The following is a 288,358-nucleotide window of genomic DNA, read 5'->3' on the forward strand; positions in this document are numbered from 1 at the left end:
AGCTCCCTATAATCCGAACACATGCGCCATGATCCATCCTTCTTGTGCACCAATACTACTGGAGCTGAGAAAGAGATTTGACTCGGTTGAATTATACCAGCCTCTAGCATTTCTGCAACCATACGTTCAATTTCACTTTTTTGGACATAGGGATATCTGTACAGCCTGATGTTTGGAGGAACACTTCCTGGAATCAGATGAATAGCATGATCATGATCACGCATAGGTGGGAGACCTTTGGGAGTCTCAAATACCTTGGAATGATTGTCCAAGACTTTTTGGAGATCTGGAGAAATAGATGATTCCAATGTGGAAACATCTAGCGAACATAATTGTGCAATTACACCTCTTTGCTCCTTTTTTAGAAGCTTTGTCACGCCATTAGAGCTGATTATCTTTCCTGGTTTCCCTGCAATACCCCTTAATTCAACTTCCTTTCCTTCCACAGAAAATTTGATGAAAAGTTCTTGAAAATTAAAAGCTATTGTACCCAAGGATTGTAGCCATTGGACTCCTAGTACAACATCAGCACCTCCCATTGGAATGGAAAGCATTGGGCTAGTCAATACATATTCTCCCATGGATAGCTTGATATTATGGCACTTTCCAGAGCAATTTATTGTTCCTCCATTTGCAATCATCACTTGACACTCTGGTGCTGGATATAAGAAGCAATTCAATTCTTTTGCTACCCTACAATGAATAAAATTGTGGGTGCTTCCTGAATCAATCAACACTATTACCTTTTTCTTCTTGATTTGTCCTTCTATCTTGATGGTTTGAGGAGTGGTAATTCCCGCCAATGCATTACAAGATATGGTCGGATTTATTTGTTCTTCATCTAGGCTTTGTTCCTGGATTATATCCTCTCCTTTTGACCTTTCTTGCTCCTTTTCTTCTTCCTCTTCACAATCTATGTAGAATAATTTCTTCTTAGCACACTTATGACCTTTTGTGTATTTGCTATCACAACTGTAACAAAGTCCTTTTGCTCTTTTTTCTTCCATTTGTTGTGGTGTCAACCTTGTAGGTTGTGGAAGACTAGGGGCAACAACACTTCCGTCTTTATAGTTGTGAGTGGTATGCTTCCTAGTTGCCATAATTTTGCTTTCCATTTTTCTTGCTAACCTGAATGCCTTCTCTAATGAATCAGGTTCCCAAAGGTGAACATCATGTTGGATATTATCCTTTAAAGACCCTATGAACACATCAATCCTATGCTCCTCTGGAATATCTTTTACCCTTATGTTCAATTTTTGGAACTCCTCAATGTGCTCCATTATTGAACCCTTTTGTTTGAGACTTATCAATTGGCTAAAAAAAGTGTTGCTTTTTGTATCCTCATAATGTGCTATCAATTCTTCCGTAAAAATTGCCCAAGTGATAAATTGTTTACGAGAACAAAGCCATTGATACCATACAAACTGATTTGGTTCCAAATATGCAGTTTCCATACGTACCTTTTGTGCGTTTTGCACATTATTGAGATCGAAGAATTGCTCCATCTGTAATATCCATGTGGTGGGATCCTTGCCATCAAACTTCCGCATATCAATTTTTGGAACATGGTGAGTCTTTGATCCAACATTAGAGTCTATGGAATCATGATTAACATTTCTTTTTTTCTCATCATGAGTTTCCTTTAGTACCCTTTCACCCTTAGTGACCATTTCTTGTAGCAACTTATTCATATTTATCTTCAATTCTTCCATCTTATCATCCATGCCATCAATTTTAGCGTCCATGCTATTCACCTTAGCTTCCATGCCATCCATATTATCTTCTAAGCCTTTCTTTAAACCATCCATCTTAGCTTCTACATATTTCCTTAAACCATCCATTTTAGATTCTGTTGCTTTTTGTGCAAGTGACACTCGTTGCACTTGTTCTTGTAATTTTGATATATCATATAACATTTCTTCTTCTTCTTCATGAGTCATGCTAGAGCTTTCAGGTTCCTTACTAGGTGTTTTCATTTTCTTTCCTCGGGGCATCAGTTACCGATAATAATGCTATATTATGCCCTTTGAATTCCTTCAAAATAAATTTTCAAACCAAGCTTAAGCAAAAATTTAAGAAAATCTACACACCTTTTTTCACTTTGTAGGATCTCAATATTGCCTCTGATGTATCTCTATACTTTTCGATCATCTAGTTCTGAAATTTTGACTTGCAGTAGCCCTCTATGTCCTCTTTCTAATGCCACAAGTCTGACCCAAATTGGATTCTGCAAGGAAGAGTTATGCGAAATCTCTCACAGTGACTTGATTATAGACTAGTTCAGTAGAGCGCACTTGTACGACGTGCCACGAGTCACTGTTTCTATCTTTGGATCTGAAAAATGCACACACGAAACTATAGTCCGTTCTCTTTCTGTACCTTCTTACGAAATTTCAATCCGATCCCCAGAGAGAAAGTTATGACGATTTTCCCCAGGTCACCTGTTTTGAATGTAATTCAGGAGTCTGGAAAAAGACCAACTTCCTTAGATCATATCTCTGCAAATATCACACGAAAAGCTCTGAAATTCGGTCCCAAGATTCAACGCGATTTCTTCTCAAATGGGTTTTTCTTATTGCTTCTGAAACATCACAGAAAAAAATTTATAGCGAAAATGCCACGATGACCTGTTTGGAGCAGCGAAACCCTAGAATCCAAAGCTCTGATACCAAATGTTATGAAACCAACTCAAGAAAAGATAGATCAACACCTTAGAATTCAGCCTCTTCGAGGGGGAAACCTCCTTTACATTACATAAATGAACAATTCTATGATGATTCAAATGACAAAACCTCATTTCTATATATAGGAGTCTAAGGAGTCACAATATAATCCAGCCGACCTAACAATAATAATATAGAGCCACAAAAATAACAATAGAGGGATTCTATGGGGCATAGAAATAATAATATGGGGGTAATAGGGGCACAACAATATAAATAAGGGGTATAACTACAATAGTAATGGGGTAATCACTAGTATTATAGGGACCTAACAATTATCAAGTCAAATATTTCATTATTCAACTCCAGATAATATACGCTACTTCAATTAATAAAAACCGCGCATATACGCAACTATTGATAAAGAAAGCCGCCTATATAGAGCAGACTTATAATTATATTTATCTTTCATATTTCAGTTATTAATTTGTGAATCAGAGGTAAATAAACAGTACCAGAAACAATGAAACAGAGCATAAGACAGTCACACATAAGAACACAAGATATAAGGAGGAAACCCAATGTGGGTGAAACCCTCCTGCTGCAATTCGTCTCTATCTTCTTTTTAATTAGAAACTTCTCTTTACAATGTTTTGTACTGGTGCAGTCTTTACCAGTACACAGGCTGCAACCTGCAGAGAGCTACAACTCTCTCTCGTTCTCCAGCTTTCCTGGAAGGGAGCTCCAACCCCCTTAGTTCTTGTACTAGCTTGAGATACTAGTACGCAGGCTTCTACCTGTAGAAGGCTGCAACCTTCTCTTTGCTTTCAGGGACCTCGTTTCATTAATTTTCAAACTGGATCCACAGATAGCATCAATCAAACATCAAGAATTTCTGCATCAACCAAACTCCTTTTCACCAATCAAAAACTGAATCAAATAAGCACTTCTCTAATCATTGTACCCAGAACACAGTAACTGTAATCAAACACCAATTCTGAACCCAGAACACTGCAGCAACAAAACAGAAGCAACTAGAACATAAATCAAGATATGTACGCTACTTCACTATTCAGCAACCTGCATGTATACGCTTCTATACCACAACCAACCTGCGTATACGCTTCTTTCATTCACAGAAAAAGCGTGTATACGCACCTACACTTCACTGAACCTGCGTACAAATCTATAAAGGATAATTCATTCTTTTAAACACTCAGTCATTAGTTAACCTAGATTATCAGATTTATAGATCAATAGTGTGCCACATATAACAGATCAAATCATTCAGAAATATCAATGTTCAAGCCTTGAGATTTTGATCCATCAATAGACCCTATCCTTCTTGCGCTCAGGTTCTTCCTTCATTCAGGTCTAGATCTGCACCAAAACCCAATCACCAGTATTCCAGATCTAGCACGATATCAGATATTCAATAAATCAAATGATCCTTTGCCACATGATCTCCTTCCCCTTTTATAGTTTTAGGCCTTCCACAATACCACGGTCCAAAACCATAATAAGCCAATACCAAGGACCCAATACCTGGGATGAACACGTCTGACGAGGTATCATGGTCCAAAATCACAGGTTCAAGTACCAAGGACTAACTACCACGGACCAAAGGTAAGTTCTCCAAACATATACGTGCTTTTCCTTACATGAAATTGCGTGTATACACACATGTGACTTTGAAACGTCTAACCCACGTGTATACGGAACTTCGTCTAGATGAACCTACGTATATGTCTTTTTCTTCATTCTGAAAGCTTGAATTGAGATCTGTTACCAAAGAGAGTTTCCATCAAGGACAACACCTGTGCCATAGCTCCAAACCTGTGCCATAATGCCAAAATTTACAGGATGATATTGAATGTTATGGTTTATTTTTAACATAGGTCATTTATAACACGTGAAAAAATTATTGAGATACTATTTCACTAGAAGAACGTTGTGAAACTCACCCTTCTTTCTTTATCATATGACGTGGAAATGAACCCAATACCCTTTCCATCATGGAAAGATGTTCCAAATTATCATGTGTTTGAAACAGTGTCTTCCCCTGCATATTTAATATGCAACTATGATAAATATATTTCTAATTTATGATTGGTTAAATATCATAAACAAAAAATGTTTATGCTATAATAAATTACAGAGACAATATCCACAAGTATGCATCCTACACTGTAGATATCATAGGGGTAGCTCCATCTAGTTCATGTTAATAATTACAATGTAGTTGGATATAGGTTCACTCTCATCGCTCATTTGAACATTGGAAAGCCCTTTAATCCACTTAGTTCACTCAATTGGCTAATCTAATCCGATTTATTCATCTTACATGATTACCCAATATCACTTCAGGAGCTCGATAATGCCTTATAGAGATCACTGATGTATGATCTTCACCTTCTAAAGTGGTACTTCCAAAATCAATGAACTTTATTGCACTTGATTTTGGCAATCAGTTGCATATTTCTTGTGATGACCTCTCCAAACCATTTTAAAATAGATAATAATCAGAGTTAAATGCTTGGAATGTATGAGAACATACATTTAAATATACAGAGAGACCAAAGAACAAAGAAAGAATGTATTGAACGAAAGGAACCATAATCAAATAATTATGTTTTAAGAATACAATCAAATCTGTCGATCAATTTTTTTTTGTTTCTCTTGCCACTTAACTATCTTATATGGAATCTTCTGAATTTCTGAAGAAACAAAAAGTGTATTTTCTGGCTTTAAACCTTTGTGAATGAGCATCAATCCATGCATATCTGCCAATCTAGATTGTTATTAATCTCAAATGAATATCCCTTATAATGGATAAACATTTTATCAGGACCTAATTAGTAATAAATATCATATATGCAACTCTAAGATGATAATATCATCAATCTGCCAATGAAGGTCTCTAATAAGGGAAAATAAGTGTTGCTACACACATGCTAGAAACTACAACGGTTGCCTACCAAACTCCTTAACAAGATCAATGGGAAATGGGTGATAGTTATTTTTATAAAGAAAGTCATATTAGCTTGGCCCAAGTTTCTCAAAAACCTGTTAACATCATTTGCATTCATCAAAAAACTTAAAACTTCTCTCCAAACTACCAAAATAAGATTTTTCAGAGGCCATTTAAAATGCATAACAATCACTAATGAAAAAAATGAAGTTTTGCTAAGAACTCACGATACACGTGTGATTCTTATAGTCAAACCAGTTGTGCATTTGCACACAATTGTATCAAACAAGCCACACACATCAACCAACCCATGAGATACTGTAACTTAAGGAGTCTAAAGAAAATAATCACTCTTAATGGCTATATCTATTAAAAATTGTGGATTTATTAACTAAATGACATATCACGACATATATTCATTCTTTCATACCATGTACTAGTTTTATCATGCTTGGAAACTTTTCACAACACATTGATTTCAACAATGGTTGAAACAAATTTCACAATTGATATTTGTCTTGACAAAGATTTGGGAACTTTAATGTATGTTGGCCCTCCTTCCCTGTGTTGGTAGCGATTAAATTCACCCTACACATTCCACTACCCAGGCTGCTTTTACAAGCAATGATCTCTATACATAGATCATTTCATCAAGAGCCAAACCTAAAATTATAGCTACCTCTAAGACTGAAGAACTACATAAAAAATGCCATTAATATACTAGTTGTCGTCTCTAAAAACAAGCTTCATTAAAAAATCTTGGTAGATATTGTTAGAGTCGGTCAAGTAGCCCTCCACCAGAGATCAAAGCTCTTTGCATTTCATGATTAGGTGTCCCATCAGTGTGATCATGTTGCATTCTGTTAGGCATGCCATAATCCCGGTGGAGGGACTTTGTGTCTTTTATTCCCCTCCTGTTTGGCACTACTGGTTCAGGTTTGTTTAAGTTAATAAAATCTTCAAAGGGTCATTCATCTTGCTTTAAATTTCGAGGTCTTAGGTCTAGGGTTGACTCAATTTTTGTCTTGAGAGGTCATAAAGGACTAGCAGGCTAGATGGATGTCCTTCATAAAACATCATTTCAATAATTCTCACTATTGTATAGCTAAATTTTCACCTTGTTTTCAAAACTCTGTTTTTGAAAAACAAAGGTCATTATCTCGTTTTTGTAAAAATTGTCAAAATTTCAAATTCTCCAAATGTTGAAGCGCAGCCTTGGTCTCCTTTTCCAAAGCATCTTAGAAGCTATCCCTGCAAAAATTTTCAGAAGAAATCATCATTTCAACCAATTTTTCAAAGAAAGGAAACCAAAAGTCAGAGCCAATTAATCCAAAAAAGTGTCAACACTCAAACATTATAAAGCAGGTTTTAGGCAAATAAAAATCTAAAGGAAGCCTATAAAAGCACATCACTCTTCATTAGCAACTCATTTGCCTCTCACAAGCTAAGTGAATCCTTGCAAAGGCGATTTCAAGAGTCATCAGGGAGGGCGCGCTACGCGTCAGGGGCGCTCTACGCATCAAGCTACCTTTCTCAGAGCAAATTTCTCGTGCGCTATGCGTTAGTGGCGCGCTACGCATTGGGAGAGGCGTGCTACGCGTTGGGTTTTTCGCTTGACAAACTGCCAGCAAGCTACCAAATCCTCTTTTCTCTTAAGCAAATTGCAGGTAGGCCTCTCCTCCATGGCTAGATTTGGTTTTGCAAGATGAATGAGAAATTAATATGTTTAAATGCCATGAAAATGAGAAGTCCAAACCCTACATTGCTGTGGAAGATTTAAAGACTTAATGGTGCTAGGGTTTCAAATTTTTTTTTTGCTATCCAACGTTGCCCATTTGTGATCCCTCTTTTCCCTCATTTTCATCAACATTCTCCTTCAAATTTTCCAATAAAATTTCATAATTTTCCTCTCTAAAATCCCTAAAACCTACTAAATTCCCAAACCCTACTTCACCTTAAAATCCCACAATTTTGTGATTTCCCATGTTCCCTTCCCTAAATTCCTTATTTATGTTTATTGTCCCTAATTCCCTCATGTTCCCCTATCCCTAACAATTCCCTTGTATTTATGTCCCCTTGGTGACAGCATTTGAAAAAGTCAAACAACAGTTAATTGGGTGCAAAGTCAGAAATACATTTCCGCCATCTTGCCTTCAAAACCATTTCAGAAACTGAATCAGATTATCAGCAGAGTTATGACAGTGATTCAACACCGGAGGTAGAAGTGCCAAGGAGGCATCACAAGGGTGGTAAGGGTGGTCGGCATGTCAGGGAGGAGCCCACTTCTTTGGCTTAGTTGCAAGCTTGTCCACTTGCAATGACATGTTTTCAGTATCAATCATGCTTTGGATATTGTGAGTGGATCTCACAAATTCAACACCACAGAGAACTAGTCCGCTTGTTTGTCCTACATTTGCACAATGGTCATGTGAACCTTGCAGGAGTGGATTTCACCCTATCACCTGAAATTGTTGCTCAAGCTACCGGGATACCAAATGTTGGGGAGAAGTGGAACAAGCACCAGCAGCTAGACAGATTTCATTATCAACCATATATCAAACCCGGGTGCATGAGACACCTAACTGCTGTTTTTCCTTTCAGATTCCTAAGGGATGAGTATGCACCCTTGATGAGGTTCATTATGCGCTATTTCACTTGTGAGGGCATATTTTCACGTTTATATTCGTACCATATCCGTTTGTTGATGCATTTCACCCGGGTACGAATGATGAACATTCCATTTTTCATGTGCCGAAATATAAAGAAGATGGTGCCCGTAGTGCAAAGGAAGAACCCCGCACAGCAACACAAAAGTATATATCATTATGCATTGATCGAGATCATAGTGATGCATCAGTTGGCACAACAGGGTATTTCTTGGGAAGACTTCATTTCTCGCGACCTCTTCATGGTGCCACAGCCACCTCCTGAGATTGTCCATGATGAGGGAGGGCCTTCACATCAGTTTCACATTCCAGAGACCGAGCATGTCAGCACTCCAGCATGTGTTACATACCAGAGAGGCCACAGGGCCTTATTTGCATCTGCACGACGAGTATTATCTTCGCACCAGGTGGAAGGGGTCTCGCCTTCTTCATCAGCACATCGAGTGTTATCTCCACATCAGGTGGAAGGGGCCTCGCTTTTGACAACAGCACAGGTACAGGAGAGAGGTAAGTAGCCCATGATTGATGAGGGGCCATCAGGTGATCCGAACATAGATATTCTTGACCTTGATATCAGCTCTCCTAGCTTAGAGCTAAAGGAGATCATTCAGCAACAAAAGGCTGAAAATGACTTGTTGCAGCAAAAGTTGGAAATGGAAAATTGGACAATCACATACTTAGAGCAGCGCAACAAGCAGTTAGAGGATGAACACACTCTTGATGAGTTGCGGAGGATCCGAGAAGACCGGAACTTGGCTCGCAAGAGACCTAGTGATTTGACACCTATTGAGCAAGGGTCTATGCTCATTCGGGTGAACACTCATTTAGAGAGGTTGCTAGCCAAGGGAAATAGGGACAAAGATATGCTCCGCCACATGAAGAATCATTATTGGGCCCACATGCATGTGTGCAAAGCAAAAATGAAGGTACTCAAAGGACGATTGGCCAAGGCACTAAAACGGAAGAAAAGGCCCGATCCACTTCAAATTTTGGCTGAAGCCACCTTGAAGGAGCATGGTGCTCAATGATACACCTCCAGCTCAAAATTCAAAAAATTTGGAGCAATTTTGGTCAATTTTGATTTTTTTTTTGCTAAAAACAGGTTTTTACCCTCAACGCGTAGCGCGCCGGGCGCTACCCTAAAGTTGGGGAGGTCCATTTCACAAAAACTCAGCATTTTTGGATTTTTCATGACAAATTACACTTGCTCAGCCACTGCCAAGACATTTCATTGAGGTTTGGGCCCTCAAAAGGTCAAAAAACAAGCAAAAAATGACGTTCTGCCACTTTTTGGACACACAGGAAGCAGTCTTGGGAGATTGCATTTCTAGAGGGGTAAATTGGCACCAAATTGAGAAATTCCACATGGGCTGGAGAGTAGACATCTAGACCTTTCCAACAAGCCCACCTGTGCCTCATTTGGATGCCAGGAAGTTCCCCAAACGTGGGCTCAAATGCGCGCTACGTGTTGAGAAATGGCGCGCTACGCATCAGGACATTTTCTCAATTTTTCATCTTCAGCTCAGGAAAACGCAGCATTTTACCAGTTTTGACTTTTTGTGGGATTTTTCACCCTCCTTGATGTAATTAATGTAATTTAATGTTGACATGACACTTATCTACCTATTCTAGAAGATTCTTTCATAAAATAGCAAAAAATTAATGAATGAATTGGTTTCCTAGCTTATAGAGGCAAGTTGTTTTGATTGCCTAGATTGTAGTGCTCAGTTTAGAATTGGTTGAAACAGCTCCTAGGATGATGAGCTCGACCCCTAGAGGCAAGGGAATGTGTTAGCTTGCCTATATTATGTATTTTCTTAGTCATTTTCATGGTTGGACTCTTGAGGGATAAGCTTAGACTGTATTACTCTTTGTATCTCTGCAATTTTGGCAAAGGAGAGACCAGGGTTTTGCAGCACTATTTGGGATTCCTGTGGTGATTTGTGTTCATGGAATGTTTTTCTCATGTACTTGTAAGTTTTTTATGTGTATCATTTTCTTACTCTTCTCTTATGCAAATTAAGTAAATGAAGTGTTAAGGTAGAATTCATGGTTTCTATGCTCTGCCTTTAAGTTTGCTTAATATCTATGTTTTCATCTGTTTAAGGAGAACTCTCGATGGTTTCTTGCTCTCCTTAGCTCCTCACCGGTCATATCTATCCATTCACTTATTTCAAATGCATCAAGACAATCTCCTACCTTGCCCCAAAAAGACCTCTGCAAAAACTGTGTCTCATCCCCATACCCAAAATTGTCGTGCTCAGTTTTCCATCAAAACCCTAAAAATTTGAAATCAAACTTTCCCTATCAGTTTACTAGCCTAAAATCAGTGTTCTTTATTGGTCATCTCAGCCCTTTAAAGACCTTTTGCCGAGATAGACCCGGAGAGAGCCCTCTCCTGTCCTCATAGGGCTAGCTACGAGGCTAAGTGGTTTGATGGTGCCTTGAATTTTGTCTTTTTCAGCCTGAGGCGAAATTCGAGCGCTAACATATTGGTGACCATATTGGGGAGAACAACTTGTTTGTGGGTTGATGTGTTTATTTCATAAGTCTTAGACGGAGCCTGAAGTTATGCCAGGTAGCCTTCGAAACGCTTTTTCTTTGCATAAGCGGAAGTAGATAAATGCTGCTTCAGTCCATCTCCGTGAGCTTGTGAATACAACACTTCATTTGCATTTTACCCCAGTACATTTGTAAACTCTGAACTTTTGATGATAAGTTGAGAGTTTTCACAGGCTGATTGGCTATTTGTTCCTTGATATCCAAGCTGGCTTCAGATTCTAGTCATATATTCAAATCTCACTCATGTCCAGCTGTTTTTAAGTATTTTGAAGACATTGATTTTGATGAAAGCTTTGAGTTATCCCTATTCAAAACCAAATCTGAAACTGCACTTGATTCTCTAGTTCCAAACCCTGATTTTGCTGCTGCCCTTGAAATCGAGAGACACAATAAATTGGTTGAAAATTTCATCCTAAGACACCTTCAGACAGATATCCAAGTCACTAATCTTGCTGATTTCCTCGAAACTATATCTGCCAATATTGGATCTACTATCATGGCTTCTGTTCCGCACGAACAGACCAATCCTCCTTTTATTTCTATATCCCCTATAGTCACACATCCTGAATCTACAGTCAATTCTCCCTCTTTATCCCATATCGCTTCTCTTCCGCCTACACCACCCTATACCCCTCATTCACCTACTCCACCTACTACTCCTAGACCCAATCTACCTAAAGCAATGGCTGCCCAGTTTGCCCCTCTTTCTCTTACTCAAAATCTGCATGATATGCCAGCTGATTATTAGAGTAAAATTCCCATGTTTGATGGCACTCCTCAAGGTGTTTCCGCTCAGCAGCATATAGACAAAATGACAACTTTCTTTGATCTATATGAGATAGATGAAGAAGATGTAACTATGCGTTTGTTTGTGCAAACATTCGGAGGAGAAGTAAGAAAATGGTTCAAAGGTTTGACAACTAGAAGCATACCCACATTGGATGAACTTCAGAAGCAGTTTCTAGATCGATGGGAAATCAGAAAGGATCCACTTCAGATCAATGCCGAGTACAACAATCTCAAACGCAATCATGGTGAGTCTGTCCAAGATTACATTATCAGATTTAACACAGTTTACAATGATATTCCAGGTGATTTAAGACCATCTAGAAAATCAACTCTTCTCAAATTCCCAGATGTCTTTGATCCGGAGATGGCTTATTCACTGCGAGATAGAGATCCGCCTACCTTGGAGGATATGCAGAAAATCGCTATTAGTGTTGAAGCGAATTTGAATGATAAAAGAGCAAGGATGAAAACCGAAAAACGAGTGGCAATCAAAGAAGAAGCTTCTACATCAGATCAGCTCCTTCGCAAGGTAGAAAAGGTAGAAGGTTGCTTGAAAAGGCTCATCTTGACAAGCCGGAACCACAGATTCGCAATCCTAATTTCTGAGGTCCGCAGTAAGCACAATACATAATTAAGCAGCGTGAAACAAGGGCACAAGAGTTAGCAGCTCAACAGCAAATAAAACCTTCTCTTCAGCAGAATTTTGTTAGCCAAGAATCCGAGGATGAAGGTGATACTATCGGGGAGGAAAATCACTTTTTCACTCCTGATGATCTGCCTACCTATATTACAGAAGAAGAAGAAGTTGTGAGAAACTCCATCATCCATCAGGATGAGAATTATATCTTATCAAATGATGCAGCGCTTGAGGAAGAATGATAGGAGTACCAAAGAGGATATCTCAATGCTTTGTCTGCTCAGCAGAAACAATTAAGAAATCGAGTTGTTCCCATAAATCCCATTCAAAAGAAGAAAGATACTTCAGAAAAAAATGATTCAACTTCCCCACAGAGAAAAGGAAAAGAGATAATTGATCCCCCAGCAGGTCAATCATCTTCACCAGATAAGGTAAATCAGCCACGAAGCACAATGAGGGATAATGTTGAAAGAAGAGAAGTTTCGGCCAAAGAAGGTGAAAAGGTTTCAGCATTTAGTTTGGAGAATGAAATTTCAAAGCTGAAAGTGTCTATTCCATTGACTGAAATCATGAAAAACACCAGCTATCGAGCTCAAATTTCCAAAATTCTGAATATTGATCCAATGCTTGACATGGTAAATGTAGAAGATGATCAGCCGGAATTAATTTTTGGGCCTGCTTTAGATGGTGAGTCTCTTGAAAGTGATGTTCCTCCCTTCTATATCAGTTTGAGGTTGCACGAGTATGTTTTACATAATGCTATGTTTGACTCGGGTGCTTCGCACAATTTGATGTCGAAAGCAATTATGGAAAAGCTGGGATTAGACATCACAAGAAAATATCATGATTTGTATTCATTTGATTCCAGCCAGGTAAAGTGTATCGGATTGATCAAGGACTTGGTGGTAAGCCTAGATCAAATTCCAGCTAAGAATGTCTTGATGGATGTGGTTGTGGCGGATATTCCTCCGTGGTTTGGTATGTGCTTTCATGGTCTTGGGGAGATAAGTTGAAAGGTACACTTCAGCTAGATTTTTCTTATGCTACAATTCCAGTCTTCGGTCAAATAAGAAAGTTATATCGGGAGCAAAAGATGAAATACGTGATAACTAGCAAAGAAAAGCCAATAAATCATCCTCTAAATTATGTACATACAGATTTGGAGTCGTTTGTTTTGTTTGCTGATAATTTTAATGAGATAGATAGTCAGTTAGTTCAGGCAGAGGATATACCAGAGATTACTGAAAATTTTAGAGAAGTTCTACAAAAGGAAAGAGAAGAAAATCCAGCTGCCATGAAACAAACATCTGAAGCTAAGGGGCAGAAAACAGAAAAAACAGAGGCAACACAGTGTCAGCAGTTGGAAGAAGATGAAGATGGTCTTTGGACCATGGATTTTGATGGAGCTGTGGGCAGCGATGGTGCTGGTATTGGTGTGTGGATTCGAAGTCCCTTTTCTGCCCGAGACAAAGTCCCAAGCAAGGTGAGAGTGTGTTCTTATAAACTAGCATTCGATTGTTCAAATAATGAGGCAGAATATGAGGCTCTCATTACTGGCCTTAAAATTCTTCGCAAGTTGAAAGCAAAGAAGATTGCAGTTTATGGTGATTCGGAGTTGGTGATAAAGCAAGTTAAAGGTGAGTTTTAGGCCAAGCTTCCTCGTATGAGGGCATATCGAAATGTTGTCCTAGATATTTTGAAATTATTTTTTGAACATACTTTGACATGTGTGCCCCGCATACAAAATGGTGTTGCGGATGCACTGGCCAAGGCAGCAAGTAACTTAAAAATTCCAATGAATTCTAGCAACAAATTTGAGATTTATGTGAAACATCGCCCCACAGTTCCGAATAATCGAAGATGTTGGCAAGTCTACCAGGATGATGAAGAAATTAAAGATTTTCTGCAGATTGAAGGTGAGTTTAAAGACATTTCCATAGATACAGAACTAGATGAAGTAAATCAAATGGATGTGCTGCAACTTAAGGACAATTTTATTCCTAAAGGATTGATTCCTTTGGAAGAGCTGTTTGATCAAGATGATGTGGCCCGCAAACCGACATTGAGACCAACTGAAGAAGGTGTTGAAGAGGTAAACATTGGAGCAGCTGAGAATCCCAAGATGGTAAAGCTATCAAAGTCGTTGTCACCAAAGGTAAAGAAGGAGTATGTCAGATTGTTATCTTCGTTTTCTAATGTCTTTGCATGGGATTACTCAGATCTAAAAACATATGACACCAATATCATTCAGCATACTATTCCTATAAAGCCAAATCAGAAACCTTTCCGTCAAAAATTGAGGAGAATCAATCCTAAATTGCTGCCATTGATAGAAAAAGAAGTGAATAGGTTGTACAAGTCTGGAATCATAGTACCTATCAGATTTTCCGATTGGATATCCAATTTGGTGCCCATAAGAAAGAAGACCGGTGAGATCCATTTATGCATTGACTTCAGAAATTTGAATAAGGTGTCTTTAAAAGACAATTATCTGTTGCCCAAGATGGATCATATATTGTAGTGAGTAGTTGGAGCATCAAGGATGTCGCTACTCGATGGCTATTCCGGGTACAATCAGATTTTGGTGAATGAGGATGATCGTGACAAATCTGCATTCACTACTCCATGGGGAACATTTCATTATGCAAAGATGTCGTTTGGTTTGAAAAATGTAGGTGCCACTTTTTAGCGTGCGATGGATATGGCCTTTGCCAACGAGAAAGATGTCTTTTTGGTTGTTTACCTTGATGATTTGACTGTATTTTCGAAATCTGATGAAGAACATTTATATCACTTGAAAATGGTTTTTCAAAAGTGCAGAAAATATGGTATTTCGCTGAATCCAAAGAAGAGTCCTTTCGCCATGAGTGAAGGCAAGCTCTTGGGCCACATCATTTCCAAAGACAGCATCCATATAGATCCTGCACATGTTGAAGAAATTCAGCAAATCGAGCAGCCTCAGAACAAAAAAGAAATACAGTCCTTTAATGGTAAGTTGAATTTTCTGCGTCGCTTCATTCCGAATCTTGCCGAGCATCTTAGAGAAATCACAAACATGCTAAAAAAGGACAGCCAGCTAAAGTGGACCGAAGAGGCGGTAAAATCTTTCAATTTGGTAAAGTTGGTTCTACCTTCAGCCCCTACTCTAATCAGTGCGGATTACACACAAGATTTTATTTTATTTTCATTTGCTTCTGAGCACACATTGGCAGTTGTACTAATGCAAAAAAGAGATGGAGTTGAGAAGCCTATTGCTTTCTTCAGCCGTATTATAAGGGATGGAGCATTGAAGTATAACATCATCAAAAAACAAGCGCTTACGCTTGTGAAGGCATTGAAGGATTTCCGTGTGTATATATTGAATTCTCACATTATTGCATATGTTCCTAATGCAGCAGTAAAGGATGTTTTAGTACAGGTAAAACCGGAAGGAAGGCGGGGTAGGTGGATTGCTGCATTATTAGAGTATGATGTGGAAATTAAACCCACTAAGCTGATCAAAGGTCAAGGTCTTGCCAAATTGATGGCTGAAACAAATCTCCACGCCCTAGATATCAATTTGATGGCTTCCATGTCTGATGAAGATGAGGAGAATTCAGCACAACAGGTATCTGACATCTTTATTTCTTCTCCTTGGTATGCTGATATTATATATGTACTTCAAATTTTGTCTTCACCTCCCGGGATGCCTCGAAATAAAAGTAGGACATTGAAGTTGAGAGAAGCCAAGTTTTGCATCCTCAAATCTGCACTATATTGGAAAGACCCCAGTGGAATATTGCTGAATTGTTTGATTGAGGAGGAAGCCAAAATAGTTGTGGAAGATTTTCATAAAGGTGACTGTGGGGGCCATTTATTTTGGAAGACTACAGCAAATAAGATCCTAAGGGCAGGTTTTTATTGGCCTTCATTGTTTTCAGATGTATATAAAGCTGTCAAGAATTGTCACGAGTGCCAAATTTTTCAAGGGAAACAGAAATTACAACCATTGCCTCTCAAACCAATTGAGGTCAGCACACCATTTCAGTAGTGGGGCTTTGATTTTATCGGCGAGATTCATCCGACATCATCAGGACAGCATAGATGGATATTGACAGCTACAGATTACTTCACAAAATGGATTGAAGCCATTCCCACCCGGCAGGCCATGGATGCGGTAATTATTTCTTTCCTTGAAAATAATATACTGTCACGTTTTGGCTGTCCGAGTAAGTTAATTACAGATAATGCAGCAGCATTCAAATCAAAGAGAATGGCTGACTTTTGCTACAAATACAATATCAGCCTGGGGCATTCTACTGCCTACCATCCGCAAGGAAATGGGTTGGCAGAATCTTCAAATAAGTCCTTGGTAAATATCATTAAAAAGTTGTTGGAAATCAATAAGAAGAGCTGGCATAAAAAGTTAGCGAATGCACTGTGGGCTGATAGGGTAAGTCAGAAAAAGTCAATTGGCATGTCTCCTTTTGAGTTGGTGTATGGGACAGATGCAGTGTTTCCTACTTTGCTTGCTATTCCGGTGGTCAAATTGCTTCAAGAAGCTGGTAGTGAAGAAGATCCCATGCAGAGGCAGATTAATCAAATGATTCATTTATAGCACACATGGGAGGAGGTTCTTCACAATACTCTCAAGTTGCAAGAGCGCATAAAGAAGATTTATGATAGGAAAGCAAAACCAGATGACTTCCAAATAGATGATGTGGCTTTGAGGTGGGATGCTTGGAATGAAGACAAAGGGAAGCACGATAAATTTGACAATTTATGGAAGGGTCCCTACAAGATCGCAGCGTATCGTGGCCAAAATGCTTTTCTTCTCAAGGAAATGAATGGAGATGATTATCCCGGAGGGTCGGTCAATGGTCTGCTGCTAAAGAGGTACCATGTCTGAGCATTTTCTGTTCTTGTCACCATCATTGTACATACGTTTTATTCTTATTTTATCGCATGTGTGTACTGATCTTTCATCCTCAGTCTGGGGCCCGCGGTGAAGGCTATAATTCTGAAGATGAAGATTGGTTGGTTAGAGGTTTGTCAAGGTGTTTTTATCAGTCCATTGTCTGTCCAAAATTGAGTTAGTTTGGGTCAAAGTTGTGTCTAATTTTCTGTCAAATCTACAGTCACTAAAGCTGTCAGAGCTTGTGTCAAATGAGTAAATAATGACTCCATCGCCAAATGGTTGAAAGCACTGGCCTGCTCTCCCAGAGGTCTTAGGTTCTTGGCATCTCCAAGGAGCTACCATTCCCATTGGAGCCAATGTTAGAGTCGGTCAAGTAGCCCTCCACCAGAGATCAAAGCTCTTTGCATTTCATGATTAGGTGTCCCATCGGTGTGATCATGTTGCATTCCGTTAGGCATGCCATAATCCCGGTGGAGGGAGTTTGTGTCTTTTATTCCCCTCCTGTTTGGCACTGCTGGTTCAGGTTTGTTTAAGTTAATAAAATCTTCAAAGGGTCATTCATCTTGCTTTAAATTTCGAGGTCTTAGGTCTAGGGTTGAGTCAATTTTTGTCTTGAGAGGTCATAAAGGACCAGCAGGCCAGAGGGATGTCCTTCATAAAACATCATTTCAATAATTCTCACTATTGTACAGCTAAATTTTCACCTTGTTTTCAAAACTCTGTTTTTGAAAAACAAAGGTCATTATCTCGTTTTTGTAAAAATTGTCAAAATTTCAAATTCTCCAAATTTTGAAGCGCAGCCTTGGTCTCGTTTGCCAAAGCATATTAGAAGCTATCCCTGCAAAAATTTTCAGAAGAAATCATCATTTCAACCAATTTTTCAAAGAAAGGAAACCAAAAGTCAGAGCCAATTAATTCAAAAAAAGTGTCAACACTCAAACATTATAAAGTGGGTTTTGGGCAAATAAAAATCTAAAGGAAGCCTATAAAAGCACATCACTCTTCATTAGCAACTCATTTTCCTCTCACAAGCTAAGTGAATCCTTGCAAAGGCGATTTCAAGAGTCATTGAGCAAATTGGGCAGTTTCAGAGGCGCGCTACGCATCAGGGAGGGCGCGCTACGCATCAGGGAGGGCGTGCTACGCGTCAGGGGCGCGCTACGTGTCAGGCTGCCTTTCTCAGAGCAAAATTGCTTGTGCGCTATGCGTTAGTGGCGCGCTACGCGTTGGGCGAGGCACGCTACGCATTGGGTTTTTCTCTCAACAAACAGCCAACAGGCTACCAAATTCTCTTTTCTCTCAAGAAAATTGCAGGTAGGCCTCTCCTCCATGGCTAGATTTGGTTTTGCAAGATGAATGAGAAATTAATATGTTTAAATGCCATGAAAATGAGAAGTCCAAACCCTACATTGCTGTGGAAGATTTAAAGACTTAATGGTGCTAGGGTTTCAAATTTTTTTTTTTGTTGTCCAAGGTTGCCCATTTGTGATCCCTCTTTTCCCTCATTTTCATCAACATTCTCCTTCAAATTTTCCAATAAAATTTCATAATTTTCCTCTCTAAAATCCCTAAAACCTACTAAATTCCCAAACCCTACTTCACCTTAAAATCCCACAATTTTGTGATTTCCCATGTTCCCTTCCCTAAATTCCTTATTTATGTTTATTGTCCCTAATTCCCTCATGTTCCCCTATCCCTAACAATTCCCTTGTATTTATGTCCCCTTGGTGACAGCATTTGAAAAAGTCAAACAACAGTTAATTGGGTGCAAACTTAGCAATACATTTTAGCCATCTTGCCTTCAAAACCATGTCAGAAACTGAATCAGATTATCAGCAGAGTTATGACAGTGATTCAACACCAGAGGTAGAAGTGCCAAGGAGGCATCACAAGGGTGGTAAGGGTGGTCGGCATGTCAGGGAGGAGCCCACTTCTTTGGCTCAGTTGCAAGCTTGTCCACTTGCAATGACATGTTTTCAGTATCAATCATGCTTTGGATATTGTGAGTAGACCTCACAAATTCAACACCACAGAGAACTAGTCCACTTGTTTGTCCTACATTTGCACAATGGTCATGTGAACCTTGCAGGAGTGGATTTCACCCTATCACCTGAAATTGTTGCTCAAGCTACCGGGATACCAAATGTTGGGGAGGAGTGGAATAAGCACCAGCAGCTAGACAGATTTCATTATCAACCATATATCAAACCCGGGTGCATGAGACACCTAACTGCTGTTTTTCCTTTCAGATTCCTAAGGGATGAGTATGCACCCTTGATGAGGCTCATTATGCACTATTTCACTTGTGAGGGCAAATTTTCACGTTTATATTCGTACCATATCCGTTTGTTGATGCATTTCACCTAGGTACGAATGATGAACATTCCATTTTTCATGTGCCAAAATATAGAGAAGATGGTGCCCGTAGTGCAAAGGAAGAACCCCGCACAGCAACACAAAAGTATATATCATTATGCACTGATCGAGATCATAGTGATGCATCAGTTGGCACAACAAGGTATTGCTTAGGAAGACTTCATTTCTCGCGACTTATTGATGGTGCCACAGCCACCTCCGGAGATTGTCCATGATGAGGGAGGGCCTTCACATTAGTTTCACATTCTAGAGCCCGAGCACGTTAGCACTCCAGCATGTGTTACATACCAGAGAGGCCACAGGGCCTTATTTGCATCTGCACGGCGAGTATTATCTCTACACCAGGTGGAAGGGGTCTCGCCTTCTTCATCAACCCAGCGAGTGTTATCTCCACATCAGGTGGAAGGGGCCTCGCTTTCGACAGCAGCACAGGTACATGAGAGAGGTAAGCAGCCCATGATTGATGAGGGGCCATCAGGTGATCCGGACATAGATATTTTTGACCTTGATATCAGCTCTCCTAGCTTAGAGCTAAAGGAGATCATTCAGCAACAAAAGGCTGAAAATGACTTGTTGCAGCAAAAGTTGGAAATGGAAAATTGGACAATCACATACTTAGAGCAGTGCAACAAGCAGTTAGAGGATGAACACACTCTTGATGAGTTGCGGAGGATCCGAGAAGACCGGAACTTGGCTCGCAAGAGACCCAATGATTTGACACCTATTGAGCAAGGGTCTATGCTCATTTGGGTGAACACTCATTTAGAGAGGTTGCTAGCCAAGGCAAACAGGGACAAAGATATGCTCCGCCACATGAAGAATCATTATTGGGCCCGCATGCATGTGTGCAAAGCAAAAATGAAGGTACTCAAAGGACGATTGGCCAAGGCACTAAAACGGAAGAAAAGGCCTGATCCACTTCAAATTTTGGCTGAAGCCACCTTGAAGGAGCATGGTGCTCAATGATACACCTCCAGCTCAAAATTCAAAAAAATTGGAGCAATTTTGGTCAATTTTGAATTTTTTTTTTTGCTAAAAACAAGTTTTTGCCCTCAAAGCGTAGCGCGCCACGCGCTACCCTGAAATTGGGGAGGTCCATTTCACAAAAACTCAGCATTTTTGGATTTTTCATGACAAATTACACTTGCTCAGCCACTGCCAAGACATTTCATTGAGGTTTGGGCCCTCAAAAGATAAAATAAAAGCAAAAAATGACCTTCTGCCACTTTTTGGACACACAGGAAGCAGTCTTCGGAGATTGCATTTTTGGAGGGGCAAATTGGCACCAAATTGAGAAATTCTACTTGGGTTGGAGAGTAGACATCCAGACCTTTCCAAGAAGCCCACCTTTGCCTCATTTGGATGCAGGGAAGTGCCCCAAAAGTGGGCTCAAAGGCACGCTACGCGTTGAGAAATTCCGCGCTACACATCTAGACATTTTCTCAATTTTTCATCTTTAGCTCAGGAAAACGCAGCATTTTACCAGTTTTGACTTTTGGTGGGATTTTTCACCCTCCTTGATGTAATTAATGTAATTTTATGTTGACAGGACACTTATCTACCTATTCTATAAGATTCATTCATAAAATAGCAAAAAATTAATGAATGAATTGGTTTCCTAGCTTATAGAGGCAAGTTGTTTTGATTGCCTAGATTGTAGTGCTCAGTTTAGAATTGGTTGAAATAGCTCCTAGGATGATGAGCTCGACCCCTAGAGGCAAGGGATTGTGCTAGCTTGCCTATATTATGTATTTTCTTAGTCATTTTCATGGTTGGACTCTTGAGGGATAAGCTTAGACTGTATTACTCTTTGTATCTCTGCAATTTTGGCAAAGGAAAGACCAGGGTTTTGCAGCACTATTTGGGATTCCTGTGGTGATTTGTGTTGATGGTGTGTTTTTCTCATGTACTTGTAAGTTTTTTATGTGTATCATTTTCTTACTCTTCTCTTCTGCAAATTAAGTAAATGAAGTGTTAAGGTAGAATTCATGGTTTCTATGCTCTGCCTTTAAGTTTGCTTAATATCTATGTTTTCATCTGTTTAAGGAGAACTCTTGATGGTTTCTTGCTCTCCTTAGCTCCTCACCAGTCATATCTATCCATTCACTTATTTCAAAGGCATCAAGACAATCTCCTACCTTGCCCCAAAAAGACCTCTGCAAAAACTGTGTCTCATCCCCGTACCCAAAATTGCCGTGCTCAGTTTTCAAACAAAACCCCAAAAATTTGAAATCAAACTTTCCCTATCAGTTTAATAGCCTAAAATCAGTGTTCTTTATTGGTCATCTCAGCCCTTTGAAGACGTTTTGCCAAGATAGACCCGGAGAGAGCCCTCTCCTATCCTCGTAGGGCTAGCTACGAGGCTAAGTGGTTTGATGTTGCCTTGAATTTTGTCTTTTTCAGCCTGAGGCCAAATTCGAGCGCTAACAGATATAAACCTTGGTCATTATTCTATTGCTTCCATCACCTTCAATAGTAATTTCTTGTAGTGACCCAAATGGTACACCTACCAACCCATCGCCCTCGAATTCCATCAATACTATGACTCATCTAAGATATAATGGGACTTGCAAACTAGTGATTGGTGGCAGATTTACATTTGATGATGAAGAGGAATGAATATTCTGAGAAGGATTAAAATGACTACCTATGAAGGCTTGGAAACAGATGATGATAAGCCTTGTCCTTAAGGAGAACCACTACATCTAGGTGCTTGTGTGAATGAAATATGATGTGATCCCCAAGGCATACCTGGTAGCGAATGTAACATTGTAGAAGAAATATCCCTACGTGCATTTAGATTTTAGTTCATTGGAAACCAATTTCCATATCCATGGTTAGTTGTTATGATCTCAAAACCTACAAGAAACTAGGTATTACTAGCAACACCTATCGTCATGTTTCTTGAAGTAGCTTCTTCTTGCTGAGAAGATGAATACTCACTTGAACCAGCATTGGCACTGGAAGCATTGCCCAGACTAGGCATAGAATAAGTTTCATTCCATCCAACTAAATTCAAACTCCTCTGTATATTAGTTGACACATGAAACATATTGGGCTAGCGCAGTTGGGCACTAGTGCCTACACCTATTGGACCTATGTCTATAGATTGGTCACCTAAAAACCATCTTGTGGAATGTGAAGAATTTGGTTCCAAGGAAGGTATATACCTTTCAACACTTCCGAATAGCCATATTTGAGGTAAACATCTTTCATGTTTATGTGGAGGGTTGTGTCTTGCTTGAACAACTCTCTGGGGAGCTTCTAATAGCCCAGCCATAGATAAACCTCTGAAATCTGGACCCACATCACCTGCACTAGCCCTGGGTATGACTATTTCTTCTGTAGGCCTAACAGTACCAATTGTTGCAGTGGTAACAAGAATATCTAGGTTGCTACTGATGGTGTGTCATCCAGGAGCTGTAAGGTAGAGGTGGCTATCATCCCATTGTTAAGAACATGGGAGGACATCTAAATATGATGGACCTAAAATTCTTTTCACAGTATTTCTTTTAGAGGATGCTTGTCTACCATCCACAGGATTATTGGCACATCCATTATTGTTCTCTAGCATACATCCAGCCACGCTACTACAAGAAAAGGTCACTTGTTTAGATTTTGATCTAGGAAATTGAGTTGGGTGAGGACAACAACTTAAATCCATGAATGGTTTCCCTTCATTTGGAACTGTTGTCTGATTGGTGCTGAAGTTATAATTATTACCATCAGAAGTAGTTCCATAGTTACATCTTGAATAGAGATGTAGACAATCATTCATGACTTGGTTATTGAGGGCATCCACAAACACACTTTTAGAATGAAGGAAATGTGAGTCCACCACTTGCCTTTCAAGCCTTGAAGTTGACTACACATTTGAAATTGGATTCTAGCCAATAACCATTTTACCTTCAGAAGTGCATCCTTGATCAGCTGAAATATAATTTGTTACATTTCCAGTGGCCCAACCATTAGAAAAATAACTACGACCACATGATTGAATTCCTATGTTTCTGAAAATACAGCTTACATTGCTCCTTACATATTGATAATTAGGAAAAATTACAACATCCGTGATATTCGGTCATTCACCAGGATAAATTTGTGATTCCATATCCACATTATGTTGGTCAGACATATTTTCCAAATCAAAATTTTTTGGTATAGGGTGCAAGGCATTCCTTTAGGCTTGCATTATAGCTTCAATCAGTCTCCCAAGCTTATAATCTAAGAAACATAAATGTACTATCGTGAGTAACAAATTTAATAAAAATTACAATTCAGAATGTATCAACCGCGTCAATTATTTGAAAAATACATCACTCTTCAGTGCAAGATTGATGGATCATAAGAATACATAAATTGTCTTCTACAAAGTTTGTAATAATAATATCTCAATAGACCTACCTAAATACTATCATTGAGTCAATATCAATCAATGTCATCTCTAAATGTTAAACTTTAAAACTATCATAATTCTGTTTGAAATGAAAAACTCTTAAACTTCACATATACACTACAAGATATTTTCAAAATAAAACTCCAAACTCGAGAAAGAGAAGAGAGGATTTTCTAATATATTTATAACCTCCAAACACACTGCATGGTTTTATGTATACCAAGAGTTACACACAAATGGTTCAAGGGTGATATTAATTCTTTAAGAGTGACCAAACATTGCTTTGAGTGCTTGCAAAAAAATACATATGGTATATAATAACAAAGGTGGCAACCGATAATTCTTAACTATCTTTTAGTTGCATTAGTCTAGGTTTTGAGGATCTTTTAGCTCCACGCTCTTTTCCATAAAATAAGTTTCCTCCCTCTCACAATGATTCAGATCACATGAAAAAACCATATAAATGAACTTATTAAACCAAAGAGAAAATGGATAATAGAAGACATTTTTTGTTTATCTACTACAACTATAAACCATCTTGCACACCTATAGAAAACTGATTTATTATTTATCCCCTTAACCAGAGATTGACCTTCATTCCTTTCCGTCAGTAGCAAGAAGAGAACCAAGTTGAATAGGGGCTTGAGTGCCAACCACGTTGGAAGACCCATATATGGAGAGATCAATTCCCTGAGCCTTTTTCTTCTTAATTTGTCCTTTGATCTAGAAATAAGTAATTCTCAAGCCATCACAACAAAACCAAAAGTAAAAAAATGTGACTCCGTTATCCATCAATGCATAAGGGCCATTGAATTGCATGTAGTTTAACAATATGAAAATATAATACCTATAACCTTACCTTCAAATTCATGGTTGGCACCCAGCCTAACTTTTCCTTAATTAATGTATATCCAGAATTTTGAACACGTACACCCTTTGGACCAGGAATGTGATGTATCAACAACTTTTTATTCTCAAATATTGACACCATTTGAACCATATCATTCATGTTGACCATTACATCACTGTGAATATCCACTAGGTCTCTAATGTCTGATTTAGTCAACTTGGAATATCGAAATCAAGATTTGTAAGAAGCAATAACATGAATACGAATAAACAAGTTGAAAGAATTAGGTCCAAAACTGAATTTGAAAAGCCATTTCAAGATTGGGTACCTTAGTACATCTTCCACACATGCATTAATGAATTTAAAGGATTGTGTTTGCTTGTCATCCCCCCAAATTTCAAACCTATCAGTAGATGTGATTGTCTTCCTATAAAAGGTAGCAAGAGCCTTAGTTAGTAAACAGTTCAAGTGAGAATGAGCTATAACAACTTAAGATTGCATAAGGAAACTCTTCTAGCTGGGGAACCAATATGGATGTAACAATTGTACGATAATAATCAAAGGTTAATAACTAAAAAATTAGTTACAATGATAAACTAAGTTCTATGGAATTACATCACTTCTCCAACCAGCAGAAGCCACCAATATATCTAGAGTGTACCACTAACAAATCAAAGTGTCCTACTTCATATGTGTGCTCTTACAGTAACTTTCTAAATATTTAGTTAATTCTGATAGTTTGAAGTAACCATGAAATCAATTTGGACTACCATATAGCATCACAGATAAATTCTTCTCATCAAACATCCAAGCCTTTCCTAAACACATTTCAGTACTCAGATATTGCTTTGCCTTGTGACCAAAATGTTATGTGAGAATCTGAGATAGCACTGAATAGCATTACTAGAGTTTTAAAGCAACATATGGCTACATACCTTAGCTGGCCAAGCATCAGAATCCTTCAAGCTCACTTTGGTCTCCAATTGTTTGAATTCGGGATAAATGCATGCACTAGAAGCATAGAAAAACTTGCAGAGCCACAAATAACTTATGAAGAGATATGCTATGTCGAGCAATTGAGCAGGCTGTGACCATGAGAGTAAAATGGTTATGTTTTTTGGCAAATAATTTTATGTTTTGTGGGACTCATGTTCTGATCATGAGAGTAAAATGTCTTTTTTTGTAAATAATTCTATGTTCTATGGGACTCAAATATTATATGCATGATTTATAACAAGGGAATTTCAATTTTCAATAATAAAAAGTTATAGATAGTACTTGTATAAACTAGCATAAATCCATTTTAATTTCAAAACTATCAAGCATTAAGAGGGTTAAATCCCTTGAAGTGCAAACATTTTCCGAAATTTTTTTACTCTAGAATAGATTTGCAGCTCTAGAAAGCTATCCCTCATGATACTTTGTTTGGAACTTGATAGAATAGGGTCAAAATGGATCTAGTTTGGCAAAGCAAAATGGAAAACAATGAAATCCAAATTGCAGAAACAAAACATGGTATCATCTTTTAACACCATTGATTCATGTAGCTTCAAGGATGTTGAAGATGATCATCGTGTTGTTTTAAATAATAATAAAGTGATTAGACTGAATGAATTCCATGCCACCCATGTCTGCAGCCAAGTTGAAAACATGGCCAACTCCTTTGGTAACAACCAAGAAATTGTCCATAACTCTTAGATCCACAAGATGGAATGCATTGTAGAACATATCCTCAGTCAAGTGCTCATTCTTCTTCCAACCAGAGGCAACAATGTAGTACCCTTCATATTTCGATCTTGAGGCAATACATAAGGAAATGAACCCACCAACTCTAGTGAACGAAATTCTCAATTTTTCTCTTGGCCAGTACATACCTCTGTCCATATTCTCATACTTGTATTACCCATAGGTCACTCCTCCAGCCCTAATGCTTCCAATGGTACTAAGTGAAAGGAGGATATATAACAAGTCTGCAATGACACAATGACACAACCGGAGTAATATATCATTCCATGTCTAAAATCCTCAAAGTAAATGGCAGCCAAGAAAAAAAACATATTAGCAATGACCACGAAAGCACTTAGATTCATAACCCACAATACGAAAGTAGATGAGAAATGTTTAAATACAATGGAATTCTTAACCTAAAATGGAGAAAAAGAACTCCAGACCATGACCCAAGAAGAAACTATGGTTCAAACCCTAATAAATTTTGGAGAAATCCATATCTGGTAAAAAAGAAATTGTAAATACTCAAACACATCATCCAATGGGCATGAATTGATAGAAGTCAAGGAAACTTGTTCCAAAAATGAAGGAAAAGATGATTAAATCCTCATAGAATTCATAAAATCTAGAGAAAAAAAACAAGTTCATGGCTCCATGGGGAGAGACAACCTAAACCTTGTAGGAATAACATCACTCATTGCCTAACATATTCATGATTTTGGGGGACTGAGAATCTTTCCCCTTGGACTCCATTTTTACATCATATGCTTGAAGCCTTAGAGAAGATTGGAGGTATAAAATCTTCTATTGTGAGGCTGATAGTAATGTTTTTATCTATAGATTTCTATTGTAGGAAACCCTTGTATTCTTGATGTGAAGGCCTTGTCTCATTTGGATAATGTAATGTGAGGATTTATCACCTCAATTTCATTGTTTGAGTTTTTTGGGTAGATTTGGAAGTTGAACATTGGGTAGTCAGTGTCGCTTAGATACATGGGTTAGATTGTTGAACTGTTTCTATAATTGCATATAATTCACATAACATTATTGGACGGTTTACATGATATGCTAGATTTAGCCAAAAGTCACCACTTTCTAGTAAGTTTTTTTACAACTGCAACTTGTAATTAAAGAAGATGTCTCTAAAGATGGTTGTGTTTTTATAAACCATCAATGGTAGCTTCAAACTCTAGTTCCTCAGGTTTGCCATTTCATCTTCCAAAACTTGAAAGGATTGGGATAATAATTTCAATGTAAATAATTTAAAACAACAAAAAAATAAACCACCACATTATGATCAATATAAAGAAAACTAGAGGACCAAAATACTCCAACGATTGACACTTTCCATGAAATATGTGAAATCATGAAAGTAATTTTTTTGTGAGTTCAACAGTGCATATTCAAAGAATATGCCTTGTTTGCAAGGGTGAAAAACTAGATTAATTGTATGTGCTTGATGCACACTCTAATGTAAAGAAGTTTCAAAATTAAAATACATTTTTATATATACAATCATTTTATAGCAATATGTCAGCATCCATAAACTCTAAACTTTGTTATGTTTTGAAACTTTCCATTTAATACTATATTAATCTCACCTTTTCTTTGATTTCCTTACTTCCTTTAAGGGGAGAATGACTAAAATTCCACATCATTATATTAATTTTTTGGCTCTACATCCATTGAGACCAACTTTGGTCTATCAGCCTTTAAGGAAAAAGATGAAAAAAGGGAAGGAATTACTTAGTTTGTTTTAGAACCATATCTATATGCTCGAAAATATTAAAGATAAGATTTCCCATATGTCTATAGTTTTGATGATCTAAAAGGTTAGGAAGGTCAGTATTGTAGGGAATATTTTTAAATTGACATCTAATGTGGGTATATAATATACACAGGAAATTCTAAAAGAAAGTGTTTTTCATTCTCCACCTTCTTACTACCACCTCCTTCATATAAATTTGAACCAAAGTATTTGTACCAACCATGGGCATCCCGTTATTGCCACTTGTCTACATAATAACTGTAGTGTTAGCAACAACTAGCAAATCTACATCAATAGGTTTCTCCCAACCCAAATGTTCAACCCTCGACATAGATAACACTATCCAGCTGCTGCTCCCTCCAAACAGAGATGGCTCAGATGTAATGCCCTCATCTTCCATGTAAATAACATGCTTTACAGTATCCAATTGTGTGCTTATATAAATCAACTTTCTTAACTGCTTGTGATCATAAATCATTTTTTTCACTTCTGTCTGTCATGATGAAGGAAAATCCTAGATTAGAAAACAGAAATGTGGATAAACAATTGAAAGATAACTTATAAAAAAAAATCATTATTTTGCAACATACATTTAATAAAGAAACAACACTTGTTGTCATTTCTATCATTGATTCCATCATGCACAAATTCTGACTTAGAAATAACTAGTAAATACCAAACATGAACCATTAGAAGAAAAAAAATACTTGGATGAAAAGGAAGTTAAAATATTAATTCAGGGCTAGAAAATGCAAAGATTATAAAGCATATAGTAGCCACAACATGCCTTATAATTATTGTCAAATTGAGTAAAAATAGATGACACTAAATGAACTTATTTCTAACAGTGAGGCCATGAAATAATCCTAGGTTCCAACCTAGAAGGAGCTTCCATTTTGTCATTCTGTTGTTATCATGGTGGTCTTTTCCAGGAGATACATCATTTTTCCATGGCACAATATTTGTTGAAATACACACCTGCGCATAGGAACACATGTTCATCTTGATTTAATCAGTTGATGATTATTTGGAGGTTGATCTATGGTTTTATTAGAACATTAACCTTTGTGCACACATGCTAAAGTTGATTTAACTATTTAGTTGTTAAATTAATTCATTGGATTACCTTTGATGTTATTGGCTTCAACACCCTACTTGCTCAGTAGTTGTTCACAGTTGGAGGGGTTATTTGGCATTTATTTGAATTTTTATTATTGAGCACTCTCAATTGGGAAAAAAATTCCAAGGATTACTTGATCATTTTATTGTTGGGGCAGTTCACAAATCCTCTTAGGGTGCACTCTCTCTTGTGCACATAGTTTTGGGAAATCAATTGATGGTATTGGAAACAACATAGTTTTGACATGGACAATAATGAGTTTTAACCACCTTGACACTTCTACCTAGGGCACACTTCACGGGAAGATATTTTATTACTTGTTGGGAGGTTGAGGTAGTTACATGGCATAGCTCTCTAGGGTGCACCTCACATGGGTTCTCTCTCATCTTATTGCATGGATATTTCAGCTACACTTGTAATATTTTGAAATTCGCTGGAGAGCTTCACTACCTCTTTGGCCCGACACATATATAATTTTATTTGAAATGTGGTTATGGAAGACATTATTCAGAGGCATGTGGCATCTTGAAGAGCTACATGTGGAACATTGCAGGCATTCACTTCATCTTACTATATTTGAGCATATTCTTTTAGGATACAACTGTGGAAATGCTGGAGATATATATTGTATTATTTCATTGGAGTTTTAGCATGGTCAAGACTCAAAACCCTAACTTTCCCTTATCGCCTTGGATTTGTCTTGTTGGAGATATTCCATTTTCTATTTTGGGGTTTGACTACTACATCCCTTGTGGAGCACTCCATCTACTTGGCACCTTGCACATTCATACATGGAGTTGGTTAACCTGGAATTCGCACGTGGATTGGTTACATTCACTTCCTAGACCACTTGCTTTTGGAGGTTGAAATTGTCCTAGGAGAAATATTTTATTGTTTTATCTCTCATGCACCTTGGAGGGTGCACTTTGTAAGATTTCGTAGATGTACCTTTGTACACATCCCCCTAGGTTGAACATTATTTTAATATATTTTGCATGCATCCATTTTTGAGTGGTGAATTCTATGTGGACATTTTGCATGTTGACTTTATCATCATGCCTAATTTTAGTTGCACACCCTCTCTTGGAGAGCTCCATTGTATTATTCTTCCTATTTTTGGAAGAGAGTGAGTTCTCTTCAAGAGGCTTGTGTCCACATATTGTGATATGGTTAACCATGGACTGAAGAAAGATATCACTACTACATTTTTATGATATTTGTTTGATTTGTGCATCATGTGCTTGAAGCCTTAGGGAAGATTGGAGGTATAAAATATTCTATTATGAGGTTGATAGTAATGTTTGTTGATTTTGTGTAGCTTGGGACGTACTCCAAGCCCTAGGGTTCACAGTTTGGAGGGAAAAGTGCTATAAGAGTCACTTGTAGGCTTCGAACCCAAGCTTGGAGTTTTGCACCAATTGTGTTTGGGGTATTTCCATGGAGCACTTTGGACATGTGATGGCATGATATGATAGAGAGTGGAAAGGAGAATCCAACACTTCGAGAATCATCAAATTTTGAGTTGTCCTTAGTGAGATATGAATTTTTGAAGTTAATTGTTGGGTTGACACCATAAGAGTCAAGGTTGGCTTAAGCTTAGTAAGCCTTCATGACAGCTGGACAACCCTTAGATGACATTTTGGAGGAGCCCTCTTATGTGTATAAATAATAGGTGAGGAGGAGGCATTTGAGCATCCATTTGTGCAACACACACAAGAGGAAAAGATCTCCGTGGAGGAGAGTATTTTCTATTCTGGGGTCATAGCAAGGGAGGTATACCAATGAAAGAGGAGAGGGCTCCTTCAAGCCTAGTTCAGGGATCTGTATGCTCAAGAGAAGGCTAAGTACCTTACTGAAAGGATGATGTAAAGAAAAATTGTTTCAAGGGCTCATTGAGGCATAAAAGAGGCAAGGTATGGTTGTTTTGGATTGGTTGTAGGTGGCAGCATAGGTCTGCGGTAGGCCGCAAGCCTAGCCACTACAAAAAAGGGTAGTGTGTAGGTGTTATGGGCTACGAAGTGCCCAGAACAAAAACACATGAAAGGAGGAACCTTCCTTGCCTAGGCTATAGAAAAAGTGAGGTTGTTTGAGTTGGTATTTGACGGTTGTTGTGGCATGCACATGGCCTAACCAGGGACAACAGTACAACAAACTTGGAGCAGTAGTTATCTCATGTTTTATGTCAAGTATTAGACCTATTTTGGATCAATTTGTTGAGCAACCCATGGGATCCAAGTGTTCGAGTTGTCTTTGGTGAGAAGAAACTCCAACTAGGTGTAGATCTTGTAGTTATTGTATTAGATGTCATTGGTTAGGTGGAGGGTAGCATGTTGGATACCCAAAGTAGCCCTTGACAAGCTATCTTGAAGTGACGAAGAATATTTAAAGGTTGGGTGAATATTCATGCCGAAAGTGCAACAATTTAATGGACAAAAGTGATTGCTAGCCTGGCAGATTGGAGCTCGAGAATTGGCCAGCCTAGGGAGTAGATTGGATCAACATGTGTACATGTAGCAGAAGTGACTTGTAGAAGCATTAGGTGGCAGCCCTCCTGAACTCTTGATGTGTTGTCCTCTGAAGGACTAAGTGGCAACTAGTGAGCAATATGGGTGCGAATGACAGACAGGACAATATATGACATAGAATCTGGAGTGAAGATTGTCATTGTATCTTGTATAGCATAGACTATTATATTACTAAAAATTATTTTAATATAACGTTGATTGGGTTGTAAATTATTGTACAATATTTTGTTAGAAAGTGTGTATACTCGTGCATATATGATTTACTGCTTCAGGTTTTCCACTGTGAAAAGTAGTTATGGTTGAGGTTCTTGGTTTGGTATCATTAGTAATTTTAAGACTCTAACCTAGACCCAAGACCATGGAAATTCAACATTGAATTAGAGCGAGTCTGAGTTACTTTGGAAGTCAGTGAATCAGAGTTGTGTGCAACAAAGTACAACTTAAGAGGGAGTTGATGTAAATGGTTTCATTATGAGTTATTATGATGGAAATGGGTTTGTTAGTGGATACTATAGTAAAGAATCTTGTAATTAATGCGTTGGTAGATAAGCTTAGGTAGTTTAGCAAAAAGGGAAGTTGTTCTAACTCCCATAGGATTTGGAAAAGATAGGATAGATGCATGTATTTGGCTTTTTAGAGTGAAATTTGACCTCCTTAGGAGGAATTCGACCTCCTTAGGAGAAATTCGACCTCATCTCCTATATTTGGCTGAATGTAATTTAATCAAAGGTTGGATATTGGAAACACATGCTCTTGAACTATTGTACTTGATATTTGCATAAATATATGCAGTTGCAACTATTTTTATGGGATTATTGTGTTGTGGTAGTGCCTCTATTTTTCTTTTGTTTTATTTTATATTTGATTATTAGACCTAATTAGCAACCATCTACATTTCATCTTATGCTTTATCCCACGGGTTTAAAATAGAAATCATCATCTCAATGCTCTGTTTTGTTTGGGATTAGAATTTCATTGTTTTCCTTCTAGATAAGTGAATTCATGCTTTTGCTCACTTAACTCCTACCCCTGCCCTCCCCCAGGTGTATATGGGTGGTACCTAGCATCTGGTGTTGGTCTCTCTATTTTGTTGACAAAGCCTTCATTTCAATGGGGGAAAATGAGGTCCTCCTCCCACACATCAATTCTGATACTCCTTTGGCACTGATGACACTAATAACTATGCCCTTCTCTTCTAGATGACATCCTTATCTGTTAAAATTTGCAACTAAGGACAAACTCCACATGGGTCATCTTATTTATGAAAGCTGATATTTTTCTTGGGTTCCTCTCTCTGACAAGTGTATGATTGATCTAAAGATCATCTAATTCTGACATGTACAAATGAATTTAGGAATTTATTTTGATTATGGTCAAATTGTCAAGATCGGCCAACAAAGTTACGTAGGCTGAGAAGCCCAATGGTCACGTTTATTCATCCTCAACGTTGCATATAAATAGAAGGTGACCTAGCCTCATTTGGACACACTCATCTTCACACTTATCTCTCTCTCCTCATTTATTGGGTATGGATTTCTAGGCATCTCTCTCTCTCAACACGTCTAAAATTTTAGGAAGCCAGAATTTCAGGAGAGTGAAATTTTAGGAGGCCAAAATTTAAGGAGCGCGAAATTTCAGGAGAGCGAAATTTGAAGAGGGTGAAATTTCCGGAGACTTAATTTCTAGATATTTTGACCAAGTTTTGAATAGCATGCGTTGACCTCCTTTGTTTGTGTTTTTGTGAGGGCTATCTCTGTTTAGGTAGGCCGCATTTATGGGCACAGAAATCGTGGCTAAATGTTGATTGTTGACCAACCTTAACTGTAGCTAGGGCTGACCGTAGGTGGGTTATTTGACCAGAATTTGACTGGGTTAAATTTGACTATTTTGAGGGATATTTTATCTTTCTTTTTTGATGCTAGCATTGACTGAAGTTGACTGATTTACTGAGGGTCAAATCTGCCCTGTTGACTAGTGTTGATTTTTATGGTTAGGGCTCTTTTGTTGCGATTATAAATTATTGGATTTGTAAATTGTACTATCACTTTTTGCTAAACTATTGAAGACTAAAAGAACATTTGATCAAGGGTTTCCCCACATTGGAGTTTGTCCCTGTCTGGTGTCACATCTTGTGTCCTCTTGTCTTGGCTTGTCTTCTATTGTTTATGTTTATGTTCTATCTGCATTTTACTATCATGTTGATATGATTGCTAATCTAAATATTGATACTGGGCTAATAGAGAAATTGAAGTAAAATTTCTCTAAAGCATAGAACATACCATTGTTGCCTAAAATTAACATTATTTGTATCCCACCCAATTCCTCCCTTCCTCCTCCCTTACTGCTGCTTAGAGCATGCAATCCAATAGCATCTGCCTGCTGGTGACAGGCATCATCATGACTCTAGCAAAATGATATGCATCGAAATTATTTATTTAGTCCACTGCAAATGGACCCAATGCACCTTGATACCTCGAATCTCAAGTCTGATTCTATCTGTTCCCATGTGATTTGCTTCTTGAGAAGCACAACCATTACTCGGCTTTCCACCTGAGCGCATGACTGCTCGACTTTAATAAGTCACTAATAATATTAATAAATATTTTCTTTACTCCTTTGACAGGTACATTACGTGATGACTCAAATACATTAAATGAAGACCGAACCTAGTTACATTTTCCAACATCATGGTGTATGCCCACATACTGTAGTTTTTTACACCTGAAAGTTTTTTGTCAAAGCATTTGAAACAACATGGATAAGGGATGATGCCATTTACACACAAATTTACAAGTTCAATCCTTTCAATTGAACTCAACACCAATTTAACTCTGCTTTGTTACCAAAGGTTAGTTTTATATAGAGACAAAACTAATTAAAGCATAGCAAACTATAATAAAAATCAATCAATCAAAATAATACATAACACATTCATGCAGGGTATTATGTACCCTACAAGCACTTCACTTAACTTGATTTGGATTCTATTGATAAAAACAATTTCCTAGGCATGCTCAACTTTCTCAGTTTCATCCTTAGCTCTTTGACATAGATTTTCTTTGGTCTCCAATCTGACAGATTCAAAATAACTTATTTCTATAATATAATTTTGGGAGATAAAGTTAGCAGATCAAGAAATAGTTTGATCCCTGATTGTGCAAAAATAACCTATAAAGGAACTAGAATAAGAAAGACGAGTGGAAAATCATGTTAGTTCTTTATGCTAGGTGATTATTTATTGATCAATTTTCTCAGCAAATGAAAAATTTAGAAAAAAATCTCATAATTCAATAAGAATCATTGTTTCTAAATACAAAAGATCTTTGAATGAGATTTGGCATTTTGATCCTTAGGTGCAACCAGCTAGTGGAGACTCCAACTACAACCCTCTAAAGGAGACTCACAGAACTTTACAGAACTTAAGAGTTTCCACACTTTCGAGATCAAGTACATCTCTCATCAACTCTTTTCTAATGGCACAATTCTCCTTGGAGAAAATATGAAAACAAAGGCTAAACATTGTCCTTATAAAAGATGGAGTTGAATGATAAAAAATGCCCCTATCTATGCCTGAAATCATGTCCATTTCTAGGAGAGAACCTTGAAAATCTAGGAGATCCATTTAAAGAAGGCTTGGGGAGCTTTCAAATGTCTAGGAATGCCTATCTAAAATAAAGTAAAAATGATTGGGAAGCGATAACAGAGAAAAAAATAGTCAACAACTAAACCCTTACAAAAGAGATGGCTATACTATGGAAGGATGCTCGATCTCTTGAATGCATTTGTCATTGCATGCCTTATATTCCGTTGGAGAATCCGTGTACCTCTAAATGTGTTCTCCGAGAGATAAGAATTATGAGGGAAGATGCCCCTTTTAAACTGGTGTAGAATTTAACAAGAGGAAATAGAAACCCATCATTTAACAACAACTAAGAATGTTTCGGAGTATAATAGACCATTTAGTATCTAATCATACATGAGGGTAAAGGATTGTGTTCTATTGGAGTTGAGGTTAGTATGAGGGTACTTGAAAGTTTGACTTCCACAAACACCACAAGTTGTGTTGAAGTGTAGTTCCATATAAGATCTTTCATACACGCATTATAATTTTAAGTGAGTCCTTAGAAACTAAATTTTGTAGAAGAATTCTTACTTGAATAGATATTTATGTTAAAGGCTTGGAGTTCAACGGTTCATATGATGAGATTCCATCTTACTACATTCCCATAAAATATATATTTTACTTTTTTCTAATTGATATTGAAAGATAGTCTTAAGAAAGTAATTCAATTCCATAAAAGAATTATAGAGATGATTGAACCAGGTTGAAAGAAGTAGAGTTCATTCCATTGAACAAAACAACAACTTCTAAAGGAGGCAGGGAAAACTTTCATGCTTATAATTTTTGCATGGGATCATCTATGTAGTAGAGGTGCTTAAATTCAATTTATGATATTGGAAAGTTTAACAAGACTAGATTCTGAACTGAAATCAAAGAATTATCACAATTCTGTAGCTATCATTTGCTATTGTCATTTCTCATGACTAAATTGTATTACCACATTTAGAACAATATGTTGTTTTGATTGTAATTCTCTGTGATTCAAAACTTTTGCAAAGAAAGATGCATTGATCTGATGACATGTAAAATTTTCTTAAAATTTACCTTAAAATCGCTTAACAATAGAGAATTAGCATCATTCATTGGAAAATAACTTGATATGTTGATCGTCATTGCAACCTATTCAATGTACTAATAGTATTCCAAATTAATGAAAACTAAGATGATTAATAAAATTGCTCAAGATATAAATAACCTTTCAGTGTGGGAACATGAAAATATTTGAACTATTATTTAATTCATGCTTTACATGGAATTGTTGAATGACTTGAAAATCATACCTTTACAAAAGATGAACTCTAGCTAGCCGTAGTTGTGTGATATAAGTTACAAACCATCATTCCAATTCTCCCCCTCTTGCTTTAGACATAAGAGTATCACCATCATCCTCTACCCTCACAGTAGCTAAGTTGTTCCCCTGAACATCAATTCCCTAGTTTGGTCTGTTAGAAATAGTCTTTCCATTGTTTGCAGGACCGGAGCTTGTTTCAACTTGAGCTTGCTGAGTTGTTGAAAAGGAAGCACTGAATGGCCCTACAAGTTGTTGAAAAGGAAGCCCTGAATGGCACCACAAGGGAGACCTCGAAGTCCCTACTTGTCCCTCTACCACTACCATTACCATTGAAATTAGCTTCTTCATGGATAGGCAATATAATAACAACAACACCACCATAATCTTCTCGCTGATTTGGAGCAATACTACTAGTACCAACCATGATATTTCGACAGCTCATTTCAGGCACGAAAGGTTCATTATTACTATTGTTATTTGATTTTCCCAAAATACCCCATGAAGAAAACCCATCAAGATTTCCACCTGGCCCATCTGATGTGTCGCTAGAATTCTGAACCCAATGGGAGCTTTTACCATAGGAGCAAGCTTACTAATACTCCAGGTCATCTCTGGGCATCTCATATCGACAATCTGGACAATGATTATGCTGTTCAAGCCATGAAATAATGAAAACATAATGGTACATGTGTTTATAGGGCATCTACCTTACTTTGGTGCCCACTTCAAATTCATCCTTACATATTGGACACTATGTAGAATATGTAAAAGGAAGGTCTTGGGTAATATTGATGGTGGGCATAGGACTTGTGGAAGCTTTCGAGGTGGGAGGACATATAATATTATCATATGTTTTTAAAAAAAAATTAAAATATTTAAATTTTAATATATTATTTTATAGATGGGAGGCCATATAATATAATTGTAGGCTTTTAAGAATTAAAAAAATATTTAACTTTTAATATATTATGTTCCAATAATATGTGGCATATAATATAATTATATGTTTCTAGGAATTTTAAAAATATTCAACTTTTAATATATTATGTTCTCATAATATAAATGAGATTGGATATGATAAGATATCATAGATGAAATTGGATTAGAGTTATTGTATTTTTGTAGAAATAAATATCTATTATGTAAAATATGTATAAATTTTACTTTTAAATATTAATGGTGTTTTTTTTAACTAGGTAATCCAATAGGTGATTTAGAGATTAAAATATTTGAAAGAAATCCATATTTATTAAATAAATTGCATAAAATATTTTAACATGAAGATTTTTTTTAATAATAAAAATATTATGATATTTTTTTATTATACTTTTTTTTTATATTTTGGAGTTTGTTGGAATTTTTTTAAAGAGTTGGATAATGTTTGTGGATGATTGTTGTTTTTCATAGTTTTACATATTTTTTTCTCTTATTCCATTATTTTTACCGTGCTAAATCCATAATTTGTTGGAGTAATAATTTGGACCATGGTCTAACTAGCAACTACTACTATAAAAAATAGAGTATATCCAACGACCAATAAACTAGATATACCAAGAATTTATTTGATAGCCATGAGAAGGTCTCCGAAGATTCCTCAACAACAGAGTTGATAACAATGACAATTGTGAGAATCAGACAGATGTCATGGGTACATGAGGACAAATGTCAAATGGAGATGAAAAGGGTATTAGACAATGCATAGCCTGACCAATTTAGAAAAGGGACACCTTTGGTGTAAGCAAGGATTTTCATATACAATGGATTAAAATAGGCAGGGGAGATTATGGTATTGAACCAAATATTTTTAATTAAAATTTATAAGTAATGTAAATAGAAGTACATTATCTAAAATAATTAGTGGTAATTTCCATGGGGTATATAATAGATGATGACAGGGTGTATTCTTATGGCATTTCGTAGTGTTAAGGTCACCGATTTGAAAGTCTGTAGCTAAAAATATGGTCATGTTAAGGGTGGGTGTGGCCCAAGCTAGGTGATCATGTCATGTTGCAAAAGGAGGTGTTGGCCCACTCCCATTTTCGATAATTTGTTAACCTTTGAATTTAAATCCTTGAGAATGTGATCAAATGATATAATCCTAAAGGTTCTAATAAACTTCATAATTCTAATCATCCACTGATCTAATAAAGTAGTGTATAAGGAAGTATAACCATTCATCCACTCTATAAAAGCCTTTGAATCCCCTATCACTTGTAAGTTTAGATTGTTGAAGTGACACAATTAAAATAACTAACATAAACAACTAACTCATATTATTGTAGTTCTTGTTATGTAGTCATATTTTTGTTCCTAGACAAAATTAGTCATTTGCGTTAGTCATTTTCAGTAGTATTACTTATTATCTAGTCATATATTTTAACTTGAGACTAAATTAGTCATTTATGTTAGTAATTTTTAGTTGAGTCTCTTAATATTTCTAATTTTTTATGATATTTGACTTGAAAAGGTTGTGGTGACTCACTTTTTTGGTCAGTTAGTCACTAATTTCACCATTTTCTACTAGTGGCTAGTTCTATGTTGGGTGGTAGTGATCAGTTCCTCGAGTGACATTCTTTAAAATTTATCTTGTCTCAAGCACTTGCATGGAATGTAATGCATGTTTACTCCTTACTTTTTATATTGTTAAATCGTTCAACTTAGATTTATAGTTGGATGTCTTATCTTTATTTATGAGACAATTTTATATGGATGCATCCAATATTTATTTAATCTAAGTTTAATCATAACTAAGTTTAGCGAAGGAACATAGCACATCTCTAAACTTATGTGATATCTCTATTTTAATATGGTGAATATTTATTCATGAGACAATGATATATCCGGAACAATTATGTTCTAAGGCTTGAAATTGTATAGCCTATGGTTAAGGTTATCTATGTTGTGCATTATGCTTCATGGAGATTACATTCAATAAGGCTTGTTTAGCTATTTATTCATATTTCATAAGATATATGTCAGTAATACTTTTGACTATGCTAGTAGGACAATGATTATGATTCATGGCCATGCTAGCTATAGTAGATTCAAGATAACGCTCCATTAATGCTTGTGTTGAGTCATGAAAGAAATGGAGTCCTAACGCAAGCATCTTATTGGTTGAATGTCATGATTGATTTATTTATCCAAATTTAAATTGATGCTTAAGGGTTGATGTGCAATGAAAGTCTGTTAATTGAATTTGTGAGTCAACATCAGGGATCTGCTAGAGCATAAAATGTATTTGTAGTATTGTGCCCAGGGCATATGTGACATCATGGTAAAAAAAGTGGATCCTTTTATTATTAGAGAAGGTTTATGTTTTCTAACTATCTCATTGGCCATGGACATCAATTCTTGGTCCCATATCTTCTTTTATAAAAAATCAACCACATTAGCACAATTAGATGTCTATTGGTTTCTTTTCAAAGGAAGCTAGGTTCACAACTCAATGTACTTAAGTGAAACCAACAAAGATAATATAATTATGTTAAGAGTTAGAGTATTCAAGAGAAATCATTTGAAAGAATCAAACTATGTTAAAGGTTGGAGTGACCCATGCCCCAAAGTGATTTTGATACTTAGATACTAGTGGAATAGACTGCAATTTTCTTACCACATACTAGTCATTCAAGTAACGGACACATTAGCAAACAAAAAAAATATGAATATATTGATTAAAGTTATAACGATTATTTGAATTAAATAATTATCATTCTTTAAATAAATTCATTTGGTTATTAACAAGGGATGTGCTGGTTTTATTTTATAAATGGTCATATAATCACATCTATAATATTTTTTTAAGTTTAATATCCTCTTGACTAATGACAACCAAGAAATATACTAATAACAAATAAAATATTTCAATATCTAATTTTAATGTTTTTTTATTTCATTATTGAGTTCTTTAATGGTTTTTAATTCTCTCGATTGAAATATGTATAATCAATTGACATTTAAGAAATATACTAATAACAAATAAAATATTTGAAGATCTAATTTTAATGTTTGTTTCTTTCATTACTAAGTGCTTTAATGATTTTTAAAAGAAAAAAAAACATTATTCATAAATAAATAAATAAAATCGATATGCATTATCAATTGAGCTATTAAAGAACATGATAGAAATATTTAAATTTTGTTCTACTCATTACAATAAAGATATGTGTTGTAAATATTGAGGGGGAGGGGGGTGAATAAGTATTTCTTTTCCAATTATTATTTTACCAGTTAAAACATTTATATTCAGAACAAAAGATGAACAACAGATATCAATGCCTTTATTAATATAATATTTGCAATCAAATAGATATAATATATAAGTGTTTGCAATCAGTTTCCAAGCACTAACTTGGACTTTTCTGAGACTCGAACCTCTAGAGCTCCAACTCTGTTTTGCTAAGGCAACAATCTTGGACTTAGGAGCACCAACTCCCAAGGACTTCAATCCTTTCAGTTCTGAGGCACCAACCTCAAAGACTCCTATCTTCCAATTTCTAAGCCACCAATCCCAAGGACACCAATCCTTCCAACTTCTGAGGCACCAACCCCAAGGACACCAATCCTTCTGACTTCTGAGGCACCAACCACAAGGGTTCTGACCCAATCTTGTCAAGGCATGTTTGATAGTAATGTTCTGCTCTCAAAACTCTTTTTTACTGAGTTTTGTCTATTTATAGCTTCATTGTAGTCTCGATGTTATAACATCAATGGAAACCAGTCCTCTGATGAAGGAGTATTTAAAACTCTTCATATTGTCCACACAGAGTCTGCAATAGCCATCATGATATCTGATAATGTCTCCACACAGTTTTAGTGAGTCTACTGTTAGCTGCACTAAGCTCTGCACGAGAACCAACTTTTTGTTCAAGCATTTGTCCTCACTATCACAGTAAATGCTTCAGCATGACTACTTCTCTATTGGCTACTTCTCCCTTCAAACAATGTGAGATAAAACATTATTTATTACATCACAGAATTTTTCTAAAGACTGCATTGTGTACCTAATTAATTCATCACAGGTCTGAGTCTTTCACAGGGTAACACAATCAACAGAGATGCTCTTCCATCGAATGCCTCCTGTCTGGTTGGACCTTCGACACTTTTCTGTCCTGTTGGACCTACGACTGCCTCTGTTTCTCCAGTTTTTTTCAACGACAACATCATCTTTCCTTGTTCTATGTTTTTATATCTTCTTGATGCCTCTGATTGTCAGTTTCCACTTTCCCATGGCTCTTCGGCTTCCTCAATGCTCGCTTTAGCTTCCTCTGCGTTGGCTTGTCCTTTGGCTTCCTGTATTTTCGACTTCCTCTGTCTCTTCCTGTTCACCAACACTCCAAGGACACGTAAATTCATAAGGGCAGACTGTAAATCCACAGAGAAAAACATGTTGCATATTAAAACTGTAATACAGCCCCTTTTTTCAATAATAATAGGCATACATAGCACTTTATTGTTTTACGGAGAGACTATACCAATCAGGATGCCCCACCTGCCACATCACCATCACAATCGCAATCACCATCGTTCAAGCCCACTAAATTATTGGAACCAATATTACAAACTTTTGGCCTAGAAAACCCTAGGCAATACAAATATTGAAATACACAAGAATATATGGAAAACCTGTTCGAATGCTTAAGGCGAGACTTCATATTCTTTACACCGACATCTATAACTTCATCGGGTCCACAGTGTAACCGCAATCGGTAGTCGCAGCTTCCGCAGGTCTAGTATAACCTGAGTCCATAACATCGTTGATGGCCGATGGCACTGCTAGATGCGATATAGTATTATGTTGTGTTACAATCGGAGCATCGGGTCCACAACATATATCATGATCGGCACTTTCAAAGTGGCAAGGCCTTAAGCACTTGCGATATGTCAGATTGGACATAGCATTGTCATATTGTAGTGTTTAAGAGGGTCCACATGCTTTATCGCAATCGGCACTTTGCGAGGTCCAATAGGTGGATGTGATATACAATAAAGCATTTCATAATGTTGCAGCGGGTTCGTAACGTATCACTATTATATATATATATATATATATATATATATATATATATATATATATATATATATATATATATGTATGTATATGTATATATATATATGTATATATATGTTGCAATTCTCAAGTTTTAATGTGGCAAGGCTTAGAGCCCTAATATAACGATACATATGAAATACACTTAGAACCTACTTTGAAGCACTCACCTAGATTTCCACTATTTATACACCTGGACATATATGTCTTGCTGGGTCCACACATATATATCATTGTCGGGGGTTTCAGGTAGTGGCTCATAGTAGAATCCACCGATTATAATATCACCAATATATATATACTCTGCCTCTATACTCGGATATATATATATATATATATATTTCCACCTCCGATAGTGTATTCTGATATATACACTATTTTCCGCCTCCGATAGTGTATATTGCATATGTATATTATATGTTGCTCCACCTCTACCTTTAGCCTTTATGTGTTCCACATATATATGTATTCCGCTCTTCTTTGGCTCTTTGGCATATATTACTCCTGATATGCCTCCTTGGCATATTTTACTCCCGATATGGCTCTGGTAGCTCCAATAACTCCGATAGCTCTATTTTGCTCCTTCGATAGCTCTTCTTTGCTCCTCCATATGCTAACTCCTCTCGGTTCTTCTTGGGCATGTATTACATGGGATCCTCCTCCGATATGGCTCCTCTTGCTCCAATGTCTTCCTTTGGCTTTACAATGTCTTTCAATGACCTCCTCTGATACCTTCATACCTTGATGGCTTTTTCCTTTTCAGATATGCCTCTCTTTCTCTGATATTGTCCAATACTCTTAAGCATAAGAAATAGCTTTGGTATGCCTCCCTTGTTAACTCCTCTGTTAAAAACCCTGATGGCCTTTCTCCTGTCTCTTCATGGATCTTCTCTTCTTCCCCTTATTGGATCATCTAGTATCTAGAATATTGCCATATTAACATCAATGACAACCTAGGTCAACAATCTCCCCCTTTGTTATTGATGGAAATATTCTTCTTCTCTCCCCCTTTGATATCAATGGCAAAGGAGTTCTCTAGGACTCCCCCTATCAAACTGCTTCTATTCTTCATGAATGGTAGATCTTTATGGTTTTGTGACTTTCCCTATCGTAGTTATCTTCTTTTTACTCAAGATATAAGGATTGATGTTTTATCATCAATTAGCACATTATTCCCTCTTCATGTATCAGAACTACTTTATCATGGCTTCAATAATGCTTAAAGATGCTCTACTTCAATGCTTTCAATCAAATTGCAAATTACCATACACCAAGTGTCCAACTCCAGGTTTTTATGCTTTAGTCCATATTGTTGTCACTACGGTCAGAATTGAGAGGCCTTCATAGTCTGAATCAAGAGAAAATACCACTAAAATTTTATTTCTTGTTATCTTTCTTCATATCCTAGTTCCTTTCTATTTCTATGCTTCTCCTTAAGTCACTGCTATCCAGTGTTCAACATCATTTCATTTGGATAAAATGGTCAGAGGTTGTGCCTCGCTCTTGCTATATTTTCTAAGTGACCAGTATCAACATAACTTATATTTGACTAAACAACATTCTCATTTCTATGAGCCATCTTTTTCTTGTGTTTTTGTTCATATCTCTGCAAGTTAGTTCCGCTAGCAGATTTAGATATCTTATTTATGGTTGTCTTTTAAATTCATTTTTATGATTTGCATCTTCTTGTGATGCTTCAGTTTTGTTATATGTTGACAGATTCTCTTACTTCAAACTCCATTCAAGATGTATCTGTTTGTTTGAAGATTGCCTCTATTAGTGTCCATAATTTATCTGTTCTCACATTAAATCCCTGAGTCAAAACATTTAGCATTTGTAATATCAGCACCATAGTTATTTGCCCTATTTCTCTAGCATTAGATCACTTTCTCAGTTGCTCCAAATACTACTTAGTGATTAAGTGGAAAGCATCTTTAACAACAGCCAAAAGAATGGTTATGGGTTCATGTTCTTCAACGGAGTACTCCTGAGAAATGATCTTTATGAAAGAATGATTGTTGATATAGCTCAACAAGGATTTCATAAGGACCCTTTCACTAATAGCTTCTACAATAAAGATCAAGAATCATAGGCTCCCCTAAATTTATGCATCATCTCATTTGGTAGAGTCTTCCCATCAAATGCTTAGATTGTCAAAATTCAGGCCAATGATATGTGTCGTTGGCTGGAGAGTTCAAGTGACTTTCATATTGTATTTGCTTCCTTCTCCATACTTGTGCAACTTTCTTCTTTTGCGTGGTTCCAGCTTGTGTAAGAGCGAAAGTTAAGTTACAATCACGTGCCATATGACCAATATTATGATACTTGAAGCATTCTACATTGTTCATGAATAAGAATTCATGATTTCTTCTTACAAATTTTTTTCTTGGTGATTGTTGGGGTCCATAATATCTATCTTTATGAGATGGTTTACAATCTTTTGCCATGTGACCAAATTTTTTAAAAGAATAACAATAACCAAAAAATGAAATTTGGTACCTAGGAGATGGAGATTTCCTTGATGTACTTCTGAAGCCTTTCTGCCTTGTGATCCTTTAATGATAACCATTACCTCTCGCATCTTTGACATCATCTACATTTCTTCATGGAGTAGGTTTTATGCTTGGAGCAGGATTTCTTCTTGGAGTAGGATTTCTTCCATTGTAGCCTTGATGTTTCTCCTTGCCTTTGCTAGAACTGGGAGCATCACCATTTCTTTCTGGCTTCTTCACATCCCTTTTGTTTGAAGCATTATCATTCTTGTTTGAGGATTCACCTGCATAACAGAGACCTGATTTATCAAATGGACATCTGTGATAGTTGAGCATGTCTCTTCAAGATTTTGTTCATCCCTTCAACCTTTTTCTGAGGAAGGCAATCTCTTCTTCCAATCTTTCACACTCATTATTGTTCTTAGCAAGTTATTTCTTAGTTTCATCCTTGATATGAGTAGCTTCATCTGCTTCTATTTTAAGGGAGATGATATCTGAATTCGTTTAGGAGATTTATTCATCCGTTAGTTTTAGTTGACATATCATGGTGTTTCTTTCCTTTCCTCCCATCAACTTGTCCTTCCATGACATCCAATGTTTCCATTGTCTTCTCAACTCCTTGTGCTTGTTTCCTTGCTTCCTGTAGCTGAGATTTGAGAGAGGAGACCTCTACCTTGTACTGACCAATCTCTTCTTAAAGTTTGTTCAAGCTCTTGTGCCTTCGTTCAAGTTTACTTGACAAGGTATCTTCCCATTTCTTTGCTTTATCCAATTGATTTGTCATGGATATGACTTCTTCATGATGCTTTCTTTTGCATTCATGAAATTCCTTCTTGAGCTTGGCAAGCTCTTCATCCCTTTTTTGTACTTGATGCTTGAAAAGGTCAAATTTCTCCGTTGTTTGATCATGGTCACCAGCTAGTGCTATCTTCATAAGTTCCTCATTTTCCTTTTTCAAATTGTTAATCTCTTCCATGGCAGCCATAAGTTGAGCAAGAAGATCTTCTACAAAATCTTTTTCATTCTCTTCATCTTCTAGGTCTACTTTAGCCTTGATGTCATCATTCTCATTTTCATCTTTTATTACGGGTTCTGAATTTCCTTCTTGATTTTCGTAATCTTCTTGATTGACGGTAATGGTCAATGTTTCTTCTAAGTGAAGGTCATGAAGTTTGTCCCATATACCCTTTCCTAATGAATATTTTCCTAGATTTTTCTTTATAGAATTAGGTAGCCCATCCAAGATTTCCTTTATTTCTTTTGCATTATACTCCTTGGTTTCTCCATCCATCCTGCTATCAACAATCATTGATATCCAGATTTCAATGCTTTGAGTCTGTAAGAAATTCCTCATTATTGCTTCCCATATATTAAAGTTCCCATTGAACCGTGGAGCCTCCTCAAATTTATTGTCTTCTATTTTAGTGGTAGAGGGAGACAGATCCTTAGGAGGATTGGAGACCTTCTTCCTTGACTTAGCCATTTGTTTTCTAAAGATCAACCTTCAAGCTGTTAGGCTTTCAATGAAGGTACTAGCTCTGATACCAATTGTTGGAAATACTAAGTGGGGGGTTGAATCAGTATTTCTTGACTAATGGTCATCGTCAATGCTCCTTTTGAGTGAAGGTAATGAAGTTTTTTCCATATACCCTTTGTTGATGAATATTTTCCTAGATTGTTCTTTATAGAATTAGGTAGCCCATTCAAGATTGTGTTCATTGCTTTTGCATTGTACTCCTTAGATTCTTCATCCATCCTGCTATCAACAATCATTGATTTCCAGATTTCAATGCCTTGAGTCTGTAAGAAATTCCTCATTCTTGCTTCCGATATATTAAAGTTCCCATTGAACCATGGAGCCTCCTCAAATTGATTTTCTTCTATTTTAGTGGTAGAGGGAGACACATCCTTAGGAGGATTGGAGACTTTCTTCCTTGACTTAGCCATTTTTGTTCTAAAGATCAACCTTCAAGCTGTTGGGCTTTGAATGAAGGTACTGGCTCTAATACCAATTGTTGGAAATACTGAGAGCGAGGGCGAATCAATATTTCTTGGGCATGTATTACATGTGATCCTCCTTTGGTATGGATCCTCTTGCTCCAATGTGTTCCTTCGGATTTGCAATGTCTTTTAATGACCTCCTCTGATACCTTCATACCTTGATGGCTTCTGCCTTTTCTGATATACCTCCATTGCTATGATATTCTACGATACTCTTAAGCATAAGTGATAGCTTTGGTATGCCCACTTTGTTAACTCCTCCATTAGCAATCCTCATGGCCTTGCTCCTATCTCTTCTTGGATCTGCTTTGCTTCCTCTTCAAGGATCATCTAGTATCTAGAATATTGCCACATTGACATCAGTCACAACCTAGGTCAACAATCTCCCCCTTTTTTATTGATGGAAATATTCTTCTTCTCTCCCTCTTTGACATCAATGGAAAAGGAGTGCTCTAGGACCACCTCTATCAAACTACTTCTGTTCTTCATGAATGGTAGATCTTCATGGGTCTGTGACTCCCCCTGTCATAGTTCTCTTCTTTTTACTCAAGATAGAAGGATTGATGCTTTATCATCAATTAGCACATTATTCCTTCTTCATGTCTCAGAACTACTTTATCATGGCTTCAACAATGCTTAAAGATGCTCTACTTCAATGCTTTCAATCAGGCTGCAAATGGCCATACACCAAGTGTCCAAGTCTAGGTTTTTATTCTTCAATCCATATTGTTGTCTCCATAGTCAGAATTGAGAGGCTTTCATAGTCTGAATCAAGAGAACATTCCACTGAAATTTTCTTTCTTGTTATCTTTCTTCATATCCGAGTTCCTTTGTGTTTATGTGCTTCTCTTTAAGTCACTGCCATCTAGTGTTCAACATCATTTCATTTGGATGAAATGGTGAGAGGTTGTGCCTCACTGTTGCTATATTTTCTAAGTGACCAGTATTAGCATAAGTTATATTTGACTACACAACATTCTCCTTTCTATGAGACATATTTTCCTTGTATTTTTGTACATATCTCTGCAAATTATTTCCGCTATCAGATTTTGATATCCTATCTGTGACTATCTTTTAAATTCATTTTGCTGATTTGCATCTTCTTGCAATGCTTCAGTTTTGTTATATGCTATCTATTTGTATCTATTTGTTTGAAGATTGCCTCTATTAGTGTCCATATTTCATCTGTTCTCACATTAAATCCCTGAGTTAAGACATTTAGCATCTGTAATATCAACACCATACTTATTTTCCCTATTTCTCTGGCATTATATGACTTTCTCTATTTCTCCAAATACTACTTAGTGATTAAGTGGAAAGCATCTTTAGCAACAGTCCAAAGAATGGTTATAGGATCATGTTCTTCAATGGAGTACTCTCGAGAAATGGTCTTTATCAACAAGGATTTCATAAGGACCCTTTCACTAATAGCTTTTGCAATAAAGATCAAGAATCACAAGCTCCCCCTAACTGTATGCATCATCTATTTTGGCAAAGTCTTCCCATAAAATGCTTAGATTGTCAAAATTTAGGCTAATCACATGTGTTGTTGGCAGGATTGTATTTTCTTCCTTCTCCATACTTGTGCAACATTCTTCTTTTGCATGGTTCTAGCTTGTGTAAGAGCCCAAGTTAAGTTACAATCACATCCCATATGACCAATTTTATGACAATTGAAGCATTATACATTGTACATGAATAACAACTCATGATTTATTCCTACAAAATTGTTTCTTGGAGATTGTTGGGGACCATAATATCTATCTTTATGAGATGGCTTATAATATTTTTCCATGTGACAAAAGTTTGTACAAGAATAACAATAACCAAAAAATCAACTTTGGTACCTCGGAGATCAAGATTTCCTTGATGTACTTCTAAAGCCTTTCTACCTTGGGATCTTTTGATGATAACCATTGCTTCTCGCATCTTTGACATCATCTACATTTCTTCTTGGAGTAGGATTTCTTCTTGGATAGGATTTCTTCCAGGAGCAGGATTTCTTCGATTGTAGCCTTGATGTTTCTCCTTCCCTTTGCTAGAACTGGAAGCATCACCATTTATTTCTAGCTTCTTCACATCCCTTTTGTTTGAAGCATTATCATTCTTGTTTGAGGATTCACCTACATACCCGAGACCTCATTTAACAAATGGACATCTATGATAGTTGAGCATGTCATCCAAGGCCTGAGAGCTCTTCAAAATTTTGTTCATCGCTTCAACCTTTTTTCTGAGGAAGACAATCTCTTCTTCGAATCTTTCACATTCATTATTCTTCTTAGCAAGTTGTTTCTTAGTTTCTTCCTTGATACGAGTATCTTCATCTGCTTCTATTTTAAGGGAGATGATATCTGACTTCATTTTGAAGATTTCTTCATCCTTTCCTTTTAGTTGACATATCATGGTGTTTCTTTCCTTTCCTGCTTCATAAACCTATCCTTCTATGACTTCCAATGTTTCCATTGTCTTCTCAGCTCCTTGTTCTTGTTTCCTTACTTCTTGTATTTAAGATTTCAGAGAGGAGACCTCTCCCTTGTACTCATCAATCGCTTCTTCAATTTTTTTCAAGCTCTTGTGCGTTTGTTCAAGTTGACTTGACAAGGTATCTTCCCGTTTCTTTGATTTTTCCAATTGATTTTTCATGGATATGACTTCTTCATGATGATTTCTTTTGCTTTGATGAAATTCCTTCTTAAGCTTGGCAAGCTCTTCATCCCTTTCTTGTATTTGACACTTGACAAGGTCAACTTTGTCCCTTGTTTGATCATGGTCACCAACTAGTGCTATCTTCTTAAGTTCCTCATTCTTATTTTTCAAAATTTTAATCTCTTCCATGGCAGCCATAAGTTGAGCGAGGAGATCTTCTACAAAATCTTTTTCATTCTCTTCATCTTCTAGGTCTGCTTTAGCCTTGATGTCATCATTCTCATTTTCAGCTTCTGGGATGGGTTCTAGATTTCTTTCTTCATTTCCATCATCTTCTTGATTGATGGTAATGGTAAATGTTGCTTTTGAGTGAAGGTCATGAAGTTTGTCCCATATATGGTTTCCTGATGAATATTTTTCTAGATTGTTCTTTATAGAATCAGGTAGCCCATTTAAGATTGCCTTCATTGCTTTTCCATTATAGTCCTTGGATTATCCATCCATATTGTTATCAACAATCACTGATTTCGAGATTTCAATTCCTTGAGTCTATAATAAATTCCTCATTCTTGTTTCCCATATATTAAAATTCCCATTGAACCATGGAGCCTCCTCAAATTGATTGTCTTCTATTTTAGTGGTAGAGGGAGATACATCCTTGGAAGGATTGGAGACTTTCTTCCTTGAATTAGCCATTTGTGTTCTAAAGATCAAACTTCAAGCTGTTAGGTTTTGAATGAAGGTACTGGCTCTGATGCCAATTGTTGAAAATACTAAAAGGGGGGGTGACGCAATATTTATTTTTCAATTATTATTTTATCAGTTAAAACATTTATATTCAGAATAGAAGATGAACAACATGTATCAATTCTTTTCTTAATATAATCTTTGCAATAAAATATATATAATATTTAAATGTTTGCAATCAGTTGCTAAGCACCAACTTGGACTTTTGTGAGGCTCCAACCTCCAGAGCTCCAACTCTGTTTTGCCAAGGCAAGAATCTTGGACGTAGGAGCACCAACTCCCAAGGACTTCAATCCTTTTAGTTCTGAGGCACCAACCTCAAAGACACCAATCATTCCAATTTTTTAGGCACCAATCACAAGGACACTAATCCTTCCAACTTCTAAGGCACCAACCCCAAGGACACCAATCCTTCCTACTTCTGAGGCACCAACCTCAAGGGTTCCGACCCAATATTTTCAAGGCTTGTTTGATAGTAATGTTTTGCTCTCAGAACTCTTATTTACTAAGTTCTGTCTGTTTATAGATTCACTGTACTCTCCATGCTACAGCATCAATGGCGACCATTCTTCTTATGAAGGAGTCTTTACAACTCTTCATACTTTCCACACAGAGTCTACAATAGCCATCATGATCTCCGATAATATATCCACACAACTTTAGTGAGTCTACTATTAGCTGCATTAAGCTTTGCACAATTACCAACCTTCTTTTCAAGCATCCGTTCTCACTGCCACAGTAAATGCTTCAGCCTGACTCCTTCTCTGCTGGCTACTTCTCCCTTCAAACAATGTCAGATAAAACATTATTTATTACATCACAGAATTGTTCTACACACTGCATTGTGTACCTGATTAATTCATCATAGGTCAGAGTCTTTCACAGGGTAACACAATTAGCAGAGATTCTCTTCCTTTGAATGCCTCCTATCTAGTTTGACCTTCGGCCCTTTTTTGTCCTACTGGACCTACGACTGCCTCTGTTTCTTCCAGTTTTTTTCAACAACAACATCAAATTTCCTTGTTCTATATTTTTGTATCTTCGTGATGCCTGTAACCATCGGTGTCCTCTTTCTGTTGGCTCTTCAGCTTCCTCAATGCTCGCTTTAGCTTCCTCTGTGTTGGCTTGTCCGTCAGCTTCCCAGATTTTCGACTTCCTCCGTCTCTTCCTCTTCACCAACACTCTAGGGAAACGAAAATTCATAAGGGCAGACCGAAAATCCATAGAGAAGAACTTGTTGCCTATTAAAACTGTAACATAGCCCCTTTTTTCAATAACAGTAGGCATACACAGGACTTTATTGTTTTACGGAGAGACTGTACTAATCAGGATGCCCCACCTGCCATGTCACCATTGCAATCACAATCGCCGTCGTTCAGGCCCAGTGAACTATCAAAACCATTCTTATAAGCTTTTGGCCTAAAAAAACCTAGGCAATACAAATATTGAAATACACAGGAATATATGGAAAAACCCAACCGAATGCTTAAGGCCAGACTTAAAATTCATTACACTTGCATCTATAACTTCATCGAGTCTACAGTGTAAACGTAATCAACAGTCGCAGCTTTCTGTGGTCCTATATAAGCTGAGTCCATAGCATTGCCAATGGCCGGTGGCCCTGCTGGACGCGATATGGTATTAAGTTGTGTTACAATCGGAGCATTGGGTCCGTAACATATTTCGCAATTAGTGCTTTCAAAGTGGTAAGGCCTTAAGCGCTTGTGATAATTTGGATGCGACATAGCATTAAGTCATAATGTAGTTTTTAAGCAAATCCGTATGCTTTATCGCCATAGGCGCTTTGCGAGGTCTAATAGGAAGATGTGATATACAATAAAGCATTTCATAATGTTGTCATGGGTCCATAACGTATCGCTATTATATAATATATATATATATATATATCTGTTGCAATTCTCAAGTTTTAATGCGGCAAGGCTTAGAGCCCAAATATAACGATACATATGAAATACACTTAGAACCTGCTTTGAAGCATTTACCCAGACTTCCACTATTTATACACCTGGACATATATGTCTCATCAGGTCTGCACATATATATCGTTGTTGGGGGTTTTGGGTAGTGGCTCATAGTAGAATCCACCGACTATAATATCACTGATATATATATACTCCACCTTTATACTCCGCTATATATATATTTTTCGCCTCCGATAGTGTATTTCAATATACACACTATTTTCCACCTTCGATAGTGTATGTTGCATATGTATATTATATACTGCTCCGCCTCCACCTTTAGCCTTTATGTCTTCTACATATATATGTATTCCTCTCTTCTTTTGCTCTTTGGCATATGTTACTCCCGATATGGCTCTAGTAGCTTCGATAGCTCCGATAACTCTATTTTTCTCCTCCAATAGTTCTCTGATAACTTTGTTTTGCTCCTCTGATAGCTCTGCTTTGCTCCTCTGATATGATAACTCCTCTCAGTTCTTCTTGGACATGTATTACATGCAATGCTCCTTCGATATCCCTCCTCTTGTTCCAATGTCTTCCTTTGGCTTTGCAAAATCTTTCAATGACCTCCTTTGATACCTTCATACCATGATGGCTTCTGCCTTTTCTGATATGTCTCTCTTGCTTTGATATTTTTCAATACTCTTAAGCATAAGCAATAGCTTTCATATGCCTCCTTTGTTAACTCCTTCATTAACAATCCTGATGGCCTTGCTCCTATCTCTTCATGGATTAGCTCTGCTTCCCCTTCACGGATCATCTAGTATATAGAATATTGCCATATTGACATCAATGACAACCTAGGTCAACAATATGGATGTGTGATTGAGCTCCATTTTAATGCTAAATCTATCCTGCATATATATATATATAATACAAATCTTGATAAATAGAAACATTTTCTTAAATTAAGTCTATCATGCATATATATAAAATACAAATCTTTACAAATAAAAACATTTTCTTAGATTGAAGAAAGATAGGAGATATTTAACTACATGGATTTGGTTACTTTTGGTGAATAAGAGATCTACACTTAAGATGGGTATGGACGAATTGCTAATTGTGGTTCTTTAAAGCGATAGATAATGGCTCATACAAAATGTCTCCATATCTTAGGTGGTTTACCTAATTTTTTTTATATACAATATAAACTAAATTTTGGTCAATAAGAGATAATTTTAGGTCTTAAGTGAAGACTTAAAATGAATTTTAGTCTATATAGTATCAAAAGTCAGATCTATTTATGGTAATGGATACCAATATTTTCATGGTGATGATGGTCGTTAACTTCTAATTAAATTCAATTTTTCATATTAAATTTCAAGAAGGATAAGTAAGTAATTGGTTTATTTTATAGTTTAATTTATTTGTTTAAAAAAAATTAAATAAACATATTTTAATAGTCGTATATTACATATATGAAAAGCTTAAGGTGGATATTATAATAAATATATTTAATTTTTATTTAATGTATATATATTTTAAAAATTATAAGATAAAGTTATTTTCCTCATTAACCATTGTTGAATTTTTTTATTATTTATATTTCCAAATTTTGATCTAGTGTATGTACATTTTAAAAATTATAAGATAAAGTCCTTTTTCTCATTAACAATGGTTGAATCTTTTTATTATTTATATTTTCTAAATTTAAATTAAGAAAATTATCACACCATTTTGATTTTATTTTATATTCTAATTATTGATAAAATTATAATGGTTTTTAAAAATTTAAATATTAATTTTTCAAATTATACGTCTATAGAAATTGAAACATTTTTTTTAATATTAGAGTTACTAAATTAGCATTTACATCATGTTGCAAAGGAAATGTTCTTAATCAGCAACACATATGGAACAAGAGAATATATGGAAAAAGATGTGATATGTTATGTAATATAATTATAGATGAAATTCAGTAAAAAAAATAAAATAATGTTAAATTTCATACAATCTTACTCAAAACATAGGTATGTGTAGCTTCTTTCAGAAGTGTTGAATCCAAGAGCTTATTTTTATTTACAATTGCATTCCAGGCCAAACCTTTGTTTTTCATCACCTATGCCAGAGTGAATCCTTCTCCATCATATGGTAATGTTCTAGATCAAAATTCTCAAATACCCAAAAGGCATTATAAACCATTCAAAAAGTTCTTCCTTAGATTTGAAGGTGGTCTTCCATACATATATGTGCTTTATTAGAACCTATTGATAACGAGACTTGAAGTATATCTTACTAAAATACTTGGACCCCTTGAGGTGGTCCAAAACATCATAAATATGAGGGATTGGATACCTATTCCTAACATCGATTTTGTTTAGTTCTTGATAATCAATGCTTAGCCTCTAGGCCACATCCTCCTTCTGTACAAGTACAATCATGCTCTGATAAGGTGACGACCTTGGTCAGATGTACCCTTTTTGCATAAACTCATGGATTTGCTGCTTGATCTCTTCATTTTCTCGAATGGAGAAACAATATATTAGCCAATTAGCTAGAGGTGTTTCGAGAGTCAGGACAATCAAATTCTTCACCTTATAGTGCAAGGGTACCCATATGGGTGAGGAGAGTAGGTCCATGTATTCTTCCATGTCCTTATCCATATACTTCTATTATGTGCAAGAATCCTTCTCGAGGGCCATACATGTGGCCATGATCGTCCCCTTACTTTGAGAGCGAATAAGAAAGAAATGAAAAAAATCCTAGTTTAGGAAATGATCTTACTGCAATGCATAACAGATATCAAATAGATGGTTGTAGGTGGGGTTACCTCCAATATCCTTTTCAACTTATTTCCCAAATTAATAATAGAAATGCAAGGCCTAAACTCATACACAAAATAACACTTCGACAAATATGGTTGTACTAATGATACATCACAAAATTTAAGAGTCGATATGTCACATGGTACTTCATTCATGAAGGGTTTGATTATGGAGGGAAGGAAATATTCCTGGCTGATGCAGACATCTCGTCCTTGGTGGAGACACCCGATGGTGTATGGTTGCAGGTTTGTTTTGGTCAATAGGAGAAACCTCTTAAAAAATTCTACTTGTATGAGGTTATTTTGGTTCTCGGTGTTGAAAATGAACTGCAATGGTGACCCCTTCACTTAGCCATGTGTGAGTGGAAGAGATGACGCCTTTCCTCTGCGTCTTCAGGCTCAATCTCCTGGACGTTGTTGGTGGAAATTGTGGCGATGGGCTCTACATCAAAAATTTGGTTCCGTTTTTCATTTCCCTTAGAAAGGTTAGGCTAAGAGTCAGAACATTCATTTTAAAGTAAGGCCTTGAACTTGGACACTAGTGACTGCTTGGCATGACACTCACTTGTGTTGTGAGTCGGTCCCTTCTAGAACTCACACCACTTCCCTGTGTCCTTCTTAATCTTTGAGGTGCTATTATTTACGTCATATTCGATGGGTTCTCTTGAGTCACCCCACCTTGGCTTTGTACTTTGTTGTATAGTTTGGGGGCACATTTTCCCTGCTTCAAATTTTCAAATCCAAAGTCTCACTTCTTATATTTAAATTTCTTATTGATCTTGACGGTGTATCAATATGTGACATTGAGAGAGGAAATATCGAGGAACTCCATCTTGCCCTTGATATATTTGTGTAGAAATTCTTGGTACTTGAGTACCATATCGCATTCATAATCCTTCATACCATACTTTGTGAAAACGGTACGAAAAATGTTTGTGAATTATGGGACATATTTTTCCCTTCCCTACCATATTGTGGTCGAATTTATGTACTTATATTCATATCTCCTGACAGGGTAACGCTATTCCTTGACAACATATTGGAAGGAATTCCAAGTGGGTGTGGCTAAATTTAGTTAGGGTTCCTTTTCTTCCTTTTTCTCACAGTAGGTTTCCTAGCATTCATTTATGTGGGGACTGACTTTCAAGAGAAAAAAAGTAATATTTTCCCTATCAAAAAAATGATGAACTAAAAAATATCGTTCCAATATATTTAACCATTTATATACGACATATGTGTCTATTTGACCTTCAAATATAGCGATTTCAAAGTTAACTTGTACCTTGAAGGGGGTAATTCCTCCAAACTGAGTATCAGATGACGATGCATTGCCTATTGACATATGCCAAAGGATTTGGGCAAATTTATCCATCATCTCATTCGTTTGCCGCTTGAGGGATTTTTCGATCAATAGTTGACATAATCTCTTGCACCCTTGTATTTATTTTCTTCCCCCATGGGTGGTCGTAAGTGCTGGGGGGTGCTCTTGCAAGGGTTCAACCAATTCAGGTGCCAACTCATTATACCCCGACCTCGTTGGGGACAGGCACAGAAAAATGGAGAAAGGGAAATCCTCTATGATAGAATTGATCTATATTTATGTAGGAACAAAATTAAATACAAAGATAAATATAAACAAAGATCTACAAAGAAAACATAACTTTAATTCATAAATCATAAAGCCCTGAAAATTGTTACATGAAGAATGGAAATAAACTAGTTTAGACGATGATAGCTTATCTGTAAGAAGAGATGTAACAGCTACATGTCTTCTAAAATATGTTATAATGACGGTGATAGGTCTATTTATTATTTAGAAACAATGGAAAACCATAAACATCCAAAAACCTAACCGTAGGAGATGAAGCGACAAACATTTATGGGCCCTGTTAGGGTAAATTGGTACATCAACTTCCCTCGGTCATAACTTTGGCATGCGCTATGCATTTGATGCATATTATACCTTTCTAGAGAGATACATCTGAGGTATACAAATTTTTATTACACACCCCTATATTCTTTTTAAAACTTTCCCCTTTTCCAAAAAATGTCACTTAGTGCTTCAAAATGGCTTTCGAAGTTCAGGACCCGAAAAACTATGAAAAATAGTAATTTGTTCTACACTTAAAGAAACTAAAATAAATAGTGCTGAGAGTTCAAGCGGAATAGGGAGGTGGCCACGAAAATATTCCTGGATCAACAAAAACAAAGTTTCCTCAAGGTTCCAACCTATTAAAAGAATGTGCCAATATTATCCCACGATTTGGGAGAAATAAAATACATTATCACAAATAGCACATTTTTGAGTTTAATTCTTGATCGAGGTGACCATAAGCCTTTTAGCTAAATATGACCCAAAAAAAAATATGCATATAAGTTATGGAACAGGGGCAAAGACGAAAACCCCAAAAAATCAGGGAAGGGTGTGTGGAAAATTTAAATTCATAAATATTGCTTCCATTAAATATGGAATGCAAAGAAATACATGTAACTCGAATTCAAGTAATAAGTAGTATTTAAATAAGTGTATAATTATAAAAAGAGTTAATGATCATAATTGGTGGTCACCATTTTCCTTTTACATATAATTATCATATTCTTGTAAAGGGTTTCTCTACGCCATATGATTAGCCTAAAGGCTGGCATCCAAAACCCTAGCTCAGAATGAGCTAAAGTAGAAAAATATTAGCAAGAGGAAAATTTAGAACCCTAGCATGAAACCCTATCGTATGTATTCCCATTTCCCCATTGAAAGGAACAGAGAATAAGAAGTTAGCAATGGAGCCTGGGTAACCATCAAACCCACCAGCCTGAAATATTTGATACCGCAAACAAAAGCCTCACCTCTCAAGAAACGAGAGCATAGGATGTTGTTAGGGTTAAACTAATAAGTTAAAGAATGACTGGAATTGAAGGAAATGAGCATTTAGAAGGTGTATTACCTAGACATGGTGCCTTATTCTGTCGATAGTTCTCCATTACCGAACCTTATAAAATCAACTCACTCAGAACTTATTCCATAGAAAGCAAAAGCAAAGTAATTAATGAAGTAAATATAAAATTTTACTAGAAACATGAGAACATTGGATAATTCCTTCGACTGTTGAATACTGTAAATTGTTGAATGAGAAATGGTGGTAAATAATGATGGAAACACCTGTGAATATATTCAGAGGCCCTGATGTTTAACAATATCATAATATATAGTAAAATCCCTAAGAAGTAGGGTAAGAAACTGATAAGGCAGGAAAGAAAGCAAAATAATTGAGTGAAGTAGGAGTGTGAAAGTGAGGACACCATAATTACTTATTTCCCAAGTGAACCGAATCAAAGGAAAGAGAATTCGAAGTCAATCCAAATCCTCGAGAGAGTTGCAGAACCTATTTCGGTAAGGAGAACCAAGAAAATGAGCGACATATGGTGTCGATGAGGGAAATTACCCTCGAACCAACCCTCTCCAAATCTTACTGTCCATCTCAACCTAATCACTATAGTCATAGAACTATCATGTAAATATAGAAAATTGATTGCGAGATGGTTCATAGTTGGATCAGTTTCGAGATAGCTCAAAGTCCAAGTCTATACATACATAACACCAAAATAAATTTAAACCATGCAGAATATCACAACTTAACTTATTCCTTTCAAGGTAAAATACCACCATGGCTACAAACATTAATATGTATAAATAAACCTTATTAAAAACATCAATTATTGAGTTAATTCCAAGTCTCATATGGTGGTAAACATTAACGCAATCAATAAAAGGTTTGACTTTATTTTAATGACATGAAATAAACCCCATATATATATATAACTCTGAAAAGTAAATCACATGCTGTAACTAAGTAATACACCGTTAAGAAAAAAACAAAAAAAAATTGAGCTATGTTATAGTAAAAAAAAAGTGATCGATGTCTCCGATATGAGATTGTTAATGAATTCGAACATGTGCAACCAAAGATTTAATGGTACAATTAACGAAATATTTTGGGTTACACATTTAATTATTATTATAAAATAAAAAGTGAACCAATCAAATTTGAAATAAATATATTAAAATATTATTAAAAATAATAAAATGTAATTTTTAATATTAAATTATGAAAAAACTAGTTTTTTTTAAATGAAAACAAGCTAATAATTTTCGAACAAAACATTGAACACAATATATCCTCCTTATAATAAAGAAACTATTTTAAAGAAAATGGAATTGTCATAAATAATGAATCATATGCGTTTAGGGTTACGCAAGATGCACGGCAAAGATTTAAAATTATGATAAATGGTGTAACTTATATTTTTATTTTTAACTTTCAAATGATAAATATGTATAAATTTTTTATTTAATATTTTGATAATATTAATATTAATATAAATATGATAATAGAATTTATTGTATATGTATTATTTATAATTATATGTCAAAGTGATTTTAAATATTCCAAACTATAATTAATCAATATTTATTATAAAATATTTTAGATTATTAAATTATAGTTTCCAAATATAATTTTATTTTGATTTCATATTTATAATCTTAAATATTATATTGATAAAGTTTCTGAAAGTGTAAATTTCGTGATTTATTAAGATAAATTCAAATTATTTAAAATTTATAGCTTATTTATTAAAACAATTAAAAGAAACCATTTATAATTTAAATATATATAAAAATATAATTTTATTTATTATACTTTATATTGGAGGTTCATAATATCCTATGGTGGATTTCTACAGTTGTGCGATGGATTTCTCATACGAGATTGGTAGTGGATTGAAATATATCACATAGAAGTTGTTTTGTTTTTGTTGTTTTTTTTTCTTATTTATTTATTTATGGATTATACATGAATATGTTATTATACATGAAAGGACCAAAATATATGATATGAAGCTTTGTGGTGGATACATGAGCTTTGTGGCGTAATGAAATATATAATATGAGTTTCGTGTGGTTGATTCCTTTCGAGAGTTGATATATAATTTTAGTTGTTGTATAGATTGAAAGATTAATGTTTGTAACTTTGGTTCAGCGGCATCTTTGAAGCATATCTTTATAATATTAGGTAAATATTTTTCTTCTTAATGGTTCTCCACTCCTAAGCTATTTTTGGTTTTTTTTTTTTTTTAATATGATTATTTCACAACATAGGTCATAACTTTAATCTAGTAAAGAGAAGTCAAACAAAACTAGTTTAGATATATAAATTAAAATTAGTATTAAAAATGACCAGAGACAAAACACAAATTAGAACTATTTATAATTCTTGAAAAAAATTCAAATTATCTAAGACAATAACATATTAGCGTTTGGAATAGAGTAAAAAATAATGAACGAAAAGACAGAAGAAATGAAAAAGATAAATAATGAATAGTTTAAAAAAAAATCATCTTGATAAATAATAGTAAAGTGAAATGGAAAACCAAATAACAATAAGGACATAACGTCATGGGTAGTACAAATAATAAAATAAACATCATAATCATCTAAAAAGAAAGGAACAAATAAAAAAAGCTATATTATGAGCCTAATAAAAGATCCATGAATATTATAAAATTTATTATAAAATAGTAGAATAATGAGCACACATTCAAAATAGTAAAATAAGAATTAAAAAATAAATTACAAAATGAGACAAGTTAGCACACAGAAAAAGTAACTTTGGGAAGATACTTGAGTATGAAAATGTGACCATAGCTTTGGCATACTCATTGTAAAAGAGAAAATAATATTTATAAATAAGGACCTCATCCTAGTAGACCAAGTTAAATAAAGGAATGAGATTAAAATGGTAAATGAGGTCAAAGAGGAAGGAAAAATGATGCTTATTAGAAGTAGGAATGTTATTATTAGGGATAGAGACCAACAGGAGAGTAACAGATAGAATTTTAGAACATTTGGGATCCTCTTTCATAACCTTCATGGCTTTCCATGGCATAGAGGTCCTATGTTTATTTGGATCCTGAGTGAAATTGATATTATTCTTTTAGTCAAAACATGGGATCATGATGAGTCTAAGGTCATTCATATAGAGGGACTAATTTTGTGGCCATCTTGGAAGAAGAAACCCTCTCACATAGGAATTGACATAATGTCATGTTATCTAAAAGCGAGTGTCTCTCCTCACACTTGGATTCATAAGATAGACCCTAACAATTGGTACATTTGGATTGATGTCTTTGAAATTAATGCTCAGAAAATTTATATCAAAATTTATTATTTCGTACCTATCAATTACACCTTTAATAAGAAAAAAATTCCATACAAAAAGTTTCCTTATAATGCCTTAGAAAAAGATATTGATAATATAATTAATGGTAGCAATATCCTCTTATTAGGATACTTTAACGTTAGAACTAAATATAATAAATCAATCCTCATAAGTTATTATCCAAATCCAAATCCTCTTTGGCTAGATGCAGACCTTTATTTAGCTAGTATATTGGAAACAAAATTTGAAGATCTAATCAATAATCTATTTGGTACTCAATTAGTCAAACTTTTTAATTCTCAAAGTGTTATAGTTTTCAATGGCATAATTAATGGCCAAACTTGAACTAAGTCACTTGTATTCATGTGTTTGGAAATAATGTTGTCGATTATGTGATATTTGGTATATGTATTTCCAAACAAAATGAAAACTTCAACTTGTTATATAACCATGAGACTAAATCGAGTCATAGACCTTTAACCTTAACTCTAAATTTCTATGAGAAAAATAAGCACATGCATGACAATTTTGACAACCAAAGCACATGCTCTTTTACAAGAATAAAATGGATCTCTTCTTAAAGGATTTAAATGGGATTTAAAGCTATTAATTTATAAGAATAAGTTGTAGTGGCTACCTCACCCTCCAAAAAATTCTCTTAGATCCAAATTTGAGAGCCTTTCTTGGTTTTTGCTTTGATTATTACGAACACTTGAGCTCACCCCATGAGCTCTTGTAAAGTCTTTTCACCCTTTTTCTTGTTTGACCAGAGGTCATCTTTTGGCATATTGATTACGTTGTCATGCTTGCGATCTTTTTCTTGTGAGTTTTGTAGGTTTGTCTTGTGTTTTTTGGTTGTCTTCGCTATATAAGCATCCATTGTACTCACACAAAAAGTTTTAAGCACCAGCGCGCAAGCTTCGTCACGGTCGTCTGAAGGTCTATCGCAAGTGTCGGGCTTGTCACTTTCAACTCTAAGACAGTCTCAATGAGGACATGTTTTGTCTTGTTGTACTAGTGGTTTGCATTTTCTCATTATCGAAGTATGCTAAGTGTCTTTTGACAATGTCAAGTCCACACAAGTTCACTTGATTTCAACACTTAGACATTTTTCTAAAAATGTGTTCGACCAGACAACCCTCATCCACTGGATCTCGACTAAGCTACACTACGTAGTCTCAGCCCTCAGTGACCTTGCTCTACTGCCTCGAGGTGAACACCCTATCTTCCTCCCCAAATAGTGCAGACACTGCATCCATGTCCAAACTGAACTGCGTATTTCTTAATCAAAGTGAGCAAGCCTCCTTATGGTCTGTCGGAACCCTGTGCTCCACCAAGACTTGAGCCTTCACGTATCTTCGAAACTCCGCACACATTTCATGGTAGTCCTTTGTTGCCTTGCTCTGCATTTCCTTTATAAATTGCACAAAAATGTCCAGCAGGCCTCCTACTACCTAGGTTTGCACTGATCTCCAAATCTACATAGACATGTCTAGAAATTCCCCTACTTGTTGTCCTTCATTGTACTCCAAAACTATGCATTCATTCTATCAGGCCTTTTACTTCGTGTCTTGCAATATTCTCCAAAACTGCGCAATCATGCTTAGCAAGTCGCTTGCAACCCTGTCATGCTTTGCTCTTGAAAATTGCATAAAACTACCCAACAAGTCCCCTACATCCATGTCTTGCCTTTTCTCTAGAAACTATTCAAACGTGCCCCTGAGGGTCTCACCTTTAAGCTACCACTAGTGTCCTTCACTATGTAATTATGCCTCGTCATGTTCATTGCACAGGTTTTCCGGACAGTGCAAACTATCCTTCCAGAGTTCCTCATTCTAGCTTGAGCTACACTCTGTGCTATCTCAATGAGTTGTTCTCCCTCCCTATCACCTAGAACATGAGAAAAATGTATCGCTCTAGACCAAGAGGTTTTTGATTTGATGTCATCCCATCACAAGTGAATTGCAGGAAAAGGTACACAGATAGATCATGGCGAGATGGCGAACGAGATGAAGAAGGAGCACACATACTGGAAGACTTTCTTGTGGCTAGATGAACATACCAAGCACATCAAGCAACAAGCGAAATTAACATATGCATTGAACCATCATACAATACCAAGACCATTAAATACCCTGCAACACTATGCCATGTGTAGGAGGAGAAGGAGAACACCAAGAGTACATCCATCACTTAGCAGTGCAACAACTTGATACATACACCACAATTAGCGAGTACATGTCAGCAGTGTCATGTCAAGTTGTGTCTTGAGCTGTCTTGGCCACATCACCACTATGGGCCATATCCATTGTAACTCAATTTAGTGTAAAGTGGATTCCATAAGAAATTGATTAGTCATGTCATTTGGTAGGTCATTAGAAGTTGGATGGTCATGAGGGTAGTTTAAGAGTCACAAGGGTCAAGCATCACCCTTAGCTATATATACCACTCCCATTGTATCGACAAGGAATTTTCACCTTGGCTCCTCGCACATAGCCTTGAGGGTTTGTAGTTCGTTCTTTGAGGAGTGAGGAGTGGCTCCAATGTCCCACTATTGGGACTAATGATTTTTGGTGTACAGATGCGTCTTGGGATTTTTTCTTAATTCATAAGTCTATTATGGGGAGCATGTTTTCATGCATGTTTCGTAGATGTTTGTAAGACTACTCTTTAAACATTTGTAATGCATGGTTTCTTAACCTGTACTAAGATAGTCGAAATACTTTGGTTATTCTAGTAATGACATTGTTGAAGATGTCTTGTATTGTATCGCCCCTATCTCATCCCTGTGGAATACTCCACGGGATACTAGAAATACCACCTTTGTGTATTGGCTATCACTGCTCTCACATCCTTGTGGACTAGTTCGTGCGATACTCGATGGACCATCTTTGTTTTCAGGTTATAACGACCGTCACATCTACGTGGACTACTCCATTGTATGGTGTACATGTTGTCCCCTTCATATCGATTTTAGTGACTATCACATCCACTGTGGACTATTGCACTTGGTTCTATACAAACCTTTCTCCTTCGAGTCTGTCTCTTTCTGGGCGGTACTACTACCTCTCATTTAGAGGCTCACTTTACTCTCACCCTTTGTAGTAAGAGAATCTTGACACATTTACATTACGCACTCACCATGCACACATACCTTGTTCTTTGAAGATACCTGTGTAACACTCTCATGTGTTGCCAGCTAGAGACAAGGCATATCTCTAACCATATGGAAACCAAACATTCATACTAGATGAGACTCCTGCACCAAACAATGTGAGGTGTAGTTGGTACTTCACATCGGGGTGATCCCCTTTGTTGCTGGGTCTAACACCGTCAACATAATAATATTGAAAACCTCTATTGTAATCTTACTATAATCCTCTTTAACAATATTAGAAAGTTCTTCTTTATGGTATCATATAAATACAATAACAAAACTACAAACAATTGATATGATAGTGATTGTAAAATTACTAGAAACAAAATTAAGGATGCTTCTAATAAAAACATTAAAACTTAATAATATAAATACATAGAAAGATATAATTGAAACAAACAAAAGACACTATATAAGCATAAAGAAAGAGGAGTTAGGAAACCTCTTTAAGTATGACACTAGAAAGTTATAGAGGAAAATTATGATTTGTAAGATTAAATAAAATCATTTGATTCCATTTAAGAACTAGAATATTTAGCTTAATACCATGGAACCATTTTGAATATTTAGATGATATCATTTCTTTAGAAGACATTGAGTTTTCCGTTAAGCAACTTACTAATTGGAAATCTAAGGATATTGAAGCCTACCAAACTAGAATTTCTAAAATGGGGGAACCTGTGGTCATCTCGTAGTGAAGCAGGGATTCCCTCAGCCTTGGAAACTGAACCTTAATATGCCTATATTTAAGAGCGGTGATAAAATAATTCCCTCTAGTTACATGACCATTATGATTGGACACATTTTAGCCAGCATATACATGGTTATTTTGGAAAAGAATATTATCCTTTGGATTAAATGTTGTGGTAAAAAAGATAAGGCCAAGCTAGGTTTAAGAGATCTTGTTCAACCACAGACCATATTTTTACTCTTAGGATAATTTTAGAGGAATTTTCAAATAATTAAGCCAATCGATTTTGTTGTCTTCTTGACATTAGAAAATATATTGAAAACATTCGTAAGGAAAAAGCTATGAAATAGGCTAGAAAATATAACAATTCCTCTCAAGTTGGCGGTCGTTGTCATAGCACTATACGAGAATACTATTTCCAAGCTAAGGACCACTTAGGTTTTGTTGGAAAAAAATAATTTCAATATCAGAGTCAAACAAGGGTGTTCCTTGTCCCCCTATAATTTTTTTCATAAACATTGATAAGCTAGAAGAGTGCTTGGGAGATGCAGGTTGTGTTGGCTCCATGCTCACTAGGATGGCCATATCTCTTCTCCCTTATGTTTAATATGTTGTTCTTTTGGAAAGGAGTCATTATGATATTGGAAAACAACTCAGATCCTCCATTATTTCTACTAAACAATGGGTATAGTTGTTAATACTAAAATAACTAAGTTCATGATAACTAAATCCAATAATACCACCTATGATTCTTTCATTTCCGGCGACATATCCTTGGAAGAAGTTCCCTCATACAAATATATTGAAATAAACATCTAGCCTAAGAACAATTGGAATTATAGTAGTGGTAAAATGATAAACACAGGTTTGAAAACTTAATATGGACTTGAAAAATACTGTAACTTAGCATATAGTTTGATTTGAGACTATAAAAAAGGTCCTCTTTGAGACTCTCATCACTCTTGTTATTTTATGTTGATGTGATGTGTGGTATTGCAATTTATGCACAAAGTTATGGAGGAAGATTGAAGTGATCCAAAAGTAGTTTATAACCTACAACATCAATCTTAAAGGAAATGTTGAATACCCTATCCTTTCAATTGAAGCAAGTATTTATCCCACCGAAAGCACGACTATGACTAGGTAATTTATGTATAAGAAGAATTTATACAACATAGATGCCAAGAGGCATCTTCCTAAATTTGGTTTTATCTCTAGCTAAAATCCTCTCCTTTGGCTCAAGTTAGGGTGGCATATGAAGCTCGGACATAGGTGGAACATTGGGAATAAAGGAATAGATCATAAAAAATATTACTACTTGCAAATTTAAGGAGAAATTGCATGGAAATAAAGAGCTGGAGGGGAAAAAGAAATAAAGATATTAAAAATATGCCATCAACAAGAATCTCAGAAAACAAAATTGTCATTTTGTGTTGACTAGTGTTAACGAGAAAATAAAAATTGACAAGAGGAGAACTAGTTCTCGTGAGCTTCGTAGTGAAAGTGGGCATTGATCAGCTCCGGAAATGCTATAGGATGAAAGATTTTGTCACATGTGTGATCCTAAGAGGGTTGAAGATGAAATGAACTTTTTCTAAGATTTTCCACCCTATACTCACATTTGACCTAATTTTCAAAATATGTCTCACACTACCAACGTTATTGACATTTTAATTCAGCAAAACTATGTAGATCAAAGAATGCTTCTCTCACTTCTTTTTAAAGATAGAATTAAATATTAAGAAATCATTTTTAATTTTTAAGATCCTATATAAGTCTTAGTGGATGTTAATCATCATTATCATAATCATTTATATTATACATCTATATCTAACTAATATATAATGTTCTTATTTTTTAATTGATTTAATTATTATAATATTTTACAATAAAATATATAATGATGTAATCATTTGCTAAATATCATATGTGATAACATCGGTATCATATTGAACTAAAAATACACATTAGAAATACATCTCAATAATCTTAATGTAAAAAATAAAATTAGTATGAAAAATTCATAATTACTAATAATTTTAAGATTTATAAAAAATTTAAGGCATAAAAATTGTATAATATTATTGAAATACATAAGAAAATTATAGAAAATACAAAATTTTATGTTTTTGACAAAAACATTTTCAGTTTATTTATAGTTTTTTAGTTTTATTATTATTATTATTTAGATTTATCTATTTGTAAAGTGATTCGTTGAGGTATTATTATGAGTTGTTTAATAACTTCTATTTCTATTAGTTACTTTTTTGTTGTTTAAAGTTTCATTTATTTTTTATTTAACATTTTTATTTTTATGAAAAGTAAAAAAAACTGTCGGTAAAAATCACATCATGAGTTTTGTCTAGGTATTTTCAACCATCCAGTATCATTGTATAAAGAAACTGAATTTTTTTTAGTTGTAAATAAATAGTATTTATTAATAAATAATATTTTAATATTAGCAAATAATTGTTAGAATATGGTCTTCAATAATTAATTAAGATAAATAATTAATCAAATAGAAAATTTTAATGAAATGAATATCTAAAAGAAAAAATAAAAATAATATTTAGGTCAAACCAAAATAATCAAAACAATTAATCAAATCAATATAATAAATATAATAAAATAAAAATAATATTGGTGTCAAACTTAAATAATCAAAAAAGTTAATTCTAAAAACTTGAAAATAAATAAAAATAATAAAGGGCCAAACTTTAAAAAAATTAATAATAAATAAATAAATAGTAATAATAAAAAATTAATTGATTAAATTAAATAAATAACTAAATAAAATAATCAATAATGAAGAAAATTAAGTAATTAATCGTTTATGAGTAGTGAAGATAAAAAATACAAATAAATAATATAAATTATGAAATTGGAAAGAGATCTTTCAATCTCTATGGTTTCTCTAAACTTATGGTGATGGAAATGATTTATCTTAGCAATACTAGGGACTCTCATTTTTTTTGTCTATTATTTCTATTTTCCTGAATTATAGTTTCTTCTCCATGTTTTCAAATTAAAATAACCTATTATTATATTAAAAACATATTTTAATAACTTTAACTATAAAAAAATATATATATAAATAAAAATAAAACATATATACTAAAATGTATATATATTAATATAAATAATATTAACTAATCACATTTCTTAATTTTTGTTAATAATATTGGACACTACATCATTTTATTACTTGTTTTAATTTTGTTTTATCTTTATTAATTTTTAATTCAATTAAACTATATTTAAATTAAAATTCACTCACTAATTACTATATATCATTTAGCATATAACGTTTGACTAAGATAATCTATCATCTGACCAATGCACAATGTATCAATTCCCAAGTATATATTTTTGGAGAAGAAAACATATACATTAAAGCAAATGCTATGCGAAAGCAAAATGTGCCTAGCGATGCTTTTTAAGGTATCGTGTTCTCCAGAGTAGCTGCTCTGATACATCACTTGCTGCGCAACTAAGAAACGGGCCAGCGCAAAACTTGTATTGTATTCCATGATTTGACATTATCTGTCAGGAGTAAAATCATAACTGTCCTCGAGTGACGTCACTTATCTTTATGGAGTTTAATCAGGTTCCGAATTTGTGGGAAAAGAATGGAAAATTGGATAAGAATAGGTTAAAATTTAGTATAAATTTTGGGAAATTTTGGTTTAAATTGGATAAGAATATTTTAGATTTAAGATTTTTATGATCCATAGCTTAGATATCAGTTTTTAGGATTAATCACATCGTTAGAATAAAAATTTGATAAAATCTAACAAATTTTTTTTTAAAAATCCAAATTATAACTATAAAATTTCAAAATTTGGAATATTAACTATTTTTTTATAATACTAAATCCGTTTCAAACATAAAAACAAAATTCAAAACACTTCTACTAAGAATTCCAATGACAAAATTCAAACACTTCTACTAAAAATTCCAATGTAAACCACCCTATGTGATATATTATTTCCCTTCCAATGATATTCTCGATACGATACGTGTCCTGCAAAGTCAAAAAGGTTGTGCGGGTATTCTTCTGTGGGCACAGAAAAACTGCAACATCACATCTATCGATAACAGGATCATGGCATTGGGCCATTCAGTAAGTTACAGGGTCATGGGCCATGCATCATTCTATCAAGTACGTGCTGTAAAGTTTATTCTACTAACTGCTTGGAACTATATTCCGCCGTAGTCTTTAACGCGACTTTTTGAAAGCCTTTTCGGAGATTTTTTCCAGTGAAAATCCGGCAGTAATTTATTGAAATCCAAGTTTGATAACTAGTTTCTGCACAATGAAAGCATCCCAGGGGTTTTTCAGGGTGCTGAATCCGGATCATGGCATTGGGCCATTCAGTAAGTTACAGGGTCATGGGCCATGCATCATTCTACCAAGTACGTGCTGTAAAGTTTATTCTACTAACTGCTTGGAACTATATTCCGCCGTAGTCTTTAACGCGACTTTTTGAAAGTCTTTTCGGCGATTTTTTCCGGTGAAAATCCGGCAGTAATTTATTGAAATCCAAGTTTGATAACTAGTTTCTGCACAATGAAAGCGTCCCAGGGGTTTTTCAGGGTGCTGAATCCGAATATGCAGTTAAAAAACCATTTTAACTGCAACAAATCATGATTTCATCTCAATTTCTTCCGCCGGATTCCGTCACCGGAATCTCAAAAAGTCTCATTATAGACAACTCCCTATATTCCGGTAAAGTCTAATCGTTTCCAGTGAGTATTGGAACCTTAATTTCAGTGCATATAACAAGGTCTTCTATACTGGAAAGAGCTAACCAGCCATATATTGGGTATTTAATGCTCTCAGAGCAACACGCAACTTAAAGCGATAACACGGAGCAGGCAAATTCGGCATTAAATAATATTGCCCGTTCCCATATTATCGAGCTAAGTGGCGTGCTGCTCTGAAAGCATTAAATACCCAATATATGGCTGGTTAGCTCCAACCTTCTATACCAATCAGTTAAGAAAGTTATTCATCCGGGACACCGCTACGTCGATTGGTATTATTATAATGGTTTCCTTGCAGCGAATTGAGAAATTCAAACCCCATATTTCACAGATTTTATATCAGGTAACTTTAGCGGGGACGTATATCATCGTGAGAGCCGCTTTAATGGTTGGAATGAATCGCTTTGTTTTGGTGACATACAGAATGGCTATTGGATCATTAATTATCGCCCCTTTCGCTTTCATTTTAGAGAGGTAGTGCACTTATTATTATCTTTATGTTTCGATCTAGATTTCAGTTTTTTCAATTTTATTAAGCAATTGCTTAATTGCTAATGGCTATATAGAAATGGTTTAATCTTTTTATCCACCGTTGCAGAAAAGAACGCCGACCTTTAACATGGCCCGTCGTATTTCAAGTTTTCTTGCTTGGAAGTGGGTAAGCATCGTCCTTCATATACTACTTTTGTTATAATCTACTAGCTCATATTGTGAAATCGAGGTCGCAATATTCTGGTATAAAGGCAATTTTATTAATGTCATGTTACAGAATTGCGATCACTCAAAATTGTGTCCTTCCAGGATTGTACTACACTTCCTCTACGTTTAGTTCAACAGCATTTAATCTATTACCGGTCATCACATTTGCAATCGCCACAATTCTAAGGTAGAAGCTGGGATATTAATTTTACCTTATCATGTTAGAATTTTTTTTGAGATTAGGTATCTGGAAATGACAATCTTGTTGTTTTTTATCTATTTGGATTCTATTAATTATGGCGAAAGCAGAACTCATCTTAAAGTTTAAAAGCCATGTAAAATATTTCATTATATGTGTTAAAATTTTGGTGGTTTTTTTTTTATATTCAGATTTCTATCTTTTTTATATATTAGTATTAGTGTATAGAATTATTTCTAAAATTTCGTCCATCATTTAAAAAAAAATGGAAATTAACTTTTTTCTTCGGAAAAACATGGAAAATCAATCCTAACCTTTCACATGCACATTCTGCCTATTCAAATTTGTTTTGGCTAGACTTGAGAAAGTTAATATCAGAACTTCGGGAGGACAAGCAAAGGTTCTGGGCACAGTTATCTGTGTCACTGGTGCAATGGTCATGACGTTATACAACGGCCCCGCTCTCAGGGTTTTATCACCGGATGTAAAAAGTCATCAGATGGGGTATAATTCTAAGTCTAATTTTATAATGGGCTCCATCATGGTCTTTGGAAGCGTCTTTCTTTGGTCTGCATGTATTGTTTTTCAGGTACTATTTATTATGAATACTTTTATGGCCAATTACACTTATTTCTTTCACTAGTATCATTCTATCTGTAATTATTGGAAAATAAATGGGTGAAATCTGATTCAGGCACCTATTCTGAAGAGGTATCCTGCTCAATTATCATTAACAGCAATGACGAGTCTTATTGGGGCAGTTGAATCTGCTCTAATTGCTGTAATCTACGAGCATAATAAGCCCAATATATGGGCTATAGGATGGAATATTAAGCTTCTGAGCGTGGTATACTCGGTAACCATCCAAACTTTCAATCAAAAATGTCTCTGGAATAGAATAGTATACGGAGTATAGTAACAAGATATTAATTGGGATAAAGTACGGCAGAAAGATGACAAATATATTGCATGTTTCAGGGAGTAATGAATTCTGGATTAGGAATGTTTTTGATAGCTTGGTGTATAAGCAAAAGAGGGCCTGTATTTGTCGCACTTTTCTATCCATTTGGTACGATTATCACTGCAATTTTGGAGATTCTCATCGTTCGTGTGTATCTTCGTGTGGGCAGGTAACTCGGTATCCTAACAAGCCACTTGCATTCCTCTTACGGTCATTTCGTATCTCTTAGATGGATATGCATATTGTATTTTGTTGTTTAATTGTTTTATTTTTTGAAAAAAATTCGGTATATTTTTCTGTTTAATTTAGGGATTTTTTTGAATTATAAGTTTGAATCTTAAACTGTTTATAATTCATACGTTATAAGTTTTTAAGGCACTAAATCTATATATTTAATAAAAAATCATTTTAAATAATAAAAACCCATTTTAAAAAAGAAAAACCCCGTTTTAGACACCAACAAAAACTAAAAAAAAACATATTTAAACAAACCTATGATATGCCTTTCCTTATCTTGTAACTTTCCAGAGCTTCAAACCGAACATTGGTTCTCTCCTCATCATGTAACTTTCCATAATTTCGAACAGAATATTGTGTCAAAATGTAATACGATTCTTTGATTTTGATAATAAAAACTGTGCAGTGTCATAGGAGCATTCTTGATCGTTATGGGCCTTTATTCTTCACTCTGGGGTAAAGCACGTGATATGCAAACTGAGAATGACGAGACATCTGACAATCGAGGTTCGAGAGTTCCAGAATAGCATTATTCTACTTAATACCGTGACAGTCGAAGATGATGACTCCGCCAAAGAAAGAGACCACTATTCCAAAACATACAAAATGTAAGAGTGGAGGATCGAGGAATTGGAGAATGGAAGAGAGCCCCATCTGAAAATGTATAAAATTTGTGAATATAATTCAGTGACTTTTTGCGTTCCTCGATTGGCTACTCTCGCTGATTCATAATAATTTATTTCAAAGTACTGCAACTCTATTTGCCGTGCAACCTTTTAATCGTAGGGATGAATAAACTTGCCACTTTTGATAAATATGATATTTTCTGGTTCTTAGAACATTGGGTTCTGAAAATGTATTTTCAATGAGCCTGTTGCAACTTTAGCATTACATAAGAAGAAATCATATCAGTTATAATTCCAGACTTATGGATTAAGTAGGCGTACTATGAAGTGAAATGAATCCATGTTACTCTATTTAATAAAAAATACAACTTTTATTGTTTAAGTAGTACCATCAAAACATTTTAATAATAAGATGATTACTGGACAATAGATATTGATTTCATTGGTTGTATGTAGTTTTGTCACAAATTATATATCCGCATTGGGTTGTAGATTATAAACATGTGCGAAACCCAAAATATCCATTTTACATCCCTATCAACCAAGGGTGAAAAAACGACATCTGTATCTACTATCAACTGTATCAGTGTCCCGAGTGTTGGAGGATAAAATAGACACGAGGATTATTTGATTCTCCTACAGCATGATTATAATAATAAGAAAGAATTAGGCCAATTTTCAATGTAATGTAAATGGTGTAAAGCAAAATTTATCATATTTTTTGTCACGGGATATTGTTTGAGTACATGATTATAACAAGGAGCCACTGCCGTGGCCGTAGTCTCTGCTGGGGTCTGCAGGGACAACACAAATGGATTCTATACTGTCCGATTTGAAATGGGATTTGAAATGGAACTGAAATAGCTCATTTAGAGCTGTCAAATCAACGGTGATGTGCGGAATTTGATATGCAATTGAGTTTTATTCGAAACCTATGGATTTTGTTTTAGTTAGACCTACTGATTAGGTGAAACAGAGCTTATGAAGGGTGCAATTTTTCCTTTTCCTTTTGCTTTTGCGGTCACGGATTGTATTTCCACAAATTGTATTTCCATTAACTTATTTACATGGTCTTATCTAATTAATATGAAAGTTTACAATATGCATGTACTGCAATATAAGCATAGGGTTGCTTATTGAAAAGAAGTGGTGAGAGGTTGGTTTTTACTAATTAGACTTAATTTCTCAATGCACCGGAGTCATACCAATCCGGTAGGGATTATTTATAATATTTACGAATTATTGTTATACATATTTATATAATTAATAAAAAAATATAATTAAATATAGTTAATTATAATTAATCATATAAAATCATAGTTAACCGTTTATTCAATTATAGTTAGAAATAATATATAACAGCTAACCGTGATTTAAGATATTGTGACGTATGAAACCCTAAGAACCATTATAAAAATTACAGATAGCCATAATATTGTCATAAATACAACAATCGTGATTTGTGGTCAAATTATGAATGAACAGTATGAGACATTACCATCATTACCATTGGTACAGTTTGTGTGTATACAACGTCAAAAATGGAAATATATATATATATATATATATATATATATATATATGGAAATTGAAAAACATAAACGTTATATTATATCAGAAGTCCTAAATATAAGTTTTTGGGATGAATTAGCTTCTCAACATTAATATTTTAAAGCTACACTGAAAAAAGCTTTACTTTCGGTGAAAAAGAATATTAAGAATATGCATATCAAGACGGATACAGTGATTAACTAACGAGTTACCTTTTGATGCGAATGACATCTGATAATTGATTGTTTAAACCAAGAGCAAGAGATATTCCTGAGTTACCATTTAAGAATATGTTGAAATAAGGACAACCTTGCTGATGTCCACAAATACCAAATTTAATTTATGATAAAAATATGCAGAAAGTGTAGGTTTGGATAAAGGAAAAGCAACTGACCTCTGCAAAGACCTATTCTGTTTCGCTAAACTAAACAGAACAAACTGAACAACAAAGCTTCAATTTGCCTAGGCTGAACAAACTTGCTATCTTTCTTGAAAGATCTTGCTGGTTGGATGGCGTTGCAAATTTTGCAAATTCAATGTGTAATTCGTTACAAAAATTTCAGTTCGAAGTATAACATATATTTCAAGATTGTTAAAATATTTTAAATGGTTATTACCTGATGTTGCTCTGGCTAATGTCCATTGCAAGAGACATATGTCTGAATAACATTTATTGCCCAATCTTTAGACCTGGAAATAAAATTGGATCACATCTGTTTAATAGCATGCAAAAAATTTAAGCAAATTGTACAGTTAACAATAAACAAAAACATAGGTAAAATAATACCAAATGCAATACAAACCTCTAAGGTGCTAAGCCCTCCTTTGATGGCTCCGCGTTTGAGCTTCTTGTGACACGGGAGCGTCATCCGAACTCATTTTTCCTACCAGATAATTAACTACCTATTACTCTGGGATCACCATTTTCACTGGTTGATATCTCTATTCTATTCCGAACAATCTGCAACATGATGTGCTCCATTGAGACAATGATATATATATATATATATATATATATATATATATATAGGTTCCTCTTCTACTCTGAGGTATGTTCTATTGGATAAGCTGCAGCATGACACGTATTATATAACGCGTCCATTTCATATATGGGTACTTGTTTATCCACCATGTTTCACTCTGAAAGAAATATTCATGTTCGAAGGGTACAATCACATAAAACTAAATTAGAAATTATTGAATAATTTATAAGAGTGTATTTTTTAAGAAACAAAATATTAAAATAAATTTTTAAATGTGCACTTTATTAATGTCAGTGGAACTTTCCAATTTTACATCAAAATTCCAGAAATAGATATTTATGGTTAAGCCTGTGTAATATTTGAAGTTCTATTTGAACAACTAAGAAATGATTTGCTCTATTAATCTATATGTTCAGATGATAGCTTTGCAAATTTTAAAAATATTCTACAATTTAATGAAAAATAAGGCGATCAATTGTTTGACAATCGGTTAAATTTTAAAAATACATATAATCTTTTAAACTGAAATCAACATTAAAAAGTAAAATAATCTATCAATTTCAAACTCAAAATGTAGTATGTTTAATCTAGATGTAAAATGCATCTCAAAGGAATAAAGTATTTAGATGTTCATTTATGCATATAGAGGTATCAATGTTCATGTGTGTTTTGTGTATAAGTAGGTATGTATATTTCATTTTTTTGGTGAACAACTTCTATGCAAGATCAAACTCTACCAAACAAATTATGTTAATATATATACACATAAAATTATTTATATTTTTTTATTATTAATTTTTTATTATTATTATTATGTAAACTTATCTAATAATGATGTTAACAATAACGCCGGAGCCAGCTCTCTCATCATAGCTAGTTATGAGTAGATGTATTTGTAAAAATATTAATTAATTTCACATGATATACGACCCTTTAAAAGTTTGTTAACACCGGAGCCAGCTCTCTCATCATAGCTAGTTATGAGTAGATGTATTTGTAAAAATATTAATTAATTTCACATGATATACGACCCTGTAAAAGTATTAATTAATTTCACATGATATACAACCCTGTAAAAATATTAATTAATTTCACATGATATACAACGCTGGTTATGAATCTCATTCATGTAAATTGTTGTAATACAGTATTAATTAATTTCACATGATATACAATGCTGGTTATGAATCTCATTCATGTAAATTGTTGTATTACAGTAATATTGTCATGTAAATTGTTTGTCTATTGTCATGTAAATTGTTTGTCATGTAAATTGTTGTATTACAGTAATATGCAATTTAAAAAAACACAAAGAACATGTTAAAATGTAAAAATATTTTGCTAAGATTGATTGCTATCATCTTCCAATCATCCAATATTAATTTATTCTGAATTAAATTAAATAATAGTTGAGTTGATGAATCAATGAATGAATGAAGCAAAAAAACATAAAGACTATATCTTCCCTCAGCTGGTAAAAATATTTTGCTAAGATTGATAGCTATCATGTTCCAATCATCCAATATTAATTTATTCTAAATTAAATTAAATAATAGTTGAGTTGATGAATCAATGAAGCAAAAAACACAAAGACTACATCCTCCTTGTGGCCACATCCGGTCATTGAAAATATAAATGATGTGTCCTAAATTGGCCACGCAACCCACACATTGAGGTGTAACTTAATTATGCATGTCAATTGGTAAAGCAATAGCGCACTCCCAATGTAGCATTTTAGTGTATGTATCTGAAACTAGGGAAAATTGGGAAAAAAAACAAATAAGAAATACCACCTCCAGAATTTCATAGCTTTCCCAATGTAGCATTATAATGTATGTATCTAAAACTAGGGAAAATTGGGAAAAAAAGCAAATAAAAAATACCACCTCTAGAATTTCATAGCTTTCAGGCATAACATAGGAAGAAACAAATTGATTCAATATACAATTTGTCATTTAACTTCACTGGATAATAAGCACCATGTTTAATCAATCTATGGAACCTTTGGCATTCGCAGCAGCCGTAGATACGAAATTATTGCTCTCATGTGAGGTTTCATTTGTTGTATTCAATGACATAATTTGAACCAAACACGGTACTTTTTAAGATGGAGCAAAAATATAAATACAAAAGGTGGTATTGTTATAATTGTTGTATTACAGTAATATGCAATGTTGATATTCATTTTTTTAAATTCATTTAAATCATTTTATTTATTATAAAATTCACATATTGTTAAATTTTAAATCAATCCAAAAATTTTTATATTCAAATAACATTTTATTTATCTATGGTAAATGAGGATTAATAATTGACTCTTTTAACCAAAATTTCAATCTTGAATTTACCTATATAACAATTTCTCAACTGTCATGGTACACTTTCCAAATATTAATTTATACTATTATAAATTAACAAATATGAAGTTTCTTAACCAATGAATGAATGAAGTAAAAAAAACACAAAGGTGAAGTTGAGCAATCAATTAATGAAATAAATAAAAAAACACAAAGAACATGTTAAAATGTAAAAATATTTTGTTAAAATTGATCGCTATGAAACAACAAGTAGCAATGGAATTTAAAATATTGAAAGTACATTTTCTTGGTAAATGAGTGGAAATTGCAAGTTAAATAGTTCTATTACAGTGAGACCATAATCTGAAGAAACATATTCATATCACTTTTGCATTTGCGGTGTACGCGAAGGCTACCATGTTCCTGGATTTTGTAATCTGTATAACAAATAGTTAGTTATAATAAAATGATAACATTGTGGATTGAAGAGAGGACATATTTCACACAAAAGATGTTAAGGCATATGTTGATGTACCTTCCATTTGTTAGCCGACATGTAATAGTTCACTATCTTCATTGAGTGTGAACTTGTTGTGAATTTTGAAGTCACGTAAAATGTATACAGTGGTAGCTTTATGTCTCATATGACATTGCTTTTAAATCAGGAAGTAAGTCATGTAATAAGGGTTGCCTGATAATGCACTGTACAAAGTTATTTGTAATGGATTCTATTACAACATTTATACAATGCTTGTAGATGAAAGGGAAATTATCATTGCATTGTGAACAGAAAATTGTCCCATTGGCTATCGTTGTGGATGAATTGACTGGAGGGTTACAAATTGCACAAACATGTTCGAAAGGAGTTATGGATTTGTTGCCATCAGAATACCTTCAACCTATTTATAAAATATTCAAATGTTAATCTACATTATTACATGAGAAATGCAAAGCTAGTAAAAACACATATTCAAACCTTAATCTACAATATTACATGGGAAATGCAAAGCTAGTAAAAACACCATTATTGTTATACTTACAACATAGGTAGATGTAGTTAGTTTTCTGAGATTGTTTACTGCATCTGTGTTATGTTCAGTCATGAACGTTGACTTGCTCTGAATATTGTTTCTTTTGTGTTTACCTTTTTTGTTAAATTTTTGAAAAGGATGAGGGGGAAGTCTCCTTTCTGGAGTTGTTTTTCCATTGAAAGGAAAAATTGTTCATACATGTCAAACAATTGCAACTGCAAGAGAGAAATTGTTAGCCATTGAAGAATACGAAAAGTAATATGCAAGTACAAAGTAATATGCAAGTACATTGTTTGTATGTGTTGAAAAATTGCAAGTGCAAGAGACAAATTACAATAACTATAGACAAATTACAATAACTATATATTGAAGTGATGCATGTTATCCACTGAAAATTAGGAATAAGTAACATGCAAATACATACAATTGCATTTTTATTTTTAGAATCTCCATCTTTGATATAGAGTATGTAATGCAATCCAACCCGTTTGGCAAGTGTAACAGCTACAACGATTGTGCCAATTGGGTACATTTCTTTTCTGTTTGCAAATTGCCTAATGGTTGTATTGGGAATGAAGCGATATTCTTTGCAAACCTCAGGTACAGTTTCTATGATACTTGATTCATTAAGCAAAATTATTTTGTCACAGTCACCGCGATCATAAACAATTTTAGGCAATATCTTGAAATTTGTAATTGAGATGCTATTGCCTTGCAAAATTTTCTATTCATGTCGCTCCACTAAATGTGCAGGTACAATTAATGTTATAGTCGTCATTCCTTGAGCATTTGTCAAATCAGCTCGTAATATTTGACGTGATTTGTTTGCTTTATCAAGGAATGCAATATAGACAACCATTATGTCTCCAACAAATCGCTACCCAATTCTACGACTATTGAGATCTTCAATTGATACTTTAATTGGCAGTATATGTTTTTGCCTATAAAAATTGCTTAGTTAGATACTGCTATAAACATTTCTACAATGCTATGTTTCTCCTAAAAACTTAATAAGTATAAATAGATTACAATGTTGTGTTTCATATGCATACCTTTTTGATGTATCATTTTGTACATTTGTTGAATCAAGTTTTGTTGTGATTGTTTCAGTTGGACTAACACAAGTAAATGCACATTTCAATATGATGTGGATATTATCACATGTATTTTGTGATAAGCAATTAATAAACAAATTATGATATCTAACATGTACATGTCTTCTTGCTGCATTGTCTCGGGGGACTTACTACAAGTGCTTTCTCCACTCGTCCAACATTTTCTAATTTATATAGATTTAAATATACATATGTAAAAAGAGAATGCATATATAATAAACATTAATATTCTAAATAGAAAATAACATATTTGTATAGTTGTCATAGACATACCTTTTCAAAAGAAGCGGTTGGCTTGCCTTTTCTATTTGAGTTATGCCCTCTATTTCTTCAATTGTTTCTTTTCCCTTTTCAGAATTTATGCTATGTTATAGAATAGTAGCATATATTTAGTTCAATTTGAAAGAGCATATAGAACTAAAAAGTGAACAAGAACATTAAAACCATAGAACCATACATATGTAAAAATAGAATGCATATATAGTAAACATTAATATTCTAAATACAAATTAGCATATTTGTATAGTTGTCATAGACATACCTTTGCAAAACAAGCGGTTGGCTTGCCCTTTCTAATTGGGTTATGCATTCTATTTCTTCAATTGTTTCTTTTCCTCTTTCAAGATTTATGCTATGTTATAGAATAGTAAGATATATTTAGTGCAAATTAAAAGAACATATAAAAGTAAAAAGTGAACAAGAACATAAGATCCATAGGAAAGGAAAGGCAAGAAGAATATACTCTGTTTGTTTATGTTCCATGTTGTTGTTCTTTTTTCTTGGTCGTTTTGTTCAATTGAAAAAGGTTTTACTGGTACAATCTGCATTCATAAATAGATGAGGTCATATCTGGAAATTTATGATAGGATGCTTGTGTTGCTTAATTGAAAAGGGTTTCATTGGCATAATTTGCATTGATGAATATATGAGGTCATATATGTAAATGTACGATAGAATGCATAGTATGTATAGTGTTATTATTTGGTTTAGTACAAAAAGAATATTGTAATATGCTTTAGTAAAATAGAAATGGTAAAAACAATGAGGTATTGCAAAAATGTCAAAATTTGCAATTTTGTAAACTGTTTCATGTGTATATCACAAGAGATATTGTATCATGATCAGACCAATATGTATCCAATATGAAAATTCTATATTTTATATTAGCTAGATTTGCCCAAACATGGTCAATGAATGATTTATGCATGGTATTAGTTTTGTCAATAAGGAAATGAAGATTGTAGTTTTCCATGTAGGTTTCTAGCTGCTTTGTTTTTTGATTGCAATGTAGCATATCAATATTGAAGTCCCCTAATATAACTATGATATTGTTTAGATCTAAGTGGCATAAAGCTTTTGCAATGACATTCAAAATATTGTTTACATTTGCATGTGGCGATGCATATATATTGAGCACTGCAATTTGTAATCCGTGAACTTTTATTTTTGCGAGCAATGCTTCTACAAGTTGCTCTTCAAAATGGGTATGTTCAAGGATAATGATATTTTTCTTTATCAATATCATTACTCCATGCTTAATGCAACTTGAGATGCAATTGAAATTTATGAAATATTAATTTTGCATACACAATGACATATGTGTTTCTTGTAAGCATAAGATACCAGATTTCATTGTGTCATAATCATTGCATACGTCAGTAAGATGTGCATGAAGATTACGAGTGTTCAATGAAATAATAAAGATGGATCGCAATGATTGTATTGATGAAGAGTCATATTCTAATTGCCATTTTGCAGTGGTTTGCAAACGTTGCATTTCACAATTTACTTTTTTGCTTAACCTTAAAATTATTGTCTTTAAGAGGATTAAGCAAATACAATGATTCTATGTTTGTGACACGTGATAGTGCTATGTATACTAGGCCATGCACTTGTACTCTAGTAGGGTCAAATGCAAGCCTATCCAAGGTTAAGCCTTGTGATCTATGTATTGTGCGTGCACATGCAAGTTGAATTGGAAATTGTTTCCGTATTTTCAATTGGGCCATCTTTGATGTCATAGGCATTGCTTTTGATATTCGCAATATTGGTGTCCAATTATGTGCTATGTCTGAAGTATACAAATGAGCCAATTTTCTAGATTTTCGATGACCAATATTAGGGTCGTGGAACTTAATCCATAGAACATCGACCTTATATGTATGGGTATATGATTTAACTATTACATCTGCACCATTTACTAGCCCATCTGGTGCATCATAATTGCAAGCATACATTTCAACTAACATGTTCAACTTTATCAGAAGTTGCAAAAGAAAAATAGTTGTATGTTGATGTGTTGGAAAATTGTCGTTATTCTCCTCATTTTCATCAATTGCATTAATTAAAATTTCTTTGCCAGGCATGAGCATTAAAATTTTCTTGTTATGCATTGCAACATCTTTGTTTTTGTAAAATAAATAGGGAAATGTCGGATCATTTGGTACAGGGCGCATGCAACTTGTATTCATATATTTTATATCATTAGATGTTTGATAATTTGTTCGCATTCTATTTAAAACTGATATAAATCTCTCATTTGTTTGTCACATAGTCATATGGAATTGGAAGCACTTGACATTATCCTTCTAGAAATCATGTGTTATTGTTTGATTGTTGATTCTTGGTTGTTCAAAAATAAGAGTCTTGAATAGGTTGTGCATGATAGAAATCACCACAAAATATGATGTCAATGTTGCCAAAGTATCTGGTTGGGATATGTTTTATGTTTTTGAATCTATTTTCAATAGAATATAAGAACCGACTACCAATCATCGATACCTCATCTATGAAAGCTAGCTGCAATTCTTGATATAGCTCTGATAAGTTGTCCAATACTTATTTGCTGAGTGGGAACAGATGAGACTTGTTAAAAGGCATTAGCAATGCAGAATGGATTGTTGTTCCACCTGAATTATATGTAGCCTTTCCTGTGTATGATAATATTAGACCTTTTGGTCTCATAGGATCAGTTGTGTTTTGTGAATCATAAATTCGTATAAGCATTTGGAAAATTGCTTTTGCTGTGAGTGTTTTACCTACGCTTGCTCCACCTGTAATAAAAAGGTAAATTGGTTCCTTGGGTTTTTTTTTTTTTAATTGCAACGTCTTTTACAATTGCTTGTTGCTCTTTGTTGAACATTCTTCTAAGTTTGTAATACTCATTGTTCTCCATTAAAAATGAATGGGTAGTAATTTGAAATCCAAGATTGATTTTTTTCTTCATTTCAAACTGTTTTGGAAATTGCAAGTCCGATTACAAATCATATTCTTCATAATGGAAACTGTTCTCTTGGTTTTGCATATTCATTTGGTTAGTATTCAAAGAACTAATTTCCTCATTTGTTGCAGTCTCTAAATCACCCCATGTTGGATTGATGTTATATGTAAATTTGGCCTCATTGGCTTGAATTGTTTTTTCATGTAATGTATATGCAGAGAGCCACGTAGGCAATTCTTGTTTCAATGTATTTTCAGAATTTTCAAATGGCATATATAATAATAATTTCTCTCAACAGAAGTTTTCAATATCATTGTGTTTGTTATATTTGAAAAATCGTATCACATTTGGTTTTCTCCTTTTAGATATGGGTGTGCCATCTTTCTTGTAATTTGATACAAATTCTGCAAGGCAGATTTTGCTAATGGAACTTGGGCATCCAATGTAGTAGTCAATAATGGAATGGCACATAACATCTTCTGAATCATCAGGTTCTTATTTCAAAAGAATAGGCGGTTTAAGCATAAATGTGCGTTCATCAACTGAAGATGTGTTTATGAATATACATTCCCTTGAACTACAACTCAATGGCAATGAAAGTGCTATATGCACTGCTTGTTGAGCTGACATTTGTTGCAGATTGAGTAATGTATTTCTAAGTTTACGAATCATTTGCATAGCATCAATTTCATTTTTGTGATGCTCTTTGCGTATTCTTCTAAATGCATTTATCATAGACTTGTCAATTTTGTTCATATATGAACTACAATATGATGTTGCGGCATATGCATTTAGCACAAATTGTGCATCTGTATTTGCATTCCATAAAGTAGGCATAGCCTTTGCAAAACTGTTATTCCAAATGTGAGAAGGTTTTCGTTTCAGGAAAATTGTTGGTTACTTTATTGTATGTTGTAATAGTTCTATGTACCCACTTTCTGTTAGTCCTATTTCCAGGAGGAAATTGTCATGGGTATTGAATCATTGTAGCTTGTTTGCTCCAAGAATGCCAAAAGTGATATTGATTTCTGAATGATTTTTTTATTTTGTGCATTGGTTGGCTCGATGATCATTGTTGATTTCATTGGTGGAATGGGGAAGTTGTATCTGCAGTTTGAATTTTTTTCGCTTCTTACAACTTCTTGTATGGTGATGATTATACAATTTAGCAACATCTAGCTCCAAATGATTTGTATTACAAGTTATGTAATTGTCAAGAAACTTCTCAATTTCTGAATTGCTTTGTTTTCCATTTATTGGAGCATTCTCTATCCATAACAATCCATGTTCATGTTCAATTCCTCTATTTTGAAATTCTGTTACGAAATAGTAATCAGATATTTTTCCAAAAATGTAGTATCTTGACATATCATTCGATTTACAACATTAATTCTATGTCTATAGTACTAGCTACATGTGACTGGATATTTTCTTATAAGGTAGTCAATGTCATCATCTTCTAATACATCAATAGCATTTTTACTTGCTTTATTTCTAAAGAATGTGACCAGTGTATCTACTAATGGTTTCCATCGATGTTCTGCACTTGTAAATGTCACAAAGAAAGTTGGAGGTCCCAATTGTCGTATCATTGCAAATATGTTTTTCTTAATTTGTTCCAAATGATCAGAAGATATGCGAATGTTTTTGAAATCTATGTATCGAATATCAGATTTCAATAACTTTTCCAAATTTGCTTGATACTTGACATATTTTGCTAATATTTTCCTACCTTTTAGTTGTCCTTTACTTATTCCTACCCATATGCAAGAAAGCACTTTATCAATTATTATTCGCATTGTCTTGAAAAACAAATTTTTTGTCTGATATGAGAAGTCACCACTTGCTTGTAACAATTCCCATTGTACAATTTTTTGGTAGCTAAACCTATTTGTGATGTCATGATCACGTGCATCTCCATAAAATAATGTTGGAAAGTTCATTTCTTCTGCATATTTGTCCTTGAAAATCCCCAGTGGTCGTTGTCCTTCAGCAGTTGCTAGTTCAATAATATTGTCTTGCAAATCGTATATGCGTTGTGACTCTATTAATCCATGCACCAATGTTTCAGTAGTTGCTTCGTTATTTGCATCACTGTCTGTATCACTTTCATTGTCGTTGTTTGAATTTTGTACAATGTATTCATTATTCTCTTGTAAAACATGGGCCCAATTCTGATTTATACAAATGTTCTCATCTTTATAGAGACTTCTAGAACGTAGTTCATTCAATGCTTTCATGACAATAATTGGATGTACTTTCCCTGTTTGGTATGCATTTTTGTATTGCATTCGTCTTTTTAATGCAACTGCAATTGTCATTGTATCACTTAGATATTGTGGCAATGCTTTTTGCACAACGTCCATATGAACTGGTACAATGATAATTGATCGTGTTAAGCCAATTTGTGATCGCCTATATCCCCATTGTCTGATTTGTGCAAATGTAATTCTCAATGACACAAGTCTTTCTTCTAGATCTGAAAGTGTATTTACAGTTGGCAATGGAATGTTACGTCTTATTTGTTCAGGTGTTGCAAATTGTGGAAGCTTTCCATTCTTGAGTGCTTTTTTGCAAGCAACACATATGTTTTCATTGTTGAAGGTCCTATTGTTCAATGTCAAATTCATATGCTTTTCTTGCAACTCTATAGTGAAGAATCTGATATTTTTTGCAAAATGCAATCTGGTACAAACTGCACATGTATTCCTAGGCGTGTCTTCAACTTGTTCCATATAAATCTGTACTGCATCTTTCTTTCTTGTCATTCTTGACTTCTTATTAGAAGATGCTTTTTTGCATATGTCATTGCATTTGCTTCTTGTACGTATGAATTGCTTCATTTGGTGATAAGTAAGCTTATGACACCTGGGCAATTTTTGTAAGCAAGATGCTATTTCAAATTCAATCTTGTTATTGAGATGTATGCGAGGACTAGATTGTTGATTTTGGAGTACATGCTTATGACAAAAGATGTTATCATTGTTATCTACATCACTGCATTTGCTTTTTGTACGTATGAATTGCTTCAGTTTATGATAATTGAGCCTACGACGCTTAGTTGGTCACATTTGTCCTAAATGAGATGCTAGCTCAAATTGAATATTATTGTTAAAATGTACTTGAGATATACATTGTTGTTTTTCTAGTAAAAAGCAATCAATGTTGTCAGGCACAATGGATTGTAATTTGAATTTGTCATTGTCAACATCTATTATTTCTTCCATCATTTCCAATTGCTTACCAAAGTTGCTTATGCAAGAACTAGGTTGTTGATTTTCTAGTACATGATTATCACAAAATATGTTATCATTGTTATGTACATTGGTGCGTTTTCGTTTTGTATGTATGAATTGCTTTAGTTTGTGATAATTGAGCCTGCGATGCTTAGTTGGTTGCATTTGTTCTAAATGAGATGCTATCTCAAATGCAATATTATTGTTAAAATGTACTTGAGATATACATTGTTGTTTTCCTAGTATATGCTTATGATGCAATTTATTACAATCCTCTTTTGCTTCCATGTACACTTGTTGAGAATAATAACATATTTTTGTATCATTGCGTGGTAGTGAATATGTGATGTATTTGTCCTGAATGACATGATGTTAACAATATGATTGCATGTCGAATAAGAAGAACTGTAACTGACAAAGTTATTAGCAACAGAGGACCATTCCTAGATATTGACTTTGAATATCACAGATATCCATTGCAAACAGAATGGTCCGCCTTCTACCTGTCCTTTCTCATATGGCATTGCCATATTTATGAGATATTGTTGCCAGTTGTTATTCATTGCATAGTGTATCACATCAAGTACTAGGTATTGTTCTAAACAATGTAATGCATCTCGATTCTTATGCATAAGTACATTGCAAAAAGATTGGACAATGTAAAGTCACAAACACTATGCATCGAATTATGTTGCCACTAAATAGCAAATTGCATTAAAGAGACTGTCACCACAATTAGATGTCATTTTCTTTGCGATCGTTAATTCATTTAAAAGCATATTATCTGCAATATGCATCCAATGGCTTTCAATATCTTTGCAAATAGATGACAAGTAGATATTAGACTAGTTGCAAATGCATATTGGAAACTTTTGGTAAAGCAATGGTTCATAATGACCACTAACAGGATTTGCATCATGAAAGAGAATGCAATATGGAATTGTATTTTCATGTTGATTAAAAAGCAAATATCTTGTTTTTCTTGTCAATGACCAAACTGCAATTGATATATCTAGCCATTTAGCTAACCAACGTATGCAAAAGGTATCGCCCCATAAACCTCGGTCAGACTCCTTTATATTTGTAGATGAAAATAAACGCATTCTATGAAGATATGTACCAATATCATTAATTCCATGTAACTCGTATAGGAAGTCAGGTGCTAGTTCATACTCATATGACTCTATTGCTTCAACATCATTATTGTTTAAGAAAAAAAGAAAATTTTCTATTAACCCATTTCGTAGTTCATTTGAAGTATAACGAAAATGTAGAAGCATTTTGAATGAGTCAAATAGACAATCTCCTACAGTATATGAAAATGCATTTAATCTAAAAAGACCATTTCTTTTTAAGACATTATCAATGCTATCAGGAAAAATGCATTGTAATTTGAATTTGTAACTGTCAACATCTATTATTTCTTCCATCATTTGCAATTGCTTACCAGACTTGCCTTCTGCAATTGTCTTCTACAGCTTTGCAAAAAATATTGATCAAATTAGCAAAAAGTGAAGATGATTGTTTTGAACAAAATATATATATTAAAACAATAGGCTCTTGCATTATGTTGCCAGACAAATATCAAATTTCTAGCAACAAGTCATATTTATAAATAAATAAGGAATTGGAAATGGAGAAATTGCTTTGGAGAACAATATAACTTGACAAAAGGAAGCAGTGGAAAGACATAATGAAAAAATGCAGCATAACTTTGGGAGGCAAAGACATAATGAAAAAATGCAGCATAACTTTGGGAGGCAGGGAGTGACAAAGAAGCTCCAAAGGCAATGAAGCTTTTGTCTAAACTCTTACCTAACAAATTGACTGTGAAGATGCCTCAGATATTTAAATATTCTTCCAAATTTCTCATTTTAAATACAGGAAGAATCCTTAATCGTTGCTTGGAATCCCTTGAGGAGGAGGTTTTGAGAACCTTCTAGGTTGATGGGCAACTTTTTAGTTTAATCTATTATATGATTATATATTACTTCACATTTTATGACTTTGTCCTATTGTCCATAATCATGCTTTTGTTTCCATCCTTCTTTTATTCAAAAAATGAAGGCCATAGAACAAAATTTACCAAACAATAAGTATGCATAAATAATCAACATAAATCTATCTTATATAATTTCAATCATTCATATTCATATGAACAATAAACAGGAGGTATGTCGTACAGAAGGTTTTGGGTTTGGAGATGAATGTCCACTTCGTTCATGTAAAGGATCTAAAAGGTCCCATGAGGCATGACTGTGGGAGTAACAGTTTGACTAGAATAAGTGGATCCTAGAGTGGCTACATAGCCTTGCATTGGAAAGGGGTTTTGCAACATGGCAGGTTGTGACATCGAAGGTGGATTGGGTCACCTTGGCCGTAGTACGATCAGCCCGCAGAGCCTGTTGAACAATCCACTTGGGGAGAGCCCTCTCACATAATAATACTAATGATTGTGAACAAATATTATGGACAATTGGAGGTTTATTTTCAAATATTTCAAGATTTCGAGCCTTCCGCCTATCCCATACTACAAATAAAGGTAATGCTTTATATCTACTTTTTCGATTAAACCACCACTTGAATAAGGAATCCAATGAATCAAAGGTGCTTAAAAACCTGAACATGTTACATTAGGCTACTCAAAACCTCCACAAACATAGGGCAGAATATGAAAAGATGTGAAACATCCTCCTAGGACTTATAATAGAAAATACACCTACCCAGGCCTTTACATTACCATTGGAGATGAAGGAAAAAGTGAAAGGGTTTCTTTAGAGTATGTCCGATATCTACCACTTTGGCCTTCTAAGTTACTCGTATTTCATTTTCTTTTATTATTATATGACCATAACAATGCATCGATGCAATAAACCATTCATTTGTAGTTTCAAGGAGCCACAATCTAAATTATATATATTAAGTGAAGAGAGCTTTGGACACAGTGAAATTACACACATGCGGCAATTATGTTATTGAAATTCACCCTTGATACTTAGCTTGATAATTTGACAACCTATATTTATATTATAATTCTGATAGAGTTAGGGTTACTCTTATGAGTGAGGAATGGTAGTTTCCAGAGTTGAAATAGGCGTCAATGCTATCATTTTCAATAAATGTTTAATAATTGATAATGATAGGCTATGATATAGAGATTTTTGAATTACTTGATAACATGCTCGATATACATGTTTTAGAGGGTGGAATTTTAAATTTGATGTGCAATCTAATATTATATAACTAATTATTTATTGTTTGATGGCTCATTAAGGCTAATATACTAAACTATAAAGAGACTTGCAAATTCAGGTCATGTTCTAACTTCTCTATCTAAGAAACATTATATGTCTAAACAACTCAATCTATGAGATGCAAGCAATCTCTCAAAAAATTGGGACCACATTCTTCAGAGTAGGATTTAAGTCATGCTCGCACTCCAAAAGTTCAGAATATCTTATTGAAAGTAGAGAGTGCATAGGTATAATAAGTGCATTAAAAACTATGGATATGGATTGATAGGTCTAAATTTTCATTATCCAATGATCTAGCTTCTAACCAAGGAATACACGAAGGAGTACAAGTTTCCTAAAAGAGAATAATTAGACCACTAGAAGGAAATTCAAGAAAGATGAGGATATTCATATGCACATGACACAAATTAGACTGATTACAACCTCAAAAACGTCCATAGGAGCATCACCTTCTCAAAATCAGTTTGAATATTGGTTGCATACGTACATGTAATGAATTTAGTTAGCGGGAGATTTCTAGTGCCCAAATTTTCATATTTTTAGCACTTGTCCAATACATTTTTGTCGATATTTTTCTCATTTCCATCTCATATTAATACCTTGTTCATACACAATGATTCATTTTTGGTCAATCTATGATTATCCTATTAAAATTCCATTTCAGTGTTTATTCTTATGAAATGCTTATATTTTTAACAATGGTAGAATAAGTGTTGAAACTTGCTAAATAGTTATTGCAACTCCTATGTGTAGTATTTCCAACTCTACTTCAATATAGGTGTTTCAATTCTTGAGTGTATTTTATACAAATTTATTTGAGTTATGGACATAATTGCTACAACTTTGATTTGTTGCCATCATTGATACAAATTTGTTTGCAACAACTCCCACCTCACTATGACGTGGATCTTGCCTCAGTAGGGATGCTACAACTCCCCCCATGGTTTTTGTTGCAACTCTTGAGAAATTATGCTATAATTCTATGACAAGTATTCCAAGGTATCAGTGAACCGAGAAATTGTTTCCCATGAATTGGAAAGACAATAAACAATCATATTTTGTCATGAAGATGAGTAAAAATAGAAGATAGGAAACTAAAAAAATATGATGACTCAATCAACACTTGCCACATAGCTTATTAAATGAACTTATGCCTAATTTTTGTTATCTTTTAGAAAATTGATGTAACAGGATGGAATGGAACGATCTGATTGACATGGATCTCCATCTGTTTTTTTAATTAATTTAGATAGAAAAAAATATGTATAAAAACATTCACTCTCCTTCACAGACACACAATGGTTGATGAAGGGCATATATATGAGAATATGATTCTTTCTATTTTTCTTTCTATTTTTTCTACAACATTCTACCATCCTCTGTAGTTAGCTATTGACATCTCAACCAACATGACAAGCCTACTAATAATGTAATGCAACTTGGAAAACTAAAGAGATGTTGGTTATAGGTGGCCTCTTGAAAGTTCACTTGAAAACGCCCTACAAAATTACTTTCCTCTGTTCTCAGAGTAGGCAATATCATACTCGCCACTCTCTCTTGAGAAAACCTCAGGTGCCTTCCTTTCAGGCTTCAGTTGGCAGTAGGTGGAAACAAACAACTAATGCCAACTTTGTCATCTGGCCATTCCCACTATATTTAATCTGTTTTTGAAATTTTAGCCTGCTTTTCTAATCACCAAGCTGTGCAAGGAGACCAACTGGCTCCCCTTGAATTAAGGGGATCTCTTTTACATTATATTTACCTTGACTACAACATTGGTGAAATCATTACAAGGTTTATACTCTGCTGTGGTTTTTATCATTATGATTTGGGTGGGTATCCCTTGAAAAGCAGACAAGAATCATCTGTTATGTGTGACAGGACTTCCAGTGCCTACACAGTACCTCACCTCATCCCCACGCAATCCATTGATTTTGTGCTTAGGTTTATTCATTAACTTCTCAACATCTGGTTTTAGGAATATTCTTGTATATGCAATTGGGTCTATAACAAACAAAACACGCTGTAGAAATTGGCCCTTGTACGGTTCAAATACAACTCTAGAAGCTTCACTGGAATAAGAAATATGCCAATGCTGTAAGGAATAACAACTGTTCATATACTACCAATTTATTTAATTTTTAGAGTGCATCTAAAATTGTTTAGGAAAAAAAAAATTTTAATTCATTAAGAAATTGTTGTTTCCTTGTTGCAGTCCTTAATTTGAATAGTCATACAATGCTTGCAGGTATTGGATGGTCGACAGGGACCCCTATTGACTAATTATGCCAGACCACAAGTAGGTACATTAATGGTTACTACGGGATCAAAACTCTGTCAACATGTATGTTGTCTTACTAAATTCCTTTCACTTTGCATCTTCAAAGAAATATTTGTATGAATTCTATGATTTTCTTTTATTTAGAATCCTCTTAATGTGTATGTACATGGCTTCTCTTTCAGTAGTTTACTTAGCTACAAATTGTTTTGCAAGCCATGAAAACATTATTGGTGCAGAGGACTGGCCCTGTTTGTCTTTTTGTTTAAACCATGTTAGTCTTGAAAAGGGGGAGTAGGTATGAAAACAATAAAATATTGATAAAAATGAAACTCCTTCTATCTTCCTCCCACCAAACGTTCAACATGTCAATGAATGTAGAGTTGTCTACCAACATAGAGAGAGAGTTTCTTTATCGTTAAATATATGATTTTTGTGTTGATGAAGTCCACTGTTGGAAGACAACCCATTAACCAAAGCCATTGAATATGAAAGGTGAGATACGATCATGGCGATTTTGTAACACTTAGATGAAGATAGTAAACAACATGGATAGTGTGTGCACCAATTCCCTGAACTTGCAGCTGGTGCCTTTCAGCTTAGAGTTACTAAAGATGTCAAAGAGAAAGAGATAGAAACAGAGGCAAAAAGGAATCCCGCAAAGAGAAAACAAAGATAGTGGCAAAGAGAAAGAAGGAAGCACAATAGGACAAATATCTCATTACAGAGTAGAAGGAACAAAACCAATGTGGTTCTGACTAGAGAGTTTTGGAATGTTGATAAGAGCTAACCCCTGAATAGTTCCCTTACACTCTAACTGAGATGTGAATTTGTAATCCTCTAAAACCATATCCTCCATATTCCAATAAATGAACTTCATCTTCATAAAGATCAACTAATACCTTAACCATAGAATTTTTGTAGGAACCCTCTATCCATCCTCCCACAAATTCATTTATTCCTTATGTTTCTATTCATATTTGAAGGTATTTTTGTCAACATAATAAACAAACAAGTTCTCCCTGATTTCTCCTTTTTTCGTATAATTTTCTTGCTACTCTATTCTTCTTGGATGAAGGAAAAAAAACTTCTTATTCAAATGCTTCATAAAAATCAAGTTTACTTAAAAGATACACTAATTAGGGATTTTTTTCCTAAACATTTTAATAAAACTACTATAATCCTTCATAATATAAAGTAGAGACCTTCATAATATTGCCTTATCATATTGATTCAATTGAATTTAGTAACTAGAAATAACATAAGGAACAAGCATCCCAACCTATATGTATTTATACTAGTTAAAGATATTTCATTTATATATCTATATATATATATATATATATATATATATATATATATATAATCTTCTTATATACTTTTAAGGACATAAAATTCATTAATTATAACACATGATAAGTTGAAGGTGGCTATTCATGATACTTCTTCTTAAAATCTCTCAGTTTTTATAACTATTCATCTTTCATTGTTGAAATGCATTGAAACTATGCGATATGGAATAGGGAATGACGCAAAAGTGAACCTGACCATAAGCATCTCTTGCGACACAATGCCATAAATCGATAAAAAATTATAACTCCCTTTGGGCCTAGCCTAGTTAAGGGGAATATATATAAAGGAAAATACGACTTGTTTAGTACCTTATGCACATGCCACTGTGGTATTTCCTTATGGTTCTTTTGTCTACATCATGTTTAGGTTTCTTCGTCGTCCATTGCACAGTAAATTAGGAAGGCACTTACCATGACTCTCTAGTAACATTGTTTTTTATCACATCTTGGCATGGACAAGATGGGGCACATTAATCTATCAAAAGCGTACTACCTACTAGCATGAAAACCCACTAAACACCAATCCAATTCGAGAAGATATTGAAGGGAAATCTATGTTGATATGGATACTTCAGGTCCTAGGAGACTCCAGGCCAGGCTGCACTCTAGAATCTATGCCCCTTTTGGTGAATAATTTGCAAACTTGTTTAGTAAATTTGAATTGTTTTATTTACCCCTAAAAAATGTTAGACTAAATTAAATAACTTATATTAAAGAATAGTTGTGTTTGGAAGTCTCTTAAATACCATATTCTATTTTGGTTTAAACTGGAATATCAGAAGTGACCCTAACTACAATGATTAAACGAATTTAACTATGGATATATATGCAACCGTGAAAGAAACAGGCACCATGATTCAGAAAATTGAAATAATATGTTTACTAAATATTTCTAAATGTTTATAAAGATATGCTTAGTTGATAAACCAGTTAAAAGTGGATCAAACGGAAACCTCAATATATGTTTAGATAGACCAATGATGGAAAGCTAGAAACGAGACAAGGAAACATCAAAAGAGTGTAGTCAATCAAGTCTACTTAAGAACGAAAAGATTAGACAGGTTAATTGAGCACCAGACAGTGCATCACATATTCACTGTTTGAGCTAGCATTTAGGAGGCTAGACAGAATCACTTGAAGCTATACTGCTTCTGTGTTGATTTTATGAAGGCCTTTCACCCTGCCTCTTTATATGCTTCCAAAGTTTCACTCTCCAAATTGTTGTCTACAACAGGAAATTGATGGGTGAAAATATTTCATCAAGGGGCGTGATGCTGAAAATAAACCTTTGAATCTCTCTGAAACAGGGGAATTTCTCTCTGCGCGAGACAAATCTGGACATGGAACTCATACTCTGTCTACAGCAGGGGGGAATTTCGTAAAAAATGCAAGTATATATCGACATGCAAATGGGATTGCAAAAGGAGGAGCCCCTCATGCTAGAGTTCCAAGTTATAAAGTTTGTTGGCCTACAGATTCAGGCGGCTACAATTGCTATGATGCAGATATTCTTGCAGCATTCGATGAAGGGATACATGACGGCGTTGATGTGTTCTCAGTTTCTCTAGGAGGTCAACCTCCCATTCCGGATTATTTTCAAGATTCAATTTCACTTGGATCGTTCAATACAGTTCAAAGAGGGAAGGTTGTCGTCTGTTCCGCCGCAAATCTTGGTCCAAGACCAGCGACAGTTCAAAATGTGGCACCTTGGATCATAACTGTGGGAGCAAGAAGCATCGACACCCTTCGAGTGTTCATCTCGGAAACAACATAACATATATAGTAAGTACGGTTTATTGGCATTCCTAATTATTTTATGTTTTACAATTTTTTTAGTTTTCTGAAGAATTTTTATTTGGATTATATTTTTTTGTTTTTTAAATGTTGTTTCTGAATTTAGTGTTGTATCAACTGTTATATATTAGGACCACTACCTTAAGAACATGAGACTAACTTCCTACTCAAAATAATAATAAAGGTTTGGAAATTTACTAAGACCTACAGGTTTGGAAATTTACTAAGACCTACAATTTAACAAGATATCAAAACCTTGACCGATATTAGATTCCCAAGTCACCTAGGAATTAGGGTGTTAGAAGAACAGAAAAACCCCATAGCACTGATAATTTACAAAATTCATAGATTAAACCTATGATTCAAATAAATCCTAAAAACATATGCAAATAATGGTAAAGGTTTGGTATTACTAAGGCTTGTGGGTAAACACAAAATTCAGTGTCTTTAAAAACTCTGTAACACCATTTTTTTTAAAGTTCATGAATCCAACAAATCTCTACCAATTTTCAAGTAAATTTGACAACAAAGAGGCCAATAATTTCTTCAAAAGGTAGAACAGTTGCACTATGGACGGCAGGCTGGCTTAGTGCTTCTTCTCTAGTTAAGTAATGAAGCGTGTTTAATTCATATTATGAAATTCGATTTACCAGTATTCCCATAAGGCTCGAGGGTGGAAATCTATCCCCGCAACATGGAACGGCTAAATATACTTCATCATGTTTTCTTGGAAAGCATTGTCATTGAAAGATGCATTGTTTGGAGACTAATAAATACAAGTATTAGGGAATCAATTCAAAAAAAAAAAATGCAATGGAGGATATCTAGAATAACTGTGAAGTTTTTCATAATACCGTGGCCACTCTTGAGTGTGAGGATACAGGTTTCATAAAATTCCACAAGAAGCAAGAAGCAATGATGTTTAGAACTCAAACGACTACGATCTAATATCTTATCTTTTAATTTTATTGAGAACGGCATCGACAAGTTACATTCATGAGCTTGACACACAGCGGTACACATACAACAAAATGAACATTCATTATTTTCACAGAATCCCAGAATAAAAATCCTTTGAAGACATTTGTACAGGGTGCTGGTGCCACATAACACAAAAGGTATGGGCTCAAAAATATAGTTTCATTATCAAGAGTAAAGTTACCAAGCTCAACTTGCCTAAGAGTGAGGATTGACTAGTGATCCGGGAAAACTCACGAGCTGACTCATAAAACTTCAAATAAAACCACCAAATTTAAGAATAAAAGAGATTTTCCATTCATAATCAGGCTTGCAAAGGTTAATAATGCATATTTTCAATAATAACTCTTTTTGAAATAGAAAGATGATACTATTTACCACAAAAGGCTCGGGATTTTGGAATGTTTGACACATCTTCTGGTTGTCTGCTATGATAGAAGGTTAGAAACATAAGCATATGGACAAACCTCAAATATGAAATCAGAAAAACCACCTCCGAAGCACATAGCAAAGAAATAATAATGAAATGAGAGTGAAATTAATTCCTAATGAATTAAGAAAACACTTTATATAGTGAAAGCTTGAGTGATAGAAGCAAAACTATTACCATGAATAGACGAAGGGAACAATGCAAAGAGTTACATGCCATCAAATAACCATGTTAAACGTTTTTAGAAATTCAACATTTTTTTATGGTGAATATTACATTAGATGGGGAATGCTTCGTTCGGTCTGGGAACTTACAAGTTGTAAAGGTGAAGCTCCGCTCGACGCTCTCTGCTCCTCTGCTCCTCAAACTAGCTGCTCCACACTCTCTGCTCTGAACTTACTCCGGAGAATTTGCTGCTCGACACTCTCTACTCTGAACTTACTACGGACAAGGCATTTGTAGACCACCATGGATGCCTCTGCATATGCAAACAGCTGGAACTTGCAGGATGCAGGACACTGCATGCATGACATGGAGAACAAGTAGCAAAAACTTAGGACAAACTAAGTGGTGCTTTCGATAAAATGTTCAGCTCGGCAATATGAGGAAACTTTGGATAACAAAAACTTTTCATCTCTGAAAACTTTGGATATCTTATTTTTACCCCGAACATAATGTCTTGAAAGCTGTGAAGCGCACAATAAGACCCCCAACTTTGTTGTCCAATCAAAAATTACATAATAAATTTTATATTATTTTCTAATATGAAAAATTTGGTTAAAGTTGTGATGTATAGCAATATTTTTTTGTCAAACAAGAGATTAATACGTCGTCAACGCACAATCGATCGCTAAGAGTCCCAGGCAGGGACTAATAATGACAGAGAATTAGGCCAATTTTCAATGTAATGTAAATGGTGAAAACCAAAATTTATCATAGTTTTTGTCACGGGATATTGATTGAGTTTATAGGGATTAGGTTTAATGGCGAAAGTATAACAGATTTTATTATCGTAAATGACATTTAATTTGGAATGTATATGACATTTTGAGGCTTTAATTTTGACGATTAATTTGATACATAAGTTGCAATCAAAAAGATTATATTGATGGTCCGATGACCATTGGACATATAAGTGGATAAAAAATCCATTCAAGTTTTTCTATATATAAGTGGACTAATGTTAATAAATGAGTTTCTTAGGAAAAATTTAAAGAGGTTGGATATTATGGTAAAAAAAGTGGAACCTTTATTATTAGAGAAGGTTTATTTTTTTAAATGTCTTATTAGCCAACACATTAATGCTCGGCCCAATATATATTTTTTTGGAAAAATTCAAACCATATTAGCACAATTGGATGTTTACTGGTCTTTTTAAGGGAAGCTAGGTTCATAACCTAGGGTAATTACCTGAAAACAACAAAAATAATGTAATCATATTAAGAGTTGGAGTATTCATGAGAAAATATTTAAAATAATCAAATCATGTTAAGGATTAAAGTGGCCTATGCCCCAAAAGTGATTGTAATGACTTAGATACTAGTGGATTGGAATGCAATTTCCTTACCACATACTAGTCCATCAAGTCATGGACACATTAGCGAACACCAACAAAAATGAGGATATTGATTAAGATTACCGTGATTATTTGAATTAATTAATTTTCATTATTTAAATAAATTCAGTTGGTTATAAATAATAGATAAGTCCATTTTACTTTATAAATGGCCACATAATCATATCTATAATATTTTCTTAATTTTAATATCTTTTTTACTAATAACATTTATAAAATATACTTATAACAAATAAAATATTTCTAACATCTATTTTTAGTGTTTTTTATTTCATTATAAAGTAATTCTCTATTCAAGTGGCATTTAAAAGAAGAGAAAACAATATTCATAAAAAAAAAATGATACGTATAATCAATTAAACTATTGAAAAACAAAATATTTTTAAAAAATATTTTAATGATATGTTACTCACTACAAGAAAGATGTCAATGAAAGATGTCAATGTGTGATTGACTTCCCATTTTAATGATAAATCTATCCTGCATATATATAAAATACAAATTTTTACGAATAAAAACATTTTGTTAAATTCAAAAAACATAGGAAATCTTTAATTATATGGATTTCATTACTTTTGGCGCATAAAAGATCCACACTTAAGATGGTCATGCACGAAATGCTAATTGTGGTTCTCAAAGGGTTAGATAATGGCTCATACAAAATGTCTCCATATCTTGGGTTGTTTATCTAAAGTTTATTATCCGATTGAATCTAAATTTTGATAGCTAAGAGATAATTTTAGGTCTCCATTGAAGACTTAAAAGCAGGTTCAGCTTATATAATATAAAAAAAGCAGGTTCAGCCTATAATGTATAAAAAGGAAAGTGAGAATATCTTGTTTACTATTATGGATACCAATATTGTCATGGTAATGATGATGGTTATCTTCTAATTAAGCTTACTTTTTATATTAAATTTTAAGAAATATGAGAAAGTATTTGGTTTACTTTACTTTATAGTTTAATTTACTATACTTAATTTTTTTAAAGAAATATGTTTTAGTCGTCATATATTTAATTTTGATTTAGTGTAGGTACATTTTAAAAGTTATAAGATAAATTTCTTTTCCTCATTAACAATTGTCCTATTTTTTTTACTAATATTTTCTAAATTTAAATTAATAAAATTCTCACACTATTTTAATTTTATGTTTTAATTATTTATAGAATTTTAATGGTTTTCTTAAATTTAAATATTAATTTTCCAAATTATATATTTATAGAAATTGAAAAACTTTTTTAATATTAAAGTTACTAAATTAGCATTTGGATCACATGTTGCAAAGGAAACATCGTCACTCAGCAACACATATGGAAGAAGAGTATAGATGAAAAAATATGTGATATGTTATGTAATCTAATTATAGATGAAATTGAGTGAAAAAAATAATGTTAAATGCAATACAATCAAACAATCTCACTCAAAATACAGGCATATGCAACTTCCTTCTAAAGTGCTCAACCCAAGAGCTTATTTACATTTACAATTGCATCCCAGACCGAAACTTTGTCTTTAATCTCCTCTGCGATAGTGAAACCTTCATCATAATATCGTAATATTCCAGATCGAATTTATCTACGAGTATTCTACAAAGTTGCTTCCAATTATACACATCTTCGTTAGCACAATTAAAGGCTCGATTTTTTTGATAAGCATCTGCGAGAGCCCAAATATCCTATTATGTAATCAATTTTACATTAGATGCATCCATAAATTGTTCCCATTAAATATGGTTCCCTGGGTACTTGAAAGATAACCCCTCATGTTTGCAAATGACAGTGTAAATACACATTCTACCTAAAACATTCATCAAGTTCCAAGGAGAGAGGCCAAATATGTGCATCGAATGGCGAATGGATCAGGTTAATCCTTATTTATTCTTTTCAGCCGCAAATATAATATCCTCGAGAGTGTAGTAAAAATTTGGCACAATAACCAAGGAAGCTCTTCATGAAAGAAAGCCTCATGGGGCTAACATTTCCCCAAAGGAGAAGAAAGATTATTGTAACGACACTCTTCATTGATTTCCCAAAAGTGAGCAGTCATTTTATAGTGAAGAGAGAATACTGAAATACCAAAGAGCTACTCACCTCAAGTTTATCAAAGTTTCAAAGACCAATAAATTCACATAAAAATAGATGTGCAACTATAAACTAAATCAATTACCCCACGAGGGCCAAGGGAACATATCCACCAAGAAAATGAGCTCATTGTGATAAAAAGAACACTAATCGAAACATTAATCTGTGACAAGAAACATCACAATCAATTTTAGAAATATATGCATTCAAAACTAGCATAAAATATTTCACAATCCATTACTTCATTAAATCTCCCCTACCAATCACATCACTCTAATCTATGATCTCTCATCGTAGTTCTATAATTCCATATTAATGGAATGTAGTGAATAAATTAAAAGAATGAGTGAATGATTGAAATTTCCATGGATTTCTGCAAAATTATTACCTCAGAAACGAGCCAAATGAATTGAATGAGAATAAGTTGTGGTTTACAAATGAAATTAGTGTTTTAGTTAATAAATGAAAACAATTGAGCAAAGATATGGATTAGAATCCTGCAACAAATTCATCGACTTGAGCAAAACGATTGAACGAAGGGCATGACATAACACAGAAAAAAATAAAGCTATCCTGAGATTTATATTTGTGAATCAAGATGAATGGTAAATCCTTGGGTATTGGTAATACAAGTCTCCTTGATCTTTGGCTACAAATTCATCATTACATGTACATGGTTATTACTAGTTGGATAATGTCACTTGCTTCACTGGATTTATTTGAAGATTGCATTTACATTAACTGAAAAGGGTAGACTTTTTTGTGAATGAGTGAAGGAAAATTATTTTCACTATGTATCTATTAGGTAGGCTTCCCTTCAAGAGGAAAAACATTGAGAAAAATAACCTTCTATCCAAGATCTCAATTATTAATACCAGTAATATCGAAAGCCAAATCAGAAATGCAAAGGTGTAGAACATGATAATGACAATGCCATAAATCAAAGAGATAAATCAACATCTTATTGAAAAGAACAAAAGTTTATACAACATTTTAAATAAGTGTACAATCTCAAATATATTGCACCTAGTTTAGACCATTGGAAATATCAATTTAAATGAAAAGTTTAACTATTGTACCCTAGATTGATGGCTAATAGACTTGAGACTAACTATATTAGGATACATTTTCACAACGTAACATATGTCCTCATCGACACATCATACGTTTCCATAAAATTAAGATAATATTTTCCATAAAATTAAGATAATAATGCAGTTGTTGTTGGTGAAGAAATAAGTTTACTTTATACTTTGAAGCACAAAATAGAAGATAAAAAATATAGCAGTAAATTTTTCTATTCCATCCTAAAACTCTAGCTGCACGCAATGATAGTAAGGTAAAAACCTAGTAAATTATGAATTCTAAACAAATAGGAATGTTAAGAAAGGTAAGAGATTGTCAATTAATGAGTTTTGAAAAAGAAGGATGTTATGGAAACTCTTGCCAATAGAACATATTTCATGAAGATTTTTTTTACACATGAACATTAACACTTGGAATCCAAAGGCACCATCCACATTTGCATGTGCTTCTTGCAATATCAATATATAAATATGTTTTTGCTCCATATTTCCTGACAGATGATCCCTTGAAGCTTTTGAACTCAACAAAGATAAAAATTAGATTCCTAAAAAAGATTCACTCACTTCAGCAAAGGGATTGATTAATAAAGGGCATGGAAGAACAAATATAAAAAACAACCTATCATGAGATTTATATGTGTGAAGCAAGATGGATGGTACATCCTTGGGTATTGATAATACAAGTCTCCTTGAGCTTTGACTACAAATTCATCATTTTATTAACATGGTTCTTATTGGTCAAGTAATGTTACTTGGTCTAGTGGAGTTATCCCAAGATTTAATTTGCATCAACTGAAAAGTGCATACTATTTTGTGAACGAGTGAAAGAAATTTATTTTCACTATGTATCTGTTATGCATGCTTCTCTTCAAGAGGAAAAACTTTGAGAAAATGAACTTTTCATCCCATACCTAAATTATTTAATACTATTAATATGGATATCCAAATAAGAAATGCAAAGGTGCAGAACATGATAATGCAATGGCATAAATCAGAGGGACAACTCTGCCTTCTATTCAAAAGAAGAAAACTTTTTATAACATTTGAAATAACTTTACAACCTCAAATATATTGCACCTAGTTTAGAGCCTTGAAAATATCAATTCAAATAAAAAATATAACTAATGTACCCTAGAATAACAACTAAATAAACTTAGATGCTAACTATATTACAATATATTGTCACAATGTAACATGTGTGCTCATCAACGCATCATTCTTTTAAATAAAATTAAGATAATAGTGCTCTTGTTGCTAGCAAGTACATAAATTTACTTTGTACTTTGAAGAATAGAACAGAGGATAGCGTAAATAGTTGTAAGATTATGACTTCCACACAACCAAAAAAGCTTAATATTAACATATAATCTTTCCACTCAAGATTTAAAAGGCATCTAATCTAGTAACTAAATTTCAATTAGAATGAGTAGTTTATCGATGATGTAACTACTTTTGTTCAATTTTATGTGAAACTCTCACATAGGAAAAGCTTACAATCTTGTAGCTCAATTATTTTGGAAATTTGTAATTTAATTATTTTAAATTTTGATTTATAAGAGTAAAAATATTTTGTCTTAGGATGTAATTAAAAAAATTATAAAACCACAATCTCTCAAAATTGAAAACCAAACTTTTTATATTAAAAAAAAAATTAAATCTTATACAAAATTAAATTAATAAAAAACACTCTCATCCAAAAAGATTTAACTAGTAATTGTAATTAGGTATGGTTTCTATAATAATTATATTTATGTTTTATAGACTTTCGAACAAAACCAATATAATAAATCTATTATAACAATATTTATCAAGGTGTTATTGCTCATCTTATTGTTAGAGGGGATTTGAAATTAAATTGGAAAATAATAGTCATTTCACCCAATCACCCGAGATAATGTTAATTAATAAAATATTATATATATATATATATATATATATTAATTGTCAATTAAGAGAAGTGTTTCATATTAATATTTTCTTCAATTATTTTAATACAATAGTTTTCCACATAATAAGATTCTATTAATTCTAATTTTTAATATATTATCAAGATAAAATGATATATTATATAATTTTAATTTATTTAATTATAATAATTTGATGTCAACTATTAATTTTTTACATATTAATTTTAAATTTCAAAACAATAAATTAAAAAACAAATAGAAAAAATAAATTGGATAAACTAAACACAAATAAAATGTGAAAAATACATATATTAAAAGTTTAGTGTATCTAAACTAAAAAATTCAACTAAGATGCATGGTATATTGGAGTGTTTTATATTAGGTATATGATGATGTTAATTTTAAATTGGTTTAAATTATGTTTACGTTTTATAAACTTGTCAACAATTCACTCTTCAGAAAATAATACAAGCACCGAAAGTGTTTAAATTATATTTATGTTTTATAAATTTTGAAAGTATTCACCGTCGAAAAAATAAACAGTTTTGGGATTAGTACTCCAACATTTAAGTGGATTAAAACCTAAATCATAAAGAAACAAACATATAAACAACCATACAGGGAAAAAATGAAGTTCATTATGCTTAGATCATATTACAAGAAAATCAGAAAGTAAAGAATTTTCTTCAAAGAGCGATAAATTGGACTAAAAAATTAGGAAATATGCTAACTTGGAATAAGGAAAAATAAAGAAGCAATTTATTATAAAGAAAATCAATAATTTAATATACAAATTAATTATTATACAATTTATAAAATAATGATAAAACTTATAATTTCATGATAATAATTATTTCTGGATATATAATAAAAATCTATTAAATTATCATTAAACTATTTTATTATTAAAAGAAAATTTTATACCTACTAAGTTTAAATAACTCAAAAATAAAATAAAAAAACATAAAAATGGGAAAATATAATTACATAGTGCAGGGAAGACATAAACTCAGGAATAACACAAAAAGGAAAAAGCAAACTAATTACATAGCAGGAAAAAAACAAAAAGGAAAAAACAAACTAATTATAGAGCAGGAAAAAACTTCTGCAAAAACTTTGACATGTATGAGTTGGATCTACGTCATCATGCTTATCCATTAATGTTCACAACTGTATTTTAGTATAAATAATTAACTTCTGCATGTACTATGTCACTTTGTTAAATATTGTCACGAGGAAGGGATTGTTCACCATATATATGTTCATAGTATTATTCTTTAGGGTTGTATATATTTTCGAACAAATGAAAAGGAAGGGATTGCTCACCATATACATGTTCATAGTTTTATTGTTTAGGGTTGTATATATTTTCGAACAAATAAAAAGTTTGTATAGATTAATAACGATGATATAATTGCAGAAGAATAATAGTTTTGTAAATTCATAATAATTTGTTAAAGTACAATCCTTTTGCAGTGTTCTGTAACTTATACGAAATTTTTGAGTTCTTCATTCATAGGAGCGCATAACATAAACATTTCGATTTGGATTTTGAGCCTAGTTGTTTTGAGGACGTCAAACCTTTTTGGGTCGCTTATCATACAATTCACAAGATAGTATAATAACGTTAGAAACCATCCATCTATTCTAAGAGATTTTCCAGATTTATTTTTTTGGCTAATCACAGTTGAAGTTTGCAAACTAGAAGATGTAATGTTACCATGCCAAGATTTATTTCTTCGCTAATCGGAAGTTCAAGTTAACAAAGGAGAAAATTTGAATTTTATGTAAAATGTAGGAGGATTGTTCAGGATATACAAATGTATGGTTATACTGTTTAAGGTTGTATATATTTTCGAACAAACAAAAGGCTTGTATAGATTAATAGTGATGATATAATTGCACAGTATTTTTTGTTTTTGTATGTTTAGGTAGGTTCTTTTCTCTTTATAAACTTCAAACTAAGAACACATACAAGCCATAGGTGACCCCAGCTTGCCCAATGTGAAACCAAGCTTTGAGCCACCTAAATATATCATAAGCCATCCAAAATTGGTATGTCTGTAGTCTTTCAAGCCATGCTATGTAAACCGAACAATTGAAAATAGAGTTTTTATCTACTGTTCCTATGGACATTTAGAAATATAAAGAGACTTTCCACTAAGAAAGTAGCACAGTTCCATTCTAAAAACAAAAGAGGCTAAGTTTACTCATCCTGATCTTCCTGGTCTGGTTCCACCATTGCTGGGTCTGTTGCTGAACCCCCATGCACTGGTCCCTTGTTTGCTACGCCTGGGATGTTTCTCTCTATTCAGTCCAGTCTCATGTCCTGTTTGCAGAGCTAGAATTGTATGGTCTGCAAGTATTTCTTGTAGTTAGGCATGTCTCTGGTTATTGAAGCCATGCCCATTGAAACTTGCTCAACTGCCTTGCAAAGTAGCTTCTTCATGAGCCAGTAAAGGTGCAGTGTCTGCTTGTATTGAGACATTCTGCCCCTTGTGTTACCCGGGTCAGAAACCATACCCCTCCACTCTTCCATTTCCTCCTCAGACTCCTCCTCCTTCACTTCCACTTCCATGTCTTCAAGTATTTCTCGTATACCTTCATCTGTATTTCTCATATAAGCTGTGGCCACTTCTTGTATGGCTTCATCCATCGGTCGATGGCCTCGACGTTTGCCTAAGGTATTACTATTTTGTAGCCATAGGTGAGTGCTTGTCTGTCCTTGGTGACATCGACCATGCCCTCGACCTTGTCCGCGACTTGCCCAAGCCATCTCCCTGGTTTTAACCGCCCAACATACTACCAATGCTAGACACAATAATAGGGGGGCAACAATTTACATACCCAGTGGCACATTCCCTGCTCACTGGTGTAGGGTGTGGCTCCCTCATCCCACTCCTTCTTTGCCTCCCTCACCTTCTACCCTTCCTCTCTGCTCTACTCCTTCTATACTCCCACATGCCACCACCTTGTTTTCTTGTTGTGTCGTCATTACCGTCCTTCCCACCATTCTCTAGCCTGACATTCCTTCTGCCATCTTTCATTACCAAACGACAGTGCCTCTCCGCGTACCTGTTAGCTTTCATGCGAGCTACACTGGCCTGTCCTTGATCCATCATACTTCTGACGTCGCCATTATGACGCATTACCATCTCCGTCACCCCGATCGGGGGTTTATTATACTCCTTATGGTTTCTCTTATGCCTTATCATCATCCTTCACTAATATATCACTTAGTGGAGACAGTCTTGTATCATTTGGGTGTATGGGCCAGGTTTTTTCCATGTTGCCTAATTGCGGTTCGCTTCCCCAATTGGCAAGGAAATCAGCTGCCTTGTTGTTGTCCCTTTTAACATGCTTGATTATGATATATTCAGATCTATTCATGATTTCACCCAACTCTTGTATGAGACTCGTTGTTCTCCAGTTGTCACTAATATTTTCCCAATTCATTCTAGAATGCAGCTTCCTCATCAAGTTGATGGCCATTAGTGAATCCCCTTCCACTTCTAGCTGGTTGTAACCCATCTTAACTGCTATCTTAAGTCCTTGTTTAGCCGCCATTAGCTCTGCTTCGTTGTTGCTCAATCTGCCTCCATACGCTACGTATATCAGCCTAGTCCTACCCTGACTGTCTATGAAGATGCTTCCCATCCCTACATTACCTGGATTACCTTTGGAAGCTCCATCAAAGTTAAGTTTGATGAAGCCTTCTACTGGTCTACTATACCTTTGGGTCTATACCCCCTGTGTGCTTGTTCTTTTCCATCCCTTTTCTCCTACCATCTCTTTTGTTAAATTTTGCTTTCTCAAGATCTTGGTTTCGTGTATCATGGTATTCCAATCCTCCTGCTGCCATTCGTCTGCCAGTATGGTTTCCCTTATGTGCTCTATTATTCTTCCCCATACCTGCTCCAATTATAGTGCTTCATTCTTGAATATCCTTCGATTCCTTTTCTTCCATGTCATCAATAGAGTGAAACCTACAGCTAGCCCCCAAGCTCTATTATGGATTGGGCTGATAAAATGTCCACGGCCCCAGTGGTGCACCGTCTCTTTTATACTTTGCGGATTTCTATCCGTTCTTCAAAAGATGCCAAGGGGAGCATTCCATTGGCTTCTCGCAAATAGACAAGAATTCAGTAGATGCTTTATGTTTTCATTTTGGATATTGTAGAGTTCACAACGGGCAGGCCCTTGCATCCCTCTTTTTGGTTTTGATCCCACGTTAGTATCTGACCCTCACAAGTTAACCATAGAAAGCATGCCACTTTCGGCCACCATTTTCTTTCCCATATTTGTTTCCATAAGTGTTGATTACCTTCCTGTTCCATTTTAGTCTTCAGGTCATATGCCTCCTTTACCGTGAAGCTTCCTTTCATTGTGTGACCCCATCACAGGATATCATGTCCTTCCCTAACCAAAATCTTACGCGATGCCATTTCCTCCGTATAGTGCCTTTTCTGTTCTTCTTCAATATTTTGTCCCCAATCATCTCGATTTTTCCATACTCTCTAGTTCTCTCCTCTGTGGTCTTCTTTCCAATAGTCCTTCACTAGATTTAGCCCTGCATCTTGTGAAGCCTGTTGAATAGTTCTGAGTTCCTATTTTTCCTGTAGTTTGTCCCATTGTTGCCATGCCTCATCCCAAAATTTTTCACTTTTTCCATCTCTTATTTCCCAGAAGGCTTGATTTGTAATTAGGTCTCTGTTCCCGCTGGCTAAGTTCCAAATATTGGAACCTCTTCTTGTCTCTGTATTTCTCAGGATCTCCTCTGGTTTTACTGGCATATTGTACTTCTTGGCCCATATCCTCTTCCATAGGTCCTCCCCTCTTGACATCCACCTCCACCATAATTTTTCTCCCATGATTTGGTTTATGAGGTATGGGTCTTTCAATCCTAGACCCCCATCTTCCTTTTTTCTGGTCAACCCTTGCCAGGACATTAGTGCCCATTTTTTCTATTGTTGGGCTCCTCCCCATATAAATTTCTTCATTATTTCGACCATTTTGGTGCAAGCTCCTTTTGGTTCTGCCATCGCCGAGAGTTGGTATATTGGTATGGATTGAAGAACTGCTTTAACTAGGACCATTCTTCCTGCTAGATTCAAAGATCAGAATGCCCAGTTGTTTATCCTTCTTTGCAATTTCTGTAAGGTATGCTACCAATTAGCTAGTTTTAAAGAGTTGGTTGACAACTGGATACCTAGGTACTTCGTTGGGAGCTCTTCCACCCGAAAGCCCATCAGTCTTGATAGAAAGGCTTTGACATTGGTTAGTGTGTTAAAGAAATAAGCACTGGATTTCTCTTTGTTCATCTAAGTACTGGAGGCTTCCATAAACAAATCCAGTAGAGTCTTCATCCTTTTAACTTCCCTTAATGACACCTAGCAAAATAAAATTATGTCATCTACAAACTGTTGATGGGTGATAGGGAGTTCATTCCCCCATGCCCTGATACCTTTGATCTTATTCCCCTACACCTCTTTTCTGATATACCATCCTAGACCTTTGGCTACTATAATAAAAAGGAAGGGAGATAGAGGGTCCCCCTGTCTTAGCCCTCTTGAGGCATTGAGTGTGTCCGTCAGTGTTCCATTTAGGAGGATTGAGAAGACCGGTGTGGATATCATTGTTGAGATCCAATCTACACATCTTCTAGAAAAACCAAAAGCTTCCATTACTTTCCTTAGGTAGTCCCAATTAAATCTGTCATAAGCTTTGGATAAATCTAGTTTAAACATCACCCCTGCCTTTTTTTGGTTTTTAACGAATGTACCACCTCCTAGGATACAATCAGCCCATCTAAAATCTGTCTTCCCTCTACAAAGCCTGTTTGTTCAGGGGATATGATGCTAGATAGAACCAGTTTCAATCTCTTAGCAATTATTGTAGAAATAATTTTGTAAATAACATTACACAGGGCAATCGGTCTAAAACCCTTAGGTTCATCAGACTGAGCAGATTTAGGTATGAGGGTAAGGAGAGTAGGATTAAGACCAGGACATACCTTTTGGTTCCTCCTGGATTCTTTTGCCACTGCTACAATGTCCTTGCCTATAAATTTCCAGGTTGCCTGGTAGAATTCCATTGTGAAGCTATCTGGTCCCGGGACCTTGTTTTTCTTAAGCACTTTCACCACTTCCTCAACTTCCTCTAATGTGACTACTCTCATTATGGCAATACTTTGTTCTCTAGAGATTTTCCTAGGGATCTCATTACATATTCGATGGACTGCCTCCTGTCTATCCACTTGACGTTTACTTAGGGGGTTTTTATAGTAGTTCACCAAGGTATCCTCCATTTCCTCATGTTGGGTTTTTCTTTCCCCTACTTCATTCTTCAAGGAGAAGATTATGTTGCTCTGCTGATGTTGGATCATTGCTTTGTGGAAAAATATAGTGTTTTTTTCACCCTCTTGTAGCCAATTTGCTCACGAAATTTTCCTCCATAATATCTCTTCTTGCTTCCTTCGTTCCTCTAGTTGGTTGACTATTCTGCCTTCTTCCAATTCTAGGGCCTGGCTTCTCCCATCTCTTATGATTTCTTGTTGTATTGCTTCCATCTTCTGAGTCAGTTGTTGTTATTCCCTTAGTATGTTTCCAAATTCCTGTTGATTCCATCTCTTGATGTTTTGCTTAAGTTCCTTCAGCTTACGTTGAAACGTTTGCATTCTCTTTCTACCCCTTTGTTCACTCTGTGTCCACCATTCCTCCATTTTGCTGAGGAGTTTTGGGTCCCTGAGCCAAAATGCTTCAAATATGAAGGGTTTCCTTTTCGGATTGGCTTTAAGATCAATCTCCAATCTTACCGGCCAATGGTCTAATCCCATTCCTGTGAGTATCATTGCCTCCATAAAAATGTCTCTGCTTACTATCTCTTCTGATATTAAGAACCTGTCTAATCTGGATGCAATTTGATGTCTACCTCCTCTTCTATTGTTCGAAGTATAAATTCCATTTATGGTTGGAAGATCCACCAGTCTTTGGTTATTTATGATATCTCCAAACATTTACATATCTGCATCCTCCCTCCATAGTCCACCTCTTTTTTCATTCAAAACTTTTATCATATTAAAGTCTCATCCTCTTATCCAGGGGATATTATGATACAATCTTGTCACCTTTATCATGTTATCAGTGAAGTTCTTCCGTTTTCCTTGTATGTTTGGACTATAAACTCTTGTGAGAAAAATCCACTCTTGTGATCCCAGATTGTTGAATTTACCTAATAGTATTCATGGCATACTAGTCCAATCCTCAAATCTGACTTCCTAAGGGTTTCAAAGAATTTCCATACCTCCTGCACTTCCTGCAGCATCTTGACCTACCGCTTCATACCTGGGTTTGAAGTTCCCCATAATCTCTTTCATTTTTTTTTCACTAATCTTAGTTTCTTGTAATAGTATAACACTGGGTTTATCTTTCCTCAATCTATGCTTCAAATATCTCTATTTCCCCTTACTATTCAGGCCCCTTATATTCCAGGTCATGATTATCATTTCAATAATTTGGTTGGTTGTTGGAACACCTCCGATAATGGCACCACTCATACTGAGTTCACTAGCATTTCCCCTACCATTTGTATGGATTCACTCATGGGTCTTCTGCCTCGTTTCTTCCCTACTTTTCCTGTTGCTCCCATCTCCGATCCTTGTCCCCCTTGTGATCCAAGATGCTATGGTTGAGGTATCACCATCGTTCCTTTTTTCATTTTGTATTGTTGGAACATTTCCTTGTAGAGTTGATTCTGGTCTTCTGGGATGAATCTCTCATCTAGATGTCGCCACTCCTACAATAATCTTTTCATTACTTGTTCCTCTTCACTATAATTTTCTTTATAAATGTCTATCTCCATCTGATTTTGCTCTGTTTTCTCTTTGATGATTTCCACCTCCCTCTCTTCCTCTGTGATTTCCATTACTTGCTCTTTTCCTTTTTCTTTCTGGTGTGGTTCTTTTGGCTCTTCCTCATTTTCAACTAATGTCTCTTCCATTTCTTCCTCTTGTAGAACTGCAAATTTATTGAAATTTTCCTTCTCCTTTTCCTTCAACAATTGCTTATGGTTGTCTGGTGGTTTCTGATTCCTTTTCCTTCTTTGGACTTCCTAGAAGCCCTTCTCCCTTTCCTTGCTTAATTCTTATGCCTTTTTGTTTCCTTGAGTATTCGTTGTCGTGTTCAGTTGGTAGGATATAACAAGATGGCTGTATTCAAGACACCTCCCACACAGGAACGGTATATGTTCATAGTTAAGGGGTTGTTGCCATACTTCATCATGATATTCTACTTCTATGCAATCAGGGAAGGGCTCAGTGATGTTCATGTAAACACATATCCAAGCATAATCATTGTACCTTCCTTTTCTTGTTGTATCAACCACTTTGATAAAGGTTCCAATCAAGTTACCTATCCCTTCCAGTATTTCTGGGTCCCAAAAATCCGTTGGAAGCCCAAACAATCGAACCCAGATCGAAGCCGCCATCATCTTTTCCTGATCTAGGTTATAACATTCCTCCCAATGCCTCATAAATAGGCTTACATTATTGAAGAAGTATGGTCCCTCTTCAAAGAACTTTTCCTTGTCTACAATATTTGCAAAAGCTACTGAGACAAATCCTATAACACTGAGTTTCAGATCAATATGTACTTTAGGTTGCCACCACTGTTGTATCCATTTTATGAGTTCCTTTTCAGTTGGCCAAAATCCTATAAATTTACAAATAAGAGCATGGTCTTTCATGTATCCTTTGTACTCCTCTAATTTGTTATTAGGGATGACAAATATCGGTTTTTTAACTGCTCGAGGAAGGAATCTTCCTCCTGGCCTTGCTGGCCATCGCGTTCCCATCACCGGTGTATTACCCCTTCTTCCTTACAACTCGTGAGTTCCTTGTCAACTTGCCTCCCCTGCTGTTACATTCTTGTAGGAGGGTCTCTCACCCCCCTGCCCCCTTCCTGACTCATCCTGCCCACAACAAACCTCCTTTACCTTCCAACGTCTAGATCCTCTTAAATGCTTGCATAGTCTTTTCTCCTTATCTACCAAAACTTCTGCACTTTGGTGCTGTTACATGTTTGTTAGGGAAAACCTGCATCAAACACTAGCCGCGAGTCTCATTTCCATATTGACAAATGAATGAAATCAACATGAATGTTTTGCTCACACATTATCCTATCAAGTAGGATTGGTTTGTTAGTCAAATCGATATAATTGCACAGTATATTCCTATTATAGTAAATTGGTAATATTTTGTTAAAGGGCAATCTTTTGTAAAGTGTTTTGTAACTTATACAAAATACTTGAGTTCTTCATTCATAGGAGCCCATAGCATAAACATTTTGAGCCTAATTTTTTCAAATGTACTGTATTTTTAATATATCATTGAACAAGTTAACATGAAACAAAAGTTGCAGATTTGTATAAAGAATTAGGGCAAGGACTTTGTTGGGAAGTCCCTCATGAAGCATTACAAAAATATAGTCTTATGATTATTACCCAATGTGATTTTGTTTAGTTAAATTTGTAATTAATGAAGGAATAAAAAGAAGATATTTCAAATATTTTTAGGGGAATGAAAATGCCTAATAGAAATAGGGCTTATCTCATACAACAAAGAGTAAGAAAATTTCCATACGAAGTAGGAAAAGCATGTCCCATTACCAAATATGGCTTTTGGAGTTTTCGTGTTTGGAATGGATTTCCAAGAGTCACACAAGTGTTTAAATCTCTAGAGTTGTCACCCATAATCCCATAGTGTAGGAAGATACCAACAATAAGAAAGCAAGTCCCATCACCAACTCCACCCTTTGGAGTTTTAGTGTTTGGAATAGATTTGCAAGAGCTGGAGTTTTATTGTTTGGAATAGATTTGCAAGAGTCTCACCCTTTTGTTACGAATAGATTTGCAAGAGTTGGAATTTTGGTGTTTGCAATAGAGTTGCAAGAGTTGGAGTTTTGGTGTTTGGAATAGATTTGCAAGAGTCCCACCAGTATTTCCTTGAAATGAACATTTTTTCACAGAACATAATTGTCAATCCTAATAGAATATAGCAAGAAATTTACTACTTGTTGATAGAATATAGCAAGAAATTGACGAAAACAAGTAGCCAGCAACTAATAAATTGGAATACAAACCTAGGAAAATAAATATCCCTAACTAAAAACCAAAAAGCCCAATCATTGGGGCGCCTGCAAAAGCTATTTGGGAGGCACTCTATAGTGTTAACTATTACAAATTTATAAGAGTAACTATTATTAATTTCTAATAATGTTATTATTCTTATTATTAATTATTAATAATGTCATTAACAATAGTTTTTTGGGCAATGCATTCATGTTTTTTTAAAGTGTTATCAATTTATTTGTAGTCTTTTTTTAAAGTTTTCTGGTTTCTATTTAATTTATATTATAACTCTTTTATTATGTTTTACATCTAACTTTTTTGTACTTTGTAACCATTTTTTATATATGAGGGTACTCTATTATTCAATAGTCTAACAATGGAAAAATCATGGAAAATTAGACGCTCTAGATGGTTGTTCACCCTCAATTCCATTGTTAGAATATTGAAAAATAGACTACTTCATATATATATAAAAAATTACAAATTATAAAAAATTAAATATAAAATATAACAAGATGTTGGGCTAATCTTCCATGATTTTTCTAAAAAAAAGTTCACCAATTTCTATTTTCTTCTAAAATGATTCGCCCAAATTTTATAATATACCATTATTTTACCTTAAAAAACACCAAAATAATATATCTACTAATATAAAATCATTGTAAATCTAAATATTTCTACAAAAATATCACCAAAAATTTTACAATTTAACTATGACAGACTAGTAAGATTGACCACAAATTCTAAGCGTTAAGATCAACTTCAATCCTTAACATAAAACAGTTTACCACATAAAACAATTTACCGCATAAATTTTTAAAGAATTTTTTTTTGTATTATAGCATAATATATATTTTAATTTCATAATAAATATTTTCCTACAAATATCAAATATTAATTATTATTTTTAGTAGATTAATGTATAATGAATATATTTAAAAAGAATAAACCAGAAAATTATTTTTAAATCTCAAAATGTGTAAACTTTTTTGTGCTTTAAATATAATTTTAAGCTGTTCCTATTCAGGCTAGTAACACAATGTTGAAAATGGCAACAAGAAATGCTAAAAATAGAAGTCCTAAAAATAGCAGTTTGGGTACTAGTGCTGGATTGAGCAACAGGGAATGAAAAATGGAATTGCTAAAAATAGCATTCTATTTTTAGCAGTTCAGGATGGATTCCTATTTTAATCAGTCCCTCGACTACAAATAGGAAGTAAAATTTGAATTTGAACTTAACAGTTGTTTCAAAATAAATAAATTAATTCTCCATGAGTTAATTAGTTGTGAAAAATCAAACATGAAATCTATGTGAGGACATGCAACAGTTTCTCTATTAATTGATGAATGTATCCATTAGTTAAATAGATAAGGATGAGTTCTAATTTGAGTAGTAATTAGTTGGCTCAGTTAACTGAGTTAAATCTAGTTATATTTGATTTAAATAGTTTGTTTAAATTAAGTAAGTTCAGTTAGTTAATGCATGCTAGCATATAACTATTGCACTTCAGATAACTAAATATTCTCTCATGAATAACTCATGCATGACCGTTCAGATAGAGACCGAGTTCAGATCAGGGAAGGGACAGTGTACTATCAATTGGATGAATATTTTTTGTATAAAGGAAGCTCATCCATGATGAGGATTTATCTCTTTCAGGACTGCATAGTTGGATCAGAGGTTAGTGAGTGTGTGAAGAGGCCAATTCACACAAGTGGTTGTACTAGACCCCAATCAAAATTGTGCAAAGAAATAAGAGGCTTGGAGGGTAGACCAGAGGTTAGATAGAGGCCTTTGATTGTCTATGAGTAGCAGAGGTATTGTAGAGGGAGCAAGATAGCTTTTGAGCTGATTCTTTTTGTAATACCGATTATATTTCCACTTGTATGATAATACAAAGATGGGGTTTTATGTTGGTGCTTTCCCCTCGTTATATCTTATGTGTTATGTGTGATTGATTTCTCCATATCAGTTATATTTGTTCTTATTGATGTTGCTTAAATTGATTAAGCTTCCGCTGAATTGATTGTACAAGGAGATCAAGTATTTTGCTTTAGTATATTGTATTATCAGGTGATAAACAAGTGGGAAATTTCTACATGCTATTGGAGAAGAGGTGATCGAAAGGAGAGAACAGTATACTGAGAAGAGATTTCAAAGTTTTGAGTTTTGGGCCGAGAGTTTGCAGAGCATATCTGAAAATTTTTGTACAATTTTTTAAAAAATAAATAGCATTTTTGGATTCCTTGCGGAAAAATACCCAAAATAAAAAAATAAATCAGCTGAATCAAAGTTCGGAGGAGGGAGATATCATTGATTTAAAATCAGCTCATTTTCCAGGAAATTTCATGATGGTGGGAAATATGAAACAGATTGGTGTGCTAGCCATGAACCTGTATGCACTTGAGGTACAAGATGCATGCAAATCCTTGAGGAGCAAGGCAAAGGTTAGATACTTAGCAAGTGAGAGGGAGAGTAAATTACCTCTCAACATGCAGCGCTAGAAGAAGTATCAGACAATTGTGGAGGAGCCACGATTGGTGAAGTAGCTTCAAGAGGTTTTGGAGCAACCACAACTCAAGGGTCAGAGAGGAGACCGAATGGAGGAATCCATTCATGCAGAGACCTCCAGTAGGGGGAAATTTTGGGCCAAGTGGGTAGAGGGATCACATGCATCGATACCTCCAGGTAGAAGGTGGGGCAATGTGGAGTGACAGTCCCAAGAAGGCTGGAATGGGGGCAGGATCATTGAGGTACCCAACCTCTTCGATTCGACTTTGTTGTGGGAGTCTCGACAAGGAGTAGCAAGATTGGCTAAGTGGGTAGAGACAGATGCGGATGGAGCGGCAGAGAGAGCTACAATGCAGAATTCTGAGGACTATGTAGAGCTGGTAGACTGCAACAATGCAAGAGGCATAGGAGCATTGCACTAGTGCAAGATGGCACAGAGAGGTGTGCAACGGTGCGAGATGCATGGAGTGTTGCAGCAGCTCAGAGGTTAGAGAGGAAGCACTTGTTAGGAGCAGGTAAAGCCTCAGCATCAGAGTATGTCTCTAGCCCAATAGAGAGGTCAGTTGGGAGCTTTTTTGTTCTGAGAATTGTTGGAGCAACCACACTTGGTAGGAGTGTTCCATGCAGAACATTCCATAGGCATAGGATCGGGTTCGAGTTGAATCCTTTCATGTTTAGAGGGAGTGTTGAAAATGACGACAAGAAATGCTAAAAATAGCACTGCTAAAGATAGTAGTTTGGGTGCAAGTGCTAGATTGAGCAACAGGGAATGAAAAATGGAAGTGCTAAAAGTAACATTCTATTTTTAACAGTTCATGATGGATTCATATTTTAGTCAGTCCCTGGACTAAAAGTAGGAAGTAAAATTCGAATTTGAACTTAACAGCTATTTGAAAATAAATTAATTAATTCTCATGAGTTAATTAGTTGTGAAAAATCAAACATGAAGTCTATGTGGGGACATGCAACAGTTTCTCTATTAATTGATGAATTTATCCATAAGTGAAAGAGATAATGATGAGTTCTAATTTGAGTAGTAATTAGTTGGCTTAGTTAACTGAGTCAAGTCCAGTTATATTTGATTTAAACAGTTTGTTTAAATTAAGTAAGTTCAGTTAGTTAATGCATGCTAGCATATAACTGTTGTACTTTAGATAATTGAAGATTCCCTCATGAATAACTCACGCATGTCAGTTCAGAGAGAGACCCAGTTGAGATCAGAGAAGGGACAATGTACTATCAGATGGATGAATATTTTACCTATAAAGGAATCTCATCCATGATGAGGATTTATCTCCTTCAGGATTGTGTAGTTGGATTAGAGATTAGTGAGTGTGTGAAGAGGCCAATTCACACAAGTGGTTGCACTGGACCCCAATCAAAATTGTGCAAAGAAATAGGAGGCTTGGAGGGCAAAGCAGAGGTTAGATAGAGGCCTTTGACTATCTATGAGCAATAGAGGTATTGCAGAGAGAGCAGGATAGCTTTTGAGCTGATTCTTTTTGTAATACTGGTTATATTTCCACTTGTATGATAATACATAGATGGGGATTTAGGCTTTCCCCTAGTTATATCTTCTGTGTTATGTGTGATTGATTTCTCCATATCAATTATATGTGTTCTTATTGATGTTGCTAAATTTGATTAAGCTTCTGGTGAATTGATTGTAGAAATAGATCAAGTATTTTGCTTTAGTATATCACAGATCTACAGGTGGGAAATTTCTACACACAATTGGTAAAAATTATGTTAACATGCCCATATATATCTAGCTAATCGGAAACTCAATCTCCCCGCATATATCTCACAAATTAAATCCCCTTAAAAATATCTCAAGAGCCGAAAAAAAACATAGATATATAATCTAATCTCTATGTTTGGAAATATATAAAAGCTCTAAATTAGCTCTATCTATTATCATATATGAAAACATAAAAGAAAAAAACTTTTATAATTTAAGGATATTTTACTATTCTTAGTGATTTATTTTACATTTTGATAATAAAATTTGTAGTAAAATATAATGTACTAAATAATATATACTTTTAATTTCAATAGTAGTAAAAATTATATATATAACATTTTTTTAATATTATATATATTAAATATTAATTTTAATATTATAATATTATTTGATATGATATATAGTTTTTTGGAAATATATTAGTAAATATTTATTTTATTTTTTGATTTACTAATTTTAAGCAAGATTAATATATAATTGTTAGAAAATTTTGTACTTCAGGAGATTTGATTCCCTTTAGCTCTTGCTAATTCTAAATTAAGATAAATTTATTTTTGTTTTGAGCAACACACTAATAAAATATTTTCACTATAAATAGTTTTTTTTTTACTCATAAATAGAAAATATATATCCATTAAATAATATCTCTCTATTTCGAAATAATTATTTTTGTTATTAATATATATATATATATATATATATATATATATATATATATATATATATATATATATATATATATATATTCTATGTTGTTGACTCACCCTAAAGAATGGGTGACGAAATATTTGTACTAGGAAAATCCACTTGAAGGACTGACTTCTTGAGGGCTCAACCATAAATCCTATCCCAAGAATGTCAAGAAAATAGAACCCATAACCTCTCAATACCTAACCCTCTCAATAGTAATTGAGCTAACCCTCTAGGCTATATATATAATATGAACCTTGAATTAAGGTATCATCATAATACTCACTCTCTTTATCTAAATATATATTAGATGTTAAAATATGATACAGAACATGCATATTGAAATATTTGATTTATAATTTAGATTTTATTTTATTAATATTTTTTTATAAATATTATAAATCAATTTCATATAAAGAATAAAATAATTTGTATATTTTCATTACAAAATGATAAAAAATCAATAATAATCTAAATCTTGTTTCTCTTTATAAAATTGATCTAAAATTATATTATTTACTATAAATATTAAAGTGATATTAACATATTTTTGGTTATCAATATAATTTTATTTTAATATAATATAATTACTAAATATAGAATGAATTATAACTGTGTATATCGATAATATTATTTTTATAAGTCGTATGTCAAATAGTGAAAATTTACAAATCTCTTTCACGTTAAAAAGTAATTTTTTTTTTTTTTAATTTTCAATTACTTTAATTATCTATAATTGTTAGACAATTAACCTGAAAATTGAAAATTTTTGTTAATGGAATATAATATTTTTTTTTTTATAACTATCTTTTAATACAAGTATTATTTTGTTTATGGAATATATTAATTTCTTTGTTATAACTTTTTTTAATACAAGTATGATTGTTAAATGTGATTTCATGGAATGGCATCTACTTCCAATTTAAAGGAGACAATTCTATTTAAAAATAATCAAATAATTATTAATATTTTAAAAATATAGAAATTAAAAATTAAAATACAATAATAAATTAAAAAAATTATATCAATTTAAAAAAGTAATTTTATTAATTTATTCTAATAAATTTTAAATGTTCGTTTAAATATAAATAGTTGATTATTTTATAATTTATTTTCTTAAAATTGTATATAAATTTATGTATTTTTTTTAATGTTTGTTAAAATTTATATTAAAATATTATTTTTATTATTTTTAAAATGAAATATTGATAATTTAAATTCAACCCCATAACGTTTGAATTGATAGTGAATTGATGGTGAATTGATAGGTTGTTAAAGAGTATTTATATAAGATTATTGATTTAATTTTTTCTCTAAATAAATTCACTTAAAAAGACATGTAAATTCATTTTTAATCTCAATACATTAAAAAATAATTAAAACCTAAATTTTAAAATCTGAATAGTGAGATATTTAAAAATTATTATAAATTATTACTATAGGTAAGGTATTTTTTTTGTAAGTTTGGCAGGATCTTTGTATTGAATTTCAAGATGGGCAAGTTACAAGAGAAATCATATGTTTAGGTGGACTCAACTTGCCGAGAGGGAAACCTAATGTGTTGGCCACTTAACTTAATGATATGCCAGCAAAAAAAAAATAGTATAAGCCTCTCAAGCAATACTAGATAGGTCTTAGAGTCCTTAAACTTCATATACTCCAAATAACTGAAAACATACAGTAATGTTTGTAGCTTCTTCTCATAATAAAAAAAACAAATATTAAATCCTCATGCTACTAACTATGAGATGAATCCACAGGAGCAAGATCCTTTGCACTAGATCCTGGAAGTGCACTAGAAGCTCAATTTGAGTGATACATGGAATGTGATGTTTGATGCAGGTAAGATCTCCATTCTTCTTTTGATGTTGAAATTGAATTTTCTAAATATCCTTAATGAAATCTAGGAGTCCTTGTGAATTCGAGGGTGAGCCAAAAGGGATGTGCACCAGTGTTTTAGCTAATAGATTTTTCATTAACCAATACAAATGGATAGTTTTTTTGTACTCGGAAGACCTACCATAGGAGTAACCAAGATCACGTGCCAAGGAGTGCCAGTCTCCCAAGTCAATATCTGTTTGAGTGGCTTGCCGGTTGAGTTCGGCTTCCTACCCAACTTGAGCTAACGCACCTAGGATGAGATACCCTCGTGATAGGCAGTGGAAACTTCAATGATTATGCAAGTAGTTGATTTCTGACCAAGGCCTCTACTTGGATGAGAATTGGCTTGGGGACCTCGTGGGTTTGTGTTTGTTGCTTTCCATAGCCATGGGATCCCCGGGCTTGTTGGCCCTTCACTGAAGTAGCGCGGGTCATGTACCAATAAATGCAAGGTATTTTAAGAAGTAAGAAGTATTAGAATTTTACATAAATATGTTGATATGTGTGTCTATTTTGGAATAAGGTTTTGAGAGTTTTTATAATTTTGATTTAATTAAAAGAAATTGATATATTGATGAGTGTCATATGAAACCAGTTATGATTTTTTTCGTCAAGTGGTATTGATAAACACAAGAAATTATAGCAAAAAATATTTATAAATTAATCTCTATGATAAAGTGAGAGTGAACATGCCTAACAAATAATTTTATTAAATATTTTTTTAAATGTATACTCATATATTAAATTTTTTTATAAGTATTAATATTAGTAATCTAAAATAATATCAATGTTAACACATTACATGTGTCCTGAGTTAAAATCTTCATGGATATTCACGTCACAAATAATTTTTCCTTTTCATTTTTCCCTTAATTGCATGTATAATTTTATTGCCCAATGTTGTACGATTATGGAATGGAAACAATAATTATAATTTTATTGCCCAATGTTGTATGATTATGGAATGGAAACAATAATAATGGAGAATTTAAAAATAATTACACAATATTCATATATGTTAAGTTATTTGTAAGGATTAAAATATTAAGACGCAACATAGCCATTACTTTATATGACTATTTTAGATAATTTTTTAATATGATTTTTAAAGGTCAAAGTTTTGATATATATAACTGATTAAATATAAAATATTATAGTTACTCATACATTACAAGTAAAAAACCATATTAACATAATATAATAGCTCTATTTTAATTACATCGAAGGTATCTTTTTTTAAATTACTCAAGTTCAGAATTTTTCTACTTTGGCATCTCTATTTGCAATCTGTCTTTCGGTTCTTTTTCCTGTTAAATGACATTTGTTCAAAATTTGATTTGATTTTGAAGGTCAAGATTATCTTAGGTTTCTTCGAATGTGAGGGTGTTACAGATGATTCTTATATGAGGTAGCGGCTCCCGCACATGCCAAATGAGAACACTCGTCTACGTTGTCTTTTACGAATAAAATCTATCACGACTGCTCTACCATGGTATCTTTTCTTCCGATTTTTTCAGTTCAGTAAAGGTAATGACCCAATTCATTAACTAATTAAGATTCTAACATTGTTTTTCTTCCTTTCAGAGTTGCGGTTCAAACCCATGTACAAATTCGATAAAAGTTTTATAGTATTTTTGAGAAACAGTTTTAATACCTGTGAGCTAATAGTTACCTAGGGTTTTTCAGGTCCTTCCAAGAGCTTTAAAAATGTTCTGATATTCATCTTCTACTTGGAGTCTTGGGGAATCCCCTTGCAGATGTTACTATTAGCAATGACCCTCTTCCTCATCGTAGCTGAAGGAAACTCCCATTCTAAGAATAATTCTCATATAAAAAATTTACCTAAATATATATTTGCTTAATATTTCTCTTAGATGCTTTGGTATCATATTGTTTTGCTTGCATGGAGGCTTATAGAACTAGATTTATGTTATGCGATTGAAGTTTGAACATCAGATGCATTTGTTTTATCCATTATATATCTAAAGTGGTGTTCCTATTCATGCATAGGAGATTAGTTTATTTCACTCTTATATTTGTCTTAGTCCTTTGCTCGGTTGAGATTACAAGTTTTGAGGTCTGTTTCATCTTTGGGACACTTCGCAGTTTATTGTAAAGCATGCAGGCTCATAGAACTGGATTTGTGTTATGGGATTGAACATAACATGCATTTGATTTAGTCATTGTAACTCTAAAGTGCATTTTATTTCTCTCTTATAACTGTTTTATTTCTTTGTTGGGTTTACATTACAACTTTTGAGGTGTGTCCATTTGTGGGTACACTTTTTAGTTATTCTAAAGCTTTGAATAGATTTTCGATGCATGCAGAAAAGATTAAGTTCTTTGATTAGAACTTGGGAGGGTTTTTAAATTTGGGTGAATTGCCTTGCGGGTTGCCATATTTGGATATATTTGCTTATTTTCTGGTTCCATGGGGTAATCCTTGGGTGTTCTTTGAACTTATTGTAAATTGCTTTTTATATATATGGAATTTAGAATTAGCTATGCCATTGTCTATGGGTTAGTTTTAGGTGATATACATGTCGTTGGATGAGTTCTTCTTGGGGTCTTGGGGAACTAGTCTCACGGGGTTTGATCCTTATTTCTAGGAATCCTCTTCTACCAACATTTATCTAAAACTTCTTATGCAATGGGCAGAGTCAAAATATTAACTTCAAAATTTGAGACAACTACCAAAATAATAGACTAAAAATCCATCCAAAGTTGCAGAGCCCAGATTCTTTGTCCCATGGAAAATGCTGCCTGATATTTGGTATGTGGAACTTTTAGTAGGCGTAAGAAAAGTTCACATAAATAGAATAATGTCGTAGAACAAATGTAGAAAAACTAGCAATAATCACTCTACCCAAGCGCAGATTCTCTCTGAATCTATGTCATGCATGAACGAGGCAGAGCAATAGATAACAAAAAATTTTCGCTTTTTAATCTCTCTTATTTTATCCTTCAGTTCAATCTTTGCTTTTATGGCTCGGTCATCCGATCACAATTTTCGTTTTAGCTGAACACAAATGGCTCCACGTTTTCTTTATTGGACTTCGTGTCTTCGAATCTACCCATGGATCGTGTTATTTTTGTATTTTAATCTTCTGTATTGTTTGGACCACTAAACTCTTGGCAAGTGCCAGTTTATTGGGCATCATTGCTTTGAAATTGCCAAACTTCAGTACATGTGTATAAGTTTTTTCTTTGAGGTACTTGTCTCCAGTTGCGTTGATCGGGTTGGAATTCATTTGCAAACCTATCTTTCTTTGTGATCTATTAGTGAATGGCAGAGCACAGCGCTCTGACACCAATTGAAAGTTAAAGTGCAAACAACAAAACACAATAATAAGAGAATAATGCAACTATGACTCTTAAATAATACATAAAAAAAAACATTAAAGCAGCTACAGTTGCATACATCTGGACTATGCCTTGTCTACATTTATACAAAAACTAAGTTGGTTATTTATCTTTTCAACGCTAAATAGGTTGAGGCGGTGATGGCTCTTGTAAACTCAACAAGTATGGGAGTGCACCCCTTTAAGTCTGAGTAGGTCATGGAGGTGACGATGAGGCGGTGTGAAGTGCAGCGATGGTGGTGCATTGTGTTGGAATTTAATTCCAACTGCAACAATGAACAGCTGTACATGAATCTGATTTGCAGTAAATGTTAAAGGGTGTTCGGTGCAGCAAAGTCGCCTTTGATATTTCTGGACATTAATATGCATTAAAGTTTGAGTTGATTTCCCCTGCAGACAGCCGACTTGTTTTTGATAAAGGCATCACCGCCTTGCTGCAATAAATTCTGAGATAAACATTAGAAGATATTTTGTAATATTTTATTGTTTTAATCATATATCTTTCAGCATATAAATACCGCACAGCGGTTCTGTTTTAATGTTAGCGTTAGAAGCAGCAGCAGCAGCTGAAGAATCACACAGAGCAGAAGAAAGCACGCAGCAGCGTGAAGAGGAAGAAGAATAATTTCAGAACAGTGAAATGCACAGCAGTGCAGAAATTTGAATGTAATTTGTTTTTATGTTCATCTGTGTGGAACAGAATCGTTCCTTAGTGAATTTCTGAAGTAGATGTTCGGCAATAGAAGTTTTGAAATTCCCTCTGTATGAGGAAGACAAATCTGTAACAGTTAGTTTATTTTGATAAATACAAGTTAAATTTTTCCTGTTGCTGTTACACCGTCACCGTTGCTGAAACACCTCGTAACTCAAAAATTACTTGACGTCAAAAGTTTACGTTGCTGAAACACGACGATCAGCATTGCTGAAACACCTGTTTTAGCAACTGAAAAAAAACTGTGTTGCTGAAACACCGTTTCGAGCAAGCGATTTTTTCTATTTTTCTGTGTAAAAAACAGAGTGCGATTTTTGTCTGTCTGTTATGGAATTTATCAGAAAATTCCAACATGGTATTAGAGCTAGTTTAGGCACTCAGTGAGTCAAAAACAGAGATTTTTTTTCACTGTAGGAGCTGTAAGAAGTTTGTTGAGCAGATTTTTCTAGCAGAGAAAGTTTTTGCTTGTTTTCAAAATACAGTCAGTATCTTTTCTTTACCAGTACATGTTAAGATGGCAGATGCTGGAACAGGTTTGACAAATCCCCAACTGCCTCAGTTTAATGGGAAAAATCATAGTTATTGGTCCATAACAATGAAAGCATTGTTTGCTTCTCAAAGACTATGGGAGCTGGTTGAAACAGGGTATGCTGAACCTGCAGATGCAACAGCGTTGACTGCTTTGACAGCAGCAGAAAGAGACCAGTTGAAGAGTGACAGAAAGAAGGATGCCAAAGCCCTCTTTTTCCTCTTCCAATCAGTACATGAAAGTGTTTTTCCGCGGATTGCAGCAGCAACAAAATCTAAGGAGGCATGGGATATTCTCCAAACTGCCTACCAAGGCATGGAGAAGGTGAAGACTGCAAAGTTGCAGATGTTGAGGAGAGACTTTGAAAATCTCAGCATGAAGGAATCTGATACAATAGATTCATTATTCACCCAGGTTATTGGCTTGATAACCCAGATAAGATCTCATGGTGAGATTCTTGAAGATAGAAGGGTTGTAGAGAAAATCTTGAGATGTTTACCCTCAAGGTTTGAATCTATTGTGGTGGCAATAGAAGAAACAAAAGATCTCTCACAGTTCACGGTAGATGAGCTGAGTGCTTCTCTGTTGTCTCATGAACACAGACTGAGTAGAGGAACAGATTCCTCTTTTGAGCAAGCATTCAAGACTCAGATGTCTTTTGGCCAAAGAAGAGGTGGAAGCAGAGCAAATTACAGAGGTCGTGGAAGAAGCCAAAACAGAGGCAGAAATTATCCAGCTAGCACAAGCGGAAGGAGCTGCAATCAGAACCAAGCTGAAGGTTCAAGCAAACAGCAAGCTCATGGACAAAGGTATGACAAATCCCAAGTCCAATGTCATTATTGTAAAAAATTTGGGCACTATGCCAATGAATGCAAGAAAAAACAAAATGACATGAACAATAGGCAGAATGTTAATTTTGCAAATGAAGAAGATAAGAACCCAAAGAATGTGCTGTTAACATGTAACATAGCACAAGACAAACAAGATGATTTTTGGTTCTTAGACTCAGGTTGTACTAATCACATGACTGGAAATATTGCAATGTTTGCCAATCTGGATGAAAATGTGAAATCTGAGGTAACAACAGGGACTGATGATAAGATAACTGTCAAGGGTAAGGGCAGTGTCAATATCCGAGCAAAAAATGGAGAACAGATGACTGTGCAAGCTGTATACTATGTACCTGGTCTGAAATGTAATCTTTTGAGCATTGGACAGCTCATGAACAAAGGTTACAACGTGTTCTTCAAAGATGATTTGTGTACTATTAGAGACATACCTCCAAGTAAGAAGATCATTGCACAGGTGCAGATGACCAGCAATAGAATGTTTCCTCTCAAACTCAGGGCAGATTTGAAGGAAGGCAGAACTATTGCCGCTGTAACACAAGAAGTCTTTCAAGAACAGGTGAAAGATGTGAATTGGTTGTGGCATTTGAGATTTGGACATCTCAATTTTGGAGGCCTAAATCTGTTGCACAGAAAGGGCATGGTAAAGGGATTGCCGTTGATTGAGAAACCGGACAGCCTTTATGAAGGCTGCATCTTGGGCAAGCAACATAAGGAAAGCTTTCCAGCAGGAAAGAGTATAAGGGCAAAAGCACCATTGGAAATTGTTCATTCTGATGTGTGTGGACCGATGCAAATACCATCATTTGCTGGAAATAGATATGTTTAAACTTTTATTGATGATTACACCAGAAAGACATGGGTGTATATGCTGAAACATAAGAGTGAAGTGTTTGAGAAATTCCGCCACTTCAAAACTCTTGTTGAAAAGCAGAGTGGGCATTATATCAAAGTGCTCAGAACAGATAGAGGAGGAGAGTACATCTCCCAAGAATTTCTGCGTTTTTGCAGAGAGAATGGCATACAAAAGCAGTTCACAGCAAGGTATACACCTCAGCAAAACGGTGTTGCTGAAAGAAAGAATAGGACCATTCTTGACATGGTCAGAAGTATGCTGAAGGCAAAACACTTTCCGTATGAGTATTGGGCAGAAGTTGTTACTTGCGCAGTTTACATCTTGAATAGATGCCCAACTAAAGCTGTCATGAACAGAATACCAGAAGAGGCATGGAGTGGTCAAAAGCAAACTGTCACTCACATGAGAGTATTCGGTTGTGTGGCATATGCACATGTAACAGATCAGCTAACAAAAAAGCTTGATAGTAAGGGGGAGAAGTGTGTCTTTATTGGCTATTGTGATGAGTCAAAAGCATATAAACTCTATAATCCATCCACCAAGAAGTTAATAGTAAGCAGAGATGTGCAGTTCATTGAAGATGAAGCTTGGGATGGAAGCTTAGATAAAACAGTGAATGTGAAGACAATTGTGTCTCATGAAGAAGAAGAGGAAGGGACAGCAACAAATAATCCTTCCTTGGTGGCTCCTCCTACACCACAGCAAGTACAACAAACCACACCACAAGCTGGAATCCGAACAGCCTTGAGAAGTCAAGGAAGAACAGTTGCTGTTACACCACAAACAGCAACTGCTGAAACACCACAGGGATCAAATATACCCTCAAGTTCGGATGGAACTCCAAGCACACCAAGAAGACCAAGATTCAGAAATCTGAATGAGATTTATGAGCAAGGAGAGGTAAGTAACAATACCGGTCTGAATTCATTATTTGCTTTGTATTGTCATATTGATGACCCAATCCATTTTGAAGATGCTGTAAATGAAGATAAATGGATTGAAGCAATGAATGAAGAAATTGGTGCAATTGAGAAGAGTAAAACATGGGAGTTAGTGGATCTCCCTAAAGGAAAAAATGCCATTGGAGTTAAGTGGGTTTATAAGACCAAAAGTAATGCTGAAGGTAAGATTGACAGGCACAAAGCAAGGCTTGTTGTGAAAGGCTACAAGCAGTAACAAGGCAGAGACTATGATGAAACCTTTGCACCAGTAGCAAGGATGGAAACAGTCAGAACAATGTTGTCTATTGCAGCACAACACAAATGGAAGATTTATCAGATGGATGTTAAATCTGCATTCCTGAATGGAGTGTTAAAAGAAGAGGTTTATGTTGATCAACCTCCGGGCTATGAAGTTGAAGGACAAGAGCATAAAATTTGTAAACTGAAAAAGGCTCTTTATGGGCTGAAGCAAGCTCCAAGAGCATGGTACAGCAGAATTGATGCTTATCTGATTGAGAATGGGTTTGCTAAGTGTGATGGTGAACCCACACTCTACATAAAGCATAATGACGGTAAGATTATTATTGTTGTTTTATATGTAGATGATCTGATTTTTACTAGCAATGATGCTTCTCTCATTGCTGATTTTAAAGCAGTCATGAAGAGTGAATTTGAAATGACTGACTTAGGCTTCTTAAGATATTTTCTTGGAATTGAAGTAGACCAAAGTGAAAATGGTGTTTTTATTTCTCAAGATAAATATGTAGAAGCTGTTTTGAAGAGATTTAACATGTAGAACAGCAAGGCTGCTGTGACTCCAACAGTAGTGGGGCTGAAATTAACCAAAGAAGACAGCAACAAATATTTTGATCCAAAATTGTACAAGAGCATAGTTGGCAGCCTTATGTACTTGACTGCAACTAGGCCGGACATTATGCACGCTGTGAGTTTAATCTCCAGATTTATGGAAAGACCGAAAGAGACTCATTGGCAGGCAGCCAAGAGAATTCTAAGGTATGTGAATGGAACGAAGGGGTTTGGTATTTTATACTCCTCTTCTGAAAGTTTCATGTTGACAGGTTACACTGACAGTGATTGGGCTGGAAGTGTTGATGATAGGAAAAGCACATCGGGATATGTGTTTCATATGGGATCGGGAGCCATCTCATGGGCTTCCAAGAAGCAACCAGTTGTGGCTTTGTCAACAGCAGAGGCAGAGTATGTGGCAGCAACAGCAGCAGCATGCCAAGCAGTATGGCTGAGAAGATTTCTCAAAGATTTGTGTTATGAACAAGAAAATGGCACAACCATTTACTGTGACAATAGCTCAGCAATAGCATTGTCTAAAAACTCTGTTTTTCATAAAAGAACAAAGCACATAGACACCAAATATCACTTCATAAGTGAATTGGTTAACAATGGTGAGATTGTTTTGCAGCACTGCAGAACAGAGGATCAGCTTGCAGACATCTTGACAAAACCATTAGCAAAGAAAGGTTTTGATCATTTCAGAAAATGTCTGGGTATGCAGCAGTTGAAATTAAGGGGGAGTGTTGGAATTTAATTCCAACTGCAACAATGAACAGCTGTACATGAATCTGATTTGCAGTAAATGTTAAAGGGTGTTCGGTGCAGCAAAGTCGCCTTTGATATTTCTGGACATTAATATGCATTAAAGTTTGAGTTGATTTCCCCTGCAGACAGCCGACTTGTTTTTTATAAAGGCATCACCGCCTTGCTGCAATAAATTCTGAGATAAACATTAGAAGATATTTTGTAATATTTTATTGTTTTAATCAGATATCTTTCAGCATATAAATACCGCACAGCAGTTCTGTTTTAATGTTAGCGTTAGAAGCAGCAACAGCAGCTGAAGAATCACACAGAGCATAAGAAAGCACGCAGCAGCGTGAAGAGGAAGAAGAATAATTTCAGAACAGTGAAATGCACAGCAGTGCAGAAATTTGAATGTAATTTGTTTTTATGTTCATCTGTGTGGAACAGAATCTTTCCTTAGTGAATTTCTGAAGTAGATGTTCAGCAATAGAAGTTTTGAAATTCCCTCTGTATGAGGAAGACAAATCTGTAACAGTTAGTTTATTTTGATAAATAAAAGTTAAATTTTTCCTGTTGCTGTTACACTGTCACCGTTGCTGAAACACCTCGTAACTCAAAAATTACTTGACGTCAAAAGTTTATGTTGCTGAAACACGACGATCAGCGTTGCTGAAACACCTATTTCAGCAACTGAAAAAAAACTGTGTTGCTGAAACACCATTTCCAGCAAGCGATTTTTTCTGTTTTTCTATGTAAAAAACAGAGTGCGATTTTTGTCTGTCTGTTATGGAATTTATCAGAAAATTCCAACATGGTATCAGAGCTAGTCTAGGCACTCAGTGAGTCAAAAACAGAGATTTTTTTTCACTGTAGGAGCTGTAAGAAGTTTGTTGAGCAGATTTTTCCAGCAGAGAAAGTTTTTGCTTGTTTTCAAAATACAGTCAGTATCTTTTCTTTACCAGTACAGGTTAAGATGGCAGATGCTGGAACAGGTTTGACAAATCCCCAACTGCCTCAGTTTAATGGGAAAAATCATAGTTATTGGTCCATAACAATGAAAGCATTGTTTGCTTCTCAAGGACTATGGGAGCTGGTTGAAACAGGGTATGCTGAACCTGCAGATGCAACAGCGTTGGCTGCTTTGACAGCAGCAGAAAGAGACCAGTTGAAGAGTGACAGAAAGAAGGATGCCAAAGCCCTCTTTTTCCTCTTCCAATCAGTACATGAAAGTGTTTTTCCGCGGATTGCAGCAGCAACAAAATCTAAGGAGGCATGGGATATTCTCCAAACTACCTACCAAGGCATGGAGAAGGTGAAGACTGCAAAGTTGCAGATGTTGAGGAGAGACTTTGAAAATCTCAGCATGAAGGAATCTGATACAATAGATTCATTCTTCACCCAGGTTATTGGCTTGATAACCCAGATAAGATCTCATGGTGAGATTCTTGAAGATAGAAGGGTTGTAGAGAAAATCTTGAGATGTTTACCCTCAAGGTCTGAATCTATTGTGGTGGCAATAGAAGAAACAAAAGATCTCTCACAGTTCACGGTAGATGAGCTGAGTGCTTCTCTGTTGTCTCATGAACACAGACTGAGTAGAGGAACAGATTCCTCTTTTGAGCAAGCATTCAAGACTCAGATGTCTTTTGGCCAAAGAAGAGGTGGAAGCAGAGCAAATTACAGAGGTCGTGGAAGAAGCCAAAACAGAGGCAGAAATTATCCAGCTAGCACAAGCAGAAGGAGCTGCAATCAGAACCAAGCTGAAGGTTCAAGCAAACAGCAAGCTCATGGACAAAGGTATGACAAATCCCAAGTCCAATGTCATTATTGTAAAAAATTTGGGCACTATGCCAATGAATGCAAGAAAAAACAAAATGACATGAATAATAGGCAGAATGTTAATTTTGCAAATGAAGAAGATAAGAACCCAAAGAATGTGCTGTTAACATGTAACATAGCACAAGACAAACAAGATGATTTTTGGTTCTTAGACTCAGGTTGTACTAATCACATGACTGGAAATATTGCAATGTTTGCCAATCTGGATGAAAATGTGAAATCTGAGGTAACAACAGGGACTGATGATAAGATAACTGTCAAGGGTAAGGGCAGTGTCAATATCCGAGCAAAAAATGGAGAACAGATGACTGTGCAAGCTGTATACTATGTACCTGGTCTGAAATGTAATCTTTTGAGCATTGGACAGCTCATGAACAAAGGTTACAACGTGTTCTTCAAAGATGATTTGTGTACTATTAGAGACATACCTCCAAGTAAGAAGATCATTGCACAGGTGCAGATGACCAGCAATAGAATGTTTCCTCTCAAACTCAGGGCAGATTTGAAGGAAGGCAGAACTATTGCCGCTGTAACACAAGAAGTCTTTCAAGAACAGGTGAAAGATGTGAATTGGTTGTGGCGTTTGAGATTTGGACATCTCAATTTCGGAGGCCTGAATCTGTTGCACAGAAAGGGCATGGTAAAGGGATTGCCGTTGATTGAGAAACCGGACAGCCTTTATGAAGGCTGCATCTTGGGCAAGCAACATAAGGAAAGCTTTCCAGCAGGAAAGAGTATAAGGGCAAAAGCACCATTGGAAATTGTTCATTCTGATGTGTGTGGACCGATGCAAATACCATCATTTGCTGGAAATAGATATGTTTTAACTTTTATTGATGATTACACCAGAAAGACATGGGTGTATATGCTGAAACAAAAGAGTGAAGTGTTTGAGAAATTCCGCCACTTCAAAACTCTTGTTGAAAAGCAAAGTGGGCATTATATCAAAGTGCTCAGAACAGATAGAGGAGGATAGTACATCTCCCAAGAATTTCTGCGTTTTTGCAGAGAGAATGGCATACAAAAGCAGTTCACAGCAAGGTATACACCTCAGCAAAATGGTGTTGCTGAAAGAAAGAATAGGACCATTCTTGACATGGTCAGAAGTATGCTGAAGGCAAAACACTTGCCGTATGAGTATTGGGCAGAAGTTGTTACTTGCGCAGTTTACATCTTGAATAGATGCCCAACTAAAGCTGTCATGAACAGAATACCAGAAGAGGCATGGAGTGGTCAAAAGCAAACTGTCACTCACATGAGAGTATTCGGTTGTGTGGCATATGCACATGTACCAGATCAGCTAAGAAAAAAGCTTGATAGTAAGGGGGAGAAGTGTGTCTTTATTGGCTATTGTGATGAGTCAAAAGCATACAAACTCTATAATCCATCCACCAAGAAGTTAATAGTAAGCAGAGATGTGCAGTTCATTGAAGATGAAGCTTGGGATGGAAGCTTAGATAAAACAGTGAATGTGAAGACAATTGTGTCTCATGAAGAAGAAGAGGAAGGGACAACAACAAATAATCCTTCCTTGGTGGCTCCTCCTACACCACAGCAAGTACAACAAACCACACCACAAGCTGGAATCCGAACAGCCTTGAGAAGTCAAGGAAGAACAGTTGCTGTTACACCACAAACAGCAACTGCTGAAACACCACAGGGATCAAATACACCCTCAAGTTCAGATGGAACTCCAAGCACACCAAGAAGACCAAGATTCAGAAATCTGAATGAGATTTATGAGCAAGGAGAGGTAAGTAACAATACCGGTCTGAATTCATTATTTGCTTTGTATTGTCATATTGATGACCCAATCCATTTTGAAGATGCTGTAAATGAAGATAAATGGATTGAAGCAATGAATGAAGAAATTGGTGCAATTGAGAAGAGTAAAACATGGGAGTTAGTGGATCTCCCTAAAGGCAAAGATGCCATTGGAGTTAAGTGGGTTTATAAGACCAAAAGTAATGCTGAAGGTAAGATTGACAGGCACAAAGCAAGGCTTGTTGTGAAAGGCTACAAGCAGTAACAAGGCAGAGACTATGATGAAACCTTTGCACCAGTAGCAAGGATGGAAACAGTCAGAACAGTGTTGTCTATTGCAGCACAACACAAATGGAAGATTTATCAGATGGATGTTAAATCTGCATTCCTGAATGGAGTGTTAAAAGAAGAGGTTTATGTTGATCAACCTCCGGGCTATGAAGTTGAAGGACAAGAGCATAAAGTTTGTAAACTGAAAAAGGCTCTTTATGGGCTGAAGCAAGCTCCAAGAGCATGGTACAACAGAATTGATGCTTATCTGATTGAGAATGGGTTTGCTAAGTGTGATGGTGAACCCACACTCTACATAAAGCAGAATGACTGTAAGATTATTATTGTTGTTTTATATGTAGATGATCTGATTTTTACTAGCAATGATGCTTCTCTCATTGCTGATTTTAAAGCAGTCATGAAGAGTTAATTTGAAATGACTGACTTAGGCTTCTTAAGATATTTTCTTGGAATTGAAGTAGACCAAAGTGAAAATGGTGTTTTTATTTCTCAAGATAAATATGTAGAAGTTGTTTTGAAGAGATTTAACATGCAGAACAGCAAGGCTGCTGTGACTCCAATAGTAGTGGGGCTGAAATTAACCAAAGAAGACAGCAGCAGCAAATATTTTGATCCAAAATTGTACAAGAGCATAGTTGGCAGCCTTATGTACTTGACTGCAACTAGGCCGGACATTATGCACGCTGTGAGTTTAATCTCCAGATTTATGGAAAGACCGAAAGAGACTCATTGGCAGGCAGCCAAGAGAATTCTAAGGTATGTGAATGGAACCGAAGGGGTTTGGTATTTTATACTCCTCTTCTGAAAGTTTCATGTTGACAGGTTACACACTGACAGTGATTGGGCTGGAAGTGTTGATGATAGGAAAAGCACATCGGGATATGTGTTTCATATGGGATCGGGAGCCATCTCATGGGCTTCCAAGAAGCAACCAGTTGCGGCTTTGTCAACAGCAGAGGGAGAGTATGTGGCAGCAACAGCAACAACATGCCAAGCAGTATGGCTGATAAGAGTTCTCAAAGATTTGTGTCATGAACAAGAAAATGGCACAACCATTTACTGTGACAATAGCTCAGCAATAGCATTGTCTAAAAACTCTGTTTTTCATAAAAGAACAAAAGCACATAGACACCAAATATCACTTCATAAGTGAATTGGTTAACAATGGTGAGATTGTTTTGCAGCACTGCAGAACAGAGGATCAGCTTGCAGACATCTTGACAAAACCATTAGCAAAGAAAGGTTTTGATCATTTCAGAAAATGTCTGGGTATGCAGCAGTTGAAATTAAGGGGGAGTGTGGAATTTAATTCAACTGCAACAATGAACAGTTGTACATGAATCTGATTTGCAGTAAATGTTAAAGGGTGTTCGGTGCAGCAAAGTCGCCTTTGATATTTCTGGACATTAATATGCATTAAAGATTGAGTTGATTTCCCCTGCAGACAGCCGACTTGTTTTTGATAAAGGCATCACCGCCTTGCTGCAATAAATTCTGAGATAAACATTAGAAGATATTTTGTAATATTTTATTGTTTTAATCAGATATCTTTCAGCATATAAATACCGCACAGCAGTTCTGTTTTAATGTTAGCGTTAGAAGCAGCAGCAGCAGCTGAAGAATCACACAGAGCAGAAGAAAGCACGCAGCAGCGTGAAGAGGAAGAAGAATAATTTCAGAACAGTGAAATGCACAGCAGTGCAGAAATTTGAATGTAATTTGTTTTTATGTTCATCTGTGTGGAACAGAATCGTTCCTTAGTGAATTTCTGAAGTAGATGTTCAGCAATAGAAGTTTTGAAATTCCCTCTGTATGAGGAAGACAAATCTGTAACAGTTAGTTTATTTTGATAAATAAAAGTTAAATTTTTCCTGTTGCTGTTACACCGTCACCATTGCTGAAACACCTCGTAACTCAAAAATACTTGACGTCAAAAGTTTACGTTGCTGAAACACGACGATCAGCGTTGCTGAAACACCTGTTTCAGCAACTGAAAAAAAACTGTGTTGCTGAAACACCGTTTGCAGCAAGCGATTTTTTCTGTTTTTCTGTGTAAAAAACAGAGTGCGATTTTTGTCTGTCTGTTATGGAATTTATCAGAAAATTCCAACACATTGTCAGGGTAATTATTTCCAACACTCCGCTTTAATTACTACTAATAACTTAAGCATGATTAAACAAAACATAAACATGTCTGCTAGTCTAAGTCTCATCTAGGCTTACAATGGTTCAAAGATTTGACATCAACTTTTGTGCTGAATTTCTTTTTCCTTTTCTTATCCTCTAAACTGCTTCATCTTTTCCTTTTTGTTGTAGGTTCCAAATTTCAGTTTTGTATTTCATGTTACAACTCTTTCATCGTGATATATTTATTTATGGTTCAAAGATTTGACATCAACTTTTGTGTTGAATTTCTTTTTCCTTTTCTTATCCTCTAAACTGCTTCATGTTTTCCTTTTTGTTGTAGGTTCCAAATTTTAGTTTTTTATTTCATGTTACAACTCTTTCATCGTGATATATTTATTTATCATAAAAACATATAAAATCATTTTAGAATGTATGTCCTTTACTTTTCAAAAATTTCCTTCTATATCGACTACTGCCACTTGTCATCTTCCATAGTTTTTTCTTCATCATCAATCTTCGGATTATCAATTTGTTGCAACATAAGTTCATAATAGAATTTTATCTCTTCAGGACTTCAATACATGAAAATTTCAGTGAAATTTTCATTTTCAATATCATCCATACAGTCTTTAATATTCATAGTTGCAACTTCCATGTAGGCATCATCAATACATAGTGTTTCAAGCCATGCTTCAATAAACTTTAATTATTCTTCATATTCATTCTGTGTACCTCAATACCGGAAATCAATGTTAGAATTAACAATTTTTGTAGAACCACATTGGTTATGCTCCTTCTTTGTCTTTTCATGTCTTTGTTTACTCTTTATGGGCTTTTTTCTTTGTCTCTAACTCTATTTCTACCTCTATCTCTCTCTCTCTGTCACTTCCACTTGGCTTCCATACCCAAGTGGGATTCTCTCACCAAATAACAATGTACCAATAAGATGTTTATGTTGCATCATCTGCAACCACTCGTCACGAGTTAATTGTTCAGCAAATTTAACATTAGTAATTTCAATTGTTGGATCCACTAAACAAGATGCTTCTCCATTGGAAACATTATCTATGCCAAAAATCAGTGTCTACTGTTAACACACCATCAACATTGTGATCCACTTTCAAGTGAGATTCACAAAATCCTTCATCTCTTTGTAGATTCGCTGCTACAGATCCATATTCATTCTAATGTTCAAGCACTACTACAAAATGTTGAACAACACTACGTCTTTGGACTTGACTACTCCCCCTTACACCAAATTCTGGTTCGAAGGTCTTACATGCTTCATTGGAAGTTGTAGCTTTTGCTACCTTGCACAAAAATTTCTCATAAAATACTTGTTTTATAAAATTTAATGCTAAATCATGGCATGAATTATCATATGGGTTATTAGAACAATTTTCAATTATGTCTTTAGCTGGAAGAAAGATAAACATTCTAATAACCCACAAATCAAAATATTTACTGGTAAACATAGGTGGTGGTAGCAAATCAAAACTACACCAATCACCTTCGATTTTTTCTTTGTCTTCTGCTAGACTTCTCAACCTCTTTTTTTTCCATGAGAAAACTTTAATGTGTGCCACAATTCGAGAGTGGAAAAGATCAAATCACGACTTCATATTCAACTAGTGGGTGCATGCTCCACGACACTCGATGCTCAAGTTACAGTCTCACAAACAAATAAACAAGCGCCACCCTTAGAAAAATGGTTCAAAACCTTGCTGAAGGAAATGCGTCGATCATCCAAAAGTAAGGAACACCATCACAAATAAATAGAGATCACTGATGTACAGCACCTCGTGCACTAAAATATTAACCTCGCACAAGTTACACACGCAGACTCAATTTAGAGTGATAGAGAATATGCCTTAACACTTCTTCTCTGTCATGTGGTCGTAGCTCTACGGGCTCGCGGATTTCTTATTAACATCAGTGTTACAAAGTGGCTATATAGCTTTTCTTAATTCAATATAAGCATATGAATCCGCATATATTTCACCAATTGCAATTATGTAGAATTATGATTTTGTTTACAAAAATAGAGCATAGAAAATAATACAAAGTCAGAGCGCCTCACAATACTGGTGGTTGTGACTTATGGCAGAGACCTCCAACAGGCCTTCTCCTCTTCTCTGTTGCCTTTGACTTGCTGAAACCCTTTGGTTTGTACCTCAACCTTGCTGCTAAACACTTCAACAAAATCTTAAGTGTACAGGTTTACGGCGGCCAAACTAGTTTGACTACGACGGCTTGTTCTAATTCCTTAGTCTTTACGGCGACAGTTCAAACTGAAAAAATTGATGGCTTGGCTCCTGATTATGACTCCTGACTACTACTGTTGCTGCAGTGCTTCTTTCCATGGTACCTTCTCCGACCGGCTCTGCAGGCTGGTGCTCATTCATTTACGCAACAGTCGAAACAAATTTAGACTCTTATCAGTCACACACTTTCACAACTTTAAATAATATTGGGCAGATAATACTTGCGACAACCTCAGCCACAAGTGCACGTACAAACTTGCAGCTCTCCTAGCATATGGGAGTGGGGAACGATGGCAAAGAGACTTAAGAAAGTGGCTTCGTTCCTCAAAAAAATGAGCGAGTTGAACACCCCTTTGCTGGTTGTGGATTACCTCTCCACAATATCCATTCAACAACAACAGAACTATCGTATGCTCTCAAAAACAAAATGATGAAATATAATTCATTAAAAAATATATTACTTGCCAACATGCATCTACGGGCTTCTAATCAACTCACACGACCCTAGACAATTCAGTTATCCAAATAGCAAGTTTACAAACTCCGCGACTAATTCTTTATATCCATCGAAAGGTTCTGACTGGAGGAAAACATGACTGCAGAAAAGCTTCATGGCATACATAGTCTGCAATGGATTCACCTCATAAAATAAAGTATTATACCCTTCAAGTATATTCATATCACAACATGTTACCAAGATTACGCTACCAGGTTCCACAACATCTACGTGTAGCAATTTTTGAATTTGTTCTCACTAACTCTCAGAATTCAACTGCTATGTCAGCGAGCCCTCACGACCGTCGCTCTGATACCAATTGAAGGTTCAGAGAGTGCACAACAGACAAACTATGCTACTAAAAAGCCTCATCAAATTTCCAAATCCCAACGACAATGGAAATGGTCCTCTGCTACTACAACAAATTACTTATTTAATAATACAACTACTTATTTAATAATACAACAGTATGCAGTTACAGCTCCCTTACAACACTCACTAGAATACCTTGCGGCTACTGATGTGTTACAACCGTGAATATGAATACTTGCTGACAGCCTCAGCCCCAAGCGTACGTACAAACTTGCATCTCTCCTGGCATATGGGAGTGGGCAACGAAGGCAAAGAGCCTTAAGGATGTGGCTTCTTTCCTTAAAAAAAACCAGCGAGCTAAACACCCCTTTGTTGATCGTGGATTACCTCTCCACAATATTCGTTGTTCAATAACTTGCAGTATTCAAACTTCTATGATCCATAATGAATTAAATTAAGTATTTCTACAATATTTGTTTAACAATAATAGAACTTTCAGTATTCAAGCTTCTATGATCCATAATAAATTAAACAAAGTATTTCGATAGAAATCACATGAGAGAATTTTTTGGTCAACATATTTCGAACTAACAAGTATAATTCATCATCAAAACCATCAACAACAAAACTATCCTTTCATATAAAAAAAATAATGATAAAATATAATTCATTAAAAAATATATTACTTGCAAACATGCATCTCCGAGGTTCTAATCAACTCACGCGACCCTAGACAATTCAGTTATCCAATCAACAAGTTTAAAAGCTCCGGGACGAATTCTTTATATCCATCGAAAGGTTCTGACTGGAGGAAAACATGAGTGCAGAAAAGCTTCAAGGCATACATAGTCTGCAATGGATTCACCTCATAAAACAAAGTATTATACCCTTCGAGTATATTCATATCACAGCATGTTACCAAGATGAGGCTACCATGTTCTACAACATCTACGTGTAGCAATTTTTGAATTTGCTCTCACTGGATTTCAGAACTCAACTGCCACGGCAGCGAGCCCTCACGACTGTGTCTCTGATACCAATTAAAGGGCAGAGCCCAACACTCTCATACAAATTGAAAGTTACAGAGAAAAGAACGGAACACAATAATAAGTGGATAAGCTACTGCTATTAAATAACACACAAAGAAAACATCAATTCACAGAAGATCAAGCAGCTGCGTACAAATCAGACTCCATGCATTTGGACTATGCCTCCTCTGCATTTATACAAAAGCTAAGTCGGTTATTTTCCCTTTCAACGCTAAATAGGTTGAGATGGTGATGGATCTTTGAAACTCAACAAGTATGGCGGTGCACCCTTTAAGTCTGAGTAGGTCATCGCAGTGATGGTGGGGCGGTGTGAAGTGCAGTGGTGGCAGTGCGTTGTCAGGAGTAATTATTTCCAACAATTAGGAGGTTCAATCAATCAGGAACACAACGAATGCTATAAGATAAGTTGGAACATACAAAAAAATTCATCCTGAGACAATTGCATCTATATTTTTATATTCAAAGTTTACATTCCTAAGTTGGTAGAACATATTTCATTGAAAGAGGCATGGAGAGAACTTGCTTAGTTCTAGTTCATGGCGATGAGAGAGATTTATTGAAGGATCCACTTATAATTGAAAATGGTCAGGAAACTCGGCTACCTTTCAGCTACTTTTCACGTTGAAAGATGAACACAGGAATGGTATTTAGGAATTAGAGGCTTCCGATGATGTAAATTTCACTCCAAGTATTGTATGGGAGGAAGTCAAGAAGTTGTGTTGGATAGCAGGGCTTATGATTGGAGTGAAACTGTTGCAATATCACTTACAGGTGATAACAGATATATGTTATGTTGGTGGGGCATTGGGAGGGCTTGCACTTTCTAATGCTTCTATTGCTACCTCTTTTGCCAGTCTTACTAGGTTTAGCGTGTTGGTATGATGACAAAATTTTCTATCATTCTATGTTCTACAGTCTAAACTTATTTATGACGTTTCTTTCTATTAAAACCCCATAACAAGGGAGGATTATTAAAATAAGCAATTTCCTAGATATATTGTTTTTTATATTTCTTGATTGTAAACCCACCAATGTCCCGATCACCTTGTACTGTAAATGATATCAATGACCTTGCACCAGCACAGGATAAATTTATTTGGGTTGTCCTCTTTCTCCTTCGAAATTTACATGAAGTCTACCCAATATGGATCAAATGCTGCAGATTCTACATGTTACTTCTGAAAGTATCTAAAAACCCATTTGAGGAACTGCATTTATCTAAGTGGCAACTTAAATTTTCATTTGCACTAGGTGTAGGGAAAATTTTAGGGGCTAATATTTACAGATGGGATAATTCTTCATGCTTTATCCAAAAGAAAGATTCCCTAATTCTCATTTTTTCCTAAAAATGATTCGCCCAAATTTTATAAGAAAAAAATATTTTACCTTAAAAATCCCCAAAACTTTATAGAGACTATATAAAATCATTAGAAGTTTGAATATTTTTAATAAAACACCACTAAACATTTTATAGTTTTCATATTATGGATTAGTAAGATTCGCCAAAGTTTATAATCTTTTAGATAAATTTCCATCTTTAAGATTTTCCCCGAAGTGTTCTTGGTAGACATTGATATTACACTAAAATTAAATTTGTTCTTTTATGTAATAATTTTTGCAAATGAGACCGTTGTGTGATGGAAAGCAAGAGGACTTATTCCTATCCAATCACATAGAGTGTGCATAATCCATCTCAATTCACTTACCAGTTTAAAGCGGCCCTTGATGTAGCTTTAATGTTATAGTTCCTTAAAATATGAGCTAATAAGGTTCATTTTGTTGGTAGAATGATATGTAGGTGAATGAACTTTAGTTTAGTTAGAAGTGAGAAATGAATATTTTAAGCGTTGAAATTCCTGAACAGTAGACTGATCAACTTTCCTTTAATTACTCTTTGTGTTTCTGAAAAATGGGAATGGAAAGTGCATTACTCTTGTGTTTCTGAAAAGATGGGAATGGGAAGTGTATTAGAGACAAATTATGTACAATCCTATGGAAAGTGCATTACTCTTATGTTTCTGAAAATATGGGAATGGGAAGTGTATTAGAGACAAATTATGTACAATCCTATGGAGAAACTCAATGTCATTTACATGGGATTCATATGCAGAGAGATGTTTTTCCCTTTCATGTGAGCATACTACTTGCAGTGATATGCGCACATATGGGACAGGTTCCTGCATCCCTTGGGAAATACCCTCTAATATATTTTGAAGCAATTAAATTTGCAATATGAATTATTCCCAGTTTGTTTGCTTATGTAGCTCTTCAGCCCTTTGTTCAATTTCTTCAGTCACACGGTATCATCATTTGAATGATGTAATAATGTTAAGCGCTGTAGTAACTCTCTTTTTGCATGTCCCCGTCTGTGGGTAGTGGTATTCAAGGTTGGATTACGTAAAAAAGGGGCTGCATTGGAAAACAAAATTTCCAATTGGTTGAATGTAGCACTTATCGCCTTATGTTTACAGTTTACACTCCATGCCAGAAGACATGGACATCCTTCTCGGGGGGAGCTTTCGATGATATCAGTAGATATCTTGACATTGTTATTCCGTCTTCACTGATGATGTAATATACAAGTCCTTTTCCTTTGGTTCGAGAGTGGAGTTGAATTTGAAAAATTCACGTATTCCTTCAATCTTGTTTTCTATTTTTTCTTATTCTACTACTTTTTACCAGCTTCAAGGTGTTCAATTTTTAAAATTTTTATCCTGTACGAATCAATTTATGTATGAAATTAGACATGAAATTCTTAGTCATGTTATTATGTTTTGTTCTATGTTAAGACCTCTATGTTTGTCAAGAACATGGAGTACTAGTCTTGTGAAATGCTTATTTTCCTCTCTGTTTTTTTGCTTAAACTTCAACTTTGAGATGTTAGTTCTCTCCATGTGGTAAGTTTGTCATAGATGAAAATTTTATTATACATAAAACTTCATAATGGCATTTTTGTTTTCTACTTATAATAAACATTTATTTTGTGCTGAGATTGGTTTTTCTTATTTGCAGCCTCAACACTACTTCACTTGCATATATGGTTCCCTTTGGTATGGGTGTTGTTGTGAGGTTGGTACAACCAATTCAAAAATCTCACGAAGGTCAAATCTTCTAAGAATATTCAGTTGCCAGCCCTAAATTCTATTCATAATTTAAATTAGAGTTTTTTAAATTGCAGCAAACGAGTTTCGAATGAACTAGGAGTTGGACACTCACGTGATGCACAGTTCTCAGTGCATGTTACAGTTTATGTGTAATCAATGGAGGACCTCGTTATAGAATCTACTTCATTCTCTATTCGAAATATATGGGTCTATTCTTATATAAATGAAGGAGAGCTAGTTGACTATGTTTCAGGGATGATGCCACTACTTGCATCCTCTACCCATTTGGATGGCATCTAAGCTGTTCTATCCGGTACAAAATATTTCCCATATAGTTCTTCATTTCTGGAATAGTCTAGAATCACACTCACCCACACACACCTACCTCAGAGGTCATGTTTTCTAAAATTTCAACACCTTTACAGGAATTGCTAGAGGATGTGGATGGAAAACTTTGGGTGCCTATGCAAATATTGGGGCATACTATGTGGTTATAATTCCAATTACAGTCAATTTGGATTTTGCACTATATCTTGGTGTCAGGGTCACTTTTATCGTTCTCTGCTTGATTCAATTTCTCCTTCCAGTGTTAATAGGTGGAGTATAATTTCAAACATTACTCAAATTTAAACTCCTTGTCGATAGATGAGTAAAATCATACTTTCTAGGAATGAGAGAATAAATGAAACACTAATTTTATACTAAGTGTCTCATTGTTCCGATCAAATTTCTATTTTCCATAGTCCATAGATATAATATATTATATAGTTGATGAGATTTCAACAACCCTGTCCTAAAAATAGTTCCTAAACCTCCAAAATGGATGCCTAATACCACATAATATTGAGAGCTACTATGGTTGGATTCTTTGTTGTTTTTTTTTCCGATTTTCTGGTCCGAATATATATGTAAATTGTTTGAAACTAGAAACAAATTAAAAATGTAAAAAATGAAATGTTTATGCATCGTTTCTAGATGTTGTTGTTACTAATTTAGAGTCATGGATGTGTGTTAGCATATTTACATGCAGGGTTGTAGACCAAGATTGTTCATAGTGACATAAAATCTAGCAACATTCTCTTGGATAAGCAATGGAATGCCAATGTTTCAGATTTTGGGTTTGCCATTTTTGAATCTAAGAAAATCTATGTCACAACTTGGGTAATGAGTACTTTCGTGTAAATTTTGATTCCTACAATGTTATTTGTTTTCAAGCCTTAGGCTTTTCTACTAAACCTCTAAAATGTTTTCTCATTTTGCTAGATTATTGGCCTACAAACTGAAGGGAATCATTATCTTTGGTCCAAGAAAGAAGCAAGCTTATGCAAGTTTTTCCCTTTCATTATGCAGTTAGATCATACCAATCTATGGGACTGGGAAAAACTTAAAATTTATGACATATTGTGGGGGATATTACGGACCTTTGTTTTTAGTAATCTTGCTAGCAGTTAATGGTGTTTTGCGATTCAATTTCACTTGTATATTTTTGTATTTTGTTGTATTACTAGACTAGAACCTATTAAAACCATTAGGTTCGATCAAGGAAAAGATCATATTTTTTCAATCTTTCACTTTTATTATGTCATTAGACCATACTGATCCAATCCATTGGACTGAGAAGTTAATAATATATCTTAGTAATAAAAAAAATCATTTAATCAACATATAATTTTTATAATCAATTATATTACTAAACTAAAATAAAAAGATTGTTTATATAATGAATTATAATATAAAAATTAAAAAAAATTAAAATTAAAAAAAAACTTTAAACTTAGAATTTTTATATATACAAATAAATTACAGAGAATTAATTAATTAAAACCCTAATAATTTAAAATTTCCAAATTTTCAATATATTTCAGATTATGGTAGACTAAAACTCTTACATTATTTTTATTCATAATCCTTATATATACTCTCAAGATTAGTTGCTAGATACATCACTAATTTTTTCTTAAACCTATTGTTGTATAACCTCATGATGGACTCACTTAGTAGTCTGAAACGTTGGGTTCATAAAACTCTATAATAGGTCATTCCTCCATTATAAAAAATTCTTCTCACTTGTATGGATTCATTATTTAAAAATATATTGGGTATTTGGGATTGTTGCTATGAAAACCAGGATGTTAAAAACTAATTTCATTGATAGGAGGAAACTAATGGGATTGTAATTTTTCCATACAAGCATGCATTAATATTTCGTTATGTTCAAAAAATATGATTGATTCATTGTTCATAACATTGCAAAGTTATTTGTTGTTCCTCACATGGGTGATCTAATTTGTTATTTGTCACATTACAACGTCATTTTTTTGTCAATTGCCATATCATTTATTGTTCCTAACATTGTGAACTTATTTGCTTTTAATCATGTTGGGAAAATAAGATCATTATAAACTCTATATCTAAAATTAAACGCGATGTAAGATTTATAGGCTTTTCTTATTACAAATTTTGTGTGCATGTAATGTTTTAGCAAAAATTAATATTTCTTTATCATCATCACATTGAATGTAATTAAATTTATTTAGTTATTTGTATTTTATAAATAAAAATTTATGATTATTGTGTTATTAATTTTATTTTTTTAATTATGTAGCTTATTTTGAATTCTAAAATTTAATTATGAGCTTATTTTTAGCTCTATTCTTAAGCAGGTGATCTCCCCAAATTTTATATTCCTTCAGTGTCTCTTTGCACCTTTTGAGGCAATTACTAGTTATATATGCCACCATTACTATGTTTTTATATTTAAGATTTTTGCAATATGAGTTATGTTGAAGTGCTTATGAATCTATCACATACAATTTTTCTTTATTAACGTTTCGAGCCAATCTATGTGGCTTATCATCAATATGATTGTAATATGATAATAAGACCCATAGGTTGGCTTGAAATTTCAATAAAGAAAAACATTATGTGATGGATCCAGAAGCAATTCAACATATTACTATTTTATGAAAAAGATAAATGAGAGCTTTTACTGCATTTCGATTCCTTAACTCTATGGACATGAAATGTTTGTGCTGGCCTATATAAAGGTGAGAGGAAGGTATTTGCACGGGAATAAAATATTAATTTTATTAACATACTATAATAGTTCTACCTTAATCAAATATGTTATTTTTATATTATGGACAATTCTCATGAGAGTTTAAAATGTATTTAAATTCCTCAATCTTATGGGTTTTGGATATTCTTTCCAGTGATGCATCATAGTCTAAAAAATATTGATCAAAATATGTATTTGAGAAGAACACTCCTTCCAACCAATGGAATTTATTTTATCAAGCAAGTGCACCCTATGTAAGAATTATAATATAGTAAGTATAAGGAAAAAAATTCCCAATATCACTAAGAATTTATCGACAAATTCAACATAGGATTAACATAAAGTCACTAAGAAAATCTCCTCAATATAATAGTGTCATCATCTTATCGCACTCATATTTGTTGTAGGACTTGGGTGTGGTTGGGTGTTACGGTGACTTTAAAGCCCCTTAGAAAATCCCTGTGTAGTAGCACTGCATATGTGTTATAGGAACATTGCCATAACCTATACCTCATCAATTCTAGTTGTCCATGGGCTCCAAATAAATAAATAACATGACTTCAAATAATTTTCATAAAAGAACCACTTTCTCCTTGAGAAAGAATTATCATAAGATCCCCTCATTATATCTTCTCAAAGAAGTTATCTCCCTTTTAAAACGATGTTTTGTCATCAAGTGCACCTTTATTCCCCTTATCCATGCTAACTAAAATAAGGAAAAACTATATTTATGAATGATTTTATAAGTGTCTTACCATAAGTAAATGAAAATTGTAAATTGTAAATTATTTATTTGTCATATTTTCATCTCATTTTATTTATGTGGAAATTTCTAAAACCGTTCCCCATACCAAGGCCTCATAAGACTAAATCAAGTTATGGTCTTTCTCATTTGAACATGGGTCATATCGTTATAAACTTCCCGTCACCCATCACCTGGCATAGGTTGCTCCAGTAAAACTAATGCAACTTCATCATATAGTGGATATTGTTGTTTCCCTAGAGACAACCTCTGCCTGAAAAGGGGTTAGTGCCTACGACTTTTGCATTGAACAAAATGAAAAACTTTGTTTGACCATTTCTCACTTGATTTGTTTGGAGATTAATTGTTATACTGTAATGAAGGAAACATTCTTGGTGACAAGATAAATCATCCCCAGATGGGCACGTTGTCTTTGAAAATGATTTTTGGAGTTGTGCTAGAGGGAGAGAACAAACAAATGTAAAAAATCTCAATCCAGAAGGTTGTAAATATAGAATCTTGTACATCAAGCTTAGCAGAAAATCATGAAATATTAAGAGAATGAAGTGCTGAGAATATGGAGCACTCTTTACGATCATTCTAATTGAAAATGTTTAGGTACTATAAGCTATCTTGAGAAAAAGTATTATATTTTATTATTAAAGACATATTTGTTCTTTACACATTCTCATATGAAGAAATACACATAATGACTTACAGACACACAAAGAGAACACATAATTTTCTACAAACAACTGTAATCACCAACATATTTTAATAATTACTCAAATAATTTCTTCATACATTACACAACAAAATTTTCTTCTCTGACGTGAAGTTAGGAACCCTCTCTAACAGTTCCTCATGTCTTTCTAAAAGAAATATTACATTGAGGACAGTTAGCAAAATTGTTAACTATCAAGAGCTACTTTCAAAATTACTTTTAGTTCTACTCGATCTTTATGAGGACTCAAAAAATGAACTTAGAAATTAAAATTTTCTGACTTGAAATTACAAAACATAATATCTTTCTCCAAAATAAACTTTGCACTTTGAATTTATTCAATCACTTCACATTCTTGTGCAAGCTCGCTTGAGGAAGGCTCCGGTTCCAACCGTTTTGTTGGTGATATTAAATCTTAACATTTCTTCCATACTTAGAAGTCAAAACTTGGACAGTCAATCAATCTGATGAAAAGTGGTAGACGTTGGGTGATGAGTTGGCAGTTGTTGTGGGTGGCAACAAACTATTGGTCGTCAACAATAAAAAGTGAATGGAAATAGGAAAACGATGTTTTTTATAGGCAAGGAGGGAAAAAGTGAAATTAATGGAGAGGACAAATGATACGGAAAATGACGTGAGATGCTAACGTGGAATGATGACACAGGAGATATAACATGGATGGTATGATGTAGATGGCTGGAAAATGACGTGAGATGCTAACGTGGAATGATGACACAGGAGATATAACATGGATGGTATGATGTAGATGGCTGGCGTAGATGAAGTAATGATGTGGAGTGTTAATGTGAATAAGCTGCTTGCTTGTTGTATAGATGTTGCAGAGGAGGAAACTAGTTACTACCCGGAGGCATTGATGGTGGTTAGTAGCATCTTAGGGAAGCACTATCAGGGTGAATCTTCATCGTTGATTTCCCTAACAATGATTTTACCATATCCCTCCCATGGGGGAACCTTGTTGCATAAAATATTATTTGTCTTTTTCATTAGGTTAATTATAAACAAGTCATGATACACACCATAGCGATGTGCATGAAAAGTTGTGTGTGATTTAACTTCTTGACCTGAAGAGTAGGGTGGCCCACTCTTATTTAATAATTTCTTTTGATTTGAATGGTCAAATCACGTGGGACCTGTGCTTTACATTAGATGAGATATGAGCCATTTTGAAACTATGATACAAAAATTATCTTCCCCCTTTTATTTTTTCTTTAATATTATTTTTATTATTATTTTGCATTTTTTATTTGAAAATAAGAAAAAGACACTAGATACACCATATACAACAACATATTTAAGTATATACATGAGTATTAATCATAGATAAGTAACATAAAATTAGGCCACATGAATAAGACTACTCTCAATGTTGTTATTAATTGATCAAGTATTTTTTCTTATAGATAAATCAGAATTACATGAAACAAAGCTTATTAAAAACCATGGAACATAAGAATATAAAACAAATATAAAAAGGCATAATCACACATGAGATCAAGACACAGAGAATTGATTATGGAGTTCATCTAATTTGGGCTACATCTCTAGGCCTTGCTCAATAGTGGGGAGGCCTTCATTCATTAAATGGCATGAAAAGAGAAGTACAAGCATGTTTTACATAAAAACCGTCCAATATGGAAGATAGATGAAAATGGAGAGCCCATTTGTAGAGATAGACCACACCACTGACTTCCTACCAAAAAATAATGTAGAATCACCTATCTAGACACCCAATTTAGATAATCTAGCTTTCTGCGACCTCTCTGAACCTCTGTGTTACCTGTTGAAATGTGGCAATAAGAATATTCCAATTTTAATTTGTCCTTGAATTAAAATTGAAAATTAAAATTAAAATTTAGTCTAACTAGCCGCTTGAAAAATAATTAATTAATTCATTATGGATTAATTAGTTGGAGAAATTCAAGCTAGAAGTCTTTGTGAAGTCATGCAACAGTTATTCCTTTGATTGAGGAGATTATCCCTTAATTAATGAGATAAGGATGAGTAGTATTTGAGTTGTAATTACTTAGCTCAGTTAACTGAGTTAAGTCCAGTTAAATTAGTTCCAAACTATTGGAGGAACTAATTGTGAGTTTAGTCAGTTAATGCATGCATGCATGAAACTCTTGTACTCAAGATAACCAAATATTCTATCATAAATAACTCATGCATGTCATTTCAGACAAAGACCCGGTTGAGATTAAAGGCAAGAATAGTGTACTATTAGTTGAAATAATTTTACTATAATAAAATCTCTTTCATGCAGAAGGAATTCATTCCTTGAGATTTGTGCAGTTTTAAAGTGTGTTGGAGCAATGTGTGAGACCAGTGTCACACAAGGATACAACAGGAACACCTAGGGAAAATTTGCAAGGAAGTAAGAGGCTTGGAGGGTAGAGGAAAGGCATATGATCTGCCTATTCTATCTATGAGTAGCAGTGAGGGATTGTATTGAGAGCTGGATAGCTGTGAGAGCTAAAGCTATGTGTAATCCTAAGATATTTCCACTTGTATGATAATACAGATATCAGTTTTTTTAGCTGTGGCTTTCCCCAAACTATTCTTTTGTGTTTCATGTGTATTGATTCTTCTTCTCTGTTATATGTGTTATGTTTGATCTTGCTCAAATTGATTAAGCTTCCGCAATTTTGATTGTAGAAGTAGATTAAGTATTTTTCTTTAGTATATTACATTATCAGGTTGATCTATAGTGAGATTTTCTACATGGTATCAGAGAAAAGGTGATCAAAGTAGTAAACAATATACTGAAGAAGGGAAAATTTGAACATTTAAGTTCTTTTCTGGAGAAGTTAAATCGAATTCTTATGATACCTCTAAGTTCACCAATGGAATTCAATGGCTTGAGACTCGAATATGCACTAGATGGAAGCTCGAATTATATAGCATCAAAGTATCACATGGAAGTAGTATTAGAAGACAATGGTTTGAAGGATTTCATTGATCAAGAAACATTGAAGCCAACTACAGCTAATGTACGAGAATTGGTTGAATGGAAGAAGTGTGTGGTGGAGGCGAGGCAGATCCTTCTGGAGGGAGTTCGAGACCATATTATCTCAAGTCTCCATGGGAAGGAGATTGTATTTTCAATGTGGATGACATTGAAGGATCTCTATCAGAACAACAGTGACTAGAGGAAACTAGCTTTCAAGGACAAGCTTCAGAAAATCATGTGTGAAAAGGGCGACACTATTTCTACATATCTAAACGACCTCACCACCTACAGAGATGAGCTTGGTAGTGTAATAATAACTACATTCAACGATGATATGGTGAGCCTTACTCTCCTCAGTCTTCCTAAGAGCTGGCATAACTACTAGGACTTTGTGAATGGAAGAGAGAAACTACTGGATTGGGAACGACTATGGTCAGATCTGATGCAGGAGGAGATCAGGAGAAGCACCAAACATGGTTCTTCATCTAAGCATGATGATGAACAAAATCCAGCCTTCACAAGTAAGGCAAGGAAAGGGAAAGAGAAGGCTTCCCATTCCAAATCGAGTTCTTCTGATGGTGGGAAGAAGAATGACAAATATAAAGTGAGATGCCTTAATTGTCACGAGGTGGGCCATTATGCAACTAATTGTCCATTGAAGAAATCCAAGAAGGGATCCTCAAAAGGATCAGAAGGTGAGTCACTGGCCTCTCAGTTTGAATTGGATTTTACCATCATCGCATGTATGGCTTCATCGATGGTGGGTTGTGTTTGCTACCTTGATAATGGAGCCTCATTTCATATGACCATCGATAAGAGTTTGTTCAGTACCTTGGAGGAGAAAGACCTCAAGATGCCCATAGAGATGGGTGACGATGGGAAGTACAGTGCTTCAGGAGTGGGCATGGTTACTTTTCAAAGGGAGCATAGAGCTCCTCTCACCTTGACAGATGTGAAGTATGTGCCTAGACTAATGAAGAACTTGGTATCAGTTGTGATGTTGGAAGACAAAGGCTACGATGTTGTCTTTAGTAAAGGAAAGGCATTCCTGAGACACATAGCCACGGGTCGGACCCAAAGGATTGGAATTCGATTGAGGAATATCTACAAACTAGAGGTAGATGATTGTGTTGCAATGAGTTCAAAAGCAGAATTCGTGCAAATCCAAGACATTATCGAGTTATGGCATAGACGATCGGGCCACTTTCATCACAGGGCCTTGAAGATAATGTAGTATATCTCTATCGGACTTCCCAAATGTAAACTTGAGCAAGTGGACACATGCAATGGTTGTACCTTGGGAGGGTATGCCAAGTCTTCCTTTCATGATCGAGACAACCGAGCTGAGGCGATCTTAGAGTGAGTTCATACTGATGTGTGTGGACCATTCCTGATAATATCCACAACGAAGCAAAGGTATTATGTGATTTTCATTGATGATTTTTCTCGTAAATGCTGGATTTATTTCATGTAGAAGAAGGAGCAAACCTTCTCAAAGTTTCGTGAGTTCAAAGCTTTGGTTGAGAAAGAATCAGGGAAGAAGATCAAGGCCTTAAGAAGAGACAATGGTGGAGAGTATGTTTCTCAAGAGTTTAAGGACTTTTGTGCAGCAGAAGGAATTAAATGGGAATTGACAACACCTCATAACTCACAGCAGAATTGGGTGGCCGAGATGAAGAACAGAACAATTGTGGGCACAGCTCGGGTGACGTTGCATGACCAAGGCCTACCACTTCATTTGTGGGCTAAGGTATGCAACACACCAGTCTATTTGTAGAATAGAAGCCCACATCACATACTTGGGATGAAGATACCAGAAGAATATTTCTCCAGGAAGAGACCAGATGTGAATCTATTTGTAGAATAGAAGCCCACATCACATACTTGGGATGAAGATACTAGAAGAATCTTTCTCCAGGAAGAGACCAGATGTGAGTCACTCCAGGATCTTTGGCTCATCGGTATTTTTCCATGTGACCAAGGATGCCCAGAAGAAACTTGATCTGACAGCTGAGTTGGGGATACTTGTGGGGTACATTGATACACCTCACAACTATTAGTTGTACTTGCCTACGAGTTGGAGGATAGTGGTATGCGAAGATCTAAATTTTGATGAGTAGAAGGCCATGTGAGTTTCCCTTGAGAGGGAGATCCAACTACAGGCTATGCAAGAACTTTTGGTTCCTAAGGAGGAGGAGCTTTAGACTGATGTGGAGAAGTTGCATTTAGAGGTTCCAGAAGTGGAGGCATCAACTCAAGCAGAGTCTTCCAAAGATGGGTGGAAGCACTCAAGAGAAGCTGAAAAATTGTTATCGGATGTGAGAGAGAATGTGGGACAACCATCTTCTCAGCACAGATAGAGAACGTCACCTGATAGGTACACTGGATACATGTCCCTTGTTGGGGAATGTATTGAGACTAAGCCATCTTCCTTTGAGGAAGCAATGTAGCAGCCGATTCGAGTTGATGCTATGGCGAAGGAGTATGACTCCATAGTTCGGAAGAGTGTTTGGGATGTGGTTCCAAGATTGGAGAAAAAGTCAATTATGAGTTCTCGTTGGCTTTACAAGGTAAAACAAGTTGTTGATGGTAGTGTGGAGAAACATAAGGCAAGGTTTTTTGCCCGTGGTTTCTCACAAGTCGAGGGGATTGACTATGATGAGACTTTTGCTCTTGTCACAAGGTACTCATCTATAAGATCGATGTTGGCACTATCAGCACAGCTAGGTTGGAAGATCCATCAGATGGATGTGAAAACTACATTCCTCAATGGTAAGATTGAGGAGAAGGTGTACATAGAGCAGCCGGAAGGTTTTGAGACATTCGATCATGAGTCACAAGTGTGCTGACTCAAGAGAGCCTTGTACGGGCTGAAGCATGCACTTCGTTCTTGGTAAACCAGGTTTGACAACTACTTCATCGGGAAGCAAATGTGAACCTATACCACATCATGGTCGAAGGTAAGTAATTGATTATTGTTTTTTATGTTGATGATCTCATATTGGCAAGTGATGATCAGTTGATCATGTCTTGCAAGGAGGACCTTGCAAGAGAATTCAAGATGAGCACTACTTCCTTGGCATGCAAGTGTGGAAGAAGGTTGGGGAGTTGTTTATGTCTTAGGGAAAGTATGCCAATGAGATACTCAGGAGATTCCACATAGAGAAGTGTAAGCCCATGCAGACTCCTCTAGCAGGTAACTCGAGAAAGGGGGATGCTACTTTAGGAGAAGTAGTAAATGCTACTCTGTACAGGCAGCTTGTGGGTTCACTGATGTACTTAGTTAACACATGACCAGATTTGTCTATGCGGTGAACCATCTGAGTCAAGCTATGGTTCAGCTTACCAAGTTGTTTTGGAAGGAAACTAAGCATGTTTTGAGATACCTCAGAGGCACATCTCAGAATGGATTATGGTACAGACAAACAGAGGGAGTGAAGCTACAGGGCTTCACTAATGCAGATTGGGCAGGGAGTCCGTCAGATCGGAAGAGCACATCAGGAGGAATTTTCAACCTTGGGTCAGTGGTAGTTTCTTGGTACAATAGGAAATAGAGGTCAGTTGCACTCAGCTCGGCAGAGGCTGAATACATGGTTGTAAGTCAGGCAACATGTGAGGCCATCTAGATGGGGAAAATTCTAGTTTGTTTGTTTGATCAGAGGATGGATCCAACTGTGATCTATTGTGATAATCGGACTTGTATCAAACTCTTTGAGAATCCAGTATTTCATGACAGGTCCAAGCATATCGGCATTCGATATCATCATCTCAGGGACTTTGTGGCAAGGAGGACCATGTTGTTGCAGTACATTTTTACCAAGGAGCAAGATGTTGACAATTTGACTAAGGCATTGTCAAAGTGTAAATTCGGGTTCCATAGAGACAAGATTGGGGTGGTAGATAATCCCTCTCTTGTTGAGAGGGAGTGTTGAAATGTGGAAACAAGAATATTCCAATTTTAATTTGTCATTGAATTAAAATTCTAATTTAGTCTCAGCAGCTGCTTGGAAAATAATTAATTAATTCATTATGGATTAATTAGTTGGATAAATTCAAGCTAGAATTCTTTGTGAAGTCATGCAACAATTATTCCTTTGATTGAGGACTTTATCCCTTAATTAAGGAGATAAGGATGAGTTGTATTTGAGTTGTAATTAGTTAGCTCAATTAGCTGAGTTAAGTCCAATTAAATTAGTTCCAAACTGTTGGAGGAACTAATTGTGGTTTAGTCAGTTAATGCATGCACACATGAAACTAGTGTACTCCAGATAACTGAATATTCTCTTATAAATAACTCATTCATGTCATTTCAAACAAAGACTCAGTTGAGATTAAAGGCAGGGACAATGTACTATCAGTTGCAAGAATTTTCCTATAAGAAAATATCTTGCATGCAGAAGGAATTCATTCCTTGAGATTTGCACATTTTTACAGTGTGTTGGAGCAGTGTGTGAGATAAGTCTCACACAAGGTTACAGTAGGAACACCCAGGGAAAATTGCGCAAGGAAATAGGAGGCTTGCAGGGAAGAGGAAAGGCATATGAGCTGTCTATTCTGTTTATGAGAAGCAGTGAGGGATTGTACTGAGAGCTAGATAGCTGTGAGAGCTAATGAGATATTTCCACTTGTATGATAATACAGATAACGGGGTTTTTAGCTGAGGCTTTCCCCAAAGTATTCTTCTATGTTTCATGTGTATTGATTCTTCTTCTCTATTATATGTGTTCTGTTTGATCTTGCTCAAATCGATTAAGCTTCTGCAAGTTTGATTGTATAAGTAGATTAAGTATTTTGCCTTAGTATATTGCATTATTAGGTTGATCTACAGTGAGATTTTCTACACTACCCAAGGAAAGGTCCTAACCTGTGACCAAGTCAGGTTACTGTTGTGCGCAATATTTTATACCAGTCTTCCCCTTTATCCAATGCAGGCACTCCATTAAATATTTAGGTGGCTACTCCTCAATTCTCAGGCAGTTCTCAACTGATGACAAGTATGGCTATGTGTTTGTTTTCAGGTAGAGATTCTCGGGCCCCTACAGAAAAAATCCTTGTCAAATATAGGAAAAACACTATCAAAGAGTTCATGGAATATTCTCACATTTAAACCTCAAACGATAGGATACTACAAAGAGTTGGTGTAGTCGTGAACTGGGGGGTTTCAATACAGTGGATCAGTGTTTTAAACCACTGGACATATCGACGCATTAATCCTTAATCAACGGCTTTAATATTGGTTCTTCCCATCGACATTTCCAATTGGCAGATTAACCAAAGCCCATACTTCAAGCACCTTGTGATAACCATAAACCTGACAAGCTATTAAACACAGTTCATAATATATCGAGCCTCATCAAAAATCACACTTGGCGTGGAACCAAGGTTGGCACTCCATACTACTGCTTCCCTTCTGTTAACTGCGATTGTGATAATCGAATTGCCCTAGGCTCTACCAGGGCTGATTTGTAACAGTTTGTCCCCTTCGATCTGTGATATGTGATTTTCAATCACAACTAGGATCATGTCGGGCTCAAATTTAGAAACACTTTTCCTTTTTGCAATGGATGATTGTGATTTGATTGCATCGTAACAATAACTCTCTTGCGGTTGATTTTCTTTAAGTCGTGACCTCTTCCTTCTATGATCTATGATATGCACAACTAATGAAGGCCTGCCACTTGGTGCTTCCCTATTTGCTGAGAGTGTCTACCATGTCATGTCCTCCTGCCATCTAGATAAGAAAAACATAAACTTTGACTTGATCTATCTTCTTCATATGAACTTGTATTTGTGTGTCGTTCACACCGTTCGAATAAATATGATGAGCACTTCAATCTGATGCTAGTTTTTTTTCCAAATTCTGCCACTCTAATTTTTTATCCTCTTACCATGCCACTAGTACTTTCAGAAGAGCCACCTATATCAAACCTCTTGGAACCATCCTCCCCGCTAAGAGAAGATTTTGGTCCTCCAAAAGCATTAAATAATTTGCAACTACTCTGTACACTATCTGCAGCACAAGTTTGCTAACGGGTCATCCTTCCTTCTCCTTTACCTTTGCCCTTTGGATCCATAAGAGATGATCGAACACCTGCATCTGCTGCAAACATGTAGTACAATATATTGCAAATTACATTTTTAGCTATATGACCAAAAATGAGCCAGACATCCCATACTTGCCACAATTTTATAACAGATACATTGTGTTCAAGTTTACATAAAAATGGAAACAATACTCCAGATATCAATACAAAACCAAACATCATTTTTTCTTTGACAAGTGATGGAAACGAAATCATCACTACAACACATGATTTACAAAATAAGGCCAAAATTATTATTGCTGCAACAAGTGATAGAAAATATATCATCACTTTTACAGTTTAAACATGCAACACATGATTTTAAAATAAGGCAATGAAATTCTACCGCATCTAGAAAAACCATATTTCACCTTCAAAGTTGGGAATGCAATAGAATAGGGTCAAAATGGATCTAGTTTGGCAAAGCAAAACGGAAAACAAAGCAATCCAAACTACAGAAACAAAACATGGTATCACCTTTTAACACCATTGATTCATGTAGCTTCAAGGATGTTGAAGCTGATCATGGTGTTGTTGTACATAATAACAGAGTGATTAGACTGAATGAATCCCATACCACCCATGTCTGCAGCCAAGTTGAAAACATGGTCAACTCCTTTGGTAACAACCAAGAAATTGTCCATAACTCTTAGATCCACAAGATGGAATTCATTGCAGAACATATCCTCAGTCATGTGCTCATTCTTCTTCCAATCAGAGGCAATAATGTAGTGCCCTTCAGATTTCAATCTCGAGGCAATACGGAAGGAAATGAACCCACCAACTCTAGTGATCGAAATTCTCAATTTTTCTCTTGGCTAGTACATACCTCTGTTTAGATTCTCATACTTGTATTACCCATAGGTCACTCCACCAACCCCAATGCTTCCCATGGTACTAAGTGAAAGGAGGATATATAACAAGTCTGCAATGACACAATGACACAACCAGAGTAATATATCATTCCATGTCTAAAATCCTCAAAAATAGTTGGTAGCCAAGCAAAAAAACATATTAGCAATGACCACGAAAGCACTTAGATTCATAACCCACAATGCAAAAGTAGATGAGAAATATTGATGTACAATGGAATTCTTAACCTAAAATGGAGAAAAAGAACTCCAGACCATGACCCAAGAAGAAGCTATGGCTCAAACCCTAATAAATTTTGGAGAAATCCATATCTGGTAAAAAAGAAATTGTAAATACTCAAACACATCATCCAATGGGCATGAATTGATAGAAGTCAAGGAAACTTGTTCCAAAAATGAAGGAAAAAATGATTAAATCCTCATAGAATTCATAAAATCCAGAGAAAAAAAAACAAGTTCATGGTTCCATGGAGAGACAGCCTAAACCTTGTAGGAATAACATCACTCATTGCCTAACATATTCATGATTTGTGGGGACTGAGAAGCTTTCTCATTGGACTCCAATTTTACATCATATACTTGAAGCCTTAGAGAAGATTGGAGGTATAAAATCTTCTATTGTGAGGTTGATAGTAATGTTTTTATCTATAGATTTCTATTGTAGGAAACCCTTGTATTCTTGATGCGAAGGCCTCGTTTCATTTGGATAATGTAATGTGAGGATTTAGCGCCTCAATTTCCTAGTTTGAGTTTTGTGGGCAGATTTGGAAGTTGAACATGGGGTAGTCAGTGTCGCTTAGATACATGGGTTAGATTGTTGAACTGCTTCTATAATTGCATATAATTCACATAACATTATTATACGGTTTACACGATATGCTAGATTTAGCCAAAAGTCACCACTTTCTAGTAATTTTTTTACAACTGCAACTTGTAATTAAAGAAGATGTCTCTAAAGATGGTTGTGTTTTTATATACCATCAATGGTAGATTCAAACTCTAGTTCCTCAGGTTTGCCATTTCATCTTCCAAAACTTGAAAGGATTGGGATAATAATTTCAATGTAAATAATTTAAAGCAACAAAAAAATAAACCACCACATTATGATCAATATAAAGAAAACTAGAGGACCAAAATACTCCAATGACTGGCAATTTCCATGAAATATGTGAAATCATGAAAGTAATTTTTTTGTCAGTTCAACAGTGCATATTCAAAAAATATGCCTTGTTTGCAAGGGTGCAAAACTAGATTAATTATATGTGGTTGATGCACACTCTAATGTAAAGAAGTTTCAAAATCAAAATACATTTTTAAATATACAATCATTTTATAGCAATATGTCAGCATCCATAAACTCTAAACTTTGTTATGTTTTGAAACTTTCCATTTAATACTACATTAATCTCACCTTTTCTTTGATTTCCGTACTTCCTTTAAGGGTAGAATGAAAAAAAGTCCACATCATTATATTAATTTGTTGGCTCTACATCCATTGAGACCAACTTTAGTCTATCAGCCTTTAAGGAGAAAGAAGAAAGAAAGGGAAGGAATTACTTAGTTTGTTTTAGAACCATATCTATATGCTTGAAAATATTAAAGATAAGATTTCCTATATATCTATAGTTTTGATGATCTAAAAGGTTAGGAAGGTCAGTATTGTAGGGAATCTTTTGAAATTGACATCTAATGTGGGTATATAATATACACAAGAAATTCTAAAAGAAAGTGTTTTTCATTCTCCACCTTCTTACTACCACCTCCTACATATAAATTTGAACCAAAGAATTTGTACCAACCGTGGGCATCCTGGTATTGCCACTTGTCTACATAATAACTGTAGTGTCAGCAACAACTAGCAAATCTACATCAACAAGTTTCTCCCAACCTGAATGCTCAGCCCTGGACATAGATAACACTATCCAGCTACTACTCCCTCTAGACAGAGATGGCTCATATGTAATGCCCTCATCTTCCACGTAAATAACATGCTTTACAGTATCCAATTGTGTGCTTATATAAATGAACTTTCTTGACTGCTTGTGATCATAAATCATTTTTTTCACTTTTGTCTGTCATGATGAAGGACAATCCTAGATTAGAAAATAGAAAGGTGCATAAACAATTAAAATATAACTTATAAAAAAAACATTATTTTGCAATATACATTTAACAAAGAAACAACACTTGTTGTCATTTCTATCATTGATTCCATCATTCACAAATTCTGACTTAGAAATAACTGGTAAATACTAAACATGAACCATTAGAAGAAAAAAATTTACTTGGATGAAAAGGAAGATAAAATATTAATTCAGGTCTAGAAAATGCAAAGATTATAAAGCATATAGTAGCCACAACATACCTTATAATTATTGTCAAATTGAGTAAAAATAGATGACACTAAATGAACTTATTTCTAACAGTGAGGCCATGAAATAATCCTAGGTTCCAACCTAGGAGGAGCTTCCATTTTGTCATTGTGTTGTTATCATGGTTGTCTTTTCCAGGAGATACATCATTTTTCCATGGCACAATATTTGTTGAAATACACACCCACCCATAGGAACACATGTTCATCTTGATTTAATCAATTGATGATTATTTGGAGGTTGATCTATGGTTTTATTAGAACATTAACCTTCATGCACAAATGCTAAAGTTGATTTAACTGTTTAGTTGTTAAATTAATTCATTAGATTACCTTTGATGTTATTGGCTTCAACACCTTACTTGCTCAGTAGTTGTTCACAGCTGGAGGGGTTATTTGGCATTTATTTGAATTTTTATTATTGAGCACTCTCAATTGGGAAAAAAATTCCAAGCATTACTTGATCATTTTATTGTTGGGTCAATTCACAAATCCTCTTAGGGTGCACTCTCTCTTGTGTACATAGTTTGGGGAAATCAATTGATGGTATTGGAAACAACACAGTTTTGACGTGGACAATAATGATTTTTATCCACCTTTACACTTCTACCTAGGGCACACTTCACGGGAAGATATTTTATTACTTGTTGGGAGGTTGAGGTAGTTACATGGCATAGCTCTCTAGGGTTCACCTCACCTAGGTTCTATCTCATCTTATTGCATGGATATTTCAGCTACATTTGTAATATTTTGACATTCATTGGAGAGCTCCATCACCTCTTTGACCTGACACATATATTATTTTATTTGAAAGGTGGTTATGGAAGACATTATTGAGAGGCATGTGGCACCTTCGAGAGCTACATGTGGAAAATTGCAGGCATTCACTTCATCTTACTATATTTGAGCACATTCTTTTAGGATACAAATGTGGAAATGCTGGAGATATATATTTTATTACTTCATTGGAGTTTTAGCATGGTCAAGACTCAAACCCCTAACTTTCCCTTATCACCTTGGATTTGTCTTGTTGGAGATATTCCACTTTCTATTTTGGGGTTTGACTACTACATCCCTTGTGTAGCACTCCATCTACTTGGCACCTTGCACATTCATACATGGAGTTGGTTGACCTGGAATTCGCACGTGGAATGGTTACATGCATTTCCTAGACCACTTGCTTTTGGAGGTTGAAATTGTCCTAGGAGAAATATTTTATTGTTTTATCTCTCATGCACCTTGGAGGGTGCACTTTGTAAGCATTCCTAGATGTACCTTTGTACACATCACCCTAGGTTGAACATTATTTTAATATATTTTCCATGCATCCATTTTTGAGTGGTGAATTCTATGTGGACATTTTGGATGTTGACTTTATCATCATGTCTAATTTTAGTTGCACGCCCTCTCTTGGAGAGCTCCTTTGTATTATTCTTCCTATTTTTGGAAGAGAGTGAGTTCTCTTCAAGAGGCTTGTGTCCACATATTGTGATATGCTTAACCATGGACTGAAGAAAGATATCACTACTACATTTTTATGATATTTGTTTGATTCGTGTATCATGTGCTTGAAGCCTTAGGGAAGATTTGAGGTATAAAATATTCTATTATGATGTTGATAGTATTGTTTATTGATTTTGTGTAGCTTGGGACATACTCCAAGCCCTAGGGTTCGCAGTTTGGAGGGAAAAGTGCTACAAGAGTCACTTGTAGGCTTGGAACCCAAGCTTGGAGTTTTGTAGCAATCGTGTTTGGGGTATTTCCATGTAGCACTTTGGACATGTGATGGCATGCTATGATAGAGAGTGGAAAGGAGAATCCAACACTTCGAGAACGTCAAATTTTGAGTTGTCCTTAGTGAGATATGAATTTTTGAATTTAATTGTTGGGTTGACACCATAAGAGTCAAGGTTGGCTTAAGCTTAGTAAGCCTTCTTAACAGGTGGACAACCCTTAGATGACATTTTGGAGGAGCCCTCTTATGTGTATAAATAAGAGGTGAGGGGGAGGCATTTGTGTTGGAAATAATACTGAGAGGGGGGGTGAATCAGTATTATCTAGCAATTTAACAAATCTTCCTTATTTGATCTTTTGAATTATTCTTGCATATCAGTACCATAAAATAATGAGCATGAACAAAGAAAATAGACAGTCACACCAAAGAACACAAGATGTAAGGTGGAAACCCAATGTGGGAGAAAACCACCTGCTGCAATATGTCTCTATCTTCTTTCAATTTAGAAATTCTTTTACAATGATTTTGTACTGGTGCAGTCCTTTACCAGTACGCAGGCTGCAACCTGCAGAGAGCTACAACTCTCTCTCGTTCTCCAGTCTCTCCTGGAAGGGAGCTACAACCCCCTACTTCTTTTCATGAAGAATCAAATGATCAACAAGTATACAACAGTTACAGTCCACTACAGTTATCAGATCAGTAATCACAGAACTAACCCAGAACACCTTATGAACAGAAAAATACAGTCAACAGATCATCTTAAGACAGGGACGCAATTTTTCTTTCTGTGGCCTGCGACTGGACGCAGTTTTACCTTCTGCTGCTCTGCGTACCGACGCACTGTTCCTTTAAACTGCTCTGCGTACCGGCGCACCTAACAATACTATCGCGCCGCGTCTTTTGCTTCAGAGACGCACCCAATAATACTATCGCGCCGCGTCTTTCGCTTCAGAGACGCACCTGAGCCCTTACTGTACTGCGTCTCGGCGCACTTGCACTTCACTAAACCAGCGTCCCTTCAGATATAAAAGATATGAAGACTTCAGAACTAGCCCAAACAGTCAGATCTGCAGATCTGATCATGCGCCATAGAGATCATAGTCCATTAGAAGATTCGCCCTCATAGATCTGGACTAGATCACACCAAAAGATATTCAACCAAAGATGATGATCAATCCAAATGAACTCCTTTGCTTTATATAGGCAAGCTCCTCCCCAAAACATGGAACAATACCACGAGCCGACACCATAGAAACACAAAACTGTCGGCTAGATACCACACAAGAAACCCCCTCGTGCTTTTCTCTGTCTTGAAATGTGTGCACTAGGTGGACGCACCCCCTGAACGGCTGGCCTGCGTTCCTGGACGCGGGTTCTGCATGGTATACCTGCGGGGACGCACTTTCTGAACAAATTGCCTGCGTCCTTCTTAAAAATAGAGAGCTGATCATCAAGAATAGTGATCTACCACCTGAATGGGTTGCCATCAAGGACAACACCTGAATCATAATGCTAACAATCTCCCCCTTTGGACTTGATGGCAACCTCATGATCTTCAGCTTCATTCTCCCCCTTTGACATCAAGGGCAAAGGGTATGCTCCCCCTACGCTCATGCTCCTCCAGATCTGCAAATAACCAGAAATCCACCATGAAAGAGATAGAGACATATTGCAGCTATTTCCAAGATCTCCTTCTTCATAATGCCAACAATGCATTATGTGCTCCCCCTGAGCCTGTACCACCAATAAGAAGAGGTTCAACAAGATGATGCATCAACAACCCCCAGCTTTTGCCTGAGGTATTCAAAAGTGTCTCTGGGCAACGGTTTGGTGAAAATATCAGCAACTTGTTCCTTAGAAGGAACATACTCCAACTTGACCTTCTGTTCAAGTACTTGTTCCCGGAGAAAATGGTACTTGATTGGTATGTGCTTGGTTTTTGAATGCATAACCGGATTCTTTGAGATGCTGATTGCACTTGTGTTGTCACATAAGATAGGGATTGGAGGTGTACAAGTGATTTGATAATCCTGCAAGGTCTGCATCATCCAAAGGAGTTGGGTGCAACAAGATGCAGCAGCAACATATTCCGCTTCAGCTGTAGACAAGGCAATTGAACTCTGTTTCTTGCTGAACCAAGATACCAGTCTGGAACCCATAAAGAACGCACCACCACTTGTGCTTTTCCTGTCATCCACGCTTCCGGCCCAATCTGCATCTGCATAAGCATGAAGAGTGAGATCTGTATCTCTAGGATACCATAAGCCATAATTTTGAGTCCCTTGAAGATATTTGAAAATTCTCTTCACTGCCTGAAGATGAGTCTCCTTCGGATTTGCCTGAAATCTTCCAACTATTCCAACTGCATGCATGATGTCTGGTCGGGTACCTGTCAAATATAGTAAACTTCCAATCATAGATCTGTAGGTTGGTTGATGTACTGCTGCAGATTCATCATTTGCACTGAGACTACATCCTGTGACCATGGGTGTACATACTGGTTTTGCATCTTCCATGCCATATTTCTTCAAAATCTGCTTGAGATACTTGGTTTGAGATAAAAGGATTCCTCCTTCCTTTTGTTGGATTTGCAAACCAAGGAAGTATGTCAGTTCTCCTAGTAAGGACATTTCAAATTCTTTCTGCATGACCGAGGCAAAGCTTTGACTCATAGCTTCTTCATTGCTGCCAAAAATAATGTCATCTACATACACAACAAGTATTAGCAATTTGTCATTTTCAACTTTTATATACAGATTGCTATCTGCTGAACCTTTTGAAAAACCTTGTTGATGAAGATATTTGTCCAACCGGTAGTACCAAGCCCTTGGGGCTTGTTTGAGACCATAGAGAGCCTTTTTCAATCGGCATACAAGATTTGGATCATTTCCAAGAATGAACCCATCTGGCTGTTCAATGTACACTTCTTCCAAGTCTCCATTCAGAAAGGCTGATTTTACGTCCATTTGAAATACTTTGAAGTTCTGAAAACTTGAGAGAGCAAGGAACATTCGGATGGCCTCAAGTCTTGCAACAAGAGCAAAAGTTTCTTCAAAGTCTATTCCTTCTTGCTGCGCATACCCTTTACAAACAAGTCTGGCTTTGTTTCTAATTACTTCTCCATTTTCATTCAATTTATTTTTGAAGACCCATTTAGTTCCGATAACATTCTTATCCTTTGGTCTAGGAACCAGCTCCCAAGTGTTGTTCTTTTCGATTTGCTCAAGTTCTTCATCCATTGCTTTCACCCAACATTCATCTTTGCATGCCTCTTTCACATTGTGTGGTTCAATAGAGGAGAGTAATGCCAAATAGCTTGAAGCTTCTGCAACTGTTCTTCTAGTTTGTATACCTGCTTCTTTCTGTCCCATGATCTGAGATTCTGGATGGTTCTTCTGAACATATCTGGATGGAGTCTTTTCTTCTATTCTTGTTCGTTCTTCTGCGTCTTCATGAGGTTCTTCTTGAGATTCTTCTTGAGGTTCTTCTTCTTCATCATTCTGTTTTTGAGGGTAGCTTTCATCTTCTTCGATGTCTTCACGATGTATTTGCCTAGGAATGTATCCCTTCTCATCAACCACTACATCAATGCTGTCAACAATTCTGCCAAGTCTTTTATTGTAGCATTTGTATGCTTTGCTATGTGGAGAATAGCCAAGAAGAATGCCTTCATCTGCTCTAGGATCAAGTTTGCCAAGTTGCTCTTCAGTATTCTTGATATAGCATTTGCTCCCAAAGATTTTGAAGTGCTTTACCGAAGGAGTTTTACCACTCCAGAGCTCATGAGGAGTTTGAGTGCTGTTCACCCGGACATTTGTCTTGTTGAGAATAATAACCGCAGCATGTGCAGCTTCACCCCAGAAAGTTGCGGGAGTTCCTGATTCATCAAGCATAGCACGCGCCATTTGTTGGATTGTTCTGTTCATTCTTTCAACAACTCCATTTTGCTGAGGAGTTCTAGCCGTAGAGAATTCTCTCCTTATCCCATGTTCATCACAGAAATCGAAAAATTCATTTGAAGTAAATTCCCCACCTCTGTCGGATCTGAGGCACTTAATTTTGTGACCTGATTCATTTTCAACCAAGGCTTTGAAGGATTTGAATTTTTCGAATGCTTCATCTTTGTGCTTCATAAGTCCTAACCAAACAAACCTGGAGAAATCGTCAATAAATAATATCAAGTATTCCTCTCCTCTAGGTGTTCTTTTCCTGAATGGTCCACATACATCTGTATGTACTAGCTCAAGAGGCATGCTAGCTGATCCTTCTTTCTCTGGAAAGTTAGTCCTGGTTTGTTTTCCAAACTGACATGATCTGCATATGGTGTTGTCAGAAATTTTGATATCTGGAAGATCGCGAACTGCCTGATATTTGCATGCTTTCCTTATTTGTGAGAAGCTTAGATGTCCCAATCTTCGATGCCATAACCAGTGCTCTTCATCCTTACTTAGATAGCATTGTTGTTGTCCTTCTTCAAATATGTATAGATTATTTGGAGTTCTTTTCCCTTTGAGAACTGTTTTTCCTGTATCAAGATCACGAACAAGGCATCCATTTGATCTGAATATAACCTCGGTTCTTTGATCACACATCTGGCTGACACTTAGTAGATTATGCTTCAATCCATCAACAAACAAAACATTTCCAGCCTTAACATCTTCTTTTAAAGGAGCAATACCTTTTCCTTTTATAGTTGCAGGAGTATCATTTCCAAAAGAGACTTTCTTTCCCTTTTCTAAAATAGAATAAGACTCAAGTTTTTCTTTATCACCTGTCATATGCTTCGAACATCCACTGTCAATGTACCATAGATTTTCCTGTCCTTCTGCATAAAACGCTATCCCACATCTTTCTGTTTGAGGTTCCTTTATTCTCCATGTTTTGGTTCCTGAGGCTTGTTCCTTTTTCCGCTCTTGTTCCTTTTTTTCCTGAAGCCTGCTTCTGCATTCAAAGTCTTCATGACCAAAATTATTGCAAATAGAACATTCAACTTCATTTTCAAGAGCCGAAAAGCTGTTATAGGTCTTTTTTGTAATCCCTGTCATACTTCTTTGTTTTTGAGCTTCCCTAGTCATGATTGTTTTATACGCAACACATTGAGCTGCTTTGTGACCAAAGTTATGGCAAGAAAAGCATTGTCCATTGAAGAAGCTTCTGCGGTTATTGAATCTACCAGCCAACTGATTGTAATTTCTATTTTCATCTATTCTTGAACCAAACTGGGAAAATTTTACCTGTGGCTGGTTGTGGCTTTTGTTCACCCTTAAGCTGGATTGCCCCTGATAGTTTCTGTTTGAAGTTTGTCCCTGCTTTACCTGATGATCTTCATTGTGCTTTTGCTCATTTCTTCTTGCTGCATCAAGATAACTTTTTGAAGTGGATGCTTGAGAAGTTTCTCCATTATAGCCCAGACCTGTCTTATTTAGTGGAGACCACTGCACACTGATAATCTCATCCAAAGTTTCAGATCCTTTGACAAACTTGAGATTAATAGCTTTTGTTTTCTCAATTTCTTTTCTAAGACCAACAATTTCACCTTCTAATTTTTCAAGATGTTTTTCCTTTTCATCAATTTGAAATTGTAGAGTATCAATGATCATGTTCTTTTCTTCTATACATCTCTTGAGTCTAGTAATTTCATCATAAAGGTTATCCACATCTACAGCATCCTCATAATCATCATCTTCAAATGCCATTAACAACCTATATTTATTACCTTGTTCATCTTCATCACTGTTTGATAAGCCATCACTATCTTCATGGGTGTAATAGCTTTTCTTATTTGCACTTTGTTTCTTGTTCCATCTAGCTGGTTCCTTTCCTTTATCCTTATAAGGACATTTTGCAGCATAATGACCTACTCTCCCACAAGCAAAGCATTTGAAGGGTAGCTTACCTCTGAACCTTCCAGAACCCCTTTGAAGATTTCTGACAAAATTTGATTCTTCTTCCTCTTCTTCTGGAACATGGCTTGCTTCATAGTGATCTTCTTTGCCTGATGCCTTAAAAGTAGCCTCCCTTCTGTCTGATGGACCTCCCTTTCTCATTTCATAAGCAGTTAGAATTCCATGTAGCTGAGACATAGTGAGAACACGGAGATTTTCTTTTTCTTCTATTGCAGATACTTTAGATTCAAACTTGGGGGATAATGATCTTAGAATATTTTGAACTACTATAGACTCTTTTACTTCTTCACCCAAATTTTTCATACAATTAACAATCTCATCTACCCGAAGAAAATAATTAGCCACACTTTCATCATTATACATCTTGAGAGTCTCATATTGAATCCTGAGAGTTTGAAGTTTAGCTTGTTTTACCTGTTCATCTCCTTCATAGCTCGTGATCATTTTGTCCCATATTTCTTTTGCTGATTTGAAGTGCATTACCTTCATGAATTCTGTTTGGGATATACTTCCTAATAGAGTACTGACTGCTTTTGCATTTGTTTCATACTTCTTTTTCTCAGCTGGATCTGTAGGAGTGGCTGAAGGAAAAGCATAGCCTGTTTCTACAATGTCCCAAACTTCTGTACCAAGAGATTGAAGATATGCAGTAACTCTTACCTTCCAATAATTGAAGTTTGTCCCATCAAAAACCGGTGGCCTGATTGATGCTTCTCTCTCGTAGTTGCTCATGATGAACGATCTACCTTCAAGCGATCAAGCTTTTCTGAAGGACCTGCTCTGATACCAATTGTTGGAAATAATACTGAGAGGGGGGGTGAATCAGTATTATCTAGCAATTTAACAAATCTTCCTTATTTGATCTTTTGAATTATTCTTGCATATCAGTACCATAAAATAATGAGCATGAACAAAGAAAATAGACAGTCACACCAAAGAACACAAGATGTAAGGTGGAAACCCAATGTGGGAGAAAACCACCTGCTGCAATATGTCTCTATCTTCTTTCAATTTAGAAATTCTTTTACAATGATTTTGTACTGGTGCAGTCCTTTACCAGTACGCAGGCTGCAACCTGCAGAGAGCTACAACTCTCTCTCGTTCTCCAGTCTCTCCTGGAAGGGAGCTACAACCCCCTACTTCTTTTCATGAAGAATCAAATGATCAACAAGTATACAACAGTTACAGTCCACTACAGTTATCAGATCAGTAATCACAGAACTAACCCAGAACACCTTATGAACAGAAAAATACAGTCAACAGATCATCTTAAGACAGGGACGCAATTTTTCTTTCTGTGGCCTGCGACTGGACGCAGTTTTACCTTCTGCTGCTCTGCGTACCGATGCACTGTTCCTTTAAACTGCTCTGCGTACCGGCGCACCTAACAATACTATCGCGCCGCGTCTTTTGCTTCAGAGACGCACCCAATAATACTATCGCGCCGCGTCTTTCGCTTCAGAGACGCACCTGAGCCCTTACTGTACTGCGTCTCGGCGCACTTGCACTTCACTAAACCAGCGTCCCTTCAGATATAAAAGATATGAAGACTTCAGAACTAGCCCAAACAGTCAGATCTGCAGATCTGATCATGCGCCATAGAGATCATAGTCCATTAGAAGATTCGCCCTCATAGATCTGGACTAGATCACACCAAAAGATATTCAACCAAAGATGATGATCAATCCAAATGAACTCCTTTGCTTTATATAGGCAAGCTCCTCCCCAAAACATGGAACAATACCACGAGCCGACACCATAGAAACACAAAACCATCAGCTAGATACAACACAAGAAACCCCCTCGTGCTTTTCTCTGTCTTGAAATGTGTGCATTGGGTGGACGCACCCCTGAACGGCTGGCCTGCGTTCCTGGACGCGGGTTCTGCATGGTATACCTGCGGGGACGCACTTTCTGAACAGATTGCCTGCGTCCTTCTTAAAAATAGAGAGCTGATCATCAAGAATAGTGATCTACCACCTGAATGGGTTGCCATCAAGGACAACACCTGAATCATAATGCCAACAATTTGAGCATCCATTTGTGCAACACACACAAGAAGAAAAGATCTTTGTGGAGGAGAGGATTTTATGTTCTACGGTCATAGCAAGGGAAGGTATACCAATGAAAGAGGAGAGGGCTCCTTCAAGCCTAGTTCAGGGATCTGTATGCTGAAGAGAAGGCTAAGTACCTTGCTGAAAGGATGATGTAAAGAAAAATTGTTTCAAGGGCTCATTGAGGCATAAAAGAGGCAAGGTATTGTTGTTTTGGATGGGTTGTAGGTGGTAGCATGGGTCTATTGTAGGCCGCAGGACTAGCCACTCCAAAAAACGGCAGTGTGTAGGTGTTATGGGCTACGAAGTGCCCAGAACAACAACACATGAAAGGAGGAACCTTCCTTGCCTAGGCTATAGCAAAAGTGAGGTTGTTTGAGTCGGTATTTGAGGGTTGTTGTGGCATGCACATGGCCTAACTAGGGACAACAATACAACAAACTTGGAGCAGTAGTTATGTCATGTTTTATGTCAAATATTAGACCTATTTTGGATCAATTTGTTGAGCAGCCCATGGGAGCCAAGTGTTGGAGTTGTCTTTGGTGAGAAGAAACTCCAACTAGGTGCAGATCTTGTAGTTATTGTATTAGATGTCATTGGTTAGGTGGAGGGTAGCATGTTGGATACCCAAAGTAGCCCTCGACAAGCTATCTTGAAGTGAAAAAGAATATTTTAAGGTTGGGTGAATATTCCTGCCGAAAGTGCAACACTTTAATGGAAAAAATTTATTGCTAGCCTGGCATATTGGAGCTCGAGAATTGGCCAGCCTAGGGAGTAGATTGGATCAACATGTGTACATGTAGCAGAAGTGACTTGTAGAAGCGTTAGGTGGCAGCCCTCCTAGACTCTTGATGTGTTGTCCTATGAAGGACTAAGTGGCAACTAGTGAGAAATATGGGTGCGAATGATAGACAGGACAATATATGACATAGAAGCTGGAGTGAAGATTGTCATTGTATCTTGTATAGCATAGACTATTATATTACTCAAAATTATTTTAATATAACGTTGATTGGGTTCTACATTATTGTACAATATTTTGTTAGAAAGTGTGTATACTTGTGCATATATGATTTACTGCTTTAGGTTTTCCACTGTGCAAAGTAGTTATGGTTGAGATTCTTGGTTTGGTATCATTAGTGATTTTAAGACTCTAACCTAGACCCAAGACCATGGAAATTCAACATGGAATTAGAGCGAGTCTGAGTTACTTTGGAAGTCAGTGAATCATAGATGTGTGCAACAAAGTACAACTTAAGAGGGAGTTGATGTAAATGGTTTCATTATGAGTTATTATGATGTAAATGGGTTTGTTAGTGGATACTATAGTAAAGAATCTTGTAATTAATGCTTTGATAGATAAGCTTAGGTAGTTTAGAAAAAAGGGGAAGTTGTTCTAACTCCCCTAGGATTTGGAAAAGATAGGACAGATGCATGTATTTGGCTTTTTAGAATGGAATTTGATCTGCTTAGGAGGAATTTGACCTCCTTAGGATCAATTCGACCTCATCTCCTATATTTGGCTAAAATGTAATTTAATCAAAGGTTGGATATTGGAAACACATTCTCTTGAACTAGTGTACTTGATATTCGCATAAATATATGCAGTTGCAGCTATTTTTATGGGATTCTTGTGTTGTGGTAGTGGCTCTATTTTTCTTTTCTTTTATTTTATATTTGATTATTAGACCTATATAGAAACCATCTACATTTCATCTTATGCTTTATCTCATGAGTTTAAAATAGAAATCATCATCTTAATGCTATGTTTTGTTTGGGATTAGAATTTCAATGTTTTCCTTCTAGATAAGTGAATTCATGCTTTTGCACACTTAACTCCTACCCCTGCCCTCCCCCAGGTGTATATGGGTCGTACCTAGCATCTGGTGTTGGTCTCTCTATTTTGTCGACAAAGCCTCCATTTCAATGGGAGAGAATGAGGTCCTCCTCCCACACATCAATTCTAATACTCCTTTGGCACTGGTGACACTAATAACTATGCCCTTCTCTTCTAGATGAAATCCTTATCTGTTAAAATTCGCAACTAAGGACAAACTCCACATGGGTCATATTATTTATGAAAGATGATATTTTTCTTGGATTCCTCTCTCCAAGAGGTGTATGATTGATCTAAAGATCATCTAATTCTGACATGTACAAATGAAATGAATTTATTTTGATTATGGTCAGATTATCAAGATTGGCCAACAAAGTTACGTAGGCTGAGAGGCCCAACAGTCACGTTTATTCATCCTCAACGTTGCATATAAATAGAAGGTGACCTAGCCTCATTTGGACACACTCATCTTCACACTTCTCTCTCTCTCTCCTCATTGATTGGGTATGGATTTCTAGACCTCTCTCTCTGTCCACGCATCTAAAATTTCAGGAGGCCAGAATTTCAGGAGAGCGAAATTTTAGGAGGTCGAAATTTAAGGAGCACGAAATTTTAGGAGAGCGAAATTTGAAGAGGCCGAAATTTTAGGATACTGAATTTCTGGATAGTTTGACCAAGTTTTGACTAGCATGCATTGACCTCCTTTGTCTGTGTTTTTTTGAGGGATATCTCTGTTTAAGTAGGCTGCATTTCTGGGCACAGAAATCGTGGCTAAATGTTGATTGTTGACCAACGTTAACTGTAGCTAGGGCTGGTCGCAGGTGGGTTGTTTGACCAAAATTTGAATGGGTTGGATTTGACTATTTTGAGGGATATTTTATCTTTCATTTTTGATGCTAGCATTGACTGAATTTGACCGATTTACCGAGGGTCAAATCTGCCCTGTTGACTAGCGTTGACTTTTATGGTTAGGGATCTTTTGCTGCGATTATAAATTATCGGATTTGTTAATTGTACTGTCACTTTTTGCTAAACTATTGAAGACTAAAAGAACATTTGATCAAGGGTTTCCCCACATTGGGGTTTGTCCCTGGTTGGTGCCACATCTTGTGTCCTCTTGTCTTGGCTTTTCTTCTACTGTTTATGTTTATGTTCTATCTGCATTTTACTATCATGTTGATGTGATTTCTAATCTGAATATTGATACTGGGCTAATAGAGAAATTGAAGTAAAATTGCTCTAAAGCATAGAACATACCATTGTTACCTAAAATTAACATTATTTGTATCGCACTAAATTCCTCCCTTCCTTCTCCCCTACTGTTGCTTAGAGCATGCAATCCTATATCATCTGCCTGCTGGTGAGAGACATCATCCTGACTCTAGAAAAATGATATGCATCGAAATTATTTATTTAGCCCACTGCAAATGGACCCAATGCACCTTGATACCTCAAATCTCAAGTATGATTCTATCTATTCCCATGTGATTAGCTTCTTGAGAAGCACAACCATTACTCAGCTTTCCATATGAATGTATGACTGCTCGAATTTAATAAGTCACTAATAATATTAATAAATATTTTCTTTATTCCTTTGACAAGTACATTACACGATGACTCAAATAAATTAAACGAAGACCGAACCTAGTTACATTTTCCAACATCATGGTGTATGCCCACATATTGTAGTTTTTTACACCTAAAAGTTTTTCTGTCAAAGCATTTGACACAACATGGATAAGGGATGATGCCATTTACACACAAATTTCACAAGTTCAATCCTATCAGTTGAACTCAACACCAACTTAACTCTGCTTTGTTACAAAAGTTTAGTTTTGTATAGAGACAAAACTAATTAAAGAATAGAAAACTATAATAAAAATCAATCAATCAAAATAATACATAACACTTTCATCTTGGCTATTATGTACCCTACAAGCACTTCACTTAACTTGACTTGGATTCTATTGATAAAAACTATTTCCTGGGCATTCTCAACTTTCTCAATCTCATCCTTAGCTCTTCGACATAGATTTTCTTTGGTCTCCAATCTAACAGATTCAAAATAACTTATTTCTATAATATAATTTTGGGAGATAAAGTTAGCCGATCAATAAATAGTTTGATCTGTGATTGTGCAAAAATAACCTATAAAGGAACTAGAATAAGAAAGGCGAGTGGAAAATCATGTTAGTTCTTTGTGCTAGGTGATTATTTATTGATCAATTTTCTCAGGAAATGAAAAATTTAGAAAAAAAATCTCATAATTCCATAAGAATCATTGTTTCTAAATACAAAAGATATTTGAATGAGATTTGGGATTTTGATCCTTAGGTGCAACCCACTAGGGGAGACTCCAATTACAACCCTCTAGAGGAGACTCACAAAACTTTAAAGAACTTAAGAGTTTCCACACTTTCGAGATCAAGTATATCTCTCATCAATTGTTTGCTAATGGCACAATTCTCCTTAGAGAAAATATGAAAACAAAGGCTAAACATTGTCCTTATAAAAGATGGAGTTGAATGATAAAAAATGCCACTATCTATGCCTGAAATCATCTCAATTTCTAGGAGAGAACCTTGAAAATCTAGGAGATCCATTTAAAGAAGGCTTGGGGAGCTTTCAGATGTCTAGGAATGCCTATCTCAAATAAAGTAAAAATAATGGGGAAGCGATAACAGAGAAAAAAATAGTCAACAACTCAACCCTTACAAAAGAGATGGCTATACTAGGGAAGGATGCTCGATCTCTTGAATGCATATTTCATTGCATGCCTTATATTCGGTTTGAGAATCCTTGTACCTATAAATGTGTTCTTCAAGAGATAAGAATGGTTATGAGAGAAGATGCCCCTTTTAAACTAGTGTATAATTTAACAAGAGGAAATAGCAATCCATCATTTAACAACAACTAAGAATGTTTGGGATTATAATAGACCATTTAGTATCTAATCGTACATGAGGGTAAAGGATTGTGTTCTATTGAAGTTGAGGTTAGTATGAAGCTACTTGAAAGTCTAACTTCCCCAAACATCACAAGTTGTGTTGAAGTGTAGTTCCATATAAGATCTTTCATACACGCATTATAATTTTAAGTGAGTCCTTGGAAACTAAATTTTGTAGAAGAATGCTTACCTAAACAGATATTTATGTTAAAGGCTTGGAGTTCAACGGTTCATATGATGAGATTCCATCTTACTACATTCCCATAAAATATATATTTAAATTTTTTCTAGTTGATATTGACAGAAAGTCTTGAAAGTATTTTAATTCCATAAAAGAATTATAGAGATGATTGAACCAAGTTGAAAGAAGTAGAGTTCATTCCATTGATCAAAACAACAACTTCTTAAGGAGGCAGGGAAAACTTTCATGGCTATAATTTTTGCATGGGATCATCTATGTAGTAGAGGTTCTTACATTCATTTTATGATATTGGAAAGTTTAACAAAACTAGATTCTGAACTGAAATCAAAGAATTATCACCATTCTGTAGCTATCATTTGTTATTGTCATTTCTCATGACTAAATTATATTGCCACATCTAGAACAATATGTTGTTTTGATTGTAATTCTCTGTGCTTCAAAACTTTTGCAAAGAAAGATACATTGATCTAATGACATGTAAAATTTGCTTAAAATTCACCTTAAAACCCCTTAACAGTAGAGAATTAGCATCATTCGTTGGAAAATAACTTGATCTGTTGATTGTCATTGCAACCTATTCAATGTAGTAATAGTATTCCAAATTAATGAAAACTAAGATGACAAATAAAATTTCTCAAGATGTAAATAACTTTTCGGTGTGGGAACATGAAAATATTTGACCTATTCTTTATTTCATGCTTTACATAGAATTGTTGAATGACTTGAAAATCATACCTTTAAAAAAGATGAACTCTAGCTAGCCGTCGTTGTGTGATATAAGTTACAAACCATCATTCCAAATCTCCCCCTCTTGCTTGGGACATAAGAGTATCACCATCATCCTCTACCCTCACAGTAGCTAAGTTGTTCCCCTGAACATCAATTCCTTAGTCTGGTCTACTAGAAATAGTCTTTCCATTGTTTGCAGGACCGAAGCTTGTTTCAACTTGAGCTTGCTGAGTTGTTGAAAAGGAAGCCCTAAATGGCACCACAAGAGAGACCTCGAAGTCCCTACTTTTCCCTCTACCACTACCATTACCATTGAAATTAGCTTCTTCATGAATAAGCAATATAATAACAACAACACCACCATAATCTTCTCGCTGATTTGGAGCAATACTACTAGTACCAACCATGATATTTCAACAACTCATTTCAGGCACGAAAGGTTCATTATTACTGTTGTTATTTGATTTTCCCAAAATACCCCATGAAGAAAACCCGTCAAGATTTCCACCTGGCCCATCCGATGTGTTGCTAGAATTCTGAACCCAATGAGAGCTTTTACGACGGGAGCAAGCATACTAATACTCCAGGTCATCTCATATCGACAATCTGGACAATGATTATGTTGTTCAAGCCATGAAAGAATGAAAACATAATGGTACATGTGTTTATAGGGCATCTACCTTACTTTGGTGCCCACTTCAAATTCATCCTTCCATATTGGACACTATGTAGAATACGTAAAAGGAAGGTCTTGGGTAATATTGATGGTGGGCATAGGACCTGTGGAAGCTTTGGAGGTGGGAGGGCATATAATATAATCATAATTTTTTAAAAATTTAAAAAATATTTAAATTTTAATATATTATTTTATAGATGGGAGGCCACATAATAAAAATATTTAACTTTTAATATATTATGTTCCGATAATATGTGGCATATAATATAATTATAAGTTTTTAAGAATTTTAAAAATATTCAGCTTTTAATATATTATGTTCTCATAATATAAATGACATTGAATATGATAAGATATCAGAGATGAAATTGGAATAGAGTTATTGTATTTTTGTAGAAATAAATATCTATTATGTAAAATATGTGTAAATTTTACTTTTAAATATTAATGGTGTTTTTTTTAACTAGGTAATCCAATAGGTGATTTAGAGATTCAAATATTTAAAAGAAATCCAGATTTATTAAATAAATTGCGTAAAATATTTTAACATGAAGATTTTTTTTTTTAATAATAAAAATATTATGATATTTTTTATTATACTTTTTTTAAATTTTGGAGTTTGTTGGAATTTTTTTAAGGAGTTGTATAATGTTTGTGGATGATTGTTTTTTTTCATAGTTTTACATAATTTTTTTCTCTTCTTCCATTATTTTTAGTGTGCTAAATCCATAATTTGTTGGAGTAATAATTTGGACCATGGTCAAACTAGCAACAACTACTATAACAAATAGAGTATATCCAACAACCAATAAACTAGATATACCAAGAATTTGTTTGATAGCCATGAGCAAGTCTCCGAAGATTCCTCAACAACAGAGTTGATAACAATGACAATCATGAGAATCAGACAGATGTCATGGGTACATGAGGACAAATGTCAAATGGAGATGAAAAGGGTATTAGACAATGCATAGCGTGGCCAATTTAAAAAAAGGACACCTTTGGTGTAATTAAGGCTTTTCATATACAATGGATTAAACTAGGCAGGGGAGATTATGGTATTGAACCAAATATTTTTAATTAAAATTTATAAGTAATGTAAATAAAAGTAAATTATCTAAAATAATTAGTGGTAATTTATGTCCATGGGGTATATAATAGATGATGACAAGGTGTATTCTTATGGCATTTTGTAGTGTTAAGGTCATCGATTTGAAAGTCCGTACGTAAAAATATGGTCATGTTAAGGGCGGGTGTGGCCCAAGCTAGGTGATCATTTCATGTTGCAAAAGGAGGTGTTGGCCCACTCCCATTTTTGATAATTTGTTAACCTTTAAATTTAAATCCTTGAGAACATGATCAAATGATATAATCCTAAAGATTCTAATAAGCTCCATAATTCTAATCATCCACTGATCCAATAAAGAAGTGGATAAGGAAGTATAACCATTCATCCACTCTATAAAAGCTTTTGAATCCCCTACCACTTGTAAGTTTAGATTGTTGAAGTCACACAATTAAAATGACTAACATAAACCACTAAGTCATATTATTGTAGTTCTTGTTAGTTAGTCATATTTTTGTTCCTAGACTAAATTAGTCATTTGTGTTAGTCATTTTCAGTAGTATTACTTATTATCTAGTCATATATTTTAACTCGAGACTAAATTAGTCATTTATGTTAGTCGTTTTCAATTGAGTCTCTTAATATTTCTAATTTTTTGTGATATTTCACTTGAAAAGGTTGTGGTGACTAACTTTTTTAGTCAGCTAGTCACTAATTTCACCATTTTCTACTAGTGGCTAGTTCTATGTTGGGTGGTAGTGCTCAGTTCCTCGAGTGACATTCTTTAAAATTTCTCTTGTCTCAATCACTTGCATGGAATGTAATGTATGTTTACTCCTTACTTTTTATATTGTTAAATCATTCAGCTCAGATTTATAGTTGGATGTCTTATCTTTATTTATGAGACAATTTTATATGGATGCATCCAATATTTATTGAATCTAAATTTAATCATAACTAAGTTTAGTGAAGGAACATAACACATCTCTAAAATTATGTGATATCTCTGTTTTAAGATGGTGAATATTTATTCATGAGACAATGATATATCCATAACAATTATGTTTTGAGGCTTGAAATTGTATAGCCTATGGTTCAGGTTATCTATGTTATGCATTATGCTTCACAGGGATTACATTCACTAAGGCTCATTTAGCTATTTATTCATATTTCATAAGATATATGTCAGTAATACTTTTGACTATGCCAGTAGGACAATGATTATGATTCATGGCCATGCTAGCTATAATAGATTCAAGATAACACTCCATCAATGCTGGTGTTGAGTCATGAATGAAATGGAGTCCTAACGCAAGAATCTTATTGGTTGAATGTCATGATTGATTTATTTATCCAAATTGAAATTGATGCTTAAGGGTTGATGTGCAATGAAAGTCTGTTAATTGAATTTGTAAGTCCACATCAGGGATCCACTAGAGCATAAAATGTATTTTTAGTATTGTGCCCAGGGCGTATGTGACATCATGGTGAAAAAGGTGGAGCCTTTTATTATTAGAGGAGGTTTATTTTTTCTAACTGTCTCATCGGCCATGGACATCAATTCTTGGTCCCATATCTTCTTTTATAAAAAATCAAACCACATTAGCACAATTAGATGTCTAATGGTTTCTTTTCAAAGGAAGCTAGGTTCACAACTCAATGTACTTAAGTGAAATCAACAAAGATAATATAATTATGTTAAGAGTTGGAGTATTCAAGAGAAATCATTTGAAAGAATCAAACTATGTTAAAGGTTGGAGTGACCCATGCCCCAAAGTGATTTTGATGACATAGATACTAGTGGAATAGACTGCAATTTTCTTACCACATACTAGTCCTTCAAGTAATGAACACACTAGCAAACAACAACAAATATGAATATATTGCTTAAAGTTATAATGATTATTTGAATTAAATAATTATCATTATTTAAATAAATTCATTTGGTTATAAATAAAGGATGTGCTGGTTTTATTTTATAAATGGTCATATAATCACATCTATAATATTTTTTTAAGTTTAATATCCTCTTGACTGATTACAACCTAGAAATATACTAATAAGAAATAAAATATTTCAATATCTAATTTTAATGTTTTTTTATTTCATTATTGAGTGCTTTAATGATTTTTAATTCTCTCTATAATAATATGTATCATCAATTGACATTTAAGAAGTATACTAATAACAAATAAAATATTTGAAGATCTAATTTTAATGTTTGTTTCTTTCATTATTGAGTGCTTTAATGATTTTTAAAAGAAAGAAAAACATTATTCATAAACAAATAAATAAAATCGACATGTATTATCAATTGAACTATTAAAGAACATGATAAAAATATTTAAATTTTGTTCTACTCATTACAATAAAGATATGTGTTGTAAATATTGGGGGGGTGAATCAGTATTTCTTTTTCAATTATTATTTTACCAATTAAAACATTTATATTCAGAACAAAAGATGAACAACGGATATCAATGCCTTTATTAATATAATATTTGCATTCAAATAGATATAATATATAAATGTTTGTAATCAGTTTCCAAGCACTAACTTGGACTTTTGTGAGACTCCAACCTCTAGAGCTCTAACTCTGTTTCGCTAAGGCAACAATCTTGGACTTAGGAGCACCAACTCCCAAGCACTTCAATCCTTTCAATTCCGAGGCACCAACCTCAAAAACTCCTATCCTTCCAGTTTCTAAGGCACCAATCCCAAGGACACCAATCCTTCCAACTTCTGAGGCACCAACCTCAAGGACACCAATCCTTCTGACTTCTGAGGCACCAACCACAAGGGTTCCAACCCAATCTTGTCAATGCATGTTTGATAGTAATGTTCTGCTGTCAAAACTCTTCTTTACTGAGTTTTGTCTGTTTATAGCTTCATTGTAGTCTCCATGCTACAACATCAATGGCAACCAGTCTTCTGACGAATGAGTATTTAAAACTCTTCATATTGTCCACATAGAGTCTACAATAGCCATCATGATCTCTGATAATGCCTCCACATAGCTTTAATGAGTCTACTACTAGCTCCACTAAGCTCTGCACAAGAACCAACTTTCTGTTGAAGCATCTGTTCTCACTGTCACAGTAAATGCTTCAACATGACTACTTCTCTGTTGGCTACTTCTCCCTTCAAACAATGTGAGATAAAACATTATTTATTACATCACAAAACTGTTCTACAGACTACATTGTGTACCTATTTAGTTCATCACAGGTCTGAGTCTTTCACTGGGTAACACGATCAACATAGATGCTCTTCCATCGAATTCCTCCTATCCGGTTGGACCTTCGACACTTTTCTGTCGTGCTAGACCTACGACTGCCTTTGTTTCTCCAATTTTTTTCAACAACATCAACTTTCCTTTTCCTCTGTTTTTGTATCTTCCTGATGCCTCTGATTGTCGTTTTCCACTTTCCCATGGCTCTTCGGCTTCCTCAATGCTCGCTTTAGCTTCCTTTGCGCTAGCTTTTCCTTTGGCTTCCCGTATTTTTGACTTCCTTTGTCTCTTCGTCTTCACCAACACTCCAGGGACATGTAAATTCATAAGGGCAGACTGTAAATCCACAGAGAAAAACATGTTGCATATTAAAACTGTAACACATCCCCTTTTTTCAATAATAATAGGCATACATAGCACTTTATTATTTTACAGAGAGACTATACCAATCAGGATGCCCCACCTGCCATGTCACAATCGCAATCGTAATCGCCATCGTTCAGGCCCACTGAACTATTGGAACCGTTATTACAAGCTTTTGGCCTAAAAAAACCCAGGCAATACAAATATTGAAATACACAAGAATATATGGAAAACCTGATCGAATGCTTAAGGTGAGACTTCAAATTCATTACACCCACATCTATAACTTCATCGGGTCCACAGTGTAACAGCAATCGGTAGTCGCAGCTTTCGCAGGTCCTGTATAAGTTAAGTCCATAACATCGTTGATGGCCGATGGCACTGCTAGATGCGATATAGTATTAAGTTGTGTTACAATCGGAGCATCGGGTCTGCAACATATATCACAATCGACACTTTCAAAGTGGCAAGGCCTTAAGCACTTGTGATATGTCAGATGCGAAATAGCATTGTCATATTGTAGTGTTTAAGCGGGTCTGCATGCTTTATCGCGATCGGCACTTTGCGAGGTCCAATAGGTGGATGCGATATACAATAAAATGTTTCATAATGTTACGGAAGGTTTGCAACGTATCACTATTATATAATATATATCTATATATATATATATATATATATATATATATATATATATATATATATATATATATATTATATTTTCTGCCTCCGATAGTCTATATTGCATATGTATATTCTATGTTGCTCCTCCTCAACCTTTAGCATTTATGTGTTCCGCATATATATGTATTCCGCTCTTCTTTGGCTCTTTGGCATACATTACTCCCGATATGCCTCCTTGGCATATATTACTCCCGATATGGCTCTGGTAGCTCCGATAGCTCTGATAGCTCTATTTTGCTCCTCCGATAGCTCTGCTTTTCTCCTCCATATGCTAGCTCCTCTCGGTTCTTCTTGGGCATGTATTACATGCGATGCTCCTCTGATATGGCTCCTCTTGCTCCAATGTCTTCCTTTGGCTTTGCAATGTCTTTCAATGACCTCCTCTGATACCTTCATACCTTGACAGCTTCTGCGTTTTCCAATATGCCTCTCTTTCTCTGATATTGTCCAATACTCTTAAGCATAAGCAATAGCTTTGATATGCCTCCCTTGTTAACTCCTCTATTAACAATCCTAATGGCCTTTCTCCTATCTCTTCATGGATCTTCTCTGCTTCCCCTTATTGGATCATCTAGTATCTAGAATATTGCCATATTAACATCAGTGACAACCTAGGTCAACAATCTCCCCCTTTGTTATTGATGGAAATATTCTTCTTCTGTCCCCCTTTGACATCAAGGGCAAAGGAGTGCTCTGGGACTCCCCCTATCAAACTGCTTCTATTCTTCATGAATAGTAGATCGTTATGGTTTTGTGACTTCCCCTGTTGTAGTTCTCTTCTTTTTACTCAAGATAGAAGGATTGATGTTTTATCATCAATTCGCACATTATTCCCTCTTCATGTCTCAGAACAACTTTATCATGGCTTCAACAATGCTTAAATATGCCCTATTTCATTGCTTTCAATAAAATTGCAAATGGCTATACACCAAGTGTCCAACTCCAGGTTTTTATTCTTCAATCCATATTGTTGTCTCTACGGTCAGAATTGAGAGGCCTTCATAGTCCAAATCAAGAGAAAATACCACTGAAATTTCATTTCTTGTTATCTTTCTTTAGATCCTAGTTCCTTTGTGTTTCTATGCTTTTCCTTAAGTCACTGCTATCCAGTGTTCAACATCATTTCATTTGGATGAAATGGTCAGAGGTTGTGCCTCATTGTTGCTATATTTTCTAAGTGACCAGTATCAGCATAAGTTATATTTGATTGAACAACATTTTCATTTCTATGAGCCATCATTTTCTTGTGTTTTTGTACATATCTCTGCAAGTTAGTTCCACTAGAAGATTTAGATATCTTATCTGTGACTGTCTTTTAAATTCATTTTTATGATTTGCATCTTCTTGCGATGCTTCAGTTTTGTTATATGCTGACAGCTGCTCTTCAAAATCCATTCCAAATGTATCTGCTTGTTTGAAGATTGCCTCTATTAGTGTCCATACTTTATCTGTTCTCACATTAAATCCCTGAGTCAAAACATTTAGCATTTGTAATATCAGCACCATAGTTATTTGCCCTATTTCTCTAGCATTAGATCACTTTCTCAGTTGCTCCAAATACTACTTAGTGATTAAGTGGAAAGCATCGTTAACAACAGTCAAAAGAATGGTTACAGGATCATGTTCTTCAATGGAGTACTCCTCAGAAATGATCTTTATCAAAGAATGATTGTTGATATAACTCAACAAGGATTTCATAACGACCCTTTCACTAATAGCTTCTAAAATAGAGATCAAGAATCATAGGCTCCCCCTAACTGTATGCATCATCTCTTTTGGTAGATTCCTCCCATCAAATGCTTAGATTTTCAAAATTCAGGCCAATGATATGTGTCGTTGGCTGGAGAGTTCAAGTGACTTTCATATTGTATTTGCTTCCTTCTCCATACTTGTGCAACTTTCTTCTTTTGCGTGGTTCCAACTTGTGTAAGAGAGAAAGTTAAGTTACAATCACGTGCCATATGACCAATATTATGATACTTGAAGAATTCTACATTGTTCATGAATAAGAATTCATGATTTCTTCCTACAAATTTTTTTCTTGGTAATTGTTGGGGACCATAATATCTAACTTTATGAGATGGCTTACAATCTTTTTCCATGTGACCAAATTTTGTAAAAGAATAACAATAACCAAAAAATGAAATTTGGTACCTAGGAGATGGAGATTTCCTTGATGTACTTCTGAAGCCTTTCTGCCTTGTGATCCTTTGATGATAACCATTACCTCTCGCATCTTTGACATCATCTACATTTCTTCTTAGAGTAGGATTTCTTCTTGGAGCAGGATTTCTTCTTGGAGTAGAATTTCTTCCATTGTAGCCTCGATGTTTCTCCTTGCCTTTGCTGGAACTGGGAGCATCACCATTTCTTTCTGGCTTCTTCACATCCCTTTCATTTGAAGCATTATCATTCTTGTTTGAGGATTCACCTGCATACCAGAGACCTGATTTATCAAATGGACATCTGTGATAGTTGAGCATGTATCTTCAAGATTTTGTTCATCCCTTCAACCTTTTTCTGAGGAAAAAAATCTCTTCTTCCAATCTTTCGCACCCATTATTGTTCTTAGCAAGTTGTTTCTTAGTTTCAACCTTGATACGAGTTGCTTCATCTACTTCTATTTTAAGGGAGATGATATCTGAATTCATTTTGAAGATTTCTTCATCCTTTGGTTTTAGTTGACGTATCATGGTGTTTCTTTCCTTTCCTCCCATCAACTTGTCCTACTATGACATCCAATGTTTCTATTGTCTTCTCAACTCCTTGTGCTTGTTTCCTGGCTTCTTGTAGTTGAGATTTGAGAGAGGAGACCTCTACCTTATATTGATCAATCTCTTCTTCAAGTTTATTCAAGCTCTTGTGCCTTTGTTCAAGTTGACTTGACAAGGTATCTTCCCATTTCTTTGCTTTATCCAATTGATTTGTCATGGATATGACTTCTTCATGATGCTTTCTTTTGCTTTCATGAAATTCCTTCTTGAGCTTGGCAAGCTCTTCATCCATTTCTTATACTTGATGCTTGAAAAGGTCAACTTTCTCCCTTGTTTGATCACGGTCACCAGCTAGTGCTATCTTGTTAAGTTCCTCATTTTCCTTTTTCAAATTGTTAATCTCTTCCATGGCAACCATAAGTTGAGTGAGAAGATCTTCTACAAAATATTTTTCATTCTCTTCATCTTCTAGGTCTACTTTAGCCTTGATGTCATCATTCTCATTTTCAGCTTCTATTATGGGTTCTGGATTTCCTTCTTGATTTTCGTAATCTTCTTGATTGATGGTAATGGTTAATGCTGCTTTTGAGTGAAGGCCATCAAGTTTGTCCCATATACCATTTTCTGATGAATATTTTCCTAGATTACTCTTTATAGAATTAGGTAGCCCATTCAAGATTGCCTTCATTGCTTTCGCATTGTACTTCTTGGATTCTCCATCTATCCTGCTATCAACAATCACTGATTTCCAGATTTCAATGCCTTGAGTCTGTAAGAAATTCCTCATTCTTGCTTCCCATATATTAAAGTTCCCATTGAACCATGGAGCCTCCTCAAATTTATTGTCTTTTATTTTAGTGGTAGAGGGAGACACGTCCTTAGGAGGATTGGAGACCTTCTTCCCTGACTTAGCCATTTTTGTTCTAAAGATCAACCTTCAAGTTGTTAGGCTTTGAATGAAGGTACTAGCTCTGATACCAATTGTTGGAAATACTGAGAGGGGGGGGGGTTTAAATCAGTATTTCTTGACTAATGGTCATGGTCAATGCTCCTTTTGAGTGAAGGTCATGAAGTTTTTCCCATATACCCTTTGCTGATGAATATTTTCCTAGATTGTTCTTTATAGAATTAGGTAGCCCATTCAAGATTGTGTTCATTGCTTTTGCATTGTACTCCTTGGATTCTCCATCCATCCTACTATCAATAATCACTAATTTCCAGATTTCAATGCCTTGAGTCTGTAGGAAATTCCTCATTCTTGCTTCCCATATATTAAAGTTCCCATTGAACCATGGAGCCTCCTCAAATTGATTGTCCTCTATTTTAGTGGTAGAGGGAGACACATCCTTAGGAGGATTGGAGACTTTCTTCCTTGACATAGCCATTTGTGTTCTAAAGATCAACCTTCAAGCTGTTAGGCTTTGAATGAAGGTACTGGCTCTAATACCAATTGTTGGAAATACTGAGGAGGGTGGTGAATCAATATTTCTTGGGTATGTATTACATGCGATGCTCCTCCGATATGGCTCCTCTTGCTCCAATCTCTTCCTTTGGATTTGCAATGTCTTTTAACGACCTCCTCTGATACATTCATACCTTGATGGCTTCTGCCTTTTCTGATATACCTCCATTTCTTTGATATTCTGCAATACTCTGAAGCATAAGTGATAGCTTTGGTATGCCTCCTTTGTTAACTCCTTCGTTAACAATCCTGATGGCCTTGCTCCTGTCTCTTCATGGATCTACTCTGCTTCCCCTTCATGGATCATCTAGTATCTAGAATATTGCCACATTGACATCAATCACAACCTAGGTAAAAAATCTCCCCCTTTTTTATTGATGGAAATATTCTTATTCTCTCCCCCTTTGACATCAATGGAAAAGGAGTGCTCTGGGATTACCTTTATCAAACTACTTCTGTTCTTCATGAATGGCAGATCTTCATGGGTCTGTGACTCCCCCTGTCATAGTTCTCTTCTTTTTACTCAAGATAGAACAATTGATGCTTTATCACAAATTAGCACATTATTCCCTCTTCATGTCTCAGAACTACTTTATCATGGCTTCAACAATGCTTACAGATGCTCTACTTCAATGCTTTCAATCAGGCTGCAAATGGCCATACACCAAGTGTCCAAGTCTAGGTTTTTATGATTCAATCCATATTGTTGTCTCCATAGTCAGAATTGAGAGGCCTTCATAGTCTGAATCAAGAGAAAATGCCACTGAATTTTTTTTTCTTGTTATCTTTCTTCAGATCTGAGTTCCTTTGTGTTTCTGTGCTTCTCTTTAAGTCACTGCCATCCAGTGTTCAACATCATTTCATTTGTATGAAATGGTGAGAGGTTGTGCCTCACTGTTGCTATATTTTCTAAGTGACGAGTATTAGCATAAGTTATATTTGACTACACAACATTCTCCTTTCTATGAGCCATATTTTCCTTGTATTTTTGTACATATCTCTACAAATTATTTCCGCTAGCAGATTTAGATATCCTATCTGTGACTATCTTTTAAATTCATTTTGTTGATTTTCATCTTCTTGCAATGTTTTAGTTTTGTTATATGCTTCCATCTTCTCTTACTTCAAACTCCATTCCATATGTATCTATTTGTTTGAAGATTGCCTCTATTAGTGTCCATAATTTATCTGTTCTCACATTAGATCCCTGAGGCAAGACATTTAGCATCTGTAATATCAGCACCATAGTTATTTTCCCTATTTCTCTGGCATTAGATGACTTTCTCTCTTGCTCCAAATACTACTCAGTGATTAAGTGGAAAGCATCTTTAGCAACAGCCCAAAGAATGGTTATAGGATCATGTTCTTCAATGGAGTACTCCTTAGAAATGGTCTTTATCAACAAGGATTTCATAAGGACCCTCTCACTAATAGCTTCTGCAATAAAGATCAAGAATCATAGGCTCCTCCTAACTGTATGCATCATCTCTTTTGGCAAAGTCTTCCCATCAAATTCTTAGATTGTCAAAATTCAGGCTAATGACATGTGTTGTTGGCAGGATTGTATTTTCTTCCTTCTCCATACTTGTGCAACATTATTATTTTGCATGGTTCTAGCTTGTGTAAGAGCCCAAGTTAAGTTACAATCACATCCCATGACCAATTTTATGACACTTGAAGCATTATACATTGTACATGAATAACAAATCATGATTTCTTCCTGCAAAATTGTTTCTTGGAGTTTGTTGGGGCCATAATATCTATCTTTATGAGATGGCTTACAATCTTTTCCCATGTGACAAAATTTTGTACAAGAATAACAATAACCAAAAAATGAACTTTTATACCTGGGAGATCGAGATTTCCTTGATGTACTTCTGAAGCCTTTCTGCCTTGGGATCCTTTTATGATAACCATTGCTTCTCGCATCTTTGAGATCATCTACGTTTCTTCTTGGAGTAGGATTTCTTCTTGGAGCAGGATTTCTTCCAGGAGCAAGATTTCTTCCATTATAGCCTTGATGTTTCTCCTTCCCTTTGCTAGAACTGGGAGCATCACCATTTCTTTCTAGCTTCTTCACTTCCCTTTTGTTTGAAGCATTATCATTCTTGTTTGAGGATTCACCTGCATACCCGAGACCTGATTTATCAAATGGACATCTGTGATAGTTGAGCATGTCATCCAAGGCTTGAGAGCTCTTCAAGATTTTGTTCATCGCTTCAACCTTTTTTCTGAGGAAGACAACCTCTTCTTCCAATATTTCACACTCATTATTCTTCTTAGCAAGTTGTTTCTTAGTTTCTTCCTTGATACGAGTAGCTTCATCTGCTTCTATTTTAAGGGAGATTATATCTGACTTCATTTTGAAGATTTATTCATCCTTTCCTTTTAGCTGACATATCATGGTGTTTCTTTCCTTTCCTGCTTCATAAACCTATCCTTCTATGACTTCCAATGTTTCCATTGTCTTCTCAGCTCCTTTTGCTTGTTTCCTTGCTTCTTGTAGTTAAGATTTTAGAGAGGAGACCTCTACCTTGTACTCACCAATCGCTTCTTCAAGTTTGTTCAAGGTCTTGTGCCTTTGTTCAAGTTGACTTGACAAGGTATCTTCCCATTTCTTTTATTTATCCAATTTTTTTGTCATGGATATGACTTCTTCATGACGATTTCTTTTGCTTTGATGAAATTCCTTCTTAATCTTGGCAAGCTCTCATCCCTTTCTTGTACTTGACACTTGACAAGGTCAACTTTCTCCCTTGTTTGATCACGGTCACCAGCTAGTGCTATCTTCTTAAGATCCTCATTTTTATTTTTCAAATTGTCAATCTCTTCCATGGCAGCCATAATTTGAGCGAGGAGATCTTCTACAAAATAATTTTCATTCTCTTCATCTTCTAGGTCTGCTTTAGCCTTGATGTCGTCATTCTCATTTTCAGCTTCTGCGATGGGTTCTAGATTTCTTTCTTCATTTCAATCATATTCTTGACTGATGATAATGGTCGATGCTGCTTTTGAGTGAAGGTCATCAAGTTTGTCCCATATACCCTTTCTTGATGAATATTTTCCTAGATTGTTCTTTATAGAATCAGGTAGCCAATTCAAGATTGCCTTCATTGCTTTTGCATTATACTCCTTGGATTATCCATCCATCTTGCTATCAACAATCATTGATTTCCAGATTTCAATGCCTTGAGTGTATAAGAAATTCCTCATTCTTGTTTCCCATATATTAAAGTTCCCATTGAACCATGGAGCCTCCTCAAATTGATTGTCTTCTATTTTAGTGGTAGAGGGAGATACATCCTTGGAAGGATTAGAGACTTTCTTCCTTGAATTGGCCATTTGTGTTCTAAAGATCAACCTTCAAGCTGTTAGGCTTTGAATGAAGGTACTGGCTCGGATAACAATTGGTTGAAATACTAAGGGGGGGGTGAAGCAATATTTATTTTTCAATTATTATTTTACCAGTTAAAACATTTATATTCAGAACACAAGATGAACAACATGTATCAATTCTTTTATTAATATAATCTTTGCAATAAAATAGATATAATATATAAACTGTTGCAATAATTTGCTAAGCACCAACTTGGACTTTTGTGAGGCTCCAACCTCGAGAGCTCCAACTCTATTTTGCCAAGGCAAAAATCTTGGACTTAGGAGCACCAACTCCCAAGGAATTCAATCCTTTCAGTTATGAGGCACCAACCTCAAAGACACCAATCCTTCCAGTTTTTGAGGCACCAATCCCAAGGACACTAATCCTTCCAACTTCTAAGGCACCAACCCCAAGGACACCAATCCTTCCTACTTCTGAGGCACCAACCTCAAGGGTTCTGAGCAAATCTTGTCAATGCATGTTTGATAGTAATTTTTTGCTCTCAGAACTCTTCTTTACTGAGTTCTGTCTATTTACAGCTTCGTTGTAGTCTCCATGCTACAACATCAATGGCAACTAGTCTTCTTATGAAGGAGTCTTTACAACTCTTCATACTGTCCACACAGAGTCTACAATAGCCATCATGATCTTCGCTAATGTCTCCACACAGCTTTAGTGAGTCTACTATTAGCTGCATTAAGCTATGCACAAGAACCAACTTTCTCTTCAAGCATCTGTTCTCACTGCCACAGTAAATGCTTCAGCATGACTGCTTTTCTGTTGGCTACTTCTCCCTTCAAACAATGTTAGATAAAACATTATTTATTACATCATAGAATTGTTTTACAGATTGCATTGTGTACTTGATTAATTCATCACAGGTCAGAGTCTTTCACAGGGTAACACAATTAGTAGAGATGCTCTTCCTTCGAATGCCTCCTGTCCGGTTGGACCTTCGGCCCTTTTCTGTCCTGCTGGACCTATGACTGCCTATGTTTCTTCTAGTTTTTCTCAACAACAACATCAACTTTCCTTGTTCTCTGTTTTTGTATCTTCCTGATGCCTCTAACCATCGATTTCCTCTTTCTGCTAGCTCTTCGGCTTCCTCAATGCTCGCTTTAGCTTCCTTTGTGTTGGCTTGTCCTTCAGATTCCCATATTTTTGACTTCCTCTGTCTCTTCCTATTCACCAACACTCTAGGGACACGTAAATTCATAAGAGCAAACCGAAAATCCACAGAGAAAAACTTGTTGCTTATTAAAACTGTAACATAGCCCCTTTTTTCAATAACAATAGGCATACACAAGACTTTATTGTTTTACGGAGAGACTATACTAATCAGGATGCCCCACCTAACACATCACCATTACAATCACAGTTGCCATCGTTCAGGCCCACTGAACTATCAGAACCATTATTATAAGCTTTTTGCCTAAAAAACCCTAGGCAATACAAATATTGAGATACAGAGGAATATATGGAAAAACTCACCTGAATGCTTAAGGCCAGACTTAAAATTCATTACACCCACATCTATAGCTTCATCAGGTCTACAGTGTAATCACAATCAGTAGTCGCAGCTTCCGGAGGTCCTATATAAGTTGAGCCCATAGCATCGCCGACGGGCGATGGCCCTGCTGGACGCGATATAGTATTAAGTTGTGTAACAATTGGAGCATCAAGTCCACAGCATATATCACAATCAATGCTTTCAAAGCAGTAAGGCCTTAAGCACTTGCGATAATTTGGATGCGACATAGCATTAAGTCATATTGTAGTGTTTAAGTAGATCTGCATGCTTTATCACAATCGGCGCTTTGCGAGGTCTGATAGGCAGATGTGATATCCAATAAAGCATTTCATAATGTTGTTGTGGATCTGCAATGTATCACTATATATATATATATATATATATATATATATATATATATATATATATATATATATATATATATATATATATATATATATATATGTTGCAATTCTCAAGTTTTAATGCAGCAAGGCTTAGAGCCCAAATATAATGATACATATGAAATACACTTAGAACCCGCTTTGAAGCATTTACCCAAACTTCCACTGTTTATACACCCAGACATATATGTCTCGCCGGGTCCGCACATATATATCGCTGTCGGGGGTTTTGGGTAGTGGCTTGTAGTAGAACCCACTGATTATAATATCGTCGATATATATATACTCCACCTCTATACTCCGCTATATATATATTTGCCGCCTTCGATAGTGTATTCCGATATATACACTATTTTCCACCTTCAATAGTGTATATTGCATATGTATATTATATGATGCTCCGCCTCTACCTTTAGCCTTTATGTCTTCTGCATATATATGTATTCCTCTCTTCTTTGGCTCTTTGGCATATGTAACTCCTGATATGGCTCCGGTAGCTCCGATAGCTCCGATAGCTCTATTTTTCTCCTCGGATAGTTCTCTGATAGCTTTGTTTTGCTCCTCTGATAGCTCTGCTTTTCTCCTCTGGTATGCTAACTCCTCTCAGTTCTTCTTGGGAATGTATTACATGCGATGCTCCTCCAATATGGCTCCTCTTGTTCCAATGTCTTCCTTTGGCTTTGCAAAGTCTTTCAATGACCTCCTCCGATACCTTCATACCTTGATGGCTTGTACCTTTTCTGATATGTCTCTCTTGCTCTGATATTTTGCAATACTCTTAAGCATAAGCAATAGCTTTGATATGCCTCTTTGTTGACTCCTTTATTAACAATCTTGATGGCCTTGCTCCTATCTCTTCATGGATCAGCTCTGCTTCCCCTTCACGAGTCATCTAGTATATAGAATATTGCCATATTGACATCAATGACAACCGAGGTCAACAATATGGATGTGTGATTGAGCTCCATTTTAATGCTAAATCTATCCTGCATATATATAAAATACAAATCTTGATAAATAGAAACATTTTCATAAATTAATTCTATCATGCATATATATAAAATACAAATCTTTACAAATAGAAACATTTTCTTAAATTGAAGAAACATAGGAGATCTTTAACTACATGGATTTGGTTACTTTTGGTGAATAAAAGATCTACACTTAAGATGGGTATGGACAAATTGCTAATTGTGGTTCTTTAAAGCGATAGATAATGGCTCATACAAAATGTCTCCATATCTTAGGTGGTTTACCTAATTTTTTTATATACAATATAAACTAAATTTTGGTCAATAAGAGATAATTTTAGGTCTTAAGTGAAGACTTAAAATGAATTTTAGTCTATATAGCATCAAAAGCAAAGTGAGAATATCAAAACTGAGATCTGTTTACGGTAATGGATACCAATATTGTCATGGTGATGATGGTGGTTAACTTCTAATTAAATTCAATTTTCCATATTAAATTTTAAGAAGGATAAGTAATTGGTTTATTTTATAGTTTAATTTATTATGTTTAAATTTTTTTAAATAAATATATTTTAATAGTCATATATTACATATATGAAAAGTTTAAGGTGGATATTATAATAAATATATTTAATTTTGATTTAATGTATATATATTTTAAAAATTATAAGATAAAGTTATTTTCCTCATTAACCATTGTTGAATTTTTTTATTATTTATATTTCCAAATTGTGATCTAGTGTATGTACAATTTAAAAATTATAAGATAAAGTCCTTTTTCTCATTAACAATGGTTGAATCTTTTTATTATTTATATTTTCTAAATTTAAATTTAGAAAATTCTCACACCATTTTGATTTTATTTTATATTCTAATTATTTATGAAATTATAATGGTTTTTTAAAATTTAAATATTAATTTTTCAAATTATATGTCTATAGAAATTAAAACATTTTTTTAATATTAGAGTTACTAAATTAGTATTTACATCATGTTGCAAAGGAAATGTTGTTAGTCAGCGATGCATATGGAAGAAGAGAATAGATGAAAAAAGATGTGATATGTTATGTAATCTAATTATAGATGAAATTCAGTAAAAAAAATAAAATAATGTTAAATGTCATACAATCAAACAATCTTACTCAAAACATAGGTATGTGCAGCTTCTTTCAGAAGTTTTGAATCCAAGAGCTTATTTTTATTTACAATTGCATTCCAGACCGAACCTTTGTTTTTCATCACCTCTACCAGAGTGAATCCTTCTCCGTCATATGGTAATGTTCCAGATCAAAATTCTCAAATACCCAAAAGGCATGATAAACCATTCAAAAAGGTCTTCCTTAGATTTGAAGGCGGTCTTCCATACATATATGTGCTTTATTAGAACCTGTTGATAACGATAGTTCAAGTATATCTTGCTGAAATACTTGGACCCCTTGAGCTGGTCCAAAACGTCATAAATATGAGGGATTGGATACCTATTCCTGACATCAACTTTCTTTAGTTCCTGATAATCAATGCATAGCCTCTAGGCCACATCCTCCTTTTGTACAAGTACGATCATGCTTTGATAAGGTGACGACCTTGGTCAGATGTGCCCCTTTTGCATAAACTCATGGATTTGTTGCTTGATCTCTTCACTTTCTCAAATGGAGCAACAATATATTAGCCCATTATCTAGAGGTGTTTGGAGAGTCAGGACAATCAAATTCTTCACCTTATAGTGCAAGGGTACCCATATGGGTGAGGAGAATAGGTCCATGTATTCTTCCATGTCCTTATCCATATACTTCTGTTATGTGGAGGAATCCTTCTGTAGGGCCATATATGTGGCCATGATCTTCCCCTTACTTTGAGAGCGAATAAGAAAGAAATGAAAAAAATCCCAGTTTAGGAAATGATCTTACTGCAATGCATAACAAACATCAAATAGATGGTTGTAGGTGGGGTTACCTCCAAGGCCTAAACTCATACACAACATAACACTTCGACAAATATGGTTGTACTAATGATACATCACAAAATTTAAGAGCCGATACGTCACATGGTACTCCATTCATGAAGGGTTTGATTATGGATGGAAGGAAATATTCCTAGCTGATGCAGACATCTCATCCTTGGTGGAGACACCCGATGGTGTATGGTTGCAGGTCAGTTTTGTTCAACAGGAGAAACCTCTTAACAAATTCTACTTATATGAGGTTATTTTGGTTCTCAGTGTTGAAAATGAAATGCAACGGTGACCCCTTCACTTAACCATGTGTGAGTGGAAGAGATGATTCCCTTACTCTGGGTCTTCAGGCTCAATCTCCTGGACGTTGTTGGTGGAAATTGTGGCGATGGGTTCTACATCAAAAATTTGGTTCCGTTTTTCATTTCCCTTAGCAAGGATAGGCTAAGAGTCATAACATTCATTTGAAACTAAGGCCTTCAACTTGGACACTAGTGACTTCTTGGCATGACACTCACTTGTGTTGTGAGTCGGTCCCTTCTAGAACTCACACCACTTCCCTGTGTCCCTCTTATTCTTTGAGGTGCTATTATTTACGTCATATTTGATGGGTTTTCCTAGGTCACCCCACCTTGGATTTGTCCTTTGTTGTATAGTTTGGAGGCACATTTTCCTCGCTTCAGATTTTCAAATCCAAAGTCTCACTTCTTATATTTAAATTTCTTATTGATCTTGACAGTGTATCAGTATGTGACATTGAGAGAGGAAATATCGAGGATCTCCATCTTGCCCTTGATATATTTCTGTAGAAATTATTGGTACTTGAGTACCATATGCCATTCATAATCCTTCATACATACTTCGTGAAAATGGTACGAAAAACATTTGTGAATTATGGGACATCTTTTTCCCTTCCCTACCATAGTGTGGTCAAATTTATGTACTTATATTCATATCTCCTGACAGGGTAACACTATTCCTTGACAACATATCAGAATGAATTCCAAGTGGGTGTGGCTAAAATTAGTTAGGGTTCCTTTCCTTCCTTTTTCTCATAGTAGGTTTCCCAGCATTCATTTATGTGGGGACTGAATTTCAAGAGCGAAAAAAAGTAATATTTTCCCTATCAAAAAAATGATGAACTAAAAAGTATCCTTCCAATATATTTAACCATTTATATACGACATATGTGTCTATTTGACCTTCAAATATAGTGATGTCAAAGTTAACTTGTACCTCGAAGGGGGTAATGCCTCCAAACTGAGTATCAGATGATGATGCATTGCCTATTGACATATGCCAAAGGATTTGGGAAAATTTATCCATCATCTCATTCGTTTGCCACTTGATGGATTTTTCAAGCAATAGTTGACATAATCTCTTGCACCCTTGTATTTATTTTCTTCCCCCATGGGTGGTCGTAAGTGTCGGGGGGGTGGTCTTGCAAGGGTTAAACCAATTCAGGTGCCAACTCATTATACCCTGACCTCGTTGGGGACAGGGACAGAAAAATGGAGAAAGGGAAAGCCTCTCTGATAGAATTGATCTATATTTATGTAGGAACAAAATTAAATACAAACATAAATAGAAATAAATATCTTCAATGAAAACATAACTTTAATTCATTAATCATAAAGTCCTGAAAATTGTTACATGAAGAATGGAAATAAACTAGTTTAGACAATCATAGCTTATCTGTAAGAAGAGATGTGGCAGCTACATGTCTGCTAAAATATGTTATAATGACATTGATAGGTCTATCTATTATTTAGAAACAATGGAAAACCATAAGCATCCAAAAACCTAACCCTACGAGATGAAGCGACAAACATTTGTGGGCCCTGTTAGGGTAAATTGGTACATCAACTTCCCTCGATCATAACTTTGGCATGCGTTATGCATTTGATGCATATTATACCTTTCTGGAGAGATATATCCGAGGTATACAATTTCTGATTACAAACCCCTGTATTCTTTTTGAAAATTTCCCGTTTTCCAAAAAATGTCATTTAGTGCTTCAAAATGGCTTCGAAAGTTCAGGACCCAAAAAACTATGAAAAATAGTAAATTGTTCTACAATTAAAGAAACTAAAATAAATAGTGATGAGGGTTCAAGTGGAATAGGGAGGTGGCCACGAATATATTTCTGGATCAACAAGAACAGAGTTTCCTCAAGGTTGCAACCTAGTAAAAGAATGTGTCAATATTGTCCCACAATTTGGGAGAAATAAAATACATTATCACAATAATAACACATTTTTGAGTTTAATTCTTGATCGAGGTGACCATAAGCCTTTTAGCTAAATATGACAAAAAAAAATATGCATATAGGCTATGGGGCAACGATGAAAACCCCAAAAAATCAGGGAAGGGTTTGTGGAAAATTTAAATTCATAAACATTGCTTCCATTAAATATGGAATGCAAAGAAATACATGTAACTCGAATTCATGTAATAACTAGTATTTAAATAAGTGTATAGTTATCAAAAGAGTTAATGATCATAATTGGTGGTCACCATTTTCCTTTTACATATAATTATCATAGTCTTGTAAAGGGTTTCTCTATGCCATATGATTACCCTAAAGTCTGGCATCCAAAACCCTAGCTCAGAATGAGCTAAAGTAGAAAAATATTAGCAAGAGGAAAATTTAAAACCCTAGCATGAAACCCTATCGTATGTATTCCCATTTCCCCATTTAAAGGGACAGAGAATAAGCAGTTAGCAATGGAACCTGGGTAACCATCAAACCCACCAGCCTGAAATATTTGATACCGCAAAAAAAAGCCTCACCTCTCAAGAAACCAGAGCATAGGAAGTTGTTAGGGTTAAACTAATAAGTTAAAGAATGACTGGAATTGAAGGAAATGAGCATTTAGAAGGTGTATTACCTAGACATGGTGCCTTATTCTGTCGATAGTTCTCCATTACCGCACCTTATAAAATCAACTCACTCAGAACTTATTCCATAGAAAGAAAAAGCAAAGTAATTAATGAAGTAAATATAAAATTTTACTAGAAACATGAGAACATTGGATAATTCCTTGGAGTGTTGAATACTGTAAATTGTTGAAAGGGAAATGGTGGTAAATAATGATGGAAACGCCTGTGAATATATTCAGAGGCCCTGATGTTTAAAAATATCATAATATATAGTAAAATCCCTAAGAAGTAGGGTAAGAAACTAATAAGGCAGGAAAGAAACCAAAATAATTGAGTGAAGTAGGAGTGTGAAAGTGAGGACACCATAATTACTTATTTCCCAAGTGAACCGAATCAAAGGAAATAAAATTCGAAGTCAATCCAAATCCTCGAGAGAGTTGCAGAGCCGATTTGGGTAAGGAGAACCAAGAAAATGAGCGACATATGGTGTCGATGAGGGAAATTACCCTCGAACCAACCCTCTCCAACTCTTACTTTCCATCTCAACCTAATCAATATAGTCATAGAACTACCATGTAAATATAGGAAATTGATTGCGAGATCGTTCATAGTTGGATCAGCTTCGAGATAGCTCAAAGTCCAAGTCTATACATACATAACACCAAAATAAATATAAACCATGCAGAATATCACAACTTAACTTATTCCTTTCAAGATAAAATACCACCATGGCTACAAAAATTAATATGTATAAATAAACCTTATTAAAAACGTCAATTATTGAGTTAATTCCAAGTCTCATATGGTGGTAAACATTAACGCAATCAATAAAAGGTTTTACTTTATTTTAACGAAATCAGATGTTGTAAATAAGTAATACACCGTTTAGAAAAATAAAATAAAAAATTGAGCTATGTTATAGTAAAAAAAGTGATGATGTCTCCAATATGAGATTGTTAATGGAATTCAAACATTGAATTAATTTGAACATGTGCAACCAAAGATTTAATGGTACAATTAACGAAATATTTTGAAATATTTTGTGTTACACATTTAATTATTATTATAAAATAAAGAGTGAACCAATCAAATTTGAAATAAATATATTAAAATATTATTAAAAATAATAAAATGTAATTTTTAATATTACACTATGAAAAAACTATTTTTTTTTAAATGAAAACAAGCTAATAATTTTCGAACAAAACATTGAACAAAATATATCCTCCCTTATACTAAACAAACTATTTTAAAGAAAATGGAATTGTCATAAATAATGAATCATATGCGTTTACGGTTATGCAAGATGCATGGCAAAAGATTTAAAATTATGGTAAATGATGTAACTTATATTTTTATTTTTAACTTTCAAATGATAAATATGTATAAATTTTTTATTTAATATTTAGATAATATTAATATTAATATAAATATGATAATAGAATTTATTATATATGTATTATTTATAATCATATGTCAAAGTAATTTTAAATATTCGAAAATATAGTTAATCAATATTTATTATAAAATACCTTTCAAAGATATAAGGAGAAGAAGGGAGGATTTACAGAAAACAGGCCAGATCAAGTAGGAAACCAGGAATCTCAAAGCCTAGAAGGGGACGACCATGGTAAGGGTGGAAGGAAAAAAGGGAGAAGAACGATAAATGAATCAATACAAGCAGTGGGAGAGATTCTAGTAAATTCAGGAAGGGTGATACCTCTGTCAGAGGTATTTCAACAAACTTCTAAAAAGTTTTAAATGATTGTTACAAGCTGGAATATTAGGGGACTAAATAGTAAAGGGAAACAGAGATATTTGAAAGAAAGAGTGAAGAAAGATAAGCCAAGCATTATGGTAATTCAGGAAACGAAAATGGAATGGCAGCAGTTGGCAGAAATTGTAAAGAAACTGAAATTAGGATACGAGGTTATGGCCCTGGATGCAGTAGCAACAGCAGGGGGTTTGGCTATCTTGTGGAACCCGGAGGAGGTAATTTTTGAAAATTGGTTTAGTCTGCCTAGAATCCTTTCAGGCCTTTTTAGATTAGTGGGTATGGGGGAAAGAATCCTTATCACAGGAGTATATGGGCCCCATAATTATAGAGAACGAAAAGATTTCTTGAAGAATATCCACACCATGAGAAGCTTAATCCCGAATACTCCTTGGATAATAGGAGGGGACTTCAATATGATATGGGATCTAGGAGAAAAGAGAGGGGGAATAAGGAGGGAGGACCAGAACATGGAGGAGTTCAACGACATGATTAGGGACCTGAGGTTAGTAGATATCCATACAACTAATGGGGTCCATACCTGGAATAATCGAAGAGGAGGACAGAATCAAATCGCTTCTAGACTAGATAGATTCCTGCTTTCAGAGCAAATTTTGAATCGCGATGTTTTTATTGAAGCTAAAATCCTTCCAAGCCTTGGTTCTGATCACTGGCCCATAAGATTAGATATCAATATCAAGAAGGTTAAGGGGAAGAAGCCCTTCAGGTTCGAATCTTTCTGGCTTAGAGACCCCCAATTCATAAAGAAATTGGAGGATTGGTGGAATCAGAGCACTATTAGGGGTAAGGGGAAAATGCATACTATACAATTGAAGCTCAAGGAAATTAAAAAGAGAATAAAAGAATGGAATAGGAAAGAATTTGGGAACATTATGGAAGCAAAGCAGAAATTAGAAGGAGAAATGGAGGAAATCCAGCAAAAAAGAATCCTGGAAGGAAGGGACGAAGAGAAGAGTATGGAGGAAGGAAGAATAATAAGCCAGTTGGAAGAGAGAAGGAAACAGGAGGAGATTCTGTGGAGACAAAAATCAAGGATAAAATGGTTAAGGGAAGGAGAAAGGAATACAAAATTCTTCCATCAAGCTATGATCCAAAACAGACAGAGAAATAGAATATTTTCTATTAAAAATGCTGAAGGAGAAAGAGTAATAGAACAGGAGGATATAGAAAAGACTCTAGTTGATTACTATAAAGGGATCCTGACAGAAAATCAAAGGGATAGAGGAGAAGCAACAAATAATATTTGCAGGGAGATACCAAGACTAGTAACAGAGGAACAAAACAAAGCATTAATGCGGGCAGTAACCATGGAAGAGTTAAAAGAAGTAGTGATGAATATGAGCAGGAACAAGGCTCCAGGTCCAGATGGGTATACAGTGGAATTCTTCCAGGCTAGTTGGCATTTTATAGGAAAGGAGATACTGGAGGCCGTGGAAGAATCACGAATGAGACAGCGAATATGGCCTGGAATAAACTCGACCTTTCTGACCCTGATTCCTAAAAGTAATATCTCGGAGGAGCCACAGGGATTTAGACCCATAGCCCTGTGTAATGTCATCTACAAGATTATATCCACTCTGATTGCGAAAAGGTTGAAACCTCTCCTACCCAACTTAATTGCGCATGAGCAGACTGGCTTTGTGGAGGGTCGGCAAATCTTGGATGGTATAGTGGTATCTCAGGAGGTGATACACTCCCTAAAGGTGAAAAACTAGAAAGGGATGCTAATGAAGTTGGATTTATCCAAGGCCTATGATCGATTGAACTGGGACTATCTCAGAGCGGTTTTGGGAGCTTTTGGTTTTGAGAGCGGGTGGATTGAATGGATAGTCAGCATGATCTCTACTTCGAATTTCTCAATTTTGGTCAATGGTATTCCTACATATACGTTTAATGCCACTAGGGGAATTAGGCAGGGGGACCCAATTTCCCCGTTCTTATTCATCTTGGCTATGGAAGGATTAAGTAGAAAACTCAAAAAGGAAGTAAGCGAAAGGAGAATCAAAGGAATCAGGTTGTGGGGGAATAATCTGATCATCACACATCAACAGTTTGTTGATGATGTGATGCTATTTGGAGAAGCGTCGCTTAAGGAGGTGAGAAATTTCAAGACGGTCTTAGAATTCTTCATGAGCGCATCAGGTATGGACATTAACAAAGATAAATCTTGTACTTTCATATTTAATTCGCCTGAGTCTATCAAAGCCCATTTAACCATAATTCTAGGTTTTAGACAGGGAGAGTTACCCACTAAGTATTTGGGTATCCAACTGGATATAAACCCTAACCAGATGAAGAATTGGCACAACTTGTTGGAAAAAATCAGGAAAAGATTAGCTAGTTGGTCTTTCAGATCGATGAACATTGCAAGCAGAATTGTCCTATTAAAATCGGTCTTATTATCTATCCCCATATACCCCTTGTCTATTATGGCCGCTCCCAAAGGAGTTTTTTCCAAAATGAGAGAGATACTGGGAAAATTTCTATGGGGGGGTCCCAAGCAACAGAAGAAATGGACTCTGGTTTCATGGAAGAATGTAATCAAGAGGAAAGAGGAAGGAGGCCTAGGAGTGAGAGATCCAGAAATTGTAAATAAGGTTCTAGGGGCGAAACTATGGTGGAGATGGGTCTAGGGGGGAATCGATGTGTGGAAAAAAAATATGGAATCAAAAATATGACATGCCTGATATAACTGAAGGGCGTTTAAGAATAGAGGAAACTCCAAGAGGATCACAAATTTGGGATTTAGCAAGTAGAAATAGGGATATAGTTAGGAACCTTGCCTTCTGGGAAATCCGTGAAGGAAGCTCAGCAAGATTTTGGGAGGAAGGATGGCAACAGCGTGACAATCTGGATAGGATCCAAACTCTTCATGAAGTCCAAGAAAAAGCGCAAAGAGCAGGAATGGAATATGTGAGGGAGTATTGGAAAGGAGAAGAATTAAACGACATATGGAGAGTCTGGAAAACACCGGAGGAATGGGATGACAATATAAGCCAGGAGGCTGGGCAAGTGTATACCAAAGAAATAGAATCGAGGAAAATCAAGATCAGAGAAGGGAAGGATATCCTTAGATGGGGTAAAGCGATGAAGGGCATGTTCACAGTAAAAGAAGCATACTACTGGGCAACGAAAGAGGAAAGAGAGGAGGAACCAATGGAATGGAAAAAGATTTGGGAAGGAAAATGGTGGCCAAAAGTAACATTTTTCGCATGGCTGGTGAGCAGAGGAAGGATCCTGACATGGGACAATATTCAGAAAAGAGGAATGAATGGACCATCAAGATGTAATCTCTGCAGCAAGGAAATAGAAACTCAGGAGCACTTATTGAACAAATGTTTATATGCTCAAAGCTTGTGGGAAGAAATTAGGGTGCTCTTTGGTATGATAAAAAGGGATCCAGACAACATCAGGAATACTCTGCTTCAATGGGGAAAGGGGAATTTCCAAAGCAAAGTCGTAAGAAGAATATGGCACCTGGCGGTAGGTTTCGTAATATGGGCGATTTGGAAAGAGCGAAATCGAAGAGTCTTTAGGGATAAAAGCTGTCAAGAATCGAGAATTTGGGATGAAATATGCAGGTCAATTAAAGAAACGGTTTTGTCCGAAGTTTGGGAGGAAGAAGATTGGAAGTTGAACCCGGAGGAGCAGAGAATAGTCTCAAAACTGAATATGGAATTTAAGATGGTCTACCCCAATACAGAGAGGAGGATCAGAACTGGCATGCAGAGCCCCAACCATTTCAGACTTCCCGGGGATCGACGGATTAAATTAAACTTCGATGGGGCCTCAAAGGGTAACCCGGGACAAGCAGGTCTGGGAGGCATTTTCAGAGATAGCAGAGGCAATACAAGGTGGGTGTATGCTGAATGGGAAGGGGAAATGACGAACAACGAAGCGGAATTGTGGGCAGTACATCATGGACTCCGGATAACAGTTAGAAATGGGTACATGAATCTTGAAATCGAAGGAGATTCCCAAATTACGATAGAAATGTTAAGGAAATTAAGGGATGGTAAGAGATGGGATCAGGTAACGAATAGTTGGAGGACAGCAGGGATAATCTAGGATATCGAGGGACTGCTGAGTAGGATTGAATATACAATAATAAACCATGTATTGAGAACTGGAGCTGATCTATTGGCCAATTGGGGAAGTGAAGGTTCGAACAGGACAGTGGATGGCAGCTGGACATCATTAAAGGATGATCCAAGTTGGATCGAGTTAAATAATCTACTAAGTCAGGATCATAATGAAGTGACCGCACAGGAAAGGAATAATTAGACGCCTCCCGATTATGGGAAGGAGGGGAAAGGACAGGGTAATCAATGATCGATCAGAGCGTACGCAGGATCAAGCATATGAAGATCAAGTCATGAAGGGTGGGATCAATCAGCCCACGGGAAGGATGATCATCCCAAGGAGAAAAGTGGGTAAGGTACCGAGGAGGAGAGGTGGAATTGTCAGAGAGACAGCGAACGCTAGCCCTCATGATAGAGAAAATGGAAAGGATATTAATGAGGAGGACAGGCAGCAAAGATGTTTCAAGAAGAAAAGGTGGCAAAGCAGGGGTAATATAGGTTCTGCATGCAGTAGAACGACGCAAAGGGAGAAACCAGGAGTGAACCAAAGCCAAGTGAGGGGGAGAATTAGGAAATCGCAACAGACGAAGGCAAGTCAGCGAAAGCAAAAGAGAGCAAGGAAAATGGCAGAGAACCAAGAAAGGGGAGCAGGAAGGTGGACGAGAAGCAAGGCGGCAAATCCAGAAGAGAAAGGAAAGATCACAGCAGAGGAAGCCCTGCAGAAACTCTATCTAACAATCCCGGACGAGTCGGAGGAAGAGTTTGACATCCGGAATTACATTATAGATGAGGAGCTAGGACGAGCAAAGGCTGGAAAAGAAGGTAAGTTGAAGGGGAACAAAACTGGAACGGGAGACCGAGAAGTCGAGGAAGAGGACCAGGAAGAAGACGAAGAAGAGGAGGATGGCAGACGAGTAAGGAGCAGAGGAACGCGGGGGCGCGGTAACCAGAGAGGCAGAGGGGGGACTGGAGGACGAGGCGGTCGAGGGAGTAGGGGCGTAAGACGGGAACACGAGGAGGGAAAAGCTAGTGAGGCAAGAGGCAGAAAAAGAGGTAAGAAAGACATGAGGAAAAAGCTACAGGAAGCAGAAGAAGTGTATTACCACGATACAAATCCGAATATAAGAAGGATAATTGATCACTTAGAGGAAGAAGCCATGCAGGAGATTTCAGATCCCGAAATGGAAGATTGGGAGCGGTTCCTCCCTGACCCGGGGCATACGAGAGGAAGAATGTCCCTGTATAAACAATCGTTACATGTTTACTGGGGAATGAAGCGGTTACTGGCCAAAGAAATGGAGCAGGTGGCCATGGAAATGGCCGAATTGGCCCAAGGAATCCCCACCCTGAAAAAGGAATTGAAGAATATCCAGGTCACTCTACTTATGCAAGACAGAAAGATGGACGAGATTCAGCAGATGCTTCAAGCGGGCGGAATGGGAGTCAAGGTAGAGAGAGAGCCAAAGTTAGATACAATGAACCAGTAGAAGATGGAGCTGTTGCAAGGAGGTTTTTATATATTTCTATTTTGTTTTTTGGAATATTAGATGTTAATGTCTCAGAGAAAAAACAGTTTGACTATAGCAAGAATAGAGGGGTATTTAGCTTGGATAGATAGACTGGTAATATACTTTTTTTGGATGGCTTTTAAAAACTTCAGATGGTCAAGAAACCCGGTTTCCCTTAAGGGCGGGTTGAGACCTGCCTATATATGTAATGTCTTTTATTTTCAGTAATGGAAAAACAGAGTATCGCCTCAGCTTACAAAAAAAAAATATTTATTATAAAATACTTTAGATTATTAAATTATAGTTTCTAAATGTAAATTTATTTTGATTACATATTTATAATATTAAATATTATATTGATAAAGTTTCTGAAAGTGTAAATTTCGTGATTTATTAAGATAAATTCAAATTATTTGAAATTTTTAGCTTATTAATTAAAACAAACCATTTATAATTTAAATATATATAAAAATATAATTTTATTTATTATATTTTATATTGGAGGTTCATAATATCCTAGGGTGGATTTCTATAGTTGTGCGACGGATTTTTCATACGATATTGGTAGTGGATTGAAATATGTCACATAGAAGTTGTTTTGTTTTCGTTTTTTTTGTTTTTCCTTATTAGTCCCTGCCATCTGGCAATGACCAGGGACTATAGCAATCAATATCACGATGTTAAACATTAATTGAGCTGCTTGTTGACCTACTTGTTAGCTTTCCTCATCACTTATAATCAAAGTTTTTAATCGCATATGGTTTCACCATGTTACTTGGCCTCTTCCCGAGGCCAACAGAGACGAACCATATATTATTTGCTTTTTAAAAGTGTTGTATTAATGGTATAAGTTCACAGCCTAAACTAATACTAACATTAGTCTCAGTGTTAAATGTTATGTTATATGTTATACTTGTTTGAGTAATTGGCTATGCCATATAACTTGGCTCTGCCACCTGCACACCATGCATTACTCTGTCTTATAATTTCCACCTACACACCATGCATTGCAACCTATGGTTCCATTGCCACCTGTAGTTCCAGTATAACCTAACTTCCACCTTCTGTTTTCCTATTCATGTTCACCTTTCCTGTTCCTGCTCAAGTGTTCAGGTGGATAGGCTTCAGGCGGCTTCTTCAGGTGCCCAAGCTTCAGGAAATTGAATCAGGCTTCAGGCAATTGAATCAATTGAATCAGGAACTCTGGTCATGGGAAGCTAGAACTTGCCCAAGCTTTAAGCAACATTCTATCTGGAAGCAACCACCCTGCAACATTCTACTTGGGAGAATGTATCAACGTCTTTCTCTGGCTAGATTACACCATTACCATTTGGGAGAATGTATCAACGTCCTTCTCTGGCTAGATTACACCATTACCATTCATTACTAGATGTACAGCCTCTGTGAATTACCAGTCTCCGAGTAGCTAAGTATACCATTACCAGTTATTAGTAGCAAAGGACTATCATCTCCTCGTAATCGCTCTCGCGTCTTTGGTCTTGCCTTCTTGCTCTACAAGCTATGTGAGCATAACTGAAATTTAAGTTAGTACTTTCTAATCTGGAAATATGCAATGGGAAGACCGATTTCAGGTGCTAATTTCACAATCAACAGAATTTCAAGTGCTAATTTCACAATGTTTTAGGAAATAACTGAATATATGGTTATTATTCAATACTCTTTTATGATATTACTAATATTTGGTTTTTTTATGACATTACTGAAATTTAGTTCATGTAACTGCCTCTGAGAATCCATTCTAATTTGATAATCATAGGTTAATTTAACTAGAATCCAGAAATTCCCTAGGGCGAAGGGCGTTTCAAGAAGGCGCATCCAGAAATTCCCTAGGGGAAGAGAGTTTCAAGAAGGTGCACTAACGGATGTAGCAACAACAGTGGAAGTGGCTACTAGGATCGGAGCAGGCAATACAGTGTCGCTTGCAAATGAATTTATGGAGCAGGAAATACAGCGTCGCTTGCAAATGAATTCATAGAAATGCCTCGCAATACAGTCTTGCTTGCAAATGAATTCGTAAAAATGCCTCTTTTGCACTAAGCAGGACCAGCATCATGAATTGTGCTACCTCTCCTTTCATGAATCTGAAGGATGGCCAGAAGCTAAAGCGGAAAAGAAAATGGGATCAATAGAAGCTAAAGCAGAAAAGAAGATGGGATCAATAGCTGCTAAGTCTAAATTGCGAGTTGCATAATTTTCTCATGTCCTATTGTTTACAACACCAACAAACTTAAGTGCAAGTTCTGTATGTATCAAAACAAGAAATTTAAAAATGCAAGTTCTCTATGTATCAAAACCAGAAATGGTGCTTTTAGTTTGTAAATTACAAAAGCTGTGGAGAAACTAGAAGAAAAACACTGCCAAGATCGAATTGCTTAAAATGACCATAAAAAACATACTTTTCCTGTTGCTATTTAAAAATAGTTTTTCTAGGTTAACACTGCCTTGCTACAGGCATTCTTGTAACCTTGGGGATGCATCTCTAGCTCTTAATCTCTTCCAATAAGTACCATATCAACTGACTCTACTCCTGCACCAGATGATCAAGCTCCTGTCACCTTTGCTTGATATACTGGAAGATTCATTTTTTGTCACCTTGTCCTAGCTATGATGATAACAGAAGCATAGCAGGCTACGACCCGCTGGGACAAACAATTTTCATGGTTTTGGGGCATTTTTTTTAATGCAAAATGAAACTAGACAGTTCTCTCTCATGGATCTGCCAATTAAGAAGTCATTTCAATTTGACACACACTACATGCCAAGAAAATTAACATAACGCAACGTTAACTGGCATCCTTAAGGCTTACACGCTACGTTATGGCGTCCTTGAGGCTTACACGCTAGGTTATGGAGACTGAACGGTGTCAGAGCGGTGAGGACAGGTGCCCCTCATGTGAATTGTAAAGGGCCACATGGTCTATCATGGTCATTTCTAATTTATTTTTTATTCCAACGTTGTTTAAAATTCATTATTCGACCATCGTTGTGTTTAAAAGTCACTTTAATGACTTGGTGCTTAAACAGTATTGGAAGCCTTGTGTTTAAAAGTCACTTTAATGACTTGGTAGACTCTCAGCGATTGTTCTTGTTCTCCAAATTCTACACAAGTTGTTCACAGCTACAGTTTCCCCTCCAGAATTTACACAATTTCATTTTCGGGAAAATAGGCGAATTGAATAATGCAGCATTGACTCTGTAGGAATATCTATGTTCAGTTTGTTGAGAGGCTTATTGTTTTCACTAACTTCCGCGGTTTTCACCAAAAATAAGGATGCAGAACAAGTAGCTAAGATGCCCTTTGAGAAGGCTTGAACTTTGGCCCAATTCATGTTTTCTACATCTTTTGATGGTATTTTGAACTTGTCCTTTAATTTTGCTATGCTTTGTCCTTTAACAATGAGATTGAAAATGCTCAGTCACAGGTTGGATATAAAAACTTATTTCATGCTCTTATTTGTGCACAAGTTGTGTATAGTCAAATCAAGTTATTCTATCCTTCCTCCTTGTGCTGGATTAATTTTAAACAAGTTTCTGGCAGTGTGGGGTGGCCTCATCTCCAATGTTTACAAATGGGTTTTGATTTCTTTATGCCGAATATACAGGTACCAACTGTATCTTTTGGTTTGGTGGTTTTTGTATAACTGCATAATTTTATGTACATGGTTTTCATACTAACTCATTTCTCATCTTGTTCTGGGCATATGCGAAGATGGCGCCAAGCTCTATCTCTGATTCCTGCATTTTCTCATAGGTAACATGGCTGGCGTCCCTATTTTAGCCTCTTAATGGTTTCTCATTTTCTAGTCTTTATCTTCATTCAAGGATTTGATTCTTACTGCGTTTTCTTTTTCTATTCCTGTATACTCTTGGATGCACGTATCCATCTCTCACTGGTCTAATATTTGAGTACGATGTGACCAAGGTTTCTTTCTCTAATTACTTATGGGTCAACCTGAATTATTCTCAAGGTCGATGCAATTTCTTCATCTCGTTGGAGTTTGGGACCACAATTTCTATAAAAAAAAATGTTTTGTTACTTATGCTACCAACAATAGGGTTCAGCATTTCCGTTGAAAACCCTCCTAGCTAAATGCATTTGTTGCCTGTACTACGGGAATCTTCCTAGTGTATGCTTGGATTTAGTAGCGTGAGTTCCTTTGTTGAGATTGTTAACCATATACCATGTTTCTTGTGACAGCACGTACTAAAAAAGAACAGCATCCATGGATCCTTCAAATAAATTCATAGCTATTATAATTATAATGTACTGAGTAGTCTAATAATACAATTAGGGTATACAAATTACAATCATACAGTAAATATATTTATTCGAATATATTGGTTTCCTTCTTTTCTTCGTATCCAGCAATTCAACTTACAACAAACATATTTGCTGGAACATTCACCTGCTAATGTTTTTTTCAATTTGGGATTAAAATAGTTAGTGTCATTTAATAGCTTGTGTTTTTTTATTCAATTTCAGGTGAATGCTCCATCTCATTCGACAGTTATTCTTGTTTCAAATGCTATTATGAATGCAGAATACTTGAGTGGGCTTCAGCCAGAACTAAACAATAACTGAAACCTGAACAATTGATTTTTATGTTGTACTAGGGTTTGAATCTCATGTTTCAATGAACCCTATGAAGGTAATGAAGAATACACAGTGTCAAGATCACAGTAAATTCTCCTTTCAGTGATCTATCCAACAATGTTGTGAATCAATGAGACAAAGTGGCATGTGAATATTCCTCAAATTATACAACTTCTGAATTTGGAGATATAAATATGTTCTAATGGGGCAAGGTTTCTCTACTGTTCATGAAAAAAATATTCGAAACCGAAGCACCAGTTGTTTACCCATCAGCTAAAGCAAAGGCATTAGAGGCAGGGGCATAGTCACTAGAGACGAAGGCATCTGAGAAAGCACCATTTGGAGGAATCGCAGCAGCCATATACTCTATTGCATTCTATCCAGCTGGTGTGCATAGTAGGCTCCCCTATTCATATAGCAGATGACCTTGTAGATAAAGCCATCACAGATCATTTTGTAGTTTTTATGTAGCTCATGCCAACGGAACTTGGGATACTTGTCATAAACAGGAATATTTCCAAATAATTGCACTTGATGCTTCAAAATTAATGAATCTAACAAACATCTGACATTCTCTGTAGAGTAAACAAAGCAGGTAACATTCTTTTGGCTAGAGTTGATTTACGTGTTTAACTTCTTCTGTGTCCCTAAAGTACCTTGTGAGATCGTGCTAATTTGCAGAAACGTGAGATCAACTAGGAATTGTTCTAAATCGTGCTACTGAACTGAAGTCTCAGCTATAAAATAAAGAATTGAATGCAGGGTTGCTGCACACTGCAATTCTTCAAATTCATGAGGATCAAGTCATCCTCATTATTTAGTTTTTAGGTCAATATTCTTCTTGGTGCATTTGTTTACAAAGAATAACTGAAGTCTTGTTCTGGCCTTTAATCAACTGAAAATTGATTCTTCGAGCAGACTCTGGTTCACCCTTGGAGACATTACCTGGATGCGTCTAAATTTAATGCCAGACGTAGATTGTGCAATCATTAATTAATTTCTGTTGTAGGTTGTGTTGAAATAATGGCATACTGCAGGTTTAGGTGTATTCTATACAAGAGGATGATGAAGAGTATGTAATCAATGGTTATCCTACAGGCCCCTTTAGTCGGATCATTGGAATGGCCCCTGTGTCTGCAGCAAATAGATCAGCATTTGTATATTGACCATTTTTCCATATTTTTACCCCTCCCCTATGAGCATTATATATCGTTTCTTAATGTACTGAAGTTGGAGTTTCTTTGGACAATCGAGTAACTCATAATACCTGGAATTATAGTAATAACATGTAGTACTAATCACCAATGCTGAACATCTGTTATGCTTTATGATTTCCAAAGTTATGGACCTCAGTAGTGTGCCACCTGCATTTTTTTAATCCTGGATTTGAAAATTTAAATCCTTCAGTCATTAGGCATGCTAATGACGTTACTTCCAGTTTACCTGATATTGTTATTGTTTACCTGATGTAGAAAAATTATTTGCCATCTATAGGGCTGCTGCAAAGACTTCTATTAAACCTGTGCCCACATAGTGCTACAAGGGAAATATTAGTTCATCTATTGTTAGAGATGGTGAGACCAGAAGCAAAAGGCTTATCAGCAAACACAAATGATGCTCCATCTCAGAGGCTTTATGGGTGCAAATGGCCTATTTTCAACAGTTAAAGATGTTTGCAGGGTATTAAATACTGATCCTTATCTCCATCGTTATTTATGTATTAGTATGCTGCCACACAGTGATATAGGGAGTATTTTGTGCATTTTTTTTAATCATATGCTGCTACTGTCTGTACTTGATATTTTATTTTTGTGGTGGCTATCACTGCAGAGTTTGTTTAACATGCATATTTTTGTGGAGGCTTTGAAGGTAGAATAGCAGAGCTTATTGGCTTCTTGTTAAAATATTACGCTTCTTCTTCTTAGCTTTAGCTTATTTCTATTTTAGTTATTGACTTCTTCTTTGAGTTTCCAGGAGACTGATATTCGTAGACAAGTGAATGTACTGCAAAAACATTCTTCTGCTGACATTCGAAAGCTAGTAAAAGTTGCAAACACTCTTATTAATCCAGCCAGGGTAGAGTATGTCGGCACGAAAGCTAGTAAAAGTTGCAAACACTCTTATTAATCAAGGCAAGGTAGAGTATGTCAGCTCTTTAGACTCTAGCAGTTAAATTGTTGTACATAGGTGGATCCCTTGTGCCACTTTGGTGTCTATTATATTTTTCTTTGTATGTTGAAAGTTTACTGTTGTTTTCATGTATTAATATTGATATTTTATTCAGGTTCTTTTGACTTCCTCTGAAGCAGTTCTTGCTGCTTTGTCTCCAGCATTGCTGGCAGAAGCACAAATGCTGAGAAAAAAATCAATGAACGAGTATCAGGCTCATAGCTTGTTTGCAGGAGGCCATAGGCTAGATGGCAGACGCCACAATATGTCAACTGGAGGTCAAACTGCAATGGACCGAGGCGTAGGCAGTAATGTTGCCCTTACATTGGGGCGCAGGCCAGTTGCATCCCTTGGTAATTCCATAAAGATGAAAGAAACAGAATGGCTCACATCGACCCCATACCACAATCTAGTTTTACCCTAGGCTGAACCATATTTTCATTTATATACGTAATTTCGGAACTACTCACTTTAGCATTATTCTTGACACCCAGAACTGAAGCAGAGGTTGTCAAGTACTGAAGCTTAGATCTTGGATTAATGTAAGACTGCAATAGTGTGATAGATTAACTTTCTGGTTCTTCCGCATATTGTGATTTAGTTGATTCAGTTGTTTGCTACAGTAACAATTCTGATGATCTTCTTGCCATCAATGATAGTCATATGAAAGTTGATAATCATCTGAAAATTGAAGCTCAATGAACAGTGGCTTTTAGGGCTACTGTTGCTTTTGTTACTTTACCTTTCTTCTAGTGTTTCTTTTCGACAATGCCTTTCAGGACTGTTGTCGCTTTAGTTACTTTACCTTTCGGGTGGTGTTTCTTTTCCTGAAGCCCACTCATGGCAGGGACTTGTGGCCATGCAGCTTCTCTTGTTTATTTATGGATTATACATGAATATGTTATTATACATGAAGGACCAAAATATATGATAGTAAGCTTTGTGGTGGATACATGAGCTTTGTGGCGTAATGAAATATATCATATGAGTTTTGTGTGGTTGATTCCTTTACATAGTTGATATAATCTTAGTTGTTTTATAGATTGAAAGATTAATGTTTGTAACTTTGGTTCAACAGCATCTTTGAAGAATATCTTTATAATATTAGGTAAATATTTTTCTTCTTAATGGTTCTCTATTCATAAGCTATTTTTGTTTGTTTTTTTTTTTTTTAAATATGATTATTTCACAACATATGTCATAACTTTAATCTAGTAAGGGGAAGTCAAACAAATCTAGTTTAGATTTTATATATATATAAACTAAAATTAGTATTAAAAAGGACAAGAGACAAAACCCAAATTAGAACTATTTATAATTCTTGAAAAAAAAGTTCAAACTATCTAAGAAAATAAAATATTAGGGTTTGGAATAGAGTAAAAAATAAGGAATGAAAAGACAAAAGAAATGAAAAAGGATAAATAATCAATGGTTTAAGAAAAAATCATCTTGATAGATAATATTAAAGTGAAATGAAAAACCAAATAACAATAAGGACATAAGGCCATGGGTAGTACAAATAATAAAATAGACATCATAATCATCTAAAAAGAAAGTAACAAAACAAAAAAGCTATATTATGAGCATAATAAAAGATCCATGAATATTATAATATCTATTATAAAATAGTAGAATAATTAGGACACATTCAAAATAGTAAAATAAGAATTAAAAAATAAATTACAAATTGAAACAAGCTAGCACATAGAAAAAGTAAGGTTGGGAAGATACTTGAGTATTAAAATAAACTAATTTGTGTTAGTGTAAGCTACAGCGACCATAGCTTTGGCATACTCAGTGTAAAAGAGAAAATAATATTTATAAATGAGGACCTCATCCTAGTAGACCAAGTTAAATAAAGGAATGAGATTAAAATGGTAAATGAGGTTATAAAGGAAGGAAAAATGACGCTTATTAGAAGTAGGAATGTTATTATTAGGGATAGAGACCAACAGGAGAGTAACAAATAGAAATTTAGAACATTTGGGATCCTCTTTCATAACCATCATGGCTTTCCATGGCATAGAGGTCCTATGTCAATTTGGATCCTGAGTGAAATTGATATTATTCTTTTAGTCAAAACATGGGATCATGATGAGTCTAAGGTCATTCATATAGAGGGACTAATTTTGTGGCCATCTTTTAAGAAGAAACCCTCTCACATAGGAATTGACATAATTTCATGTTATCTAAAAGCGAGTGTCTCTCCTCACACATGGATTCATAAGATAGACCCTATCAATTGGTACATTTGGATTGATGTCTTTGAAATTAATGCTCAGAAAAGTTATATCAAAATTTATTATTTCGTACCTATCAATTACACCTTTAATAAGAAAAAAATTCTATACAAAAAGTTTCCTTATAATGCCTTAGAAAAAGATATTCATAATATAATTAATGGTAGTAATATCCTCTTATTAGGATACTTTAACGTTAGAACTAAATCTAGTAAATCAACCCTCATAAGTTATTATCCAAACCCAAATCCTCTTTGGCTAGATACAGAGCTTTATTTAGCTAGTATATTGGAAACAAAATTTGAAGATCTAATCAATAATCTATTTGGTACTCAATTAGTCAAACTTTTTAATTCTCAAAGTGTTATAGTTTGCAATGACATAATTAATGGCCAAACTTGAACTGAGTCACTTGTATTCATGTGTTTGGAAATAATGTTTTCGATTATGTGATATTTGGTATATGTATTTCTAAACAAAATGAAAACTTCAACTTCTTAAATGGCCATGAGACTAAATCAAGTCATAGACCTTTAACCTTAACTCTAAATTTCTATGAGAAAAATAAGGACATGAATGACATTTTTGACAATCAAAGCACATGCTCTTTTACAAGAATAAAATGGATCTCTTCTTAAAGGATTTAAATGGGATTTAAAGATATTAATTTATAAGAATATGTTGTAGTCGCTACCTCTCCCTCTAAAAATTTCTCTTAGATCCAAATTTGAGAGCCTTCCTTGGTTTTTGCTTCGATTATTGCAAACACTTGAGCTCACCCAATAAGCTCTTGTAAAGTCTTTTCACCCTTTGTCTTGTTTGACCAGAGGTCATCTTTTGGCATATTGATTACGTTCTCATGCTTGCAATCTTTTTCTAGTGAGTTTGAAGGTTTGTCTTTGTGTTTTTTAGTTGCCTTTTCTATATAAGCATCCATCGTACTCACACACAAAGTTGTAAGCACTAGCCAGCAAGTTTCGTCACGGTCGTCTGAAGGTCCATTGCAAGTGTCGGGCTTGTCACTTTCAACTCTAAGAGAGTCTCAATGAGGACAACTTTTGTCTTGTTGTACTAGTGGTTTGCATTTTATCATTATCGAAGTATGCTAAGTGTATTTTCACAATGTCAAGTCCACACAAGTTCACTTGATTTCAACACTTAGACATTTTTCTAAAAATGTGTCCGACCAGATAACCCTCGTGCACTGGATCTTGACTAAGCTGCACTACATAGTCTCAGCCCTCAGTGACCTTGCTCTGTTACCTCGAGGTGAACACCCTATCTGCCTCCCAAAATAGCGTAGACATTGCCTCCATGTCCAAACTGAACTCTACATTTCTTAATCAAAGTCAACAAGCCTCCTTATGGTCTATCGGAACCCTGTGCTCCACCAAGACTTGAGCCTTCACTAATCTTCGAAACTCCGCACAAATTTCATGGTAGTACTTTGTTGCCTTGCTCTGCATTTCCTTTATAAATTGCACAAAAATGTCCAACAAGCCTCCTACTACCTAGGTTTGCACTAATCTCCAAATCTACATAGACATGTCTAGAAATTCCCCTACTGCTTGTCCTTAATTGTACTCCAAAACTGTGCATTCATGTCTATTAGGCCTTTTACTTCGTGTCTTGCACTATTCTCCAAAACTGCGCAATCATGCTCAGCAAGTTGGTTGTAACCCTATCATGCCTTGCTCTTGAAAATTGCACAAAACTACCCAAAAGGTCCCCTGCATCCATGTCTTCCCTTTGCTCTAGGAACTACGCAAACGTTCCCCTCAAGGTCTCTCCTTGAAGCTACCACTAGTGTCCTTGACTACGCAATTATGCCTCACCGTGGTCATTGCATAGGTTTTCCTGACAGTGCAGACTATCCTTCCAGAGTTCCTCATTCTAGCTTGAGCTACACTCTGCGCTATCTCAATGAGTTGTTCTCCCTCCCTGTCACCCAGAACATGAGAAAAATGCATCACTCTAAACCAAGAGGTTTTTGATTTTATGTCGTCCCATCACGAGTGAATTGCAGGAAAAGGTACACAGATAGATGATGGCGAGATGGCGAACGAGATGAAGAAGGAGCACACATACTAGAAGACTTTCTTGTAGCTAGACAAACATACCAAGCACATCAAGCAACAAGCGAAATTAACATATGCATTGAACCATCATACAATACCAAGACCATTAAATACCCTGCAACACTATGCCATGTGCAAGAGGAGAAGGAGAACACCAAGAGTACATCCATCACTTAGCAGCGCAACCACTTGACACAGACACCACAATCAGCGAGTACATGTCAGCAGTGTAATGTCAAGTTGTGTCATGAGCTGTCTTGACCACATCACCACTATGGGCCATATCCATTGTAACTCAATTTAATGTAAAGTGAATTCCATAAGAAATTGATTAGTCATGTCATTTAAAAGGTCATTAGAAGTTGGATGGTCATGAGGGTAGTCTAAGAGTGACAAGGGTCAAGCATCACTCTTAGTTATATATAACCCTCGATTGTATCGACAAGGAATTTTCACCTTGGCTCCTCGGCCATAGCCTTGAGCATCTGTACTTCGTTCTTTGAGGAGCAAGGAGTGGCTCCAATGTCCCACTTCTGGGACTAGTGATTTCTGGTGTACAGATGTGTCTTGGGATTTTTTCTTAATTCAGAAGCCTATTAAGGGGAGCACGTTTTCATGCATGTTTTGTAGATGTTTTTAAGACTACTGTTTAAACATTTTTAATGCATGGTTTCTTAACCTGTACTAAGATAGTTGAAATACTTTGGTTATTTTAGTACTGACATTGTTGAAGATGTCTTGTATTGTATCACCCCTATCTCATCCCTGTGGAATACTCCACGGGATACTAGATGGACCACCTTTGTGTATTGGATATCACCGCTCTCACATCCTTATGGACTACTCCATGGGATACTCGATGGACCATCTTTGTTTTCAGGTTATAATTACCGTCACATCTGTGTGGACTACTCTACTCGGTGGTGTACATGTTGTCCCCTTCAGAACGATTTTAGCGACTATCACATCCACTGTGGACTATTGCACTAGGTTCTGGACAAACCTTTCTCCTTCACATGTGTCTCTTTCTGGGCGGTACTACTACCTCTCATTTAGAGGCTCACTTTACTCTCACCCTTTGTATTAAGAGAATCTTGGCACATTTGCATTACGCACTCACCAAGCACACATACCTTGTTGTTTGAAGATACCTGCGTAACACACTCATGTGTTGACAGCTAGAGACAAGGCATATCTCTAAGCATATGGAAACCAAACATTCATACCAGATGAGACTCCTACACCAAACAATGTGAGGTTTAGTTGGGACTTCACATTGGGGTGATACCCTTTGTTGCCAGGTCCAACACTGTCAACAAAATAATATTGAAAACCTCTATTGTAATCTTACCATAATCCTATTTGACAATATTAGGAAGTTCTTCATTGTGGTATCATATAAATACAATAACAAAACTACAAATAGTTGATATGATAGTGATTGTAAAATTACTAGAAACAAAATTAAGGATGCTTCTAAGAAAAACATTAAAACTCAATAATATAAATACATAGAAAGATATAATTGAAACAAACAAAAGAAACTATATAAGCATAAAGAAAGAGGAGATAGGAAAGCTCTTTAAGTATGACACTAGAAAGTTATAGAGGAAAATTATGATTTGTAAGATTAAATAAAATCATTTGATTCCATTTAAGAAATAGAATATTTAGCTTAATAACATGGAAACCATTTTGAATATTTAGATGATATCATTTCTTTAGAAGACATTGAGTTTTCCGTTAAGCAACTTACTAATTGGAAATCTAAGGATATTGAAGCCTACCAAACTAGAATTTCTAAAATGGGGGAACTTGTGGTCATCTCGTAGTGAAGCAATGATTTGCTAAGCCTTGGAAACTAAACCTTAATATGCCTATATTTAAGAGTGGTGATAAAATAATTCCCTCTAGTTACATGACCATTATGATTGGACACATTTTAGCCAACATATACATGGTTATTTTGGAAAAGAATATTATCCTTTGGATTAAATGTTGTGGTAAAAAAGATAAGGCCAAGCTAGCTTTAAGAGATCTTGTTCAACCACAGACCATACTTTTACGCTTAGGATAATTTTAGAGGAATTTTCAAATAATTAATTTAATCGATTTTGTTGTCTTCTTGACATTAGAAAAGATATTGAAACCATTCCTAAGGAAAAGCTATGAAATAGGCTAGAAAATATAATAATTGCTCTCAATTTGATGGTTGTTGTCATAGCACTATATGAGAATATTATTTCCAAGCTAAGGACCACTCTGGGTTTGTTGGAAAAAATTAATTTCAATATCAGAGTCAAACAAGGGTGTTCCTTATCCCCCTATAATTTTTTTCATAAGCATTGATAAGCTACAAGAGTGCTTGGAAGATGCAGGTTGTGTTGGCTCCATGCTCACTAGGATGGCCATATTTCTTCTCTCTTACGTTTAATATGTTGTTCTTTAGGAAAGGATTCATTATGATATTGGAAAACAACTCAGATCCTCCATTATTTCTACTAAAAAATGGGTATAGTTGTTAATACTAAAATAACTAAGTTCATGATAATTAAATCCAATAATACCATCTATGATTCTTTCATTTCCGGTGACATATCCTTGGAAGAAGTTCCCTCATACAAATATATGGGAATAAACATCTAGCCTAAGATCAATTGGAATTATAGCATTGGTAAAACGATAAACACACGTTTGAAAACTTAATATGGACTTGAAAAATATTGTAACTTAGCATATATTTTGATTTGAGACTATAAAAAAGGTCCTTTTTGAGACTCTCATATGTCTTGTTATTTTATGTTGATGTGGTGTGTGGTATTGCAATTTATGGACAAAGTTATGGAGGAAGATTGAAGTTATCCAAAAGTAGTTTATAACCTACAACATCAATCTTAAAAGAAACATTGAATACCCTATCCTTTCAATTGAAGCAAGTATTTATCCCACCAAAAGCATGACTATGACTAGGTAATCTATGTATAAGAAGAATTTATACAACATAGATGCCAAGAGGCATATTCCTAAATTTGGTTTTATCTCTAGATAAAATCCTCTCCTTTGGCTCAGGTTAGGGTGGCATATGAAGCTCAGACATAGGTGGAACATTGGGAATAAAGGAATAGATCATAAAAAATATTACTACTTGCAAATTTAAGGAGAAATTGTGTGGCAATAAATAGCTGGAGGGAAAAAATAAATAAAGATATTAAAAATATGCCATCAACAACAATCTCAGAAAACAAAATTGTCATTTTGTGTTGACTAGTGTTAACGAGAAAATAAAAATTGACAAGAGGAGAACTAGTTCTCGTGAGCTTCATAGTGAAAGTAGGCATTGATCAGCTCCAGAAATGCTATAGGATGAAAGAGTTTGTCACATTTGTGATCCTAAGAGGGTTGAACATGAAATGGACTTTCTCTAAGATTTTCCACCCTATACTCACATTTGACCTAATTATCAAAATATGTCTCACACTACCAACCTTATTGACATTTTAATTCAGCAAAACTATGTAGATCAAAGAATGCTTCTCTCACTTCTTCTTAAAGATAGAATTAAACATTAAGAAATCATTTTTAATTTTTAAGATCCTATATAAGTCTTAGTGGATGTTAATCATCATTATCATAATCATTTATATTATACATCTATATCTACCTAATATATAATGTTCTTAATTGATTTAATTATTATAATCTTTTACAATAAAATATATAATGATGTAATCATTTCCTAAATATCATATGCGATAACATCGGTATCATATTGAACTAAAAATACACATTAGAAATACATCTCAATAATCTTAATGTAAAAACTAATATTAGTATGAAAAATTCATAATTATTAATAATTTTAAGATTTATAAAAAATTTAAGGCATAAAAATTGTATAATATTATTGAAATACATAAGAAAATTATAGAAAATATAAAATTTTATGTTTTTGACGAAAACATTTTCAGTTTATTTATAGTTTTTATTTTTATTATTATTATTATTTAGATTTATCTATTTGTAAGGTGATTCGTTGAGGTATTATTATGAGTTGTTTAATAACTTCTATTTCTATTAGTTACTTTTTGGTTGTTTAAAGTTTCATTTATTTTTTATTTAACATTTTTATTTTTATGAAAAGTAAAAATAATGTCGGTAAAAATCACATCATAAGTTTTGTCTAGGTATTTTCAACCATCCAATATCATTGTATAAAGAAACTGAAATTTTTTAGTTGTAAATAAATAATATTTATTAATAAATAATATTTTAATATTAGGAAATAATTGTTAGAATATGGTCTTCAATAATTAATTAATATAAATAATTAATCAAACAATTTTTTTTAATGAAATGAATATCTAAAAGTAAAAATAAAAATAATATTCAAGTCAAACCAAAATAATCAAAACAATTAATCAAATCAATATAATAAATATAATAAAATAAAAATAATATTTGTGTGAAACTTAAATAATCAAAACAGTTAATTCTAAAAACTTAAAAATAAATAAAAACAATAAAGGGCCAAAAATAAAAACTTAATAATAAATAAATAAATAGTAATAATAAAAAAATTAAATAAATAAATAACTAAATAAAATAATCAATAATGAAGAAAATTGAGTAATTAATCACTTATGAGTAGTGAAGATAAAAATACAAATAAATAATATAAACTACGAAATTGGAAAGAGATCTTTCAATCTCTATGGTTTCTCTAAACTTATGGTGATGGAAATGATTTATCTTAGGAATACTAGGGAATCTCTTTTTTTTTTGTCTATTATTTCTCTTTTCCTGAATTATAGTTTCCTCTCCATGTTTTCAAATTAAAATAACTTATTATTATATTAAAAACATATTTTAATAAATTTAACTATAAAAAAATTATATATATAAATAAAAATAAAACATATATACTAAAATTTATATAGGTTAATATAAATAATATTAACAAATCATATTTCTTAATTTATTTTTTTATAATATTCACACTACATCATTTTATTACTTGTTTTAATTTTGTTTTATCTTTATTAATTTTTAATTCAATTAAACTATATTTAAATTAAAACTCACTCACTAATTACTATATAGCACTTACCATCGGCCTGGAGTATGCCGTAAAACTGCTTCTGCTTGGCTAAGAGCTCGTCTTCCTCGGACGTAAGGAAACAGGTTAACGGCCCAAGACCCAGAGGCATCTGGCAGGAGTGATGAGCCTGCTCCCTTACGGACCACCAGCGGGTTATTTCAGGTGGCGTGGTTTTCCTATCTAACTATGATGAGTCAAACCGACATTCGCGGATAGCAGCCAGAGATGGCTGTCCTCACTGTTGGTTTTGACACCTGAGTTGATAGGTTTTTCCACCTAGGTGAGAAAAAAAAAAAAAAAACACTTACCATATAACGTTTGACTAATATAATCTATCATTTGACCAATGCACAATGTATCAATTCCCAAGTATATATTTTTGGACAAGAAAACATATACATTAAAGCAAATGCTATGCGAAAGCAAAATGTGCCTAGCGATGCTTTTTAAGGTATCGTGTTCTCCAGAGTAGCTGTTCTGATACATCACTTGCTGCGCAACTAAGAAACGGGCCAGCGCAAAACTTGTATTGTATTCCATGATTTGACATTATCTGTCAGGAGTAAAATCATAACTGTCCTCGAGTGACGTCACCTATCTTTAATCAGGTTCCGAATTTGGGGGAAGAATGGAAAATTGGATAAGAATTTGTTAAAATCTACTATAAATTTTGGGAAATTTTGATTTAAATTGGATAAGAATATTTTAGATTTAAAATTTTTGATTTAAATTGGATAAGAATATTTTAGATTTAAAATTTTTATGATCTATAATGTAGATATTAGTTTTTAGGATTAATCACATTGTTAAAATAAGAATTTGATAAAATCTAACAGAAATTTTGAAATATCCAAATTGTAACTATAAAATTTCAAAATTTAAAATATTAACTATTTTTTTATAATACTAAATTCATTTCGACCATAAAAGCAAAATTCAAACACTTGTACTAAAAAATTCCAATCTAAACCACCCTATGTGATATATTATTTCCCTTCCCATGATATTGTCGATACGATACGTGTCCTGCAAAAGTCAAAAAGGGTGTGCGGGTCTTCTTCTGTGGACACAGAAAAACTGCAACATCACATCTATCGATAACAGGATCATGGCATTGGGCCATTCAGTAAGTTACAGGGTCATGGGCCATGCATTATTCTATCAAGTACGTGCTGTAAAGTTTATTCTACTAACTGCTTGGAACTATATTCCGGTAAAGTCTAATCGTTTCCAGTGAGTACTGGAACCTTAATTTCCTTGCATATAACAAGGCCTTCTATACCAGTCGGTTAAGAAAGTTATTCATCCGGGACACCGCTACGTCGATTCGTATTATTATAATGGTTTCTTTGCAGCGAATTGAGAAATTCAAACCCCATATTTCACAGATTTTATATCAGGTAACTTTAGCGGGGACGTATATCATCGTGAGAGCCGCTTTAATGGTTGGAATGAATCGCTTTGTTTTGGTGACATACAGAATGGCTATTGGATCTTTAATTATCGCCCCTTTCGCTTTCATTTTAGAGAGGTAGTGCACTTATTATTATCTTTATGTTTCGATCTAGATTTCAGTTTTTTCAATTTTATTAAGCAATTGCTTAATTGATAATGGCTACATAGAAATGGTTTAATCTTTTTATCCACCGTTGCAGAAAAGAAAGCCGACCTTTAACATGGCCTGTCGTATTTCAAGTTTTCTTGCTTGGAAGTGGGTAAGCATCGTCTACATATACTACTTTTGTTATAATCTACTAGCTCATATTGTGAAATCGAGGTCGTAATATTCTCGTATAAAGGCAATTTTATTAATGTCATGTTACAGAATTGCGATCACTCAAAATTGTGTCCTTCCAGGATTGTACTACACTTCCTCTACGTTTAGTTCAACAGCATTTAACCTATTACCGGTCATCACATTTGCAATCGCCACAATTCTAAGGTAGAAGCTGGGATATTAATTTTACCTTGTCATGTTAGAATTTTTTTGGAGATTAGGTATCTGGAAATGACAATCTTGTTGTTTTTTATCTATTTGGATTCTATTAACTATGGCGAAAGCAGAACTCATCTTAAAGTTTAAAAGCCATGTAAAATATTTCATTATATGTGTTAAAATTTTGGTGGTTTTTTTTTGATATTCAGATTTCTATCTTTTTTATATATTAGTATTAGTGTATAGAATTTTGGGTATTTCTAAAATTTCGTCCATCATTTAAAAAAATGGAAATTAACTTTTTTCTTCGAAAAAACATGGAAAATCAATCCTAACCTTTCACATGCACATTCTGCCTATTCAAATTTGTTTTGGCTAGACTTGAGAAAGTTAATATCAGAACTTCGGGAGGACAAGCAAAGGTTCTGGGCACAGTTATCTGTGTCACTGGTGCAATGGTCATGACGTTATACAACGGCCCCGCTCTTAGGGTTTTATCACCGGATGTAAAAAGTCATCAGATGGGGTATAATTCTAAGTCTAATTTTATACTGGGCTCCATCATGGTCTTTGGAAGCGTCCTTCTTTGGTCTGCATGTATTGTTTTTCAGGTACTATTTATTATGAATACTTATATGGCCAATTACACTTATTTGTTTCACTAGTATCATTCTATCTGTAATTATTGGAAAATAAATGGGTGAAATCTGATTCAGGCAACTATTCTGAAGAGGTATCCTGCTCAATTATCATTAACAGCACTGACGAGTCTTATTGGGGCAGTTGAATCTGCTCTAATTGCTGTAATCTACGAGCATAATAAGCCCAATATATGGGCTATAGGATGGAATATTAAGCTTCTGAGCGTTGTATACTCGGTAACCATCCAAACTTTCAATCAAAAATGTCTCTGGAATAGAATAGTATACGGAGTATAGTAACAAGATATTAATTGGGATAAAGTACGGCAGAAAGATGACAAATATATTGCATGTTTCAGGGAGTAATGAATTCTGGATTAGGAATGTTTTTGATAGCTTGGTGTATAAGCAAAAGAGGGCCTGTATTTGTCGCACTTTTCTATCCATTTGGTACGATTATCACTGCAATTTTGGAGATTCTCATCGTTCGTGTGTATCTTCGTGTGGGCAGGTAACTCGGTATCCTAACAAGCCACTTGCATTCCTCTTACGGTCATTTCGTATCTCTTAAATGGATATGCATATTGTGTTTTGTTGTTTAATTGTTTTATTTTTTGAAAAAAATTCGGTATATTTTTCTGTTTAATTTAGGGATTTTTTTGAATTATAAGTTTGAATCTTAAACTGTTTATAATTCATATGTTATAAGTTTTTAAGGCACTAAATCTATATATTTAATAAAAAATCATTTTAAATAATAAAAAACCATTTTAAAAAGAAAAACCCCGTTTTAGACACCAACAAAAAACTAAAAAAAAACATATTTAAACAAGCCTATGATATGCCTTTCCTTATCTTGTAACTTTCCAGAACTTCAAACCGAACCTTGGTTCTCTCCTCATCATGTAACTTTCCATAATTTCGAACAGAATAGTGTCAAAATGAAATACGATTCTTTGATTTTGATAATAAAAACTGTGCAGTGTCATAGGAGCATTCTTGATCGTTATGGGCCTTTATTCTGCACTCTGGGGTAAAGCACGTGATATGCAAACTGAGAATGACGAGGCATCTGACAATCGAGGTTCGAGAGTTTCAGAATAGCATTATTCTACTTAATACCGTGACAGTCGAAGATGATGACTGCGCCAAAGAAAGGGACCACTATTCCAAAACATACAAAATGCAAGAGTGGAAGATCGAGGAATTGGAGAATGGAAGAGAGCCCCATCTGAAAATGTATAAAATGTGTGAATATAATTCAGTGACTTTTTGCGTTTCTCGATTGCCTACTCTCGCTGACTCATAATAATTTATTTCAAAGTACTGCAACTCTATTTGCTGTGCAACCTTTTAATCGTAGGGATGAATAAACTTGCCACTTTGTGATAAATATGATATTTTCTGGTTCTTAGAACATTGGGTTCTGAAAATGTATTTTCAATGAGCCTGTTGCAACTTTAGCATTAGATAAGAAGAAATCATATCAGTTATAATTCCAGACTTATGGATTAAGTAGGCTTACTATGAAGTGAAATGAATCCATGTTACTCTATTTAATAAAAATTGTAATTGTCTAAGTGGTACCATCAAAACATTTTAATAGTAAGATGATTACTGGACAATAGATATTGATTTCATTGGTTGTATGTAGTTTTGTGACAAATTATATATCCGCATTGGGTTGTAGATTATAAACATGTGCGAAACCCAAAATATCCATTTTACATCCCTGTCAAACAAGGGTGAAAAAAGGACATCTGTATCAACTGTATCAGTGTCCCGAGTGTTGGAGGATAAAATAGACAGGAGGATTATTTGATTCTCCTACAGCATGATTATAATAATAAGAAACAATTAGGCCAATTTTCAATGTAATGTAAATGGTGTAAAGCAAAATTTATCATATTTTTTGTCACGGGATATTGATTGAGTACATGATTATAATAATGACAGAGAATTAGGCCAATTTTCAATGTAATGTAAATGGTGTAAACCAAAATTTACCATAGTTTTTGTCACGGGATATTGATTGAGTTTATAGGGATTAGATTTAATGGCGAAAGTATAACAGATTTTATTATCGTAAAGGACATTTAATTTGGAATGTATATGACATTTTGAGGCTTTAATTTTGAGGATTAATTTGATACATAAGTTGCAATCGAAAAGATTATATTGATGGTCCGATGACCATTGGACATATAAGTGGATAAAAAATCCATTCAAGTTTTTCTATATATAAGTGGACTAAAGTTAATAAATGAGTTTCTTAGGAAAATTTTAAAGAGGTTGGATATTATGGTAAAAAAAGTGGAGCCTTTTATTATTAGAGAAGGTTTATTTTTTTGTAAATGTCTTATTAGCCAGGCACATTAATGCTCGGCCCAATATTTTTTTTTGAAAAATTCAAACCATATTAGCATAATTGGATGTTTACTGGTTTTTTTTAAAGGAAGCTAGGTTCATAACCCAAGGTAATTACCTGAAAACAACAAAAATAATGTAATCATCTTAAGAGTTGGAGTATTTAGGAGAAAACATTTAAAATAATCAAATTGTGTTAAGGATTAGAGTGGCCTATGCCCCAAAAGTGATTGTAATGACTTAGATACTAGTGGATTGGAATGCAATTTCCTTACCATATACTAGTCCATCAAGTCATGGACACATTAGCGAACACCAACAAAAATAGGATATTGATTAAGATTATAGTGATTATTTGAATTAACTAATTTTCATTATTTAAATAAATTCAGTTGGTTATAAATTGTTTTACTTTATAAATGGCTACATAATCATATCTATAATATTTTCTTAATTTTAATATTTTTTTCACTAATAACATTTAGAAAATATACTAATAACAAATAAAATATTTCAACATTTATTTTTAGTATTTTTTATTTCATTATAAAATTCTTTAATGATTTCTAATTCTCTATTCAAATGGCATTTAAAAGAAAAGAAAACACTATTCATTAAGAAAAATGATATGTATAATCAATTAAACTATTGAAAAACAAAATATCAAATGGCATTTAAAAGAAAAGAAAACACTATTCATTAAAAAAAAATGATATGTATAATCAATTAAACTATTGAAAAACAAAATATTTATAGTAAAAATATTTAAATGATATGTTACTCATTACAATAAAGATGTCCATGTGTGATTGACTTCCCATTTTAATGATAAATCTATCATGCATATATATAAAATACAAATCTTTACGAATAAAAACATTTTGTTAAATTCAAAAAACATAGGAAATCTTTAATTATATGGATTTCATTACTTTTGGCGCATAAAAGATCTACACTTAAGATGGGTATGCACGAAATGCTAGTTGGGGTAGATAATGGCTCATACAAAATGTCTACATATCCTGGGTTGTTTATCTAATATGTCTTCCTATCTTGGGTTGTTTATCTAAAGTTTATTATCCGATAGAATCTAAATTTTGATAGCTAAGAGATAATTTTAGGTCTTCATTGAAGACTTAAAAGCAGGTTCAACTTATATAATATAAAAAAAGCAGGTTCAGCCTATATAGTATAAAAGGGAATAAAAAAAGCAGGTTCAGCCTATATAGTATAAAAAGGAAAGTGAGAATATCTTGTTTACTATTATGGATACCAATATTGTCATGGTAATGATGATGGTTATCTTCTAATTAAGCTTACGTTTTATATTAAATTTTAAGAAATATGAGAAAGTATTTGGTTTACTTTACTTTATAGTTTAATTTACTATACGTAATTTTTTTTAAAGAAATACGTTTTAGTGGTTATATATTTAATTTTGATTTAGTGTAGGTACATTTTAAAAGTTATAAGATAAAGTTATTTTTTTCATTAACAATTGTCGTATTTTTTTTACTAATATTTTCTAAATTTAAATTAATAAAATTCTCACATTATTTTAATTTGATTTTATATTTTAATTATTCATAAAATTACAATGGTTTTCTTAAATTTAAATATTAATTTTCCAAATTATATATCTATAGAAATTGAAACATTTTTTTAATATTAAAGTTACTAAATTAGCGTTTGGATCACATGTTGCAAAAGAAACATTGTCACTCAACAACACATATGGAAGAAGAGCATAGATGAAAAAATATGTGATATGTTATGTAATCTAATTATAGATGAAATTGAGTGAAAAAAAAAATTAATGTTAAACGCAATACAATCAAACAATCTCACTCAAAATAGAGGCATATGCAACTTCCTTCTGAAGTGCTCAATCCAAGAGCTTATTTACATTTACAATTGCATCCCAGACCGAAACTTTGTCTTTAATCTCCTTTACCAGAGTGAAACCTTCATCATAATATGGTAATATTCCAGATCAAATTTCTCTACGAGTATTCTACCAAGTTGCTTCGAATTATACACATCTTCATTAGCACAATTAAAGGCTCGATTTTTTTGATAAGCATCTGTGAGAGCCCAAATATCCTATTATGTAATCAATTTTACATTAGATGCATCCCTAAATTGTTCCCATTAAATATTGTTCCCTGGGTACTTGAAAGATAACCCCTCATGTTTGCAAATAACAGTGTAAATACACATTCTACCTAAAACATTCATCAAGTTCCAAGGAGAGAAGCCAAATATGTGCATCGAATGGCGAATGGATCAAGTTAATCCTTATTTATTCTTTTCAGACTCAAATATAATATCCTCGAGAGTGTAGTAAAAATTGGGCACAAGTAACCTAGGAAGCTCTTCATGAAAGAAAGCCTCATGGGGCTAACATTTCCCCAAAGGAGAAGAAAGATTATTGTAACGACACTCTTCATTGATTTCCAAAAGGTGAGAATTCATTTTATAGTGAAGAGAGAATACTGAAATACCAAAGAACTTCTCACCTCAAGTTTATCAAAGTTTCAAAGACCAATAAATTGACGTAAAAATAGATGTGCAACTATAAACTAAATCACTTACCCCACGAGCACCAAGGGAACATATCCACCAAGAAAATGAGCTCATTGTGATAAGAAGAAAACTAATCGAAACACTAATCTGTGACAAGAAACATCACCATCAATTTCAGAAATATATGCATTCAAAACTAGCATAATATATTTCGTAATACATTACTTCATTAAATCTCCCCTACCAATCACATCATGCTAATCTATGGTCTCTCAGCATAGTGGTATAATTCCATATTAATGGATTGTAGTGAATAAATTGAAAGAATGAGTGAATGATTGAAATTTCCATGGATTTCTACAAAATTATTACCTCAGAAATGAGCCAAATGACCTGAATGAGAATAAGTTGTGGTTTACAAATGAAATCAGTGTTGTAGTTAATAAATGAAAACAATTGAGCAAAGATATGGATTAGAATCCTGCAACAAATTCATCGACTTGAGCAAAACGATTGAACGAAGGGCATGACAGAACACAGATAAAAATAAAGCTATCTTGAGATTTATATTTTTGAATCAAGATGAATGGTAAATCCTTGGGTATTGGTAATACAAGCCTCTTTGAGCTTTGGCTACAAATTAATCATTACATATACATGGTTATTACTGGTTGGATAATGTGACTTGCTTCACTGGATTTATTCGAAGATTGCATTTGCATTAACTGAAAAGGGTAGACTTGTTTGTGAATGAGTGAAGGAAAATTATTTTCACTATGTATCTATTAGGTAGGCTTCCCTTCAAGAGGAAAAACATTGAGAAAAATAACCTTCTATCCAAGATTTCAATTATTAATACCAGTAATATTGAAAGCCAAATCAGAAATGCAAAGGTGTAGAACATGATAATGACAATGCCATAAATCAAAGAGATAAATCAACATCTTATTGAAAGGAACAAAAGTTTATACAACATTTGAAATAAGTGTACAATCTAAAATATATTGCACCTAGTTTAGACCATTGTAAATATCAATTTAAATGAGAAATTTAACTATTGTACCCTAGATTGATGGCTAATAGACTTGAGACTAACTATATTAGGATACATTTTCACAACGTAACATATGTCCTCATCAACACATCATACTTTTCCATAAAATTAAGATAATATTTTCCTTTAAATTAAGATAATAATGCTCTTGTTGTCGGTGAAGAAATAAGTTTACTTTATATTTTGAAGCACAAAATAGAAGATAAAAAATATAGCACTAAATATTTCTATTCCATCCTAAAACTCTAGATGCATGCAACGATAGTAAGGTAAAAAGCTAGTAAATTATGAATTCTAAACAAATAGGAATGTTAAGAAAGGTACGAAATTGTCAAGTAATGAGTTTTAAAAAAGAAGGATGTTATGGAAACTCTTGCGAATAGAACATATTTCATGCAGATTTTTTTTACACATGAACACTCACACTTGGAATCCAAAGGCACCATCCACATTTGCATGTGCTTCTTGCAATATCAATATATAAATATGTGTTTGCTCCATATTTCCTGGCAGATGATCCCTTGAAGCTTTTCAACACACCAAAGATAAAAATTAGATTCATACAAAAGATTCACTCACTTCAGCAAAGGGATTGATTAATGAAGGGCATGGAAGAACAAATATAAAAAAGAAGCTATCATGAGATTTATATGTGTGAATCAAGATGGATGGTAGATCCTTGGGTATTGATAATACAAGTCTCCTTGAGCTTTGACTACAAATTCATCATTTTATGTACATGGTTCTTATTGGTCAGGTAATGTTACTTGGTCTAGTGGAGTTATCCCAAGATTGCATTTGCATCAACTATTTTGTGAACGAGTGAAAGAAATTTATTTTCACTATGTATATGTTATGCATGCTTCTATTCAAGAGGAAAGACTTTGAGAAAATGAACTTTTCATCCCATACCTAAATTATTTAATATTGTTAATATGGATATCAAAATAAGAAATGCAAAGGTGCAGAACATGATAATGCAATGGCATAAATCAGAGAGACAACTCTGCCTTCTGTTCAAAAGAACAAAACTTTATATAACATTTGAAATAATTTTACAACCTCAAATATATTGCACCTAGTTTAGAGCCTTGAAAATATCAATTCAAATAAAAAATCTAACTAATGTACCCTAGAATAACAACTAAATAGACTTAGATGCTAACTATATTACAATATATTGTCACAATGTAACATGTGTGCTCATCGACGCATCATTCTTTTACATAAAATTAAGATAATAGTGCTCTTGTTGCTAGCGAATACATAAATTTACTTTGTACTTTGAAGAATAGAACAGAGGATAGCGTAAATAGTTGTAAGATTATGACTTCCACACAACCAAGAAAGTTTAATATTAACATATAATCTGTCCACTCAAGATTTAAAAGGCATCTAATATTTCAATTAGAACGAGTAGTTTATCGATGATGTAAACATAAGAAAAGCTTACAATGTTGTAGCTCAATTATTTTGGAAATTTGTAATTTAATTATTTTAAATTTTGATTTTATAATAGTAAAAATATTTTGTCTTTGGATGTAATTAAAAAAATTATAAAACCACAATCTCTCAAAATTGAAAATCAAACTTTTTATATTAAAAAATAAAATTTAAATCTTATACAAAATTAAATTAATGAAAAAAAAACACTCTCATCCAAAAAGATTTAACTAGTAATTGTAATTAGGTATGGTTTCTATAATAATTATATTTATGTTTTATAGACTTTCAAACAAAACCAATATAATAAATCTATTATAACAATATTTATCAAATCAAGGTTTTATTGCTCATCTTATTGTTAGAGGGAATTTGAAATTAAATTGGAAAATAAACCCAATCACCCGAGATAATTTTAATTAATATATATATATATATATATATATATATATATATATATATATATATATATATATTGTAAACTAAACTTATTTTTATTTATTTATTTTAATTGTCAATTAAAAGAAGTGTTTCATATTAATATTTTCTTCAATTATTTTAATACAATAGTGTTACACATAATACGATTCTATTAATTCTAATTTTTAATATATTATCTAGACAAAATGATATATTATATAATTTTAATTTATTTAATTATAATAATTTGATGTCAACTATTATTTTTTTATATATTAATTTTAAATTTCAAAACAAGAAATTAAAAACCAAATAGAGAAATTAAATTGAATAAACTAAATACAAATAAAATATACAAATAAAATGTGAAAAATACATATATTAAAGGTTTAGTGTATCTAAACTAAAAAAATCAACTAAGATGAATGGTATATTGGAGTGTTTTATATTAGGTATATGATGATGTTAATTTTAAATTGGTTTAAATTATATTTACGTTTTATAAACTTGTCAACAATTCACTCTTCAGAAAATAATACAAGCACCGAAAGTGTTTAAATTATATTTATGTTTTATCAATTTTGAAAGTATTCACCCTCGAAAAAATAAACAGTTTTGGGATTAGTACTCCAACATTTAAGTGGATTAAAACCTAAATCATTAAGAAACAAACATATAAACAACCATACGGGGACAAAATGAAGTTCATTATGCTTAGATCATATTACAAGAAAATCAGAAAGTAAAGAATTTTCATCAAAGAGCGATAAATTGGACTAAAAAATTAGGAAATATGCTAACTTGGAATAAGGAAAAATAAAGAAGCAATTTATTATAAAGAAAATCAATAATACAATATACAAATTAATTATTATACAATTTATAAAATAATGATAAAACTTATAATTTTATGATAGTAATTATTTTTGGCAATATATAATAAAAACCTATTAAACTGTTATTAAACTATTTTATTATTAAAATAAAATTTTATACGCACTAAGTTTAAATAACTCAAAAATAGAAAAATACATAAAAGCAGGAAAATGTAATTACATAGCGCAGGGAAGACATAAACTCAGGAATAACACAAAAAGGAAAAAGCAAACTAATTACATAGCAGGAAAAAACCAAAAAGGAAAAAACAAACTAATTATAGAGCAGGAAAAAACTTCTGCAACAACTTTGACATGTATGAGTTGGATCTACGTCATCATGCTTATGCATTAATGTTCACAACTGTATTTTAGTATAAATAATTAACTTCTGCATGTACTATGTGACTTTATTAAATATTGTCACGAGGAAGGGATTGTTCACCATATATATGTTCATAGTATTATTCTTTAGGGTTGTATATATTTTCGAACAAATGAAAAGGAAGGGATTGCTCACCATATAGTTTTATTGTTTAGGGTTGTATATATTTTCGAACAAATAAAAAGTTTGTATAGATTAATAACGATGATATAATTGCAGAAGAATAATAGTTTTGTAAATTGATAATATTTTGTTAGAGTACAATCCTTTTGCAGTGTTCTGTAACTTATACGAAATTTTTGAGTTCTTCATTCATAGGAGCGCATAACATAAACATTTCGATTTGGATTTTGAGCCTAGTTGTTTTGAGGACGTCAAACCTTTTTGGGTCGCTTATCATACAATTCACAAGATAGTATAATAACGTTAGAAACCATCCATCTATTCTAAGAGATTTTCAAGATTTATTTTTTTTGGCTAATCGCAGTTGAAGTTTGCAAACTAGAAGATGTAATGTTACCATGCCAAGATTTATTTCTTGGCTAATCGGAAGTTCAAGTTAACAAAGGAGAAAATTTGAATTTTATGTAAAATGTAGGAGGATTGTTCAAGATATACATATGTATGGTTATACTGTTTAAGGTTGTATATATTTTCGAACAAACAAAAGGCTTGTATAGATTAATAGCAATGATATAATTGCACAGTATTTTTTGTTTTTGTAAGTTTAGGTAGGTCCTTTTCTATTTATAAACCGCAAACTGAGAACACATACAAGGCATAGGTGACCCTAGCTTGCCCAATGGGAAACCAAGCTTTGAGCCACCTAAATATATCATAAGCCATCCAAAATTGGTATGTATGTAGTCTTTCAAGCCATGCTATGTAAACCAAACAATTGAAAATAGAGTTTTTATCTACTATTCCTATGGACATTTAGAAATATAAAGAGACTTTCCACTAAAAAAGTAGCACAGTTCCATTCTAAAAACAAAAGAGGCTAAGTTTACTCATCCTGATCTTCCTGGTCTGGTTCCACCATTGCTGGGTCTGCTGCTGAACCCCCATGCACTGGTCCCTTGTTTGCTACGGCTGGGATGTTTCTCTCTATTCAGTCCAGTCTCATGCCCTGTTTTCAAAGCTGGAATTGTATGTTCTGCATGTATTTCTTGTATTTAGGCATGTCTCTCATTATTGAAGCCATGCCCATTGAAACTTGCTCAACTGCCTTGCAAAGTAGCTTCTTCATGAGCCAGTAAAGGTGTAGTGTCTGCTTGTATTGAGACATTCTGCCCCTTGTGTTACCCGGGTCAGAAACCATACCCCTCCACTCTTCCATTTCCTCCTCAGACTCATCCTCCTTCACTTCCACTTCAATGTCTTCAAGTATTTCTCGTATACCTTCATCTGTATTTCTCATATAAGTTGTGGCCGCTTCCTGTATGGCTTCATCCATCGGTCGATGGATCCAGGTGGATATTGGTGGCCACCTGCCAAGTCCACCTGGACCCCCACCATTTTCTTTCTCAGCATTTTCAGTTTCCTTAATTGTAGCACAACTTACTATTTTTAGCAGTTTTTCGGGTCCTGAACTTCCGGAGCCATTTTGAGGCCCTAAACGACGTTTTTTGGGGAATCCGGGGGCAACATGGGTCCATGGAATGGACTGATGTTGCCCATTCTTACAATGGTAGTGCTCGGATAGATCTTTCTAACGAGCTATTGTATGCGTCAAACGGAGATCATATGCCAAAGTTACGACCCCGGGAAGTTGATGTACCAATTTACCCCAAACCAGGCCCACAGTTTGGCGTTTCATCTCCTAGGGTTAGGTTTTGGAATGTTAAGGGTTTTCCATTGTTTCTCAACAATAAATAGGCCTTCGAGCCTCATTGTAACACAGTTCAGAGGCATGTAGCCATCGCATCTCTTCTCAGAGATAAGCTGCCATCACCCTAGCTGGTTTATTTCCATTTCTGGTTGTAAGCATATTTCAGTATTTTCCATTAATGAAATGAAGTATTATTTCCGTTGCATCTTTGTGTATATGGTTATCTCTGTAATTTGTTGCGTTCCTGTTTAAATCTGGATCAGTGGTATCAGAGCGGTCTGCTTTTTCTCTGTTTTTCTTTGCATGTCCCCAACAAGGTCGGGATACAAGGAGTTAGGGCTTGAACTGGTTGAACCTTTGCAAGACCAGCCTCGCAAATCCCGACGGCCTCCCATGGCGGATGAGAAGAAAGACGAGGGGGCAGGAGATCCCATCAAAATCTTGCTCGAAGAAGCCCTCGAGCGACAACGGAACGCGATGATGGACAGCTTTGCCCAGATCCTTCAGCGGCTACCCAAAAGTGACGCATCGGCTTCCAGCAGCTACTCTGGAAACGCCACACCCTTTAAGGTACAAGTTAATTTTGAAATCCCCATATTCAAGGGTTAGATAGACGCAGATGCCGTAGATAAATGGTTAAATCTGCTAGAGGGTTATTTTTCTGTTCATGAATTTTCGAGTCAGGAAAAGATTGTTTTTGCTCTTCTCAAAGCAGCCCCCCACGTCAAGGACTGGTGGGAAACCTACTGCGAGCAGAAGGATGAAAGTACTGGCTCACTATTTTCAGCCGTACCCACCTGGGATTCGTTCCGGGATGCCATCAAGGAGCAGTACTACCCTGTTGGAAGCTATGAGGATGAATACATAAAGTGGACCACGCTGCGGCAGGGAAGGGACCAAGACGTGTCGGAGTTCACCAATCTTTTCCATACCCTTCTCACAAAGTTGGGTATCAAGGATTCGGAGCAACATTTGATACTCAAATACTGTGGCTGCCTGCACAAGTACATCCAGGAAGAAATACAATTCCTAAACATCCCCTCGCTCGGCGCAGCATACCGATATGCCGTCAAGGTCGAGCAGAAGTTTAAACAAAAGAAGCGAGACTTTGGATCTGCGAATCCAAAGCAGGGGAAAGGTGCCCCTAAACCACAGAACAAAGGACAAAGCCAAGGCGGGACAACCCAAGACAACCAGCCAAAGCTAGAAGCAAAGAATAGCGCCGCGAAGCCAAGAAAGGACACTGGAAAATGGTCCGAGTTCCATAAGAGCTCCACTCACAACACAAGTGAGTGTCGGGCCAAGAAGTCATTGGTGTTTGAGCTAAAGGTTTCAGAGTCAGATGCATGTTCCGACTCTGAGTCAGAACCCAATAAGGGGTATGAAAAAGGGAAGCAGATCATTGATGCGGATCCCAGCGCCACTCTTTCTACCGCAAAGATCCATAAAAATGAACCCGAAGATCCAGAGGAGGAGGAGCGTCTCTTCCACTCCCAGATGTGGGTAAAGGGCTCCCCGATACAGTTCGTTGTTGATAGCGGGAGTCAAAAGAACCTCATTTCGGCAGAGGTTGTGAAGCGGTTGGGCTTACCGACCACAGCACATCCACAACCATACACCATTGGGTGGCTTCACCAAGGACGAGATCTTCGCGTGAGCCAGCAGTGTCGCCTTCCATACAACATCAAGCCCTTCACGGATGAGGTATTGTGTGACATTGCTCCCCTTGAAGTTTGTGATGTATTACTAGCACAACCATACATGGAGAAGCGACATGCTATGTATGAATCAAGGTCCCGTGCTGTTATTATTACATTGGGAAATAAGTTGTTCAGGATACCAGAGGTAGCACCACCTACCGCCATCTCTTTGATTACTGCAAAACAATGCAGTAAGATCATTTCCAAAACCAGGAAATTTGTTTTCCTGATGATACGCCCTCAAGGAAAGAAGAAGACAGTGGCCGCTGCCTCCAGACGGGGTCCCTCTGCACGACAACTACAGATGGACAAGATTGTGGAGGAGTACGAGGACATCTTCACCTCCCCGGCAGGGGTTCCTCTGCACTGTCAAGTCAAGCACTCCATCGATCTGACCCCAGGTGCGCCGCTACCCAATGGACCAATTTATCGGCGCTCCGTTCTGGAGAACAATGAAATCAAGAGGCAGATTCAGGAGCTCCTGCAGAAAGATCACATCCGTCCGAGTTCATCGCCCTGTGGGAGCCCGATCGTGTTGGTACAGAAGAAGGATGGGAGGTGGAGACTCTGTATTGACTATCGGGCGCTGAACAAGATCACTGTCCGTAATAGGTACCCGATCCCGAGGATTGATGACCTCCTAGACCAACTAAAGGGGGCGAAATATTTCAGCAAGATCGATCTGAAGTCAGGATATCACCAGGTACCAATCGAACCCTCTGATGTGTGGAAGACTGTTTTCCAATCCAAGGAGGGCCTCTTCAAATGGTTGGTTATGCCTTTCGGATTGACGAATGCTCCTGCAACCTTTATGAGGCTAATGGATGACATCTTGCGGCCATTCACCAACTCCTTTGTAGTATTATACTTGGATGACATTCTGATCTTCAGCTAGAGTTGGGAAGAGCACCTCCACCACATCCGACAGGTTCTCCAAACACTACGACAACACAAGCTATGTGCCAATTTGGAGAAATGCACTTTTGGCATGACCCAGGTTCAGTATCTGGGATACATCATTGATGAACAGGGGGTGCATGTCGATCCAGCCAAGATCCAAGTCATTCGGTATTGGCCCTCTCCAACCACTCTAACATAGCTCCGCAGCTTTCTACGTCTTGCCAACTTCTACCGCAGGTTTGTGTTGGGGTTTTCTCATATTTCTTGGCCCTTGAGTCAAGTCACCAAGGGAGGGGCGAAAGAAAAATTCTTTTGGTCTGAATCTCAACAGAAGGCATTCATGGAGTTGAAGGATCGCCTCTGCACGGCACCAATGCTCGCGTTACCAGATTTAAAACAACCATTTGAGGTCGAGACAGATGCCTCTGACTATGCTATTGGGGCAGTCCTTACTCAACATGGACATCCAGTGGCATATCACAGTGAAACACTTTCAGACACAGTCCGGAAGTACCCCACTTATGATAAAGAGATGTATTCCATTGTACAGGCCTGCCGAAAATGGAAGCATTACATTTTGGGGAAGGAAACGGTCATCCACACAGACCACTGACCCCTGCAGTTCATATAGAACCAAGGGAAATTGCAGAATGATCACCATCAGAAGTGGTCTACATACCTGCAACAGTGCCACTTGAATATCAAGTATAAGAAGGGCAGCACCAATAATGTTGCAGATTGCCTCAGTCGACCACCAATCATGGCGTTAACCACCGTGCTCAACTCTTGTGGGCACGAGACTTCTGACTGGCCACTTCTCTACAAAAGAGACCCAAAATTCGGCCACACATACCAGACACTCTTGGAGGGTCGGCATGTTGCAGATTTTCACCTCCAGGATGCCCTATTATGCCACCTCGGTCACCTTTGTGTTCCTTCAAGCGAGCGTGCCAAGATGATTTGGGAAGCACACTACAGTCGGGCTGCTAGGCATTTCGGGGTCGAGAAAACAGTGGCAGTACTGCAAAATTATTTCTATTGGCCGAATCTTCAACAGGATGTTAGGAAGTACATCAAATCATGTACTGCCTGTGCCATTGCCAAACCAACCATTAAGAAGAACGGCCTCTATACCCCGTTGCCTACCCCTAGTCGACCTTGGGAATCCATCTCCATGGATTACATGTCAGGCCTTCCTTCCACTAAGCATGGAAATGACTGTGTTTCTGTGGTCGTTGACAGGTTCTCAAAGATGGCCATTATGGTGACCTGCAAGAAGAATATCACGGTAGAAGCCACTGCTAAACTCTTCTTTGAACGAGTGTGGGTGCACTTTGGGATCCCACAGTCTATCATCTCAGATCGGGACAGCCGGTTTCTCAGTACATTTTGGTCCAGTCTCTGGTCAATGCTGGACACCAAACTCACGAAGTCCACAACCTTCCATCCTCGAACTGATGGCCAGACAGAGGTTGTCAATAGGATGGTTGTGCACATTCTGCGCATGTATAACTCAAATCATCCACGCACACGGGACAAGAGCCTCCCCTATGTTCAGCATAGCTACAACCGAGCTCTTCACAGCTCCACTGGCCATAGCCCTTTTCAGGTGGGTTTGGGATTCCAGCCACTATGCCCCATTGATGTGGCCATGCCACTTGCAGCTACTGACATAAATTTAGCTAATGTCCAGTCCGAAACAGATAAGGCCACCAGCTTCATTGAGTGCATCCAACATATTCACCAGCAGGTCCATGACATTCTTGAGAAATCAAATGCCAAGTACAAGCAGCGACATGATCAACATCAGGTGCCACACAAGTTTCAGGTGGGCGACAAAGTCTGGTTGCATTTGCAAAAGGAACACCTTACTGGAGCCTATCAGAAATTGAGACCACTCCGATATGGTCCTTACACCATTACTAAGGCTATGGGAGACAATGCATTTGAGCTCAGCATTCCCCCATTCCTTGGCCTGCACCCAGTGTTCAATGTGGACCGCCTTCGGCCATACTTTCCACCATTGCTAGACACATCCGACATTGCAGAACAGCTTAAACCCACAGAATTAAATCCAGATTGCATGGAACAAGCTGCAACTGATCGGATCATGGACACACAGATCAAGAACACTCTCCAACAGAATATCCAACTGTATCGAGTTGCCAAAGTAGGCCAACTCCTTCAGCAGGGCAAGTGGCTCACCAGGGAACAAGTTCAGCAAAAGTTTCCTCATCTCATGGAGGAGCTCAACGCAATGGGGACCATTGCTTCCTAAGGGGGGAGGAATGATCCAGGTGGATATTGGTGGCCACCTGCCAATTCCACCTGAACCCCCATTGTCTTTCTCAGCATTTTCAGTTTCCTTAATTGTAGCACAACTTACTATTTTTAGCAGTTTTTCGGGTCCTGAACTTCCGGAGCCGTTTTGAGGCCCTAAACGACGTTTTTTGGGGAATCCGGGGGCAACATGGGTCCATGGAAGTTTCAACAATGGTAGTGCTCGGATAGATCTTTCTAACAAGCTATTGTATGCGTCAAACGGAGATCATATGCCAAAGTTACGACCCCGGGAAGTTGATGTACCAATTTACCTCAAACGGGGCCCATAGTTTGGTGTTTCATCTCCTAGGGTTAGGTTTTTGAATGTTAAGGGTTTTCCATTGTTTCTCAACAATAAATAGGCCTTCGAGCCTCATTGTAACACAGTTCAGAGGCATGTAGCCATCACATCTCTTCTCAGAGATAAGCTGCCATCGCCCTAGCTGGTTTATTTCCATTTCTGGTTGTAAGCATATTTCAGTATTTTCCATTAATGAAATGAAGTATTATTTCTGCTGCATCTTTGTGTATATGGTTATCTCTGTAATTTTTTGCGTTCCTGTTTAAATCCGGATCACCTCCACTCTTTCATTTCCTCCTCAGACTCATCCTCCTTCACTTCCACTTCAATGTCTTCAAGTATTTCTCGTATACCTTCATCTGTATTTCTCATATAAGTTGTGGCCGCTTCCTGTGTGGCTTCATCCATCGGTTGATGGCCTCGACGTTTGCATAAGGTATTACTATTTTGTAGCCCTAGGTGAGTGCTTGTCTGTCCTTGGTGACCGCGACCACGCCCTCGACCTCGTCCGCGACTTGCCCGAGCCATCTCCCTGGTTTTAACCCCCCTAGCATACTACCAATGATAGAAACAATAACAGGGGGGCAACAATTTACATACCCGGTGGCACGTTCCCTGCTCATTGGTGTAGGGTGTGGCTCCCTCATCCCACTCCTTCTTTGCCTCCCTCGCCTTCTACCCTTCCTCTCTGCTCGACTCCTTCTATACTCCCACATGCCACCACCCTGTTTTCTTGTTGTGCCATCATTACCATCCTTCCCATCATTCTCTAGCCTGACATTGCTTCCGCCATCTTTCATTACCAAATGACAGTGCCTCTCCGCATACCTATTAGCTTTCATGCAAACTACACTTGTCTGTCCTTGATCCATCATACTTCTGATGTCACCATTATGATGCATTACCATCTCCGTCACCCCGATCGGGGGTTTATTATACCCCTTATGGTTTCTCTTATGCCTTATCATCATCCTTCCCTAATATACTACTTAGTGCATATAGTCTTTTATCATTTGGGTGTATGGGCCAGGTTTTTTCCATGTTGCCCGATTGCGGTTTGCTTCCCCAATTGGCAAGGAAATCAGCTGCCTTGTTGTTGTCCCTTTTAACAAGCTTGATTATGATATATTCAGATCTATTCACGATTTCACCCAACTCTTGTATGAGACTCGTTGTTCTCTAGTTGTGACTAATATTTTCCCAATTCATTCCAGAATGCAGCTTCCTCATCAAGTTGATGGCCATTAGTGAATCCCCTTCCACTTCTAGTTGGTTGTAACCCAGCTTAACCGCTATCTTAAGTCCTTGTCTAGCCGCCATTAGCTCTGCTTCGTTGTTGCTCAATCTGCCTCCGTAAGCTACGTATATCAGCCTAGTCCTACCCTGACTGTCTCTGAAGATGCCGCCCATCCCTGCATTACCTGGATTACCTTTGGAAGCTCCATCAAAGTTAAGTTTGATGAAGCCTTCTGCTGGTCTACTATACCTCTGGGTCTGTACCCCCTGTGTGCTTGTTCTTTTCCATCCCTTTTCTCCTACCATCTCTTTTGTTAAATTTAGCTTTCTCAAGATCCTGGTTTCGTGTATCATGGTATTCCAGTCCTCCTGCTGCCATTCCTCTGCCAGTATGGTTTCCCTTATGTGCTCTATTATTCTTCCCCATACCTGCTCCAATGTTAGTGCTTCATTCTTGAATATCCTTCGATTCCTTTCCTTCCATGTCATCAATAGAGTGAAACCTACAGCTAGCCCCCAGGCTCTATTAAGGACTGGGCTGATAAAATGTCCACGGCCCCAGTGTTGCACCGTCTCTTTTATACTTTGCGAGTTTCTATCCGTTCTTCCAAAGATGCCAAGGAGAGCATTCCATTGGCTTCTCGCAAACAGACAAGAATTTAGTAAATGCTCTATGTTTTCATTTTCGATCTTGTAGAGTTCACAACGGGCAGGCCCCTGCATCCCTCTTTTTTGTTTTTGATCCCATGTTAGTATCCGACCCTTGCAAGTTAACCATAGAAAGCATGCCACTTTTGGCCACCACTTTCTTTCCCATATTTGTTTCCACAAGTGTTGATTACCTTCCTGTTCCATTTTAGTCTTCAGGTCATATGCCTCCTTTATCGTGAATCTTCCATTCATTATGTGACCTCATCACAGGATATCATGTCCTTCCCTAACCAAAATCTTACGCGATACCATTTTCTTCGTATAGTGCCTTTTCTATTCTTCTTCAATATTTTGTCCCTAATCATCTCAATTTTTCCATACTCTCTATTTCTCTCCTCTGTGGTCTTCTTTCCAATAGTCCTTCACTAGTTTTAGCCCTGCATCTTGTGAAGCCTGTTGAATAGTTCTGAGTTCCTATTTTTCCTATAGTTTGTCCCATTGTTGCCATGCCTCATCCCAAAATTTTGCACTTTTTCCATCTCTTATTTCCCAGAAGGCTTGATTTGTAATTAAGTCTATGTTCCTGCTGGATAAGTTCCAAATATTGGAACCTATTCTTGTCTCTGTATTTCTCGGGATCTCCTCTGGTTTTACTGCCATATTGTACTTCTTGGCCCATATCCTCTTTCATAGGACCTCCCCTCTTGACATCCACCTCCACCATAATTTTGCTCCCATGATTTAGTTTATGAGGTATGGATCTTTCAATCCTATACCCCCATCTTCCTTTTTTCTGGTCAACCCTTGCCAGGACATTAGTGCCCATTTTTTCTATTGTTGGGCTCCTGCCCACATAAATTTCTTCATTATTTCGACCATTTTGGTGCAAGCTCCTTTTGGTTCTACCATCACCGAGAGTTGGTATATTGGTATGGATTGAAGAACTGCTTTAACAAGGACTATTCTTCCTGCCAGATTCAAAGATCAGAACGCCCAGTTGTTTATCCTTCTTTGCAATTTCTATAAGGTATGCTACCAATTAGCCAATTTTAAAGAGTTGGTTGACAACTGGATACCTAGGTACTTGGTTGGGAGCTCTTCCACCCGGAAGCCCATCAGTCTTGATAGAAAGGCTTTGACTTTGGTTAGTGTGTTAAAGAAATAAGCACTGGATTTCTCTTTGTTGATCTGAGTACCGGAGGCTTCCATAAACAAATCCAGTAGAGTCTTCATCCTTTTAACTTCCCTTAATGACACCTAGCAAAATAAAATTATGTCATCTACAAACTATTGCTGGGTGATAGGGAGTTCATTCCCCCATGCCCTAATACCTTTGATCTTATTCCCCTACACCTCTTTTTTGATATACCATCCTAGACCTTCAGCTACTATAATAAAAAGGAAGGGAGATAGAGGGTCCCCCTGTCTTATCCCCCTTGAGGCATTGAGTGTGTCCGTCAGGGTTCCATTTAGGAGGATTGAGAAGACCGGTGTGGATATCATTGTTGAGATCCAATCTACATATCTTCTAGAAAAACCAAAAGCTTCTATTACTTTCCTTAGGTAGTCCCAATTAAATCTGTCATAAGCTTTGTATAAATCTAGTTTAAACGTCACCCCTACCTTTTTTGGTTTTTAACGAATGTACCACCTCCTAGGATACAATCAGCCAATCTAAAATCTGTCTTCCCTCTACAAAGCCTGTTTGTTCAGGGGATATGATGCTAGATAGAACCAGTTTCAATCTCTTAGCAATTATTGTAGAAATAATTTTGTAAATAAGATTACATAGGGCAATCGGTCTAAAAACCCTTAGGTTCATCAGACTAAGCAGATTTAGGTATGAGGGTAAGGAGAGTTGGATTAAGACCAGGACATACCTTTTGGTTCCTCCTGGATTCTTTTGCCACTGCTACAATGTCCTTGCCTATAAATTTCTAGGTTACCTGGTAGAACTCCATTGTGAAGCTGTCTGGTCCCAGGGCCTTGTTTTTCTTAAGCCCTTTCACCACTTCCTCAACTTCCTCTAACGTGACTGCTCTCATTATGGCAAGATTTTGTTCTCTAGAGATTTTCCTTGGGATCTCATTACATATTCGATGGACTGCCTCCTGTCTATCCACTTGAGGTTTAGTTAGGAGGTTTTTATAGTAGTTCACCAAGGTATCCTCCATTTCCTCATGTTGGGTTTTTCTTTCCCCTACTTCATTCTTCAAGGAGAAGATTATGTTGCTCTGCCAATGTTGGATCATTGCTTTGTGGAAAAATATAGTGTTTTTTTCACCCTCTTGTAGCCAATTTACTCTTGACTTTTGCCTCCATAATATCTCTTCTTGCTTCCTTCGTTCCTCTAGTTGGTTGACTATTCTGCCTTCTTCCAATTCTAGGGCCTGGCTTCTCCCATCTCTTATGATTTCTTGTTGTATTGCTTCCATATTTTGAGTCAGTTGTTGCTATTCCCTTAGTATGTTTCCAAATTCCTATTGATTCATTCTCTTGATGTTTTGCTTAAGTTCCTTCAGCTTACGTTGAAATGTTTGCATTCTCTTTCTACCCATTTGTTCACTGTGTGTCCACCAATCCTCCATTATGTTGAGAATTTTTATGTCCCTGAGCCAAAATGCTTCAAATATGAAGGGTTTCCTTTTCAGATTGGCTTTAAGATCAATCTCCAATCTTACCGGCCAATGGTCTAATCCCATTCCTGTGAGTATCATTGCCTCCATAAAAATGTCTCTGCTTACTATCTCTTCTGATATTAAGAACCTGTCTAATCTGGATGCAATTTGATGTCTACCTCCTCTTCTATTGTTCCAAGTATAAATTCCATTTATGGTTGGAAGATCCACCAGTCTTTGGTTATTTATGATATCTCCAAACATTTACATATCTGCATCCTCCCTACGTATTCCACCTCTTTTTTCATTCAAAGCTTTTATCATATTAAAGTCTCCTCCTCTTATCCAGGGGATATTATGATACAATCTTCTCACTTTTATCATGTTATCAGTGAAGTTTTTCCGTTTTCCTGGTATGTTTGGACCATAAACTCTTGTGAGAAAAATCCACTCTTGTGATCCCAGATTGCTGAATTTACCTGATAGTATTCGTGGCATACTGGTCCAATCCTCAAATCTGACTTCCTAAGGGTTCCAAAGAATTGCCATACCTCCTGCACTTCCTGCAGCATCTTGACCTACCACTTCATACCTGGGTTTGAAGTTCCCCATAATCTCTTTCATTTTTTTTCACTAATCTTAGTTTCTTGTAATAGTATAACACTGGGTTTATCTTTCCTCAATCTATCCTTCAAATATCTTTGTTTCCCCTTACTATTCAGGCCCCTTATATTCCACGTCGTGATTATTATTTCAATAATTTGGTTGGTTGTTGGAACACCTCCGATAACAGCACCACTCGTACTGAGTTCACTAGCATTTCCCCTGCCATTTTTATGGATTCACTCATGGGTCTTCTCCCTCGCTTCTTCCCTATTTTTCCTGTTGATCCCATCTCTGATCCTTGTCCCCCTTGTGATCCAAGATTCTATGGTTGAGGTATCACCATCGTTCCTTTTTTCATTTTGTATTGTTGGAACATTTCCTTGTAAAGTTGATTCTGGTCTTCTGGGATGAATCTCTCATCTAGATGTCGCCACTCCTACAATAATCTTTTCATTACTTGTTCCTCTTCACTGTAATTTTCTTTATAAATGTCTATCTCCATCTGATTTTTCTCTGTTTGCTCTTTGATGATTTCCACCTCCCTCTCTTCCTCTGTGATTTCCATTACCTGCTCTTTTCCTTTTTCTTTCTGGTGTGGTTCTTTTGGCTCTTCCTCATTTTCAACTAATGTCTCTTCCATTTCTTCCTCTTGTAGAACTGCAAATTTATTGTAATTTTCCTTCTCCTTTTCCTTCAACAGTTGCTTATGGTTGTCTGGTGGTTTCTGATTCCTTTTCCTTCTTTGGACTTCCTGGAAGCCCTTTTCCCTTTCCTTGCTTAATTCTTATCCCTTTTTGTTTCCTTGAGTATTCGTTGTGGTGTTCAGTGGGTAGGATATAACAAGATGGCCGTATTCAAGACACCTCCCACACAGGAACGGTATATGTTCATAGTTAAGGGGTTGTTGCCATACTTCATCATGATATTCTACTTCTATGCAATCAGGGAAGGGCTCAGTGATGTTCATGTAAACACATATCCGAGCATAAGAAATGTACCTTCATTTTCTTGTTGTATCAACCACTTTGACAAAGGTTCCAATCGAGTTACCTATCCCTTCCAGTATTTCTGGGTCCCAAAAATCCGTTGGAAGCCCAAACAATTGAACCCAGATTGAAGCCGCCATCATCTTTTCCTGATCTAGGTTATAACATTCCTCCCAATGCTTCATAAATAGGCTCACATTATTGAAGAAGTATGGTCCCTCTTCAAAGAACTTTTCCTTGTCTGCAATATTTGCAAAAGCTACTGAGAAAAATCCTATAGCACCGAGTTTCAGATCAATATGTCCTTTAGGTTGCCACCGCTGTTGTATCCATTTTATCAGTTCTTTTTCAGTTGGCCAAACTCCTATAAATTTACAAATCAGAGCATGGTCTTTCATGTATCCTTTGTACTCCTCTAATTTGTTATTAGGGATGACAAACCTGGGTTTTTTAACTGCTCGAGGAAGGAATCTTCCTCCGAGCCCCACTGGCCATCGCGCTCCCATCACCGGTGTATTACCCCTTCTTCCTTGCAACTCGTGAGTTCCTTGTCGGCTTGCCTCCCCTGTTGTTACATTCTTGTAGGAGGGGCTCTCACCCCCCCGCCTTCCTGACTCATCCTGCCCACAACAGGCCTCCTTTACCTTCCAACGTCTAGATCCTCTGAAATGCTTGCGTAGTCTTTTGTCCTTATCTACCAAAACTTCTGCACTTTGGTGCTGTTGCATGTTTGTTAGGGCAAACCTGCATCAAACCCTAGCCACGAGTCTCATTTCCATATTGACACATGGATGACATCAACATGAATTTTTCGCTCACCCATTATCCTATCAAGTATGATTGGTTTGTTAGTTACATCGATATAATTGCACAGTATTACTACTATAGTAAATTGGTAATATTTTGTTAAAGGGCAATCTTTTGTAAAGTGTCTTGTAACATATACAAAATACTTGAGTTCTTCAATCATAGGAGCCCATAGCATAAACATTTTGAGCCTAATTGTTTCAAATGTACTGTATTTTTAATATATCATTGAACAAGTTAACATGAAACAAAAGTTTCAGATTTGTATAAAGAATTAGGACAAGCACTTTGTTGGGAAGTCCCTCATGAAGCATTACAAAAATATAGTCTTATGATTATTACCCAATGTCATTTTGTTTAGTTAAATTTGTAATTAATGAAGGAATAAAAAGAAGAGATTTCAAATATTTTTAGGGGAATGAAAATGCCTAATAGAAATAGGGCTTATCTCATACAACAAAGAGTAAGAAAATTTCCATACGAAGTAGGAAAAGCATGTCCCATTACCAAATATGGTTTTTGGAGTTTTCGTGTTTGGAATGGATTTCCAAGAGTCGCACAAGTGTTTAAATCTCTAGAGTTGTCACCCATAATCCCATAGTGTAGGAAGATACCAACAATAAGAAAGAAAGTCCCATCAGCAACTCCACCCTTTGGAGTTTTAGTGTTTGGAATAGATTTGCAAGAGCTGGAGTTTATTGTTTGGAATAGATTTGCAAGAGTCTCACCCTTGTGTTACGAATAGATTTGCAAGAGTTTGAATTTTGGTGTTTGCAATAGAGTTGCAAGAGTTGGAGTTTTGGTGTTTGGAATAGATTTGCAAGAGTCCCACCAGTGTTTCCTTGAAATGAACATTTTTCACAGAACATAATTGTCAATCCTAATAGAATATAGCAAGAAATTTACTGCTTGTTGATAGAATATAGCAAGAAATTGACGAAAACAAGTAGCCAACAACTAATAAATTGGAATACAAACCTAGGAAAATAAATATCCCTAACTAATAACCAAAAAGCCCAATCATTGGGGCGCCTGCAAAAGCTATTTGGGAGGCACTCTATAGTATTAACTATTACAAATTTATAAGAGTTAACTATTATTAATTTCTAATAATGTTATTATTCTTATTATTAATTATTAATAATGTTATTAACAATAGTTTTTGGGCAATGCATTCATGTTTTTTTAAACTGTTATTAATTTATTTGTAGTCTTTTTGTAAAGTTTTCAGGTTTCTGTTTAATTTTTATTATAACTCTTTTATTATATTTTACATCTAACTTTTTTGTACTTTGTAACTATTTTTTATATATGAGGGTACTCTATTGTTCAATAGTCTAACGATGGAAAAATCATGGAAAATTAGACACTCTAGACGGTTGTTCACCCTCAAATCCATTAGAATATTGAAAAATAGACTACTTCATATATAAAAAAAATTTACAAATTATAAAAAATTAAATATAAAATATAACAAGAAGTTGGGCTAATCTTCCATGATTTTTCTAAAAAAAAGGTTCACCAATTTCTATTTTCTTCTAAAATGATTCGCCCAAATTTTATAGTATATCATTATTTTACCTTAAAAAACACCAAAACAATATATCTGCTAATATAAAATCATTGTAAATCTAAATATTTCTACAAAAATATCACCAAAAAATTTACAATTTAACTATGACATACTAGTAAGATTGACCACAAATTCTAAGCGTTAAGATCAACTTCAATCCTTAACATAAAACAGTTTACGACATAAAACAATTTACGGCATAAATTTTTAAAGAAATTTTTTTTGTATTATAGCATAATATATATTTTAATTTCATAATAAATATTTTCCTACAAATATCAAATATTAATTATTATTTTCAATAGATTAATGTATAATGAATATATTTAAAAACAATAAACCAGAAAATTAATTTTAAATCTCAAAATGTGTAAACTTTTTTGTGCTTTAAAGATAATTTTAAGCCGTTCCTATTCAGGCTAGTAACACAATGTTGAAGATGGCAACAAGAAATGCTAAAAATAGAAGTCCTAAAAATAACAGTTTGGGTAATAGTGCTGGATTGAGCAACAGGGAATGAAAAATGGAATTGCTAAAAATAGCATTCTATTTTTAGCAGTTCAGGATGGATTCCTATTTTAATCAGCCCCTCGACTAAAAATAGGAAGTAAAATTTGAATTTGAACTTAACAGTTGTTTCAAAATAAGTAAATTAATTCTCCATGAGTTAATTAGTTGTGAAAAATCAAACATGAAATCTATGTGAGGACATGCAATAGTTTCTCTATTAATTGATGAATGTATCCATTAGTGAAATAGATAAGGATGAGTTCTAATTTGAGTAGTAATTAGTCGGCTCAGTTAACTCAGTTAAGTCTAGTTATATTTGATTTAAATAGTTTGTTTAAATTAAGTAAGTTCAGTTAGTTAATGCATGCTAGCATATAACTACTGTACTTCAGATAACTAAATATTCTCTCATGAATAACACGTGCATGACAGTTCAGATAGAGACTGAGTTCAGATCAGGGAAGGGACAGTGTACTATCAGTTGGATGAATATTTTTTGTATAAAGGAAGCTCATATATGATGAGGATTTATCTCTTTCAGGACTGCATAGTTGGATCAGAGGTTAGTGAGTGTGTGAAGAGGCCAATTCACACAAGTGGTTGCAGTGGACCCGAATCAAAATTGTGCAAAGAAATAAGAGGCTTGGAGGGTAGACCAGAGGTTAGATAGAGGCCTTTGATTGTCTATGATTAGCAGAGGTATTGCAGAGAGCAAGATAGCTTTTGAGCTGATTCTTTTTGTAATACCGGTTATATTTCCACTTGTATGATAATATAGATATGGGGTTTTAAGTTGGTGCTTTCCCCTCGTTATATCTTATGTGTTATGTGTGATTGATTTCTCCATATCAGTTATATTTTTTCTTATTGATGTTGCTTAAATTGATTAAGCTTCCGCTGAATTGATTGTACAAGTAGATCAAGTATTTTGCTTTAGTATATTGAATTATCAGGTGATCTACAGGTGGGAAATTTCTACATGGTATTGGAGCAAAGGTGATCGAAAGGAGAGAACAGTATACTGAGAAGAGATTTCAAGGTTTTGAGTTTTGGGCCAAGAGTTTACAGAGCAGATATGAAAATTTATGTACAATTTTTTCAAAAAGAAATATCATATTTGGATTTCTTGCGGAAAAATACCCAAAATAAAAAAAGAAATCAGCTGAATCGAAGTTCGTAGGAGGGAGATATCATTGATTTAAAATCAGCTCATTTTCCAGGAAATTTCATGATGGTGGGAAATATGAAACAGATTGGTGTGCTAGCCATGAACCTGTATGCACTTGAGGTAAAATATGCATGCAAATCCTTGAGGAGTAAGGCAAAGGTTAGATACTTAGCAGTTGAGAGGGAGAGTAAATTACCTCTCAACATGCAGCGCCAGAAGAAGTATCAGGTAATTGTGGAGGAGCCACGATTGGTGAAGTAGCTTCAAGAGGTTGTGGAGCAACCTCAACTCAAGGGTCAGAGAGGAGACCGAATGGAGGAATCCATTCATGCAGAGACCTCCAGTAGGGTGAAATTTTGGGCCAAGTGGGTAGAGGGATCACATGCATCGATACCTCCAGGTAGAAGGTGGGGCAATGTGGAGTGACAGTCCCAAGAAGGCTGGAATGGGGGCAGGATCATTGAGGTACCTAACCTCTTCGATTCGAATTTGCTATGGGAGTCCCGACAAGGAGTAGCAGGATTGGCTATGTGGATAGAGACAGATGCGGATGGAGTGGCAGAGAGAGCTACAATGCATAATTCTGAGGACTGTGTAGAGCTAGTAGGCTGCAACAATGCAAGAGGCATAGGAGCGTTGCACTAGTGCAAGATGGCACAGAGAGGTGTGCAACGGTGCAAGATGCATGGAGTGTTGCAACAGCTCAGAGGTTAGAGAGGAAGCACTTGTCAGGAGCAGGTAAAGTTTCAGCATCAGAGTATGTCTCTAGCCCAACAGAGAGGTCAGTTGGGAGTTTTTTTGTTTCGAGAGTTGCTGGAGCAACCACATTTTGTAGGAGTGTTCCATGCAGAACATTCCATAGGCATAGGATCGGGTTCGAGTTGAAGCCTTTCATGTTTAGAGGGAGTGTTGAAAATGACAACAAGAAATGCTAAAAATAGCACTGCTAAAGATAGTAGTTTGGGTATGAGTGCTAGATTGAGCAACATGGAATGAAAAATGGAAGTGCTAAAAATAACATTCTATTTTTAACAGTTCATGATGGATTCCTATTTTAGTCAGTCCCTGGACTAAAAATAGGAAGTAAAATTCGAATTTGAACTTAACAGCGATTTGAAAATAAATTAATTAATTCTGATGAGTTAATTAGTTGTGAAAAATCAAACATGAAGTCTATGTGGGGACATGCAACAGTTTCTCTATTAATTGATGAATTTATCCATAAGTTAAAGAGATAATGATGAGTTCTAATTTGAGTAGTAATTAGTTGGCTTAGTTAACTGAGTCAAGTCCAGTTATATTTGATTTAAATAGTTTGTTTAAATTAAGTAAGTTCAGTTAGTTAATGCATGCTAGCATATAATTGTTGTACTTTAGATAACTCACGATTCCCTCATGAATAACTCACACATGTCAGTTCAGAGAGAGACCCAGTTGAGATCAGAGAAGGGACAATGTACTATCAGTTGGATGAATATTTTACCTATAAAGGAAGCTCATCCATGATGAGGATTTATCTCCTTCAGGATTGCGTAGTTGGATTAGAGATTAGTGAGTGTGTGAAGAGGCCAATTCACACAAGTGGTTGCACTGGACCCCAATCAAAATTGTGCAATGAAATAGGAGGCTTGGAGGGCAAACTAGAGGTTAGATAGAGGCCTTTAAATGTCTATGAGAAATAGAGGTATTGCAGAGAGAGCAGGATAGCTTTTGAGCTGATTCTTTTTGTAACACTGGTTATATTTTCACTTGTATGATAATACAGAGATGGGGATTTAGGCTTTCCCCTAGTTATATCTTTTGTGTTATGTGTGATTGATTTCTCCATATCAATTATATGTGTTCTTATTGATGTTGCTAAAATTGATTAAGCTTCTGGTGAATTGATTGTAGAAATAGATTAAGTATTTTGCTTTAGTATATTACATTATCGGGTGATCTACAGGTGGGAAATTTCTACACACAATTGGTAAAAATTATGTTAACATGCCCATATATATCCAGCTAATCAGAAACTCAATCTCCCCGCATATATCTCACAAATTAAATCCCCTTAAAAATATCTCAAGAGCCGAAAAAAAACATAGTTATATAACCTAATCTCCATCTTTGGAAATATATAAAAGCTCTATATTAGCTCTATCTATTATCATATATGAAAACATAAAAGAAAAACACTTTTATAATTTAAGGATATTTTATTATTCTTAGTGATTTATTTTACATTTTGATAATAAAATTTGTAGTAAAATATAATGCACTAAATAATATATACTTTTAATTTCAATAGTAGTAAAAATTATATATATAACATTTTTTTAATATTATATATATTAAATATTAATTTTAATATTATAATATTATTTGATATGATATATAGTTTTTTGAAAATATATTAGTAAATATTTATTTTATTTTTTGATTTACTAATTTTAAGCAAGATTAATATATAATTGTTGGAAAATTTTGTACTTCAGGAGATTTGATTCCTCTTAGCTCTTGCTAATTCTAAATTAAGATAAATTTATTTTTGTTTTGAGCAACACACTAATAAAATATTTTCACTATAAATAGTTTTTTTTTACTCATAAATAGAAAATATATATCCATTAAATAATATCTCTCTATTTCGAAATAATTATTTTTGTTATTAATATTTTCTATATATATATATATATATATATATATATATATATATATATATTCTATATTGTTCACTCACCCTAAAGAATGGGTGACGAAATATTTGTACTAGGAAAATCCACTTGAAGGACTGACTTCTTGAAGGCTCAACCATGAATCCTGTCCCAAGAATGTTAAGAAAATAGAACCCATAACCTCTCAATAGTAATTGAGCTAACCCTCTAGACTATATATATAATATTAACCTTGAATTAAGGTATCAGCATAATACTCACTCTCTTTATCTAAATATATATTAGATGTTAAAATATGATAAAGAACATGCATATTGAAATATTTGTTTTATAATCTAGATTTTGTTTTATTAATATTTTTTTATAAATATTATAAATCAATTTCATATGAAGAATAAAATAATTTGTATATTTTCATTGCAATTGAAAGTGAAATGATAAAAAATCAATAATAATTTAAATCGTGTTTCTCTTTATAAAATTGATCTAAAATTATATTATTTAATATGAATATTAAAGTTACATTAACATATTTTTTGTTATCAATATAATTTTATTTTAATATGATATTATGATTAAATATAGAATGAATTATAAGTGTGTATATCGATAATACTATTTCTATAAGTCATATGTCAAATAGTGAAAATTTACAAATCTCTTTCATATTAAAAAGTAAATTAATTTTTTTTTTAATTTTCAATTACTTTAATTATCTATAATTGTTACACAATTAACCTGAAAATTGAAAATTTTTGTTTATTGAATATATTAATTTTTTTTTTATAACTATCTTTTAATACAAGTATTATTTTGTTTATGGAATATATTAATTTCTTTGTTATAACTATTTTTTTAATACAAGTATGATTGTTAAATGTGATTTCATGGAATGGAATCTACTTCCAATTTAAAGGAGACAATTATATTTAAAAATAATCAAATAATTATTAATATTTTAAAAATATAGAAATTAAAAATTAAAAATACAATAATAAATTAAAAAATCATATCAATAATTTAGAAAAGTAATCCTATTAATTTATTCTAAATTTGTACCAATAAATTTTAAATGTTCGTTTAAATATAAATAGTTGTTTATTTTATAATTTATTTTCTTAAAATTGTATATACATTTATGTTTTTTTAAATGTTTGTTAAAATTTATATTAAAATATTATTTTTATTATTTTTAAAATGAAAGATTAATAATTTAAATTCAACCCCATAACGTTTGAATTGATAGTGAATTGATTTGATAGTGAATTGATGGTGAATTGATATGTTGTTAAAGAGTATTTATATAAGATTATTGATTTAATTTTTTCTATAAATGAATTCACTTAAGAAGATATGTAAATTCATTTTTAATCTCAATACATTAAAAAATAATTAAAACCTAAATTTTAAAATCTCAATAGTGAGATATTTAAAAATTATTATAAATTATTACTAAATGTAAGGTATTTCCTTTGTAAGTTTGGCAGGATCTTTGTATTCAATTTCAAAATGGGGCAAGTTACAAGAGAAATCAAATGTTTAGGTGGACTCAACTTGCCGAGAGGGAAACCAAATGTGTTGGCCACCTAACTTAATGATATACCATCAAAAAAAAATAGTATAAGCCCCTCAAGCAATACTAGATAGGTCTTAGAGTCCTTAAACTTCATATACTCTAAATAACTGAAAACATACATTAATGTTTGTAGCTCCTTCTCATAATAAAAAAAAAACAAATATTAAATCCTCATGCTACTAACTATGAGATGAATCCACAGGAGCAAGATCCTTTGCACTAGATCCTGGAAGTGCACTAGAAGCTCAATTTGAGTCATACATGGAATGTGATGTTTGATGCGGCTAAGATCTCCATTCTTCTTTTGATGTTGAAATTGAATTTTCTAAATATCCTTAATGAAATCTAGGAGACCTTGTGAATTCGAGGGTGAGCCAAAAGACATGTGCACCAGTATTTTAGCTAATAAATTTTTCATTAACCAATACAAATGGATAGTTTTCTTGTACTGGGAAGACCTACCATAGGAGTAACCAAGATCACGTGCCAAGGAGTGCCAGTCTCCCAAGTCAATATCTGTTTGAGTGGCTTGTCGGTTGAGTTCGGCTTCCCACCCAACTTGAGCTAACGCATCTGGGATGAGCTACCCTCGTGATATGCAGTGGAAACTTCAATGATTATGCAAGTAGTTGATTTCTGACCAAGGCGATTGGCTTGGGGACCTGGTGGGTTTGTATTTGTTGCTTTTCATAGCCATGGGGATATCCCCGGGCTTGTTGGCCCTTCACTAAAGTAGCGCGGGTCATGTATCAATAAATGCAAGGTATTTTAAGAAGTAAGAAGTATTAGAATTTTACATAAATATGTTGATATGGGTGTCTATTTTGGAATAAAGTTTTGAGAGTTTTTATAATTTTAATTTAATTAAAAGAAATTAATATATTGATGAGTGTCATATAAACCAATTATGATTTTTTTCGTCAAGTGGTATTGATAAGCAAAAGAAATTATAGCAAAAAATATTTATAAATTAATCTTTAGGGTAAAGTGAGAGTGAACATACCTAACAAATAATTTTATTAAATATTTTTTTAAATGTATACTCATATATTAATTTTTTTTATAATTATTAATATTAGTAATCTAAAATAATATCAATGTTAACACATTACATGTGTCCTGAGTTAAAATCTTCATGGATATTCACGTCACAAATAATTTTTCCTTTTCATTTTTCCCTTAATTGCGTGTATAATTTTAGTGCCCAATGTTGTACGATTATGGAATGGAAACAATATTCATATATGTTAAGTTATTTGTATGGATTAAAATATTAAGACGCAACATAGCCATTACTTTATATGACTATTTTAGATAATTTTTTAATATGATTTTTAAAGGTCAAAGTTTTGATATATATAACTGATTAAATATAAAATATTATAGTTACTCATACATTACAAATAAACAACCATATTAACATAATATAATAGCTCTATTTTAATTACATCGAAGGTATCTTTTTTTAAATTACTCAAGTTCGGAATTTTTCTACCTTTGTCATCTCTATTTGCAATCTGTCTTTCGGTTCTTTTTCCTGTTAAATGACATTTGTTCAAAATTTGATTTGATTTTGACGCTCAAGATTATCTTAGGTTTCTTCAAATGTGATGGTGTTACAGATGATTCTTATATGAGGTAGCGGCTCCCGCACATGCCAAATGAGAACACTCGTCTATGTTGTCTTTTACAAATAAAATCTATCACGACTGCTCTACCATGGTATATTTTCTTCCGATTTTTTCAGTTCAGTAAAGGTAATGACCCAATTCATTAACTAATTAAGATTCTAACATTGTTTTTCTTCCTTTCAGAGTTGCGGTTCAAACCCATGTACAAATTCGATAAAAGTTTTATATTATTTTTGAGAAACAGTTTTAATACCTGTGGGCTAATAGTTACCTAGAGTTTTTCAGGTCCTTCCAAGAGCTTTAAAAATGTTCTGATATTCATCTTCTACTTGGAGTCTTAGGGAATCCCCTTGCAGATGGTACTGTTAGCAATGACCCTCTTCCTCATCGTAGCTGAAGGAAACTCCCATTCTAAGAATAATTCTCATATAAAAAATTTACCTAAATATATATTTGCTTAATATTTCTCTTAGATGCTTTGGTATCATATTGTTTTGCTTGCATGGAGGCTTATAGAACTATATTTATGTTATGCGATTGAAGTTTGAACATCAGATGCATTTGTTTTATCCATTATATATCTAAAGTGGTGTTCCTTTTCATGCATAGGAGATTAGTTTATTTCTCTCTTATATTTGTCTTAGTCCTTTGCTCGGTTGAGATTACAAGTTTTGAGGTCTGTTTCATCTTTGGGAGACTTCGCAGTTTATTGTAAAGCATGCAGGCTCATAGAACTGGATTTGTGTTATGGGATTGAACATAACATGCATTTGATTTAGTCATTGTAACTCTAAAGTGCATTTTATTTCTCTCTTATAACTGTCTTATAACTGTTTTATTTCTTTGTTGGGTTTACATTACAACTTTTGAGGTGTGTTTCATTTGTGGGTACACTTTTTAGTTATTCTAAAGCTTTGAATAGATTTTCGATGCATGCAGACCAGATTAAGTTCTTCGATTAGAACTTGGGAGGGTTTTTAAATTTGGGTGAATTGCCTTGCGGGTTGCCATATTTGGATATATTTGCTTGCTTATTTTCTGGTTCCATGGGGTAATCCTTGGGTGTTCTTTGAACTTATTGTAAATTGCTTTTTATATATATGGAATTTAGAATTAGCTATGCCATTGTCTATGGGTTAGTTTTAGGTGATATACATGTTGTTGGATGAGTTCTTCTTGGGGTCTTGGGGAACTAGTCTCACTGGGTTTGATCCTTATTTCTAGGAGTCCTCTTCTACCAACATTTATCTAAAACTTCTTATTCAATGGGCAGAGTCAAAATATTAACTTCAAAATTTGAGACAACTACCAAAATAACAGACTAAAAATCCATCCAAGGTTGCAGAGCCGAGATTCTTTGTCCCATGGAAAATGCTGCCTGATATTTGGTATGTGGAACTTTTAGTAGGCGTAAGAAAAGTTCACATAAATAGAATAGTGTCGTAGAACAAATGTAGAAAAACTAGCAATAATCACTCTACGCAAGCGCAGATTCTCTCTGAATCTATGTCATCCATGAACGAGGCAGAGCAACAGATAACAAAAAGTTTTCCCTTTTTAATCCTTCACTTCAATCTTTGCTTTTATGGCTCGGTCATCCGATCACAATTTTCGTTTTAGCTGAACACAAATGGCTCCACGTTTTCTTTATTGGACTTCGTGTCTTCGAATCTACCCATGGATCGTGTTTTTTTTGTATTTTTATCTTTTGTCTTGTTTGGACCACTAATCTCTCGGCAAGTGCCAGTTTTATTGGGCATCATTGCTTTGAAATGGCCAAACTTCAGTACATGTGTATAAGTCTTTTCTTTGAGATACTTGTCTTCAGATGCGTTGATCGGGTTGGAATTCATTTGCAAACCTATCTTTCTTTGTGATCTATTAGTGAAGGGCAGAGCACAGCGCTCTGACACCAATTGAAAGTTAAAGTGCAAACAACAAAACAAAATAATAAGAGAATAATGGAACAACGACTCTTAAATAATACATAAAGAAAATCATTAATTTACAGCAGATCAAGCAGCTACAGCTGCATACATCTGGACTATGCCTGGTCTACATTTATACAAAAACTAAGTTGGTTATTTATCTTTTCTACTCTAAATAGGCTGAGGCGGTGATGGCTCTTGCAAACTCAACAAGTATGGGATTGCACTCTTTCAAGTCTGAGTAAGCTATGGGGGTGATGATGAGGCGGTGTGAAGTGCAGCCATGGCTGTGCATTGTCAGGAGTAATTAATTCCAACACTTTGCCTTAATTATGACTAACAACATAAGCATGACTTAACAAAACTTAAACATGTCTGCTCTCTCAGCTAGGCTTACAATGGTGCAAAGATTTGACATCGACTCTTGTGCTGAATTTCTTTTTCCTTTTCTTCCACATCTTCTATCCTCTGAACTGCTTCATCTTTTCCTTTTTGTTGTAGGTTCTAAATTTAGTTTTTTTATTTCATTTTACAACTCTTTCATCATGATTTATTTATTTATCATAAAAACATATAAAATCATTTTAGAATGTCAGTGGATGTCCTTTACTTTTCAAAAATTTCCTTCTATGTGGACTACTGAAACTTGTCATCTTCCATAGTTTTTTCTTCATCATCAATCTTAGGATTATCAATTTGTTGCAACATAAGTTCATAATAGAATTTTATCTCTTCGGGACTCCAATACATGAAAATTTCAGTGAAATATTCATTTTCATTATCATCTGTACAGTCTTTAATATTCATAGTTGCAACTTCCATGCAGGCATCATCAATACATAGTGTTTCAAGCCATTCTTCAAGAAACTTTAATTATTCTTCATATTCATTCTGTGTATCTCAATACCGTAAATCAATGTTAGAATTAACAACTTTTGTAGAACCACATTGGTTATGCTCCTCCTTTGTCTTTTCCTCTGTCTTTGTTTACTCTTTATGGGCTTCTTTCTTTGTCTCTAACTCTATTTATGCGTCTATCTCTCTCTCTCTTTGTCACTTCCACTTGGCTTCCATAAGCAAGTGGGATTCTCTCACCAAATAACAATGTATCAATAAGATGTTTATGTTGCATCATCTACAACCACTTTTCACGAGTTAATTGTTCTTCAGCAAATTTAACATGAGTGATTTCAATTGTTGGATGCACTAAACAATATGCTTCTTCATTGGAAACATTATCTATGCCAAAAATCAGTGTCTACTGATAACACATCATCAACATTGTGATCCACTTTCAAGTAAGATTCATAGAATCCTTCATCTCTTTGTAGTTTCGCTGCTACAGATCCATATTCATTCTAATGTTCAAGCACTGCTACAAAAGGCTAAACAACACTACTTCTTTCGACTTGACTACTCCCCCTTGCACCAAATTCTGCTTCCAAGGTCTTGCATGCTTCATTGGAAGTTGTAGCTTTTGCTACCTTGCACAAAAATTTCTCATAAAATCCTTGTTTTATAAAATTTAATTCTAAATCATGGAATGATTTATCATATGGGTTAGTAGAACAATTTTCAATTATGTCTTTAGCTCAAAGAAAGGTAAACATTCTAATAAACCACAAATCAAAATATTTACCAGTAAACATAGGTGGTTGTAGCAGATCAAAACTACACCAATCACCTTCAATTTTTTCTTTGTCATCTGCTAGACTTCTCAACCTCTTTTTTTTTCATAAGAAAACTTTAATCTTTTCCCATGAAAAAACTAATGGGTGACACAGTTCTACCATGGAAAAGATCAAATCACTTCATATTCAACTAGTGGGTGCATGCTCCACGACACTCGATGCTCAAGTTACAGTCTCACAAACAAATAAACAAGCGCCACCCTTAGAAAAATGGTTCAAAACGTTGCTGAAGGAAATGCGTCAATCATCCAAAAGTAAGGAACACCATCACAAATAAATAGAAATCACTGATGTACAGCACCTCGTGCACTAAAATATTAACCTCACACAAGTTACACAGGCTGACTCAATTTAGAGTGATAGAGAATATGCCTTGACACTTCTTCTCTGTCATATGGTCGTAGCTCTACAGGCTCACGGATTTCTTATTAACATCAGTGTTACAAAGTGGCTATATAGCTTTTCTTACTTCAATATAAGCATATGAATCCGAATATATTTCACCAATTGCAATTATGTAGAATTATGATTTTGTTTACAAAAATAGAGCATAGAAAATAATACAAAGTAAAAGCGCCTCACAATACTGGTGGTTGTGAATTATGGCAGAGACCTCCAACAGGCCTTCTCCTCTTCTATGTTGCCTTTGACTTGCTGAAACACTTTGGTTTGTACCTCAACCTTGCTGCTAAACGCTTCAACAAAATCTTCAAGTGTACAGGTTTATGGCAGCCAAACTAGTTTGACTACGACGGCTTGTTCTAATTCCTTAGTCTTTACGGCGACAGTTCAAACTGCAAAAATTAATGTTTTGGCTCCTGATTATGACTCCTGACTACTACTGTTGCTGCAGTGCTTCTTTCCATGGTACCTTCTCCGAGCGGCTCTGCAGGCTGGTTTTCATTCACTTACGCAACAGTCGAAACAAATTTAAACTCTTATTAGTCACACACTTTCACAACTTTAAATAATATTGGGCAGATAATACTTGCGAAAACCTCAGCCACAAGTGCACGTACAAACTTGCACCTCTCCTAGCATATGGGAGTGGGGAACGATGGCAAAGAGACCTAGGAAAGTGGCTTCGTTCCTCCAAAAAAAGAGCGAGTTGAACACCCCTTTGCTGGTTGTGGATTACCTCTCCACAATATTCATTCATTCAACAACAGAACTATCGTATGCTCTCAAAAACAAAATGATGAAATATAATTCATTAAAAAATATATTACTTGCCAACATGCATCTACGGGCTTCTAATCAACTCACACGACCCTAGACAATTCAGTTATCCAATTAGCAAGTTTACAAACTCCGCGACCAATTCTTTATATCCATCGAAAGGTTCTGACTGGAGGAAAACATGACTGCAGAAAAGCTTCATGGCATACATAGACTGCAATGGATTCACCTCATAAAATAAAGTATTATACACTTCAAGTTTACCAAGATTAGGCTACCAGGTTCATAAAATAAAGTATATACCCTTCAAGTATATTCATATCACAATGTTACCAAGATTAGGCTACCAGGTTCCACAACATCTACGTGTAGCAATTTTTGAATTTGTTCTCACTAACTCTCAGAATTCAACTGCTATGTCAGTGAGCTCTCACGACCGTCGCTCTGATACCAATTGAAGGTTCAGAGAGTGCACAACAGACAAACTATGCTACTAAAAGGCCTCATCAAATTTCTAAATCCCAAGGGCAATGGAAATGGTCCTCTGCTACTACAACAAATTACTTATTTAATAATACAACAGTATGCAGTTACAGCTCCCTTACAACACTCACTAGAATACCTTGCAGCTACTGATGTGTTACAACCGTGACTATGAATACTTGCGACAGCCTCAGCCCCAAGCGTACGTACAAACTTGCAGCTCTCCTGGCATATGGGAGTGGGCAACGATGGCAAAGAGCCTTAAGGATGTGGCTTCTTTCCTTAAAAAAATAACCAGCGAGCTAAACACCCCTTCGTTTATCGCGGAGTACCTCTCCACAATATTCGTTCAACAACAATAATAGAACTATTCGTTCAACAACAATAATATAACAACTTTTAGTATTCCATTTAGTATTCCAGCTTATTAAATAAAATATTTCGGTAGAAATTATATGGGAGAATTTTGTGGTTTACATGTTTTGAACTAACAAGTTTAATTTATCATCAAAATCACTTAACAAGTGTAGTTCATCATCAAAACCAACAACATCAAAACCACGTAACAAGTGTAGTTCATCATCAAAACCAACAACAACAAAACTATCGTCTGCTATCGAAAAAAAATAATGATAAAATATAATTCATTAAAAAATATATTACTTGCAAACATGCATCTCTGATGTTCTAATCAACTCACACGACCCTAGACAATTCGGTTATCCAATCAACAAGTTTAAAAACTTTGCGACGAATTCTTTATATCCGTCGAAAGGTTCAGAGTGGAGGAAAACATGACTGCAGAAAAGCTTCAAGGCATACATAGTCTGCAAGGGATTCACCTCATAAAACAAAGTATTATACCCTTCGAGTATATTCATATCACAACATGTTACCAAGATGAGGCTACCAGGTTCCACAGCATCTACGTGTAGCAATTTTTGAATTTGCTCTCACTGGATTTCAGAACTCAACTGCCACGGCAGCGAGCCCTCACGACTGTGGCTCTGATACCAATTAAAGGGCAGAGCACAACACTCTCATACAAATTGAAAGTTACAGAGAAAAGAACGGAACACAATAATAAGTTGATAACGCAGCTACTGCTATTAAATAACACATAAAGAAAAACATCAATTCACAGAAGATCAAGCAGTTATAGCTGCGTACAAATCAGACTCCATGCATCTGGACTGTGCCTCGTCTACATTTATACAAAAGCTAAGTCTGTTATTTTCCCTTTCAACGCTAAATAAGTTGAGATGGTGATGGATCTTTGAAACTCAACAAGTAGGGCGGTGCACCCCTTTAAGTCTGTGTAGGTCATCGCAGTGATGGTGAGGCGGTGTGAAGTGCAGTGGTGGCAGTGCGTTGTCAGGAGTAATTATTTCCAACAATTCTGAGGTTCAATCAATCAGGAACACAACGAATGCTATAAGATAAGTTGGAACATACAAAAAAATTCATCCTGAGACAATTGCATCTAGATTTTTATACTCAAAGTTTAGATTCATCTAGATTTTTATACTCAAAGTTTAGATTCCTAAGTTGGTAGAACATATTTCATTGAAAGAGACATGGAGAGACCTTTCTTAGTTCTAGTTCATGGCGATGATGTAAAAATATAGCTACTAACAGCTAAAGATCATCAATACCAAATATTTCACCTACAGAACATGATTTTAAGATGACATACCTTGATTAACAGCGGAAGATGTAATGGCTGCCATCTTCTGTCTTCTGTCTCCTGACAGCTGCTACTCTTCTTCTCAGAATTTGGTTTCTCTCCTCTTGCCCTCACTTCCTTTATGTGTTTCTTGATGGAGAAGAATACAACTCTTGTGTGGAAGAGAGAGGACCCAATCCTTTATATATTATTTAACTCTTAATATGGTACGTCCATCATATACCAATTCAACGCTTAAGATCTTTAATGCTATAATGCTTTAATGCTTTTAACGCTTTTAACGCTTTAATGCTTTATTCGGGTCACATTAGGATTTAGAAACTGCAGATTTCTAACATTCTCCCACTTGACCCGACTATTCATAATATTAAGCGTTGAACATCATACTATGATAAATTGCTGAGAGTTATGGCGGTTGTGCACTATTAATTCAATGCATTTCCTTCCATATACTACAATACCAGCAATCCATCAATTCATACTCATAATTTATATAAAACAGCATAATGGTCCACATAATGTCTTATATCATAATGATTAAACATAATATCTTTATAAGACTCTTTCTTGTTTAAAATTACATAAAATACGTATTACTACATTAAAACAAGAAACACATGATTGTATATCAGAAACACATAAAAGAGCTCAGAATGTCACACATCAATTATTATTAATACAACCAAGACCCATTCTTTGAACATGTTCCTTAAATTGTTTTGGTTGTAACCCTTTCGTCAAAGGGTCTGCAATCATAAGTTCTGTCCTGATGTGCATGATTGACATTCTTTGTTTCTGAACCTCATCTTTCACAACAAGATACTTCAGTTCTATATGTTTGGCACCTTTAGAGTACTTGTCGTTCTTTGAGAAAAATACTGCTGCAGAGTTATCACAATAAATTTTCAGCGGCTTACTAATGGTGTCGACAACCGCAAGTCCTGAAATAAAGTTCCGCAACCATAATGCATGAATTGTGGCTTCAAAACGTGCCACAAATTCTGCCTCCATAGTGGATGAAGCAACGATAGTCTGTTTCGCACTTTTCCATGATATGACACCTTGAGCAAACATAAACAGGTAACCAAAAGTCGATTTTCTAGTATCGATGCATCCAGCAAAATCTGAATCGCTATATCCAATCACTTCCGATTCATTGGATGAGCATGTAATCTTTTGTTGAGAGAAATTCCTTAGTCTCATGCAATATACTTAAATTATTTGCAGCAAGAAAGACGTCATCAACATAAAGGACCAGATAAATAAACTTGCTCCCACTGATCTTTCGGTATATACAGTGATCAACCGTATTTTCCTTAAAACCAAAAGATGTAATAATGGTATTGAACTTAATATACCACTACCGGGATGCTTGTTTAAGCCCATATATTGACTTCTTAAGTTTACACACCAATTGTTCTTTACTTTCTACAGAAAAACCCTCAGGTTGATCCATATAAACATCCTCATCAAGATCTCCATTCAGAAAAGCTGTTTTCACATCCATTTGATGCAACTCCAAATCATAATGAGCTACTAATGTCATTATTATTCTTAGTGAGTCCTTTTTCGAAACAGGAGAAAATGTCTCCTTGTAATCAACACCATCTTCCTGAGTGTAACCCTTAGCAACAAGTCTAGTTTTATACCGTTCGATATTACCACTAGAGTCGTGTTTGGTTTTAAAAACCCATTTGCATCCGACTCTTTTACAGCCATGTGGTAACTCGACGAGATCCCAAACTTCATTATGTTGCATGGATTTCATTTCTTCTTTCATGGCATCAATCCATTCCTTTGACTCTTTACTTTCTACAGCATGTGAAAACGAAACTGGATCCTTATTGATTCCAATATCATAATCTGATTCTTGCATATAAACCACATAATCATTAGAAATAGCTGACCTACGATTTCTTTGAGGTCTTCTTAATGCTACTTGTTGTGGTTCATGCATATCAGCATTATGTAAGTCATTTCCTTCAGGAAGTACTTTTTCATTTATATGGTGTTCATTATCATCATGCTGTTATACAACAGCTGGAACAACATTTGGAGTAATAGTAGATGGAGGAACTATTCTAGGCAATGTAACATTTACCCTTGTTTCCTTTATTTCTACTATTTCTCTTCTAGTACTCCCACTGACTTCACCATTCTCAATGAATCTTGCATTACCAGTTTCTAATTGCCTCTCAACTTCCTTTACAAACGTCTCAAGGACATTCACTGATTGAGATTTTTCATGAAGCAAATAGACATAACCATAATGGGAAAATTGTCAATAAAAGTGATGAAATACTTTTCTCCATTAAAGGCTGGAGTGTCCATAGGTCCGCAAATATCAGTGTGTATTAGTTCAAGAAGCTGGCTGCTTCTAGTGGCTCCTTTCTTATTATGTTATTATGTTTGGTTTGTTTACCTTTAATACAATCCACACATAATTCTAGATCACTAAAGTCCAAATTTGACAAAATTTCATTACTTACTAATCTCATCATTCTTTCTTTGGATATATGATCTAGTCGTTTATGCCACAAGAAAGCAGAATTTTCATTCAACATGCTACGTTTACATCCAACATTATTTACTACATTCAACAAGGAATTCGCATAAGTTTCATTCAGTTTCAATTTATATAAACCATCAATTAGAATACCAGAACCAACATTATCAGCATTCTTATATAAATCAAAACAACCATATCCATTCATACATCTAAAACCAGAAATATCCAATTTACTTGCGGAAATAAGGTTACTAGATAATGAAGGTACATAAAGGGTACTGTATAAGTTTAATACATATCCACTTTCTAGAATTAGACGATAAGTCTCTTTTTACAGACACGAAATTGAACACCCTTTAGTTCCTTCTTTTCCTCCTCCTGCCCATTCTTAGCAGGTGCCTTTTCCTTCTTGAAATGACTTGGTTTTCCTTTCTTTTCTTTACCAGCTTTATTACTCACAAAACTTACTGAGTGATTCACTTGATTTTTCAAACGTCCTTCTTCCTGAACAAGTCTACTGGCCAATTCATTAACATTCCACTTATCCTTTATATTGTTATAGTTAATCTGAAAAGGTCCATATTCAGAAGGTAGCGAGTTCAGGATGAACTGGACAAGAAAAGAATCCTCTACTGTAAGTCCCAGGGAGTTTAACCTTGTTGCAATATTAGTCATCTCTATAATGTGCTCTTGCATAGTTCGCGACCCATCAAACTTCATGGTCGTGAGTTCTGCCATAAGAGTACCAGCGAGTGACTTATCAGCTGAACGAAAACGCTCTTCCATAGACTGCATATATTCCTTAGCACTTTCTGTTTGTGGAATTGTTGACTTGATGTTGTTAGCAACAGTCATCTTAATAAACATAAGGCTCAATCTGTTACTGCGTTCCCATGCTTTATGGTGTGATTTTTCTGCCTCAGTACTATCTCTTGTAAGAGCAGCAGGCTTATCCACAAGGAGTGCCAAGTCAAGACCCTGAATACCTAAATGGAAATTGACTTGTTCTTTCCATTCAGAAAAATTAACACCAGTGAACAATGTAACAGATGAAGCATGTGTATTCATGGTAACTCCTGCAAATTAAAAATGAAATCACTATAGCTCATAACTAACGCGATTCAGATGTAGACATAATAGTATAATATAGCACTCCTTTGGGTAGATACTATCTTATACTTAACATAATTAAATACCAAAACATAAGCAGGTAATAAATATATTCAATCAAATAGAACTGACATCTTTGGATGATCAATATTTATTTAATCAAAATATCTATTAAACCTCATCATGTCAACTAGTTATAGAACAAGACTTTCCTTTGGGTAAGTTCTCAGGTTCTATCATTAGTGACGCCAGCTTTAATTGGTATTTTTATAACTGGCAATTTCTATCAATAATCATTATGTCACTTATGCACTAAATGATTATTCTGATTTTGACCACTTTGGTGATTAACAAAATCATAAATCTCATGTGCATAAATGATTTATAACACATACTTTATGCAAAACAATCAGTCACAGAACAATTACTTTTATGCCCAAATTTCAAACGTCAATCGAAACTGTAGCTTTCCTACAGGAGTTCTGTAGATTTTTAAAGCAGTAGCACAGTATTAAAGTCTCGTGTGTTTCTCGTAAATTTATAGAAAAAATTTAAGGCCCTCAAAAGGTAAATCATACATTACTTTCTTTAACTTCAGAGAAACCAAGACACCTGCCTGTACGGTGAGCTAGTTTCACACAAGACTTCCATCAAATTTAGAGAAAATAAGATAAGACCTCTTTAATTGGTAGGCGAGTTGCATACGTTTTCCTCATTGAATACATAATTTCTTTTTTGTTTAAGGAAAGCGATAGACTTACCTACAAGGGAAGCCAATCTCGCGATCATCTTTGACTTCATAGTCTTAATAACAGCTTCTCGTTCTAGGAGAATCATATCCTTCTTATTTCGTTCCATTATTTTCCTTGAAAGTCGAAAAGCTTCGACACCTGATTTCATTCATTTGCCCTCTTCCAGCGACCAGGCTGTGTCGGGTATTTTGACTTCTCTGTTTCGAGTCTTAAATAAACAAGACAAATTTTTCATACTAATTTCAAGGGGAATTTCTAGATGATTAAGACTGGAGAATGAATGATCATGTGGTGGAGGCGAAAGCGAATTTGTCAAACTGTTTGTAAGTCTCTCAATCAAACACACAGTTTTCAAATTCTTCCTCTTCTTTACACAACATTGGGGCATTATCACCAATCTATTAAAATTTTAAAATAATTGACATGAAATGATTGTCACAGAACGATCAATGGGTTTGTCATGGAGAGAGAAAGCCCGTGGCATGCTGGAGTTCGCAACGAAGAAGATTCAACTTCGTTTTGCATGCAGCGATTCACTGAGCAAAATTATCACTCACACGCTTTGGGAGTGAGGGGCACTCAAGAATCAAACCAGGGGATATGATAAATCGGATCACGAATCTTGCTTAACATCATGAGTAAAGCACAAAATCTATTATTGTGAAGCATGCGCAGGACTTGATTAACATCATAGGAAATATTCAGTTATTGATTGTGGCTCTGATACCAAATGTAAAAAATTCCAATTAACAGCCCAAAGATCATCAATACCAAATATTTCACCTACAGAACATGATTTTAAGATGACATACCTTGATTAACAGCGGAAGATGTAATGGCTGCCATCTTCTGTCTTCTGTCTCCTGACAGCTGCTACTCTTCTTCTCAGAATTCGGTTTCTCTCCTCTTGCCCTCACTTCCTTTATGTGTTTCTTGATGGAGAAGAATACAACTCTTGTGTGGGAGAGAGAGGACCCAATCCTTTATATATTATTTAACTCTTAATCTGGTACGTCCATCATATACCAATTCAACGCTTAAGATCTTTAATGCTATAATGCTTTAATGCTTTTAACGCTTTTAACGCTTTAATGCTTTATTCGGGTCACATTAGGATTTAGAAACTGCAGATTTCTAACATTCTCCCACTTGACCTGACTATTCATAATATTAAGCGTTGAACATCATACTATGATAAATTGCTGAGAGTTATGGCGGTTGTGCACTATTAATTCAATGCATTTCCTTCCATATACTACAATACCAGCAATCCATCAATTCATACTCATAATTTATATAAAACAGCATAATGGTCCACATAATGTCTTATATCATAATGATTAAACATAATATCTTTATAAGACTCTTTCTTGTTTAAAATTACATAAAATACGTATTACTACATTAAAACAAGAAACACATGATTGTATATCAGAAACACATAAAAGAGCTCAGAATGTCACACATCAATTATTATTAATACAACCAAGACCCATTCTTTGAACATGTTCCTTAAATTGTTTTGGTTGTAACCCTTTCGTCAAAGGGTCTGCAATCATAAGTTCTGTCCTGATGTGCATGATTGACACTCTTTGTTTCTGAACCTCATCTTTCACAACAAGATACTTCAGTTCTATATGTTTGGCACCTTTAGAGTACTTGTCGTTCTTTGAGAAAAATACTGCTGCAGAGTTATCACAATAAATTTTCAGCGGCTTACTAATGGTGTCGACAACCGCAAGTCCTAAAATAAAGTTCCGCAACCATAATGCATGAATTGTGGCTTCAAAACATGCCACAAATTCTGCCTCCATAGTGGATGAAGCAACGATAGTCTGTTTCGCACTTTTCCATGATATGACACCTTGAGCAAACATAAACAGGTAACCAAAAGTCGATTTTCTAGTATCGATGCATCCAGCAAAATCTGAATCGCTATATCCAATCACTTCCGATTCATTGGATGAGCATGTAATCTTTCGTTGAGAGAAATTCCTTCGTCTCATGCAATATACTTAAATTATTTGCAGCAAGAAAGACGTCATCAACATAAAGGACCAGATAAATAAACTTGCTCCCACTGATCTTTCGGTATATACAGTGATCAACCGTATTTTCCTTAAAACCAAAAGATGTAATAATGGTATTGAACTTAATATACCACTGCCGGGATGCTTGTTTAAGCCCATATATTGACTTCTTAAGTTTACACACCAATTGTTCTTTACTTTCTACAGAAAAACCCTCAAGTTGATCCATATAAACATCCTCATCAAGATCTCCATTCAGAAAAGCTGTTTTCACATCCATTTGATGCAACTCCAAATCATAATGAGCTACTAATGTCATTATTATTCTTAGTGAGTCCTTTTTCGAAACAGGAGAAAATGTCTCCTTGTAATCAACACCATCTTCCTGAGTGTAACCCTTAGCAACAAGTCTAGTTTTATACCGTTCGATATTACCACTAGAGTCGTGTTTGGTTTTAAAAACCCATTTACATCCGACTCTTTTACAACCATGTGGTAACTCAACGAGATCCCAAACTTCATTATGTTGCATGGATTTCATTTCTTCTTTCATGGCATCAATCCATTCCTTTGACTCTTTACTTTCTACAGCATGTGAAAACGAAACTGGATCCTTATTGATTCCAATATCATAATCTGATTCTTGCATATAAACCACATAATCATTAGAAATAGCTGACCTATGATTTCTTTGAGGTCTTCTTAATGCTACTTGTTGTGGTTCATGCATATCAGCATTATGTAAGTCATTTCCTTCAGGAAGTACTTTTTCATTTATATGTTGTTCATTATCATCATGCTGTTATACAAGAGCTGGAACAACATTTGGAGTAATAGTAGATGGAGGAACTATTCTAGGCAATGTAACATTTACCCTTGTTTCCTTTATTTCTACTATTTCTCTTCTAGTACTCCCACTGACTTCACCATTCTCAATGAATCTTGCATTACCAGTTTCTAATTGCCTCTCAACTTCCTTTACAAACGTCTCAAGGACATTCACTGATTGAGATTTTTCATGAAGCAAATAGACATAACCATAACGGGAAAATTGTCAATAAAAGTGATGAAATACTTTTTTCCATTAAAGGCTGGAGTGTCCATAGGTCCACAAATATCAGTGTGTATTAGTTCAAGAAGCTGGCTGCTTCTAGTGGCTCCTTTCTTATTATGTTATTATGTTTGGCTTGTTTACCTTTAATACAATCCACACATAATTCTAGATCACTAAAGTCCAAATTTGACAAAATTTCATTACTTACTAATCTCATCATTCTTTCTTTGGATATATGATCTAGTCGTTTATGCCACAAGAAAGCAGAATTTTCATTCAACATGCTACATTTACATCCAACATTATTTACTACATTCAACAAGGAATTCGCATAAGTTTCATTCAGTTTCAATTTATATAAACCATCAATTAGAATACCAGAACCAACATTATCAACATTCTTATATAAATCAAAACAACCATATCCATTCATACATCTAAAACCAGAAATATCCAATTTACTTGCAGAAATAAGGTTACTAGATAATGAAGGTACATAAAGGGTACTGTATAAGTTTAATACATATCCACTTTCTAGAATTAGACGATAAGTCTCTTTTTACAGACACGAAATTGAACACCCTTTAGTTCCTTCTTTTCCTCCTCCTGCCCATTCTTAGCAGGTGCCTTTTCCTTCTTGAAATGACTTGGTTTTCCTTTCTTTTCTTTACCAGCTTTATTACTCACAAAACTTACTGAGTGATTCACTTGATTTTTCAAACGTCCTTCTTCCTGAACAAGTCTACTGGCCAATTCATTAACATTCCACTTATCCTTTATAGTGTTATAGTTAATCTGAAAAGGTCCATATTCAGAAGGTAGCGAGTTCAGGATGAACTGGACAAGAAAAGAATCCTCTACTGTAAGTCCCAGGGAGTTTAACCTTGCTGCAATATTAGTCATCTCTATAATGTGCTCTTGCATAGTTCGCGACCCATCAAACTTCATGGTCGTGAGTTCTGCCATAAGAGTACCAGCGAGTGACTTATCAGCTGAACGAAAACGCTCTTCTACAGACTGCATATATTCCTTAGCACTTTCTGTTTGTGGAATTGTTGACTTGATGTTGTTAGCAACAGTCATCTTAATAAGCATAAGGCTCAATCTGTTACTGCGTTCCCATGCTTTATGGTGTGATTTTTCTGCCTCAGTACTATCTCTTGTAAGAGCAGCAGGCTTATCCACAAGAAGTGCCAAGTCAAGACCCTGAATACCTAAATGGAAATTGACTTGTTCTTTCCATTCAGAAAAATTAACACCAGTGAACAATGTAACAGATGAAGCATGTGTATTCATGGTAACTCCTGCAAATTAAAAATGAAATCACTATAGCTCATAACTAACGCGATTCAGATGTAGACATAATAGTATAATATAGCACTCCTTTGGGTAGATACTATCTTATACTTAACATAATTAAATACCAAAACATAAGCAGGTAATAAATATATTCAATCAAATAGAACTGACATCTTTGGATGATCAATATTTATTTAATCAAAATATCTATTAAACCTCATCACGTCAACTAGTTATAGAACAAGACTTTCCTTTGGGTAAGTTCTCAGGTTCTATCATTAGTGACGCCAGCTTTAATTGGTATTTTTATAACTGGCAATTTCTATCAATAATCATTATGTCACTTATGCACTAAATGATTATTCTGATTTTGACCACTTTGGTGATTAACAAAATCATAAATCTCATGTGCATAAATGATTTATAACACATACTTTATGCAAAACAATCAGTCACAGAACAATTACTTTTATGCCCAAATTTCAAACGTCAATCGAAACTGTAGCTTTCCTACAGGAGTTCTGTAGATTTTTAAAGCAGTAGCACAGTATTAAAGTCTCGTGTGTTTCTCGTAAATTTATAGAAAAAATTTAAGGCCCTCAAAAGGTAAATCATACATTACTTTCTTTAACTTCAGAGAAACCAAGACACCTGCCTGTACGGTGAGCTAGTTTCACACAAGACTTCCATCAAATTTAGAGAAAATAAGATAAGACCTCTTTAATTGGTAGGCGAGTTGCATACGTTTTCCTCATTGAATACATAATTTCTTTTTTGTTTAAGGAAAGCGATAGACTTACTTACAAGGGAAGCCAATCTCGCGATCATCTTTGACTTCATAGTCTTAATAACAGCTTCTCGTTCTAGGAGAATCATATCCTTCTTATTTCGTTCCATTATTTTCCTTGAAAGTCGAAAAGCTTCGACACCTGATTTCATTCATTTGCCCTCTTCCAGCGACCAGGCTGTGTCGGGTATTTTGACTTCTCTGTTTCGAGTCTTAAATAAACAAGACAAATTTTTCATACTAATTTCAAGGGGAATTTCTAGATGATTAAGACTGGAGAATGAATGATCATGTGGTGGAGGCGAAAGCGAATTTGTCAAACTGTTTGTAAGTCTCTCATTCAAACACACAGTTTTCAAATTCTTCCTCTTCTTTACACAACATTGGGGCATTATCACCAATCTATTAAAATTTTAAAATAATTGACATGAAATGATTGTCACAGAACGATCAATGGGTTTGTCATGGAGAGAGAAAGCCCGTGGCATGCTGGAGTTCGCAACAAAGAAGATTCAACTTCGTTTTGCATGCAGCGATTCACTGAGCAAAATTATCACTCACACGCTTTGGGAGTGAGGGGCACTCAAGAATCAAACCAGGGGATATGATAAATCGGATCACGAATCTTGATTAACATCATGAGTAAAGCACAAAATCTATTATTGTGAAGCATGCGCAGGACTTGATTAACATCATAGGAAATATTCAGTTATTGATTGTGGCTCTGATACCAAATGTAAAAAATTCCAATTAACAGCCCAAAGATCATCAATACCAAATATTTCACCTACAGAACATGATTTTAAGATGACATACCTTGATTAACAGCGGAAGATGTAATGGCTGCCATCTTCTGTCTTCTGTCTCCTGACAGCTGCTACTCTTCTTCTCAGAATTCGGTTTCTCTCCTCTTGCCCTCACTTCCTTTATGTGTTTCTTGATGGAGAAGAATACAACTCTTGTGTGGGAGAGAGAGGACCCAATCCTTTATATATTATTTAACTCTTAATCTGGTACGTCCATCATATACCAATTCAACGCTTAAGATCTTTAATGCTATAATGCTTTAATGCTTTTAACGCTTTTAACGCTTTAATGCTTTATTCGGGTCACATTAGGATTTAGAAACTGCAGATTTCTAACATTCTCCCACTTGACCCGACTATTCATAATATTAAGCGTTGAACATCATACTATGATAAATTGCTGAGAGTTATGGCGGTTGTGCACTATTAATTCAATGCATTCCCTTCCATATACTACAATACCAGCAATCCATCAATTCATACTCATAATTTATATAAAACAGCATAATGGTCCACATAATGTCTTATATCATAATGATTAAACATAATATCTTTATAAGACTCTTTCTTGTTTAAAATTACATAAAATACGTATTACTACATTAAAACAAGAAACACATGATTGTATATCAGAAACACATAAAAGAGCTCAGAATGTCACACATCAATTATTATTAATACAACCAAGACCCATTCTTTGAACATGTTCCTTAAATTGTTTTGGTTGTAACCCTTTCGTCAAAGGGTCTGCAATCATAAGTTCTGTCCTGATGTGCATGATTGACACTCTTTGTTTCTGAACCTCATCTTTCACAACAAGATACTTCAGTTCTATATGTTTGGCACCTTTAGAGTACTTGTCGTTCTTTGAGAAAAATACTGCTGCAGAGTTATCACAATAAATTTTCAGCGGCTTACTAATGGTGTCGACAACCGCAAGTCCTAAAATAAAGTTCCGCAACCATAATGCATGAATTGTGGCTTCAAAACATGCCACAAATTCTGCCTCCATAGTGGATGAAGCAACGATAGTCTGTTTCGCACTTTTCCATGATATGACACCTTGAGCAAACATAAACAGGTAACCAAAAGTCGATTTTCTAGTATCGATGCATCCAGCAAAATCTGAATCGCTATATCCAATCACTTCCGATTCATTGGATGAGCATGTAATCTTTCGTTGAGAGAAATTCCTTCGTCTCATGCAATATACTTAAATTATTTGCAGCAAGAAAGACGTCATCAACATAAAGGACCAGATAAATAAACTTGCTCCCACTGATCTTTCGGTATATACAGTGATCAACCGTATTTTCCTTAAAACCAAAAGATGTAATAATGGTATTGAACTTAATATACCACTGCCGGGATGCTTGTTTAAGCCCATATATTGACTTCTTAAGTTTACACACCAATTGTTCTTTACTTTCTATAGAAAAACCCTCAAGTTGATCCATATAAACATCCTCATCAAGATCTCCATTCAGAAAAGCTGTTTTCACATCCATTTGATGCAACTCCAAATCATAATGAGCTACTAATGTCATTATTATTCTTAGTGAGTCCTTTTTCGAAACAGGAGAAAATGTCTCCTTGTAATCAACACCATCTTCCTGAGTGTAACCCTTAGCAACAAGTCTAGTTTTATACCGTTCGATATTACCACTAGAGTCGTGTTTGGTTTTAAAAACCCATTTACATCCGACTCTTTTACAGCCATGTGGTAACTCAACGAGATCCCAAACTTCATTATGTTGCATGGATTTCATTTCTTCTTTCATGGCATCAATCCATTCCTTTGACTCTTTACTTTCTACAGCATGTGAAAACGAAACTGGATCCTTATTGATTCCAATATCATAATCTGATTCTTGCATATAAACCACATAATCATTAGAAATAGCTGACCTACGATTTCTTTGAGGTCTTCTTAATGCTACTTGTTGTGGTTCATGCATATCAGCATTATGTAAGTCATTTCCTTCAGGAAGTACTTTTTCATTTATATGTTGTTCATTATCATCATGCTGTTATACAAGAGCTGGAACAACATTTGGAGTAATAGTAGATGGAGGAACTATTCTAGGCAATGTAACATTTACCCTTGTTTCCTTTATTTCTACTATTTCTCTTCTAGTACTCCCACTGACTTCACCATTCTCAATGAATCTTGCATTACCAGTTTCTAATTGCCTCTCAACTTCCTTTACAAACGTCTCAAGGACATTCACTGATTGAGATTTTTCATGAAGCAAATAGACATAACCATAACGGGAAAATTGTCAATAAAAGTGATGAAATACTTTTTTCCATTAAAGGCTGGAGTGTCCATAGGTCCGCAAATATCAGTGTGTATTAGTTCAAGAAGCTGGCTGCTTCTAGTGGCTCCTTTCTTATTATGTTATTATGTTTGGTTTGTTTACCTTTAATACAATCCACACATAATTCTAGATCACTAAAGTCCAAATTTGACAAAATTTCATTACTTACTAATCTCATCATTCTTTCTTTGGATATATGATCTAGTCGTTTATGCCACAAGAAAGCAGAATTTTCATTCAACATGCTACATTTACATCCAACATTATTTACTACATTCAACAAGGAATTCGCATAAGTTTCATTCAGTTTCAATTTATATAAACCATCAATTAGAATACCAGAACCAACATTATCAGCATTCTTATATAAATCAAAACAACCATATCCATTCATACATCTAAAACCAGAAATATCCAATTTACTTGCAGAAATAAGGTTACTAGATAATGAAGGTACATAAAGGGTACTGTATAAGTTTAATACATATCCACTTTCTAGAATTAGACGATAAGTCTCTTTTTACAGACACGAAATTGAACACCCTTTAGTTCCTTCTTTTCCTCCTCCTGCCCATTCTTAGCAGGTGCCTTTTCCTTCTTGAAATGACTTGGTTTTCCTTTCTTTTCTTTACCAGCTTTATTACTCACAAAACTTACTGAGTGATTCACTTGATTTTTCAAACGTCCTTCTTCCTGAACAAGTCTACTGGCCAATTCATTAACATTCCACTTATCCTTTATAGTGTTATAGTTAATCTGAAAAGGTCCATATTCAGAAGGTAGCGAGTTCAGGATGAACTGGACAAGAAAAGAATCCTCTACTGTAAGTCCCAGGGAGTTTAACCTTGCTGCAATATTAGTCATCTCTATAATGTGCTCTTGCATAGTTCGCGACCCATCAAACTTCATGGTCGTGAGTTCTTCCATAAGAGTACCAGCGAGTGACTTATCAGCTGAACGAAAACGCTCTTCCACAGACTGCATATATTCCTTAGCACTTTCTGTTTGTGGAATTGTTGACTTGATGTTGTTAGCAACAGTCATCTTAATAAGCATAAGGCTCAATCTGTTACTGCGTTCCCATGCTTTATGGTGTGATTTTTCTGCCTCAGTACTATCTCTTGTAAGAGCAGCAGGCTTATCCACAAGGAGTGCCAAGTCAAGACCCTGAATACCTAAATGGAAATTGACTTGTTCTTTCCATTCAGAAAAATTAACACCAGTGAACAATGTAACAGATGAAGCATGTGTATTCATGGTAACTCCTGCAAATTAAAAATGAAATCACTATAGCTCATAACTAACGCGATTCAGATGTAGACATAATAGTATAATATAGCACTCCTTTGGGTAGATACTATCTTATACTTAACATAATTAAATACCAAAACATAAGCAGGTAATAAATATATTCAATCAAATAGAACTGACATCTTTGGATGATCAATATTTATTTAATCAAAATATCTATTAAACCTCATCATGTCAACTAGTTATAGAACAAGACTTTCCTTTGGGTAAGTTCTCAGGTTCTATCATTAGTGACGCCAGCTTTAATTGGTATTTTTATAACTGGCAATTTCTATCAATAATCATTATGTCACTTATGCACTAAATGATTATTCTGATTTTGACCACTTTGGTGATTAACAAAATCATAAATCTCATGTGCATAAATGATTTATAACACATACTTTATGCAAAACAATCAGTCACAAAAAAATTACTTTTATGCCCAAATTTCAAACGTCAATCGAAACTGTAGCTTTCCTACAGGAGTTCTGTAGATTTTTAAAGCAGTAGCACAGTATTAAAGTCTCGTGTGTTTCTCGTAAATTTATAGAAAAAATTTAAGGCCCTCAAAAGGTAAATCATACATTACTTTCTTTAACTTCAGAGAAACCAAGACACCTGCCTGTACGGTGAGCTAGTTTCACACAAGACTTCCATCAAATTTAGAGAAAATAAGATAAGACCTCTTTAATTGGTAGGCGAGTTGCATACGTTTTCCTCATTGAATACATAATTTCTTTTTTGTTTAAGGAAAGCGATAGACTTACCTACAAGGGAAGCCAATCTCGCGATCATCTTTGACTTCATAGTCTTAATAACAGCTTCTCGTTCTAGGAGAATCATATCCTTCTTATTTCGTTCCATTATTTTCCTTGAAAGTCGAAAAGCTTCGACACCTGATTTCATTCATTTCCCCTCTTCCAGCGACCAGGCTGTGTCGGGTATTTTGACTTCTCTGTTTCGAGTCTTAAATAAACAAGACAAATTTTTCATACTAATTTCAAGGGGAATTTCTAGATGATTAAGACTGGAGAATGAATGATCATGTGGTGGAGGCGAAAGCGAATTTGTCAAACTGTTTGTAAGTCTCTCAATCAAACACACAGTTTTCAAATTCCTCCTCTTCTTTACACAACATTGGGGCATTATCACCAATCTATTAAAATTTTAAAATAATTGACATGAAATGATTGTCACAGAACGATCAATGGGTTTTTCATGGAGAGAGAAAGCCCGTGGCATGCTGGAGTTCGCAACAAAGAAGATTCAACTTCGTTTTGCATGCAGCGATTCACTGAGCAAAATTATCACTCACACGCTTTGGGAGTGAGGGGCACTCAAGAATCGAACCAGGGGATATGATAAATCGGATCACGAATCTTGATTAACATCATGAGTAAAGCACAAAATCTATTATTGTGAAGCATGCGCAGGACTTGATTAACATCATAGGAAATATTCAGTTATTGATTGTGGCTCTGATACCAAATGTAAAAAATTCCAATTAACAGCCCAAAGATCATCAATACCAAATATTTCACCTACAGAACATGATTTTAAGATGACATACCTTGATTAACAGCGGAAGATGTAATGGCTGCCATCTTCTGTCTTCTGTCTCCTGACAGCTGCTACTCTTCTTCTCAGAATTCGGTTTCTCTCCTCTTGCCCTCACTTCCTTTATGTGTTTCTTGATGGAGAAGAATACAACTCTTGTGTGGGAGAGAGAGGACCCAATCCTTTATATATTATTTAACTCTTAATCTGGTACGTCCATCATATACCAATTCAACGCTTAAGATCTTTAATGCTTTTAACGCTTTAATGCTTTATTCGGGTCACATTAGGATTTAGAAACTGCAGATTTCTAACAGATGAGAGATATTTATTGAAGGATCCACTTATAATTGAAAATGGTGAGGGAACTCGGCTACCTTTCAGCTACTTTTCACGTTGAAAGATTAACACAAGATGGTATTTAGGAATTAGAGGCTTCCGATGATGTAAATTGGACTCCAAGTATTGTATGGGAGGAAGTCAAGAAGTTGTGTTGGATAGTAGGGCTTATGATTGGAGTGAAACTGTTGCAATATTACTTACAAGTGATATATGTTACGTTGGTGGGGCATTGGGAGGGCTTGCACTTTCTAATGCTTCTATTGCTACCTCTTTTGCCGGTCTTACTAGGTTTAGCGTGCTGGTATGATGACAAAATTTTCCTTCCTTCTATGTTCTACAGTCTAAACTTATTTATGACGTTTCTTTCTATTAAAACCCCATAACAAGGGAGGATTATTAAAATAAGCAATTTCCTGGATATATTGTTTCTTATATTTCTTGATTGTAAACCCACCAATGTCCCGATCACCTTGTACTGTAAATGATATTAATGACCTTGCACCAACACGGGATAAATTTATTTGGGTTGTCCTCTTTCTCCTTCGAAATTTACATGAAGTCTACCCAATATGGATCAAATGCAACACGAGATAAATTTATTTGGGTTGTCCTCTTTCTCCTTCGAAATTTACATGAAGTCTACCCAATATGGATCAAATGCTGCAGATTCTACATGTTATTTCTCACAGTATCTAAATTTCTCACAGTATCTAAAGACCCATTTGAGGAACTGCTTTTATTTGAGTGGCAATTTAAATTTTCATTTGCAATAGGTGTATGGAAAATTTTAGGAGCTAATATTTATAGATGGGATAATTCTCCATGCTTTATTCAAAAAAAAGATTTGCTATTTCTCATTTTTTCCTAAAAATAATTCGCCCAAATTTTTTAAGAAAAAAATATTTTATCTTAAAAATGGCCAAAACTTTATAGAGACTATATAAATCATTAGAAGTTTGAATATTTTTACTAAAACATCACTAAACATTTTATAGTTTTCATATTATGGATTAGTAAGATTGGTCAAAGTTTCTAATCTTTTAGATAAATTTCCATCTTTAAGATTTTCACCAAAATATTGTTGATAGACATTGATATTACACTAAAATTAGATTTGTTCTTTTATGTAATAATTTTTCCAAATGAGACCGTTGTGTGATGGAAAGCAAGAGGACTTATTCCTATCCAATCACATAAAGTGTGCATAATCCATCTCAATTCACTTTCCAGTTTAAAGCGGCCCTTGATGTAGCTTTAATGTTATAGTTGCTTAAAATATGAGCTAATAAGGTTCATTTTGTTTGTAGGTAGGTGAATGAACTTTAGTTTAATTAGAAGTGAGAAATGAATATTTTAAGCGTTGAAATTCCTGAACAGTAGACTGATCAACTTTATGGGAAGTGCATTACTCTTGTGTTTCTGAAAAGATGGGAATGGGAAGTGCATTAGAGACAAATTATGTACAATCCTATGGAGAAACTCAATGTCATTTACATGGGATTCATAGGCAGAGAGATTTTTTTCCCCTTTCATGTGAACATACTACTTGCAGTGATATGCGCACATATGGGACAGGTTCCTGCATCCCTTGGGAAATACCCTCTAATATATTTTGAAGCAAGTAAATTTGCAATATGAATTATTCCCAGTTTGTTTGCTTATGTAGCTCTTCAGCCCTTTGTTCAATTTCTTCAGTCACACGGTATCATCATTTGAATGATGTAATAATGTTAAGCGCTGCAGTAACTCTCTTTTTGCATGTCCCCAGGTTGGATTACGTAATAAAGGGGCTGCATTGGAAAACAAAATTTCCAATTGGTTGAATGCAGCACTTATCGCCTTATGTTACAGTTTACACTCCATGCCAGAAGACATGGACATCCTTCTCGAGGGGAGCTTTCGATGATATCAGTAGATATCTTGACATTGTTATTCCGTCTTCAGTGATGATCTAGTATACAAGTCCTTTTCCTTTGGCTCTAGAGTGTAGTTGAATTTGAAAAATTCAAGTATTCCTTCAATCTTGTTTTCTATTTTTTCTTATTCTACTACTTTTTACCAGCTTCAAGGTGTTCAATTTTTAAATTTTTTATCCTGTACGAATCAATTTATTTATGAAATTACACATGAAATTCTTAGCCATGTTATTATGTTTTGTTCTATGTTAAGACCTCTATGTTTGTCAAGAACATGGAGTACTAGTCTTGTGAAATGCTTATTTTCCTCTCTGTTTTTTTGCTTAAACTACAACTTGAGATGTTAGTTCTCTCCATGTCGTAAGTTTGTCATAAATAAAAATTATATTATACATAAAACTTCATAATGGCATTTTTGTTTTCCACTTATAATAAACATTTATTTTGTTCTGAGATTGGTTTTTCTTATTTGCAGCCTCAACACTACTTCACTTGCATATATGGTTCCCTTTGGTATGGGTGTTGTTGTGAGGTTGGTACAACCAACTCAAAATCCTCACGAAGATCAAATCCTCTAAGAATATTCAGTTGCCAGACTTAAATTTTATTCATAATTTAAATTATAGCTTTTCAAATTGCAGCAAACGAGTTTCGAATGAACTAGGAGTTGGACACTCACGTGATGCACAGTTCTCAGTGCATGTTACAGTTTATGTGTAATCAATGGAGGACCTCGTAATAGGATCTACTTCATTCTCTATTCGAAATATATGGGTCCATTCTTATATAAATGAAGGAGAGCTAGTTGACTATGTTTCAGGCATGATGCCACTACTTGCATCCTCAACCATTTTGGATGGCATCTAAGTTGTTCTATCCGGTACAAAATATTTCCCTTATAGTTCTTCATTTCTGGAATAGTCTAGAATCACACACACCTACCTCAAAGGTCATGTTTTCTAAAATTTCAAACACCTTTACAGGAATTGCAAGAGGATGTGGATGGAAAACTTTGGGTGCCTATGCAAATATTGGGGCATACTATGTGGTTATAATTCCCATTACAGTCAATTTGGACTTTGTACTCTATCTTGGTGTCAAGATCACTTTTATCCTTCTCTGCTTGACTCAATTTCTCCTTCCAATGTTAATAAGTGGAGTATAAGTTCAAACATTACTCAAATTTAAACTCCTTATCGATAGATGAGTAAAATCATACTTTCTAGGAATGAGAGAATAAATGAAACGCTAATTTTATACTAAGTGTCTCATTGTTCTAATCAAATTTCTATTTTCCATAGCCCATAGATATAATATATTATATAGTTGAAGTTGATGACATTTCAACAGCCCTGTCCTAAAAATAGTTGCTAAACCTCCAAAATGGATGCCTAATACCACATAATATTTAGAGCTACTATGGTTGGATTCTTTGTTGTTTTTTTTTCCAATTTTCTGGTCCGAATATCTATGTAAATTGTTTGAAACTAGAAACAAATTAAAAATGTAAAAAATGAAATGCTTATGCATCGTTTCTAGATGTTGTTGTTACTAATTTAGAGTCATGGATGTGTGAAGGTTAGCATATTTATATGAAGGATTGTACACCAAGATTGTTCATAGTGACATAAAATTTAGCAACATTCTCTTGGATAAGCAATGGAATGCCAATGTTTCAGATTCTGGGTTTGCCAAGCTCTTTGGATTTAAGAAAATCCATGTTACAACTTGGGTAATGGGAACTTTTGTGTAATTTTTGATCCCTACAATGTTATTTGTTTTCAAGCCTTAGCCTTTGCTACTAAACCTCTAAAATGTTTTCTCATTTTGCTAGATTATTGGCCTACAAACCGAAGGGAATCATTATCTTTACTCCAAGAAAGAAGCAAGCTTATGCAAGTTTTTCCCTTTTATTATGCCATTAGAGCATACCAATCTATTGGCCTAGGAAAAACATAGAATTTATGACATATTGTGGGGGATATTACAGACCTTTATTTTTAGTAATCTTGCTAGCAGTGAATGGTGTTTTGTGATTCAATTTCACTTGCATATTTTTGTATTTTGTTGTATTACTAGACTACGAACCTATTAAAACCATTAGATTCGATCAAGCAAAAGATCATTTTTTTGCAATATTTCACTTTTATTATGTCATTAGACCATATTGATCCATTGGACTGAGAAGTTAATAATATATCTTAGTAATAAAAAAAATTCATTTAATCAACATATAATTTATATAATCAATCTATATACTAAACTAAAATAAAAAGACTGTTTATATAATGAATTATAATATTAAAATTAAAAAAAATTAAAAATTAAAAAAAAAAAGCTTTAAACTTAGAATTTTTATATATACAAACAAATTACAGAAAATTAATTAATTAAAACCGTAATAATTTAAAAATTCCAAATTTTCAATATATTTCAGATTATGGTTGACTAAAACTCTTACATTATTTTTATTCATAATCCATATATATACTCTCAAGATTAGCTCCTCGATACATCACTAATTTTTTCTTAAATCTATTGTTGTATCCCATCATGATGGACTCACTTAGTAGTCCGAAACGTTGGGTTCATAAAACTCTATAATAGGTCATTCCTCCATTATCAAAAATTCTTCTCACTTTTATGGTTTCATTATTTAAAAATATATTGGGTATTTGGGATTGTTGCTATGAAAAACAGGATGTTAAAAACTTATTTCATTGATAGGAGGAAACTAATGGGATTGCAATTTTTCCATACAAGCATGCATTAATATTTCGTTATGTTCAAAAAATATGATCGATTCATTGTTCATAACATTGCAAAGTTATTTGTTGTTCCTCACATGGGTGATCTAATTTGTCGTTTGTCACATTACGACGTCATTTTTTTGTCAATTGCCATATCATTTATTGTTCCTAACATTGTGAAATTATTTTCTTTTAATCATGTTGGGACAATAAGATCATTATAAAGTCTATATCTAAAATTAAACACGATGTAAGATTCAAAGGTTTTTCTTATTACAAATTTTGTGTGCATGTAAAGTTTTAGCAAAAATTAATATTTCTTTGTCATCGTCACATTGAATGTAATTAAATTTATTTAGTTATTTGTATTTTATAAATAAGAATTTATGACTATTGTGTTATTAATTTTTTTTATATATAATTATGTAGCTTATTTTGAATTCTAAAATTTAATTATGAGCTTATTTTTAGCTCTATTCTTAAGTAGATGATCTCCCCAAATTTTATATTCCTTCAATGTCTCTTTGCACCTTTTGAGGCAATTACTAGTTATATATGCCACCATTACTATGTTTTGAGATTTAAGAGTTTTGCAATATGAGTTATGTTGAAGTGCTTATGAATCTATCACATACAATTTTTCTTTATCAATGTTTCGAGACAATCTATGTGTATTATGACCAATATGATTGTAATATGATAATGAGACACATAGGTTGACTTGAAATTTCAATAAAGAAAATCACTATGTGATGGATCCAGAATCAATTCAACATATTACTATTTTATGAAGAAGATAAATGAGAGCTTTTAGTGCATTTCGATTCCTTAACTCTATCGACATGAAATGTTTGTGCTGGCCTAGATAAAGGTGAGAGGAAAGTCTTTGCAGTTTTTTGGGAATAAAATATTATATATATGAACATTTAATTTTATTGAGATACTGTAATAGTTCTACCTTAATCAAATATGTTATTTTTATATTATGGACAATTCTCATGAGAGTTTAAAATGTATTCAAATTCCTCAATCTTATGGGTTTTGGATATTATTTCCAGTGATGCATCGTAGTCTAAAAAAGATTGATCAAAATAGGTATTTGAGAAGAACACTCCTTCCAACCAATGGAATTTATTTTATCGAGACAGTTCACCCTATGTAAGAATTATAATATAGTAAGTATAAGGAAACAAATTCCCAATATCACTAAGAATTTATCTATAAATTCAACATAGGATTAACATAAAGTTACTAAGAAAATATCCCCAATATAATAGCATCATCATCTTATCGGACTCATATTTGTTGTAGGACTTGGGTGTGGTTGGGTGTTACGGTAACTTTAAAGCCCCTTAGAAAAATCCCTTTGTAGTAGCACTGCATATGTGTTATAGGAACATTGCTACAACCTATATCTCATCAATTCTAGTTGTCCATGGGCTCCAAATAAATAAATAACATGACTTCAAATAATTTTCATTAAAGAACCACTTTCTCCTTCTCAAGGAGAAAAGAATTATCATAAGATACCCTCATTATATCTTCTCAAAGAAGTTATCTCCCTTTTAAAACAATGATTTTTTTGCCATCAAGTGCACCTTTATTCCCCTTATACATGCTAACTAAAATAAGGAAAAACTATATTTATGAATGATTATATAAGTGGCCTAGCATAGGTAAATGAAAATTGTAAATTATTTATTTGTCATATTTTCATCTCATTTTATTTTTGTGGAAATTTCTAAAACCTTTCCCCATACCAAGGCCTCATAACGCTAAATCAAGTTATGGTCTTTCTCATTTGAACATGGGCCATATCGTTATAAACTTCTCGTCACGCATCACCTAGCATATGTTACTCCACTAAAACTAATGCAACTTCATCATATAGTGGATATTATTGTTTCCCTAGAGACAACTTCTGCTTAAAAAGGGGTTTCTGCCTAGGACTTCTGCATTGAACAAAATGAAAAACTTTGTTTGACCATTTCTCACTTGGTTTGCTTGGAGATTATTTATTATAATATAATGAAGGAAACATTCTTGGTGACAAGATAAATCATCCCTAGATGGGCACATTGTCTGTGAAAATGATTTTTTGAGTTGTGTTAGAGGGAGAGAACAAACAAATGTAAAAAAATCTCAATCCAGAAGGTCGTAAATATAGAATCGTGTACATCAAGCTTAGCAGAAAATCATGAAATATTAAGAGAATGAAGTGTCGAGAATATGGAGCACTCTTTACAATCATTCTAATTGAAAATGTTTAGGTACTGTAAGCTATCTTGAGAAAAAATATTATATTTTATTATTAAATACATGTTTGTTCTTTATATATTCTCATATGAAGAAATACACGTAATGACTTACAGACACACAAAGAGAACACATAATTTTCTACAAACAACTGTAATCACTAACATGTTTTAATAATTACTCAAATAAATTCTTCATACATTACACAACAAAATTTTCTTCTCTGAGGTGAAGTTAGGAACCCTCTCTAATGGTCCTTAATTTCTTTTTAAAAGAATTATTACATTGAGGACAGTTACCAAAATTGTTAACTATCAAGAACTACTTTCAAAATTACTTTTAGTTCTACTCGATCTTTATGAGGACTCAAAAAATGAACTTAGAAATTAAAATTTTCTGACGTGAAATTACAAAACGTAATATGTTTCTCCAAAATAAACTTTGCGCTTTGAATTTATTCAATCACTTCACATTCTTGTGCAAGCTCGCTTGAGGAAGGCCCCAGTTCCACCCGTTTTGTTGGTGATATTAAATCTTAACATTTCTTTCATACTTCCAAGTCAAAATTCGAACACTTGATCAATCTGATGAAAACTGGTAGACTTTGGGTGATGAATTGGTAGTTGTTGTGGGTGGCAACAAACTATTGGTCGACAACAATAAAAAGTGAATGGAAACAGGGAAACATTGTTTTTTATAGGCCAGGAGGGAAAAAGTGAAATTAATGGAGAGGACAAATGATACGGAAAATGACGTGAGATGATGACATGGAATGATGACACAGGAGATATGACATGGATGGTATGATGTGGATGGCTGGCATAGATGAAGTAATGATGTGGAGTGTTAATGTGAATAACCTCCTCGCTTGTTGTATAGATGTTGCAGAGGAGGAAACTACTTACTACCCGGAGGCATTGATGGTGGTTAGTAGCATCTTAGGAAAGCACTATCAAGGTGCATCTTCATCGTTGATTTCCCCAACAACGATTTTACCGTATCCCTCCCATGGGGGAACCTTGGTGCATAAAATATTATTTTCTTTTTTCATTAGGTTAATTATAAACAAGTCATGATACACACCATAGCGATGTGCATGAAAAGTTGTGTGTGATTTAACTTCTTGACCTGAAGAGTAGGGTGGCCCACTCTTATTTAATAGTTTTTTTTATTTGAATGGTCAAATCATGTGGGACCTGCGCTTTACTTTAGATGAGATCTGAGCCATTTTGAAACTTTAATACAAAAATTATCTTCCCCCACTTTTTATTTTCTCTTTAATATTATTTTTATTATTATTTTGCATTTTTTATTTGAAAATAAGAAAAAGGACACTAGATACACCATATACAACAACATATTGAAGTATATACATGACTATTAATTATAGATAAGTAACATAAAATTAGACCACATGAATAAGACTACTCTCAATATTGTTATTAATTGATCAAGTATTTTTTCTTATAGATGCATCAGAATTACATGAAACAAAGCTTATTAAAAACCATGGAATATAAGAATATAAAACAAATATAAAAAGGCATAATCACACATGAGATCAAGACATGAAGATTTGATTATAGAGTTCATCCAATTTGGGCTACATCTCCAGGCCCTGCTCAATAGTGGGGAGGCCTTCATTCATTAAATGGCATGAAAAGAGAAGTACAAGCATATTTTACATAAACACCCTCCAATATGGAAGATAGATGAAAATGGAGAGCCCATTTGTAGAGACAGACCACACCACTAACTTCCTGCCAAAAAATCATGTAGAATCACCTATATAGACACCCAATTTAGATAATCTAGCTTTCTGCGACCTCTCTGAACCTCTGTGCTACCTGTTGACATGTGGCAACAAGAATATTCCAATTTTAATTTGATCTTGAATTAAAATTGAGAATTAAAATTCGAATTTAGTCTCACTAGTTGCTTGAAAAATAATTAATTAATTCATTATGGATTAATTAGTTGGAGAAATTCAAGCTAGAAGTCTTTGTGAAGTCACGCAACAATTATTCCTTTGATTGAGGAGATTATCCCTTAAATAATGAGATAAGGATGAGTTGTATTTGAGCTTTAATTATTTAGCTCAGTTAACTGATTTAAGTCCAGTTAAATTAGTTCCAAACTATTGGAGGAACTAATTGTGAGTTCAATCAGTGAATGCATGCATGCATGAAACTAGTGTACTCCAGATAACCAGATATTATGTCATAAATAACTCATGCATGTCAGTTCAGAAAAAGACCCGGTTGAGATTTAAGGGAAGAATAGTGTACTATCAGTTGAAATAATTTTCCTATAAGAAAATCTCTTTCATGCAGAAGGAATTCATTCCTTGAGATTTTCATAGTTTTAAAGTGTGTTGGAGCAGTGTGTGAGACCAGTGTCACACAAGGTTACAATAGGAACACCTAGGGAAAATTTGCAAGGAAATAAGAGGCTTGGAGTGCAGAGGAAAGGCATATGATCTACCTATTCTATCTATGAGCAGTAGTGAGGGATTGTACTGAGAGCTGGATAGCTGTGAGAGCTAAAGCTGTGTGTAATCCTGAGATATTTCCACTTGTATGATAATACAGATAGCGGGGTTTTTAGATGAGGCTTTCCCAAGAGTATTCTTCTGTGTTTCATGTGTATTGATTCCTCTTCTCTGTTATATGTGTTATGTTTGATCTTGCTCAAATCGATTAAGCTTCTGCAAGTTTGATTGTACAAGTAGATTAAGTATTTTTCTTTAGTATATTACATTATCAGGTTGATCTACAGTGAGATTTTCTACATGGTATCAAAGCAAAGGTGATCGAAGAAATAAATAGTACATTGAAGAAGGGAAAATTCGAACTTTTAAGTTCTTGGTTGGAGAAGTTAAATCGAATTCTTATGATACCTCTAAGTTCACCACTGGTATTTAATGGCTTGAGACTCGAGTATTCACTGGATGGCAGCTCGAATTATATAGCATCAAAGTATCACATGGAAGTGGTATTAGAAGACAATGGTTTGAAGGATTTCATTGATCAAGAAACACTGAAGCCAGCTGAAGCTAATGCCCGAGAATTGGCTGAATGGAAGAAGTATGTGGTGAAGGCAAGGAAAATTCTTCTGGAGGGAGTTTGAGACTATATTGTCTCAAGTCTTCATGGGAAGGAGACTCAGTTTTCAATGTGGATGACATTGAAGGATCTCTATCAGAATAGCAGTGACTAGAGGAAACTAGCGTTCAAGGAAAAGCTTCAGAAAATCAAATGTGAAAAGGGCGACACTAATTCTACATATCTGAGCAGCCTCACCACCTACAGAGATGAGCTTGGTAGTGTAGGAATAACTACATTCGACAATGATATGGTGAGTCTCGCTCTCCTCAGTCTTCCTAAGAGCTGGCATAACTACCAGGAATTTGTGAATGGAAGAGAGAAACTGCCGGATTGGGAACGACTGTGGTCGGATTTGATGCAGGAGGAGATCAGTAGAAGCACCAAACATGGTTCTTCATCTAAGCATGATGATGAACAAAATCTAGCCTTTGCAAGTAAGGCAAGGAAAGGGAAAGGGAAGGCTTCGCATTCCAAATCGAGTTCTTCTCATGGTGGGAAGAATATTGACAAATATAAAGTGAGATGCCTTAATTGTCACGAGGTGGGCCATTATGCAACTAATTGTCCATTGAAGAAATCCAAGAAGGGATCCTCGAAAGGATCAGAAGGTGAGGCACTGGCCTCTCAATTCGAATTGGATTTTACCATCATCGCATGTATGGCTTCATCAATGGTGGGTTGTGTTTTCTACCTTGATAGTGGAGCCTCATTTCATATGACCATCGATAAGAGTTTGTTCAGTACCTTGGAGGAGAAAGACCTCAAGATTCCCCTAGAGATGGGTGACGATGGGAAGTACAATGTTTTAGGAGTGGGCACGATTACTTTTCAAAGGGAGCATAGAGCTCCTCTCACCATGACAGATGTGAAGTATGTTCCCAGACTGATGAAGAACTTGGTATCAGTTGTGATGTTGGAATAGAAAGGCTACAATGTTGTCTTCAGTAAAGGAAAGGCATTCCTGAGACACATAGCCACGGGTCAGACCCAGAGGATTGCGATTCGATTGAGGAATCTCTACAAACTAGAGGTAGATGACTATGCTTCATTGAGTTCAAAAGAAGAATTCATGCAAATCCAAGACATTATCGAGTTATGGCATAGACGATTGGGCCACTTTCATCACGGGGCCTTGAAGATAATGTAGCAGATCTCTATCGGACTTCCCAAAGGTAAACTTGAGCAAGCAGACACATGCAAAGGTTGTACCTTGGGAAAGTATGCCAAGTATTCCTTTCATGATCAAGAGAGTCAAGCTGAGGCGATCTTAGAGTGAGTTCATACTGATGTGTGTGGACCATTCCTGATAGTATCCACAATGAAGCAAAGGTATTATGTGATTTTCATTGATGATTTTTCTCATAAATGTTGGATTTATTTCATGTAGAAGAAGGACCAAACCTT

The 288,358-nt window shown here is 35.0% G+C and overlaps 2 protein-coding genes and 1 pseudogene across 2 annotated transcripts; 1 reads left to right on the top strand and 2 right to left on the bottom strand.

Annotated features, from left to right (window-relative positions):
• Positions 1-24,551: 24,551 nt before the first annotated feature.
• On the bottom strand, positions 24,552-156,740 carry LOC149201848 (GDP-mannose 3,5-epimerase 1-like; annotated as a pseudogene).
• A 63,745-nt stretch (positions 156,741-220,485) lies between these two features.
• On the top strand, positions 220,486-223,058 carry LOC149201849 (WAT1-related protein At5g07050-like). Its single transcript, XM_089401387.1, has 8 exons — positions 220,486-220,590; positions 220,733-220,901; positions 221,020-221,092; positions 221,203-221,319; positions 221,693-221,924; positions 222,030-222,191; positions 222,314-222,465; positions 222,938-223,058. Exons 1-8 carry the CDS (start codon positions 220,486-220,488, stop codon positions 223,056-223,058), a joined length of 1,131 nt encoding a protein of 376 aa, XP_089257513.1.
• A 16,199-nt stretch (positions 223,059-239,257) lies between these two features.
• Positions 239,258-240,037, bottom strand: LOC149201850 (uncharacterized). The gene has a single exon (XM_089401388.1). The coding sequence runs from the start codon at positions 240,035-240,037 to the stop codon at positions 239,258-239,260; it is 780 nt and encodes a 259-aa protein (XP_089257514.1).
• Positions 240,038-288,358: the final 48,321 nt, after the last annotated feature.

The sequence above is a fragment of the Pinus tabuliformis genome, chromosome 2_1, assembly GCF_031772625.1.
Source record: "Pinus tabuliformis cultivar Carrire ecotype Pingquan chromosome 2_1, CPIR1, whole genome shotgun sequence".
NCBI lineage: Eukaryota > Viridiplantae > Streptophyta > Pinopsida > Pinales > Pinaceae > Pinus > Pinus tabuliformis.

Coding starts and splice junctions, on each gene's coding strand:
- LOC149201849 (XM_089401387.1), top strand. CDS start 220,486: ATGGCATTGGGCCATTCAGTAAGTTACAGGGTCATGGGCCATGCATTA. Junction 220,591..220,732: donor CTGCTTGGAACTATATTCCG/GTAAAGTCTAAT, acceptor GTTTCTTTGCAG/CGAATTGAGAAATTCAAACC. Junction 220,902..221,019: donor CGCCCCTTTCGCTTTCATTT/TAGAGAGGTAGT, acceptor TTAATCTTTTTA/TCCACCGTTGCAGAAAAGAA.
- LOC149201850 (XM_089401388.1), bottom strand. CDS start 240,037: ATGCAGGGGCCTGCCCGTTGTGAACTCTACAAGATCGAAAATGAAAAC.